The sequence below is a fragment of the Felis catus genome, chromosome B2 (genome assembly GCF_018350175.1).
Source record: "Felis catus isolate Fca126 chromosome B2, F.catus_Fca126_mat1.0, whole genome shotgun sequence".
In the NCBI taxonomy this organism is placed as follows: domain Eukaryota; kingdom Metazoa; phylum Chordata; class Mammalia; order Carnivora; family Felidae; genus Felis; species Felis catus.
The window spans coordinates 52,617,073-52,905,430 of record NC_058372.1 but is presented as its reverse complement, the minus strand read 5'-3'; the positions used below and the strand labels follow the sequence as shown (position 1 = coordinate 52,905,430).

At 36.3% G+C, this 288,358-nt stretch overlaps 1 protein-coding gene across 5 annotated transcripts; it reads left to right on the top strand.

The window, feature by feature from the left end:
• Positions 1 to 88,613: 88,613 nt before the first annotated feature.
• HMGCLL1 (3-hydroxymethyl-3-methylglutaryl-CoA lyase like 1) lies at positions 88,614 to 281,344 on the top strand. Of its 5 annotated transcripts, XM_003986251.5 has the most exons (9): positions 88,616 to 89,088; positions 134,730 to 134,810; positions 135,043 to 135,150; positions 166,185 to 166,280; positions 168,252 to 168,400; positions 179,043 to 179,106; positions 180,690 to 180,878; positions 276,017 to 276,142; positions 280,013 to 281,344. In XM_003986251.5, exons 1-9 carry the CDS (start codon positions 88,981 to 88,983, stop codon positions 280,112 to 280,114), a joined length of 1,023 nt encoding a protein of 340 aa, XP_003986300.2. In that variant the 5' UTR covers positions 88,616 to 88,980; the 3' UTR covers positions 280,115 to 281,344. The 5 variants fall into 5 exon arrangements, with proteins under 5 accessions (XP_019686306.2, XP_019686304.2, XP_019686305.2 ...); XM_019830747.3 differs by lacking the exons at positions 276,017 to 276,142; positions 280,013 to 281,344 and adding an exon at positions 256,159 to 257,133 and having other exon boundaries at positions 88,614 to 89,088; XM_019830745.3 differs by lacking the exons at positions 276,017 to 276,142; positions 280,013 to 281,344 and adding an exon at positions 242,738 to 243,346 and having other exon boundaries at positions 88,614 to 89,088.
• Positions 281,345 to 288,358: the final 7,014 nt, after the last annotated feature.

Here is a 288,358-nt window from a genome sequence, read left to right as displayed (position 1 = left end):
TCAGAGTTTCTAAGCCCTCTTTTTTTGGAATCAAGGCATGTCACCCTCCCAGGACATCAGTGGGTTTACCAACACAGAGGGCATTGTCCAGAGTTTTTATGGAGGTTTTATTATGTAGGCATGGTTGATTAAGTCATTGATCAGGCAAAGAACTCAAAAGTCCAGCTCTCTTCCCCTTGCCAGATTTGGCTAACCCAAAGTCCAGTGCTCTAATGCTATGGTTGGCCAGGGTTTTTGAAATTCTATTACAGGAACCAAGGACAAATTCATTATAACACACATATGTAAGTTTAGTTGAAAGTTATTTGATTGATACTCTTCAAGACGATTTTTTTCTCAAGTGTTTGTTACGAAAACAGAATAATGTTTTCTAGTGAGTCTTCTAGAATTATTATAATTGAGTTATCATAATAAAATAGGAATTTGAATACAACTTTGAGAACTAGAAACCTAATTTTGTGTCATATAGCAAAAATAATTGCAGAATTGGTGTCACTAGAACATGTTTATTGTATTTAACATTGCCTTACAGAAAATATGAAAATCTAAATATGTTTGGTTGGATTAGTGAAAAAAGTAATTTCCCCTTTCCATGTTATTTATTATTCTCCAGTTTTTTAATTCTTCTCCTACATGACAGGTAGTACATATAAATACTCACATTAATAAGGAAATTTAGAAAAGCAACAAATATTACTAGATAATTTCAATGAAAAATTATGCATTGTTCATAGCACAGCATCCTATTTTAGGATATCTGATTCTATTTCCGTAGATGCTGTGTGCCTGTAGGTAATGCATCAATTCACAAAATCATTTTAACTATTCCTAATATATAAATGCATGTGTTCTTTGGCTTCTCCTCTGACTAAGTTTAACATTGCCCATTTGCCTCATTAATGCAGAGTTAAAAAATATATTACAGATATTCATTATATGTCTTCTGGAGAGTTTGGATTTTTCTTCTTTTTGGAAAATTACCCTTTAAAAGAGATTATCAAGAGATTGATTACATGGCTTGGAAGAAAGCAGGAGAAAGGCAAACAAACACGGTTAGTTTAGTTACTTTCAAACCCTACCAGCAAGTCAAACCACTTCAGAAAATCTGTGTTTAACACTTCAGAAAATCTGGTAATTGGTATTCATTGTTTAGCTCAGTCTCCCATTAATTACTAATTTGTTAAATATTAGTGTTTATAATTATCATTACCTAATTAAGTAATTATTGCAAGTTGTAGTTATGATGTAGGTAAGAAATACATTTGTACTGAAGAGTACCTTTTACAAACAAAAGGGATCCCATATGTAACTATCCTGTTAAATATAAAGAAAACACAATTTCTAGGGAAATTCCTTGAAAATCATCTACATGCTGATAACTCTAACATTTACATCTCTAGCCTAGCCTTCTAGCCTGAATTTCAGATTCCAGTGTTTTAGGCCTAAGCAACTGGAAGAATGGATTTACTATAATTGAAGTGAAGAAGGCTGCCGATAGGGTGATACTTAGGAAGAACATCACAGATCATTAGATATATGAGGTTGAATTCAATAGCAAAGTCTCAGTAGAAATAGCAACGGGGAGCTGTCAGCATTTGCATGATATTTATAGCCAGGCGACTAGATGAGATCATCAAGGGCGTCAGTGTACATGGAGGAGAGAAAAGGAAGAATGAGCCCTGGGTTTCTGTACTAAGTGTCTGGGGATATGAGGTGAAACCAGCAAAGGAAACTGAGAAGGAAGAGCCTGTAAATTAGGAGGCACACAAAGAGATTGTTCTATCTTGGAATTCAAGTGAAAAAAGTGCATCCGGGAGACCAAATGGTCCTGAGAGGTCAATTAAGATGAGGACCTAGAATTGACCACTGGATTTTTACCTATGTGAAAGTCATATTACTCATAACAGGAAAAAGCCAAAAATACTCGAATGCAGTGGATTTCAAAACAAATTGGAAGAGAGACAAGTGTAAACAATTCCGTCCTTTAACTGATTTTGTTTATGCCTGTGTCTCCTGGCAGACTTTCCTCAAGATGGAAGCTAGTGTGATCCCTTTAAAACTGAAGTCGGATGTGGTTACTCTCTACTACAAACTTTCCCATCTTATTGAGAATAAAAGCCAAAATCCTTATCTGGCTCTTCCATTATCTTTCTGACTTTATCCCCTACTCCTTTGGCTCTAGTTCCTTTACCTCCAGCTCTCCAGACTTCATGCCTGAACTCTCATGCTTCAGCGACTTTGTTCTTGTTCTGCCTTGTAGTTGAAATGCTCTTTTTTCATATATCCACATACTTCATTCCTTCCCTGAATGCCATATCAGTGAGGATTTTGGGGGGCTATTCTATGGAATATCATGCCTCCCTCCCCTACCTTGCACACAGATATTCACTTTTTGGACTTAAATTTTGTCCTGGGCACTTATCACTAGGTAACATATTTTACATATTTATTTAGGTTCTTTGTCCTCTCCACAATGTTAGCTCCATAAGGGCAGGAATTAAGTTTATTTTGTATACTAGTATATTCTCTGTGCTTAAAACAGCACCTGTCACCCAGTGGGAATGCAATAAATATTGAATAAGCAAATGAGAGAGATATCATTCAGCTCCTTATAAAATAAAATAAATCTGTTTTAGTTTTCATATAGTAAAGATAAACACCAGAAAGTTACATCATAGTCTATTTTAAGATCATTAGGTGAAACATTTATGACTACCTTAAATGGCAAAAATAGAAGTAATAATCATTAATCTTATTGCAAAGGGTTTGAGTTTTGAAGGAAATTCAGACGTGAAATAATAGATTAAGTTACTTTGAAATGTATGTGTAAAGATAGAAATGGTATTATAATCGTATTATCATTTACAGTTATAATAGTGTTATAAAAATAGGAATGGTATAATTATAATTTCACATTTGTTAAAAGTGAAAAATATTTTCAAACATAAGCCACCATAATTATATTTACTTCTATGAAATTAGTAAACTGTTAGGAGGAAGCATTTTTTGGAGCAAACACTTGAGTACACTTTTTTTAGAGTAAAAATGATCTGAAATGTCTCAATCAATCATAAGAATTGCTATCATAAATAAATGTTATTGAATGATATTATAATATGTGAGACAGAAAAAAGAACAGGTTCTAAGAAATATAAAGATTCTTGCAGTCACTAAGAAACACTAAAAAAAAAAAGCTAACAGAAAACTGAATATGATAGGCAAATAGAAGAAACCAGAACAGCTAATAAAGTATGGATAGATCCTCACTGCCTTAGAACTCAAAAAAATGCTTATTAAATCAATAATTAAATGCCACTTGACCTCCACACCGACAAATAATTAAAGACTGGAAATGCCAAGTGTTGGTTAAGATATGGAGTAAAACATTGTTGGAGGGAGTATAAATTGATACAACCAATTTGACAATTTCTAGTAAAGCTGAAATACACATATCCTATGATCCAGTTTGTCTGTGCCAGTGAAACGCTGTGGCCACACCTTAAATCTCCAATTAAACTGACTTTGTTATAATCCTAGGGAGACAGAAATGGCACATGTTTGGAACCAAGAAATTGAACTCTAATTAACTGTGTTGTTGGCTCTTTGGGGGCTTCTGAACTAAGGAAAGGTAAATGGTCAGGATGGAGGCTAGACATAGGACATACAAAGCTTAAAAAATTAATGTAACTCTATTGCTCTCCATGAAAGATGATAGATGATCAGTTGGGATAAATTATCTGAATCTCTGGGCTAGTATATGCCTCTATTGTAGGCTTTTTCATTCTTGGCTTTATGGACATTTGGGGCTGAATAATTGTCATGGGGGACTATGTCTTGTACAGTGTAGCATGGTTAGCCTCATCCATGGTCTCTACTGCCCAGATGTGAGGAGCACTTACTTGTGACAACCAGAGATGTCTTGACATGTTGCCAAATGCCAAATGGGAAGGGGAAGAAGTTGGACCCCCTACAGAGGAAGTTCACTGATGAATGTCATCAATATTTCATTTGACGTGAAGGTAATAGCTCTGAATCTGTAAATTGGCCGTCCTACTAGAGTTGATATCATTCTCTCTGAACCTCATATGCACTAATGAAAGTCCAGTTTCTTGACTTCCAAAATGGGCCAGAACCTAGAAATGGTGAACACATCCACATATGGTCACTTTTTGAAATGCTACCCTATGACTGTCTGGTCTTCATGGATAACATCACTATGCCAAAGTCCTTTGCAACTGTAATAACAGCCAGTAAGATTTTGACACATTCAGTCCCTTCTAGGAATCTGTTATGAAGAAACAGAAATTAGGACAAAGATTATGTACAAAGAGTTCATTGTTATGTACTTTGAAAAATGATTATATTAAACTCTTTCTACCATTCTGATTCAAATGATCAAACCCAATTAAACCTACATAAGGAAAAACCAAAGAAAACAAAACAATAAAAAAGAGTACGAGTAATATATTTGTATATTCAAAAAGATTGTGAGGATACCGAGTAACTGGATTTACACATGACTGCATCCAGAAACCCAAATTATGTCAATACTCCCTTGTTTTATCTTTATATCTCATCCTTGCTTTTCTACGTTGACTTATCTCAAATGGTAGCTGAGCATTCCCATATAGGGTAAGCATGAATAGTGTTAAAGAGTATTTTTAAGTCCTCCAGCATCCAAAGATAAGCACTACCAGGGTGCCTGGGTGGCTCAGTTGGTTAAGCTTCTGACTTCAGCTCGGGTCATGATCTCACAGTTGTGAGTTCAGGTCTCGCATCAGGCTCTGTGCTGACAGCTCAGAGCCTGGAACCTGCTTCAGATTCCGTGTCTCCTTCTCTCTCTGCCCCTCCCCTGCTTGCTCTCTGTCTCTCTCTCTCAAAAAATAAACATTAAAACCAAAACAAAACAAAAACAACAATGATAAGCCCTACCAACAGATTTTCTTCCATGCTTTATGCATGTAATTGTTATGCATGCATAACATCCCCGAATACACACACACACACACACACACACACACACACACACACTTATTTGGGGAACAAACTAGCTATATGTAATTTTATAGCCTGCTTTAGTTACTTAGCACCTTTGTTTTTTGCTTTTTACTTAACACTTTTTTGATGAAGATTTCCTTGTTACTAAATTTTATTTGAAAATGGTGTTCAAAGATTGCCCACTGTTTCATTCATGTCTACCTTTATATAACCATTTCCTGCAAGATGTTTCCAACATTTAAGATGCTTTCAGTTTCCCACTGATATAATGCTAAATGAAATCTCAAGTAAAATAATCAAAAACACAAATTTGTTATTCTGTCCTAGGATAAATTACAGAATTGGTGAGTCAAAGAATATGTATCTTTCTGAGAATCTTAAAAATAATTGCCAAAGTGACTTTGAGAATATTGTCCTGATTTAAAATTTCAACAGTAGGTGGCGTGGGGTGGCTCAGTCAGTTGAGCCTCAGACTTTGGCTCAGGTTATGATCTCACCTTTAGTGAGTTTGAGCCCTGCGTCAGGCTCTGTGCTGACAGCTCAGAGCCTGCACCCTGCTTCAGATTCTCTCTCTCTCTCTCTCTCTCTCTCTCTCTCTCTCTCTGCCCATCCCCTATGCACACTTGGTCTCTCTCTCAAAAACAAACATTAAAAATAAATAAATAAATAAATAAATAAATAAATAAATATAATTTCAACAGTGTGTGTATTTCCATTTTATTCCTATAAATATGCTAATGGATATTCTAGTTTACAAATGTCTTTGTAAGTTGGACAGGTGCTTTAATTTGTTTGAATCATTCTTCATGTATTTATTATTTATTTGCCCATCTTATTTTGAGAACCGTTTAAGTGTTTATTAGCATTTATTGGGATGCTTTTCTTTACCTTATTTATTTATTTATTTATTTTTATTTCTTAATGTTCATTTATTTTTGAGAGAGACAGAAAGAGAGAGAGCATGTGTGAGGTAGAAGTGGGACAGAGAGAGGGAGACAGAGGATCTGGAAGTGGGCTCTGCGCTGACAGCAGAGAGCCAGATGCAGGACTCAAAACTCACGAACCGTGAGATCATGACCTGAGCCAAAGTCAGGCACAACCAATTGAGTCACCCAGGCGCCCCTCCTTTATTGATTTAAAGGAGATATTTATGTGGTCAATTTATTAACTTTTTATCATATATGCCACAAGCACATTTGTCAATGTGTCCCTTACATTATAATTTTGTGTTTTTGATATATAATAACTTTGGATTCATATTTAGTCAAATTTTCACTTTTTTTCCTCTTCACTCAGTCCAATCACCATACCTGTTGTCATATTTAAACACTATTATTATAACTACAGTATCTGCATAAATCTAATTTCAAACATACTTTCCTTTTTCAACTTTCTAGCTTCCTCCCTATAATATGCCAACTTCAGTAACTCTCCTCACCTCAGGATCCCCACTCATCAACCCATTACCATTTGGTCTCCTTCAAGTCTTGATTTCCCTTATGACCCAACAAAAAGCCCATCAAGATAATAAATCTCTGGAATATCATAAACTCCCTTATCCCTCTTATTCTACCTTTGCCCATTCAATAAAAATTCAATCCTGATCATATTCAGCTCTAGACTGTTTACCATATGATTCATTGTAATGAAGAAAAAACCAGCCATGTTATCTGGTTTCCCAGTAAACCAATGACCACTAACCACAACTGACCCTTTTTGCTTCAGTCACATCACAGTTCCTTAAACTGTTAACATCCTTCTCTTCTCCAAACTATCAGCTAATGGTCTTCACCATTATTTCACTAAAGAGATGGAAGTAACCCGCAGAGGGTCCACATTCCCCACTGTCACAACCTGTCAATCTGTGTATATTGCAAGGGGAACTTTGCCAAACCTCTGTTCCTATGGATGTCCTGTTTTTGTTCTATGAAAATCAAATGTTACAGTTATCCGCTCAATCTCAGTCCCTCTTCCCCGGGTCATTACTTAATTCCAGAAATGGTTCCCATTCTGGTTGGTTAGAATAACCAATCATCCCTTTCGGTACTGTATTTTAATTGTATCTAAGTGTGGTCATTGTCCAGGGACCAGATCAGACCTGTAAATTTGTGAGAGAAACCATCGTGGATTCAAAGGGTACTACATGGTCACAAGGCTTGATTATTTACCATATTGAGATGACACAAGCCCCTCAGCTCTTTTATAGATTCAGACAAAAAACTGGAGAGAAGTCAAGGGTGGAAGACAGTATTTGAAAAGATTGCTTTTCCCCCAAGAGTCTGAGTGATTCATTAAAAACTATGTAAATGAAAAGATACATCATACCTTTTTTACAATGCTTGAGTCAAATTTTCTTTTTTCTATTTTGCTTAGTGAAGTTTTTGTTAGTGTTGGAATAATGTAATAAATTTTTAGCACACAAGATGAATTTCTAGTTAAAGATGTAGTCAAGTGCCAAACTTCTTATTTTGTCTGAACAGTATTAATATAAACTGGTAAATAAATGACATAGATTCCAACTTTCAGTGAAAGGAAGTGAAGAAATTCCACTCGTACTTTCAGTTAATTAGCTAGAAAATATTTCAGAAGAAATGCCTTAAATCTGAAGTAGAAACGTTCTTTCTATAATAATAAATTTGAGGATATTTATTGCTAGACTTATTCAGAACAGAATCTGTCATACCTTTTATGAATATCATCTTTAATACCCTCAAGTCTTTATGTTCTCTAATACTCTTAATGAATATCATCTTTCAGAAGTACGTATGAGTAACCACTCATGCCTAATGTAGGAGTTAAACAGACACAGAGTCATTTGTAACAATAAATAGGAAGCAGAGAGACAGAAAGTGAACTTTGATTAAGGTAGATTAGAATAACCAATCATCTGCCTCTCTCTTCTTTCTTCTAGGGTGTATTAGGAGTGGATGGGATCTGGCTATTTCATTTCCCTGCTGAGTTGTGTAGTTTGAAGCCGCTCCTCAGTCTCATAGGCCCAACCATACTGTTTTTAGATGCATGATGGGAAACTTTATTACTGGCTACTTTTATTTACTTTATTTTATTTATTTTATTACTTTATTACTTTATTACTGGCTACTGCCTGGAAGTTCTAGACCTACTTCCCTAAACAGATAGTACTCTCCCCCAGCAGAACCAGTAGAGAATTTGTTGTGGGTACACTGTCTTCAATTTGCTACCTCACCTCTTCTACCAATCAATCTGTACTTTAATCAGACTTTTCTCAAAATTTGGTGGTAATTATAGGGAATAGATACATAGGAAAGAAAGAAAACATAGAATTTAACTTTACTGGTAAGTTGTATTCTACATACACCAGTGAGTCTGCTTTGAGGGGTGCCCATTTTTTTAAATTATGTTTTCTCCATTGCCAACCAATCACCTCCTTCCCAACCTGACCTAATGTTGTTTTCTTCTAAACTCTAAAATGCAAATATCTACTATGTTTTAGGATACTACCTTTTATTCCCAGGAATGATTTGCCTCAGAATTCACTGTCTTCCCAGCCAAACCCTAATCAATCTAGATATTAATGATTTCAAAGCTCCATGTGATTAGTCATTAAAAAGTCAAATCCTCCTAAATGGTGTTGGCCATGCAGGGCTTTGTCCTTCTAAATCTCACCAGGAGACCTAGACATAAGTCTAATACCTGTGTGTTTATTCTCCCCAAAGTCTTGAAAATAACTGTAGACCCTCTCTACAGTTAGTCCCTTCTCCTAAAGATAAGTATTAATTTTCAAAGCAGTAGAGTTAAATTCCACAATGAAGAAGAGAATTATCTTTGTAACTGCTTCATAATTTTTATTTAAAACATTTTTAACATTTATTAATTTTTGAGAGACAGTGCATGGGGGGGGGGGGAGAAAGAGAGGGAGACACAGAATCCGAAGTAGTCTCCAGGCTCTGAGCTGTCAGCACAGAGCCTGACATGGGGCTCGAACCCATGAGCCACAAGATCATGACCTGAACCAAAGTTGGCTGCTCAACCGACTGAGCCACCCCAGCGCCCCATGCTTCATAATTTTTAAAATGTCTCTCTCAGTAGGAGTCTACTCACCTTGAGAAATGGGTTATGATGGACATTTATAATGTAAACCTTTAATTTAATCCTTTGAAAGAGTATTTAGTTTAGGAAACAAATATTTATTAAGCACCAGTTGTCTACCAGCATGGTGTCCTAAAGGTGAAACCTTGGTTAGAGAATCTAACTATATACACCACAGTCTCCTGCGCTTCTCAGGACAGCCCTTAAGAGGCCACATTGCCTGTTTACTTGCATGAATCTTCCATCAGATTATATGCATCATATGGGTGGGACTTTATACAGGTTCTTTTTTATCTCCTGTCACCAGTTTTTAGCCCAGTGTACATTACATGTACATCATTGGAACATTTAGAGTAGCTTCTTAATGCATTTTTGAGTGACTTGTAAATCTCATAACAAGATATTTGACATATTAGGGAGAGAAACATACCTATGTAACTGATTAAAAATGATGTGGTAGGATAATACATGGAATGGTTATCTTGTAGTTTATTTTTGTTGCCATAGGACAGAAAAGCATGAGAGGTAAATTTGCCTTCATGAAAAAGTCCTAGAGTGTATAAGACCTGTGTTCTGAGTTCTAGGCTCCTTTTTAGTGGGGTGAGAAATAAGAGTTCCTTTGTGTTTCTTGGAACTTCTTGATAATAATTCCTACACAGGCTGCATCTTGGAGGTTTAAAGCTATTGAGAAACTCATTCTAAGAACTGATGAAGTGGAAGATGCTTGATCCAAGAGGGCAAGACCTCGACTCTTCCCTCTCAGGGCTATGGGAGGGAGAGCTGTGTACTGTGCCTCAGGAGGCTGGACACTCTGCTGTGGTTGAGAGCTCAAGACTTCTCAATATGGAGGGAGAGAGCTATTTGAGTGGTTCTGAGAGCCTGGACATTCTCGGTGAAGACAAGATGACCTTGTCTGCCCAGTTTTAGTTCCTATAAGCCCTTAATAACCTCAGAAGCTCTCTGGTAATGGTTTATATTGGGATATCCTGGCAGTGGAGAGCTAGGAACCAAATTTAATGTGCTGCAAAGTGTCCTGTAATAACTCAAGCTAATTAACTGTACACTCATTGATATGGAAGAGGTCAGAGAACAATTGATTTTTTTCCCAGGGACTTTAGTATAGGATGGAGGGTTATGAAACTTAGAAGAAATATTTTAACTTTGACTAGAATTAGGGGCAGAAGAAAAGCATTTGAGGAAGAAGGAAGAGAATAAGCAAGTGTATGGAAGTAAGAAAATGTGTGTTCCAAGGAAAACACTTACTTTGGTGTGGCTAAAGCATTGCTTACCAATATTTCTGGGGGCATGGGGCTCATCTACAATATTTTCATATGTGGTACAAATACTATACTCTGGGACCTTAGATAATCTGATTCAATAGGTCTGGAATGGGATTCCATTAAGCAGAGTATGAAGTAGTTCTGCATGTGTGTCTGATGCACTCAAAGGGGTGAGAAACATAAGGATAGAGGGATGATGTAGCAGAAAGACTAATGGGACTTTAGCCAAAATCTAGAGAGAACTGGGTTTTGGAGGATATTCAACCACTTGCTGAGAAGTTTGAACTTTGTATGGAGGGAGTTCCATCTTTCTCTATATACTACATTATATTTTATTATGTGGGTATGCGCCATTTTTGTGCGTTATGTGTTTCTCACATTTAGCATTTATCAAAAGTGTCCCACACCTTCCTTTCCTTCCTCCATTCGTTCATTCATTTAATAAGCACATATTGAACATTGTTTATGTGAGAGAGAGAGATGTATAGATATGGATGTAATAGATATATTCCCTGATTTCAAGAAGTGCTTACTTAGTATGGTTCCCTTAATACTTAGTTACACTCTTGGTAAAAATTTTACCATTGGGTATCAATTTAGAATTTATATCAACCAGTTACTTGTATAGGGAAGCTTAGGCCATTTCCAATAAGAAAACAATACTTTTCCACAAAGATATTGAACACTTTTACCTCTAAAGGCAAAAATCTGCCTTTCAAAATATCTAAAAGGAGGAAAGTTCTAATCTAATTAAATTGGAATGTCATCGTAATGAAAATCTAAATAAATTTTCTGAAACACTTATTAACTTTGTTGGTCTTTTTGTTGTTCTTATTTTTTTTTTTAAATTTTCACTTAAATTCCAGTTAGTTAGCATACAGTTTCAGTAATAGAATTTTGTGATTCATCACTTACATACAACACCAGGGCTCATTTCAACAAGCGCCCCTCTTTATACACATCACCCATTTAACCCATCCCCTAACCACCCCTTCAGCAAACCTCAGTTTGTTCTCTATACTTAAGAGTTTTTCTTGTGGTTTACTTGTCTCTTTTTTCCCCGTGTTCATCTGTTTTGTTTCTTAAATTACACATATGACTGAAATAATATGTTATTTGTCTTCCTCTGGATTGACTTAATTCACTTAGCACAATACGCTCTAGCTTCATCCACGTCATTGCAAGTGGCAAGATTTCTTTTTGATGGCTGAGTAATATTCCATATATATAATATTCCATATATATATGTATATATATATATATGTATATATATATATATGGCCTACCTCTTCTTTATGCAGTTATCAGTCAATGGACATGGATGTTTGGGCTCTTTCCTTAATTTGGCTCTTATTGATAGTGCTGCTATAAACATTGGAGTTCATGCATCCCTTTGATTCAGTATTTTTTAATCCTTTGGTTAAATACCCAGTTGTGCAATTGCTGGATCGTAGGGTGGTTCTAATTTTAACTTTTGAGGGACCTCCATACTGTTTTCCAGAGTGACTATACCCAGTTTGCATTCCCATCAATGGTTTAAGAGGGTTCCCCTTTCTCCACATCTTCACCAACACCTGTTGTTTCCTGTGTTGTTGATTTTAGCCATTCTGACAGGTGTGAAGTGACATCTCATTATACTGGTTGGCCTTTCTAATTTAAATGTTTACTATTCATAATGACTGCCTTGAAGAAATTTCACTCTTAGTAGGCTCTTAAACGGTGGTTGAAGTAGTTTTTGACAGTTTTTGCATAACTTGATATATTCAGTATGTGGGTGGGAATATGTATATGTGTATGTATATACTTTCAGGCAGAATTATAGTTACAAATGGTTTTGGCTTCAGATTCAGACCTCGGAATATGACTCAGTTCCATACCCTGACACTTTCCACTGTTATAGGTTAATCTTTCATAAACTTATTTTGAAAAGATGTGTTATGGTTATTTTAAAACTCCTTTAAGTAGAAATATTTCAAAAGTATAACATGTTAATCATAAAAGAACTCTAAGAACACATTTCTTCCCTATGAAAATTTTGGTGAAGCATAAAAAAAACCAAAGGAATATATTCTGCAAAATGCTGAAATAATGTCTGGAAAATATGTGAAACAGAAACCACCACACAATGTAAATTAAATGCCCATATTTATTTATATAATGAGTGTGACCCTTAGCGTATAGAAGATGCCTCTTTTTTTTGACTGTGGTTTTCTTGTATGAAGGAACACTGTGTGGCCTGGGTTCTACTTAATTAAAAGCCATTGAGGGCCTTCCCAGATGTGAAAGGGGCCTGAGTTGAACAGTGTGTTGACATCAGATGAATGGGCAAGGCCACCTGCTAGCTCCACTTTTGGCTTTGTGGATGATTTGCATTCCTGTGGCCTGTTGCTCGGCATGACCACTCTCAGCACTTCGCAGCCCCATGGCCTGTTTAATATCATGGATGCCTTCCAGTCATGAGGTCCCTCTTCTATATTAACATCAGCACACAATAGCAAGGGGCTCGTTCCCTGATATCTCTCCTCGCAGTATGATGTTTTTACTTAATGCAGGCCACATAAAAGAAAAGGAAATTCTGGATTAAGATAAAATAAATTTCTTCTTGCCTAAAATCATTAACAGAACGTTTGTTCTTTCATGAAGATAATGCTCTTCATTTTAATTGGCAAATAGGATGAGTTAGGCCAAATATATAAATCTTGACATTATTAATATCCACAGACTGTTTCCATTTTGTTTCTTCAACTTTTTTGCAACAGTCAGGCACCTAAGTGTGTGAAGACAAGACTGCAAAGGCTGAGATGGTATCAGTCTATAAACCTAAGGAATTTAAAAAATAAAGTAAAATAAAATCTGGGCAATTTTATGTTTCAGAAAAGAGATATTGGAGGTAGCAATAGAAGCGAAAGGAATGACTCATAATACTGTAATCTAGAACACGTTAAGAGCACAAGGGGAAGGGTGTTATTGAAGGAACTTGCCAAACACTTGATTTTAAATTATTTTAAGGAAGCAAAACTAATGGGGATGTATGTAGGTAGACTTGGAAAATTACCCATGAGAAATTGAAACAACAGCTTATCCAAACACTATTAGAAGTATTGGCATGCATAAAGTGCCTCGTTGTTGTTTTCTTTTTTTTTTCAAAAACAGTTCAGTCTTCATATTAAAATAGAAAATCAATATATTATTTATATACGTTGAAATAAAATATGTTTGATTAATAAAACACCTGAAGCATCTGAATATATCTGTATGAGTTTGAGGTACAATTGTTCTAAATGGAACCAACATTATTTAAGATGCAATAAGCAATTCATAAAGAAACAATATCACTATTCGGGGGGCTTATAAAATGCTAAAAGTTCTCCAGACACAAACCAATAGTCACAGATGGAATATCTATAGGTAATAGAAGATAGTATTTGTGCGCAATGATTGAACCTATTTAGACCTTGCTTTTAAATAATGTCATCTGTGGCCTAAATAAACATGAGTGTGCGAATAGAAAAATGGTATAATAAATGTAATACTTCAAAACATGTTTTTGTAATATTGTTTAAAAACTAATCACTGCCATTTTATTCCAAAGACAACCCATTTTGAACTTTACCAGTAATGGGATAATTTAAAACAAAAGAATATTTTGTAATTTAAAAATCAGTGTTATTATTAATCACATAGATTGTTATGTTATTTTTAACAGTCACATTATTTTTCAAGAGACTCTACATTTCTTTTGATTAAAAATTGTTTTTAAAGTTTTCAGTCTGAATAACTTCGAAACACTGGTGGTTTACTTGTTTTCTTCTTCGTTCCTCTCCCTTTTTTACAATAATTCTGAACTTGTAAGAGGTATTTTCAAGTAAGGCTGAGAAAAAAAAATTCTTCTCTAGTTTAATTCTGTGTCTTGAACTTATTTCTTTATGGGAGTTTGTTTTTGATTTACAGTGTCACATAGGAAACCCAACTGAATTCTGGTAACATGCTGAAATAACTGAGGCAGGTAGCTTTCCCACAAGAAATACTGGATGAAGTAAAGCTGATAAGAACACGTGGCTGAGAGGCACCTGGGTGGCTTAGTGGGTTAAGTGACTAGCTTCAGCTTAGGTCATGATCTTATCGTTTGTGAGTCTGAGCCCCTGCATCAAGAACCTGGAGCCTGCTTCAGATTCTGTGTCTCCCTCTCTCTCAGTCCCGCTCACACTTTGTTTCTCTCTCTCCCTCTCAAAAATAAATAAAATATTTTTAAAAAGTTAACAAATAAAAGAATACATAGCTGAAATTTTCGCTCACAGCCAAGATGGCATAATAAAGATTTGATTTATGAGCCAATGTAAAACCGCCAAAAATGAAAAAAAGAAAGAAAAGAAACTTTACTTTTTATTTTATGTATTTTTAAAATTTTTAATGTTTATTTATTTTTGAGAGACAGGGAGAGACAGAGCATGAGCAGGGGAGGGGCAGAGAGAGAGAGGGAGACAGAATCCGAAGCAGGCTCCAGGCTCTGAGCTGTCAGTGCAGAGCCTGACGGGGGTCCAATGGTGAGATCATGACCTGAGGTGAAGTTGGCTGCTTAACTGACTGAGCCACCCAGGCGCCCAAGAAAAGAAAATTTTTGACAGTAGACATCAGTCAAAGGAGAGTGATCAGTGAGATATAGAACACAAATGAGGTGAGTCATATGATAGCCCAAGGACACTGCCTTGAAAGAATGTCCAAGTTACTATTCAGGGACTAGGAACCTAGAAATTTATATGTAGCTAAAATAGCTTTCAAAAGCAAAGGTGAAATGAAGACTATTTTTGGTATCCAAACCTGAAAGAATTAATTACCAGGTGGTTCACGCTGTAAGAAATGTTCAAAGAAATTCTCCAGACAGAAAGAAAATTACTCCAGATGAAGATACAGATATATACAAGGGAATGAAAATTATCAGACATGGAAACTGCATGACTAAATATATAAGATTGAAGAAAGTCTCTTTAAAGATAATTGTTTAAACAAAAATAACAACAGTATAATACAAAGGTATAGCATATGAATAAAATATATGAAACAACATACTGTGGGAGGAGAGAAATAGAATATAATTTTAAGGTTTTTATATTTATGAGGAGTTTGAAATTACTAAAATGTATACTGCAGTAAGTTCTATAAATCCTAAAATAACCGCAGAAATAATAGTTATGGCCAATAAGTCAATAAAGGAGATAAATTGAAATTATAAAAATAATCCAGCTATTAAAAAATAAGGCAGAAAAGAGGGCAAGGAATGAAGGGAACAAATAGAAAAGAAATAGCTAGATCATAGAGTGAAATTAACCATATCAAAAATGATCTAAACACCCCAATTAGAAGATAGACTTTGTCAGATTGGACGAAAAAAGAAGGCCCATCTACATGCTGCTACAAGAAACAAGCTGCAAGCATAAAAAAAACAAGCAAGTAAAAAGTAAAAGGATGGGGGAAATTTATTAGTATGAACACTAGTAAAAATAAAGCTGGAGTCCATGTTAGTATTAAATAAAATAAATTTTAGAGCAGAGAGTATTGCTGGGGTTAAGAAGCTATTTTATAAAGTGGTCAATTCATGAAGAAGACATAACATAATCCTAGGGTTTATGTTCCTAAAATAGAGCTTCAAAATACATGAAACAACAACTAATGGAACTGGAACAAAAAAAGATCCATAATAATTGTTGGATATTTTAATATCCCTCCCTGAATAATTGATAGAACAAACAATCAGAAAATCAGCAAGTATATAGGAAACTGGAATAACACCATCATCAACCTGACTTAATTGATATTTATAAAACACTTTACCTGATAACAACAGAATACACATTTTCTGTGAACATGGGATACTTCCTAATATAGACCATATCTACTATATAAAACAATTCTCAATAAATAGAAAAGTACTAGGGTGACACAAAGAACATTCTCTGACCATGGTAGAATTAAATTAGAAACAAATTAGAATGAGTTAAGTTGGAAATACATCTGACACATCCCCAAATGGGAGGAAATTAAATAACACACTTCTAAATAACTGATGTGTCAAAGAAACGGAATAAAAAATTAGAAACTATTTTTAACGGAAAAGTGAAAACCCAAGATGATTAGCAATTATTTCTAACTAAGAAAATGAAAACATAAGATCTCACATTTATGGAATACCACTACAAAATGGAAAGCAATACAAAAGGGAAATTTATAGCACTGAAAGTTTCAAATTAATCACCTCAGTTTCCACCTGAAGACACAAACAAAAGATGAGAGAGGAAATGATGCAGCCAATATCAATGTAATAGAAAACAAAAGCAATAGCGTAACTCAGTGCAGCCAGAAACTTCTTTGAGAATATAAAATATTTGAGAATATCATTAAAATTGTTAAACTTCTAGCCAGACTACGAGAGAGAGAGAGAGAGAGAGAGAGAACACAAAGTATTCACATCTGGAATGGAAAGGTTGAACACCAGAGATTTTACAGATATTGAAGAACAATATTATGATTATTTGTTCAGATGAATTGTTTGGATGACACAAACTACAAATGTTGACTCAAGAAAAAATAGATCATTTGAATAGTACTATATCTATTCAAGAAATTAATTTCCACAGGATAATTTCAATCCAAGGTGGCTTCAGAGGAGAATTCTGTCAACATTTAAGGACAAAATAACAATTCTACACAGACTTTTCTCTAATTCATTTAATAAAGCCAACATTAACCTAATATCAAAATAGAACAAAAATAGTTATAAGAAAGCAATATCTGTAAACTGAAAACTACAAAACATTGTAGAGAGAAATTTAAAGTTACCAATGGAAAGATATACCTTGTTCCTGTCTTGGAAGACTCAATATTGTTAAAATTTCAGTTTTTCCCAAATTGATATACAGATTCAAAGCAAGACCTATCCAAATCTCTGCAGTCTTTTAAATAGAAATTGACAAAACAACTTTGGAAAAGAACAAAGTTTGAGGGTTCACATTTTCTGATTTCAAGACTTTTAAAGCTATAGTAATGACAGGTGGTAATGGCATCAAGGTAGGCAAATGGATCAATAAAAGAGAACACCGTTCAGAAATAGATCCACACATATACAGACAACTGATCTGGGGCAATGCACAAGAAATTCAGTGAAGAAGTGAGAGTCTTTTCAATAAGTGAACAATTGTATACTCCTATGTAAAAAAAAAATCCATTGTATATTTAAATGCCTAAAACAATATAAATTTATTAGGCAAAAATCTTTGGAAGCTTTAGTTAGGCATTTATTTCTTAAATATGACACCAAGAATATGATCCATAAAAGAAAAAATTGATGCTATAGTTTATCAAAATTAAAAGCTTTGTTCTTCCAAAGCACTGTTGAAAAAAATAAAAAGACTTGTTGTGAACTGAGAGAAAATTTCTGATAAAGGACTTATGTCCAGGTAAATAAGATCAATAATAAGAAAACTAAAACCCAATAAAGAAATTGGCAAAAGATTTGAAGTGACACTTCACCAAAGAAGACATATGGATGGGAACTAAACTTATGAAAAGATGGTGAAGTTTGACCATACCTCCTGTAGGCAATGATGTTGAACTACTGAATTTCTCATATACTCCTGGTAGAAATATAAAATAGATATAGGCACTTTGGAAAACAGTTTGACAGTTTCTTAAAAAGTTATACATTCACTTATAAATATGCAAATACTCTATGACAGAGTCATTCCACTCCTAGGTATCTACCTAGGAATAAAGAAAGGATACAAAGACTTCTCCATGGATGTTCCTAGAAGCTTTATTGGTAATAGGTAAAAAATTGGAAACAACTCAAACATCCATCAGCAGGTAACTGGATAAACAAATTGCGGTATATCGTAATAATACTACTAAGCAATAAAAAATAAGCTGTTGAATTATCCAAGCAACAATAAGAATGAATCTCAAAGCAATTATGCTGAATAAAAGAATCCAGACAGAAAAGAATACATTGTATGTCACTACATTTATATAAAATTCTACAATATTCAAACTGACCTCAACTGACAGAACAGATCAGTGATTGCTTAGAGCCCTGGTGGGAGTGATTACAAAGGGAAAGAAGAAATTTGGGGGAGGATGGATATGTTCATTATTTTGATGGTGATGATATTTTCATGAGTGTATGTACATATCAAGGCTTTTTAAATGTATACTCTAAATATGTGCAGTTTATTATATGTCAATCATATCTTAAGTTATTTATTTCTTTTAAAACATTTACTTATTATTTTGAGAATGAGAGAGAGAAGCCAAGAGAGGCAATCCCAAACAGGCTCCATGCTTAGCCCAGAGCCTGCTGCTGGGGTCAATCTCATGAATCATGAGATCATGACCTGAGCTGAAATCAAGAGTCCGATGCTTAACCGACTGAGCTACCCAGGTGCCCCTGTCTTAAGCTATTAAAAAAATAATAATTAAAAAATAATCCCACAACAAGATACCACTATACACACATACAAATGCACACAAACATGAACAGTCATAAATGCATATCAAACTATATGTTTAAATATGTGCAATATGTAGTATTTCGGTCATATCTCAATAAAGCTGTTAAAAAATTCATAGCTGGGTGGCTCAGTTGGTTAAGCATCTGACTCTTGATTTTAGCTCAAGTCATGATCTCAAGGTTCGTGAGTTCAAGCCTTGGGTCAGACTCTGTGCTGGCAGAACAAAGCCTGCTTGGGATCCTGTTTCTCTCTCTCTTTCTCTCTGCCCCTCCCTTTCTCACTCTCTCTCTCTCAAAACAACTAAATAAACTTTAAAAAATTAGAAGATCCATAGCTAAAGGAATAAGGAAAGAAAATAAATCTCTGTATGCCAAAAGTGCAGAGAAATTAAGGCTGGAGTGCTCAGGGAAACCTGTCAGAATGCAGTAGCCCCTCATGGCTTCGAATCCGATAAGGCCATTGGGATGGAGGTTCTGGTAGCCATTCCAGTACAGAAGACTCACTCTGGGCCTTTTTGTGGTGTGGAATTTGGGCCACCCACTAGAGAAAAGCAGGAAAGCATATTGGAACTCTGGTCATTGAAGCGTCACCTGTAAGAAATCAAAATTACAGGCTGTGTTATGTGAAACTGTAGAGTCTGACATTGTTCAATTGCATAGAATCAAAACCTTAAGAATTTACTATAAAATCTCTTTCTGCACCATGGAAATCCTTGAGGCTTTTGGTAAAAGCAAGCCTCAAATGATTTTGTAGTGATACTTTCACAGTCCAGAGCACAGTATTATTATATCATCATATTTTACTTATTTTTTAGAGTTTATTTTATTTATTTTGTTTTTTGTGTGTGTTTTTTCCCTTTTTTTCCAATATATGAAGTTTATTGTCAAATTGGTTTCCATACAACATCCAGTGCTCATCCCAAAAGGTGCCCTCCTCAATACCCATCACCCATCCTCCCCTTCCTCCCGTCCCCCATCAACCCTCAGTTTGTTCTCAGTCTTTAAGAGTCTCTTATGCTTTGGCTCTCTTCCACTCTAACCACCCCCCCTTTTTTTTTCCTTCCCCTCCCCCATGGGTTTCTGTTAAGTTTCTCAGGATCCACATAAGAGTGAAACCATATGGTATCTGTCTTTCTCTGTATGGCTTATTTCACTTAGCATCACACTCTCCAGTTTCATCCACGTTGCTACAAAGGGCCATATTTCGTTCTTTCTCATTGCCACGTAGTACTCCATTGTGTATATAAACCACAATTTCTTTATCCATTCATCAGTTGATGGACATTCAGGCTCTTTCCATAATTTGGCTATTGTTGAGAGTGCTGCTATAAACATTGGGGTACAAGTGCCCCTATTTTATTTATTTTGAAAGAGACAAAGACAGCATGAGCAGGAAAGGGGCAGAGACAGCGAGAGAGAGAGAGAGAGAGAGAGAGAGAGAGAGAATCCCAAGCAGGCTCTATGCTGCCAGTGCAGAGCCCAATGCAAGGCTCAACCCATGAAGCTGTGAGATAGTGACCTGAGCCGAAACCAAGAGTCAGACACTTACGCCGACTAAGTCACCTAGGTGTCCCTACCTTCATATTTTAAAAAGGCAACAAAACTGGAAACATAGAAGTCTATGCCCAGTGAAGCTATCATTTAAGAGTGAGTGTGACGTAGAAGGATTTTCAAAGTAAAAATGCAAGAAGTTATCACTCCCAGATCATGACTCAGAACATGAACAAAGCACTACTTTCAGGTAGTAATTGTACTGAGAAGGAAGGGATAGAAAAAAAGGAAGAAACAACAAGCTATCAATATAATATAGCCATTGAGTCTGAACATTAAAAATAATAATTACCTGTCGTATGAAATAAAGTGAAAATACAATCCTAGACAACCATAGCATCTGGGTTAGGATACAGGAATTAAACATTTGTTTAAAATTTGTTTTTATGTTTATTTATTTTTGAGAGAGAGAAAGACAGAGTATGAGCAGAGAAGAGGCAGAGAGACAGGGAGACACAAAATCCAAAGCAGGATCCAGGGCTGAGCTATCAGCACAGAGCCCAGTGTGGGGCTCAAACCTACAAACTGCAAGATTATGACCTGAGCCGAAGTTGGATACTTAACCTACTGAGCCACCCAGGTGCCCCAGGAGTTAAAGCTTTTAAAGGTCCTTGTACTCAATAGCAGGATAGAAATATTGTTAGTTGTGGGCTTTGTTAATTTCTCAAAAAATGATAGATTTTTGTAGCAATTACTGAAAGAATGGTAATATAAAATATAATATACAAAATATAAATGATAAGGAACTGGAAAATTCAATTCAATAAAAAGTAGGAAAGGGAAAAATAGAGATAAATGGACATAAATAGTTCACTCATATCTATCAACTGAAAAAATTGTAGATTAAATAATAATTTCTCAAAAAAAATGGATTGGGATACACATGGAGAAACTTTAACCCATTGTTGATACTAGTTGAAATTGAGTGATGCATAAATGAAAATTAATTAAATTATATTATTCTCTATTTTTATGTGTGGTTGAAATTTCCCAAAATAAAAATGTAAAAGAATAAAAAATTTCCTTTTATAAAATTTTACAATGAACTTTTAAAATTCAAACTATAAACAATAAATAGATTGGCTCTTAAAAAATTCTTGTTATGTTCTTTTTACAGAGGCACCTCCAGAAGGCACTTTACAAGTTGTTTGTAAATTGTAAGAAAGAAAAAATACCAAGCAAGGGCTGTGGAAAAATTAATTTTTGAGAAAAAAGACTTTTTAAAAAAGCATGAGGGAGTTGCTACTTAACAAGTAACATAAAATTCAATAGAAAATAAATTTTATTAATGAAATTGCCTTATAGCAGTGTCTTTACTAAAAGAAAATGAAATTCTTAAAGGCATGAAATCTGCATTTTTATGATCAAAATAATCTAAGGGTAATAGTGAATTGCATTAATTCCTTCATCTTCATAGCTACTTGAATAATTACTGAGCCTATGGATGAGAAAAAAATTAAAACAAACTTAATAACCCAGTTCAATTAATAGTTATAGGTGATAGGTTTCCTTAAGGGTTTGGAGGACACAGACATTGTCTCGGTAGGGGCTTTAGAGGGACTGGAGTTCAAAATGAAGGAGGCGGAGTGTCACTTTGCTGGTATTTGCTGTCTCTGTTATTTAAAGATTTCAGTAGAGTGAGAAGTAATTCGACATGCTAGCTGACAGCATGTTCAGTGAGGCAGACCTGAGTTTGTATTCTGAGCGCACTTTATACTGGCACTATGACCTTGGACATACTACTTAACCTCGCTGACCCGTGGTTTTTCTCCTCTGTAAAATGGGGATAATGTGGCTGCTTTACAGAATTGTGGCAACTAAATAAGAATACAGGGTGCTTAACTATAATATTAAAGGGGCAATATTGTGCTGGATAAAATGAGGCTAAAGAGGTAGAAATGTGAGCATCGATCCAAGAACTGGTAAAACTGTAATAATAAGTTTTTTGGGGTGTTTTGTTTATTTTATTTAAAATTATTTGGGGGACAATTATTATTATTCTGAACTATGTATAGTAATGAAGATTTATTTTAAGATATGAATCTCCAAAAAATAGGGAATTAGCTATATAAATGATGACAAAATGCAATGGGATAATTTGCCGCTTCTTTAAACCTCAGTTGTTTCATCTGAAAAATGGAGATAATACCTACCCCTTGAAGTTACTGTGAACGTTATCTGAGTTTCTATAAGTAAAGTATTTAGCACAGTGCCTGGGACAAAGCAACACTCCATTTTGTAAATTCGCATGTGTGTGCATAGAAACAAATTTGGGAGTGTATAAGTAGGTATAGATTATGGTTGAGTTTGTATGAAGAGCTTTATAACTTTTAATATTTTTATTATATTTGCCAATTTCCTTATAATATAACCATGGTATTTGATTTTATTTATTTTATAGTTTTGCAATTGCAATGATAACAATATTGGAATTGAATCAATAAACCAAGTAATAAAAAATAAGATTAAAGGGTCTGTTATTTGGAAGGATCATCTTACACAACACTTCCCTCCATTTTCTACATTTTTTTTCAACCTACATGCTCCAATAATGCATTAATATTTGTTTAAATGTATGCATTTTTATGTTATTATTATTAATGAATTTTATAACTTGCATATAGCAAATTATTGACTTATAAACTAACGATATGACTAGTATAAGGAAATTAATAATGTTTGAATAAAAATAAAATTGAGAAATCAAACAAGTATAAAATCCACCAAAATATCCAAACTAAGAAGGTGACAGAGATTATAAAATTTCTCAGTGATAGTTCTAGGTTAACTAGTTTATGAGAAAAAAAGTGACTTACGGTTCGTTTCTTACCAAATCATCATTTTGACAAAAACCTCATCTTGTTTAACTGGTTTCTTCTAAAGTTCTTTCAACTTAATTGTATGTCCCTATTTTGGAGTTGGAGAAAATAAAATGGAATTGTCAAGAGATTTGTATCAGAGAGCAAATTAGAATGTGTGCTTAATTTCAAATCTTGAAAATGGTGTTTTCTAAAGCAGTAGAAAGCACTTAAGGTTTTATTGGGCAGGAGGGTAACATCAGAAATGCGATATTTAAGCAAAATCACTGTTGGCGATGTAGTCAATGGGCTGGAAGGGACAGAGTTAATTGAGCTGAAAACCAGTATTGATGAACAAAGACACATTTTGTGGTTTGCTTTATGTATTAGGCTTAGTCTCAGATCTGGTTTAAGGCAACAGGACATTTCTCCAGGAAAAGTTGCTTTTGAACCAGAGGGCTTTCCCAGAGGTACTTAGAGGGTTCTTACCATCATTACGAATGCACCGTGTCTGAGGAAAGTGGTTCTCTTTCCCACTTAAATGTTTCACATATTTAGATATTGACTATAGAGAGGGATAAGAGGTTTCATTGGAAAACTAGTTACCACTAAAACTTACTTGAAAAAAATTGTACTTCTGTGGCCCTGCAGTGCACAGGGAGAAAGCCTTCAGTTCCATGATTTCATTACTTTTGTTTGAAGAGTCCATTGTGAAACAGTCTTTCATTCTGCTTATTGTCTATCCTGAAGATACTGCAGAGACATGGGTTTTTCATAGCATGGTTTCATTGTGGCATATATCATTTTGATATTATCTGCTTAGATTGGGGATCTTCCTCTTTGAGAATGTAAGTCTTCATTAGAAGCTTAAGAAAAATATTTAATCTTTTCATTCAAACCTATTATGAGAAAGGAAGTTAAGTCAGTAAAGTTAATACAGGTTTGCCTGAAGTGCTACTACTCAGTAAAGTCCCTTGATCAACAGCATAGGCATACAGCCCGGACCTCCTGCATCAGAACCTGCATGGAAACATGATGACCCCGCGATCATGTGCTTGTGATGGTCTGATAGACACTCTCCTGAGAGCACATGGGCACCTGAGTCCAAGGAGTAAGATTTATGGACAGGCACTGAGCATATTGGTATTAACAGCTTACATTACATTCAGCTTATTGTTAGAAAATACCAATAAGTATTGAATAATGCTAATGTGTTGGGGATCAGTCTGCACTGTTCCTTTTCCCCTTTCTCCTCACTCCTATTTGTTTTTTTAACTGGTTAATAAAGATAATTCTGTGAAAGCTTTGTTTCTTTTCTCAGGCTATATCCAATGACAGTAACAGATTGGAAGGTCAATAAGATTATTGTTTTTCTAAATGATATAAAACCAGTTTTTTTTCCTTTCTAAGCAAAATCACTGAGTTAATGAGATAGCCTCGTATAAAAACAGCCACCTTCTCTTCATGGCTTCTCTTCCTACTTGCTCAGTATCATTAGCTGTATCGGATTTCATAGGCACTGTGCCTGACAACCTAGGTGCCATTTTACTATTATGTCATTTCCAGCCATTTTTGATCCCTGTAAGAGCATAAATCAGACTTATTAGTAACTTATTTTTTTTATTTATTCCCTCTATTTCCTTTTATTCCATTTCTTGGTTATTTTGTATGTAGAATAATATGCATTGAGACTCTAAATGTTATGCTATTGACCTTTCGCTGTCCCTAGTAAATTCAGTCTTTGCAGCTATATCTCCATTTTTAATTCAAATAATGAGGAATGGTATATAATTTGAAAGAGAAAGGCAAGATAGACTCGGAATAATCTTTTATCATCTTGGAGATGTCAGGTGTTTAAATCCGTATTTAATATTACCTCCGCCATAGCTCTGGTTTCTTGAAATACCAGTCATCCATGAACCGTTACCCTGACCTAGACTGGATAATAATTCTCATGTGGTAGCTTTTTGGCTATTTACCTACCCCGTAAGTGTAGTCAGCATGGTATTATGGGAAAAGTCTGAAGGCTAGAGTATGTCCATGAATTTAGTTCATACAAGGACACAGTCTTAATGAGTGCTTAAGGGTCAGCCATCATCAGAGTCGATATAGCCATCATTGTCAGATTCTAAGTTTTTACACATGACAGATGGCATGAGTCAGCCAAAATGCATAAAATCTGATGCCATAAAAAACAGTTACCTCACTGAATAAATGTGAAAATGAAATAAGATAAATGTGAATGGTCTTTCAAAAGAGAACATATGCCACTGTGATATCATTTGAAGGTTGTGTTTTACTTCACACTCTCAATGGACTATGAGATTGAGCTGTAAGTAGATGTGACTAAGTTATCTTATCTTCATGTAATCATTTGATAACAGATATAGTCTAAAGTAGGAATTATAGCATTTTGTGACATTGAAGTCACATTTTAATTGAAAAATTAGTGCAGCGGAATCCCCAACCAGAGAAATTTCAAAATTCCTTTGACTCTAAGATAGGAGCCCATATGTATGAAGCAACTTTTAGTATTATAAGAAAAACAGTCTTGACTGTTAGAAGTGTGAATTTTAATGGAATGAATTTTCCTTTCCTCCCAATATATCTCAGGCTGTAGAGAGTATTATATAGGACATACTTTGTAAAGTCATACCCTTTAACTTTCTTCTTATCTTGGCTTGGTAAATCCTAGAAAATAATGATTATATGACATTTGCTAACACTCAGATTATACCTATTACAATACCACCTCTCTCCACCATTATAACTATGTGCTAACTGCCATTGCATCCAGGTATATGAAGTAATATATAGGCCCCAAGTGCCAAGCAAATGCAAAAGCAGGCAAAGCATTTTCCCCTGCATATGGGAACCATCTCTTAGGAACTTAACTTCGACCTAGATAGGCAGTTTGAATTGCTTCTATACTTCCTTTGTTAAGAAACTATTTTTATTCTTAGAACCAAGCCTTTGTTTTTGGTTCTTGTATGAAAACCATGGACAGCTAAGACATTTGCAAACTGGAGAGTTTTAGTGCACGGTGTTTGTTCCAAACCTTTTAAAGAAAGTATATGGGGTTTGTTACTACTTTGGTTATTTCAAGGGCTGTAAAGATTAGTCTCAACATTAGTTCCCATGCTGTCCCTGCACTGACATTATTACATTCGGGCAAATGTGTACTAGTGGGGGAAATGGGCCGTGGAGAAGGGGTGAGGAAAAGAGTGGAATTTAGCCTACACTGTTGCTATCAGCACTTCCTCAGTGCAAGGCTATTTAATGAATTTTAGCTTCCACAGATTTTTAGTAGTGTTGAAATTTTGGAAGGCAGATGTTTGACTATTCACACTGTTTTGCTATGCTGTTTCTTATAAAAGGGTAGGAAGAAGACAATTGAAGGAATATTTGCTGCACCCCTATTGCTAGCACTTTCCAGTAGCTGAGATGTAGCACCTTGTTTTGCTTTGTTTTGTTTTGTTTTGTTTTTGTTTATTTTTGCCTGGTTTCAGTCCTGCTTATGTCTGTTTATCTTTGCCTGTTGCACATTAACTGAGCAGAAGAATATTGTTTCTGTGATGTGCAGAATTGTACTTTGATGGTCATTAAAAGTTTGGAAATGAGTGGTGTTTGGTATTAACCAGCTGTGGCCTTGAGTGATGAAATTCTAAAAATATGTAGTGTGCCTTCTCAAAACGCATGTGCCTTAAATATGTAGAAGTAATCAAACACAGAAGACCAACCTTTAGGCAAATTGGCGGTAAGGGGCATAAGCATGCAGTCCTTGATTCCAAGGATTGCATTTCAGGAGTTGGAGACTTTGATATGTAAATGGGAATGATTGTATTACTAACAGTTCTAAAATTGACCAATAAAATGAAAACATTTTAGTTTTTATTCAGATAAAATAACAGGACACACACACACACACACACACACACACACACAGGAATGACATAGTTATATCAGTTAAAGGGTCTTAAGAGTTTCAAACAAAGTAACGCATGACAGAAGAGCCAGTGACCATTGCTATTATGTTTCCTGCTTTAATTCATTTAGTACTCATTATTTCATACAGTTACTCTTTCAAAGGCCTTAGGAATCCAGGATTCCAAGATAAGATAGCTAGTCATTAGAGCTCTTAGAAAATAAGTGGCTTTGGATATTTTAGTCAATTTGTACCTAGTCACTGACGCCTGAAAAGATTCATAATTTATTCTAAGAATGGAAAACATTTTATTGTTACAGGCAGCATTAGTATATGCAGAAAAGATAAGGATAGGCGAGATAAAAATGTATGAGTTTCTCTAGAATGTTTTTTTTTTTTTTGGCCAAAAACTTATTGTTGAAACTCCCTCTAAATAGTATTAAGTACATTTGTGCTAACTCCAGTGATTAAGTTGGACCTTATGCCTATGTTTACACGGAACTTTTGATTTTTAATACTTTGATCAAAAATATTTATTTAGCGTACTATCAGATGATGTAAGAAAAAATACCTGTTATGCAGAAGGCAATGTTTTCGTTTCTTTTTTGCAGAATGTACTGGTGTGCCTGGATTTTCAGCTTTTATGAAATTGTTTTCATAATACTCTGAAACATTAACTCATGGATTTCTTCTTTTTTTCCCATTTCCAAAAAAAAGAGGTCATTTTGTCAACTCAGCAGATGTCAAATCTAAATTTCTCTTGCCACAATTGAAGCCTGTCTCCTCTTCCACTTGAGCAACTAGAAAAAGAGAACACCTGTTGGACATCACCCCCCTACAATAATAAGTCCCTCCTTAACCTTCTCTTTTTCCAGTTCATTTTAAAACCCCAAGCCCTGAAATTTTCCTCATAGGTCCTATTATCCTTGCTAAAATTGTTGGATGCAATCCTGTAGTCACACAGAACTGCCCCACATGTGTGGAGCCTTAGCTTGGGAAGAGCGATCTTAGAAAGACCATACTCTATTGCAAAGGTATGGTTGCCTAGCTCATCTGCCTAACATTTCAGGTAATTATGATAATAACACGGAGTACAAGTAAATTTATAGGTGCCATGTGGTCCTTTCTTTTTCATAATTAATTTTGTATTGCATATTCTTAAAATTAGTTATTCTTTCCTGAATTATCTTCAATATTTTTCAAGGCACTCATCCTATTTTAGATTAGGTATCTCTTTTCTGAGGCCAGGATTAGTCATGGAACTATCTTGCTTTTCCTTTTTATAACATAACATCATACTTTATTGATTCATGAAATTCATGGTAGGAGTCAGGATATATAAAAAATGGCATTTAGAGAATAATTTGATGGTGATCACATGGAGCTAGAGTATTTTCATCTACAAACACTGTGAAACGCTAGTAACTCCTAAAGCACTCTCTTTATCCCTCCTTACTCTCCAACTTCAGGATCCCGCTCCTATTCTATTTGTATTTACAGATGTAAATAGATTAGCTATATAGGTAGACATGGTACAGTCATTAAAAGCATGGGTTTGAGTTTTACCTTTGGCATGTATTCCCTCTCTGATACATGTGAAAGCTCTAAATACTTTTAAACTCCAGTTTCTCATCTATGTAATGGCAAAGATGGAAGTGACCATGTCTAAATATATACAATGGAATATTACTCAGATATCAAAAAGAATGAAATCTTGCCATTTACAATGACGTGGATGGAGCTAGAGTGTATTATGCTAAGTGAAATAAGTCAGTCAGAGAAAGACAAATACCATATGATTTCACTCATATGTGGAATTTAAGAAACAACACAGATGAACATTGGGAAGGGGGGAAAAAAGAGTACAAACAAATCATAAGAAACTCTTAACTATAGAGAACAAATGAGGGTTACCAGAGGGGAGGTGGGTGAAGATGGGCTAAATGGGTGATGGGCATTAAGGAAGGCACTTGATGGGATGAGCAATGAGTGTTATTTGTAAGTGATGAATCACTAAACTTTACTCCTGAAACCAATATTATACTATATGTTAACTAAATAGAATTCAAATAAAAACTTGAAACCAAAAACCAACCAAACAAATAAAAAATATGCCCCAAACTGACCACATCATCATAGGGTGACTGTGAAAGTTAGACAGGATGATACATTTGAAATAGTTTGTAAAGCATGTGACCCACAATGAGCATACAGTAAATATTACTAGCCCTGAAATTACATTATGATTTTTATTATTTTCATCATCTCTTAAGTGGTATCACCATCAAAATAGAGTTTTTTGGTACATTTTAGTCATATCTAATTTGTAGCATACTATTAACCTTAGGAATGTTTAAAATTACTGCTTTCCAATCCTATTTGTTGTTGTCATTTATTTGCTTGTTTAATTATGTTAATGGCTGTTTCCTATTGTCTCACAGCTATTTATTTGCACTTGCACTAATTTAAATCATTACTTCTGGCTTGTTTGAACATTTTTTTTTTTGCTATACTGTATATTTATCTTTATGTGGATTGTTTTGGCTTTGTTTCCTCCTTTTTTTTTTCTTTAGGTTTTATAATTGTGGAACATTGGGAGAAGACAATCACCATATAAAACACGTAATACAGGCTCAATGAAGCTCGCAGGCAGAGGCTGGCAGGATACACACAGCTCTCCACAATATGTCTACTTCACTAAACAATATGGTGGAGGAGGGTCATTTGGGTGGTTCAATCAGTTGAGAATCCAACTTTGGCTCAGGTTAAGATCTCATGGTTCGTGAGTTGTCTCACTGATGTCAGCGCAAAGCCTGTTTTGGACCCCCTCTGCCCCTGCCCAGCTAGCACTTTCTCAAAAATAAATAAACAAAAATAAACAAACAATACACCAGGCCTGCAGGTGGCTAGATTCCCCACTAAGAGAGGTACCCAGTTTCCTGCCTTCTTTGATATTTATATAGGAACTGTGAGGAGTCAGATCCTCACCCAACCAAGTTGGAAAATTCTGGACTTCTCTATTGACTTTAAGGTCTTGCTGTCATGAGAATCACTTTGTATTTGGACACTGACTCCCTAGGTAGTTTGCATATTAGCATTTATATCAGCGGAGGACCTTAAAGCCCACACTGCTACTCCTTCGTTTCTCCAGATCTCTTGAAGAAGAGCTGGCTAGTCATCTAGTAGATAAACTCAATTGTCAATAATGATGGTCTCAATTAGGAAAATTGGAAATGTTAGTCCTGCAGAAATTTTTTTGAATTCCAATGTAGTGTGCCCAGAAGTGTTCCAGGCTAATGTGTAATGTCCACTTGTGATCAGATAGCTCTTATAGCTAAGCCAATTATTATTTAACTTTTAATATGCAAAAATACTAATTATTAACACCAACTGGAAAACTGATATAGGCTCCTATTAAGATTAGGTTTTACAGATTGTTGTGGTATTATACAATTAAACATAATAGTAATTTCAGTGTGGTATTCACATGTTTGAATAGTATTTCTTATATTCAAGGCTGATGTTCAATAATAAGACATTTAAGTAAAAGTTAACTGCAAGGTATCTACTTCCCAACATGGCTTTGTTGCTCTTTTTTTTTTTTCTATTATGTACCCTTGAACTCTGAATGAAACAGGATTCTTCATGAGGAACAATGTATTTTATGCCTTTGGCAATAGAATGCAAAATGTGTTCAAGGAAAGAAAGTTGTTCAATGTGATTATGATAGGAATATTAAGGAGGACAATAGTATGGGTTAGGAAGGTAGATTAAGTGTAAGTGATGGGCGATCTGGAATGCCAAAACAAGGAATTAAAGTTTATTCTTTAGGGTAAGAATTTGAGAACAATAAATATATTTTATTTTATAAAACAAATTGATAAAATTAAGTTATGTGGAAGACATAAAAGATGCAGACTAAATTTTAAAGAATCAGAATCAGAAAATTTGGAAAGTAGTATATTATTTCTCTTTATTTTTTGTATAAGCATATTTTTAAACATGACTGGGATCAAGTAGATTTTTTAAAATTTGAGATTAATTATTGGTATGTGGAAAGGTAATACATTGTTAACGTTTGAAATCCAAAAGGTACAAAATGGTATATATGCAGTGAAAATCTCCCTCTCAACTCTATCCCCTGTCAGTTCAAGTAATCAGTATTATAAGGTTGTGTACCCTCCCAGGCTAATCAACAGCATATGCACACACAAGCATACATCCACACAAACACATGCCTTTACACGCTAGCATATATTTCACTTTCTTCTGCACCATATCTTTTTCAGCTAATGATTATCTTACAGATCAATCCTTATTGGTATACTGAAAGCTTTCTTATTTATGTAATGTTAATAGTGAATTTTATTACATGAATATTTTGTAATTACATATACCCTGTTCATGGACCATGTTGGCCAGAAGAAGCTAGATATTGCCGCGGTAATCACAGCAACGACAATCCGAGGTCTCAGCTGCTTATGTAACAAAAGTTTAATTTTCACTCATGCTCTGTGTCCACTGTGTCAGAGATCTGGGTACCTGACTCCATATGGTCCTTCCTCAAAGACTCAAGTTGAAAACTTCCACCATTTAAATACAAATGAGTGAAAAATCTCAAGGTCAAGGTCTTGTGTATCTTTGTTGGTTTTCTGTCTACTAGTTTTATCTTTTACTGAGAGAAGAGTGTTGAGGTTTTCAACTAGAGATTAAAGTCTCTAATTCTCCTTTTGGTTCTGTCAATTTTTGATTTATGCTGAAGCTCTCTTTTTTTTATGTGTTTGTATTAGTTTTCTATCGCTGTACTACAAATTACCACAGACTTAGTAGCTTAAATCAACCTCCATTTGTTACCTCATAGTTCTGTAGGTCAGGAGTCTAGGAGGGCTCCAGTGGGTTCAAAAGAGAAGGAAAACAATTGTAATTGGCCACAGGCTTGGTGATATTTTGAATTTTCATGCATTTCCTCTACACACCTGTTGCCACCTACTTTTCAGTATCCTCAAAGTGTGGTATATACAATCTGTCCAGATTTTATAGTTTGGAGCAGTGTATAAGACAGAGTGGTATGTATTTACTTCCACTTTATCCAGAAGCAGAAAACCCCACGTTGGAGTTCTTAAACACAAGCAATAGAGGCTGACTCTGGCTGATAAAGAAGAAAAAAGTTTTTTGTTTTTGTTCTTAAAGTTATTGGATAAGTCACAGAATTGTTGAGAATGTTGAATCAGGCTGGAAGCCATGTTTGAGGAACAATGCCACAAATCCTGTCATAGAACCTTCTTGATCAGAAGTAGCTGCAATAACCACAAGAGTTAGCGCTTACCAGAAACTCAAATTTTCCATGACTGCTACTGCTGTCAATAGGGAGTCTATCTCCAAATCCCACTCAAACCAACCCACTGGTGTTCATCTTAGCACCAACTGAGCTTTCTTGCTCAAGTTACTTCTAAATCAGAGTCTCTCAGGGGCGCCTGGGTGGCGCAGTCGGTTAAGCGTCCGACTTCAGCCAGGTCACGATCTCGCGGTCCGTGAGTTCGAGCCCCGCGTCGGGCTCTGGGCTGATGGCTCAGAGCCTGGAGCCTGTTTCCGATTCTGTGTCTCCCTCTCTCTCTGCCCCTCCCCCGTTCATGCTCTGTCTCTCTCTGTCCCAAAAATAAATAAACGTTGAAAAAAAAAATTAAATCAGAGTCTCTCAGAAGTGGATCTAATTTATGCAAATCAAGTCACCTGCCTGTATTTTTAACATTGAAAGGCCATAGAAGAGAGTTGTATTGGTTTTACCTCATTGAGGGAAAACCCTCAAGCATAGCCAGGATATTCAAAAGGTGCTGGACAACCTGGGTGCATGTTTATTGCACCCCGAGTACACTGGGGAAAGACAAAATAAATGGCCTTGCTTTATTTACTAATAATGTATAATCAATTATGCTGGTAAAAATACTAATTATGCTAGTAAAAATACTAATTATGTTAGTAAAAAATGAAATCAATTGCTATTTTTAAGTGTTTTTAGTATGGCATGAACAAAGGTGGATAAGGAAAACATACATACACTGGTGTCTATACTTGCTCTTAGAATTCGTAATACCATAGATATTTTCTTTTTTAGGATTCTGTTACAAACATGCCGACAAGCTACAAGAACAAAATGCAGACTGGGTTTTTCCCCTCTGAAGTTTTTATGTCTTAACATGTAGTGGTTAAGAGCACAAACTCCCAAGTAAAAAAGCCTGCTCTGTACCCTTTTCTGTCACTTACGACCTATTTAGCCTTGAACAAGTGACTTGGCTTCTCTGCACTCAGGCTTCCTATCCATAACATGAGATTGATGCTATGGGTTCCAAGCTCATAGACTTACTGAGAGAATTGTACAAGGTAAATGTAAAGCTTGGTGCATAGTAAATGCTCAGTAAATTTCAGTTATGGTTAGTATTATTTATGTTCTTTTGTTACTATAGTAATAACATGTATTCATGTTATCTTCGAAGACACTCAAAAATATCCTCAATGTTGAGTAAGATGAAAACTACCTGCTTACAGCTAGGGAATATTTTCTTATTTATGATGCACTCTGATAAGCGATTAACAAAATTTAAAGGCTTCCCAATGTTGAACATGCCCACCTTCTTGTATGTGGTGGTCTTAGCAGATAACTAGAGATTAGAATATCTCTACTGGAAGCCCACTTAATGTGTATCTTCAAACACAAGTCGCAGTGTTCTTCAAAGTTAAGAAGAAAGGGCAAAGGTCAATGGAAATCCAGCTCCTGATTTTTATAACCTAGTGTATATAAACACATAATATACAGAAGTCCAAAACTTTGAAAAAAAATTGTGAATGTTTCTTGGCTTCCGTGTATGTTATAAAAGACACCAGAATGCAATGTCTTCTGGTACTCCCTCCATGTCTGTTGTAGGGGTGGGTGTTCCATGTAGTTTTGGCAGATGATGTTTCCAAAAATTTTGAAATGTTTAACTGGTGCAGTTTTTGCAATTGGCTGCTACCCATGCAGTAGGATTTGTTTCCTTTTGGTATAAATCAAACATTTAAGATGATAGCTCAGAGAAAATAATTTGCGTTTTATTGCTTTGGAAAGAATATCTGTGTGAGTTCTTCATGCTCCATTAGTTAGAAAATATTAAAGTAAAATGAATGAGTCCTGTTATGCATCTATGATAATTTGTGGCTTGGTCCCCCACAATAAAAAATAAAAACTTGACTCCTTACAAGGCTTTAACATGTAATATTAGGTGTAATAACATGTACGTTTTTTTCTTCTTCTTCTTTCTTTCACATGGCAAGGAGTGAGAAAAGAGAATGGAATTGCTTTTGCTTATGGTCTTAGAAAAAGTGCCTGCCCTGAGTAATTCAGGCACTTCACAAAGTACAATAACTGATTTCTGATACTTTGAGTGGATAAAAATGTGGTTTTCCATGAAGAGGGTTAACTTATTACCGAGTACCCTGTGGGTTAATTCTTGAAAGGGGATCCTATTTCTGGCATATTGTACATTTTCAGTGAATGCTGTTTTAAGGCCCTATTTGTAAAAAGTTATTTGCATGGCTAGGTCATCTTGGTTCCATTACTTTTTTAGCGTACGATTGGGACTGCGTAGTCTACGCTTGATTCAGAACCAAAACAGAGGGTTTATAAAAGTGCATTCCTTTAGGGGAAAAGCTTGTGAGCTGAAAAGTTATGAGCACAGGGATTATTTTCCCTCTGCCTCTTTATGTTACTTTATTCTCAGAAGCTTATGCTCTAGTCAAGGGAGCAGTAGTTTCTCGAATGGTTGTTGTGAAGCAAAATGCGGCCCTTCCCGTAGGTTTCAATTGTATAACTAATAATTTACTGATTTGTCCAACTTTGTAATAGGTATATTCTATTATTCTGTCTTTATAATAAGATATAACTTACGGCCCAGAAAATAAACATCTCAGTGAAATGCATCTATTTTCCTTAAGAAATTTTAGAACAGGCTGCAATGAGGATTTTTTTAACAGTGATTTAAATAATTTCCTCGTGTAACTAGTTCAGTTACATGCAGATCTTTTGCACCGCAGCTGAGATTTGAGACAGATGACTTTTCAATAATGTTTTAATTCCAGTTAAAAGCCCAAGAGGATTTCCCAACCAAAATAAAAGGAAAGCGTTTGAGCTGCCCTTGGATGAGGAAGCAACTTCTACAGCTGCAAAGTTGTCGCGTGGGGGAAGGAAGCAGATAATGTGCTAGAGAAATTAACAAGAGAGGGGGCACCACTTGTTTCAATGTTGGAATCTCCTCCTGAATCTTATATTCCCCAGTCAACCATAATCTGACTAAGTTTTTCTGTCCAAAATATAAAGGGACAACCTAATTAAGAAAATGTGAGTACTTAAATATTATCTTGTGGCTGCTCTGATGAATGAAATCTCATAAATGACTCAAAAGGGGAGTGTATTCTTACTTCACAGTCACACCCTTATTTGTCATAAATCGCATTACCTAGCTTGATTAGACACCATATTCTTCAGATTCTACTTAAAAAGATACTTACCTGCTTTCAAAAATCAAACCGAAAAATCGAAAAGATTGCCCATGATGGCAAAATTAAAATTTTCCTGTTGACTGAGATATATGTCTATTCTCTTAACGTAAACATTTAAAAATATGTATCAGGCAGCTTCTAAGGGGCCCCCAATGATTTCCATTTCTTTGTATTCACACTTTTATATACCACCCCGACGTCCCCCTCACGCCCTCCATAGACCCTTGAGTGTGGTTTAAACCTATTAACTCATTCTAGAGAATTGTATATGGTAGAAGTGATAGATATCACTCCCAAGTTTATCATATAAAAAGACCATGGCTTTTTCTTGGTCTCTCTCTCTCTCTCTCTCTCTCTCTCTCTCTCACACTCTTGCTCTACCTCTGATCACTTACTCAGTGAGGAGTTGCCACATGTTTGGAGAAGCCAATATAGCGAAGGGCTGAGGGCTGCCAACAACTATGTGAGGGAGCTTGGAAGTGGATCCTTTCACCCTAGTGGAATTGTGGGATGACTTCAGGCTGGCTACAGTTTGAATACATCTCATAAAACACCTTGGGCCAGACGAACTTAGCTCAGCTTCATCTAGATTCCTGACCCATGGAAATTATTAAATAAATAGGTCTTATTTTAAAGCCCTAAGTTTTGAGGTAATTTGTTACATGGCAATGCATGGCTAAATCAAAATACTTAAGTTGGTTGTTTGAAGAGAGGACATTTTATTTTATAGATACATTTTTAATCATATATTCACTAATGCATATATACATAATTGTGTATAATTACATATAATTTATTTATCTCTGTATATGTTTGAAAAATGAGTTTCTTTCTTATCCATGCTCCCATTGTCCTGTGCCCTTTCCCATAGGTAACCACTATTACTGCTTCATGTATCTATCCATAGATAGTCACTACATATACAAGTATGATTATACAATTCTAAAAAACACTTGGTAGCCATCCACATAACCATTATACACGTGGCTTTTTAACACACTGACATATTTTTGAATCAAGTCATTGGGTGCCTTGTAGTTTTTACTACCTACACACGATAATTATCCATCAAATTCTCAACTGTTGAATGTTTTGATTTACAGTATTTTGCCACCACAAACTGTGCTAAAATGAATGTCTTGTATCTATGCTTGTAGGATAACTTTTGATGGAAATGCTATGTCCAATTTTTATTTGGAATTTTTAGTTAATTATTGCCCGGTTTTCCTCCATAAACATTGTTTCAACTTACACTCCCAGAAACAATTTAAGACAGTGTTCACTTTCCCATACATTTATTAACATGGTTTTGAAACTTTGATTTCTTTTTTTTTTAAGTTCATTTATTTTATGAGAGACACGGAGACAGAATGCAAGTGGGTTAGGGGCAGAGAGAGAGGGAGACACAGAATCCAAAGCAGGCTCCAGGCTCTGAGCCGTCAGCAAGAGCCAAACGCGGGGCTCGAACTCAGGAGCTGTGAGATCATGACCTGAGCCGAAGTCGGACGCTCAACCGACTGAGTCACCCAGGTGCCCCTGATTTCTTTTTTTTAAATAATTTTTTTAATGTTTATTCATTTTTCAGAGAGAGAGAGACACAGGGCATGAGTGGGGGAGGGGTAGAGAGAAAGGGAGACAAAGAAACTGTAGCAGGCTTCAGGTTCTGAGCTGTCAGCACAGAGCCCAAAACGGAGCTTGAACCCACAAACCGTGAGATCATGACTTGAGCCAAAGCCGGATGCCTAACTGACTAAGCCACTCAGGCGCCCCTCAAACTATGATTTCTTTGTTAATCTCATAGTCTAGCAAATAAATAGCTCATTTTGGCCTGGATATTCCTTAGGTCTCATGTTAATTAGAAGTGAGGTTGGCCATTTCCTTGGATATTTAAAAGCCATTTGTATTTCCTTTCCTATAAACAGTGTATGCATACTCTTTACCCATTTAGTTTTATTGGATCACTGATCTTTTTCTTTATGATTTATAAAAGCATTTTCACAGATAGGAAAAATAACATTTTGTCTATTATATATGTTCAAATTTATTTACCCAAGTTGGTAATTTGTTTGTACATTTTTATGGGCATATAGACATAGAATATTGAGGGAACTAGATCAGTCATGAAAAATTGGTTAATGGAAGTTAAGTACCACATACAAGGTGTTTCCAAAAGAGATATACCAATGAAGGAGGATTGTTTACTTTGGTAATATCACTGTGTAAAGCCTTAGGAAAGCCTTGATGCAAGTGCTGTAGTTAGTGTTTAATTTTAAGGAATAACCACAACCGTTACAAAGATGAAAATATTCAGTGGAGTGTGAGGGGTAAGGAAAGGCAGCTGACAGCACATTAAAAAATAGAAAAAAAGAAAAAGCTAAGTGAGAGTGCATTAACTATCCTTGGCTTTGTCCCTGACTTTCTGAAACGGCAGAGAATCCTGAACTGCTTGTTAACTATGTAACTAAACTTGCATTTATTTTTGAAGTAGAATTGCCCTTCTGTGCCATTGGGCACTAGAATACCCTATGAAAGTGTGAATTAAATGGGTTACTAATTCTGCAACCCTCTGACAAGTGGTCAGAGAGTGGTATTTCCAAAATGTGAAGGAGATTAGTAACTCTTTGGTCCTGCAGCTACATTATAAACTGCAACCTCTAGGGAGAAATGCTTTGGTAGCTTTATGTTTGGAGGATATTGTAGGGAAATTTACTTCCCAGAGGCATTGAGGAAGGAATTATCTAGCATAAAATGAAGAATAAAAATATATGCCTGTAGAACTTCAGGATAATCATTGTTATACAAAGGAATCAAAATCTCAGAAAATATGAAATATTTAAAGATACAAGTAAACCAGTCGATGAAACATTATACTTCATGTACACCTCTTGCACACAAAAAAAGAAAGAATATGATAGATATTTGAGAGGTCTGGAAAAATCACCTGTTCCTAATTGTATTTCCTTCTCTCTTCAATTACTTGACAACCACCAATTAAGCAATTACACTAGTTATTTTCTTCAGCATTCATTTTGACATCTAAGACATATGTTTCTGATTCTATCTCTGTACAGTGGATTGCTAAGAGGGGTGGGGGGAGAGTGCTCAGGCAGGCAAGTAGCTGGGGATGAAGGGGAGAGGAGGAGAGGGGGAGGGAAGGGAAGGGAAGGGAAGGGAAGGGAAGGGAAGGGAAGGGAAGGGAAGGGAAGGGAAGAGAGAAGAGAAGAGAAGAGAAGAGAAGAGAAGAGAAGAGAAGAGAAGAGAAGAGAAGAGAAGAGAAGAGAAGAGAAAAGTGAGGGAAGGGAAGGGAAGGGAAAGAGAGACAGAAGAGATAAACTTACCATTTTCCACCTTGAGAGTAATAGAGAACTATACTTGAAACAATATCCAATGAAGTCAATATCTGTTTAATTTAGGGCTGTGTCATATAATCCTATTGTATTAATCATTTAACAAATAGTCATTTGTTCTTTTTTGCCTTTTTTCCCTGTATTTTCTCTCTCAAGGAATGACATCTCTATCTACTCAATTACATAAACCAGAAATCTAGAATTAACCCTTGACATCTCTCACACAACTTATATACACCCACGTGTGATAGATTTCTTCTAAATATCTTTTGCATTTGTCCACTCCTCTTTATTTCTCTTGGCATCACTCAGGATCAGGCTGCCATTAACTTCTGCTTACTCTGTCACATATATCCATATTCCATAGCTTGGCTATTGTGAATAATTCTGCAATGAATATAGGAATGCAAATATCTCTTCAAAATACTGACTCAATTTCCTTTGTATGTATACCCAGAACTGAGATTGCTGGATCATTTGGCAGTTCTACTGTTAATGTTTTTAGGAAAATCCATATATTTTTTTTCCATACTGGCTGTACCAATTTACATTTCTACCAACAGTGTAAAAGCGTTGCCCTTTTGCCACATCCTTATCAATGCTTACCATTTCCTTCTTGGGTAATAGTCATTCTAACATATGTGAGGTGATGTCTTATTGTGGTCTTGGCTTGCCTTCCTCTGATCATTAGTGACACTGTATAACTTTTCATATACCTGTTGGCCCTCTGTGTGTCTTTTTTTTTTTTTGAAATGTCTATTCAAGTCCTTTGCCCATTTTTAAATCAGATTATTTGTTTCATTGCTATTAAGTCATTTAACTTCTTTGTATATTTTGGACATTAACCTCTATCAGATACGAGATCTGCAAATATTTTCTCCAGTTCCATGGGTTGTCTCTGAACTCTGTTGATTGTTTCCTCTGCTGTGCAGAAGTCTTTTAGTTTGTTGCAATTCCACTTGTCTATTTTTCTTTTGGTTGCCTGTGATTCAGGGGTCATGTCCAAAAAATCAATGCCCACACCACTGTCAAGGAACTTTTTCCCTAAATTTTCCTGCATTATTTTTATAGTTCCAAGTCCTGCATTTAAGTCTTTAATCCATTTTTGTCGCAGACTTTGAGACTAGAGTCTTTCTTGTCCAGCAAGAGAGAGAACGCAGAACTAAATATGAGAGAGGCTAATGTCCGGAAGGAGTCAAGAACCCTGAGTATGGGTCCCTGGACTGTTTTTATTAGCGTCAGAAGGCTTACATGCCTTTCATGTACATCTCTTTCTGCACATGATGAATGTGCAGAAAGAGACAATGAAACACTGATCATTATCTCATGTGTGTGAGAGAAAGGGGGTTTCAAAGGGGTGTGGTGTTAGTGGTTTGGGTCAATACAAAACAAAATCCTGGCACCAAACAGATGGTTGTTTACAGCAGGCACAAGGCACCATGTATGTTTATCTAAACTTCCCTAGGGGATAAGACAGAACATGCTACCTCAGGGTCAGCAAGGCACCCTTCTTTTGCTAATTAGCGCCAGGCAATTTCACCCGGCTGCAGCAGTCTATTGCCCTGTTTACCTTGTTACCTATTCTGGATGCTTCTGTCCTAGGGAAGTGGCTTCCTGCTCTTACACTTTTGTTCTATGCTGGGGGCACTTTTGTCCTCTTTGTGCCGCTTTTGTCCTAAGCCTTGTTAACCCATTGGTGCAAGCTCAGGGAAGTCCCAAACGTATTCCCCACACATTTTCAACTGGGTTTTATAAATGAAGTGACATAAGGATTCAATCCCATTCTTCCCAGTGTGGATATTAATTTATTTGGAATTTATTAGTATGTGGATAGGAATTGAAAGAAAGAGTATATATGAGATTAAGAAGATTAAGAAGAAATGATGCCTATGGGGTGCCTGGGTGGCTCAGTCCACCTTTGACTTGAGTTTCCAACACTTGATTTTGGCTCAGGTCCTGGTCCCAGGGTCGTGAGTGGAATCTGCTTAAGATTCTATCTCTCTGTTTCCCTCCCCCTCTGTCCTTCTTCCCAACTCGTGAGTGCTCTCTCTCTCTCTCTCTCTCTCTCTCTCTCTCTCTCTCTCTCCAAATAAGTCAATAAACATTTATTTAAAAAAGAAGAGAAATAATGTATAGAACTGAACTAAAGTAACAGCAAATTTTAAGGGGGGGGGGCAAAGAATAATGTGGAGAAGATTAAATCAGGAGTTAAACCAGGAGAGGGTGATATAGGAATAGATCTGAAAAGAAGAAATAGTTAAAATTTTCAAATGTGGTTGAGAGGTCACCTATAATAACAACTGAGAGTAATTCAATACAATTAGCAACATAGGCTGCTGATAACTGTTAAGAGCCTATTGTGGATAAGTATTGGTGATTCTTAAAGTAGCAGATTTTAATGAACTGAGGAAGAAATTGGGGTGAGTGAACAAAACATTATGATAAATTTCTTTCAATATGCTGGGGTGATATTTGAAGGGAAACTTGAGGTCTAGGGAGGAAATTATCTATTAGTCTATCACCATATGGATCACCTATCTATTTTGGTGAAAAAACACTACAGCATATAGAAATGTTAGTGGGAAGAAGCCAGTAGAAACAGACTATGAAAGAGAGAACATGAGGTCCAAAGTTTGGGTGAAGGGATTTACCTTAGAATGAGAAATTTTCTCTAATCATAACCTGAGGAAGGAGAAAGGATGCGTACTTATTAAGGTAAATCATATAGGTTTTATGAGTAAATTGTTTAAACCTCTGATTGACAAATTATATTTTCTCTGATAAGTAGAAGAGAAGCATATCAACTAATGCAATGAAATAAAAGTAAAAATACACTAATAAAATTATAGTAGTTTGAAAACATGTCATAGAGAATTGAAAACATAGCTTATTTGGAAAATATAGAAATATCAATTAGCACAATAGATAACTCTATTTAGGCTGGAAAACTTAGATTTATATTATACCCAATATATGTAGTCTTGAAAATTCCTCTAACAGTGCTCAGCAGTTGTGTGTGCAGGCATAAAAAAGATGAACCATTAGATTCAAGATTGGGGTTTGCACATTGGACCAATATGAGGCTATAGAATGCCTGATTTAAGGGTTATGAGGACAAGGAGAGTTGATGTGATTAACCATAGAACCTGCAGTTGATGTTGTAGGAAATGAATCCTGAGATGAGTTGACAGGAAGAAATTTGAGGTGTTCAAATACTTGAGATCACAAGGAATTTTAAAACAAAGTGATATGAGCAAACCAGAAGATGGAAAGTTGTGATGATCAAATTAGATACTTAATTTTTTATTTTTTTTAACATTTATGTTTGAGAGACAGAGAGAGACTGCATGAGTGGGGGAGAGGCAGAGAGAGAAGGAGACAATCTGAAGCAGGCACCAGGCTCCGAGCTGTCAGCACAGAGCCCGATGTGGAGCTTGAACCCACAAACTGTGAGATCAGGACCTGAGCCGAAGTCAGACACTTAACTGACTGAGCCACCCAGGAGCACCAAATTAGATATTGAAATTTAAAATTTCAGAGATGGAGCTGTCCTGGGTATTTCTGAGATGTCAATTTTGACAGTAAGATTGAAGTAGGCTATGGTCAAGATTTCTGGCAATGTGGGAGTCAGAAGTAGGAAGCTGTGTTGTTGGGTGTATCATCCTCATTGGCACTGAAATTACCTAGAGATGGCAGAACATTTAGTGGAGAAAAAGATATGCTAAAGTCTTCAAGTCAGTAGATGACATTATAGTGAACACATGCTCATAGACAACTTATTCTGTTGTATAAAACATAATTCATATTTATAAATAACTTTAAATTTTAACTTAAATTCTCTACTGAACATAGAATTTATTATAATTAATATGATATATATTTATACAATATTAGAATTATTATGAGATAAACACAGTTAAATTGGTGAGTATTCAAAAAAATTTATTTTCAACTAAGTCAAATTCGAAGTTCTGCCTCTTCCCTTCCTCTCCGCCATCATAGGTTTATGTATTGTTTGGTATCTGGGAAAGACATTTCTGGTACTTGGTCTTTAGGTCTTTTTCATGCAGGGTTTTGTTGAAATGTACAACCTGAGTGAGTAGCTTTATGTTGTTGTGTTCTTGGCATTTGTCCTCTCTAGTTTATACTTAAATAACTGGCCTTAGGCCTGCCATGCTCACCATTAAGATACTGACCTCCTTCTTCTTACTATGAAGAATCTCCATGCCTGCTGGCCATCTCTGTCAAACTTGACATATTTATTTTGAGATATGAAAAAAATCTCAAGTGTTCCTTTATAAAAAGTCCCCAGGGGACTCAGTTGATACATGTCTCTTTGCTTAAATATGTTGTATTTAATTTCTAATCATATACTTTTGTGCCATGTGGGAAATGGAACTTCTCTAAGAGGTTAAGTCTTCCTAATGGGCTTCCCAGAATACACACTGGGAAGGTTCACTATGCTCTGGGTTTCCTTCAGCCTATCCTGATTCCTACTGTTTATACCTTGCATGTCACATCTTTGTTTGTTTTTGCAGTTCTTTTTTCATAATCTAAATCCCACCTATAGAGAGAACTCTCTGAGCTTTTCATCATTATTTGAATATATATTTTTTGGTAATAAGAAAAAATATTTTCCTCTCCAAGATCTGGCTCTTAAAAGTCCAAATCTTGTGGATATCAAAAAGATTGTTTCTTCTTTGGATGTAATAAAGTGTATTTAAAAATTCAGTTGGTTTATTAAAATTCTTTGCATTCCTTTGTTTGTTCTTACCCTAGAGTAATGAAGACCTTTAGCTCAGGGGTAGATATTCCTATTTAACAAGAAAAATTCAGGGGAGAAAAATCTTTATTAGCTAAGAAATTTATTTTTCCATAATAGAAATGAAAAAGCTAGATGCTGTGAACTTGAGAAAGACAGATTTTTCTTTTTGCTTTCCTTTCTTTTCCTTTTCTCTTCTCTTCTCTTCTCTTCCTTTCCTGTACTCTCCTCTCCTCTCCCCTCCTTCCTTCCTTCCCTTTCTCCCTCCTTCTCTCCTTTCTTGCTTTCTTCCTTTCCTTTCCTTTCCTTTCCTTTCCTTTCCTTTCCTTTCCTTTCCTTTCCTTTCCTTACCTTCTAAGACAGGGATGGAAGAATGATGGTATAGAATGAATTTCAGAAACCAAGTTGGATATGAATTTAGTTCTTTCCCCTAGAATCATGAGATATCCTCCACAAGAGACTTGTTGAGAAAATGGAAATTCCAGAATAAGCCCATAATTACTTAAAGCATGTAAGTTAAAAAATAAGGAATGAGCTAGTTGTTTTATTAGATGGACAGCAATAACAAATTTTCATGCAGATAAATGAAAGAAGCTATTTAAGAAGATATGTGTAAAATCTGTCCTATAATGTCACACTCCAAGATCTACTCTTCATTTTTGTCCCCATAATCATTTGCTCATAGGTATTTCCTTGTGTTTAGGATAGTTATAGAATGTTTAGAAAGAAAGGGGCATTCTGTGTTTCCCCAAGTAGACAGGTTTTGCAGAAAAGACTGATTAGAATACAATTTCTGAAGGCTAAAAAATTCCTCTGACCATCAGCTCTGTGAGTTCAAGCTTTGTAAGACAAAAAAAGTGACAGACAAACTGCAGACCGTGGTCATCCTTGACAAACCTAATTGCAGAAACACCTGCAGAAACATTCAAGAATCCCTTATTATAAACACTTATATCTGTTTTCTGTCTGGTGAAGAGCATTGTATTCTTTATTCTTATAATGGCTTATTCTCTTAAATTGTCTTTTCTTAAATTTTTTCTGCATAATTAACTGAAGTGTCTAAATTTTGTGTAAATCCAGAATCTTCAGTGTCAAGGCATGATAAATTCAAAATCAGTTTTTACTTACCTTCAAATGCCTACTAGGTCTCCACTGAGTTTTGACAATGATGTCCCAATACTGGCATAAGAACATGGAGGGCTTCTTTTCTAAAATAGAGATTCCTTAAGAAATAGATGGAAGAATGTCACACAAAATAGATGTTCTGTTGGAAGCAACAGAAACCTGGCTGATCAAAAATTTATTCATTGATCCATAATTTTATATTACCTATTGTTAACCAATTCATTAAAAAAGCTGCCTCTTTTCCTTGTTCTCATATCATTTCCTTTTCTCAAGAAAATGATACTAGAGGGGCACCTGGGTGGCTCAATCATTTAAGCCCTCGACGTCAGCTCAGGTCATGACCTCGCGGTTTGTGAGTTCAGCCTCCCGTCGGTCTCTGTGCTAGCAGCTCAGAGCCTGGAGCCTGCTCTGGATTCTGTCTCTCTTTCTCTCTGCCCCCCACCCCCTCCCCACTCACACTCTGTCTCTGTCTCGCTCAAAAATAAACAAACATTGACAAAAATTTTTAATAAAAAAAGAAAATGATAGAATTTGAAAGTAATTTATTATTATTACAATTACAATGGATTGTTTTAGTCATCATAACAGAAATGTATTTGCTAGAAAAATCATATATTTTTTTCCATTTGGTTGCTTTTAAGTTATAGAATTGTGCATATTTATTATAATAGGTTAAATTATTCAAAGATGTACAAAAATGCATTTGGCCATCTGCCCTCTTCCTCTCTAATCTCTACCCCACTTTTCTGTTTTTCTTAGGTAACCAAGATTAACCACAGAGGTTACATTCTCCTGGACCAGAAAAGCATATGCACTATGAGTGTGCAAATTATATATATATATATGTGTGTGTGTGTATATATATATATATACACACATATATATACATATATATACACACATATATATACATATATATACACACATATATATGGTATATTATGCACATATACAAAGCATTTTCATAATTTATTATTTACAGATATTACCTTTAATATACCTATTACTTTACCACTTGCTTTTCACTCAGTATATTGGTCCTTCTGGTGTATAAATAGATCTAACTTTATTGTTTTGATGCTCTAATTTATTAATGCATATTTAATATAAAAAATAATTATACTTAAGGGGTTATACCAGGCATGCTGGCTTTAAAAACATGTTCAGTCTTTTGCTTTATTGTTTTCTTCTCCTCTCTTCCTTCCTATCCTTCTCAGTAACTTAAAATATATACCACTATAAATGTATAGATGCTGCACTGTTTGTTAACCAAAGACTCTCATGTTTTCCTTCTATCTTATTTTCTTGCTCAATAATATCTTATGAAAAGCCCTCCGAATAAATTGGTATGACTCTAATTTATTTTTAATGGCTTTATGATATTTCATGACGTAAATATTCTTCAATTCTTCCAACCATTCCTCCACTAGTAAAAATTCATTTATTCTTAACTTCTGCTTTATAAACTATAGTATAATGGACTTTGTTAACATTAGTTAACTGTGATTTTAAAAAAATGTTTTTTCACTTATTCATAACTTGGGATTAGAATTCCTATTATACTGCTAAAAGGTAAACAAAGTTTGTTTCATGGAAGTAAAATATAAAAGTATTTTATTACAGTGTGTACAACATAGGAAATGTAAATTATGTGATATGGCATATAACATATTATGAAATATATAACACATAATATATATATAATATACATATATGATGTGATAAAGATATAAAGAGTAGTCATGTGTCTACTGTAGTGATACAAATCACCAATGGAAAAAGCTCTTCCCTATTCTTGATTGCAGTTTATGGCTTTCTTTCTTCCACCTCCTTATGGTACCAGTGATAGATATAATCTTGAATATAAGTTTTTCATTTTAATTAATCAATGAACGTATATGTTTAAATAATACAAGATTTACAGCTTTATATAATAGTGCTCTATGTACTCTTCTATACCTTCTTTTTTTTTCATGTTTATTTACTTTTAGAGAAACAGAGCATGAGCTGGGTAGGGGCAGAGAGAGAGGGAGACACAGAATCCAAAGCAGGCTCCAAGTTCTGAACTATCAGCACAGAGCCCCACGTGGGGCTTGAACTCACAAACCAGGAGACCATGACCTGAGCCAAATTCAGGTGCTTAACCAACTGAGCCACCCAGGCACCCCTACACCTTGCCTTTTTATTATGCATTGCATTTAAACAATTCATGTTGATAGGCAAGTCTTTAGTTTATTAATTTTTGTGTTTTTTTGGCATAGTGTTCCTTTGAGTAATAAAGTGTGATAAATTGACTCACTCTCCTAATGATGCAAATTTACATTCTTCACTATTTATATGTAGCAAAGAGTGAAGTTGCCAGAATATCTTTAGCTTTGTGAGATATTGTGCAACTTCTCTTCCTTCCTTCCTCTCCTTCTTCTCTTCCTCTTCCTTCTCCATAGTCATGAACGTTGTCATCATTTTCCTTAACCTGGCTTATACAACTCGTCAAGGAAAACTGGAAGAAAATATAGAGCGGGGAAAGATTTCATCATAATACTTAGCTCCCTTGAATTTGTACTTCACAATTCCTTTGAGATCTTAATCTTAAGACATTTAAACCATTCTTAAAAAACAGTGTGAGGGCACCTGGATGGCTTAATCTGTTGAGTGACCAACTCTTGATTTCAGATTAAGATCCCAGGGCTGTGGGATCGAACCCTACTTCAGGCTCCATACAGAGCATGGAGGCTGCTTGGGAGTTGCTCTCTTTACCTCTGTCCCTCTCCCCTACTTGTATGCTCTCTCTCTTTCTCTCTAAAATTAAAAAATAGAGACTGTGAATTCTATGGCCTTATGTGTGGAAAGCAGTAGATGTGAGCTTGAGTTAGGCTCTGCCAGTTCTTGCTGTGTGTTCTTGCATGGGTTATTGATCTCCATTTCTGTATCAGTAAATTAAGAAAATAGAATTATGCCTATCTGCTCCAGTAGAATTTTAGCTCAAAAAAACAAAAACAAAAACAAAAACAAAAACAAACACAAAAAACGCAAACACAAACAAAACAAAACAAAACAAAACCCAGAATATGTGTGTTGGTTCACCACTATATTTTTCATATCTAGAAGAGTGCTGTCATCTAGTAGTTACTCAATAAATATTTACTGAATGAATTAAATAATTAAACATAGCAACTGGAAAGATCTAAGCAGGGTGCCTGGCACAAAGTAAATGCCTATTACATGTTTGCTAGTAAGTCACTGTCCTGCTGCTGCTATTAGCAGTAGAGGCAGCAGTAGCAGTAAAATATGATCGGGGTACCTGACTGGCTCAGCCAGTTAAGCATGTGACTCTGGCTCAGGACGTGATTGGTGGTTGTTGAGTTCGAGCTCCGAGTCGTGCTCTGTGCTGACAGCTCGGAGCCTGGAGCCTGCTTTGGATTCTGTGCCTCCCTCTCTCTGACTCTCTCTCTCTCTCTCTCTCTCTCTCTCTCTCTCAAAAAAAAAAAAAACATTAAAAATCATATCATCAGTAAAAGTGGCAGTGGTGGTAGTGCTTGTGTTAATGACAGCGATGTTGCTTTTAGGAATAACGTAGCTAACACTTATCGAAACTGTACTATATTCACACACATGGATTATTTAACTCGATCACTGGACCATTTTTGCCATAGATGTAATTATCTTTTCACACATTAGAAAACTGAAGCAAAGAAAGCTCAAATAATGGTTACTAATTCAAATTAGAATTTACAAATATTAATATTTACATATAAACTTAAAAAATGAGGCTTTCAGGTGTCGTACATATTGTCATTTTGCAGTCTTTGCTCGGGCAGCTAGAAAACATAGGTTTAACATCACAACTTACCTTAACAATATTTAGGACCATATGGTATAAATTTAGTGTTTGTTATTCTCCTGGCTTTATTTCTCTGTTCCTACTTTCCATTTATCCTAATTCTCTAAGCTATTTGCTTTATCTCTTTTATTGTATGTATTTTTGAAAGCCACCAAGCTACCTAAAACAGAACAAAGTCAGGAACACATCAAAATTAATTTTTCTCTTGTACTATTTCCTGGGATTTGTACAAGAACCCTGCAGATTAGGCAGGCTTATCATCTACATTTTACAAATGAAGAAATTGAGATTTCAAGAAGTTAATGTGACTTTTACAAGATAATAAAGAGTGGAAATGAAAAATCCAGAACTCTATTCAGATCAATTTTCTTTTAAAATTTTTTAATGTTTATTTATTTTTGACAGAGGGAGACAGACAGAACGTGAGCAGGGGAGGAGCAGAGAGAGGGAGACACAGAATCCGAAGCAGGCTCCAGGCTCTGAGCACAGAGTCTGACACAGAGCTTGAACCCATGAACCATGAAGATCAATTTTTTTTTACTTTGTTGTTTTGTTTTGGGGTTCACTCTTCTAGTATTGAACTGCTTTTTGTCATTTAATGGAGTTTGGGAAACAAAATATTGATGCACTATTTTTCACTGTGGAAAAATCCCTAATTCTAAATTACATTTTATTTCCAATTTCTAATATCACTTGCCCTACTCTGATGTTTTTGTCCACAGTCCTAGCAAAAATGTAGTAAAGTTATCAAGATAGCAGTAGTGACAGAATTATGTCAGTTTTAAGCATTGAATTCTAGGGTCAAAGTTAGAGCATGTTTAAGGGGAATTTTATAGTTTCAACATTTGGCAGTAGTATGGATAAAACAAATCACGCCTTGCAGACATGAACCACTGTGTACTCTTCCCTCTGTGTCTTTTTTCTGCCCTTTGCCTTGGATTCACAAAGCCACTATTGTGACAAGTGGTTTAGTCTCAGTTCTCTACTAGACAATGACATTGATCATGCTGTATGCATATGTATGTGTGAGTGCACACACACATACGTGCACATCAAATTGTAGAAGAAAGAGAAGGGGACATATGTGTCTTTTTGGTACTCATCCCATCCACTCATTATTCTAGGAAGAGTACAGGACGGCTGTATGTTCATATGTGGTCTCTATTCAGAGGGATGTATACTAGTTCTTTGGCTGAAACATGTAAATGAATACTACCAAGGATGTTCAGAGAATAGAAGAAATTCCTTAAATAAATATGCATATTTTAAAAACAATTATCTTTTTTAAATTTCTCAATGGACTTTTTTAAAGGCAATTTTCAAATGTTTTTTTGTGGAAGTCATTTTATTATCACACTTGTTTCAGCTTTTGAGGAACAATTGACTCAGGGTTTTTAAGTTTGTATCACTGCAGGAAACTCCTTACAATGTCCTTCACCCCTCGTGGATCTGTCAGAAATAAATCATGATGCCAGGAACCACTGGTCCAATCCACTTCTTTTGCAGGGCTTGCTTCCTTTTATTAAATTTGTCAAATACCTCATTATTTTGGTCTCGAAACTTCTTTTCCTTCTTGTTGTCCAGATTTAAAAATGATACTATTCTGTCTGTAATTGTAATGACAAAAATATATGGGGGACCTGGTGTGAAAGCAAGACACCTCCTTTGTTTGGACTCTCTAGACATATATTACTCACATGTTAGTTTAACACATCCCCACAGGCAACAACTCATTGCTTAAAGTTAAGAAATATGAATCCTTGCACAAAGCCATAAGCTATTTAGCTTACCAGCAATTGAATTTAAAAGATTTAGGTTGTGAGTACAGCTGTAACACTGGAAAGAAAGCATTTACAGTAATAAGGACATGTGGAAATATGAATGAGCTATCACTGGCACAGCCAGGAAACTGAGACCTTTTGTTCTTAGTGAGAACACGTTACTGTGCGTTTTACTCATTAGTTGCATTATTATCCTTCAAAGTTGCACTAAATTCTATCATGGTTTCTATCTGGATGCTTATGTATATCCTATGTACAATATTTATAGAATTATTGACTTACCCACTTTTAAAATGCTTAAAATTGTTTTTAATTTAAAACGTTTTTGCTCATTCTTCACTTATAGTCCCCTTTGAGATGATCTAGGTTTTGTCAATGTGTGTGTGAGTAGGCTCTGTGTGATATCCTGAGTCACATAACTGATCAGGTGTGAAAAAGAAACAAGTGTCCTAAAGGCTAGTGCTGTACGGGACCATGAGATTTATAGTTTCAGTGTCTCAGAATGGAGTCGCATTCTGTCTGGGCGTTCAATTCACTGTTAGGGGACTTCTGATTGCTTCCTATCAGACCAGTGTTTGGGTCAGATGTGGACAGTGCTAGCAAACAAGCAGAGTTCCTACAGCAGCTCCTGTGATCACTTCTCTTGACTGTTAGCAATTCCCCAGACCTTTAACTTGACTTCTCTTGTTTTTACTAAACATCGCCATTCTTTGTGTTCAGCAACGGGCAGGGTCAATAACGCTAGGGCAAAGAATTTTTTTTCAGAGTTTGTTTCCTAGCTCTTGAGCCCCCTTTACTCTTCACTGTTGCATTCCTCTACTGATGTCATAAAGAAGAAATCCTGCTGTAGATGCCTGGCAAAAAAATTTGAAATGATGTGCCTTCTCCATGAACTTAAGCAGAAGTGAAAACTGACCCTCTGTAGGGATGACATCTAACTGACAACTAGCATGCATTTTAGCGGGGGGGGGGGGGGGGGGGGGGGGCGGGGAGGGAGGTACATAGTGTTAGTAACTTGACACAGTAACCAATTCAACCACAGAAAATTAAACATAATATAATATATAAAATTTAATTCTTTGTTTTCAGCTGTATATTTCACTAAAATTAAGAGATTTTTTTTTTTTCTCACCCAGGATTCTTGGCTGGGCCTCATAACAGTCAGGTCTTTATCATCTCTAACTTGACAGTCTCTCGTTCTGTGATGTTTCAGGCTAAGTTACAGGTTGGCTTTACTTAGTCAACATTTTCCTTAGCTATATAATTATGTGTGATTGAAAGCTAGGTCTCTGTTGTCTGTTTACTTTACTATTAGACATGGACAGAGAGATAAACTTTACAAGAAAAAAATCCATAGGTATTTCAATTTTTCTATTTTTGTTGTCATAGGCATATGACTTTTTTTTTTTTCTGTAAGTGACTCATAGGTCTTGAGTATGACGTGGAAACACATCTATTAGAATCAGATTATTTTGTCTATCCAGACAATATAGGTTTAAGTGTTTTGTCTAGGCCACTTTATTTCCAGTTTGTGGGCACATCCAACTCTCCCTTGGGGAAGTTTTGAGTTTTTATATTCAGAGATTTGTTTACTTGGAGACTCAGGATGTGTGTGCTTTAACAGATAATAAACTGTCTCCATTATTTTTAGCATATTTAGAAATCCTCATCTTCAATTTGCCTATGCAGAATGTGTTTTCCACCCTCACATTAAGCAGTGTTTGATTTTATTCACAAAAGGCCCAATTAGGTGGTGAGCAAGGGAAGTAAAACATATTCCAGGGACTAAAATTCTCCTCTGAGGACTCTTCCCTTTCCAGGATATGAATAATGTACCACATATGGATGAGTAATTTACTCAATGTGCCATGAGGGTTCTCATTATTTCAACCAAGTAAGGTTTTAGAATTTGGGAAAGGTATCAACAGATTGATCTACCTGGAAAAGAGATGTGACATGTTTACATTCATCATCATGGGCATTCAACTGCAGGAATGTTGGGAAGAAGCATTTTAGTTACTTTAGAAATGTCATTTATTACTTCTGGCTACATGAATTGAGATGTTCCAAGTCATTTCTCCAGTTCCTTTTTGTCTTACACTCCTGCTGGGTTCACAGTAGTAATCTTAAAGGCAGAGTGCTAAAGTCAAGTAGCAAAAGCTTACTCAAACGTTCTGAGGTTTCAGACACACAGTTTCTCTTCTTTTTTAAATTTTTTTTTCAACGTTTATTTATTTTTGGGACAGAGAGAGACAGAGCATGAACGGGGGAGGGGCAGAGAGAGAGGAAGACACAGAGTCAGAAACAGGCTCCAGGCTCTGAGCCATCAGCCCAGAGCCCGACGCGGGGCTCGAACTCACGGACCGCGAGATCGTGACCTGGCTGAAGTCGGACGCTTAACCGACTGCGCCACCCAGGCGCCCCCACAGTTTCTCTTCTATGTCCCTTTCCTTTTCATTATTCCTGTTACCCTTGCTAGAGGTAGCTGAGCAGATGTTTTAGCAAACATTACACACACATGCACATGCACACAAACACACACATTTCCGGTAAAGGTCTAAATCTATCAATTTTGTTAAAATCTGTCTCCCTAATCTCAACTGCTAGATGTCACGTTAAATCAATGGTGCCATGTTGTCTCACTCCCATTCCTGATAAGTTTACCTTGCTTTCTATCCTGAGATGGGGCTTTGGTGTTATTTTCAACAACAATTTCGCCTTTCAGCTAAAAAAAACAAAGATGGCGAAAGTAGGACCGAAAAATTTCAGATATAATTTTTTAATAAGCGTGAAAGGGTTGACAGTAATAAGATATGAGAATATATAATTGAGTTGCTAAGACACAAGGGTGATGCAGTTCTTAAAGTGAGATGTGTTGATATGTGCAAACTGATTCAGAAGATATTTCTAACACCTGAGGAAACTAGCTCAAAAACAAAACATTGTTTTTGGCACTTTGATCTATCCTTCTCCATATTCAGTCACCAAGTTTTGGCACTAATATAATTCCAGTATCATTTAGATTTGTGCACTCCTCTTCGCTTGTTACTCTCCACTGTTTAATTAGTCACTTCTGAGCTTTTTAAGATTATTGTTGCTGTACATTTTTAATGTTAGGTCTGTGCTGCCCACCCACACTGACTTACTCGTTTTGGAAATATTTGCTTAAATCACTTTATCCTACTGGAAAACTACCAGTTGCTCCCTGATGCCTGCTGTATCAAGGTTGAATTTCTCGCATGAACTTTAATGGTTTCTGTTTTTGTTTTTGAACGATATAGTTCCTTTAAAACTTTCTGACCTTATTTTCCATTTTTTGATACATCTACTTCCTACTTGCATTAAATCCATTTCTCCATCGTTCCATGAATACAGCATTCTCACCTCAATTTTTATTCCCAAATTATGCTACTTTGTTTATTTGAAATACTCTCTTTGCCTATTCAAACACACTCTTTTTCTGAGGGTATTCAACATATATCTCTTCCATGAGCAATTAATGACTAGACCAACCAATATTGGCTTACTCCTTTTTATGATTCCTGTAACTAAAGGACACCCTTGACCATATATTAGACCATAGGCATTTTCATATTTACATTTGTGGTTTTGACCTTTGCAAGATCACAAAACTCCATGTAATTTGGTGAGGCATAAATTTGAATCCCACATTCCTTGAGGCTGACTTGGGCTAGTGAGTCACGTAACAGTAAGTACACTGGCCAACACTGTGGTCCCCTGCTTTACATTTTACTCTTGCAGTCTTTTGTAAAGTAGTACAATTTGTATTTCGTGTGAAAAATAACACCCACCACACAGGCAAATCCTTGCCAATATGAAACATCACACAGAGCCTGTGTACTTTATGTATTGCTATGTGGTCTTTCCAGCCAGTCATTCAAATTCGCAGGAGAACTGTGCACTGAAATTCTCTATCCTAGAAATTTCCTAGCACAGTCTAAGGAAGAGAACGTTATGCCATTACTGAATCAAAGTACTGTATGTTGATTGTCAATCAGGTGTACTATCTGTTATTGTGAATTTCTTACTCCCTCTTAGGAGCTCATTCTTCATTATAATATGATATATGCTATAATATAAATATATGCAAAATTCACTGCCTCTCAACTGATGTGATGAAGGGGTTCCTTAAAAACCTATGTATTTCCAAAAAAGTTGAACTAATATGGAAATTTGATTATAAAAATCTAAAGAAAAAGAAATTCAGGTTGAGTCAAAATGCTAGCCTTGCTCATTTTTGATATTTTCACATACAAGAATGATAAATTTTAAACTACAAAGTATATATAATAAATTACATATAACTTTATATGAAATTTAAATATACTTATTAACATTAATTAATAATCAACTATATTATAACAATCACCTATTAAAATGTGTTCATTCAATTAAGAAAGATGCCATGACCATGCTTAGATTATTTTGTATTGTTATTTTGATTAGCCATATTATTCTCCATTTTCTCTCATTATCGGAATTCTTAGAAATGACTGACTAGAACTTTATTTAGTCTGTTTTGAATTTGCAATATATTGTATGTTTTTACTAAGGTGAAATTTGAGGCAAGTAGAAATGGTCCTCCAGGCTTTTAGAAAAATACTGTTTTATTTAAAATGCATGCTTTAATCTTCATTTTGGCTCAAATGTTGTTAGGCTTTCACTGCTTCTTTATCTGAGGGTCTCTTTGAGGTATTGATCTATTTTAGTCATGGCTTTGGTTATAAGTTTGAAAAACAAACAAAACCTCAAAGCTTTGGACACAGAAGTGTTCATACAGGCTAATCTCAGTGTACCTTCTGGAGTATGAGAAAATAGGTAAGGCCAGCAGAATATCTGTCTTTAAAGTGTCCTGCCTTCTTCTTTTGCTACTCTTTCAGAGTTTCTAAATTACACAGTCAGGATCAGACCTGACATAGAAGTGTGGGGCAAATAAACATTGTTATATCCAATGTAATTTATATATATTTTTAAATGTATTCACTTGTGTATCATGTTATACTTAGACCACATGAATCAATCCCAGAGGAAATTGGGAGATGGTGCCCAGTAACTAGAAATCAGTAAATTGTTACATGTTAAAAGTTGTTCTGACAACTGTATCCTTCTAGTTTAAATCAGGGACTTCATGGGCATTGCACTACGCTGAGGAGTTGGAAAGGAGTGGTCACCCAAGCAGGGTGCCAGCTGTCCCTGGAAAAGCACCACTTCTGAAAGCCTGCCCCAATATCTTGGCTTTGGGCGGACAAGTATGATCTTAATGTCCTTATAGCATATTTTCCTGGGGAGAATGCTCATGGTTTTACTGGTATGAATAATTCACTATAAATTATTAAGTTTATGATTTGGGGAGGAATCAAGTGCCTGTAATTTACCAGATTTGAACACAGGTAGCTTACAGAAACCCCCACTCTTTTAATTCTGTTTTGAATTTGAAATATATGAAAAGCCATTAACATCAGTAACCTTGAATGAACTTGTCAGAAATATAATTTGCATTTGATGTTGGACACCAAGTCATATTTTTAGAGATAACCATTTTACAGGAAGTATGAATTTAATGCCTTGGAGCACAATCCTTCTATACGAAAACATTTTTCATTATGAACACTTATGTGTATTCAACCTCATAAAACATGACTGCAGTAGCAGGCGTGAAAGGTCTTTATCGTGGCCTTCCACGCCTTCGAAATGCATCCAGTGTTCTGCCAGTTCTCTCTTCTTGTCACATCCCTCTTCACGTTCTCCATCGTCCTGCTACAGTTCTGCCAGCTTGCACTCGAGCCTGCTGATGGTCTCCCTCGTCCTGGAATCCACCGTTTTCCACCATTTCCTGGAATCCATATTTTCCCATTTTTTGCTTTATCTTCTCTTTGGGGGAAACACCTCCTCTGGTAATTTCCTGAGCAAAGTTGCATGGGCAGCAGAAACTTTAAAACCTTGCATGCCTGATAATGTCATTAGCTTCTTCTCACACTGGACATAACTTTGTTGGGTGTATCATTCTAGTTAAGAATTAAGTCCCTTTCAGCATTTTTAAGGGGTTTGGACTTCAGTGCATTTTAACTTCCAGTGATCTTTAGTTTTTTAGTCTCCAGTTAAAAATCTCCTTTAGTTACTAAAATGGTAAAATGGCAACTAAAAACTTACTGATTTAGCAATCCTGTAACATTCTTACTTCAAATCCTTTGCTTATGAACTTTTCCTTTTCTCTCGTCTGTATTTCTGCACAGTCTTTATTTCTAGAGTTGTAAGGTTTCAAATTATATGCCCTATGTCTGTCTTTTTAAAATTTATTCTACAGTAATCTGGAATATTAATGTTCTTAACTTGTAAAAACAAAACTTAAATTATTTCTTTTGTAATTTATTCTCTATTTTTTTCTACTCTCTCTTAAGTGTCTATTACTCATATTAAAATTCTGAAACATTCACATTTTGTTATCTTTTCCTCCTAATTTCTTTATTTATCTTACTGTCTTTTATTCTGGCAGATTTTCTCAATTTATTGTCCAGCATTTCTATTCAGTTCTCCATTTCTGCTCTCATATTTTAAATTTCCAAAAGCACCTTTTTGTTCTTAAAGAGCTGCTTTTATAAACTTAGCTTCTTATTACATGGTGAAATGCCATTGTTCATCTCTCCAAAGACATTAAATAAGTTTTTTGTGATGCTTTATTCTTTTATTTTAACTGGTTATGTTTTCTCATAGTTCTTAAAAATTAACATTGTTCCTGTTTTGGCCTCAGTTTTCTGATGAAGTGTTTTCTCCATGTGTGGGTTAGGACTGTACTTGACTTTCTTTTTCCTAGCTAACAATTAGTCCTGTAAAGCTACTAGGAAGTTCCACGTTCAAAAATGGGTCTTATTCTATAGTAGAAATTACAATAGCTTGGTCAGCTAGTTGTACCAGTTAGTTTTTGCTGTGAAACAAATCAACCTCAAAATGGACAACTTAAACTGATAACCATTTATTTAGCTCGTGATTCTGTGGTTCAGGAGGAGTCTGGACTGGCTCATTGACCTTTCCTGGCAAGCTCACACTTTTTGGTTAAGTGCTATGTTGACTGGCACCTAAATGATCTAGGATCTCACATGTGATGGTTGGTGGACTGTTGGCTGGGTAATGTTTGCTCTCTATGATGCTGTAGTTATGGTCAGCAACGAAGTGGCTTTTAAGCAGGACTCACCTAGTACTATTATCTGGAAATAGTCGGTGGATAAATCTTCCCCCAATGACATATTTCAAATGTACGTTTCATTTACCAAACATTAAAGTTAATACATCTTAATAAATCTAAGACATTCCACAAAAGTCTTGCCATCGTTAGTACACTAGACCAGGTAATTGAGTTGGGGAATCTTAAAAAGATTTCTTCCTAAACCTCCCCTCATCTCCAACTGTATGCACACTTTCTAGAGGAGCCAGATGCCTGCAATCCTTGATTGACCCTTACTAGTTTTGGCAAGGCTGCTCCCACTGCTAGTTTTGGATTTGGATTTGGATTTGGATTTGGTCTCACTGGTGTGGTGAGACCATTATCCTTCACCTGTATGCTTTCCAGATTTCAGTGCTTTGTTTCTATCATCTCCTTTCCTGTTTGGTTTTTGAGGGTTTTAATTAACTGTACTGTACTCTTTTAGGAGGAAGTGGAGAAGGTAGACATGGTTCTCTTTTTCTTTTTTGGGTTTACAATCATGCAATAAACAAACATGTATATAAAACAAAACATTTACATATAAACCTGATGTTCAAAAATCACCATCTGTTCACACCAAAAGCCAATCAAAGATGAAATGGGGTCTTGGCAAATGGCAACAAAATATAGTTCATGATGATTATTTCTATTGGTAAGTTTATTCATTAGAATATGGAATAAATTTTTCCATCTAACATTTAATAGAGAAAATGACCATATGTGGGGATATTTTTTGCTACTGCTTAGACTGAAGGATATGTTTTTTTATTATAAAAAATTCTTGAAGTTTCATAATTATAATTTTAAGATTAAATGCTAGAAAGTTATATACTAAGTACTCTATAGAACTTGAAAGTAATGAAAACCCAAACTTTCTTTAGGCAAAGATGGTTTAACAACACAAAAATAAAAAACCCATAGATCTCTCCAAATCTCAAACTAATCAGAAGAAAGAACTTTAACAAACTAGAAAGATTATTGGATTGCATATGATTAGAATTAGCTCATATAATAAAATATTTTAAAATTATGGTATCTTAGCTTGGGCTGCTATAATAAAATAACTTAGGCTTAAGCAACAGGCAGTTATTTTCATAGTTCTGGAGGCTGGTAAGTCCAAGATCAAGGTGTCAGCAGATCTGGTATCTGGTGAAGACCATTTACCTGGTTTGCACACAGCTGCCTCTTACTAGACCCTATGAATATCATAAAGGGGGAGAGAGAGGCAGAGAGGGGAGAAGATATCTTGTTTCTTCTTATAAGGGCACCAATCATTACATATATAATTTAAAAATAGCATGGAGAATATTTGGATATTTGAAAAACAGTGACTTATTGAAGTCATATCAGTATTTATCAATACTTGCTACTTGTCAGAATAGAGTATCTTTTTACTTGCTAAAACAGAAATATTAGTACTTTTTGAAATGCTTAAATACAAGTTTAAGAAGCAGATTTTTAACTTCTAGGGTTTCCACAGTGTAAGTTTTAGAAATTATTTTAGCTGAGACTGGAAAGAAGACAGTTATTTTTCCCTTATTTATACACATGCATTGAATATTTTAAAAAATAGAAAAAGAGGCATTATCTTACCATAATGAATTGGGCTTTTTCTTTTTCTTCTTTATTGCAGTGCAATGACTCTGACTTGTCTTATTGGCTGTCCTAAAATAAACTTTCTTTGGATCTAAGATAGCTTGGTGTTCTCTTTAATTTTTTTTTCATTGTCAGTACCTTTATCTAAAGAATGTTTGAATCTCTAGCAGAAATACGTGAGTCAGTAGGGTTTCCTTTCAGTGTGGAATAGGACAAGGGACAAACTAAACATCCACAAACTTCTCTGACTTATTCATTAGTAAATTTAGAATTTACTTCTGACAGAGACAAGTGCAGGCTGTTGGCTCTCCTTAAGGATGACATATGTAACTGTACATATAATGGTGTCCCATGAAAGAAATATTACAAGATATGCTTTAAGTCTTTTGAAGGAAGATGACAAGTGGTAGCAGTAGATCCTAGTGGACTCAGGAAATGGTGCAGAGTGGAACCAACTCAATACAGTAATTGACAAAACTGGGGAGAATGACAAAATTTATATCCTCAGATGTTTACTAAAACAATAGTAAATTAATGTGTACTAGGAAGATAGAAAATTATCTTAGACTAGTGTTAACTGCAATGAAAGAAAAGCACAAAAGGATTTTTTTAAATATTATTTTTCATATGAAAGTAGAAGTCTGAGTTAGAGGGGCAGGAAGACTTACTTTCTCTTCATCTTCCAAATATTTAAGGCAGAGATAGAACTAGATTTCAAAGAATCTTATCTCTGCAGGTTAGTACTGAAAAAAAGCAGATTTTTGAAGTGGAGTTGAGCATGCAACACATTTGTTAAGAAATGTTCTTGGGATCAATACCTGAGAAAGAAAGGGGAAGAAAGCAAGAGTGAGTAGAGGGGAAAATTAGCAATAGTGACAGTCACAGCTAACCCCACAGGAAGCTTTCTGGTGTTAGAATGTCCTTTGACATTGCCCCAAAATGGGCTGAGATGAGAGGCCTTTATACTCATATTTTGACATAGAAATATAGATCATCCTTTTTTTTAGGACACTTGTGAAAAAAATCGTGGAAAAAATTGTGTAGCAATTCGTTTGTACTGTACAGAAGATTAAATGAAGGACTATAGTTAGGTAGTCCATGAAACACTGATTGGGCAGTGGAAGAATATTGGACCAGAAATTCAAGATACCTAGGTTCATGTCTTGCCTCTGCCTTGGCTCTTAGTTTCTTTTTCTAAATGTGAGATGGTCCATTAGAGATATAAAATGTAAAAATTAATGGGTTATTTGTCCCGATTAGGGAGATATAGTATATGTATGAAAAGATCACTTGGATATCTCATATTTTTCTAATTGTAATATCTTTCAACCAAAGTTTTAGTCAGAGAGATAAACTTCATTCAGTAGCTTGAATTCTAGTTTCTTATTTTCCTTACTCCTCTCTTCACTTACCATGAAATCTAGGCTTTAGACAGAAATGAAATATTCAAAAACCAGCAATAAAAGTACATAGGGAGATGACTTTTGTACTGGATGATTAGCCCTTCAATAACCTGTACCTTTTCAATCTGCCCAATAGGAAAATTATAAAATGAAGACTATATAATTTCATCTATTTCAAAAAAGTAAGCAGTAAAAGTGGTACTGTATTGTCATTTTGCTAGAGGAAAATGGCAAAGTACCTATGATATTGATGAAAACATAATTCCAAGGTTTATATAATAGGAATGAGTTATGGGAAAAAAAACCCATTAGTATAATGTTTGGAATGTTTTTTTTTTTTAATTTTTTTTCAACGTTTATTTATTTTTGGGACAGAGAGAGACAGAGCATGAACGGGGGAGGGGCAGAGAGAGAGGGAGACACAGAATCGGAAACAGGCTCCAGGCTCTGAGCCATCAGCCCAGAGCCTGACGCGGGGCTCGAACTCACGGACCGCGAGATCGTGACCTGGCTGAAGTCGGACGCTTAACTGACTGCGCCACCCAGGCGCCCCTGGAATGGTTTTAAATCAAGGGTTTGGGAGTCTGATTCAGAGGATTCTCATAGTGATGGCAAGGATCACTCATACTGCAGAAACTGGCACTATCTTAAAAGATTTACTGTTAGAGTAGGTGGGAAGACTTACAATTAGAGAGTGATTATGACTTTTCCAAATCAAGATAGTATAATAACTGTTTAGGATAGAATATGGAATGCTAAACTGAAGCAAAATTAGTGATAAAATAAAAAAAATCATATCCATTTGAATATGAATTTTTGCCAATTCAAATAAATATACAAGGATGCTTTATGAAATAGTATGTTGAATATTTAGATGTACGTATCATAGACACAAATGTGTTTTGTTATTATTATCTTTTAAAGCTCATTTATTTATTTTGAGAGAGAGGGAGAGAATCCCAAGCAGGCTCTGCACTGCCAGCACAGATCCTGATATGGAGCTTGAACTCAAGAACTGCGAGATCATAACTGGAGCCGAAATCAAGAGTCAGATGCTTAACCTATTTAGGCACCCAGGCACCCCACAAATGCATTTTATTATTATGCAGATAAAGTATTCCATGTTAGGTTCTCTGAGAAGTGGATCCTGAGATGAAGTTTAGTGTACTAGGTATTTTTTAGTAAGTGTCCTTGTGATCACTGTCTGTGGAAGGAAAGGAAGAGAAGCAGGATTGGGTAGAAAGGGTAGCCAAGGCACAAAGTAAGCCTGACAATAGCCTCTGGAGCCAACACGGCCAGCCAGAAATGATCCATCTTGGTTACAATGGCGAAGTCTTTTAATGCCGTCTCCATTTGGCCATTGGAGACCGTTGGAGGGGGTGGGGATGAGAGTGGAGGTCAGCTCTCCGCATCTGAGGCAGTCTTTACAAGCACTGCCAGCTGAAGACTTTCTGCCATCAGCATTTCTAGCAGCTGAGGCTATAAACTCTTCATTTGGGAGAATTTGGATGGCACATCTCCTTGACTACCACATACATAGCATATTATGAATTTAAATATCAACACACTAATATAGACAATAGTGTATGATCTTTGGGCAATTGATCCCCATGTACTTCAGTTTCTTCATTTTTTAAGATGGTCACTTCAATACAGGATTGTTGAAAATTAATACATGTAAAAGTGCTTGAATACTCACTGTATTATGGTGCCCACTGCATGAATATTCATGATTATAAAACAGTGATAGAAGTAACCTCTGCATTCAGAGAGGGTAAAATCTTCATAGCTTGTATCATCCTAATAATTGTTCTGTACATTCAGGTTGTATTTCTGCCACGTGGAATGTTTTCAAGGAAAATACTTCATTTAGTATTAATTTAAAAGCTGAAAAGACAACCTTAAAGCTGCAAGCTTTATATGCCAGTAGCCCTTGAAAACTTCATTGGTTTTTCATTATGTTTTTAATGTGTCCCTCTGGTACAAGTATCACTATTTCTACAATAACATTTTTAAAATTTCCTTTGTCTTTATAAAAAGCTTTAGGAAACTAAATGTACAATCTTTGAAAATATAATTTTAAAATTACAAAATATAAGCCTAGAAAACTTGAGCAACACAAAAGTTAAGTGAAACTACTCTACAAATATAAACTCAATCCTAAGGATAAAAATGTAACTGGTTACACGGGTTTGCCACATTCTTTGGCAGAGGTAAGAGGGGTTTGTTTTGTTTCAAAACAACTACAGAAGTTAAAGAATGTGTATGATTTTCTTTTCCTCAAACTAATTTATATGTAATATTTGTTTTCTGATGAACTGACTTAAAGTTTCACATTTCAGGGCTTCTTTGTCAGTAGAAAACTTGGCAAAGAGCTGTGCAGATAAAACATTTGCTGGTGGTGGTGGTGGAGCCTCTGACAGCTGGGTCAGCTCCCTGCTACCCTTGACTTTTGCTCTCCTTACAAAAAGGGGGGGGCAGAAGGAAAATTTCGGATGAGACATTTTTATGAATGACCTTCTCCTCCTCAAACTCTCTAGACACCCAACAGACTACTTCTCTATGGAAACAGATATTGAATCAATGTAACTTCTGTATGCACTTATGGAATAAAATCAACTTACTTTTTTTTATTGAGTGTTGTCACTGAGAAAACAATCTGACTTTGATATATGATAGGACCAAGGGGCTTCTTATGCTTCAGCTCTTTAGTTTGCTCCTATTAAGAAAAAAAAAAAAAAAAAAAAAGAACATTCTTGTTGGAGAAATCATAAACTACAAAAGAAATTACTGATTAAAAAAAATTTTCAGAGAAACATAACATACTATATAACTTCTGATTTTTTGAAGTTAAGCAAGCACAGTGTCTTAAGAACTTTCAGACTAGTGAGATGTAATAAAAGACAAAAGTTAATGAGGGGCCTTAGGAAGGACACCACCAATTTTTATGCAAGAAGAACTTTCATGGTGACACAAATTAGACTAAGCTGGTGGCACGGGCATTTTCTGTCCCCCAAATCATGAAGTGAATGAGTCAAATACTGAGACCACTGAGAAGAGTTTAGTATTTTGAAACTTCACATTTCTGTGTTGAGTAATCACAAGATATTATATCAGCTAAAATAGCAAACTGTCAAACTTGTCCCAAATTGAGCAATGAATAGATATGCACAGGTAGCAAGAGAACTCACAAATATCTCTCTGTACTGTATTTAGAAATGGGATTTGTTGGGGTGTCTGGGTGGCTCAGTCAGTTAAGCGTCTGACTCTTGGTTTCTGCTCAGGTCATTATCTCATGGTTTGTGAGCTTGAGCCCCACATTGCACTCTGCATGGACACTGTGGAGTCTGCTTGGGTTCTCTCTCTCCTTCTCTCTCTGCCCCTCCCACCCTCTTTCTCTCTCTCTCAAAATAAATAAACTTTAAAAAAAAAAGAAATAGAGTTTGCTAATTAGAAATAAAACCCAAAATAAAGTATAGCCTAGCTAAACTTTAAAGCAGTTCAAAGGACAGTCTCAGTGTGTGAAACCATCAAGTAGGAATGAGTTAGGACATGATTTCAACACTCCATAGAGAGAAAGTTTAAAACTTTTCTTAGTTATATAATTCTCTTAAGTTTATTTATTTTGAGGGAGACAGAGTATGAGCAGGGGATGGACAGAGAGGGAGAGAGAAAGAGAGAGGAGAGAGAGAGAGAGAGAGAGAGAGAGAGAGAGAGAGAGAGAGAGAGAGAGAATCCCAAGTAGGCTCCACGCTGTCAGCACAGAACCTGACGTGGGGCCTGAATTCATGAACTGTAAGATCATGACCTGAGCCGGAATCAAGAGTTGGACACTTAACTGACAGAGCCGCCCAGGTGTCCAGTTATATAATTTTTAATCGCAGCATTTGCCTTTAGATTAGCACCAGTTGATAACCAGTTTTATTAAGATGCCTAGAGAAGAGAGCAGTAGATTAGAGACCCAAGAATAATGATTAATTTTTTTTTAAACTGTTTCTTCAGTCCCTCTGAAATCAGTAATTTTCAAAGTTTGGCTTTTGGACCAACAGTATCAACATTACCTGGAAATTTGTTAAAAATGCAAATTCTTAAGCACATCCCAGACTTACCAATAGTAAGTCTGAAAACAAATGAAAAACAGGGGTTTAACAGGCCCTTCAGGTGCTTCCAATTCAAGGTAAAGATTGAGAAACATTGTTTTAGAGGAAATTACATGCCTTTTTAAAGAAATGTTACTCTAAAAAATTACTTGGATATCTCAATTTTCATGTTTGTTTTTCAGATAAAATGTACTTTAGATATTAGCTGACTCATTACCAACTGGTTTCATCACATGGTGATGCCAACAGTTCATCTTCTTCAGGATCAGTTCCTAAGCTGCATAGAAGGATTTGCCTGGTCAATTGATTTTTTTTACTTGTTTTTATATAGAAAGTTTGCAAAACAAAAATACCAAAGTACTGATACTACTTATTAAAACAGAATTCTCATAATTTTATGTAAGTAAAATAACACCTGAAACTGTGTGCACCAGAAATTGCAGGTTTTTAGCCAGACTTGGATACTTATGGGACCTAATCTTATCTATTTTGTGTTTAATTGTGGAAGGAAATACAAACAAGTTAAGAGAATGCGTGAAAAGCTGGAAATGTATCATCAGAATATGATTTAAAGGAAAATGTAATTACAGGTTGTGTAACACCCTTTTGGCTCTCTTGGAATGGAAATACTCATAACGTGTGTAGAAAAATCTTATCTTCCTTATAATTTTATTTTTGCATGCATGTGAACAATATTCAATCAACTGTTCTCAAACTAAAAGATCTATGCAATTTCTTTTGGTGCCAGAGAGTCAAATATAAAATGCCAGCTCTATGCTAATCCATGGTCTACATCCTGCCTTTTTGCCGATTTCATCATTTGATGAGTGTATTATCTTCTTGTAGTTTCTATGTATTTTATTTAGCAAGCCAAGAGATCTAGAGCAAAATGAAACATTTTACATAGATGATAGTTACTTTGTTAACAAAATATGATTACTCTTATTTATCCTATCTTAAAATGGAGAAACTTTCACAGAAGCTATAAATAAGGGTCTATAAAGGGAAAGCATTAGGATTTGACAGATTGGATTTATTTAGATAGAATCAAATCTGTAGGAAGACAATTGATGAAAGAATAAGAAAAATACTAAGCTTAAATTATATTACCTATGGTTTAAATATTTATATTATTTAGCCTTTACCTAATATAAGATATTAATAATATAAAACAAGCTAATTAAGAGAGCCAAGTTGATTTTCTTAAACATTACCTTATATGCTATTCACTTCTTAACAAGAACATTTTACAATTAGCAAATGTGCTTATTTACTAATAAAAAAACAATAGTTTTTAGAGGTACACTGCTTGAATTCCTATGTGGTAAATTTATCGCAAAAATGGCCACAATTCTCCACTTATTCCTGTATTTAGCTCCTTTTACAATGTGATTCATATGGGTTCAAGAAATAAAGTCTATATCCTTCCTCTTTGAGTTTGGATTAAACTTAGTACTTGGTTTGGCTAATACAATGTAGTAGAATTGATAATGTGCCAGTTAAGAGACCTTGTGTTTCCACTGTTTCTCTTTGAAATCTTTGCAGCTACTAAGAAAAGGTCAAGGCTATCCTACAGAATGATAAGAGTCATATGTCACAGTCACCCCAATAACCTGAGTCAACAGTTAGCAAACCACTAACTAGAAAAATGAGTGAGGTCATCCTCTAACAGCCAGCCCTCAGCCTTCCCATCAATTGCATATAGATGCTGGAGAAAGCCCACCTTCGATTAGCCAACTCTGGCCAAGATCAGAAGCACTATTCAACGGACTTACAAACTCACATTTCACAACACAATTCACATTCATGAATGAATGGCACTGAGATTTTGCTATTTGTGGCCGCTTGAGTTGCCAGATTTAGCTAATAAATAAAAAAAAAAAAAACAAGATGTCACTTAAATATTGAGTTATTTCTAATTGGCTTTGTATATTGCATTGAGATAAAAGAAAATTTGTATGAGATATATCTGAAAGAGAAATTATTTCTGACTTATCTGCAATAAACTACAAGTATTTAAATTATATGCTTCTTTCTTTAACTATATTTCCCTGATGATTTGGCCTTACTTAGCAGTTTCTTGTTTTGCATAATTTGCTTAACAGATTCTATTGTAGCACAGCCTCTACAATCATCAGAGCCAACGTCTTTTGTTCTTTGGTCCATTGAACATTCATTAATGAGAAAACACACTGAGCATTAGAATTATACACTGGTGGGGCGCCTGGGTGGCACAGTCGGTTAAGCGTCCGACTTCAGCCAGGTCACGATCTCGCGGTCCGTGAGTTCGAGCCCCGCGTCAGGCTCTGGGCTGATGGCTCAGAGCCTGGAGCCTGTTTCCGATTCTCTCTGTCTCCCTCTCTCTCTGCCCCTCCCCCGTTCATGCTCTGTCTCTCTCTGTCCCAAAAATAAATAAAAACGTTGAGAATTATACGCTGGTATACTGAACACTTACTAGCATAAAGTTAACTCAGAATTGACTTTCAACTCCATTTGTTGAAGCATATAATACTATGCTTTTTTGTGAAACAGGTGACGTACAATGTTACATTAGTTTCAAATATACATAGCAATTAAACTAGTCTATATGTTATGCTATGCTTACCACAAATGTAGGTACTATATGACACATAATACTATTTTTTTAAGTTTATTTATTTATTTTGAGACAGCTGGGGTGTGAGCAGAAGAGGGACAGAGAGAGAGAGAGAAAATTCCAAGCAAGGTCCTTGCTGTCAGCGCAGAATTTGAGCCCACGAAACCATGAGATCATGACCTGAGAGGAAACCAAGAGTTGGATGTTCAACAGCCTGAGCCACCTACATGCCCCAACACATAATACTATTTTAATGGCATAACTTGCTTTTGCATTCTTCAGGATGATGTTGCATATCTTGACCAGCTACTTTAAAAATTTTTTCCACTAATGAAAGAAAGAACATTCTTATCAACTTTTATTCCATTCATCATCAACCCTACACATAATGATTTCATATTCTCATTCTGGATGAATATTTACTAACATCAATATAGAAGATTCAGATTCTTTAAAGGGTAAAGTCCATTTTAAAAGACAGTCATAACAAGTTCCTTAATAATTATACACCTCATTTTTAAAAAAATTTTAAATGTTTACTCATTTTTTTGAGAGTGAGAGAGAGACACAGTGTGAGTGAGCAAAGGAGGGGCAGAGAGAGGGAGGCACAGAATCCAAAGCAGGCTCCAGGCTCTGAGCTCTTAGCACACAGCCCGACATGGGGCTTGAACTCACAGACCGTGAGATCATGACCTGAGCCGAAGTCAGATACTTAACCAGCTGAGCCACCCAGGCACCCTGACAACTATATACCTCAAATCAGAATTTATTTCAATTTATAAGTGATGTCCCTCTTTTAAGAAGAGCCTAAGAGCCAAGCCATTAGAGCCTTGGCACCTAATGGGCTACATTTTTTATTGATTTCTTTAGCACTTTTGAAAAGTTCCTTTATGCCAGAGAGTATTTCAAGAACACCGTTAACTCTTCTTTCAATCTGCATAATCCTATTGTTAATGTATAGGCTTCAGGTAATGTATTATCAACATTCTTGTCAACAAGAATTTGGGGGGAACTTTTCTTTAGAATTAAAACAGATTTCAGAGCTTCACATAAATTGAGGATTCTCTTATCTGCATTTGTTAAAGAGAGATACCAGGTTTTGAATGTGAAGAAAATGAAAGAATGCTGAATGCCAAAGGAATCACAAAAATTCTTTAATCTTTCAATTTGAACAGAACTAATGCTGAAGTAAAAGAATAATTGTATAATATTTGCTTCAATAGAACAGACATCCAACGATGCTTGAGGAGCGTTATTAGAATATGGGCAAGACCGCCACACCTTCTACAAGACCACTCATGTTTTGTTTTGTTTTAATGTTTGTTTGTTTGTTTATTTATTTATTTATTTATTTATTTATTTTGAGAGACGAAAGAGAGAGAGAGAGAGAAAGAATGAGCAGGGGAAGGGCAGAGAGAGAAGACGGAGAGAGAATGCTCAGCAGGGTCCTTGCTGTCAGCACCAGCCTGACACCAGGCTCTATCTCAGGACTGCTGGATCCTAACTGCGAGATTGTAACCTGAGCAGATATCAAGAGTTCAACACCCAACCAACTAAACCACCCAGACCATTCATGTTTTGCTTCAACTTCAGATAAACACTCTCTTCACCTTTATGCAAACATTTACCAAATTTATATTTGTATGGCCTCCATTTAAAGTAGTACTTTTTTTTATTCACTACTAAGTAAGGGAATCTCTGCAAGTTTTTCTATTGTTTCTCAAATCACATTTTATAAGAAGACATTTTCCCCAAAAAGTATTACATAAACTAAGGGAATTTTTTTTTTCTGCAACGTGATTGCTTACCTGTGGTTTGTATAAACCACAAGTTACGATTTAAAAAGTGAGACATTTATATTTTTATAATCTCTGTGTTAGTAAATGGAGTTCGCACTTTTTAAAAATTATTGTAATAGATTTGTTCTGGCACTTGAAAATTTGCTTGCAATTTTGAAATCAGAATATACTTCTGGTATGAGTATGTTCAGTCATTTGAAGAAAATATTCAGTGCGGAAGACCATTTCAACTTGTTTTCTTTATATGAATTTCTCTTCATATATATGTCTTTCTTTGATACTAGTTGAAGATCTTAGCTGGAAAATACTGATTTGTATCTGTTTTCCACCATTATCAATTGAATTAATAAATTCATACTGTTCAAAGAGCATTAGGAGTTCCTTTTCTTTGTTTAATAAATGCCCGCTATTCATAAAATGTATCACAAAATTTACTCTTTCATTTGGGCTACAATATATACACATAAAAATAGATAATAGAGTTCTCAGCCTTAGCGCCATCTTCTTGGAAACCCAAACACTGTGAAAGCCAAAGGGAGGAAGAAGCTAATGTGTAGGCTGAAGCTAAAAAGATGGACGAGGCAGAGGTCCATGTAAACCACCACATCGAAGCTTATGCTCACATGGAAGCCACAGGAGCAGAAATACGGAAAGCTGGAGGCCAGGGATGCTGTTAGGAATTGGACTGCATTCCATGGACCTAGGACATCTATCGCCATCCCATTGCAAGGACCACCTTTGAGACACCCACTTTGCTCATACCAAAATAGTTCCTTTTGGTCTTTTGCCCTGGACCTATGACTTTTGGGACTAACTCCGTTTTCATTTGTGTCTGAGTGTAATGTGTACAATACACCATACTTTCTGTTGTCTTAGCTGAAGAAAAAAAAAAAAAGATCATAGAAACCACTGCAAAAATCAAAAAGATTCTGTTTAATAACCTCACAGCCATACCAGTAGGTGTGTTATTTCACAAGTGCAAACTTGTAACTAACTATAATCAGTTTGAATCATTGAAAGAATTGTAAACTAACAAGTGACTTTTATATCTGATGCAAAAAATGGTTAACTTGCCGTTTGCCTGCAAAAGAGAGTTGTATTTTAAGATACAAATACAAAGCTAGAGTTGATCTTCCATAAGATTTAGGAAAGCCTGGAGTTCAAGTATTGGTGCACTTCCATAAATGGATGTGTTTTTGATGGACTTTCAGGTGTGCTCGTGTGGGTTATAGAAATAAGTCTGCTGTTGACTGTCTGACATTCAAATTGACTAGAGTGAGGCACTGGCTGATTGGCCATTGTCTAGATGGGTCACTGATTAAGCTGCTGACCTTCAAATGCTTGGGGCTGTTATGCATTTGCTAACTTTCCAAAATGAAACTGTTGACTGGCTGATTTCTGAGCATGTATACAGATTAGAAGTTATCTCTACTTATTGGTGGTTACTAGTCACAACTTAGAACTCTGGCCCAAATAGTATTTTTCTTTCCTTTCTGTGAGTATAGGAAAATAAGTACTTTTAATTCTCAGTCCTCCCTGTTCATTTTCCCTTAGTCAAAACTCCAGGAGAAACCATAAGGGATTACTCAGATCTTTGTTAGTGAAGGTATGGTCTCACCTACTGTTGGCACCTTAGTTATTTAAGTACCAGTTAGTATGGCAGAAAAATAGGTCTGGTGTGTTTTTGTAGTTTTTTGACAAAAGCTAAATAAAGGACATTTAAAGTATGTTATCAAAGTTAGTAGAGGACACAGAACAAAATCATGCAATACAGGACATGTTCTGTGCATACAGGACACTTTGAAACCATAATTTTAGTAGATAACAGACCCTGGGGTTTTGTTTTGTTTTGGGGTGGTATTTGTTGTTTTTAGCCCTTTATTTGAACATATCCAGGGACGAGGACCTTACATGTCCTGAATTTGTACAGTTTAGTTGACCATGCTCTCATCGTGGGAAACCTGCCCTTCAGTACACCGCACCTTTATTTGCATCCACTGATCCAAATCCTAATCTTTGTGATCATGCAAAACCAGTCTAATCCTTCTTCCTCAATGGCTTTCCTCAGACATTTTCCTGTAGTTGTCATGCCCCTTTCTGAATTGTGTCTTATTGAGGTGAAGTACCCAGACCCTAGCTCCATTTCTCTGTCTTACAAGGTTAAGTCTGTTAAAAAAAGTTGTGTTTAGTTTAAAATGATTTATTTTTCTAAGTTTCACTGGCCATTATGATTAACATTTCTATTTTCTGTACTCACAGACTGTTCCATCTATAATTTTAGCTAGCATCTCACCCAGAATTAATATTTAAGCTCTTTATTTTGAAAATAATTACTTCATTTTACCATTGTCATTGGTAGTTCCTTTATGTCATTTCTCACAGATAATGGAGTAAGTGCAGGGAGGTTTTTGTTTGTTTGTTTGTTCATTTTTAATTTCCATAGACTCCAGACATGTAATTTTCTGGGCCATGAGTCCTGAGCTCTTACAACTTCTTCCTTTTACAACTTCTTAATATGTCTTGTATTTCAATTCCCTCTTAACAACTTCTGTATCCTTTTCAATCGCAGCTTTGAAAATCTGGGATTAATTCGTACATAAGTACTGTTTTGTTATGGAAGAAACTATGTCTTCATAGATAGAAAGAGGCTATAAATCATATTTAAAGATTTAATATGCCTTTAGTAGTCTTGTGATGAAAGGAAAAGTTTCATAGAGGCAGTGTATTTTGAACTTTATAAAATAGAAGTATGTATAATTACAATTTTTTTAGAATTTCTTTATTAAAGTATTATTAACTTTATTGACATGGTGTTTGTAATTAAAGCCAAAAGTCACAATATTTTGTGTTAGGTTCCAAAGAAGATCTTACTTTATTCATAACATCTAAAAGCTGCAACTTGACCTTGAAATAAAACTCAAATGCAATGTGGAAAAAGTAAATGATACCCATATTTTGTTGCTGATCAAGAATCATTGAATTTCACACATAACATTTTACTTTTTATATATAACATGTTATTTTAATATATTTTTCATTTAGTTGATAGTATATAATTTAAATATTTTTCCATGTTTATAATCCAACAACTGGCTTTAGTTACAAGTTATATGTATTTTAGTATTTGTCACTGATTTTCAATATCTAAGTTGTAAATAGAATTGCCACAGCTGTTTTAAATGTCAAATGCTTAACTTGGCAGATAGTAATTTAAAATTCAGCACTTAGTGACAAACTTCATGAACTAATGGTTAATAACTGATTTGAAAGACAAAAATTTAAGTATAGATATAATTTAAATACATAGTGAAATGTATTTGAAATTTTACAATTCAAATCTATGAAGTTCCTAAACTTACACTGTGTTTTTTTTTCATATTTTTGATAAAGACAATTTGCGTTATATCTGAGTTTTCTGAACTTATAACTGTAAATAAAAATTGCACATAAATTCTCAATATGTATTCTAGTTACTGTTGCTGTGTAACGAATCACCTCAAACTTGGAGTTATAAGTGACAACCATTTTATTACACTCACTGACTCTGTGGATCCGGAATTAGAAAACAGCACGGAGGACAAATATTTCCTGTTCCACCATGTCTGGAGCCTTAGCTGGGAAGACATAGCAATGGCTGTGGCCTTGAACAACTGGAACTGGGGAATTTGCTTCCAAGATGTTTTTTTTTTTTTTTCTTTTCTGGCATCTGGGCTGGGTCTTTTGACTGGAACACCTACACAGGCCCTCACCATGTGATATAGACTTCTCAGTGCATGGTGGCTGTGTTCTGAAAGGATGTGTCCCAAGAGAGGCCTCTAAAGAGTGATAGAAACGGATGCTGCAAGGCCATTTCTGACCTAGTCTCAAAAGTCACAACATATCACTTCCATTGGGTTCTATTGGCAAAAAAATAGTCAACTAAGGTTGGCTCTCAGTCAAGGAGAGAGGACATAAAGACCATCTCTGAGGGTAGGGGTATCAAAGAACTTATGGACATATCTTAAAACCAGTGTACTGTATGAGTAATATGTGATCACACATCAGCATGTTCATTTTTTTTTTACATTTTGAAATATCGAATATTATCTTTGTCACAGACAAATCCTAAGTTGACAGCCAATGATTCTCACCTCCTGGGGTTTACATCTTTGTGTAAATACCCCTTTTGTGAGTATGGGCAGAATTTGTGAACTTGCATTTAACTGATAAAATAATGTGATAGACTGTCATTCCTGCAATTATATCATATCACATAAGGTGCTATCTTAGCCGACTGGAGCTAGAGAGTCTCCTGTGGGCTCAATGAAGGATGTAGCCATGTTGGAGAAGTGCCCACATGGCACTGAATTATGGTCACTAGGACCTGACAGCAGCCTTCAGCCTCCAGCCAGCAAATGTGAGGACTTAGAATCATATAGCCGCAGAAAAATGGATTCCACTAACAACTCAAATGAACTGGGGAGGGAATTCTTCCCCTGCTGAGCTTTTTGTTGGGAATATAGTCTGTTTACTTTGATTGCAGCCTTGTAAGACCCTGAGGAGAGGACCCTGTTAAGTTATGCCCAGATTTCTTCACATAGAGCTGTGAGATGATAAATGTGTGTTACCTTAAGCTGCTTGGTTACACAGTGACAAAATACCAATACAACATTTTTTTTTAAGTTTATGTGTTTATTTTGAGAGAGAGAGCATGAGCAGGGGAAGGGCAGATAGAAAGGGAGACAGAGGGAATCCCAAGCAGGATCTGCACTGTCAGCATGGAGCCCTATGTGGGGCTTGAACTCATGAACTGTGAGATCATAACTTGAGCTGAAACCAGTTGAGACACCCAGTGGCACCCAATCCAATCTTATGTGCTGTGGTTTTAATCATATAGAGTGATCACATCATTTTATTGTCTAAATTGACTCTTTTGAATTTGAAAAAATGTACCAAAGTAATTGAAATTGTGTAAATTTGAAATACTTATTTATGGAAAATATATTGGTGAACCTATAAAATAGTCTTTTAAAACAATATTTTTAATTTTCTCAAAAAATAAAAAAAATACGCACATATAAAAAGAAAACATATTATTGTAGCAATTACCTGAACATTAAAAATAATCTTAGCACTACATTTATGAGCTTAGTCTATTTGTCATGTCTTTAATAGTTCATCACTTTTAACTATCAGACTTAATATCAAAAAAATTTCCATATATCTACATTCTTTCCTAAAGTTATGTATTTTATTCAATAAAATTGAAATTTTACCACTGTATTGAACTCTTTCCTATGAAAAATAATAGTTTTTAATTGAGAAAATATTTTTATACAGTAACTGAGTTTCCTGGTACCCTCAGAAAAAAAATCTTCTAAATAGAGGGTATCTCAATTCCTATATTTTATTCCAATATTTTAGTCCAAGTAACTATACTATTTTTTTAAGTTTATTTATTTATTTTGAGGGAGAGAGCAGAAAGAGAGAGAGAGAAAAATCCCACTGACAATGCAGAGCTCAACATGGGGTTCAATCTCCTGAACCATGAGATTATGACCTGAGCTGAGATCGAGAGTTGGACCAGCTTAACCAGCTTAACCAGCTGAGCAACCCAGGCATCCCTATACTGTCTTTTAAACTGCATTTATGATATTTTTGCTTTGACAAAATCATTTGTAAGATAAAATTCATCAAGCAAACTCCCCATGAATATTTGTTATTCTATTCAATTCAGTATGTCTCTTTTGATGTAAATATCAATATCCTATTTAATATTTATTTTGTTGAATATTTTCCAAATAAGATGTTGTGAAAGAATCAACCTTCTTACTTCATTTCATTCCCATACAGAATATGAATCTATCCAAGAACACATAAGGTTTTTATCAAAGGTTCTTCCGCAAATTCAAGATAACACACAACTCAATTATACAATTTCAGACTTAAATCTTGTATATCATTTAACTTTTACCAATTAGCTTAAAGTAGTAAAGATAAATATTAGCAACTTCTCTTTGCAAATTGTGTTTTATTTAAGTGCAATTTCCTAAAATTTTCAAAATTTGAAGTCTTGGGCACTCTATTAATTGATCATATGTATTAAAGATTTCCAACTCGTTTTGAAAATGCCATAACAATTTGGAGGAATCTTTTACAAAAACAAAAACAAAACATTTAGTATATATTAGAAACTGAGATTGATTTGCAAAGTTGTTCACAAGGGCCCTAACAGTCTAAAATCAGATCAAAGATAAGCAGTGAAGAAGAAATCTCATGGGTTGCCTGGGTGGCTCAGTCTGTTAAACATCCAACTCTTGATTTCAACTCAGGTCATGATCTCAGGGTCATGGAATCGAGCCCCACATTGGGCTCCACATGCTGAGTGTGAAGCCTGCCTGGGATTCTTTCTCTGTCTCTCTCTCTCTCTCTCTGCTCCCCCCACCTCTCCAAATAAGTAAGTAAACATTTAAAAAAGGAATGTTATATATGCTTTTATGCTATAGTATTTTTTTTCAACATCAGTTCATCTCAAAAGATTGTGATTCAATGATATATTTCCTGATATGTGTAAATTTTGACATCCATATTTTCAGTTTGATTAGTAGAATATTTCCCTAGTTTAGCAACATTCATGAGTTATTTGTGTATCACAACCAATCCCAGCTACATTTTTTCTTCATAGGCTTTTTAGTAGGAACACACTTTTGTTATACTGCTGCGTTACACAAAAGACCTTATTTGTAATATCACAATAACAACAAAAAACTGAACTTATAATAGCATTCAAAGTCAAGTCAGATCTTTCCCTTGAATATATTTCAACAGCTTGACTTTTATTCCATGAATCAGATGAGAAACCATATCAAACTTTTGTAGTAGTTAGCTAAGCTGCTTTTCTATTGAAATCTCTGAACAATGTAATAAAAGAGGTATTACTTACAAGTTCTCTTTCTCATGGAGCCAGTGTATTAACAGCCCTATTTTTGCTATTCACCTGTGCACATGCATGCACACACACACAAACACACAAATACACACACACACACAAAGTCTTAGAATATAAGTAGGAATATTAAGTTAGAATAATAACTAAACCAAAGGTCATGCTTTATAGATTGATAGATATTCCACCTCTGCCTGTACATGTTGTCTTTCGGTATAGTCTTCTTAAAACGCTGGTGCTTCTGTTGTAGATTTGTCTTTTGATTTTAATGTGATCGGTACAACTCCCAGGGTGGATGGTAAATACTGAAATACATTTTGTTTAAATTACAAGTGCCTCATCAACTTTCTTGAGAAATGGAAATTCAGAACTTAGTACTTTAAATGCACATTTGTTTTCTCCTGAGATTGCTATCCAAATATTTTATTCCAAAATGAAAAGTGTGAGCATAAGTAAAAATCCAATGAACAGTTGTAGATTTACATTGTATAGTAAAGTCTTCAAAAACCTCACAATATCCAGCGTGTCCGCTACTCTCCATACTCCATCGCAGGACTGCTCAGCCTCTATTTCTTTACATGATTCACGCATGTTTAGCTTATGATTTTCAATATTTCCTTCTATTCAGAGGATTGGTATTTTGTCAGCTTCAGACATTTCACAGGACTAAGAAGGGGTCATGGAACAACTAACCAGCTAGTAAGACCAAGGGATCAGCAGGAATTGATGGATAGATTTCTTTTCTGACCATCATCACCCAAGACCACATGGAATTAACTGTCCCTAGCTGTTTCTCACAAAGCCCATTTTATTTGATCAGCTGGCACCCTGCATGCTGTCCTTGAAAAGGAGATAGTAGTTACATGTTGCATCTGGAAAAGATCAAATAAAGAAAGAGGCTTGCTGCTGGTCCTCTTACAGATTTAACCACGTGTTAAAGTGAGAACTCCATTCTCAGAACAAATGTCTCACACTCTGCAAGATGAGATTATGGCAGAAGCTGAAGGTTGACTTAGCCCATCCTGGCTTATTTTCATATAATTATTAAATAAAATTCTTTGCTAAAAACGAGAAATTCATGAAATTCTGTATAGTATAGGATAGCGAGACAAGTAGAATCTGGGACTAACCCAAGCACATGGAAAACTTGGTCTCACTGAGATATGGAGGATTCAGATAGTTGAACTAATGAGAAGGGAATAAAGTAAATTGTCTAAGTAACAATTTAGAATCATTGGATTCAAAACCATCTTTATAGTTATTAATTCATTTCTTCATAAGATAAAATTCTTACCCTCTCCTGCCAAGAATTTTTTATGGATGGCACAATTTGTAAGAAGCTGAGTACATTGTTCCTACTGTGTCAGTGTAAGATACACTTTCTAATTTAATTTATCTATTAAAATGATGACTAATATAACATGTGGTGATAATTCCCCCACTGTAGTAGGAAGGAAGTATACGTAAGTGACTCCAGCATAGCTTTGGCACCAAATGGCTTGGGTGTATAAACCAACTAACTCATTTCCTAGCAATGTGACTTTGGTCAAATTAATCTCTCTATGGTTCCAATTTTTTGCTTCCAAAAGGTTGATATTAAAGATACCTATGTAAAAGAGTTGTTCTGAGGACTAAATGAATTAATATATGAAGAACTGCTAATATAGTGTGTGGCACATAGAAATCAATCAATTCAAGCCAGCTATAGGTTGCTATCATTTCAATCAACTCTCCTAGAAGCTTAGAAGGAGATAATATACACCATGCATTTAATATGATATAAATTAACTGTTCTTGATCAGATAAAATGTTGATTGTTAGACTATATTCCTTTTAACATTTTATTGTCAGCATGAAACAAAGTAAAACAAGGTTTTAGACCAAGAGAGAAATCATAATTTTTGAAGACACAATACTTACAAAGGCAAAATCTTTATAAATTGTGCTGTATGATAGTGTGTATTTTCTGCAAAATATCACTTCTACCACACAGAGTTGAGATAGAGCAGTGGCAACAAATGTCCATCGACTGATGAATGGATAAAGAATATGTGGTATATACAGTGGAATATTACTCTGGTATCAAAAGGAATGAAATCTTGTCATTTGCAACAATGTGGATGAAACTAGAGTGCATTATGCTAAGTGAAATAAATCATTCAGAGAAAGATAAATATCATATGACTTCACTCATATGTGGAATTTAAGATACAAAACAGAAGAACATAAGGTAAGGGAAACAAAAATAAGGTAAAAACAGAGGGGGAGACAAACCATAAGAGACTATTAAATACAGAGAACAAACTGAGGGTTGCTGGAGGGGTGGTATGTGGGGGGATGGGCTAAATGGGTGATGGGCATTAAGAAGGGCACCTGTTGGGATGAGCACTGGGTATTATATGTAAGTGATGAATCACTAAATTCTATTCCTGAAATAATTACTGTGTTATGTGTAAACTAACTTGGATGTAAATTAAAAAAAATATATGTTAAAAAAAAAAGAGGGGTGGCAAGAGAAATCTAAGCTTTGCTGGCTATCATTTGTAAGAAGATAATATTTGAATGCTAAGAGTTAAAAGATTTATAAACTAATTTTAATGAGTTTGTTTTGAACTAATGATAATAAAAATATATTGATCCTCTTCATATTTGAATGATTATAAAGTGAGATAACATGTAATCAGTTTTATGATATTTATGGGTCTCATACTCATAACTATGGTTTTGTCAGGATATGATCCCAGGAATGTAATTTTTGAGCTGAACTTTAAATCTCTGCCTGGGAAATCTGGTCTTTGATGGGATTTCAACAACTCAATGAGCAAGACAAAGGGAATAAGGGAACTACTTACTGGAAGAGGTTTTACATTTGTAGGAAGTCTATTTTCCATAGGTTAAACATTTGAAATTATGGGGAAAGAAAAGAAAAGCAAATCTAAAATGATCCATGTCTCTGATGGATTTCATTCTTGCTTAGTGTGATTTCCGCAAAAGTAGCTATAGCCTGATGATAAAAAAAAAAAAATGTAGGCTCTGTAGTCAGACCACTTGGGTTTGAACTCAGCTGTCTTGCTAGCTAGCCATGTCATGTTATGTGACTTCGTTAACTTTTCTGTGCTCAAACTGTCTCAATTGTGAGGTAAGAATCAGAGAACCTTTCTCATTAATTGGATAATGTGCATAGCAGAGTACTTACCATAGTTCCTGTCACAGGTAAAGTCACTGCCATCATCATCTAGCATACCAGTCATGTTCAATCAGTGGTGGTTATTGCCTCCCAGGGGGCGTTTGATAGTGCCTGGGGATAATTTTGGTTGTCATGAGTTAGGGGAGGCTACTGGCATCTGCTGAGTTAGAGGCCAGAATTCTGCTAAAATTATTAAAATTCAAAAGACAGCCCCCACGCAAAGAATTAGCAGGCCCAAAATATCAATACTGTTGAGGTTGAGAAATACTGATTTTAAGTTATTCTGTTAAGATGATTTTGTTGGTTTCTTTTTCTTTGTTTACAGGTTTTTTTTTTTTTTTTAATGCTCATTTGTTTTGAGGAAGAGAGAGAGAGAGCAAGAGTGTGCCTGTGAGCTGGAGGGGGAAAGAAAGAGAGGGAGAGAGAGAATCTCCTCACCTTCAGGCTCAACCCTGACAGTACAGAAACTGATGAGGGGCTCGATCTCAGGAACCATGAGACCATGATCTGAGCCGAGATCAAGAGTTGGATGCTTATCTGAATGAGCCTCCAAGCACCCTTGAAAATGAAGTTTAAAGGTCAAAAAACATTTTCACCGTGTTGCAAATAATGCTGATTAATCCTAACATTAAGTCTATACCTTTAAGCTTTTGTTAAGCAAACTATGAGTTACCAAGAATCAGAAATCTCTATGAATAATGTATAACTATGAGAAAAGGAAATGTTTCTGAGGGCATAATAAAATAAACTAACAAGTATGTTTGTACAATATAGAGTGAGAAAGTGAAATAGAAGATACTGGAAAAAAATAATGAGAGCAGGGACTGAGTGGGAAGAAGGGAATCTCCAGAACCTGTTTCCTTGCTCTCCTGCACCCCTACCTATCTAGTGGGTTTATAATTTTTTAGCTGATGTCAAACTTTAAATGAGTGAGTGAAAACTTATCCAAACATCACGTATGAGTTTTGAAAGTTGTCAAAATTAATATTGCATTACACAACAGCTATAGATCATTGCCTTGAAAATTCATATGATTCCATATTGATGCATTTCCATTTGTGAATTTAGAGGAGATTTGAGGCTGGTAAAATTCAGAGCATTGAGTAATGCCACTTATTAATGCACTCTTATGACTTTCTGCCCTTACAATTTTTAACTAAAATGTTCTCAGAGTGATGGCATTCCAGTTTGAAAGGGACTCCATTATCCAATCAGTTGTTTTAAATTCTTTAGAGGATTGTACTTCCAAGAGATCACTAGGAAGCTGTTGCCTTGGCAACTACTTTTTCCATGATGGAAAAACTTCTATAAGTGGTAGAGTAGAACTTCATTAGGTCAGGAAAAAAAATGTGATATGTGGAGAAATATACTAATGAGTATCCCAGGTGACAGAGAAAGAAAAAATGAAAAGTAAAAAATCATCGGGAATTCACAACTCATAATTCCTATTAGATATTTTGATAAGCTTATAGCATGGGCGTGAACTCATGGCTCGAATTACTTACCATAAGAGTAGTATCACCACCACCACTACACATGACTATCAAGATGATGTCCTCTCTGCAAATTTTCTTTGAGGACCTAGACCTTAGTCTTAAACCCTCAGTAAGACAGAGCATATATAAATGCTGAAGTTATAAAGAGAATTCTTTAATCTTATGTTGTTCCCATAGACAGTACTTTAAATGTAATCAAGCCTGAAAAGGCTGAAAGTCTTTGTCATCAAGCCTGAAAGTCTTTGAATTTCAGACTTAGGACAAGATTTGTTCCTCCCTACATTGTGGAAATCTCACGGAATGAAGAATCAGAAGACTGAGGTCTAGAATAAACATTTTAACCTCTGCGAACAAAGGTTTCCTTTTCTAGAAAGTATTATAAGGAACAAATGGCTGTATGTGTGTGAATAATGCCTGTTTATCGTTTATTCTTGAAAAAACATGAGATTAAAAAAAGGTAGAGCAAAGTCTTTGAGATACACAAATTTGAACCCACTAACATTTCCTGCTGGTTTTGGTGTAGTTGTCCAAGGTCTCTGAGCCTCAGTTTCTTCAGCTATTAAATGGAGATGACAATTCAGTCACATAGTTAAAACCTCCAGTGGAGTGCTTCATAGGTCTTGTCACTTAATAAATCCAATCTTTCCTCCCCAGCTTACAAGAACAGGTATGACACACTTTAAAGAAAATCTAAGGCTGTATATAAAAGTCTGACTTGCAAAGTAAATACTTTAAAATTGGCCTCGTTTTAGCACCTTCCGTGGATTTATGTGTTTATGTTCATCTGTGGCAAAACTGAAAAGGATCATTGTACCTGTAATTTCCACCGTGAAATAATCACGAACATAAAAATATCATTAGATCAGGTACTTTTATGAACACTTTTATTTGAAATTATTTCCATGTCTTGATAGTTCTTGGTGGTAATGTAGCCTGTTATCAATTGATCTTTCTCTTCCTTTCCCTGCTGTACCCCTTCACATGATGGGCTTGGTTTGTCCAAGCTTCTCAAATATGCCCTCCTTCTGGTGCCTTCTCTTATGTCCCTAACTCAAAATGGAGTGTGCTCTGCCCCTGTGGTTTTCATGTTATCACTTGGCACTCATCAACATCCTGCTTTGTTGTAGATATTTGAGTGCATGTTTCACTACTAAATTAGAAGTGTTTTTGTGTGAAAGGCTGCTTGTTCATTATTACTCCTCACAGGGTGGTATAGTGCCCTATACTTATTACGCATTTAAATATTCAATACACATTTAAGGAACATGCAAATTATGCTATAAATAATGTTTTTTTAATCTAGATTCTATATTTTAGGATTTAGTGTTTTACAGTCATCTGACTAAAATGCATCTGCTACTATATATATATTAGTATTTATTTATTAGTATATATATTTAAAGTTAAATTTAATTTTCTTTGGATGTCACCACTACGATGTGAGACCTTTAAAGTCAAGAAGGTATGTCTTACATATCTGTTCATATTCATTTTCCCATTAACTATGGAACATCAAAAAAATTTCTTTAGTGAATTAAACTAATGTTCTATAGATGTCATTAAATTTGGGCTTTATAAAGTCTCTCCAACTGGGGCAATGCCATATATATATATATATATATATATGACATATATGTGACATATATATTCATATATATATATATATTCTTAACAGTGAACTGATTTGATTTGAAAGAGGAGAAGGGATAGAAAGCTAAGATGTATTATTGAGTGCTTGCTATGTGCAAAGCAAAATACCAAGTTCTTTGTATTTGTAACTGATATTGACTTGTTTTCTGATTTAATAGTGCTTTATACAGATTCAAAGAATGATCCTGTCCATGGGTAAGAGTGACTATACTTTACCTGTTAAGGTCACATTTACTGTAAACCATCAAAATATATTAACTGATTGATAAAACATTTGCCAAATAGAGTCTGAGTTTGTAGGTAATGGAATGGAAAGATGCTTTTAGATATGTTGCCAAAAATTATGTGCACTGCAGCCATCTAATGAGCTAAAAATAGTTAGTGAACAGTCAATGTTTGTATCTTTTATTTTATAACACAGCTGGCAAATCTAATGTTTTCGGATCCTTCTGAATTAGTGAAAGAAGAAATGGACTCCTACATCTGGAGCAGTGTGGTTTGCAGCTTTGTTCTGATTTCTGTTTCTAGTGCCAGGTATCCATCACCTGGGTGGGGTGTTATTTTGGTAAAATAGATCTCATTACTTACTCTCAAAAGAATGCTCTATTTCAGAACAATGCTATTGTTAATGGAACTTTATTTTTAGGGACCAAATGCCAAGAATGTTTTTAAACATTCTGTTATCCTTCCCATCAATTTAGATCAGCCAGACATAACATATGTGAGAAGTTATCTAAATTTTTCAGTAATAAAACGGAGATGATGAAAGCTTTGCTTCCCCTTAGGTATCATCCAGTATTGGTAACCAAGTTGTTTTCATTCTTTCTTTTTTATTGTTTAAGGCTGGTGCACATTAGTCTTGTGATACTTGCCAAAGTTCTATAGCATCATTGTTTGAGACTCACCATATGTGTCTTTGATCCCTGCCCAGTAGGTACCTTGGCTACATGCCAGTTTGGCACTTATTACTATTACTATTTTGATTTTTTCACTTGCTTCTGATTTTATCCATTCTGTCATCATACAAACCCTTAAAAAGCCATCTTTGGGACCAAAGAGACTCACAAAATGACCTGTTTTAACAGGACCCTTCTCCCCCAAGAACTTGGCACTTGAGAGGATTGATATGGTCAGTCCACCTAGTTTTGGGTTGACTGGTCTCTGGAATACAAACCCCTCCTCATTATGTATTTGAGAGCCTTTGTTTAGGATATAGATAATGCACAACTATGTAATTTATTGTTGTCATTTTATATGGAGAAGAAGTAGGAAGAAGGATGGGAGGGGTTATAGAGAATATGTGGCTTCAGTCTAGTTTTCTTTCTTGTGGATTCATCAAAATATTAGAACTCTACTGTAAGTTTCTCAGTTTCTCCTACTTAAACTTAATATTCTTAGTTCACTTCACCATCTCTTGGATTCTGCCTTTACTTTCCTAGAGGTGATAGGAACCCCAGAATGCATTGAAAAGTATGTACAAACACAGTAATTATATTAAAAAATTCAAGTTAGAATTCTGATAAACATAGACAACTAAGCTGATTTAAAAAAAAATTAAATGTTTATTTTTATTTTTTTTTTTGAGAGAGAGAGAGAGACAGAGACAGAGACAGAGACAGAGACAGACAGAGTGTGAACAGAGAGAGAGGGAGGCACAGAATCCAAAGCAGGCTCCAGGCTCTGAGCTGTCAGCACAGAGCCCAATGCAGGGCTCAAACTCATGAGCCATGAGATCATAACCTTAGCCAAAGTTGGAGGCTGAACCTACTGAGCCACCCAGGCGCCCCATGCTGATTTGAAAGATGCCTTTCCTTCCCCTCAAACACTGATATCAAGGACACACCCAGGTACTAAATATTGCCAAAAAGCCCACAAGAGAATAAAAGTCTGTATAGCCAGAGACTGGTGTTTTTATCACATGGGAATGGGATATCCAATAGCCATCTGAGAAAGGGAGCTAATTGAGCCAAGATCATAAACCATTAGGTCTCCAGAGGCAGTTTCGTGTGTACGAGATGGTGAAGGTTCATCTGTGAGTGTGTGAGTGAGAGATGAAATACCTGCAAGAAAACTGAAGCCAAATTCCATTGTGCATGGTTTTAAAGATTCATAATATCCTTATGGTACCTCAAGCTAAGATGTTAACGACAACAAAAATAAATCCTAGCGCTGTTAAACCAAACTCATTGGAAATTCCAGCCAAGCCAAAGTGAAGCCATTCTTTAGGGATGTACCAATAACCCATAGAAGATTCCCATGGGGGGGGGGGGAACAAAAACAAAAACAGAAACAAAAACAAAAACAAAAACCTTTCACCAAGTATAAAACTTATATTAGTAAATTATGAACCACATGAGAAAATACTGTGTATATGAAAACAAACTTTGTTATAAATAAAAACAGAAATTGACAGAAACACAACCATCATGGAAGATGTGGTGTTTTGGAGATTAATTAGACAATAATTTATAGAAACATTCACATGATCATATTCTAGCTACCCATCTCCCTTTCAAAAATAAGTAAAAGCCTGTACTTCATTTTTTTTAATTTTTTAAAAAACTTTTTTAACATTTATTTATTTTTGAGACAGAGAGAGACAGAGCATGAATGGGGGAGGGTCAGAGAGAGAGGGAGACCGAGAATCTGAAGCAGGCTCCAGGCTCTGAGCCATCAGCCCAGAGCCCGATGTGGGGCTCGAACTCACAGACCACAAGATCGTGACCTGAGTCGAAGTTGGACGCCTAACCGACTGAGCCACCCAGGCGCCCCAACGCTGTACTTTAGAAGATTATTGAAAAATGCTTTTGATTATAAATGTGTATATGAATATTGCATAGCCATTGTCATCATAGTTTGAAAGAATTTAATTCAATGTTAAATTAAATGGTCAGAATGAAAAGCATAGATGGAAAATATCAATTTATTTTCTAAGATATAATATATTAAAATATTTCTAGCTTTAGAATGTTAGGTGATTTCATTGATATCTTCATGCATCTTTTGTATTTCCCAAAATGTCTACAATATGGAAAAAAATATTCAAATGATAATACAGCATAGGAGAGCCCTATAACTTTGAGAATTGCACAAACTTTGATATTTCTGGAGTTAAGAATAAGTTTAGAAAATGGGCAGGAGATGAGACTCTAAAGATAATTCAGAATCTCAAGAAAAATTGAGTGAAGTTTTAATAAACTTCTTTGAGATTTCTATGAGAAATCTCTAAGAATTCTAAGCTTAGAAATACTGATCAGGTATGTACTTTCAAAAACTTCTCAGGCTGTACAGTGTAAATTGTTTTAAGGTAAAATAAACCAGAAAACCAGGCTACAGTAGTAATAATAGTTAAATTTTATTGGGTGCCTACTATGTGCCAGAGACCATGTGTTGATGACTTTATATAGTCTAGCTCATATCATCTTTGCAACAGCTCTGTCAGGTGAGAAACCTCATCATCATCCATCTACATGTAACGAAACAGAGGCTAAAGAACTTGCTGAAGATCACTTAGTTCCTAAGTGGTGGAATCAGTCTCCCATCTCAGATACTCTAAAACCAGTTATTGGGCTCTCCCTCACTATGCTATAGGTGGTGCCTTTCAAAGAGAAATGTGGCAGAGAGAAGGCAACAGAACAGAAAGAGACAATGGATGGGTCCAAGATATTAATTAACGTCTCTGCTTGAGAGGTTGGATTTTGAGTAGGAGCTTAAGGAGGGAAGGGAGTTAAGAACAATCCAGGAAAGACAGATAATTGAAAGTTATATACATGATTTAAAAGTTACTTATATTCCCTAGAGAAAACAGGAAATTCATTTTTTTTAATTTGCAATGAATTTTTGTGTCTTCTCATTATTTGAATGTTGAAATGCAATGAAGCAGAAATAGTTTAGTTCTGATGCATAATGAGAGTAGTATAGAGTGCAGATCATGTATGCCACACACTTTGTGATTTTTTTAATGTTTATTTATTTTTTTTATTTTGAGAGAGAGAGAGAGAGAGAGGGAGAGAGAGAGAGAATGTGTGCACAAGTGCAAGAGTGCATGATCAGGGGAGGGGCAGAGAGAGAGACAGGGAGAGAGAGAATCCCAAGTAGGCTCTGTGCTCTGAGGGAGAGCCCCACTCTGGGGTCGATCCCAGGAACCAAGAAATCATGACCTGAGCTGAAATCAAGAGTTGGATGCTTAACCAACTGAGCCATCCAGGTGCCCCTTTGTGATATTGAACAAATATTTCTTTTACTGCCCTGATGGAACCCACATTTCTTTACCTGCATATGGGGAGAAAGATACATTGCCTACCACAGGGATTTGCTGTTATCTATTCTCATTTCGTTTAGAGCTTTTTAGATTTGTAATAATAGGGGTACATATTGAGAATTTCATTCTAATAGTAAAAAAGAAAGATGTACAATAAGGTAACTGTTCAAATTTATAAATTTTCCACATTCATAATTAGCTTTAACATCAAACTGTACCTTCCAGCAAAAGCCCATCTATTTTCACTCTCTTTCACTTGTGAGATTATACATTCTTAAGATATTTGGTCCTTATTATTGCTAATGATTTTGGTATTTATAGTTTAAATTTTTGATATAGCATTTCCCATATGAAATGCACGAAGTTAATCTGTGCCAACAAATATTCTCATATTTATAAGGCTTTTCTGTAAACAAAACAAAACAAACACTATATTACTATCGTCAACTCATTGGGAAATGACATTTTCTGAAGACCTATCCTATTTAGAAAACTAGTAAGCACTAAAATTTACTTCTTGGTGTTCTTAGTACCAAGGGACAGACAATATTTGGCTTATCTCAGAAGTCATATTTTCCAAAAGCTTAGGCTTCACTAATAATTATCAAAACTGTTTCAAGTTTTGAAGGACTGACTCCATTATGAAGGTTACCTTGCTATTACTATTGTTCAAACTGGCCCTTTAAAAATTTTTCAGATCTTATGTTCCCTGTTATAGTATTACAACAGTGAGAAAAAAAATGGTAATAGGCATTGTTGCAACCTAAATGCATTTCAGTTGTGTGGAAAATAATTAACAGTTGAGCTCTGGTAAAAATGACAGAATCGATTTAGCACTATGAATATATGCCTATAAAATAGTCACTATCCGGTAAATAACAATTGGAATTTTTTTGTGCTTTAGAGAATTAAAGGCATCCAATAATTGCATGAGTTCAGTTTGGCTGCTCAGAGCATGTTCTCCAAGTTAATCTCCTTGGTCAAAGCCATGGGGTCTAAGATCCCCTCATCCGCTTTGCCTTTTCCAAGGCTGTTCCAGTAAGGATCTACGTGATACCTCTCCATTCTACGCCTTTTTTGGTCTTTAGTGTTTTACTTCTATTACCCATGGGAAGTCTTACCATTCTCACAGGTAATAATGATTGTGTCCTTATTCTGGGTGTTAAATTCCTTCTAAGTGTGTTTATGCTGTTTCACAACATAATCTTTGTATCCTTTCATCTGGTAGTGCAACATCAGCCAGCTTCTGATTTCTATTTGCTACAGCAACCAGTCCAGCTGACTGGTGTGGCTGGCCATGCACGCTTGGTTGCACAAGACTGTTCTTGATGAATGTCTAGTCACTCTCAAGCTGCTGAACCCACTCTGAAAAGTTTCAGAGTGGGTCCAGGTGATGTAAGTGTGCTTGTGTGAAAGGAGAGGAGGTACAGAAATGGTCTCTTCCAGGACCATCTCCCAATCCCCTCCACAGCAAAGAGTACTCCTATTCAATGTCCCAAGGATTTGTATAGCATAGTCAGTTCGAACGAATTTAGCCTTTAGGGCTTTAATAATTTTGAGCCATGTATCTCTTACTCAATTCTATCTCAGTGCTTAACTTGTAGTACCAGTTTACTGACAATGTGGTGACCTACCAAGTTATCTGTGATATTTCCCCCAGTTTTGTACTTTGTATATTCTCTTCTTTATTACACGGTGTTTTTACCTTGCGGATGCCCTCAAAATATTTTAAAATCGAGCTTACTATCATCAAACAGAAACTCAAATGAGTTCAAGGCTGGAGAAACCCACATTAAGCATGAAAGTCTGCAGCTGGGACTGAGCAAACTCACCGGCACAAAAACGCATGCGCCCTTCCTTTTATTTACACCCTTTCTTTCTCTTAGGATCTGAACCAGGTGAGAAGCCGGTAAGTGGGGCGTGGGCAGATAGCCCCGCACGCTGAGCGCAGTAAGGAAAACGCGCCACACTTGAGGAGCCGTGGGTACAGTTCCTTTTCTTCTCCGGTTGCGAGTGCTGGGGGCGTCCGCCGCAGGTGCCTCCCGAGCTCCCTGCCCCGGGCGCAGCCGCCGCTGCCGTCCTCTCCCCACCCTCTCGGCGCCGCCGCAGTGCGCGGAGCAGGGCTGGTGCTCTCCGCCCGTGGCCCGGAGGGGCGCGCTCGGGGCCAGCGCCGCTCGCTCCGCATCCCTCTCCTCCAGGCTCCTGGAGCACTCCCATCGCCGTCTGCAGTCCCAGGCCCCGCCATGGGGAATGTGCCATCAGCGGTGAAGCACTGCCTCAGCTACCAGCAGCTTCTCCGGGAGCATCTCTGGATCGGGGATTCAGTGGCTGGGGCACTTGACCCTGCGCAGGTACTACCTCGCGGCCCAGGGTGTCCCCACCCTTTTGCACACTGCCAGCTGATCTCTGTCCCTGTTATGTAGCCACCGCACCCTAGGGCCCTTCCAGCAGCGGTTCCGTTTTGTTAGGCCTCACCTCTTAAAAGATTCCCCATCATCTCTGTGCTGTGAACATGTAGACCCGCCTCTATAGCTCAGATCCAGCAAGATCCCTACCTGTGGCCTTCTCCTGGTCCCCCAAAAGAAACTGTTTCTTTTCTGTTTTTCCCCTTGGAGGGGACCCATTATATAATCTTATCTGCAGGCATTCCTCCAGGGACAGTGCCTTTGTTTTCACTTCCTTTCCTGTACTGTGGAACAAAGAGGACACATTTGTCAAAATTGTGGCAGAAAAAGGAATGGAGCCAACATACAAGGCTAGGATAAAATGGTAGAATGAAATTATCTGTCGTACCAGTAATTATCCCTAATGTCGTACCAGTAATTATTCCCCAACTTATGCTTGAACACACTTGAATAAGCTTGAAAAAAACATTGTAAATAACAGCAATTTCAAACCAAAATTTATTTCTATGTGATTCCTGAATACCTATTTTGAGACAACAGGCAACTTAATAGTATCCACATGTTTGCAGCCTAATGCACTCTCAAATGGCAGGTAAAAAAGAAATATATATTTGCTTTTCCTTTAAAAGAGGTCAAAATGTAAAATTTTGCAAGTAGTGACATTGATCATTGTTTATATGAATGTTAAACCATGGACAAAGGAAGGAACAGTATAATGGTTTAGCTCTTTTTTGTTTTGCTGAATGCAAAATGTTTATTCCTGGTTCATCTTGTAAACAGAATAATAACTTGGGTTAATTATTTTAGTAGGTAAACATTTTACTGTGTGGCTTTGAATCAACTATTCTAATACTGGGTATCCCTTTTCCTGTAGTTTTACATTTAGTGTATTCTCCATTTAGTGTATCCTTATGTGAAATTGAGATCTTGTTTCTACAAATCAGAATTCAGCATTTGTGGATTCCTTCAAAATCAATCAGAAGATACATTGCTTCTGATCACTTAAAAGATGGCCACAGTCATCTGGTTCAAAGCCTGTTGCTGAGAATTCACAAAAGAGAAAATTATTCTTCTTGTATGTTTACATGTCTATTTAATTTTTCTGCATTCTAATTTGATTTTTATCTATTGTAACTGTTAACTTTCATATTCAGTCTGTTATATAATAAGGGATCCTTAATTTTTATTCCCTAACTCTGAGACTTTACATGACTTTTGTTGCTATGTTAACATTGTATTTCTCTCCCTTACCTTCTAATTTTGTGGGGGCAATGATGGAGGCTAGGCTGCTACCTGCGCATGTCTACTTTGCCCTGTTAATATGTGGAAACAGGTAATTGAAAATGACTAGCAGTATGAGAAACAGCTATATGCTCTCTAAATATTGCCCTTTTATCCCCTGACTGCTTTGCCTGGGAAACTCCTATTCATTTTTCAAACACAGCTTAAATGTCGCTTCCTTTGACCAACTCTTTGCCCTGTCTGCAGTTGAAGCCCCATTTCTGTGCTCTCATGGCACTTCATGTATAATTATGTTTTAGTCCCAATCTTGTTGAATTGTAATTTTTAAATCTTATTTGAACTCACAGCACCATTGACACCTGGTACCTGACACCTGACACTTCACTCATTGCAGTTGATCTCCTCCCTTGGCATCTGTTTAACAACACCTGTAACTGCTTTAAGGCCTACCTCTGTGGTTCCTAAATCTGGAACCAGCCTGACTTAGTGGCCTCTATCAGTCTGGGAAATGATCAGTTCCTCATGACTTCTTACCACACTCAAAGTTTCAGTTACTATTTATATTGTGTGTGTGTGTGTGTGTGTGTGTGTGTGTGTGTGTGTGTGTGTATATATATATATATAGTGTATATATGTGTATATATATATATATATAGTGTATTTATTTATCCAGATTTATTTCCCCATCTCCCTCTTAGACTCCAGTCCTCACGTTCAACTGCTCATTTGACATCATCATTTTCAAATTGGAAAAGCAAGTCAGACTCAGCATTTCCAAAACTAGATTCGTGTTCTCCCTAATCTCCAGAACTTCTCCAGTATTTCCTAAGAACCCCATTACAGTTCATTCCTTTCTATAAACCACAAACCAAGAGCTCTTTATTTTCATTTCCTACATCCAAAGTATCACTAAGTCCTGCAATTTTATGTCTTGACTTTCTCTCAAATCCATCTATATTTTTCCAACTTGACTGCTGCTACCAATTTTAAGATGGCATTATCTCTCATGGACTATTAACGAGTGAGGTTTCTTCAATCCACTGTTTGTATGGCTAGTTGGGAGACGTTCTCTACTTCAAATAGAATCCTGCTGTTCCCCCATTTTACAGCCTTCTATGAATGTCCATTACTATTAGGAATGAATACCACAACTTTTAAAGTGTCTCTGAAGCTTCAAATGGTATTTTCTTTGCATCTCTTTGCAACACCATCTAGAGGTATTCTTTTGTTCTTGCCACAGTGGCCTTCTTTGAATTCTTAATGTTTCTTCTGGAACCACGGTCTTTGATCCTTCTCTCTTCTGCTGGGAAGATTCTTTTCAGCGAATTAACTTCTCTTCACCCTTCAGATCTTCACTCAAATATTGTGTTCCCATGAAATCTTGCCAAGACTCTTAAGATAGGCAACCCTTGCTATCCTATATTGCTTAGTGCACAATTCATCATATATAATATGAATTATATATTTATTTCTGTGATTATTTGATGTTTAGTTCCCTACCAGATTCAAAGCATCATAAAAGTAAGGGAAACATATACCATTCTCAGCAAGTAACAGAATGGTTAGTTTTTAATGGCCAGTGAATACTTCTTGAATGAACAAATGAATGGATGTTTTTCATATGCTTATGCGGATCATGAAATACTTGTTAGCACTTGCCAGGTCAGTGATGGATACATCACAGTTCAATGATAAATATTAGTTAAATGAATGCTAATGTTAGGAGAATGAATACTTGGTGACAATACAGTTTGGTCTTAGTGATAGAAGACGGATATTACTCTGTTTGGGTCTTACCTCTTCATCTCATAGAGGCTACTCAGGTTTGATGGGGAGGAGACTTGAAAATGGATTCTGGGGTTTGTGCAGAGACAGCAGAATGCTTAATCATTTGTTCACCATAAAATCTGGCAGACAGAATGATGAGCAGGGCCCCTGTGATTTGAAACAATTTGATAACAGTTGGGACACATAGAATGTTGTGTTTTGAAAGAATCCTGCGCTAGGCAATAGAAGATTGGAAACCTAGATCTTTTTCTGCTACCAAGTCATTCTGTGATTTTGTGTAGGCGATATCCTGGCTAGATCTTAACATTTCCATTTACACATGAGTGGTAATGTATCCCTGATAAATTATTAGGATTAAAAATAAATATTGAGTGTGTGTATGTGTAAGTATACATACATCGGAAGTTTCACAATTTATTATCAAATACAAAATGGGTCATTGTAAATGAAAGGCCTACTGTACCACAGCTCCACTAATTAAATTCTTTGAGTTTCTAATATTTTGCTAATGGCGCTGGTTTTACAGAAGACTTTCAATAGATGAGGCTGTTAAAATAGATCATTCTATGGTTCAAGGTATCTCTTAAGGCCTGTTTGATTTCCTATGTGTGTCTCTTAAAATGGGTATGAATAAACTGGCTTAATTGGTATGTTTCAAGGTTTTGATTCAATGTGATCAAATCAAATGTAACCTGGGAAAGCAATTCCTTTTTGATTTCCAAGTGCTGCATAAGCAGTATCTAAATTTCTTCTTATTTATTTATTTTTTGAAAGTTTATTTATTTTGAGAGAGAGAGTGTCAGAGTCAGGCGTGGTGGGGCAGAAAGAGAAGGAGGGAGAGAGCATCCCAAGAAGCTCTGCAGTGTCAGTGCAGAGCCCGATGCAGGGCTCGAACTCCCAAAGGGTGAGATCATGACCTGCACTGAAGTCAGACCCTTAACACTGAGCCACCCAGGTGCCTCAGTTTCTTCAAATGTTAATAACCCATGTGACAGTAAAATTCTGAACAATCTAAATTCTAATTCAAATGATTTTAAATGTATTAGATGCATAAAAGCAAAATTGTAGATTATGTGACATTAACTTTATAGTTATTGTACATCATATCCTGATTCCTTTAAGTTACATTGGCTCTCTGCAAAAATTGTGATTCAAAGAAAGGATTTGGTGTTCAAATTTCTCTAGAATTTTAAACTGAATATATTTCTGCTTAAATTTAAGCGGAGGATAATGTGGCTGCATGCTTTTTAGTTTGCATCTATGCAGTTGTTAGCACATTTACTAAATATCTTAGGGCTAGGGAGGAATTTTCAGAAGAGAAAAAAATACCATTTCATTTTTTTTCTTTTATTTGTCTCAAGTGTTTTTTTTCTCCTCTTTTTCTTCCTTCCATTTTGACTCCTTCCCCCTTTTTCTCCTCTTATAGCTTCTTTTGAAATGACCTATTATTATTAATTTTCCCCCTGCAATAGCTTGTTAATTATATACTGTTTTTATTATACTCTTAGATGCTATCTATAAGATATCAACACACATCCTGGGATTATTAATTTTTTTTATGTTTATTTTTGAGAGAGAGGGAGAGACAGAGCGTGAGCAGGGGAGGGGCAGAGAGAGAGAGGGAGACACAGAGTCTGAAGCAGGCTCCAGGCTTTGAGCTGTCAGCACAGAGCCCGAAGCGGGGCTCGAACTCACGGAACGTGAGATCATGACCTGAGCTGAAGTCAGCCACTTAACCAACTGAGCCACCCAGGCGCCCCTGAAAGATTTTAAAAGAAAATTATGCTCAACTTCAGTATCTGGCTTTCGAAAAACAATATACTACTTACTTATGTGTGACATAGTTCAGTGAAATTTTTGAATAAATCAATGAATGATTATATGGATAATCCCTTTATAATATTTTGTCTCTATTGATATGTTTATCTCAAATCTTTGATTTTATGGGCATGAGGTTTGTAAACATATTTTTGTCATGAACCTTTTCTTTTTAATCCTTTGCATTGTATTATTTCTGTTTCATTCTTTTTGTCAATTCTTAAGCCTTTCTGGAAATCCACGTATTTTATTAGTTCATTTGAAAAGTATTTTGTAGGTTTGTTGATCCTCTTGTCTACATGTATATGTTTGTATCTTTGTGCATATGTATGATGCGCCAAAAACTAATTTCTATTTCTTGAAAAAAAAAAGTCTACTTCTGTGTTTTTGAATTAACATTTTCATTTTCCTTATTTGAATGGTTAGCTCATGTAATGTTAGTCTTTTTCAAAACATGTGAAGTGTCTTAAGGCACTCTCATTTCTCTATCATTTTGCTTTAAATGTCTCTTATAAGCTGCTTACCTGATAGTCTCTATCTTTCAGTAAGTGACTTTCTGTGACTGTTTTTCCCGTCTGCCACGTCTGCCAGCCTCACCACTTTATAGTTTTTATCTCTGAGGCTGTTTATACTTTTTAGTATTATTACTTGATATTTAAATCAGTATGATTGTTTGGAACAAAATATGTACTTCACAGAGTGAACTCGTTCATCTTTAGCAAAAGTCTGTTTCATTATTACACCATGGCTCCTTGCATAGCACGTTACCAGGTATATGGCCATTCTCAAGACAGTTTTTGTTAACATAAGATCTCTGACAGGTAGGTGAAAGTAGAGTCCAAAGACTTGTATTACTGATGAAGCCAAAGACTTTACTCATGGGCACAACAAAATTAGAAAGTTGAAAATACACATATTTGTGATCAGAAGCTTATAAAGTGAACAGTCACAAGCAGTGACGAGCCCTTTGTATGGCCATGCGATTTAATGGCTCAGATGAAGTTAACTCAGTAAATTTCAGTGGAAGTCGAATAGTGGATGGCAGGTTCACCAGAACCTTGAACACGCTGCAGAATAATCTCAAAATGTGGGGATAAGGGAACAATAGAAAACTAAGTTCTCCTGGCTTTGGTAGATAAGGGATACAAGTCCTCAAACAGAGATGAAGGACAGTATAGCCCAATCACATGGATCTCAAAGGAGCAGGAGTTTTTATAGGAGTAAAAAAGTGCAACAATTTTCAGGAAGTAATAGAAACCAAAGATGCCATCCATACTTTTGGTCACGAGCAAGGTGTAGGAAACTAAGCAGTCTCTATGTGAGAGGGTTCTAGGTCTGATGCTTTCCACACTAGTGATCAAGGCTTCATTTGAGACCATAAGATGATGGGAATGTTCAGTTCAGAGGTTAGGAATATAGTGGAGTTTGTTATTACAGAGCTGTTTCCAGATGGAAAACTTATGAGACTTGAGTCTTCACATAACGAGAAAGGCAGAGAACTATGTGGGGTTCTATAGAAGAAGTAGATGGTTGTTGGGAATAATTTTTTGGGGAATGACCCAAGAAACAGTATTGTAAAATAAAGTGGGTCATCATGTGTTTGATTCTCAACAGTCTTTTGATGGATGTGGTTCTCTTTGGGTATCTTGGCATCTGTCAGGACTGGATTTATTGCATTTTGAGAGAGTCCTCATCTCTCGAGCATGGAGACTGCACATCTTGGAGTCCCCTTTAGTTTGAATTGACTTACATGTGGTTTTGAAAAAAAAACAAAAACAAAAACCTTTTTGTCAAGGTTGTTCACATGTTGATTCCTGAAGGGAAATGCCTGGCTGGTGAATGAATGCTGAGATCAAGAACAGAAACCCTGATGGTTGTGGCTTGGTCTCTGTACCATTGGGAAGAATGCTCCTATGGATACTTCATTCCATGCATCCCACATCCAAGATGCAGCTTTTATATATATTTCTCATTTTTTTTAATTAAGATACAATATTTTGTATGAGTTCTGTATTCAGAACGCTTTTTAATTTATATAGCTACTACTGTGGAGTATTCAATATGTACTAGGTACTAACTGCTTTGCGTACAATAACTCCTTTAATACTTCCAACAGTCCATTTTATGAACTGAATAATTGGGGTGCAGTAGGGTAAAATAAGTTGTTCGTGGTCCACAACTAGTGAATAGCAGAGCTGGGAATTGAATTCAGGCAGCTGTGGTTGCAGAGCCCCTGGTTTTTCCTCCTATATCAGTGTTTCCTAAACTTTTCTGGTGATAGGAGTCACCTGAGGTGTTTATCAAATGTCCCAGAAATTCTGATTCCGTAGCTCTGAGGTGGAGCCACACCATCACTGTTTTTACATTCTTTGGTTGTTATTGTTGATGTTGGTTTATTTTTGCAAATACTGTGCTGGGTGAGGCTGCCACCGCTGTATCGCTGCATCTGCTTTCAGAGGGTCTGCTGTCATATCATGTTTTCTCTGGTCTATCTTTCCAGAGCTCCTGGCTCCTGTCCATGAAAGACTCCTATGAGTTTCAACTTCCCTTCTGCCCTCTTTGAGGTTGAGACTAGAGTTCTGCCTGGAATAGAATTGCATTGGATACAAAAGGAAAAACAACTTGGTTTCCAATAAATTTCCTGTTCCCTTCAATCTCCAATACTTTCTGTCCTTGGATTTCTGTTGGCTCCTGTATTTCTTGCTTTCTCTTCTTCCAGCTGGCTTTCACATCCTTCCCTCCCCCCACTCTGTGTTCTTGTTTTTTTCATTAGCTGTGAGCTCCTCCAAGTCTTCTGGCTTTCTTTATGCTTATTCACTCTGTGCTGTAACTTTCCCTGACCCTTTCTTCTCTCCTTGACTATCCCTTTCCAAGTTTAGCTTTTATTTTTGTTTCTTTTTAGTTTTCCTAATGAACTAAGGGGCTAGACTGTGCAGCACTGTAACTTTATGGGTCACTTTCATGTAGCAGATCATATTAAAGGAGATAAAGCAAAGTCATATATTTGGGGGATGTTGTTTTTAACAGTAATTCTGATTTGAAAGTGATCGTCCGGCCTGCTTAAAGCCCTAATAATAAAAGCAACATGCAGAATTCTGGTTTCCTCCCGCAGGTCTCTCTATTGTTAGTCTAAGTGGGAGATGCAGATTGGCTTCTGCACAGGTGAGCAGACTTTATTCTCTGGAAGTATTTTGTTGGGTCAAGGCTACATTTAAAAGTTAAGGACGTAGAAATGCCTTAAGCACGATGTGCACTCTTTATTTGTCTATGTCGCTGCCTTGGGCGTCCAGATTATCTTACTGTGCTGATGGATATAAATATGTATTTTAAATTCTTGATGGACAATTACATGGGGATGCTTTAATGAGGTCACCTAGGACATTTCTGAACATTGGCATATTTTGAACAATATAGAACCTAATGATAATTAGCAGTAAGAAGGAGTTGTCTTTAAATTGCCAGAAATTTGCTATCTTCCCCTTTGGATGATATTTTCTGAGTAATCAGAATTCATTCCTGAGTGAACACTCAGGTGTTGTTGCATTTATTCCACATCTGCCCATGTTGATGGGGACATTTTTGTATTTTCTTCAGAAAATAATACTGGCTGGCATATCCTGTTCCCAAAACATTCATTCTAAAATCGGACTTTATATAAAGAGACTTGTGTGTGAAGATAACTTAGAACATTATTCAAGTTTATAGATGTTTATATTTTTAAACCTTTTTCATATAGTTTATAGGAAAACCTAGTAATAATGTAATGGAAAGCCCACTAGTAGAAAGGCTTTCTGAAAAATATAAAGTATAAACGAAACTATTGTTTCTACACAGTGATGAAGGGACCAGAGCTGTGAGTTCTGAACATGATTTTGATGAGAGAAGCCGGTATTTCCTTCCCTGATTCAGAGAGAGGAAGGGCTGTGCTCTGGCTCTCTGATGCTGGCAAGGTGGTTAGGACCATGGTGGGCAGGAAGGGGAAGTAGAACCACTAGAGCTTCTGTCCCAAGGGCACTATTCAGGCCACATTTTCATTTTTCATTGCTATCTTCTTCTGAAAGCTCATTTCTTCATCCTGCTTTTTATTTGAATCACTCTTTTTCCTGCATTCCTTTCTTACAACTCCGTTAAAAACACAAGCCTGTAAATATGTTCTAATGCAGCACAGGGGGAGTCAGTGATGATGATAATAGTCTTTGTGTTGGAGGTAGATGGAAGGTCAAATGGGATTCGGATAGATGGAAGAACTTCCTGGTCAGGATAAGATGGTTGAAAATATACTGGCAGAATTAATATCACTAATTCATGGAGAGTTATTCATTAAGGTATGAATAGTGATGTGTGTGAATGTATACATATCAACCTGTATCTGTACCATCTATCTTATCTATTGTCTCTTATAGGAAAAAAATAATTGACAGGCCCCTAATCTTGAAAATCTACTTATTAATTTTTTTTTCATGTTTGATTTGAAAATGGATGCTCACCTTTGCAAGTGGTGACTCTTTTGAGTGTTTGGCTTGTGTCTCTTGCCTCTCTTTCTGCCAGACCCAATTTCTGTATAGTACTTAGTGGACTCATGTTTGTTTTCCTCATTGAAGTAGAGTTCCCTACCAAATATGTTTGAAATGATTAAAATATCTAGGCATTAAACATGTAATATTTTTTTAGTGCTAGAGTGAGATCTTCTCAAGAGATGAAGCTATGTTTTATTTACCTTTCTGTTATTCAGGAGATCTAAATACTCAGATCCTTTAAAAATGTCTATAGACCAAAATAGTTTCTATATGTTAAATACAGCAAATATCCATAATACAAACTTCAGCTGCTTTCAGCCAAATTAACTGACCTTCTGATGGGCAAGAGTATGTGTTTAATTATATAAAAGATGTTATTTTTGTAGACTAGAATTAGTAGTTTTAGTTCTGTATTTTCCATATTGGACACTAATGTGTATTTTTAAATCCAGGTGCTAAATTTGGAAGTTTTGAAAAACCTGTGTTTTCTCTCCTATCACTGTGAAGGTCAGAGAAAGTAGAATCTAGCTTTTCATTTACTTTCCATATCTGTTTTTACTGAATTAATTCACACGGTGTACAATATGAATCTTCTCAGGATTCCATTTTATGGGAAAAGGAGTAGAAACATTGAGGGGTATAATGATACCCTTAGGGTGAAGCAGCTTCTCTATTGCAGTGTCTAAGCCATGGTCTCTGGTTTTGGATTCAGTGTTTGGGCTGAATATCCCACTGATAGTAAGCGCATCAAATGTCACCTTAGGCTCGTTAACTTTCCAAGTCACGCTTCCTTGGATTTGTGAAGTACGGAAATGCAGATGGCAGGAAACTTCGACTACATAAAAACGCCTTTAATATAAGTTTCACTCTATGAAATCAGCATTTCATAAAGTCTTTTTGGTGAACTTTATTAACAAGCGAAGGGGTCTAGGAAGCTTGGCAAAAAAGGAGGCAGGAAACCCCAAAGAGAACATGTCTGTCAGACGTCTTTCCTTCTGGGGCTTCCTTCCAAATGTTTTTGGATCTTGAAGGAAGTGGAGTGGCTCTCTGCCACCACTTTCATACATCTGTAACCCACTGAGTGTACAGAGTCTGGCATTCACTTTTTAAATTCTTTCCTCAATCTGTATTTATTTCACTGTGAAATAGAAGCTGATCACATAGGTTAATGTTGAAGTCAAAATATGAATCTTATTTTACTTAGACACAATTTCTACTTTCTGAGAATTTTGATTTAAGGACTGAGAATTCTCAGATTTTTAAAACTGCCTATGGCACAGTTCAAACCTTACATTTTATAGAAAGCTGTGGACCTGGTCAAACATAAAAGCTTAGGGCAATTTGGAGTTCTGTTTGCCTAGGTTTTAGGGCTGTGTTTAAAAGAAATTTGCAAGACCTGTGGAGAAACAGATGTAGTTATTCAGACTTTCACTCATGAATGTCTGCTATCACTTAGTCCCTGTTCCCTTATGACAAGATTTTAATATTTAATATAATTCTGTTAAATGTATGCTCTAGAAAATATTGAAAGAAAAACTTGAGCTAAAGGAAATGGAACATAAGCCTGTGTAAATATTCATCTCTAGAGAGCTAGATCTCTTAAGTATCTATTTGCTTTTTGAAGAATATATACAGATAGTGACCTTTTGGGGAGAAAAGAATAGTGATAACTTGTTAAATAGAATGCCAGTCATTTCCCGTAATCAAAAAGTATGATTTAGGGTCAATAGTATTTGAGCCTACCTGCTCTAGATTTGCAACTAACTTATTGAATGGAACAAATGGAAGAACACATGAGCTATAAAGTGCTACATTAACTGTTAATAGAGTATTATTGACAAGAGTTTGGGAATTTACACAACAATAATAGCAACCATTCCTACCACATGCAGAACTTATGCCAATGACTTTGCTAAAGCCTTTACTTAACTTCTGAACTCATATTTGCACGAAGAAGATCCTGTTTTGCTTACTTTTAATGTGAGGAAAGGGAGGCTCATAGAGTTAATAAAAATCTCTGCGGGTCACATAACTTGTAGCAGTACTGGACTTGAACCTGTAACAGGTTCCAAAGCCAGAGTTTCTTATGCTACATCATGCCAGCGTATGAAGACCAGTATTAAGCATATTTAGACCAGTAGGAACTTGAGTTACAAGAAAATTATTTTGTACTCATTTACTGTAACTTCTTTTTGTTTAACAGACTAGGTAATGTTCTAGATTAATCAATCACTTTAAGGAAGGAAACTGCACTTGGTTACAAATGACTTAGGATGATATAGCTTACCCTGCCTTATTCATTTTGAGACCCAATTTTGAAAATCTGAGGCAGATGAATGTGAATGAATCACTGTTATTTTAGGGAGAAGTTATTCAGACTCTTTAAAATGATGCCACTGTTCTTTGTTAAACTTTGACAACCCTCTTTCACTCTGTACCTCACATCAGCCCTTCTTTTACCTCTGTACTCAGGTAAATGGTGTTATAGGATATTTCTGAAAAATAGATCCTTTCTTAGTTTCTTAATAAATGCCTTAAACTTGGGACAGGTACAGTTGACTTAAAGTCATACCAAAAAGGTCAGATTTATACAAAAGGCATTGTATACATACCAAATATTATGTATGCAGACCTCACACACCTATTGAAAATTTCTGAGTAAGTTCTGTTGGAAAAAAAAAATCTATTTCCTTCAACCATTGGCGTCTTTATTTTTGGGTCTAAGTGGTCATCTAAACCACAGTGTGTAGAGTAAAACCACACTATAATACAATAAGTGAAATTAAAAAAAAAACTCAATCTCCTAATATGTGCTAAAGTGCTATTGTGAGGTTAATAAAAACTTTATTAAGACCTGGGTTGTTGGAAGCATAGGAAACAAGAATTTTCTATTGGACACAAACAAACACAAATGTAAAGATAATGAAACAAATTGTATATAACTGATCACAGAATAAAAAAGATAATGGGGTGATAAAAAAATAATGACAACACAGTTCTAGCTCTACAATGTGTCCCTAAGAGAACTTCAGGATACTTCCATTTGAGAAATGAAGAGCTCAGGAACCAGTCATGTTGTGACTGGACATTTGAGTTGAATTTACACCGTTAAAGATTGCACTTGTTTCAACTGGCTTTTCTGTCCTCAATTTCTGCTCAGCAATTCTAAAACCCATGCTGAAGTGCAGAACGTGGGGTGGCCTGTGTCTGTATTTCCTCATTTCTTCTTGCCACTGGGCGGACTTGGCTCCTTGGGAACATTGAGCTGCAATGCTGCGCCATCCACTTCTGAGGAAGCCATAAGCCCTATGAGTTTTGATGCCACTTGTTCTTTTACTAAAAAAGAAAAGCGAGCGAAGACCAGGAGCTTCTTTTTCAACTGTTGGAAAAGGAAAATAAAAATGATTGTTGTCATACATTTTGTAGGAAGTCCTGGTTAGCTAGCTTTGATGAAGCCACAGGTAAACCTTGGTATCAGATGAATTAATTACTCAAGCTACATGTAATAACTTTCTTCTGTTTCTGATTCATAATGTAGTTGGAGACCTAATCTGTTAAACCAACATGGATAGTAGAAAGTGAATGCCAAGAACTTTTTTAGAGAGTCTGGAATGATTAAAATGCTCTGGGACATGCTAGAATATAGATATGTCATTAATTCCCAGGAAGGAAACACCATGTGCAAAATTAAATTTGTGCCTAATCTTTAATGAACTACACAATTCTCATATATTATAAAAACTACAAAAGCTGGAAATCAGAAAAACTGATCCTATTCTTAGATAGTTTTGATATTTGTAGTTCAGTTGTGGCAGGGTATAATTAAATTTGGTCTATGGGGGGTGTGTTTTATTTTTCACATTTTGGCTTTAACATCCCCATCAACACATAAAATACTTTATTAGAACCCTAGTTTGTAATTTGTTCATTGTAATTAGCTAAACATTTGAATGTTTTCCAAGTATCAATACACTTTAGTTGCTCTAATTTTCATGAAGACAGACATAGCTCATGAGCTTGTTCCTGTGAATAGGTTTATCAATCACGGGCTTGTATATCTACTCACTGAAAATCATCCCATCCATGTCCAAACGTGTTTGTGAGTGTATGAATGTACGTCCCCATGTATGTAGGTTTAAGGCTATGGATGTATGTAAGTTCATATTTATTAATATTGGGTAAATTGTGGTATATCAAAACTTTGATTTTTTTTTTTTTTGAATTAGAACAATTTTTTTTTTTTTTAATTAGAACACTCTAGGGAGAATGGAAATGATGAGCTGGGCAAAGAGAATTAAGGACCTGGAGCAGGGGCGCCTGGGTGGCGCAGTCGGTTAAGCGTCCGACTTCAGCCAGGTCACGATCTCGCGGTCCGTGAGTTCCAGCCCCGTGTCAGGCTCTGGGCTGATGGCTCAGAGCCTTGGAGCCTGTTTCCTATTCTGTGTCTCCCTCTCTCTCTGCCCCTCGCCCGTTCATGCTCTGTCTCTCTCTGTCCCAAAAATAAATAAAAACGTTGAAAAAAAAATTAAAAAAAAAAAGGACCTGGAGCAATTAAGAATATTGTATTTGAGATTGATATAAGAAGAACTGGGAGAAGCCACTTAAAAAGTGGGCATCTGGGAGAAGGCGTCAAATAGGATAGAATCTCCTATAGTATCTGCTTGTTTACCCTGCCTACCTTGTAGTTGATTTCTTGGCTTATTCTACTGATATGTTTGAGTATCCTTGAGATTTCAGGATATTATTTGAAACTTTGAAATGACTACCATAAGTTATTGCATCTGTTGTATCACTTTGGACAGTAGGACATACTCTTGCTACATCAAACCTGTGTAAATCAGGCCATTGATGTTCCAACTGTTTCCCTCCACAAGGACTAAAAAGATGCCCTAGAGGGCAGATGGCCTGGTGGTGGGGGGCAGCAAATCCTGAGGTCTTTCCTGAACAACTTTCTCCCATTCTCTCAAGCTGTTCAGAATAAAAATGACTGTGTGTGCGTGTGTGTGTTTCTTTTAGTATGTTCTAATATACATAGATGGTATCATCATTGGTATTTTTAAATATCACTGAAAAATTTAAAGACAGGTAGAAAAATGTTTAAATATCTTGCACACTTTATAAAGAGAATTTATAGAATTGTTTGATATTCTGGTGTTATGGTTTAAAATTTCATATATTACTCTGTCATATGCTGAAAAGACCGATTTGTAATGGTCCAGATGAGGGAAGATAAAGCATTTCCACTTAGACATTAAATAATGGTATTTGAAAGGAAGGGATTAAGAAAGTGCTATTCAAACTATGGGATTAGAATGGATATTAGTATAAAGATTGTGATTTTAATTTTTATCATTTTTACATTGGTAGAGGGATTTTATGGATTTTGTAGTTGATGGTGATGGGCTCTTAAGCATAATCATATAGATTTTCTTTTAAGTTGTCTTAAACTAGACCCATGGCTCTCAACTTGTGGTCCTTGGATCAATAGCATCACCATTATCTGTGAACTGGTTAGAAAGGCAAATTCATGGACCCAGCCTGACCTAATGAATCATGATCTCTGGAGATGGTCCCAAGAAACTGTCTTTAATAAGCTCCACAGGGGATTCACATGCACGTTAAAATTTGAGAAATACTGATCTAAAGGAATTGCCCATAACTAAAGGCCATTATGATCCATACAGGAAACAGCTGGAATGAGGAGGCTTGAAGTTTGTCTCGGTCTTCTAGGGACCTTATTTCTAAAAAAGAATCTACATTAACTAAGATTGTAAAACAAGAAAGATCAAAGTCTTAAAAATTGTTTTCTAAGAATACAGTTTAATTATATGCAAGTTTATTAATATGAGAGTTGTGATGAATAACTTTAACAAAAATTGAATGCTATCAGTTTAGAATAAGCAGTTTGCTGGGGTATTTGCTTCCTGAATAAATTGAATAAATAATGCTGCTAAAGTGAACTATTTACGTACAGAATAACATTAAACTTTATTGAGCAACCTGATAAATTTTGTTAGAGATTAGGTTTTTAAATAGAAGCTTAGTTTGCTTAGCTAGGGGGCATAAAGACTAATTAGTCATTGCATGTAACCTGTTTGTTAATTGTTCCTCTGAGGGGAAATTGAAAATCAGCCACCATGGTTTATTTTTTAATGGGAAGTGAAAAAAAGAGAACATTGATTTATTGCCTAAAATGGCTGATAAAGTTTGCATCCAACTTTAGCAGAACTGTGCAATTTTTTTTTCTTTGTTTTGATGTTTCAGACTGCAGATGTTAGCTGTTTTTGTGAGGAAATAATGGTGTTAGCTATGAGTTTTCTTGGAAAGAAAGAGCTTAAAAGCTTTAGAGTCCTGGAATCACAGTCTGCACAGCCAGATGAACATGGATGGAATGTTAGGTGAAGCCTTTGGGGAGTCATTCCACAGCAGCATCTGGAAGGAAACAATAAGTGACTGGAGGGTTTACTTTTCAGGCAAATGATTAAGAAGTGATTAAATGAAGGTGTTAGGATGTGAGGGAGGGAAGGAAGCACTGAAGGTGTATATATAATATGGAACGGAGGGATTATGGAGAAGTCTTAACAGAATGAACCATAGATCACAGCTGAAATTATAAAAAGCTGGAATTGGAATTTGGACAGAATAGCTTATAGGTATCCCATGAAACAGAACATGAAATTCACATAATACAGAACATACTGGAACATATTTTTTTTTTGAAATAGCAAGGGACAGTGATGATGTCTAGCTATTCAGAGCCACTGGAAATCATTTCTTAGAGTTGGAAAGACATCCTGCATTACACCTTTATAGTCTTACTCTGATTATATTGGCCCTACTTTAAAGTCCTGAGAAAGCTCTGGGATTTGTAAATAGAAATCCAAGTCTTTGATCAAGTGAGTGGTTTTGCTTTAGCAGTTTGATACTACCTTGTTCATAATACAGAATGACAGTCTTACTTTACATTGCTTTCTATAGATTTTTTTTTTTTACTCTTCTTATAAATGAGCATATCTTCCTGTCCATTTCTCTTCCTTACTATTTTCCACTCCAAACTGTGGATGAATGAATGAATTGTTGAACAAAGGAAGAAAGGAATATATAAAGCTATGTTTAGATGTGCAGGGGTTGGAAAAATCCCCCTGCCCTGGTTCTTTTGGTGGGTCTAGTAGTTAAATGAAAAAAAAAAAAAGTACAAAAGGGAAACCAACAAAAGCATGAGAAGCTCAAGGATAGCCAAGCAATTGAGGCTTAAGCACCGTTCTTAACCAAGGAGAAGGGAAGTAGGGATCTGGGTCTTCAGAGGAAAAGGACAGTTCATAGGAAGATGGGAAGGGCAAAAGTTAAGTAAACAAGTTTGTCCTGCCACACAGAGACAGTGGGACACAGAGAGGAATTTGAATATACAGCCTCTGTGGAGCTCCCCCCAGCTTACCACACCTAGCCTATAATTTTTATAGTTATCTTTTCTGATAGCTCTCTTCCTGGATCAGGCTCTGAATCTAAATTTTTAGAGGCAGTTAATAGGGAGTGAAAAGCCCTTTCTCAGTCTTTTGGGCCTTGATTGCCTTAAGCTCAAAATAATCTACATGCCACAGTGGCACATTTTGGGAAGACTCATTCTGAACCCCTTCAGTCTCATGTGTAAAACTTCACCAAGAAGGTTCACTGTCCTGAAGTTGAGTTATAGATTGCTCCATCTCACTTGAGCAGTCTCTTAGTCCTGAGAATAGATGAGTTCATTTAAGCACTTGTGTTTCCTTTCAGGAGGTGGTGATACAGGTGGACTCCCAAAGTTAATTTTATGGTGTAATCGGGTATTTAATAAGAGGCATTTTTGTGGAAACAAAAGAAGAAAATGGTTAATAATGGGACAGACTATGATTCCAGTTTCTGAGTTCTGAAGCCAGGTAGTTGAGAAAAGTTCTAGATGACTAGTTTGAAGCATCATCAGATGCCATGAGGGCTGGCAGAGACAATCTGATGGATATTCCTGGTTTGTAGTTTGAATGTCTTTGGTGATCTAAGTGGTCACTGAGCAACCTGCATGAAAACTGTCCATATGTAAACTGTTGTGATTTCTCTGAAGTTCGTATCAAATTGTCCAACTCTAGCTTGTATGGTTTAGGGAAAAGGGAAATTTTAGTTCTCAGTGATTCCAAGTCAAAAGATAGGAGAAACTTGAAATGTAAATTTGGAGAGTTGTAGCCAAATAATGGAAAAAGTGGAAGAATTCAGAATCTAATCCAACTTATAGGTAGAAAACCAAATCTCAGAGACAATTACCAGCACCAGAATTTGATATCCACAAACGTGTATTTTGCTCAAACATAGTTTTTGTCTTTACAATCATTCCATTTTTATTAAAGTAATTTACTTAAGTACATAGGAAGACTAACTTGTTCACAGGTTAAGTCTGGTTTTAATAAATTTGGCACGATTACTTATGCAATTGGAGCAAGAATGGTGATTGATCATATAGGCTCTTTTAAATATGCTTTGCTCGAACTTTTAAAAGTTTATTTTGAGAGAGAGAGAGAGAGAGAGAGAGAGAGTGGGGGGGGGAGGGTTAGAGACAGAGAATTCCAAACACTAACAGTGCAGTACCTGATGTGGGGCTTGAACCCAGGGACTGTGAGATCGTGACCTGAGCTGAAATCAAGAGTTGAATGCTCACCCAACTGAGCCGCCCAGGCACCCTGGAACTTTTTATAAAAAATCTCAGATTGAACTTTTAAAAGCCTCTCAAGGCAAGGAAATCAAGGCAGTGACTTGCCATTGTCTTCACCAGCAATACCTGTAGATTCAGGTTAATTATTCTCTTCTAAGGTTTTCCAAATATATTGAGGTTTCTATACCTGCCAAGAAGTGACTGTATTCACCTGGCAAGACTGCTAGGAACCTTGTAAGCAAGGTGCCAAACTGATTTTTCTAAGAGGTTTTATTAGCTCTATAACATAAACCTTAGTTCCTTAAAGCTATCTGGTCCTATCTGAGTCTGTGCACATCATTCTCCAAATAGGATATTTCATTCAAAGCCTTGGTAATATAACTGATGTTTCCAATTGTGTCCTGTTGTTACAAGGACAACAGATTCTTATAGAACTTGGGCAAGTAAGTATTCTGCCATGAAACTAAGAAAACTCCCCGAGGGTTTCCAAATTCTTGAGGGTTCAGGTAGGGAGAAAAAGATAAACATTTCATCTTTGCTTATAAGGATATATTCTGCTTACAGTGCTCTCAGTCATAGCTTAGGAGGGCAATTTTTCCGAGATCTGGAAAACTCATGAGTAAGGAACCAGTAATTTAAACAGAGTCAAAATTAAAGTCCTCTTCATCAGTTTATCAGTCCTGTGTAATCAATTCTTGTTGATTTTGATCTTTTTTTAGCAATGTTACAAAGCCATCAGCTTTTTCCCCCATTGAAGTTCTATAATTGGTTACTTCAGTGGCATAATCTGCAAGTTATCAGAAAATGTATTCTAGGTTTACCTTTCAGAGGCACAGTGAAAGCATGCAAGTTCTTCCCAGAAGGACTCTTATTCCCTTAAGGCCAGAATTTTTACAATACTTACACAGAATCCTTTCCATGAATTTCTTTGAAGTGGAAACACTTTTGCAGAAACACTTTTACAAAAACATCAAAGTAAAACAATAACTGTGACTGACAAAGGCTTAAAAGTGGCAATGTTAAAGGTCAGATGAAAATTCATTATAATGTAGCTGACAAGGAATTTGGTTATTTCTGTGACACACACAGTATTGTAATTGTAATTGTAATCAGAATTACAAGTGATAACATTATTAGGACATACCAGATTTCTAGGAATGTTATACAATTTCTGGAACATTTATCATATATACCTACAAAGACAATGTAAATAATGCTTAGTATTCTTTTTTGACAATGGTTCTAGCTTGATTAGTTTAGCATCTCTTTTTTTAAAAAGACCAAATCTTTTGATATGTTCTAGGGACCCTCTAAAAAAAATCCCAAAGTTGGTTCAAGGTCAAAGATTTCATTTAGGATTCGATTTGGGGGAAATTTGTCAAAAATACCAGTTTTTAAAACATGGGTGCCTGAGTGGCTCAGTCGGTTAAGTAACCAACTTCAGCTCAGTCAAATACAGAAGGGGTGCCTGGGTGGATCAGTTGGTTAAGCTTCTGACTGTGGCTCCCTGAGGTCCTAATCTTGGACTTTGGCTCAGGTCATGGTCTTATGGTTCCTGAGTTCTAGCTCCATGTCAGGCTCTGTGCTGACAGCTCAGAGCCTGGAGCCTGCTTTAGATTATGTGTCTCCCTCTCTCTCTGCCCCTCCCCTACTCAAACCCTGTCTTTTTCTCTCTCAAAAATAAATAAACATTAAAAAAAATTTTAGAGCAATACAAAAAATGAAATAGTTTAAAACACAAACCCATAAACCCTATTAGCTCTCTTAATAGAGAAGACTCAGTTTTCTTAAGTAATCAAAGACTTGATAAATAAATGAAACACAAAGTTATTTTTACAGGACAAATTATCAAAATTTTTGTTTTCTAGGCATATTGCTTAAAAAATAAAGAAAACACTTTATTATCTCTTATCAAAGTCAGACCAATAGTTCAAGAAAACTTTTAGTTTTCTCTTTAACTTTTTAACTTTTAGGAGATAAAATCAAGTTCCAGTTATACATAAGTACACTGTTGATACTAAACCTTATTGTTAAAATATGTATAATAACAATTCAATTTTAGCTGCTTGATAATACAGGGCAAAATTTTAAGACAATTTTCTAATAAATTAAATTGGGCAGTACCATCCAGGGTTAGAAAATACCATACATCAACAGCACACACGTATAGACAGTCATGAACATATAAACACAGACATTAAAGTTTTCACTTTAAAATTTTAACCAGGAGATGGGTATTTGTGGAGAAGGCACATTAGGTGATTTTTTTATTCTAAGTTTCAAATAATCTTTTGTGGTTTTGTTTTTCTTTTGATAAAAAAAAATACCTTTCTGAAGTTGGTATTTTAAAGTGATGACCTAAATAAGAATTCTAGGGAGGGCTAGGTAAAAGGTTTACCTTTCAGAGGCACAGTGAAAGAATCCAAGTTCTTCCCAGAAGAACTCTTACTCCCTTAAGGCTAGAATTTTTACAATACTTAAAAGCATTTTGAGATAAATGGAGGAGGTTTGGGGAGTGGTGAAAAGGCTAAGTGGTCTTTTTGTTGTGCCTGGAGTTGCATTTCTGGTTTTGCAAAGATTTTTAAGATAAAGACCTTTGCTTTTAATATTTCTTAAAAATTTTTAATGTTTATTTATTTTTGAAAGAGAGAGAGCTCAAGTGGGGGAGGGGCAGAGGGAGGAGGAGACAGAATCTGAAACAAGCTCCAGGCTCTAAGCTGTCTGCACAGAGCCAGATGGGGGGCTCGAACTTAGAAACTGCTAGATCCTGAACTGAGATGAAGTTGGGTGTTAACTGACTGAGCCACCCAGGCACCCTCAGTTGCTTTTAATTCTTAAAGAACTAGAGTGAATTCTGGATGATAAAGGACTGACCTATCCATCCAAGTACACTGGAATATTTTTCTTTTCCTCTGGGCATTTAGCTCAGAGTAGAAGATCCAAAAAAAAAAAAAAAAAAAAAAAAAATATATATATATATATATACACACACACATATATATATATATACACACACACACACACACACATATATATACATATATACATATACATATATATATATATATATGTATATATATGTATATGTGTGTGTGTGTATATATATATATATCTCCTATGAGGCTGTGGGTATCAGATTCAAATGTAGTCAGATTTCTAACTATAGAGTTATTAAGTGTTTTCAAATATCTCTTCAGGTTTCATCTGGGACAAACTAAGTATTTCTGGTAGAATTAAACAACTCTATGGACCCAAGTGGTGCCCTCAAGGAGAGCACAGGAGATACCATATTCACAAAATCTGGAGTCACTTCTAAAGATAACCAAAAGAAAGAGGGAATACCAAGCCACATTCTCAGGGCACGAAATGACACACAAGCTAGAAGGCAGTACCTATCCTTGGGAGAGAAAGGATCAATAACCAATGGGTCTAGATTTGGAAAGGAAGGGATGTGAAATTTTATTTTCCTCTCTTAACGGGCCCTACAGACAAAGATGCAAGAGAGCTGAATCTGGCGTGAGTATTTGCTCTTAGCTGGCTTCTGCCGGTTTTCCTAGGGTCTCCTCTATAGACTCCAGGATTTGCCAGAATTTGGCATGATTTTTCATTTATTTTAATTTCCCTTAACTATGTAAGGGAATAATGTAGCATTTTACCAGAAAATTCCTTAGAATCTCGTCAACCGCAGGAGGTTAGGAAAGTCTGTATAAAATATTTAACGACTCTCCTTTCTGAGTGACCAATTCAACCTTACACCAGTTCACTGTAGGGTGAAAACCTCTATTGGTTTCATTAGCCCCTGAACATTGGCCTTTAGCTGATCCATTTCCTGATTATTTGCAGGAGGGCCTGGGAATTTGCTGAGGAGATGGGGTGGTTTTTAAGAAGGGGAATTAACATTGGGTGTGGACCTTAAGTTTTGTTATAAATCTGATTTCTGTTAAGAGTCCCTAAGGCTAGCCATTATAATCCTTTGTATTCTTTTTTGTAGTTTGGTCTTTCCATAGGTACCAGTAAGACAATTATTTAGGATGAGCACTCTGGAAAATTCTTTTTTCAAATATAGCTAATTCAGAGGATTCATAATCTGGCCATTGATGAATAGGATCTTAAATTCTTTTTTTTTTATTATTAAAATTTTTTTTCAACGTTTTTTTATTTATTTTTGGGACAGAGAGAGACAGAGCATGAACGGGGGAGGGGCAGAGAGAGAGGGAGACACAGAATCGGAAACAGGCTCCAGGCTCCGAGCCATCAGCCCAGAGCCTGACGCGGGGCTCGAACTCACGGACCGCGAGATCGTGACCTGGCTGAAGTCAGACGCTTAACCGACTGTGCCACCCAGGCGCCCAGGATCTTAAATTCTTAATAGTGACTCAAACCAATTCTGTAAGAGGCATCCCAAAGGAGAGTGCAGAGAATGCAGCCCTCGCAAAGTCCAGAAAGTTGACTTCCAGTATTAGCCTAAGAAAGCAAAAAATCTTCATGGTCACAGTTGGGAAGAATGGCATAGTGCAAATGGCATCTTTAGTTACTCTTGAGAATGTGTGTTGCCTCCAGTCATAAACTGGCTAGTCGTTGACACTGGTCAGGTGCTCCTGGAATAGGACTTTGCCCGCACTAACAAGAAAAATGAAGATTGAGATGATCCTTTATGGACCCAGACCCTTTCTGACAAACTCCCCTGAGAGCTGCCACAGTTGGACAAAAGGAATGCCACCTCACAAATTTAGAAAAGGAAAAAGGACTCTTGCTACTCTTGTTTCCATTGGACCCGGCAGCTGGAGCTCTGGGAGACTGACATGTTAAGAATTCTTTCCTTCTGCTGGTGTTTATCAGAGGTCCTAGGATCTCCCAGCTGCAGAAGTCCCAGAGTGAACAGTGTCCAGTTGCTGAAGGGCCCTTCATGGTCACCAATTGCAGGCATAGAAAAATTTTCCTTCTCTTTCTAGGTTTTTTTGAGGTTGTCAGGGGGGCTGGTCTATTAATTAAACTGACACAAGACAGAGTAACCAAATTTAATTTCAAAGACACAAGAGGCTCGAAGACAGCAATTAGGCTTGCAGGTTATCCTGAGCCAAAGAGAAGAGGGTAGGGGTCTGAAGTTTAAAAGGGAAGGAAGATAATTCACAGGAAGATGGGAAGAGCAAAAAGTTGGTAAACAAATATTAGTTGTGATGTACAGAGACAGTGGGATGTTGAAATGTGAACAGACATCCTGCCAAACTCCCCTCAGCTTACCACACTTAGCTTATACTCTACAAAAGTTATCTTTGGTGATAGCTCTCTTCCTGGACCAGGACCTCTTTGTGAAATCTTAGAGGCAGATAATGGAGAAGTAAAAAGTCCTTGTGGTGAGTCTTTAAGGGCCTTGTTTGTTTTCAGCTCAAAATAATCAACATGCTGAATTTGGGGGAGGCTTGTTCTGTACCCCTTCTGTTGGTAGGGAATGGTTTATTTTTCCACAAAAGGCTCGTATTTATCATTAAAGACAAAATCAAGTTTATCTCTGAATGGAAGCTTTCCTTCTTGATGCCAGCTATTTGAGCATCTGGAACAGTTAGAGATAAGGTAGCTTTATAGAAGTTTATGACCTGCTCTCATACCAGTCATCTCTCCTAGTGGTCATTAAAGGTCCTTTATTATTTTTTAAATTATTTTTTATGTTTATTTTTGAGAGAGTGAGTGAGAGTGGGGGAAGGGCAGAGAGAGAGAGGGAGACCAAGAATCTAAAGCAGACTCCAGGTTTTGAGCTGTCAGCACAGAGCCCTATGTGGGGCTCAAACTCACGAGCAGTGAGATCATGACTTGAGTCCAAGTCAGATCCTCCACTGACTGAACCACGTCCTTCACTCTGAAAGTGACACGCTTTTGTTATACTCCATTGTCCAGATCTCACTTGAATGGTCATACCATGTGAGGGTGGCAGGAGAGTATGCATAGCAGTTCCTACCATATAGACTTAATCTTTCTGCCAAATCTCTAGTCAGACTCTTTTTTTCTGGATTATAAGAGAGTATTAAATCTAACTGGGCATCTTCAAAAACAAAAGAAATGGGCAAATTAAATTGAGGGCTATGTACAAAGTATTTGCTCCCAAAATGAAAAGGCCCTATTTAATTCTACGAAAATATCTCTCTGGCCTCTCCTCCCATCCTGCACAATTAGCTCTTTAGACTGATGTTCCCTTAGAATGATTATTTCATCAAGTGGCTCTGAGAAGTCACAACATAAGAGACTCCGATGCTAAAATGTGCCTTGGGGTTGATTCCATTGCTAGGTGAAAGGTATGGGAATATCTGCTTACCCAAATTTGGTTCTGGGCTACCTCAGGGTGAAGATAGCACTTTGATCACCAAGACCATAGTCCTGACAGATTATGGACATGGTCAGAAAATGTTTGATGAGATTTGGATGTTTGGATAGTTTGGAGGATGGTGGATCCACTGGGAGATAGAAAATTTGAGAGAACAAAAAGTCAAGAAGCATCTTGGAGGAAGTAGGGTTGAAAACACATCTCCTTTTTCACATTGCCCAGATATTTCTACACAAATGTAGGGACTGGAAAAGGCTCAATTTCTAGGGCATTCCACATGTTGGGATTAAAGCGTTCTTAGAAGGGTAGCTTTGCTTATTTGTGATTATCCTTGGTCATCATAATCACATGGATAGACTGTGAGAGTGGTATGCAGGGACAGAGACAGGAATCTTGCCTGTCACTATGAAAGCTCTGTATTCTGGTAGGGGTAGAAGGAATGGATGTGAAATTAAGTCTGTATTCCTTCAAAGTAAATTTATGTAGGAAATTTAAGTGCAGTGATCATAAAATTTATGGTTCCAGTGTCGGTACTTTAATTTTTTTTAATGTTTTATTTATTTTTAAGAGAGTGCAAGCAGGGAAGGAGCAGAGACAGAGAGGAGGACACAGAATCCGAAGCAGGCTTCAGGCTCAGAGCTGTCAGCACAGAGCCCAACGTGGGGCTCGAACTCATAGTGAGGTGATGACCTGAGCCAAAGTCGGACGCTTAATGGACTGAGCCACTCAGGCTCTCCCCCAGTGTGGGTACTTTGAGGGAAAGGGGCAAAATATTAATGACCTTGGACAACAGGTATAAACCAGGATGACTTCAAACAGAAAGGGATGTATGGCTACCTTATTTTTCAGACCATGTTATTGCAGTCAACCATCTGTAACAACAACTCTTCAAAATATTTAATAGCCCTCACTTGAAGAAAATTTAATCCTCATACTCCACCTGCTGTTTGTATTCCTGTGTTAAATAAACATTGTCAGAAGCTCCCTTTGTAGGGTAATCCTTTACATGTTATGTAGTTGCCTGTTCTCTATACCACAGCCTAAATAGCTCTAGTACTTTTTATCCTCTCACCTTTGCTATTCCTGCAACTTTAATTCTTTTGCAAACCTTTCCTAAATTTCTTGTCTCTTTAAATGGAGCCTGAGGCAGGACTGGCTTCTCCAGATAGGTTCCAACTGAATCCTGGAAAAACAGGGCTGTTTTAGACTGACCCCACCAGGTTAAACTTTTATCAAAGTACCCTGTTGCTCACTTGTCCTACTTGAGAATAGGAGGTTGTGGAATGAATTAGGCATAGTCTGAAGTACATGGAGCATTTTTAAGTACAGTGTGGGTACCAGCTGTACTCTATTTAGGCAACATAATTTATTGAGTACCGCCCCCCCCCCCCCCCCGCCCACTTCTCAGTATATGGAGAACATTTAAGCAGGGCTAGATTTTGGCTTACATGGAATGAACAAACACTCACGTGATGTGATTTAAGAAGGATCAGAAATTCAGCGGCCCCAGACCACCCCTCACCAGCCTGCTCACATTTCCAACATTAGAGACACCTCTGGGGTTTGAGGTACAGTGTCTCTAAAATGAAATCGGCCACCTGGAAAGCAAAGTGTAATAAAGCCGGTAGCAACCTCATCAGTTGCATTCAGAGCCCTAAGGAAACAAAACATAAGTTTTAATTAGAATTAGGGCCAGGAGAGGTCAGCGTGTTAGAACACAGAGACAGGTGAGAAGTCAGAGAAGCAGTCTAGAAATTACCGAATGCAGGGCTGGGGTTGCTGCGGGGCAAGAACTGTCAGGATACAGCTGGTGTTGCCAGGCAACCTAATGTAGTTGTTTTGCTTCAGGCTGGCCTGAGGTTAGAAGCTCCAGGCAGGAAGATAAGAGTAGTCTTCTCAATGGATGGAGGTGGGAAGGAGTTTAATGGGGAAGCAGATTTTGAATAAATTTAACAATTTATTTTCCTTTTTTAAAACACTTGGGGCTATTTCCCTCTCATAGGTCTTCTGACTTCTTTTGCATTTTACATTGTCAGACTTCCAGGGAACATCAGGATATAAGTTTTTCATCTGTCCTGCCTAGCCTGGAAATCAAGAGACACTTTGTTAGGGTGAAAAGTTGTACCTTCAGGGTCTCCTTTGGCTTCCTCTACCTCTCAACCATTCTAACCAAGCCACCATTCTCTCTCATCTGCATTATTACCGTAACCTTCTGTTCATCTCCTGTTTCTACTCTGGCCTCCACCAGTCTGTTACTGATACAGCAGCCAGAGTGAGCTTAGTAAAATACACTTCCTATTGCATCATTCTTCTGCTCTAAAGTGCTCCAGTGGCTTTCTATCAGCCTGGGAATAAGTCTTTACCTGGGTCCTCTCTATACTTCCAAATTCTTTATTTCATTGTATTACTTTAATTGACTTCTTGCTCACTCTTCTCCATTTTACACTGGCCACGTGGCCCCTCCTATAGCAGTTAACACACCGTATGTGATTCCCCGCAATCAACTTGGAGAACGTGGCTGTTAGAAGGCCCTTTCTAGACATCTGTATAACTTTCCCAATACATCTGTATAGCTTGGCACTCAATCCCATCATCCACCTCCTTCTATTCTTTTCTCAAAGTATACCTTCTTATGTAAGCTTGAAACATGTCTTCTGTCCTTCAATTTCCTCTTCCCTTTCCCTCATTGATTTCTTTATGACACTTGCACATTTATTTTATTTTTTGCTGTTGTCTGTAAACTTCACAAAAAAGGGGTCCTTTGTTCACTGCAGTATGCCAGGGCTGATGAAATGAATGGATAAAGAAAGCCCAGCTAACTAATAGTCACAGAACTCCAAGGAGCCCTTTGTAAGTTGACGCTAATGACAAGGATCACAACTCTTCCTCCTCTAATATAGGGAACCTCCCCCCTCCCACCCCACGCCTGTACTCTAGTAGGTATTTAGAGCTTCAGGACCAAGACTCTGGATATATTTTGATCTATCATAGCCAGTAATACCAGTGGAAGATTTCAACTGTATCCCACCCTGCTGAGGAGAACTGACAACAAAACCACGTATATTCCTTTAGACCACAGGACATTCTATTTTTTAGAAAAGCAGTGGCCCAGATGTTTAACCTAACTTCTTTTGTTGAAGCTTCTTTACCACTTGCAGCTCCTTTGGAGTTTTTGAAAGCTTCCCTTAGACCATTCATGTGCAAATAATGATTCTAAGTGTCTTCCTCAGAGTATCAGGGAGCACTATGTAGAGTAAAATTTTGTTAGTTTTCTAAGCCAGAATGACTGTGAACATCTTCTATTATATGACTAACTTCTATGAACTCTGAATAAATCATATCCATTTATTTGTTCCATAAGTGTTTACTGAGCATGTTCCATATGCCAGACTAAGTTCAGAAAGCTGGGATATAGCAGTGAACTTAAACAAGTCCATACGCTCAAGGGGCTCTTAGTCTAATGGGAAGAGACAGACAATAGATAAATAGACGTACTCATAACCTGCTAGGTGGTGATGAGTACTGGAAGAATAATGAAGATTAAGGGTGATAAAATGGTAAGGAGGATTTTTGTTGTTTTGTTTCTTTTTTTCCGTATTATATAGGCTCTACAGAGAGCTGAGATAGGATGAAAGGGAGGGAGTGAGACACAGAGATACAAGGGGGAAGAGCAGTCCTGCGGGAGAAGTGCAAGTGCCCAGGGGTTGAGGGCACTGCGGGGAAATCAGTGTGGCTGGAGCAGGAGTGAAGGAGGAGTGGGAGAGCAGCTCTGAAAAGTAATAAAGTATAATATCTTGGAGGCCTCAAAAGCCATGGTAAACACTTTGGATTTTTCTCCAAAAAAAGGAAGGTCATGGAGGGTATTGAACCAGAGGAATGATGCGATTGATTGTAAGTTTTGCAGTGTTAATGAGGTTGCTGCCTTGGAGAAGGGGAGGCAAGAGTAGAATCAGAGAAGCAGCTCACAAGGCTCTTGTAGTAATCTGGGTGACAGATGATTATTGAAAAGATAGAACACAGTTTGTTGATCAGGCTGAGAGAGGGCACATGAAGAGAGGATTTGAGGATGTTTCCATGTGCAGGCTTTAGCTGTTACTTGAGTCCATTGGAGTTACTATCTAGAGTACCATAAACTAGATGGCTTATAAACAACTACTTTATTTTTCATTTCTTGAGACTGGAAAGTCCAAGATCAGGGTGCTTACTGATTCAGTGTCTGGTGAGGACTTCCTAGTTCACAGAAAGCTGTCTTTCTGTCTTGTCTCTGTGTCTTCACATGGTGGAAGTATACTGGGGGCTCTTCAGAGTCTCTTTTTTAAAAATAATTTTTTTGAATTTTTTAATTTGTTTACATTAAAAAATTAAGTTTATTTAATTTGAGAGAGACTAAGACAGCATTAATAGGGAGGGGCAGAGAGAGAGGTAGAGAGAGAATCCCAAGCAGGCTCTGCGTTGCCAGCACAGAGCCTGGCGTGGTGCTTGAACTCATGAAACCGTGAGATCATGACCTGAGCTGAAATCAACAAGAGTCTGATGTTTAACCCTCTGGGGCCACCTAGGGGACCCCAGAGTTTCTTTTATAAGGACACTAATCCCATTCATGAGGGCTCTGCCAAAGGCTCTACCTCCAAATATTGTCACATTGGATATTAGGTTTCAACATACAAATTTGTGGGGGGCACAAATCTGCAGTCTGCAGCAGCAGCTCAAAAGTATGCAATTTACTGAAATGTGAAAGCCTGCAGAAGGATAGGCTGGAGAGGGACACACTAAAGTCTCAGTTATAGACATAATCACCTTAGGGTCCTGGTCTGGTCCTGCCTCAAGGGGCCATATGCATTGGTATAACTTTTTCAAAATTGTCTAGCCTCCCTCCACTGCTGTGAGTGTTTCAGTATATTTTATTTCCCATATGTTTTGAATGTCCCAAATGATCAGATTTCTGAATATTCTGATTTTGAGATCAGGAAGCTTTTCTCTTCCATTACCTGTAGTGACAATTAGAATAATCAGTGTACTTCAAGAATGAGGACAAAATGAGTAATTGGGTTGTTTTAAGGCATTGTGAAGTCTTTTTTGCTCAAGGGTGTTGGTCATCTTAAACCTTATACTGTTGTATGAATGTCAACCATTCATCTGCTGGCTCTGTGTTCTACAAAAAAGATGTATATTGTCTGTTTGAATTTAGATCTTCCATACCCCAATACTACTCTTTGAAGTTGAAAGGAAGCTCCCTGGGGTGAAAGAAGAGAAATTAAAATCTAGTTTGTGAAGAGTATGATGCAGGGATTTTTTAGATAGTCTTGCCTTGAGCATCGTGCCAATCAGAATTATTAATGTATTTAATTTGCCATTAAATTCATTTTTTTTTCCAGGAGAACGTTTCCAACAAGTAAAAAAACTGACTCCTGTGCTCATTCATGGCATTATTCAGCCAGGTTTTGAATATGAGCTCTTACTTACCCTCTTAATGAAGTGAGTGCCCCTCTGTCGCCTCTCAAAAGTTCAAACTGAGGTTGACATTGCCAAGTGGAACAGGATGGGTGGAGTTGATGGTGTCAGCACTGGAGGTGGATAAAATTGTTGGCAGCTTCCAGAATAGGATACTGTCTCCAAAGTGTTTTGAGTTCCTTGTTGAAAGACCTTGAATAATTTCCATGTATTACTTTGGTTATGGCTAGAACTCTATAAGGTAATCTGGTCTGCTATCGGCAATGACTCCTTTCATTGTAAATTTTAAACAAATAGGTGTATTTTAAAGTGATAATGAAATAATTTTAAACTATCCTTCCTTTAAAATATTAGACAAGCTTTTCATGTCTTCATGTTAGCTTCATGTCACATGACAAACATCGATCAAGTATTAACACCTCACCGAGCTAAATGCTAAATGATATATATTCATATTCTATCTTCACAATACACATATAAGCCAAGGACCACTTGGCTCAGAGGAGAGTCACCTTCCCACTTCAGACAGAGGAAAATGGGGAATAGTAGTCAAATTATTTCCTCAACTTGGTACATCAAAGTACATGGTAGAACCAGCTTTGTGCATCGTGTATATGGTAGAGCCAGGTCGTTTGTTTTGAGAGTTTTTCATTACCACACTGAAGGGCCCTTGCATGATGGTTTTTTTTTTTTTTTTTTTTTTTTTTTGGGACAGAGAGAGACAGAGCATGAACGGGGGAGGGCCAGAGAGAGAGGGAGACACAGAATCGGAAACAGGCTCCAGGCTCCGAGCCACCAGCCCAGAGCCCGACGCGGACGCGGGGCTCGAACTCACGGACCGCGAGATCCTGACCTGGCTGAAGTCGGACGCTTAACCGACTGCGCCACCCAGGCGCCCCTGCATGATGGTTTTTAAAAGACATTGAAGAGTTGCTTCAGGAGTAGTATTAGATACAAAGCTACTAGAGTTACTAATGATTTATTTTAGGAATGTTCTCACTAGGGTAACTCCTTGAAAATTGATTTCCATATCTATATGGGCTTTCTTAGAGCAATTTATAGAATAGGGTTTTGCCTATGTCAGCTGTGCAGCTAGAGTCATGTGAGTGAATGAATGAATAAATGAGTGAATAAAAAATACTGTTTGGGCCTATTTGTCTAATGACCACTATATGTGCAGCGGTATGCATGGCTTTGCCAAAATTCTTCATAGCTATTTTGATCTCCATTTTATTTCATTTGGTTTTTTCTCATTGCTTTGCCAATGTTTTATTTTTTATTTGAAGTATAGTTGACACATGTTACATTAGTTTTGAGTGTACAACCTACTGATTTAACAAGTTAGCATGTTATACTGTCCTCACCACAAGCGAAGTTGCCATCTGTCATTATAAACATTATTACAGTACCATTGACTATATTCCCTGTGCTGTACTTTTCCCTATGACTTACTCATTGCACAGTTGGAAGCCTGTACCTCCCACTTGCCTTCACCCATGTTGCCAATCCTCCCACCCCCTTCCCTCTGGCAGCCATTATTTCTCTGTATTCATAAGTCTGTTTCTGCTTTTTGTTTTTTAGATTCCACATGTAAGTGAAATCATATATTTGTCTTTGTCTGACTTATTTCACTTAGCATAATACCCTCTAGGTCCACCCATGTCTTTGCATATGGTAACATCTCATACTTGTTCATGGCTGGGTAATATTTCTCTCTGTGTGTGTGTGTGTGTGTGTGTGTGTGTGTGTGTGTGTGTGTGTATACCACATCTTCTTTATCCACATCTTCTTTGTCTGTTGAGGGATGCTTAGGTTGCTTCAGTATTGTGGCTACTGTAAATAATGCTGTAATAAACATAGGGATACTTATATATTTTTGAATTAGTGTTTTTATTTTCTTTGAGTAAATTACTGGATCATATGGTATTTCTAACTTTTTGAGGACCCCTGTACTGTTTTCCACAGTGGCTACACCAATTTATATTCCCACCAACAGAACATGAGTGTTCCTTCTTCTTCACTTCCTTACCATCACTTATTATTTCTTGTCTCTTTGATTCTACCCATTCTGATAGGTGTAAGGTGATTAACCTCATTATGGTTAAGATTTGCATTTTCCTGATGATAGTGATACGGAGCATCATCTCATGTATCTGGTGGCCATTTGTATGTTTTCTTTGGAATAATGTCTATTCAGGTCCTCTGCCCATTTTTAATTGGATTATCTTATTATTTTTGGTGTTGAGTTGTATAAGTTCTTTTTTTTATGTTTATTTTTGAGAGAGACAGAGACAGTATATGAGTGGGGGAGGGGCAGAGAGAGAGGGAGACAGAGGATCCAAAGCAGGCTCCAAGATCTAAGCTGTCATCACAGAGCCGGAAGTGGCGCCCGAACCCGTGAACCATGAGATTGTGACATGAGTCAGAGTCTGATGCTTAACCAACTGAGCGACCCAGGTACCCCATACAAGTTCTTGATATATTTTGAATATTAACCCTTTATGATCTCCGTTTCATGGAAGAGTAATTAATTAAATGACTCATATAGTTGCTGTAGTAGTACAGGTTATTTCACATGGGAATCTGGTTTTCTTTTCTTTTCTTTTCTTTTCTTTTCTTTTCTTTTCTTTTCTTTTCTTTTCTTTTCTTTTCTTTTCTTTTCTTTTCTTTTCTTTTCTTTTCTTTTCTTTTCTTTTCTTTTCTTTTCTTTTCTTTTCTTTTCTTTTCTTTTCTTTTCTTTTCTTTTCTTTTCTTTTCTTTTCTTTTCTTTTCTTTTCTTTTCTTTTCTTTTCTTTTCTCCTCTTTTCTTTTTCCCTGAGGTATTTGGTTTTTGGTCTGAAAATTGGCTCAGCTATGTAAACCAGGAGATGGATCTTGACTTTTTATTGGAGCAGCTAACATCATTGACGGAACAACCTTAACCTTCAATAGCTTCAGTTGTATAGATCAGGATGCCTGACACTCAACACTCTTTTCATTTATGTGGGATTACATTTGGTTGTGGAGGCCTGTCTAGTGCATCATAAGATGTTTAGCAGTATACCTGATCTCGACACACTAGATTCCAGTAGTTCCCAGCACTTGTGACACCAAAAATGTCTCTAGACATTGCCAAATGTTCCCTGGGGGACAAAGATTATCCTGTTGTAGAACCAGTGAAACTTGCAACAGTGGCATTACTACAGGTTACCAGGGACCATTAATGTCTCGTCTTCTTCCAAGGAGGAGGACTAACTGAAAAATAAATAATAAGTATTCTATCTCCTCAATCCCATCTTAGAGTGTACTTCCTCGGCTCACTTCTGGCTCCAATCTTCTTAGGTCTGGTTCCTCAAGAAACAGATTCTTGGAGGAGGAATTGTGTGCAGAAGGTTGGTGCCCTTGATAGTACTTGTGAGGAAGTGGAGCAGGCAGGACAAGGCAGAGGAAGAAGTGAACTGTGATGTCACACTAAAGGTCTGAGTCCCACTGGGGTCTTCAGAGCTGATTAGGTCCTGTGGCACTGCCTTGCACAGTGCCGTTGTACAGCAAAGGGGCTGGGCTATTAAATCCCTGTGTAAACCACTCTGGATAATCACAGAGAGGAGATGAGACTGTAGGTAAGGTGGCTCTCCTTAGTTGAGGGCATTCCCTGAAAAAAGGCTAACTGAAGTGTCCTCAACTGCCAAAGGTTTGGTTTCTGGGAATGTCTCCGTACAGAAAGGGATAGCTGAGCAGCACACTCAAACATGCACTATAGTCCATTAATAATGGAAAGCAAAATTTCCAAAGATAGAGATTCCACCTAATTTCACTAGCATGTGGTAGTATCTCTATCAGTCTCTTATTCAACGATTTTTAGCACTCAACAATTCATCACTCACAAATGTCAAACTTCACATATGATGAGATATGAGACACCACAAATTATTAATGTGTGTTATGTCCAGAGAATTTTTGGTGTATGTCTATGACCATGCATTTCTCAGGCATTTTGATTTTTGCCAATCCAGAACATAGATATTACCTAAAGGAGCATTTTGACAAAGGGACTTCATTAACATCTAAAAACTTTATTCAAAGTTTGAATGGATTCTTCAGGCCAAATAAGCCAGATTTCCCCAGCAAAAGCACTGCCATACCACGTTGGGTGTATGAACTTTAAAGCTCTGACAAAAGTTAATGTATTCCAATAGTTTTCTTAAACTTTGTGTCTGTAAAGTCATCCTGCTTGTATGGCTAGCTTCACATAATTAGTTGCATGTTCTATTATAAGCCAGTGTTTTGAGAATATTAACATCCTAAAAATATTTCTATGATGAAACTTGGTGTATTACATGACATAGCCCACATTTTTCCTGGGAGTTGGAGTTTTTCCTGTGTGTGTGTGTGTGTGTGTGTGTGTGCGTGCGTTTACGTTTTCAATCAATCTGGCTGCTTATTGTGTCTGCAAAAGGCAAAAACAATTGTAGTGGTTAAAAAATATATATTGGCAAAGACACCAAGGAAAAGGTAAATTTCTATACTTTAAATATTTCAAGTTAAACTTTTTTTGGGTTTTCTAATTAACACTTTTATTACTATCTTGATCTTTAATGCAGTAATAATGATAACAGTAATAAAAATCTATAGATGATGTTGGCTAATTTTTCATAAAGTTTATTTTATTTTATTGTTAAATTGCCATGAATGTAGGAATAAATAATTTCATTTCTTCAAACTAAATAGCCTAAGTAACAGCAACCATTTAAAGAAGCATAACTAGGGGCGCCTGGGTGGCTCAGTCGGTTGAGCGTCCGACTTCGGCTCAGGTCACGATCTCACAGTCCGTGAGTTCGAGCCCTGCGTCGGGCTCTGGGCTGATGGCTCAGAGCCTGGAGCCTGTTTCCGATTCTGTGTCTCCCTCTCTCTCTGCCCCTCCCCCGTTCATGCTCTATCTCTCTGTGTCTCAAAAATAAATAAACGTTAAAAAAAATTAAAAAAAAATAAAGAAGCATAACTATGTGTACAAGATCTCATGCTATCTCAATGCATAGAAGTTTTTCTTTTTGAATTCTTTGAAATTTATCTTAATGCTTTTATTGGACAGTATAGAATTCTTGGATTAAAAACTATTTTTCTTGATTTCTTCAGTTTTTCTCCTTAAATGTGTTTCATCCCACTTTTGTTTCTATTACCATCCATGTTTCATAAACTGTTCACACAATCTGTGTTAATCTGTATTTTCAGTCCTCATACACAATTGGATTTATAATACAGTTATGGATTTATATTGAAACAATCCATGAATGAATATTAAGTATGTATGTATACATTTATTGCTTAAGACACATTTAAAAATGGAATTGAGGGGCGCCTGGGTGGCGCAGTCGGTTAAGCGTCCAACTTCAGCCAGGTCATGATCTCGCGGTCTGTGAGTTCGAGCCCCGCGTCGGGCTCTGGGCTGATGGCTCAGAGCCTGGAGCCTGTTTCCTATTCTGTGTCTCCCTCTCTCTCTGCCCCTTGCCCGTTCATGCTCTGTCTCTCTCTGTCCCAAAAATAAATAAACGTTGAAAAAAAAATGGAATTGATTTAACGGGGAAATGAATTCCAGTGATGGAGATGCTAAGAGCCTCATTAAAAAAAAATAATTGATAAATTTAGATCTCATATTGTTCATCATTCTATATTTCAATCTGCTGTTATGGAAGATAATCTTATATAATGTTCTTATGCTTTTTTGTAACTACTTTTATTTAAGTGCTCATAACATTTACATATTTCAAGAAGGAATTCATGTTGAATTATGCTTGATATCTGCACTGATGCCCAGCATTAATTTTCCATTTAGTACCTAGGACAAATATTAGCATGCATACATCAGGAGAGTGTTTACATTTTTAGATCTTGTTCTTAATCTCTGTTAAACATTGACTGAATGCAGTTGGGAACAAAGTACTGGATATATTCCGCTTTTCCTTTTGGCTGTCAAAAATTATTAAAAGGTAAGTAGAGACCTTCTTTTACCTTTTGATTTTGTAAATTAAGATATATTGTTCATAAAGTTGGAGGTGACTTAATGGTACATTACAAACTTACTTGTACCATATTAGAAATTAAATTCTTCTTAAACTGCCAGAGGTCACCTTTGAGTGAGCACTGGGGCATGGATATTCTGAAAGAAGGGTTTCAAATATCAACTTTGTTGATTCAGTCCATCGTGGAAAGGCACCAGAGAGAGAAATGTTGTTAGATTGTTCCAGAGGACCAAGGTTTCTGTTGATACCTATCCTACCAGTGAGAATGCTGTATGTGTTTCTGACTATGTTAGGTTAACAGGGAAATATCTAAGAAATAACAAATAGCAGAATGTGGAGAGTTTAATGTTACCACAAAATGCACCATGTGCATATTTCATATGGGATGAAAAAAAAATAGATTCTTTGTAAAAGCGGACATCTAATTTACGCTCCCTTAAAAAGTTCAGTTTAATTTCAAAAGAAAATCTTACAATTTCCTGATTCATACTTCTCATCTGTGTAGTGGGAGCATTTGATTTGGCTGGTGTAGCAGTTCTCTGTGGGAAGAATACTGACTATGAAACAGGATATGTCAATATTATAAAGACTTTATTTACACATAAAATTACTCCTCAGGAAATGAAGTGAGTGCAACATATAAAAATCTGTCAGGAAATTTCTCCTGTGGATGGTGGTGTTTTCTTAGAGGGGAAAAAAAAAGCAGGATTTGTAGAGCGAATAATAAGGAATCATCTGTCACCATCAGGAGGATAGACTGTATACATAGAAGTCTCCCATATATATTTTATGTGTAAATATATAAAATAAATACATGAACACACCCCATTAAGATTTCAGAGAAACCCTCATCAAAATATGCCTTCCATTTAATTTTATGTAAGATTGAAAAATATAAGTAAAGCAGCCCATTTATGTTCTACATAAAAGAATGGTTCATTATTTCACAACCTTAAGCTCAATAGTTTGTGGTATATTTAATCTCATCCTAAAGAAAACTAGAAAAGGAGCCAGGGAACTTAGTTGGGTAACCTTAGAATGTCATTTAATCTCTATTTCAGTTCTGCCTACCTCACAGGGTAGCTTCACAGATGAAATGTGGATAGAAAAGTGCTTTAGAATAATAAAGCAACATATAAATGCAAGATAGTATTCCTTTTGTTGTTGTTCTATGAAAGTGAACCATTAGAAATCTGATGCCAAATGTGGGCATACATTCAGCGTATAACATGGCTTTTTGAATGCCTTGTTCTGGATAATACATCTTTTGTTTTCATCAGTATCATACATGACTCCACATTAAACAGGATACACTGAGCTCAGTAACATAGACCTTTTAATGCTATAAAAATAAATTCAAACTATAGACCTATTTAAAGACTATGTTGCTAACTTCTGCAGACTACTTAAAAAAAAAACTTATATGTTCCTTGGAACATATACGTCATTTATCAACTCTTAGATACTCACTGTAAAAAAAATTGCTGTGCCCCCACTCCCCCTGCTCTCAGAAAGTAGCAAGCAGTTCCCTGTGCCACTAAAGTGTGAGCATACTATGGGTGCAGATTTTTGTTTGGTTGGCTTATTTCCACATATCTGATAACTATAATAGTGCTGCTAATATGTATTGGATAGGTGAAATTTCAAACTTACTTTTCTGGTTAGATGTAAGCTCATTTATTCATTTAACAAAGAGCGTTTGAGTGTTTAGTGTGTGTCCATTCTAATGACTCTGAAGATTTATAATCAAAATAGGCTTAGAAATAGGCAAAGTGGTACTTCTAGATATATTTTAAGATAAGTCTCTACAGAGTGTTATAGGATAATAGAAATGAAATTACTGCGTTTGAGGAGATCAGAAGAGTCTGGAGTAGATGACAAATAGATTCTTAGATAATGACTAAGAGGTTTTGTTGAGAATAGTAACTGAGTATTAATTGAAGTAATAAGAATGTTGAGACACAATTCTTCATGGGTCTCTTGCATTTTTGTATGTATTATTAGCAAGGCATTGATTAAATTTCTTTGAAAATGTCTTTTCAAGGTGTTTGTCTGGCAAACAACCTTGGGAAACAGAGCAAAGGGCAGGCGTGCTAACTGCCCAACTGTGAAATACTCAGGTTCCCCCAAGCACCGCTCATGTCATGCTCAGGGAACCAGTGAAAGAAAATGTTGATGCTCTGATGCTCGGACTGGTATTAATGTGAATAATAAATTTTTTGTCTCAGATTCAAGAGTTAAATATCTTCTGCCAGCACCCATAAAACTGTGACAGAGTTGCTTATGAGCTAGTATGTAGGGTAAAATCTTACTCCTTCAAAGGTTGTGACAGTTTGTTAACGAGGATGGAGCATAGAGGAAGACATAACTTCCTGAAAGAGGAAGAATGAAAACTTTTCTGATGAATTAAAGGGATTTGAGGGAAGAAAATGGAAGTTAATAATGAACAAATTGACCAGATTTTATAGTCAATTGAGCAAAATAGCGTCTACTGTTTTATTGCTTGTTAATGATGAGAAATTGGGAAGATGGTTGCAGCCTCGTTTCCAGGAAGTAGGTTCAAGGGTTGAGCGGTGCCTTGATTATGTTAACTTTTTTAGGGGCAGGAAGGAACTTCCTTCCTGGTGGACAGTCTCAGGTCCACCCATTGTAACAGCTAGCACTAAGATAAACACTGTGTGGGCTGAAGATTCTCTTCCCTCTTTCCATCAACAGTTACTAGGAGTAGAGAAGAAATAAATTGGGACAATGTTATGAAAAGAAATTGGGTGAATCATAAGAACCTCGGTTCAGTTGGGAGTTGAGGGTATGGGGTAAGCAATGATTGTGATAGAGGAATAGCAGTAACTGCACCTTTTTACAACTTAGCCTGTCCTGCAATCTGTCATGGAAAACTTAGATATAATTGGAGATGACAGCAAAAGATCTCTGAGTCTGTGAGTCCTGGCTGCTCTACAGAAACTTTGGCCCTCTTGGAGAGATTTGTCTGGGGTTCCTGTAAGGAACCATAGATGAATCAGTTATTGACTAGTATGGGGGAATCCTACTGTCCCAGATTGTGTTTATAGTGCTGAAAGGTAACATATTGGAGAATGAGAAGGGAGCCAAAGAATTCTAGATAAATTTTATCATTAGCCTTGCCACTTTGCAAAACTCCCTTAGCCAATATATTGTGACTAGATAAAGAGATAGGAGATGTGGATCATGTGCAAGTCAAGCCCATGCCAGCCAGTGGGAACAAACCCCTCATTATCCTGTTGGAAACCAATGCAGTTGTGGAGGCTGAGTGCAGGGGTTTCCTAGGTTAAAATCCATGGTGTTAGTAATGATGATTTTTTTTTAATGTTTATTTATTTTTGAGAGGGAGACAGAGCATGAGTGGGGGAGGGGCAGAGAGAGAGGGAGACACAGAATCCGAAGCAGGCTCCAGGCTCTGAGCTGTCAGCATAGAGCCCAACGCGGGGCTCGAACTCATGAACCATGAGATCATGACCTGAGCTGAAGTAGGATGCTTAAACGACTGAGCCACCCAGGTGCCCCAGTAATGATGATTTTGATGTGTAATGTAGTACTTTGTGTGGTTTCCAAACATTGCAAGTTCATCTGATTGAGCTGGTGAGCAGCTACTATGCTGCCCAAAATAGAAAGTAAAGGTGCCTTACTGCTATGGAACTAATCTTTCCCTCTGTGCCCCTGGATCATTTCCAGTCTTCTTCCTCCATCCGCTTTAAGGAAAAAGATGATTATTAGTTCATGGAGATCATCCATCTGAGTATGCTGGGGAACTTTGGGGAGAGGGAGGACTCAAACATTTTTGGCTGTCATCTAAAGGTGTCAGCGTCCTACTCAATCCCACGGGTGGGAGTCCTGTTTTCAACTGATGAGGTTTGGGCAGTGTTCCCAATGGGAAAAGAGAATCAAAGTAACCTTTTGGGTGGGGCTGTTGAGGCCAATGCAATATATTGTTGATTCCACATCTGAACATATAGTAAGAGTTGACATGTGATGGGATTGTAGTTGTCTGTCCCATAAGTGCCAGAGGGGATCACCTCAGTTAGGAAGAGCTGCATGTAGTGAAGTGAAGATACGCTTGGGAATCCCTGAATCCTTCTGACCAAAGACAGGCAGCATCCACTTAGAGGTGCTGCTTAGGAATTTGTACTTCTCACTGCCCTGACAAAGCTACCAGGTATCTTTTGAAAATCAGGTATTACCTTGCTATTGAGCTCTTGCTGAAATTGGACACCTGAGTCATGGGACATTGTGACTCTATGGCCTATTTTCATTTTGGAAATGACTAACAAGGTAGTACAACCTCAACAGGCCTCACTAATCAAATAGAAATGGTATATTCAAGAAAGTGGTAAGCCTGTCCCCAGTGCAATCTCAGCTTTACACACAAAAAGTAGCAGTTGCCCTCTGCTGCCCACCCTGCTGCCTAAAGCAAAGCTAGTGATTCAGTGGCACCCTTCTATTTACAGTGCTTTTCCAGAGGCCTTGGCCTGGTTGGATGATATTTTGGCTAAGCTGAAACCTGATGATGTGCACAGGGCTGCTGTGGTTTCACAACCTCTGTAACAGTTGTGCAGAACTAAAAATGAATGTGATCATCCTACCCACTCAGAACTTGAGGATATTCCTTTTTTTTTTTTTAACTGACTTTGGGGTGTGGTCAGTGCACTAGCTTATTTGCCATTTGGACATGTATAGACTGAAAAATCAAAGACAGATCTTGAGGTGCTCTGAATTGTGTTGATTGAATCACATGAGGCACACATTCTAATATCCCCTAGAATCACGTTGCTGATCAACTTCCATCATCTGGATTACCATCATTGCTATCTGGATGGATCATAGTAGTGGGCATGGCAACATATCCACCATCATAAAATGGACAGAAAGTAAACAACTCTGCTTCTGGTGCAGAGTCTCTACTGCATAGGATTTATACAGCTGGTTGGGTCCAGGACCCTTCAGAGGAGGAGGGGGCATGGCTGAAGTCAATACTGCTCCTGGCTTTATCCTACTACTTATAGTTTTGTTGGGAGTAGCCTTAATTAAATGTCTCATGAGATAAATTGAACAGGTTTGGTCCCAGGCTCTGTTCATAACTGCAGAAGCCAACAGAGTGGCTTACTTATTGGGAAAATTTGCCATAAATCAAGATGGTATAAAAATGAAGAGTGATTACTGTTGGGAAGTAATTCTCCATACATGTCTTAAATTTCTGTATGTCTACAAGCAGAGTTACAATTGCCTTGATTCCAACCTCTCTTTTCAAGAATTTTTGTATTGAAGGGGGTGCTTGGGTGGCCCTGTCGGTCAAGTGCTTGACTCTTGATTTTGGCCCAGATCATGATCTCATGGTCGTGGAATTGAGCCCCACATTGGGCTCTGCACTGGGACCCTGGGCATGGAGTCTGCCCAAGATTCTCCCTCTCCTTCTGCCCCTCCCCCGCTTTCATGCACTTTCTCTCTCTGTCTCTCTCTCTTTCTAAAAAAGTATTTTTATACTGGGAACACCTTTTTGTTTTTTTGGAACAGCGTTACATGCTAGAAGTCTTCTGGAGCAAAGGCTAAGTGTCCTTAAAGTCTTAGAAAATAGAGATAATGTCTTCCTGCAGAGCAAAAGGTAGGCATGCTCATAGTTAAGTATAACAAACATGTTTACCTCTATAGCCATGAAAAGATCATGCTTACCGCCTATTACTAAAGGTTCAGGTTCACTGTGCTTGGGGTTCCTTTCCTGTAGTGCAACCCATTGCTTGTGCAAGTGTCACTTCATCTTCTTTGCTTCTCCCTGTAGGATTTGGAGCTTGAGGAACCAGCACAAAGGCTAATCCTCTAGCTGTTGCTTTTGCTGTGAGTGTTGTGAGTAGTAAGCTTTTTTAAAATTTTTCCTCTGACCCAGGTGTCTTGTGCCTTCCACCAGCATCCATGCTGCCTCATTAGATAGCTTACAAGCAGGCTAAAATTTCAGATCCTTAACTATCCTTCACAATTAGTAACTATAAAATATTTACCTGTAATGTAAATGGTCTAAAGAGTTGAAATTTATTTTTGTCCATATAAAGTATAAAATGATTGCTTCTTATTGGCATGGAGTCGTTATTTAAGCAGTGATTGAAAGATACAGGCTACTTCATTATTTTTGTTGATTTACTTTTGGTTTTGTTTGGTCTTGAGTTTTCAAGTTTGCCATGCTCCTCTGCATCAAGCTTGCTGAAAGGCAAGGAGCATGGAGGGATATACATTGGATATTTCATCCAATTGATTGGAATTTGTTCAGATATAACTGTTACATAGGGGAGAAATGTAGTCCATTCCTTCGTCCATATAGAAGAGAAACGGATTTGGTGGAAAATGTTTTTCACAGATGGAAGGTATTTCTAAGCAGCAGAAACCTCATGTATACAGACATGAAAGGTGGAAGACATGATTTTGCCCTGGCTAAAATCAGAGGATGCATGAAGTAGAGACAGTGGTAGAAGATGAGAGGCTTGTCATAAATCATTTTACCTTAGACTGATGGATTGCTCTGAAGGTGACTGCTGGATGCTGAAAGATTTTAGTCATGGAAAAACAAGATGAGAAACACTACCTAGGAAGCCATAGCAACAGATTGGATGAGAAAAAAAATGACAATTTTAATGAAGCCAGTGACAGAAGAGATTCACCAGCATAATCAACAAGTAATTACTGAGCACAGTCTAAGTGTTATGCATTGTGCTGGGTGCTGGGTATATGCCAAAATAAAACAGTTAATAAATGGGCCACTTAGATATAAGTGGTAAGAAAGAAGGTGAAGAATAGCATGTGGTGGGAGAATGTCTGAAGAGAGGCATGAGGTGGGGAAAATAATGAGATCAGTAATGAATCACTTCTATATACTTGGACAGCACTTAGCTGAGTTTGTCCAGTAGACATTGTTTATGTGTAGCCAAAGCTCCTTACAGAAATGAATACAGAGATAGTAAGGACTAGAAAAGGGCTAAAGATCATTGAGAGAGGGCTCTCACATCATACATATTCAAGTGTTAATGGGTTTTATTTATTTATTTATTTGTTTATTTAATTTATTTTGCTGTTAACAAGGAGAACACATTTTAATTTTGTTCAGATTTCTCAGATTCACTGATAGAGGGAATACATATCCATGCTTACACAAAACAATATTATATTCAAGAAGAAATCTAATATCGAGTGAGCTGATATTCTGCTTTTGTTATGGGATAGAGAAAGTCTGCCTTGTAGGAATGGAGGTCTCAGTCTTGGATTCCCCATGAGAAGATTTACAAGGGGATCTGTGCTCATGCTCAAATAAAGGCAGCTAGAAGGAAAGTAGCCAGCACAAAGCAGTTTTATTAAAGGAAAACACATTCCTAAGGTGGGAGAGCAGGCAGGTTCCAGGAAGTGGAACCAGCCCCCAGGTTGTTATTGGATTGGATATTATGGGGGCTCTCTGGGCTAGGGGAGTGCTGTGAGTTATAGTGGGATGGTCTCTAATGGAGGCTGTTTCTAGTCATTTGGAGGGGGAGTTTTTAACCCTATGAGGTTTGTGGAATCATCATATCATTTGGCACGCAGGGCTGTATACGTACAGTGCAAATGCATTATAATGAGTGTAGAGGTTCTACTGGGGCAGAGCTGGATGAGGAGAGGACAAGTTTGTACCTGTGGCTCTTTGGTCTGTCACTCCTGAGGTCTTAGAAGCCATCAGATCAGGATGTTGTGCTCCCCAGCTTTAAATGTGTAGTTTATTTGTCAACATCCTTGGCTCCAGCTCCTGTCTCTATCATTCCTCTTCAAGGAATTGGGACTCTGCCTCAGGGCATTCTCTCTAGCTTCTACCTAACACTGGAATGGTTGTACTTGGTAGAGGTTCCTACTTCAGTTTTTTCAGATTGTTGCTTCTGTTAGCTACACAGTGTTGTAAAGGAGTGTTTTAAGTTTTTTAATTGCATTTGGCATGTTGTTACCACCTTAAAAAAGACTGTGTTTCTTGTGGTTGTTAAAACATTGCTGTTGAATAAAGAAGTACTCTTCATCCATGTATATATACTCCAAGCTAATTGCTGTTGAAGGTGCAGGTTCAGGAAAAAGCAGGAATGAAAAAACATGGCTTAAGATTGGTCAGTTTTGTTTGTTTTTTATTTCTGCTGTTTAAGGACTGAAGGTAACAAAAAAGAATGAGCTTCTGTTATTCCACTTTTCCATGCCGTCCTTGTCATTTATTGCCTTGAAATTATGGCCACTGTAAATGAGACTTGGTTTCATGGTTGCCTTCCAAAACTGAGCTTAAAGATGAGGAGCCCCATGCTTCCCTTACAACCTGCTCAGAGGATGTAGAGAGGAGAATTCTTTTCCTTTTTAGTTAATTTTTGCTCATTAAATTGCCCAGTTTAATGGAAATGTTGAGGGTGGTATGTAAACATTGTAGCAGGGATTTTCTGGGTTCTTTTGCTGAGTTAGCACACAATGCCAATAAGAGAACATATTGGCTATGGCCCTAAAAGGGCCAACGAGCAATTTTCTGTGTCAGAAAACAAACTGGGTTCTGCATCCAGACCACTTGACCAGTATATGTCGATGATTGCTACAAGGACAGAGTGAGACAATACACATTGGTTGGCCCACATCCATCATCCCTATTGAAAGGCAAGACAAAAACAACTCTGAAGTACAGGTCCTGCTGATTTTGATGGATTCTATCAGCTATCTATTGAAGAAATTGATGGTAGTTGCCCACACTTAACATAGCTTAGAGATTCTAGGAAATTATTATCATTTTAACTGTGATATGACATTGAGAAAGGCAGTTCCTATTTTTCTTGTTTTAAACTGTCTTTTTATTTTTTTAAATTTATTTTTAAAGTGTATTTATTTTGAGAGAAACAGAATGTGTGAACGAGGGAGGGAGAGAGCAAGGGAGAGAGAGAATCCCAAGCAGGCTCTGCACTGTACTGTCAGCACAGAGCCCGATGTGGGGCTCCATCTCATGAACTGTGAGATCATGGCCTGAGCAGAGATCAAGAGCCAGATACTTAATTGACTGAACCACCCAGGTGCCCCATAAACTAGTGTCTTTTTAAATATGTGTCCATAGTACTTGGTTTGGGCCAGAGGTTCTAGAGTCTAGACCTTCTGCCATTTCAGATTTGGGCAAAAGGTGGAACAGTATTACACTGGGTTACAACTAGGTGTTCCCAGTGGAATATTGAGGGTTTAGACCCTACTGGAGTGGCTCTGTACTTCGGGAGCTATGTTTAGGTGCTGGTTGTGCTGTGTGACACAGAAAATAAATAAGCAGCATACCTTTTTGTCTAGTCTCAGCTCTTCTGGGCATAGGCCAGAGAACCAGAACCACATTCCTCAAGTTCAAGGTATGGAGTGTGGCATCTTTAAGACTGTGCTTGGTAGAAGTATGTTAATACAAAGAAACACTTTTGTAATGAATTCTAACAATAGTAAATTTTATCAACACACAGAGAGTCACTCAACAAATTTGCTCTATAAATCCTAAGTATATTACCTTTTCCACAGTTATATTTTAGAAATTAATCTTTGCAGTTTTCATCTAATGACTGGATATTACTGAGCTAGAAGAAAAAAAGGATCTCATGTTGCTGATAATACAAACTTGATATTTGGATTATAGCACTGTGTTGAATTTAGCTTTCTGGGGTGAGAACTTTCTATAACAAAGTGTAATTGTTTGATTTTTCAAATAAGCAGGTTTGATGATCTAACTGTCACCTATTTGTCTTGCCTTGTATTTTCCATTTCAGGAAACATCCCAGTTATCTGGACTCCCTGAGTATGTTAAAATAGTAGAAGTTGGACCTAGGGATGGATTGCAGAATGAAAAGGTAGTTTGATACTAGTTTAACATAGTTATTACAAATGCTAAATCAAAATATTTATTAAGATTCTAAAGACTTAGATGGGTTTCATATATTATACGATTGTGTTTTTCCTCAATTGCTACTTGAATTTATGCATCTTAAATATGATTTGCTTCTGTTAGGAAGTAATTTTCTATTTATGCTTAAATAGACACTATGCAAATTACTTATAAGATAATTTTTAATGCTTTCATAGGTTATAGTTCCTACAGACATAAAAATTGAATTTATCAATCAACTTTCCCAAACTGGCTTGTCTGTAATAGAAGTGACCAGCTTTGTGTCCTCCAGATGGGTACCACAGGTATGTAAATCCATAATTCCTTAATTGAATCTTTAATTCAACTTTGCCAAGATTTAGCAAATACTGTAAATTGTAACATTAACCTGATATAATTACTAATTTACTATGTTTTTTTTTTTTCCAAAATATTAGCCCATGCACTGAGACACGATTAAGGAAAAATCCCTCTGATGAAACATCTTCTATCCATTAAGTCCTAAAAAGTTACTGGGAACTCCATCCCAAGCCTACCTGAGTATAATGGTCCAATATGATGAGTAGATAAGGCTCTTAAATAGCAATTTAGGAGCCTGCTGTCCATTAACTACTTACTGACTTCATAAATTATCTGAATATCTTTAGGTGCTTTCACTTTCTTATCTCTTAGAATGAAGTATTGATGAGTTGCCTGATACCTTAAAGATAAAATCTCCTATTAGAAATGTAGATACATACTCGTCACTTTTTTTTTTTTTTTTAGCACTTAAATTTGCTAGAGAAATTTATCTGTCATAGCAAGACAAAGGGAGTCATCTCAATCTTCTCTTAAGATAAAGCCTACCCAGATTTGACAGTCATGTGGCAACAATCATCCCTTCTGAGATTTGGCTCTGGTCTTTGAAACATGATTAGTAGCCATTAAACCAATCTCTCTCCCTTTCCTATCTAATACCTGTGCTCATTCCTGGGATCCTTCAATCTCTCCCTGGCACTTAAGTTCACTGATTATCTTCTCATCTCATTTCCTTGGTTGTTATTCTCTGTAATCCTCATTCAGTTACTTGCCCAACTGCTCTTTTTCTGTCATCCTTGACATCATGTAAGTTTAAAGTTCCCTTAACATTCTACCTTCAGTAATTTCCTTGCCTGTGCTCTCTTCTTTGGCCTGTCCTTCCAACATTAACAGTCACTTTAAAAGGGTGACAAATCTAGGGGTGCCTGGGTGGCTCCATCATTTGAGCATCCATCTTCTGCTCAGGTCATGATTTCACCTTTCCTGTGTTAGAGCCCCGCCTCAGGCTCTGTGCTGACAGCTCAGAGCCTGAAGCCTGCTCCGGATTCTGTGTCTCTCTCTCTCCCTGCCCCTGCCCCTTCCCTGCTCATGCTCTGTCTCTCTCTCAAAAATAAACAAACATTAAAAAATAAATAAAAGGATAACAGATCTGTACTTTTGGTCCTGCCTTCTCTGATAAGCTTCATCTAGATGTGCAGTCATTACCTCAGACTCACTTGGGTTGAAATCAAACTCCCTACTGACCATCCTGCTTTATGTTAATAGCTCATTTCGGCAAACATTTTTTAATTATCTGCTTCCTAGACTGTAAGAGTTACAGAGGTAGTGACCTTGTCTGTCACTCTTCCCCCACTGCTTAGTGCCTAGTAAGTAGTTGTTGTGAAATGAATAAAGAATCAATCAGCCTGAAATAATAATAACATGTCACTTTGAATTTTTTGGTATGGACGGCTGACTCTTTTGTTCATGTATTTGGTTCTATGTAATGAAGACCACAGGTAATTTCCTTAGGAAGGCACAAAGAGCTTTAGGAGACTAGACCTATTTCCTTGACAATGCCATTTTGTAAAATTGCTCACCACTATTTTATGGGCTGTCATTAATTTTAAGGGAATGTGAGCCCCTTGTATCATATTTAAGTCTTCATGAAATTGCCTCTGATTCAGTTAGTGTTCATTTCACAAATTTGATGACTGTTGAAGAAAAACTAGAAAGACAGGTATAACTTCAGGGTAATGTCAGAAAAAAGGAGAGTTCTTGTGAATATTAATTGATGACCAATCACAGTAGTATTTCAGGTATAATATTTTACTAAGATATTATTTTACTTCAGATAATTTACTAAGATAATGTTTCACTTCAAGATTTTTTTATTTTCCAATGATTTTGTAAGGCTGCTTACAAAATACTCTTCTTTACTGAAGTGATGCAAATTGTCACCAATTGTCACATCCTATTATTACACAACTCTGGAAATTGTTTGATATATTACTCTTGAAACTAATCTAAGTGACATTTAGAAAAATGAGGCTAGAAAACTTCTACAGGACCATCCTTCTTGTTTAGCCAGCTTAGAGAAAAGATGGTCAGAGCAAAAGGGAAGGCTGTCCCTCTGTATGCAGTAATGAAAAACTGCCTTTTGGTCTCATAATGTAAGTAGATGTGTGATGGGGCCATAAAATAAGATGATTTATTCTAGGCTTGGTAAATTCATGACTTAACCTATTGAGATTGAATGAACACTTCCTAGGCTCAAAGTATTATTGAATAAATGATGAAATTCCCATTGTGGCTCTTGAGGACAGCTGTGGTGAGGCCGAAGTACCTCTGGGACTGTGTTGCTGTCCGCATTCTGCCTTGAGCTTGAGTAAGTGACTTCACCTCTTTGGACCTTGGAAATCCCAGCAATGCTGCCAATAGCATGGGAGCACTTAGGGCAGTAAGGCCCATGAGTGGATTCCTGCATATGAGTGCCCAGAGTCCAGAGCACCTGGCTCTGACCAGTTCTCAGCAGGCTTACCTGAGTGATTGCCTAACAGATGCATTGACTGACCCCTGGACTCCACACAGTTAACTTCCTTCTTTTTGATAAAAAGACTTTTTCTTAGAGATGAAAGTATGTGTTTAAATACTGCAGCGGACAGGTCCGATCTGAATAATTGAAGATACTTATTCAAATACTAAATATATGTCCTGTGTTTTTCACTTTTAATTCTCATGTGGGCACGTGCATGACAAAGTGTTTCAAATTGTTAAACATCTGTAAAAAGAAGCATGTCTGAATCAAATAAACTATCGGATTGAGTCTTCCAAAGTTATGCCAGTCATTTTCTAGATGACCTATCAACCTACCGAGGTCTTTTCAAAGGGCAATTGCGAGAATATCCCATTTTTTCAATTCGATTTTCCATAGTTGTGCTTGTGTTTTAGATTTCACTGAGATGGCCTGTGCAGAGCAGTTTTTATTGTTGTAGTCAATGATTGTCTTATCATGTAATTCTGCCCATTGCATTGCATTGTCATGCTAATGAAAAGCTGGAAATCAGAACGAATTCATAATGCTAATTTCTCTTTGGACATTTTATCTTGTAACCACTGACTTTTGAAGAAACTGTCATGACATTAGACTCCTCTAACTTAAAATAACATCTGAGATGGGACAGAACAGTTTTAGTGCAACTGCTTACGGGTATTTGTGTGAAGTGATTTGTACTTCTAAAGACTGGGAGTGTGGCTCTAAATCGGTGTTCTATTAATTCTCTGCATTTTCTTTTTCTTTTCCTTAAATATAGGTCATGGGAATAGTCTTCTAGTTTATGTTTAGATTGCTGCTTGTTCACTTATTCTTTTTTTAGCGTTTTAAAGCGTTTTTACAGTTGCCGCCCACTGTTGTGTTTGGCAACGGCTTTCTAAGGCAGCTAAAAGAAAAGTTCCACAGTAGCAGGGTGCCATATAAAACAGGATCCCACACCTATCATCTAAATGGCCAGAGATGATAAAATACCTGCCATTAAAAGAAAAAAAAAAAAAACACAAAACACAACATGTTCTTTACAACTTATCTGGAAAAAAAGACTTCCTTAGAGTGACATATAATATAAGAACATTTGAAAAGAATCCAGATAGCCCCTCACTTCTATGGAATGAAGAAAGAAAACATGTTTATAAAAATAGACTTACTGCAACTTTGGAATGTGGCTCTTAGTAGTAAGTTATTTAAATCATGATAAAGACAATAATTTCAAAATAAACTAGTGTTTTATATTCATCTTATTTAGCTATTTGGTTTTAAATGTTTTCATTCACATGAGTGATGAAAGTGAACATCACTTACGGAAAAATAAGAATACATTGAACGTCCACAACACCGTATGTTTGTGTAGATCACATGCAACGTATCAGCAAATGCTCCCTTTCAAATTCATTTTTTAACAGTTGGAAAGGGTGGGTGCCAAGTCATGACATGGACAGAGACTTTCTCTGTAAAAGTAGAAAAAAATCCTCAAAATACTGTAACAATTACTTACAAATTCGCTAAACACTTATAAATATGACCTAAGCGCAATGTGAGCAACAAAGAATGCGTAAACTTTCCCCTGCCCTCCTTTTAGTGTATGATGGAATTCTTTATTAGTAATGAAGACAGTTACTGGATTGAAGCTTCAGGTTCAGATTTATGTTGGTGAGATGCAGGACGCTGTAGCTCCTGCTTCTGAGTGTTCTGCTTCTCTTCCTTGCTCTGCCCTTGTTGAAAGGATGGGTATGTGGAGAAGAAGCTTGGAAGAGGGTATTTTAGCATAGATGATGAGTGACTGAGTGTGTGTGTATGTCAGAGAGAGAGAGAGGGAGACACTCAGAGGTTGAGAGAAAACATGCGCACACACACCGCCCCCCCCCCCCCAAGTATTTTGCTTATGAGGCACAGTTAACTGGCAGGTTAATTTCATCATCTGGGAAGTGTTGCAGTGCAAGTCCCATCCGTTATACCTCCAATGATTTGGCCTCTGCTGTCTCCGCAGAAAATGGAGGATAAATTTACCGAGACAGCAGTTCCATTTCAGGATTACAGAAGTCCCAGTACCCAGATAGGTGGGGGAGGGTGAACTAAAGGAGGAACATTTAACTCTCTTCAGTGGAGGTGGCCTGAGTGTGCTCACTCTCTTTTTAAGATACTCTTTGCTGCTACTACACTCTAAGATTAACTGACTTGTCCTTAACTGCTGTCCTTCTTGGTACTTTGAGGCCTTCCACATGTCATTTCTACAGTAGAGATGTGTCTGGTCAGTTATCACAGTCAGCATCAAGCACCTGCCAGTTTGGATCATCAGACTAGTCATTGGTGATGTCTTCATTTCCTTTCCTTAGCTCCTGAATTTGTAGTTGTGGTACACACACTAATGCGACTTCCTTTTAAAAAGGTTTATATTAAGGAAGTTTAAAGGTCGTTTTTTGTTTGTTTGTTTGTTTTAACAATAGCTTCTAACTGTACTAGGCTTTCTTTCGTTTTTCTTGTTGTTCAACTTATTTGAGCATGTTGAATTTCTTACGTGTCAAATAATAATTGGTTAATATTTGTTCAACGGTTGATCTCAGAGAAGAAATAGACATGCAGGTTTTCAGTAAATGAGCTCTGATAGTTATTAAAAGTAAATGGGTGCCTTTTACTCTCTCTCCAAAAATTTAAAAAAAAGGTTAAAAAAGGGAATCTTTGGTGGGTACCTGGGTGGTTTAGTGGGGTAAGCATCTCCCTCTTGATTTTGGCTCAGATCATGATCTGAAGGTTTGTGGGATTGAGCCCCGTGTTGGGCTCCACACTGACAGCACAAAGCCTGCTTGGGATTCTCTCTCCCTCTCTCTCTGCTCCTGTCTCTTTCTGTCAAATAAATACACATTAAAAAGGGAGGGCACCTGGTTGGTTCAGGCAGCTGAGTGTCTGGCTCTTGATTTTGGCTCAGGTTATGATCCCAGGGCTGTGGGATCGAGCCCCGTGTTGGGCTCCATACTCAGTATGGAGCCTGCTTAAGATGCTCTCTTTTCCCTCTGTCCCTCTCCCCAGCTTGTGCTCCCTTTCTTGAAAAATTAACAAAAAAGTAGGGGCACCTGGGTGGCTCAGTCAGTTAAGTGCCCGACTTTGGCTCAGGTCATGATCTTGTGGTCTGTGAGTCGGAGCCGTGCTTCGGGCTCTGTGCTGACAGCTCAGAGCCTGGAGCCTGCTTCAGATACTGTGTCTCCCTCTCTCTCTGCCCCTTCCCCACTCATGCCGTGTGTGTGTGTGTGTGTGTGTGTGTGTGTGTGTGTGTGTGTATGTGTGTATGTGTCTCAAAAATAAACACTAAAAAAAACCAAAAAAGTAAATGGGTGCCTTTTAGTTTTGTCGATTGTTTCCTTTCTGTGCAGAAGCTTTTATATTTTTATGAAGTCCCAATAGTTCACTTTTGCTTTTGTTTCCCTTGTCTCTTGGGGTGTGTCTAGTAAGAAATTGCTGCAGCCAAGGTCAAAGAGGTTGCTGCCTGTGTTCTCCTCTAGGATTTTGATGGTTTCCTGTCTCACATTTAGGTCTTTCTTCCATTTTGAATTTATTTTTGGTGTAAGGAAGTGGTCCACTTTCATTCTTCTGCATGTGGCTAGATGGGTGATGAGTATTAAGGAGGGCACTTGTTAGTGTGAGCACTGGATATTGTATGTAATTGATGAATCACTGAATTCAATGCCTGAAACAAATATTGCATTGTATGTTAACTAACTAGAATTTAAAAATTTGGAAGAAAAAAAGTAAATGGGGATAAGATTGTGCTATGAAAGCTGTATTCACATGGTAAAGTACATTAGCTCTTCAAGAAAATAAAAACAAAACAAAACAAAACTAGCATATCAGATTTTCTAGCTCATTTTTCCCGGCATTTAATGGCATGAACCACAACCTCTTCAGATTGTTTCAATAAGTCTAGCGATTTTCCACTGAGTGTATAACATGTACCAGATATCCCATATCTGTATACACCTGTGTGTTCACAAGTGTATTCACAGATCCACATATCTGCGATTGCCTTAGTCCTTGAAAGCTAGTAAGATGAATTCTGGTCCTTTTGATTATCTGCATAACAAATGCTCAAATTTAGCCTCCTGAAACCTTAACAGCCTTTGTTTTTGCTTATGGTTTCTATGGATCAAGAATTTTGACATGGCTCAGTTGGGCAGCTCTGGCTAGGGGTTTTGCATAGATGGTGGTCCCAGCTGGAATAGCAGGGATTGGCTGCTGGCTCATTTGGGGCCTGGCTGGGCACCTCTTTCTCTGTGTGTTCTCAGAACCTCTGTAGGTGGTCTCTCTGAATGGGTTAGTTTGAATTTCCTCAATGGTGGCTTAGAGTTGCAAAGGGGAGTGTTTCAAGAGGCAGGCAAAAATGGTGTGCCTTTCATAACCAACTCTTATAAATGTTACAGCATTAATTTTCCATTAATAATTAGTTGAGGCAATTAAAAAGCCATCCATTTTCAAAGATGTCACCTCTTGATTGGAGAGTGGACTTCTAGAGGAGCACTAGAGGAGTGGGAGAAGAAATCTCATTGGAGCGGTTTTTATATTTTTGACACTTAGGTTTTTAAAAATTATACAGTAATTAATCTAGCTTCACACTCTTTCTTACTAATAACTAAAGAATAAATATAGTTGATTTAAAAAAAAAAGTCTCTGCATTCTGAAGCTCCTAAATTACAAAAACAAAACAAAAACAAAGATATTTTAGCATTATCAGGGCTGCTAATAATGACCTCAATCTTACCCAACCCCTTTATAAATTTGTGTGCCTCAAATGGGATTCAGGTTGGCATTTGAAGGAGAGGGTTTTTGCTCAGACAGCATAAGAGATCAAGGAGAGAGACAGAAATGAAGTAGAAGCTGGTGAAACAGGAGTCCTAGGCCTTTGCCTTCAGAACCACCTCTTCCCTGGAGCGAAGCCAGCTTTTTCCTGCATCCCAATTTCTGAACATGCACCAAGATGAAAGATGAGGCCACGGGAGGGGATCCTGCCCAAAGATGGGGATGGAAGGAAAAAGAAAACGCCAGAAAACAAAACGTAAAAGTTAGAGTTTGCAGTTTGCCTTCATACCCCCAAAATCCCCACCATCCATGTGAAGGTGGTGAACCCATACAAATGCAGGAATCGCTGTCTTCACTGTGGAGGATAGGATTTCTGTAGACCCAGAAGCCCTGCCTTCCATGTCCAGACCTGCTCAGCAGAGTCGTAACTTCTAGACTAATATCTTTCTAGATCGTCTCTTGTAACCTAGTTGGCATGCCTGGCAGGTACACATGATTCAGTTCAATGTGTTGAACTGTTTGGGTAATGCCTGCCTCCTTTTGAGAGAGTAGAGAGTAGGAAGTCCTTTTCTTTTCTTTTTATAAAAAGCAAATGTCAATGTACTCTAGAAATGAAAAGTCGCAGTTAGATTTTTGTTGCTTTTTGTTATGAGGAAACATCCTGGATTATTTTAAGTTACTGTATTAAGATGTTTCTCTAGGTTTGCAGTTAAATTTTTTTCCTTTTAAGTAAGAATAATCAAATGTATTGTGAGTACTATACTAGGATCTCTCTACATAACGGTGGTGAATTTGATTTATATCCTCTACAAGTGTTGCTTGTATAACAGCAGGTATTACTATAGCTTTACAAATAGTGATGGTGTAAATTCGTATTTCTCCACTTGGGGGGGCAGGGTTTACCGACTTGTTTTGTATTGTTTTCTTTTGTTTTGCTTAATCATTTTCTATGTTTTTAAGCAGTGACTAACCTGAAGTGAAAAATTTTTAAGTGTTTTAAAAGTATTCACACTTAAATTATCACTATGGTTCTCACTTAAGGCAAGAAAATTGCCTAAAACATATTCACAAAATTTTAAAACACCTTTTGTCTCAGAAACAAACATGGAAATATGAAAATGGGTGTTTTAGTTATAATAGTGGACATTACTGTTTTTTTTCTTTTTGAACTGGTTTAAGGTAATAGTTTGCAATAAAATTGGAACAAATATGAGTTGCTAACATTGTTCATATTATTTAGCATTCAATACCAACTTACTTTGCAGCTAAGATAGAGTTTTTCATTACTGTATCCAAAGCAAAAGTAAACCTGTAGTTAAGAGCAATAATGTCACCAGTTCTACTGGTCAGATTTTCTTCTTTTTTTCATGCTGAAGGTATAATTCAATATATTTGGATGTCTTTCCTCATGAGACCAAAAACTATAATTATGCTCAAAGATTTATTCTCAGAATTTACTGCTTTTATGATCACTTAATAGGATCAATTGCATGTTGACTAACAAATTGGGTTTTATTTTGTTTGTAGATTTATAAAAAGAACTATAACAAAATGTTAAAACACTTTATCATTTTTTATTCACTAATTTTGAATGTATTGCGTTTAGCGTATTTTCCTCTAAGTTTTCCTTTGAAAGAAAGGAACAGTTGTTCAAAGCTGCTTGGTTATATTAAAATAATTTTTTGTATTTGGTTAAACTAATCTGAAAATCTAGTCTTGTGGAACTGTCTATATGCATTGACAGCTGAAAGGTCTGCACATCATATAATTGCATAAAAGCTGAATATGGGTACATTTTGGCACAAGAAAGATGTGAGCCTAACTTATTAACGGTCTTTTCTGCAATACTCTGATGATCAGTTTATTGATACACATTGTCAATCTTATTTTAGTGTAAACTCATTCCATTGGTATGTCTCCTGACCAAGCCACTTAAATGCAATCCACTTTAAGAGAAGCAGAGTATGTCAATGAACTAAATTTCCTTTGAAAAATTGATGATCCTTATAAAATGAGCATTGAAAATGAAAATATTACACCATTCATTTTTAAGTAGATGTAAAATACATATTTTGTTAATATGTTTATGAAGAATTATGCTTTCTAGTTAATTTTTAAAAAGAAAAGCGAAGTATCTTTATCCAAATTTGTATGCACACACACGCGCGTACACACACACACACACACACACAAACACACACACACATTCTGATCTAAAATGCCTGATGGGAGCCTGGGTGGCTCAGTCGTTTGAGCATCCAACTCTTGGTTTCTGCTCAAGTCATGATCTCACAGTTGGTGAGTTCAAGCCCAGTGGTCAGGCTCTGTGCTGCCATTGTGGAGCCTGCTTGAATTCTCACTCTCCCTCTCTCTCTCTGCCTTTCCCCCAAGTGCCCGTACTCTCTCTCCCTCTCTAAAAGCTAAATAAATAAATAAATAAATAAATAAATAAGTAAGTAAGTAAGTAAGTAATAAAATACCTGGTTAATTTTTTTGAAAGTTTTACAGGTGTAAAAAAAATATGTAATAGAGAAATTAGATAAATATGAATGCTGAAGTTTATATTACATTCAAAGAATCACATTAAGCAATAAATAAGTTTTATATTTGAAAACATACACATTGAGATATGTATGCTAGTGTTTCACTTCTTCCACATTTGATAAAGGACCATAAATTTATATTTTCACATACTGTATACCTGTCAATAGAAAGCATATTTTATAACAAATTTTATTTTACTTTAAACATTTTTGCCCAAATTAATTTATGTTAAATAACTTATAAAATTATACACTGATTGTAATTATAATTTAGAAGAGAATTTTTTACAACTTCTTTGAATTTTAGACATTCATTATTATGTAAAAATTCTTTGAAGAATGCTGTTCATTTTATACATTTTATAAAGGTTTTAGTCAACATCCATCTGTAATTGAAAAGGTTGATATATTATGGTTTTAATTGTTTTAGGTATTCACATTCATGTTTCCCTATGTAACTGCATAAATCAAGTAATTTTTGAAATACTAACATGTGAAAGCTGGTTCATGCCAATAATTCGAGAAAACTAATACAACTTCCTACCTTCATGCACTGCTGGGATGTGAGACCCATTATAAATTATAACACTGCTCTTAGTTAAGGCTAGTGAATTTTATATTGAATTCAGCCTACAATGTATAGTAAGAAATGTATTTCTTAGTAACCTCAAAATAGTTATTTTCCCTCAAGCCTTCAGGTTGCAGGTTTCCTGAGCTTTTAGTGACATTATTATATCTACTGCCTAGATATAATGACATATACATTTTCTAATGGAATGATAGAAAATCTGAGACCTTAGTTTTAACTCACGTATGAGTTGGCCAAGTATTTTTTAAAATGTTAATTTATTTTGAGAGAGAGAAACAGTGTGAGTGGGGGAGGGGCAGTGAAAGCGGGGAGAGAGAGCATCCCAAGCAGGCTTCACACCATCAGCACAAAGCCTCATGTGAGACTCAAACCCATGAACCGCGAGATCATGACCAGAGCCAAAATCAAGAGTTGGATGCTTAACTGAGCCACTCAGGCTCCCCTGGCAAAGTATTTTTTTTATCCCTCTTATGCCTTGTATATTTTCCAGTTGTTCATTGTCCTATTCATTACTTTTATTATGTTTATTAAAAACTTCACTGATTTCTTTGTTGAGCTTAAAAATTGAATAATGCATATTTACTAACAGTCATGATATTGACATAATAAGGTAATTGTAGAGTTAATAAGAATGTAATTACTAAAAACAATTAAAACTTAGAGGTTTTAAAATCAAGTGAATATCTGTAAATTAGTTACAATAAAAAGGAACTTGGTAACCAGAACACACTAAGCAGTTGGCCATTGGTCGCTCTAACTTTTTAAAGTTCTGTACTGTTGACTAAAAAATAGATCTTCTGATCCATGTGATGGCCAAATCATTGTATATGATCATACAACTTTAACAATGATGGAATTCCTTGTCAGAGTAGTAAGACCCTTTTTGCTACAGCCCTTATTGCCAGAAAGATGATCTCCATCAAACAAATCAGGCTTACCCTCTTCTCATCAGTGTGGCTATCCACCGTGGGCAGAGGTGCCCTCTAGAAAGAAATATAAAAAGAAGGGAAGCTCTGTTTGTCAGTATAGAATGAGTACAATTAAATTTAGTATTTTAAAAGTGACTTCTCCCATGTGTGGAAAATAACAATGTTGACAGTGTTATTATCAAACCCAGAGGCATGATCTATGAGAGGTAGCACAGTTGAATGGAAAGAAAATTATATACTGGGAGCTTTGAGACTTCTTGCCCCTACTTCAGAGTGATGTTGGGAACATGATTGTTTTGACTTGGGAAGACCAGGAGCGTGGTCAGAAAAGCATTGACCTGAACAAAGAATAACTAATGTGTATTTGTTAAGTTTATCTTAGGAAACTGGGAAATGTTATTAAATAAAATTACTGGTTTCTCTGTCTGAAACATTGGTTTTCCAGTCTAAAACCCACAAATCCATTGGGTAGATTGGATTTGTTTTGTAATTTAAAAATTAATATTTGTACACATTAATGGGTTATGATTAAAATGTCCTGCCTGCATTTGTAGTAAAAGAGTAGGGGTCATATGTTACTTGATTTGGTCACTCTTAAGAAGCATGTGTGTTCCATCCAATACAGGGCAGCACAAAAGTCCTTAGAACACAAAGGCAATGCCAAACAAGGAAGTACAGGAAATTATACACCAGACCAAATTAGTTTTAAGTCTTCTGGACTTAAGAAGTTTTTTAAGTGTGGTGTCAGACCATTTTAGTAGTGCAGCCAAAACAGGGTATTGGGTAGGAAAAAAAAAGAAAAAACACTAGATGTTCAATTTTCCAGAGATTTCCTGTGTTTATTATTATAAGATGGTGATTTATTAAAACTGTCTTACTTCTTCAAGCAGATCAAGATTTCCTTTGTGCTACTGAGGCTGAGATATATGGGGTTGGTGCAAAGAGTCTGCGAATGAGACAGGGTTATAGTACCCAGGCTACAATGCTGTTCATAGCTGGTTAGAGCATTTTCACCCAGAATTGTCAGGAACAGCTCTAGTCCATTTTTTCTCATTACTGAATCTACAAAAGTATTACATTTAATAGGAGTTACTGCTCAGATTGAATTTTGAGTTATAGTGTCTGAAACCACATTATTTACATTTTTATAGTAATAGATGGCATGTGTTGAAGAAATTGTACCTTCTGTATCTGTCTTTCCTGCTGTACTCCTGCATATAAAAAATAATCCCATCAGTTATGTCTCATCTGTCAAGTGGAGATGGTAGGGAAATGCCTTCTGACATTTCCTTCTTGTTTTGAACTTAAATGAATGATGTCCTGGGTGATGGTGGTGTTGGTGAGACAAACAAAAAGAATCCTTCAAAAATATTTTTTAAAATGATTTGGCAAATGATACTAGCAAGCATGAGAAAATGAGGGTTATAAATCCATGAGTTTAAATCTCATTCCTGACAAACTATAAATTGGTTTATTAAGCAGAGAATGTATAAACATAGATCCAGAAATAATGATATATCAAGAATAAGACATTCCAAACTGATGTCACTATTTTCTTGAGAGTTTTCTTCTGGAGTGGTAAGGAAAAGGAATACTATAGACACCATGAATGTGTATTTCAGGAAGATCCTTAACTATCTTGATAACTGTGAAGAGCAAACTAGAAAGTTTAGTACTTTCCAAACTTTATTTTTTAATCCATGGGATTTTTCCACCCTAGACGAAACATTTTTAGAACCTCAATATGTGCTACAGAGAGGAAATTACCTTAAAATATTTGTATAGCTGCCTCTCAAGGCCCTGGGAGGGCACTAGAAATGTACTCAACTGGCCATACAGTTCAGGGAAATTTACAAAAGTTAGATATTTTTGTGTTGTTTATCTTATAGAAGCTTCCTCTCATATTGCAGTCATTTTAGGTCCACATAGCCTGCATGTACCTCTGAATAAAAATGAAATTAATGTTCTTTACTGAAGCAGGAGTGAGGTCCTGAAGTGTACAGATTTGTCTTCCTTTGAGCAGAAGCCAGCAACAGCCTTTGTGACTTAAATCCACTGTGATTCTGTCTTGTTGATGTCTAGCATCTCCTGAGAAGTTTTGAAACTATAGATTCCTTGGTCCCGTAGCAGAACAGAATCAGAATCTGCACCAAAATCTATATATTTTTTAAAAGTATATCAAATTGGGGCGCCTGGGTGGCGCAGTCGGTTGAGCGTCCGACTTCAGCCAGGTCACGATCTCGCGGTCCGTGAGTTCGAGCCCCGCGTCGGGCTCTGGGCTGATGGCTCAGAGCCTGGAGCCTGTTTCCGATTCTGTGTCTCCCTCTCTCTCTGCCCCTCCCCCGTTCATGCTCTGTCTCTCTCTGTCCGAAAAATAAATAAACGTTGAAAAAAAAAATTAAAAAAAAATAAAAATAAAAATAAAGTATATCAAATTGTTCTGATAGTGAATCTAGTGTGGGAGAACCTGGTTTAGATAATTAAACCATGCTTCCCCACCCAAATTGTTTAGCTTGAGGATGAAGTCTTTCTAGGGGCTACTCCCGTGACATTGTGACACACAAAATCTTTACCAATGGCTAAGATAAAGATGCAGAAAATAGATGCTATAGGGGATATACTTATCAAAGAGGTATTAGGGAATGGGCGTATAGGCAAGTAGACTTGGGCCCCATCTCAGCTCTCCCAGTCACTAGTTGGATAATCTCCCTCATCCTTAGTATCTCTAGTCATCTTCTACAAAAATTGCCCCCTCATTGTTTTGTTAAAAATGTTTAAAGTGATGGGGTGCCTGGGTGGCTCAGTCATTTGAGCATCTGACTTTGGTTCAGGTCATGCTCTCTTGGTCTGTGAGTTCAAGCCCCATGTCGGGCTCTGTGCTGACAGCTCAGAGCCTGGAGCCTCCTTCAGATTCTATGTCTACCTCTCTCTCTGCCTCCCCCTCCATTCTCTTTCTCTCTCTCTCTCTCTCTCTCTCTCAAAAAAATAAATTAACATTACAAAAAAATAAATGTTTAAAGAGATACTGTGCATAAATTCAACACATACAGACATAACATATAGATGAGCATAAAGTAAATGTTTGTTTTTATCATTATTACCATTCTTGGTAAAAGTAAAATCTTAGAAGAATTAGTAGAGAAAAAGAATCATGGTTCAAGATGGGCAAATTCAAAATAGAATAAAGGGCAGGAAAGAAATTTGAGTTCATTTCAACAACCATTTATTTATTGTATTTTATCTTGTATTACGGTGAGTGGGGGAGAGGGGCAGAAGGAGAGAGAGATAATCTTAAGTAAGCCCCATGTTCAATGCGGAGCCCAAAGTGGGGCTCAATTCCATGATCCTTAGATCATGACATGAGCCAAATCAAGAGCTGAATGCTCAACTGATTAGGGCACCCAGGCGCCCTTTAACAACCATTTATTCAATGCTCCTTTTATGCAAAGTCTTCAAGGAGCTAATAATTTAGTCAAGGAGAGAGATACATAAAACAAATTATACAAAATGTGATGAGAGTGATGTTACACATACACACACACCTGTTAGCAATCTGGATGTCTTCTCTGGAAAAGTGTCTATTCATGTCTTTTATCTATTTCTTCACTGGAATATTTTTTGGATATTGAGTTTGATAAGTTCTGTATAGAGTTTGGATATTAACACTTAATCTGATATGTCACTTGCAAATATCTTCTCCTATTCCATCGGTTGCCTATTAGTTTTCTTGATTGTTTCCTTTGCTGTTCAGAAACTTTTTATCTTGATGAGGTCCCAATAGTTCATTTTTGATTTTGTATCCCTTGACTGTGGAGACACCTCAAGTAAGAAGTTGCTGTGACTGAGGTCAAAGAGGTTGTTACCTGTTTTCTACTCCAGCATTTTGATGGCTTCCTGTCTTACATTTAGGTTTTCATCCTTTTGAGTTTATTTTTCTGTTTGGTGTATGAAAGTGGTCTAGGTTCCTTCTTCTGCATGTTGCTGTCCAGTTTTCCAAACACCATTTGCTGAGGAGACTGCCTTTTTTCCATTAGATATTTTTTCATGCTTTGTTAAAGATTAGTTGGCCATATGTTTATGGGTACGTTTCTCTATTCCGTTCCGTCGATTTGTGTGTCTGTTTTTGTGCCAATACCATACTGTTGTGATGATCACAGCTTTGTAATACAGCTTGAAGTCTAGAATTGTAATACCTCCAGCTTTGGTTTTCATTTTCAACATTACTTGGACTATTTGAGGTCTTTTCTAGTTCCGTACAAATTTTGGCATTTTTTTGTTCCAGCTCTGTGAAGAATGCTGGTGTTATTTTGATGTGATTGAATTGAATATGTAGATTGCTTTGGGTAGTATAGACATTTTAACAATATTTTTTTCTTCCAATCCATGAGCATGGAATGTTTTTCCATTTTTTTTGTGTCGTCTTCAGGTTCTTTCATAAGCTTTCTATAGTTTTCAGTGTATAGATTTTTCACCCCTTTGGTTTGGTTTATTATTCCTGGATATCTTATGGTTTTTGGTGCACTCATAAATGGGATTGATTCCTTGATTTCTCTTTCTTTATTATTGGTGTATAGAAATGCAACTGATTTCTGTGCATTGATTTTGTATCCTGTGACTTTGCTGAATTCATGGATCAGTTCTAGCAGTTTTTTGGTGGAGTCTTTCGGTTTTTCCACATAGAGTATCATGTCATCTGAAAAGAGTGAAAGTTTAATTACTCCTTGCTGATTTGGATGCCTTTAGTTCTTTGTGTTGTCTGATTGCTCAGGCTAGGGCTTCCCACACTGTGTTGAAAAACTGTTGGTGAGCATGGACAACCCTATAGTGTTGCTGACCTTAGGGGGGAAAGTTTTCAGTTTTTCCCCAATGAGGATGATATTAGTGGTGGGTCTTTATTATATATGGCCTTAATGATCTTGAGGTATGATCCTTCTGTCCCTACTTTCTTGAGGGTTTTTATGAAGAAAGTATGGTGTATTTTGTAAAAAGCCTTTTCTGCTTCTATTGAGAGGATCATGTGGTTCTTATGCTTTCTTTTATAAATGTGATTTATCACATTAATTGATTTGCAGAAATTGAACCAGCACTGCATCTCAGGAATAAATTACACTTGATTGTGGTGGATAATTTTTTTAGTGTGTTGTTGGATCCAGTTTTCTAGTGTCTTGTTGAGGATATTTTGCATTCATGTTCATCAGGAAAATTGGTCTGTAATTCTCCTTTTCCCTGGGGTTTTTGTCTGGTTTTGGAATCCAGGTACTGCTGGCTTTGTAGAGTGAGTTCAGAAGTTTTCCTTCCATTTCTATTTTTGGAGCAACTTCAAAAGAATAGGTGTTAACTCTTCTTTAAATATTTGGCAGAACTCCCCTGGAAAGCCATCTAGTCCTCGACTCATTTGTTGGGAGATTTTTGATTACTGATTCAATTTCTATACTGGTTATGGTTCTGTTCAAATTTTCTATTTCTTCCTGTTTCAGTTTTGGTGGTTGATATATTTCTAGAAATTTGTCTGTTTTTTCCAAATTGCCCAATTTGTTGCATATAATTGCTCATAATATTTGATTGTTTATTATTATTATTATTATTATTGTTATATTTCTGCAGTATTTGTTGTGATCTCTCCTATTTGATTTGTGATTTTATTTATTTGGGTCATTTGCTTTTTCTTTTACAATAAATCTGGTTAGGGGGTTATTGATTTTTGTTAATTCTTTCAAAGAACCAGCTCCTGGTTTTGTTGATCTATTTTACTGTTTTTTGTTTGTTTTTGATATCATTGATTTCTGCTCTAATCTTAGCTATTTTCCTTCTTCTGCTATTTTTAGGATTCATTTGCTGTTCTTTTTCCAGTTCTTTAAGGTATAAAGTTAGGTTATGTATCTGAGACCTTTCTTCCTTATTTAGGAAGGCCTGGAATGCTACATACTTCCTCTTAGGATCTCCTTTGCTGCATCCCAGTTTTCTTGTGGTTGATTTCAAGTTTCATAGTGTTGTGATCTGAATATATGCATGGTATGATCTTGATCTTTTTGTACTTGTTGAGTGCTGATATGTGACCCAGTATGTGATCTTTTCTGGAGAATGTTCCATGTACACTTGTTAAGGACGTGTATTCCACTTTAGGATGAAATGTTCTGAATATATCTGATAAATATAACAGATAATCCTTCCCCAGATTAGGAAAGTTTTCTGCTATAATTTGCTCACATAAAGTGTATCATTCAACCCATTGTTTCCTTGTTCATTTTCTGCTTAATCTGTCTATTGCTGTAAGTGGGGTGTTGAAGTCCCCTACTGTTGTATTATTATCAATGAGTTTCTTTATGTTTGTGATTGATTGATTTATATATTTGGTTGCCTCACATTGGGGGCATAAATATTTACAATTGTTCCATCTTCTTGGTGGATAGACCCCTTGATTATGATATAATGTTCTTCTTCATGTCTTGTTACAGTCTTTGTTTTAAAATCTAGTTTGTCTGATATAAGTATGGCTACTCCAGCTTTCTTTTGGCGACCATTAGCATGATAGATGGTTCTCCACCCCTTACTTTCAATCTGAAGGTGTCTTTAGGTCTAAAATGAGTCTTTTATAAACAGCATATAGATGTGTCTTGTTTTCTTATCCATTCTAATGTCTCGTGTCTTTTGATTGGAATGTTTAGTCTATTTACATTTAGAGTGAATACTGAAAGATCTGAATTAAGTGCCATTGTGTTGCCTGTTGAGTTGGTGTTTCTATTGAAGGTCTTTGGTACTTTCTAGTCTTTGTTGCTTTTTGTCTTTTTTGTTTTGTTTTGTCCTTTATCCTTTGAAAAAGTCTCCCTTAAAATTTCTTGCAGGGCTGGTTTTGTGGTCATGAACTCCTTTAGTTTTTTGTTTATCTGGGAAACCCTTTATCTCTTTGTCTATTTTGAATGACAGCCTGCTGGATAAAGAATTCTTAGCTGCACATTTTCCAATTCAGCACGTTGAATATATACTGCTACTCCTTTCTGGCCTGCCAAGTTTCTGTGGTCTGTTGCAAACCTGATCGGTCTTCCCTTATAAGCTAAGGACTTTTTTTTTCCCCTTGCTGCTTTCATAAGTCATTCCTTGGTGATGATCGTTTTTTGTTGAATCTAAAGAGAGTTCTCTGTGCTTCTTGGATTTTGAGGTCTGTGTCCTTCTCATATTAGGAAAGTTTTCTGCTATAATTTGTTGATACAGACCTTATGACCCTTTTTCTTGCTCTTCATTTTCTGGTATTCCTATGATTGAAATGTTACCCTTTTTTAATAAGTCACTGAGTTCACTAAGTCTTGTATCACTATCTTTTGCCTTTGATTCCTTCTTTTTCTGTTTTATTATTTTCCATAATTTTATCTTCTGTATTGTTGATTCATTGCTCTGCTTTGTCCATCCTTGCCATCATGGCACCATTTGAGATTGCATCTCAGTTATGGCATTTTTAATTTCAGCCTGACTAGATTTATTTCTTTATCTCCACAGAAAGGGGTTCTCTGCTCTCTTCTAAGCTTTTTTTTCAACTCCAGCTATTATTCTTATTATCGTGGTTCTAAATTCTAGTTCACACATCTTACTTACATCTGTGTTGATTAAGTCCCTGGCTGTCATTTCTTCCTTTTCTTTCTTTTGTGGTGAATTCCTTCATTTTGTCATTTTGGAGGAAGAAAAGAATTAATAAAATTAAAAAATTAAAAACAACACAAAAAAATAAATGAAGCTAGATCCTAGGTGTGTTTTGGTCTGCTTGTTGAAAGCAGCTTTATAGAATAGAGTAAAAAGGGAAAGAAAAGAATGGAAAAAAGTTGAGAAAAATTTAAAAATTAAAAAAATGATAGAATAAATAGAATAAAATCCAGTAGAATAAAAATTTTAAAAATAAAAAGTAAATTTTTCTATTTATATCTAAGAAAGAGAAAGAATGAAGGAATAAAACAATTTAAGCAAAAACAGGAGCAAAAAAAACGTGAACAAACAAATTAATAAGCAGAATGAAACCTGGAGTTATATCCCTTTTTCCGTAGAACTGAAACTTTGAAGCACTCTATAGTCTCTACACTAAGGAGGTGGAGTGACTTGTGCTATGTCTTCTGTCGATGTGTTTGGGAGGGGCTTCGTGTAATCGGTGGCACTCCATTAGGTGGCACTGCTTATATTACTGTGGTGGATAAGTGTACCTGCGCAAAATGAGTGTGCAAGGGAGAAGTGAAATGGCTTCACCCAGGTCCTTAGTCTCTGAACAGGAACTTCACACACTCACCCGTGATCAAGCACCCTTCCTTTGTCTCAGGCCTCTGTCCATTCCCTGCCTCTATCCTGTGTTCAAGCTGTCTGCCTGCAAAGCGGCACCTCCCTCCAGAATTTTATCTCAGATGGGGTTGTGTTTCAAAACCCCACATTTCAGAGACCTCCATGGCTGGATCCATGCCAACTGTCTGGGGGAGGGTCTCCCTGAGCAATGTCCAGGTCCTGGCTTGCCCAAGAAAACATTCATGTGATCATGCAGCAGCAGAGATTCAGAGAATATTGCCAGTCACACTACACAGCCAGTGCCAAGTTTCACCACACTCTGGTGTCTTTGTCCTAATACTAGCAAACATGACTGCTCTCCAGGGGATGCTGGGACCTTTGCCTACAGGGAGGTTCTATGGCCTCTACCAAATGCACTCCAAGCAGGGGAACCACTTCTCCCTGTGTGGCGCACCGACCCCTCAGATCCCGCTGCCTGCTCTTTGAGATTTGCCCTGCTTCCTCACAAGAGCATCACCAGGCACCGAGCTCTGAAACTTCAGACCCTGCGCCCCACTGTTTATATAAACCTTGTGGTTTGCAACCCTCTCCTTTCTTCCCGTCAGTGGTTTTGGGGAAGACATTTCTTATTCAGTCCCCTGTGAGTGTTTTCACTCTTTCTCTTTCCAGTTACTTTCAGGAGGAATGCTTTTCTTGCACAATCCCTATGCACAGCACTCTCCCCTTCATCTTTCTCTCTGTGTCCTCTCCCTGTGAAAATGGCTCCCTACCCTTCACAACTTTTCTTCCCCCAGTTCACCTTTCCACACCACGTACCTGCTGAGTTGTGTGGCTCGAGTTATGCAATTGTTGTATTAATTCTTAGATCAACTTCCTAGGTGTTCACAGTGGTTTGGTGCTGATCTAGCTGTGTTTCAGGGATGAGACAAGCTCAGGGTCTCCATGCTGCTCCATCATCTTAACTGTTCCAATTGAAATCTGTCGTCTTAACAAATTTTTCAAGGTGCAATGTAGTATAGGCAGAATGTCGTACAGCACATTCAGAACTTAACCATCTTGCATAACTGAAACTGTACCCATTGAATTACAACTTCCCATTTTTTTCCCTTATCCTCAGCCCCTTACAGTCACTATTGTATTCTCTGGGTCTATGTGTTTAATTATATTAGCTACCTCATATAAGTGGGATTATGCAGTATTTATCATTCTGTAATTGGCTTACTTCATTTAGCATAATGTACTCAAGGTTTATCTTTGTTGCATTTGGCAGAATTATTTTATGAATGCTTATGATATTTCATTGTGGGTTTTGCCACATTTTTTAATCCATTCATCCTTGGAGATTTAGATTATTTCATCTTGGATATTGTGGATAATGCTGCTCTGACTCAGGAATGCAGATATCTATTTGAAATTCTGATTTTAATTATTATGGATAAATACCTAGATGTAGGTTTGCTGCAACATATAGTATTTCTATTTTTAGTTGAATAACCTCCATAATGTGTTCCACAGTGGCTGTGCCATTTTACATTTCTACCAGCAGTGTACAAGAGTTCCATTTTCTCTACATTATTGCCAATACTTGTTATCTTTTCTGTTTTTCATCCTAACAAGTATAAAATGATATCTTACCGTAGTTTTGATTTGTGTTCCCTGATGATTAGTGATGTTGAATATCTTTTCATATGTCTGTTAGCCATATGAGATATGTCTGTTGCCTTAGAGATATGTCTATGGAAATCCTTTGTCCATTTTTTAATTGGTTTGTTGTTATTTTTGCTATAAGGTTGGCTGTATTCCTTATATATTTTGGATATTAACCTGTTATATATGGCTTATAAATATTTTCTTACAACTTGGAGGCTCCCTTTTTGCTCTATTAATTGTTCCCTTGCTGTGCAGAAGCTTTTTATTTTGGCATAGTGCCTCTTGTATTTTTTGCTTTTTTTGTTTGTCCTTTTGGTGTCATATACAATTAATCATTGCCAAGATGAATGCTATGAAACTATTTTCTTTCTTTCTCTTTTTTCCCCTAGGAGTTTTACAGTTCCAGATCTTACATTTCAGTCCATTTTGGGTTCATTTTTGTATATGGCATAAGATTAGGATCCAATTTCATTCTTTTACATGTTGTTATCTAGTTTTTCTAGTACCATTTGTTGAAGAGATTATCTTTTCTCCATTGTGTATTTTTGGCATCCTTGTCAAAGATCAATTGAACGTTTATGTATCAGTTTATTTCTTAGCTCTCTATTCTTCTCCATTAGTTTATGTATCTGTCTTCTATGCTGTTTTAATTATTATAGCTTTGAAAATTATTTTGAAATCAGGAATTGTGATATATCCAGCTTTATTCTTCTTTCTCATGATTAATTTGGCTATTTGAGTTTCTTCATAGTTCCATATAAATCTTTGGATTGTTTTTCTATTTCAGTAAAAAAAAAAAACAAAAAAACAAAAAATGCCATTGATATTTTGGTAGGGATTGCATGTTTAATTTATAGATCATTTTGGGTAATGTGGATATTTTCACAGTACAAAATCTTAGAATCCATGAACATGGGATATCTTTCCGTTGATTTCTAGCTGCTTTAATTTTTTTCATCAATGTTTTATAGTTTTCAGTACACAGTTCTTCCACCTCCTTGGTTAACTTTGTTCATAAGTATTTTATTCTTTTTGATGCTATTGTAAGTGATCTTGTTTTCTTAATTTCCTTTTTGGATGGTTTGTTGTTACTGTATATAAATGCACCTGATTTTTGCATGCTGACTTTGAATCCTGCAACTTTACCGAATTTTTTATTAGTTCTAAGAGGCTTTTGTTTTTGTTAATGTGGCCCTTAGAGTTTTTTACATATAAGATCATGTTGTCTGTGAACATAAATACTTTTACAACTTCCTCTTCTTTGCATGCCTTTATTTTTTTTTCTTGCCTAATTGCTTTGGCTAGGACTCCTAATTTTATATTGAATGTAAACAGAAAAAGTAGGCATACTGTTGTATCCCTGATTCAGAGGAAATGTTTTTCACTGCTGAATATGATGATAGCTGTGGGTTTCATATATGGTCCTTATTATGCTGAGGTAGTTTCACTCTGTTCCTAAAGTTTTATTTGTTGGTGAGTTTTTATCATAAAATAGTGTTGAATTTTGTCATATGCTTTTTGATGAAGCATTTTTGGTCAAATATTGACGTATATTGACATGGTGATCCTTAATTCTGTCACTGTAGTGTATCACATTAATTTCTTTGTGCATGTGAATCTTTCTAGCATCCCAGGGATAAATCTAAGTTGGCCATGGTGTATAATCCTTTACATGTTCTATTGAATTTGATTTGCTAGTAGTCTTTGGAGGATTATTTATTCTGTGTTTATTAGGAATATTGGCCTATAGTTTTCTTGTAGCGTCTTGTCTGGTTTTGGTATCAAGGTCTTATAAGACCAGCTCCTAATGCATGGTCTTATAAAATGAGTTTGGAAGTATTCCCTTCTCTTGAAAGTTTGGAAGAGTTTGAAGGAGGATTGGCATTAAGATTTCTTTAAATGTTTGGTAGAATTCACCAGTGAAGTCTTCTGGTTCCAGGCTTTTCTTTGTTCAGAGATTTTTTTTTTTTAATTTTTTTTTCAATGTTTATTTATTTTTGGGACAGAGAGAGACAGAGCATGAACGGGGGAGGGGCAGAGAGAGAGGGAGACACAGAATCAGAAACAGGCTCCAGGCTCTGAGCCATCAGGCCAGAGCCCGACGCGGGGCTCGAACTCACGGACCGTGAAATCATGACCTGGCTGAAGTCGGACACTTAACCGACTGCGCCACCCAGGTGCCCCTGTTCAGAGATTTTTAAATTACTGATTCAGTCTCATTACTAGTTGTAGTTTTGTTCAAAACTGATTGAAACTGATTTTCCTTTTCTTCATTTTTTTCCTTCATTTTTTGAAGCCTTTCTCATAATAGCACTTTACAATACTTTCTTTAGAGAAGCTAGAAAGATGATTCAGTCTTTTCTGGTGTTTAGGGTTTTTTTGTTTTTTTGTTTTTGTTTTTTTGCTTTTCATTTTGTTTTTGTTTTTTGTATGTGATATGTAACCTTATATACAGACACACTGCTTGAGAAGAATTACTACAGTTTTGTGCCCTTCACAATGAATAATTTTGATATATATTCTGTGATTTTTGTAAAAGATAACAATATGAATGATGTATTTAAAATTTTATATCTTGTGTTTTGAATATATTTCTGTTAAGAAAAGACTTCCATTTAACTTGACATTGGTGAAAACTGGTTTATCACTTAGAATTTTACACATACAATGTTTAGAAGAATTTTCTAAACTAGCTTCTGGCTGTATACATTTTGAAACTCGTTTCTCCTTAAATATTTACATATGTCTGGTCCCAGATATTGTAGGACATTGTGAATATGGACTCTTTGCTTAACCCTACAGTGACAGTTTTAATAGGAGGTGTAATCGAGTATTATATGTAATATAATATTTATGTGTTTTAAACATATGAGAACATTTACACCAATATTATTGAAGAGGCAACCATCATGAGCTCTCCCTAGTGGCAAACTTTGTGCCTGAATTCATACATAAAGAAATATAAAATAGCAATTTAAAGCGATTAAATGGTGTTCCAGTCCTAATGTGCATTATTTGGAGACCATTACAGCAGACCCATTCTATAGATTAAAGCAACATTTTGTATCATTTCCCATTTGTCTTCTCTTCTGATACTTGTTCATTGCTCCAGAGCAGTACAAGCATCTTGCCACCAAGACATACCTCTCACCCCCCATCCTGTTTTCCTCCAACTTTATTGCTATTTTGATTATTTAGACTTTCTCACTCTCTTGTCCTCTTGCTTCTAGCACTCAACAGTTGACCTCTTAAAATACTTTGAGAAGAAATCAGGTGCAGGATTCTTGTTAGAGTGAAGGGGAGGAAACGATTTGACTTCTTTAGCAGTTGAATGGAATGAAAGAAGGGACAATGGGCAATGCTCACTCCTTAATGATGCTTGACTTGGTCATATGGACTGGAGAAGGACAAAGAAAAAAGAAGAGTGAAAGCAGAGTTCTTTATGTAGGTTACAAGATCTAGTTGTAAGACGTGGTCAAATTATATAATTTTACAGATACCACTTTGTAGATAGCACTGTAAAGATGGAATCTCTTAACATCTTTTTTTTTTCCTCAGATGAATTTTAGATTCTATTCTACACACTTTTGCCATTTAAAAACACAGTGCTACCTTAAATTCTTAATATGTCCACCCCATAACGTGGTACAATTTCCTCACCTTTAGCAGAGTCAGTGAAAAATTGAATAGTTTCTATGGTAATACAAAACAACTCAAGTCATGTGACTTGTTAGTGACTAAACTGTTACTGACTTAAAATAATAAATGTAGCAGTTTTATATGTCATCAATATGTATAAAAGACTTTCACATAAAATTTTATAATGCAGCTCTGGAACTGAAAAACCTGTACCACATGTTATCTTCATAATTGCATTTGTTCTGGGAAAAGAAAAAAAGATGTTAATCATTGCTAAGTGAATAGGAATCAGTTATTGTAAACAAGAATAGAACTTCTTGATTTTTCTGCAGTTTTATCTAAAATTAATTATATTTATTTCAGTTGATTGAACATCTCAGACATCATATATTCATTTGGAACTGAACAAAATTTACTTAGTGAATATTCTGTTTTCTCTGTCAGTTGTTACTTGGAAGAGAGATAAAGTGTAATAGGTATTTTTACTTTCATTTCATTGGACTTGAAAAATGAAAGAATTGTGTGATTTAAAAAAGAAATTCTGTATGATATTTCTCTCATAATTATCTGAAGAATTTTAATAAAAAATTAAGTTCAGGCTTTTTAAACTCTTTGCTTTTACAGTACACAGAAAGTTGAATTTATTATAGGAAATATGTAAATAGATATATGTGAATCATCTCATTCTATGAATATATTTGAATAGTTTCAAGCTGTATGAATAGTTTTGCTTCATCAAACTCTCATGAATAATTTGCTCTGTTAAAAAGCAGACCCCTGAATTACTTACATTTAGCCTAGACAACACTTAGCTTAACTATTTGTCATTATTTTAGTTCAGTTTACCAAGAAAAATGCTTTCTTATCTGTGCTACTTAAAACTCCAGATCACAGGACATTTGTGATTTGTTATGTACACATATACACACATTTCCTTCCCCACTGGCCTGTGTATTAAGTGTGTGTGAACTGTCTGCTTCATTTATCTATGCCATGTTAAATTTGTAGTAAGTGTATGAAATACTGAATCAATATAAAAATCATGACATTTTAAAAATGATTTTTAAGGTGTTAGGATTTCTTAAAATTAACTTTGGTATGCCATCAATATAAATGTAATAGTTTGTGTACAAAATATAATTGAAACTTCTGTTTTTTTCTAAGTTTATGAGAAACTTTTTGTTATTGTTTATAACTATATACATGTGCAATATCTTGAAATCCCAGTAAACTCAGGGAATTTGGATGAGAGCACTGTGTATTTTGGGGAGATTATAGAATTCAGATAATGACAAAATATTAATAAGATATCTAAACATATATTATGTGGAGTGTCTAAATTTAACCCATGATAGTAGCAAATGCAATCTCTAAAGTATATGCCTATTACACTCTAATCTTTATGAACTTTTTCATATCTATAATGCCCTTGCAACATGTTACAAAATATTATTTCAATTCATATATACATGTGGCTGCCTAAGAAATTGATTAACCATGGTATAACCTGTTTTGTTGGCCAGATAGACATAGGTGTTGCCATTTCCAGACTGTGGCCAGGTGATAGCAAAGCATGTTATCAACCAAATTATGGGATTTTTATGATCTTAAAAGTCATAGGAAAATCTTTAAAATATGTTAAACCAAACCAGATGTAGAAAGTTTTCGTTAAATTGTCAAAATAGTGCTGTAAAGGAATCGTTCCATTATTGCTTGAATAACAGTTAAATTTGAGACATTAAAATAACATCAAGATTGAAGTATAGCATAAACTTCCTAAGAGGAAAAAAAAAAGGCAAGAATTTTATACCTTCAGCTGAAAGTATATACTTTAACTGAAACCTGTTCTATTTTATTCATTGTAATAAAATTACACCCCATCAGGATTTTCTAAAGCTCTTTATATAACTGTCTTTATTGACCAAATTTAGATAGACTGCTATTACTTCTTGAATGACCTCATTATACTGTGGCTATTTCAAAGAAGGAACAAGTACTGATTTGTCGGATTCAAATTCATGTATTATAATTTTACTAAGGTATCTTCAATGATTACCAAAGCTAAACTTTCATCACATAAGAATTTTGATACTATCATCTCTGTTTTCTAGTTTTAGTGATTAAAACATCTGTTACATCATTGTTTTTTCATCATGAGTCAATATTTTGGTTAATTTACATGTAGAATGAAATACTAGCATACAGGTCAATATGATCTGTATTTCTTAAAGATTAAAATTTGTTTTGTGCTCTTTATGCTACTTTATGTTGCATACATTAACCAAATCTGTATATTGGTTACAGAAACACTTTATTCATTTCTGTTATATGATATAAATGTTTCTAATGAACATTTAAACATTCTAGACCATAAGTACTAGTAGTATCGATTAATATTACTCTCTAGTAAGAGTATTGTTTCAGATTTCATTACACTTCCCTAGAACTAGTAGTAACTTTGCTTTTCTTTGATTGAAATTAGTAGTACTCTAATTTTTTATTGTAAATTGTGTGTATATGTTAGCATGTGCATTTATGTATGTGTGTGTGTGTGTGTGTGACAGAGAAAGAGGGAGAGAGAGAGATACAGATAGAGTTAACCCTGTAGCATCAGGCCTAAACGCTAAATTCATAGATATGTAGTGAAGGACTGTGTTGAAATATGCACAAATGCTAAATAATTTAAAAAGAAGGCTATATGGGGCACCTGGGTGGCTCAGTAGGTTGAGGGTCCTACTTCAGCTCAGGTCATGATCTCACGGTCCATGAATTCGAGCCCCGCATCGGGCTCTGTGCTGACAGCTCAGAGCCTGGAGCCTGCTTCAGATTCTGTGTCTCCTTCTCTCTTTTCACCTCCTCTGCTCACACTCTGTCTCTCTCTCTCAAAAATAAATAAGCATTAAAATGTTTTTTTAAAAATAAAAAGAAGGCTATATAATAATGAGGATTACATTTTTGAGTAAAGTCCTCTTCCTTACACTAATATCCCACTGTGTCCTATTAATTTTTCTTGGGACTTCTATTCCCAGTACCATTTCTCTGAAACTTGTTGCATGCTGCATTCTCAGAAGTGCCCGACAATTGCCTCACTTCTTTTCCATACTGCCCTTTGCATCTCTCCCAGATGTATCTTTCCAAAAATACTGCATTTATCCCAATCTTTGGCTAATTCAACACACACTCCCCATGGCTTTCCTGTTGACCTCATGATAAATGCTGTATTTTTAGAATAATGTGAACCTAACTCAAGGACACATCCCAGTGTATAGTCCCCTATCTTCATTTATAATCCATTCCCACATTATTTACCCATAATCTTCTCTAGCCAGATTATGTATTGCTGCTGCTGCCCCACCCCTCCCTCCTTTCCACCCTATTGATTTTTCTGTGTTTCAGCTTCTATGGCTATGTAATGAATTACCTGAGAACTTAGTGGTGTAAATAAGCATTTGCTTTGCTCATGAAATCTGAGGGTGGGCCCAGGAGGACACCTTGTTTGTTCCACAAGGTCTGGGGCTTCATGTGAGTGACTTGAATGCTGGAGGCTAAGGTCATCTGAATGCTTCTTCAGTCACAAATTTAGGGGTGATGCTGGTTGTTGTCTGGGGGCCTTAGTTTCTTTTCACATGTTACTTTCCACATTAGCTGCCACACATGGCCTCTCTGCATGAGCTAATTTTTTTTTTTTTTTCACAGCCTGTTAGCTGATTTCCCCACAGTGGCTTCCCCCAAAGAGAAAGCCATATGGAAGCTGTGTACTTTTCTATGACCTAGGCTCTGAAGTCACATATTATTATTTCTGCTATATTCTATTGCTTGGAGTAATCACAAATCTGCCCAGGTTCAAGTGGGAAGTAAATATAGTTCACCTATTGATAGGAATTGTTGAACTTCTGGAAGAGCATGTAGAATTAGAAATACTGTTGTGGCCATATCTTTTTAAATTTTAATATGCTGTAGTCATGTTCTGCAGTTTGTATTCCATACCTCTTAAAATTTTCCTAGGCTATTAAAGGTCCTACTAACCTTTCCCCATTCTGAATTCTTATAACCTGTGCTCTGATTGACAACCACTATATTCCTTTGAATGGTTATGTTTCTGTGTGCATCTGTGCTATCTCCCCAAATTATTTAGTGCAAGGACCTTACTTTCCTGTATTTATATTTACCACAAGGCCTAGCATAGGGGTTTGGACACAGTAGGTGCTTAATAAACATCTGGTTTATTATTTTTTTTTAATTTTTTTTTCAACGTTTTTATTTATTTTTGGGACAGAGAGAGACAGAACATGAACGGGGGAGGGGCAGAGAGAGAGGGAGACACAGAATCGGAAACAGGCTCCAGGCTCTGAGCCATCAGCCCAGAGTCTGACGCGGGGCTCGAACTCCCGGACCGCGAGATCGTGACCTGGCTGAAGTGGGACGCTTAACCGACTTCGCCACCCAGGCGCCCCAATAAACATCTGGTTTAAAGTCAAATAGTCTCAGCATGAAATTAGAGCATTGGCTTTTATGCACTGTAGATGACCATGGGGGATAGTCGTTGTAAAGAATGCAGTTATTGGTTGGCAGACAGTGGATGTGATCTCTAAGAAATAAGTAAGCAAGAATCCTGTTTTCGACAGAAGTAAATGTGTTTGGATTGTATGAAACTTGGAGACTTAAATGTCAATAAGGTAGGATGGCAGTCAATGGGAGGCACTTTTTTTTGCATCTTAAATATTTAATTTTCAATTTAAAATGTGTTTAAAACTCATTTACTTAATTCCACTGGCATTTCACTGAGAGTAAGACTAAGGGGCTAATAGGAGTAAATATTGTAATATTTAATATATTTAAACTGTGTAGTTCTATTAAGAAAAGCATTTGTACTTTGATTAATTTTTACTGCATTTTAAAATTAAAAATACTTGTTGTAACAAGCCAAGATATATAGGTAAAAAACAAGTCTTTCATTATCCATTCCCATATTGAAGGTAAAGATTTTGGTTTGGTGTATGTTTCTATGGCTTTCCCCGTGCTCATTTTTTATACTTTTCATTGTTTATATATTATTCCTTATATTTATTGTTTAGGCCATAATTTATTCTGAATTATATAAAGCTCATGGTATGTCAGTGATAATTTGTCTATGTGCTGATTATGAGATTTGATCATCGGTTATTTGCTCTAGGAGGCTAAATAATAGACTTTGTGGCAAACTAGTAACTTTGATTCTATAAAGTTGATTTTTTTTAATTTTTTTTTCAACGTTTATTTATTTTTGGGACAGAGAGAGACAGAGCATGAACAGGGGAGGGGCAGAGAGAGAGGGAGACACAGAATCGGAAACAGGCTCCAGGCTCCGAGCCATCAGCCCAGAGCCTGACGCGGGGCTCGAACTCACTGACCGGGAGATCGTGACCTGGCTGAAGTCGGACGCTTAACCGACTGCGCCACCCAGGCGCCCCTATAAAGTTGATTTTTTATAGGATCACAGAAAATATAGAAAAATAAAGTCTTGGAGAGATGGGTTAAATTTTCCTGTTTGTTACTCCATTGTATGCATTTGTTTGCATTATAAGAACAAATAGTAATCTGATGATAATTCAGAGAGCACTATGACTCTTACTGAAACATCCATGCTAACCAAATAACATATATACTATGATTTCAGCCTTGTTAAAGCATTCTAAAAGATATGTAATTTTTTACTAAATAATGTAAAATTTCATACATTGAAAATTATTTGGATGTGAGATTTCCACATGGAAGTTAAAAGCATGGCATATTGCTTTTAAAATTTTCCCCAGTCTCAGGAGTATTTGAAGGTTGCGCTGTGAAATAAAAGAAGGAGACCAAAGATCAGCCAAGTGAAAATAGTAGAGTTGCTGACTATTCATAATCACTCATTTAACCAGATCCTGTTATGTGAATAAGTTAAACCCAGATCTAGTTTTTATGTATTTATGACCTTACGAACTACTTATCATTAGCTATCTTGACAGAGCTTTATTATTTCTGACATTAATTTTAGAATATAATTGCATGAGTAATTATAACCTTCTTGAAAAATGAAACATTTGCTTGACAAAATATTTAAAGTTAAATATTTGTATATAACTATTACATATTTCAGATGGCTGATCACACTGAAGTGATGAAAGGCATTCATCAATACCCAGGAGTTCGATATCCTGTCCTTACTCCTAATCTTCAGGGTTTTCACCGTGCTGTAAGTGTGCTGCGAATTATTTTAAAATCAATGCTTCTTGCTGTTTTAAGGATCTTTACAAAGTTAAAACAGTATCCAATGTGGCTCCCTTGTTACCCTGCATAAATGCTAATGTATGCACAGGAATACCTGGTGATCTGTAACTCCATGGTATTGGTATGGACTAAAGTGTTCCACATAAATGGCCCTTCCATTTTAACCATTCAGGAATCAAAACACAAAAATAGTTATCCATTTTGCTGAAGTTCTTTTGAAAGTATATTTTGTGTTTCCTGCGTAAATAAGGAATACAGAATTTAACTTAAACATTTCTCAGTACGATATTAGTGTTATTGTAGTGGATCATTTTTGCCAACTTTTTTGGATCAGCTTTTTGTTGCTGATGTTCCCTCCCTGTAGGTGAAGCTAACCAGTGTTACTTCCTCTAGCAACTTTCCCTATTCTCCCCTTCCGGCTTGTTTCTCCCAATCCTATGTGATTTAAGAATTTATATGTGAAAAAAAAACTTTGATAATGACACATACAAGAGGAATCAAGGCAATATTAAGAAGGCTTGAGGTGTTGTGCTTAAATGGCTTTGTCATAAAAGTTTTTCACCAGCTATTTCTGGTGTTAATATTTTTCACTTTTGTATTTGGGACTGTGTTGCATAAAGTTGAGGTTGTAGATGCTCATTGATATATCACCTGTTGTGTATCTTTGCTAAAACCATTCTTCTTTTGTTAATTTTGGTGTAAGTTTTTTATTCTACTCTAAAGAAAGAGGCATTTTAAGAAATTATAAATATTGCTGTCGTTGGTCCTAACAAAGTAACGAATGTCTCCACTTTGAAAAAGACACGAGCTGAGAGTACACCCTCAACAGTAGCTTGGAAGGGCAAATAATGGGATGGAACACATGGCTTGGGAGTCAGGCATGCCTGTTCTCAAAGCATGACTTGATAACTTATAGTAGCTTTGGGATTTTGTGCTAGTTATTTAGCCTCTTTGAGCCACAGTTTTCTCATCTGTAAAATGGGTAAGATTGTGGGTTACAGATAGAACACTCAAAAGTACTAAAATTCTGGCACACAGTAAGTATTAAAGTAGAATTTTGATTTTAGAAGTTAAAAATTTATTTTTGGTGGAGGACTGGAAGCCAATTGGTGTTTTTTAAATGTTGGATTAAAAAAAAAGATTTTTTTTCTTAATACTTTAATAGGGTATCCGAAAGAGAGGAGAATCTAGGCACAGCGCTACAGATACATTAATAGAAAGTCTTAAAAAATCCAGCTGGAAAATGAGGAAATGTGATATTTGAAAACAAGTCACTGGAGAAGTCTGGGGAAAGGACTTACGATGGCAAAAGGGAAAAATATTAGGTTAATATTTTGGATTTAAAGACTAGGCAAGAGGATTAAGACATTAGACATACAAGAGTATGTTGTAGCAGTCAAGGTATGAAACAATGGAAGCTAGCTTAAGAGACAGGAAAAAAATTGGGCGCAAAGTCTAAATGATGAATTGGAAAAACATTTTTCTGTTAGGTTATAGGAAGAGGAGAACAGAAAGCATTTACTACTCTTTAATAATTGGTCTAAAAATAATGTTTTCCATAGATATTAAAAGGCTTTATTGGGATGCCAGTATTTTCCATAATTACAGTTAAAATATTTTTGATACCTACGCATAATTTAGGAAAGATGAAATTAAATTGGAACATCATCACTGTTTTCTGTACTTCATAGATTCTGTACTTTATAGTTTCATAGATTCATAGAGCGTTGCAGCTTGGGGAATTATTTTGTTATCACGAAATACTTGTAAGTTTGAAAAGAGCTTATGTGGCAAGATGAGAAGACTCTAATTGTGAATTCCCAGGCAAATGTTAATGAATACATGTATGCCTTTATTGAGTAATTAATATTTCTTCTATTGTTATCATTTACATATTTTAAGTTAATTGTTTTTGCCCTTAATTCTCTTTTTTCAGGTTGCTGCCGGAGCCACCGAGATATCAGTTTTTGGTGCCGCATCTGAATCCTTTAGCAAGAAGAATATTAACTGTTCTATTGAAGAAAGCATGGAGAAGTTTGAGGAGGTTGTTAAGTCGGCAAGGCACATGAATATTCCAGCACGAGGGTATTTATGAAATTCCACAAATTCTAGTTAGTTACTATCTATTGTTTAAGTTCGTATATGAACTATGTAGTTATTATTTTAGCATTCATAATATATGTAGGGTGTCTTTTGTACCTTGTATGATCAGGCCATCACTGTATAGTGATCTCTCTCGTGAATACCAGTTAATAATTATTAGAGTTTATCTAGCCTAGAGGGTATAGTGCTCCAAGATCAGAGGCCGACTTGATTTTGCAAACCTGACATTGTTACTCATCTTATTAACACTTACCCAAATGCACCTATCTTTTCATCTCAGCCTACTGTTGGGTTGATCAATTTGCGTATACTCGTAGTACCATTTGCAAAGGAACCCTCTAATGTGGTTTCCACATCTTTAAAAAATTTTTAAGACCTATTATTTTTTGTTCCAAAATTATTTTATGTAGACCTTCAATAGAGTATTTAAAACATAAAATTGAGCCTTCAAGCTGCACCAGGAAATTCGGCCCATCTTTCCCCTCATTCAGCATCCCTTTCAACAGCAGATTTCCCTGTTTTCTCTGTGTGACCCAAAAGCAAAGGTAAATGGGGAAGAGGAAGAGAGAGAAGATCTGCTTTGATTCTTACCTGCTTCCAGAACCAGCAGTTGGAGCATGTACTGCAAACAGGCTCTACTCCCAGACCCATGTTCTATGAAATGTGTAATAAATGATCATTTAAGAAGGAATTTGTTTCTAAGACATTAGCTAATTTTCTATTGCTTTTTATAATTATAGTGGTATGATAGTCTTCTCATGGAAATCAATTAAGACGTATAGCATTCATAAGACAAGTCTGATAGCTATAATTAGATTTGGATACAGGTTTACTTCCTTCATTTGAGGAGAGAAAAATCCGTAGTGGCAGGGAGAGGTTTAGTGGTTAATGAGAAAGACAAGTGGATCCAATTTTGAGTGACAACATTAGAAAAGGGTTAGAATTCAACCAAGGTCCTTTGGGGAGCAAATAGAATTAGACCACACCATGGGGAACTGTCTTATTGGTTTGCTTACTTTTGTTAGCTTATTTTTCCTCTCTCCATAGCAATAGTTTTCAGCATGAGTTTTTAAAGATAAAAAATTGTTTTTGTAATTAAAATATACACATCATGGAAAGCACATGCAAGAAAAATTTATAAACCAAGAAATGTGTATCCATAGACAGAAAATAAAGGATGTGTATTCTTAAGGCAAAAAAAAAGGTGAATAACCACAAAACCATGTATTACAAGTTTCTAAATTCAAACATATGTAAGCTGTTTTGTCTCTTTCTCTTTAAAGAATGGGAAAAATGAAGAAACTACTGTATTTTAATGCATCTTTAAATATGGAGTATAGATTTTACAGTAAAGTCACTCATTGGAAATTTGAAAAACGCATAACTGTGCGAAGTAAAGTGCATGTGCAGCTTGCACTTCAAATAGGAAGTGTTTTTAATGTTAGAAGATGGATGTAAACATAAATTGTTTAATATCATATTTTATTATCTGTTTTTCTCTTATAAAGTAGAATAGGTAATATATTTAATAGAAATCTTAAATCCTCTTGAATACTGAGTTTTGAGCAACTAATATTGTCCTATCAGTAAAGAAGCTTTTTTTTTTTAATAAAGTGTGTGTGAGTTGGGGAGGGGGTTAGGGGGCGAGAGAGAGAGAATCCCAAGCCGGCTCCACACTCAACATGGAGCCTGACATAGGGCTCCATCTCACCACCCTGGGATCATGACCTGATCTGAAATGAGGAGTTGGATGCTAAACCTACTGAGCCACCCAGGCACCCCAATAAAGAAACTTCTAACCATGCTATAACTTAAAAAGTTTGCCAGGCCTTAATAAGAAGGGTACAAAGTGCAAGATGGACAAAAACTGACTCACAGTCCAATGCCATCAGCAGAGTACATTAGAGACTTACTGCAGAAGTATACAATAAATAAATGTGTGTTTTCCAATGCAGATTTTGTTCCTTTGAGCACAACTCCTAGATCTTCTGAAACAGTATTCATTTTTAGAAATAGGCCTTTTAGTATGTGAGTTCCCTCTTTGTGCAGATGAGAATTATCTACCTACCCCCCCCAAATGTTAATAGAGTTTAAATTAGATTTTATTTTTGCTGGCAATCTAGAATTTAGATACGCAATATTAGAAGTCATAGGTCATTGGTACTCAGTTAAGAAAAAGAGTCATGTTCACCTAGTTGAAACTGAAGCAGACACCTCAGCATCTTACTATGGCAACGTGGCAACAGCTGCATCAACATGTACTTGATCACCGTCCAGAAAATTTATGTCATCAGCTGTCAGATTTAAAGGCCATAAGGCAGTACACATTTTATAAATGCTCACTAAAACCATTTAAATTTTAATAAAAATAGTAAACCTTCATATGGTCTAAATAGCAGCTTTTATTAAAGTTATTAAGGCTGTGGTTTGATTCCCCCCCATCCTGTAACACACATATACACATGCATGTGTACACATTTTTTATATGTGCTCAGAACTTTACATAACATCTGGGACACATTGCGAACACATACCATGCCAGATCATTGACATAAAATGCAAAGTCAGCTAACTACCACTGAATATACATTATATATGAATGAACAATGAAATGTTTACATTTTGGACTTCATTTTTAATGTGTAATTCATATGACATATGTTTAAGATATCTAGGTTATTTTTCTAATATCAAAATTTTTAAAAAGTTAAAAAGGCAAAGAAAAATAAAACTCTGTGATACATGTAATGATTTTCTTTATTTTTATCAATGCATTTCCCGAAATTATTATCTCTTGGTTTGTCAAGATCCTTCCAAAATTGAAACGTCTTCAAGATACGAAGTAGTGCACTAATATATGAGACATTTAGTTTTATTCCTTTTTGTCTGAGTATTGACCTACCTTAAATGAAGTCACAAGAATCACATACTCTCTTTGTGAGAATATTATTTTTAAAAAGGAAACTATCACTAAGGAGCCATTATTAATTTCACTACTAAAAGGCTTAGAAATCTACATTACAAATTCAAAAGGTCAGCAGTTGTGCATATCAAAGCAGAACTTTTTACATAATTATATCTTAGGCCTCTTCTGTAAAATGACTTCAAATGATCTGAACCATGATTACTCTGAAAGGTTGAGCCTACTAAAAGTTGAAAGAAGGTAGTTTTGTACCATTTTTCCTGGAAGCCAAACAAAATTACCATACTTTGTTTTAAAAAATTACAAAATGCAAAAATATTTAACTATGAACCGTAACTGCTGTATTCCTCAAATTCCCAGAAAAAAATGTGCAAAATAATGAGAACAAGGAATAAAAGACAAATTAGTAGTTAATATAGACAATCATATATAACTTTTAGATACAGAGAAACCAAAGATCATTTTAGGATGTGGTAATGGTTTACATTGCATATTAGTGTTTTTGTTTTCTCTGGGTAAATACCCAGTAGTGGAATGACTGGATGGTATGGAATTTCTATTTATTGAGGAACCTCCATATTGTTTTTCCAGTGACCCTCAATTTACATTCCCCCCAACAGTGCACAAGGGGTCTTTTTTTTTCCACTTCAGCATCTACACTTTCTATTTTTTAAATCTTTTTCATACTAGCTCTTCTGAAAGGTGTGAGGTGATACCTCCTTGTGGTTTGATTTGCATTTCCCTGATGCTAATGAGTGATGTTGAACATCTTTTCATGAGTCTCTTGGCCATCTGTATGTCTTCTTTGGATAAAGGTATTCAGGTGTTTTGCCCATTTTTAATTGGATTTTTTTTTTTTTTGATGTTGAGGTGTATAAGTCCTTTGTATATTTTGGATATTAACTCCTTATCAGTTATATCATTTGCATATACCTTCTCCCATTTGGTAGTTTGCCTTTTTGTTTTGTTGATGATTTCCTTCACAATGAAAAAAGCTTTTTATGTTGGGATAGTCTCAATGGTCATTTTCACTTTTGTTTTTCTAAAGTGCATATTTTATGTATCTCTTGATCTATGACCCTCACCGCCTGCTTTCTGCTTATCCCATAGCAATAATAATCCAGTCTGGTTTAACAGCTTCTGGATAAAATTGTATTATGTATATTAGTGGCCAATTTCTTCGATGAAATTAATGTTAATATTAGGAAATTCTTGTGCTTAATTATTTTTTGATGAGTTGCTTAGCTCTGTATAATTTCTAACCTATAAAATGGCCATGAAGTAAGTGCAGATTCCTCTCCCTCAATGTGGTCAGTTTTCATTGGTTTTCCAGTTAAGAGATAATTTTGAACACAAACTTATTCAAGAACTTGCAACCTGTTTCTTAGCCAAACTATTTACGTTATGTTGCACATGTATTTCTTATTTTTCCTCTGCATAATACAACATGCTATTATGGATTCTGATGCTGATCTTGAAGGTAGTAGTAATATTGGTGAGTGTGATAATGAGTTTCCTTATTTAAGTCTCAATGTTTTAAATACACCATGTTTCTCATGACTAATGTAGCAAATACCTTCCATTGGACAGTCTACCCCAGGGGAATTCACTTGCATATATGGCACCATTTTTCAAGTGTACAGTTGATTGGCCAAGTTCCTTTCCAATATCTTAGACTGAGGCCTTTCTGTTGGCCTGGAAGAAAAAATGTGAAGAGCAATTCAAAACCTCATTTACCAAAACATGGTACATAAAACTCTAAAAATGAGACATCTGTTAAAGCTATTTTCTGTCATACATATGGTTTGTTTGAAGGTATACTTTTTTTTAGCCTTACATATTAATCTGGCACTGCTGTGTATCAGAATAACACCTACCCAGCAATAGTTAATATGTGTAAGCTGTGTTGTGTAGTCATCACTAAACAGCCTTCATATAGAGCCTTTGAAGAGCATGTTTTGTCATTTCTCATGAAATTAGCATTTCAGGGCAAAAAGAGAATTAGCAGAATTGCTCCTTGAGACCCAGGGACAGTATTTATTTCTTACGTTATCTGTAGTGTTAAGTGCTTAGCAGGCTCTCACAATCTGTTTTTGGTTGGCTTATTAGTAATGGAATGCTATTTTGTATTGTTTATAGGCAGACATACTGTGCATGACTGCATCAAAACAGCTCCTACATTTAAATGTCTTAATTATGTTTAATTGACATTACATGTCACCTCTTCATTCTTGGCATTGTTTTTCTCTTCTGAGGATAGCAGTCATTGATTGTTTCCATTGCAAGTATTTGTGATGTTTATTCCAGGTTCATTGTTTTTGTTTCTTTTTGCCAGAATGATTTTAAAGGACAGAGGATAATAATAGTGGGAAGGCCTTGGGTAAGGCCTCAATGCAGGTGCTTTTTCATGACTCAGTTTCACCAGATAAAGTTGTTAAGACTTGATTGCCTCAGTTTCTCTTTTATCATGATTTTGCACAATATTGATAAGTGGCCTTCACAAGCACAAATAAAAATAACTCAGCCTTCCATCCACAGAATTTATTGTAACACCATGCCTTTAATGTTAGCGCAATTAGCTTCAATATGATTGGCCATTCTTTGATTCTGTCATCCTATATAGTGTTTAAGGTTTTGTTCTAAGTCTGAACTCATATACTATCATCTTTGGCTACAGGATTTAGAAGTAAGTGCATTAATAGCCTGGATGTAGCTACATATTTAGAGTAAAGATCAGGAATTTAATAGAAAATTAATTAAATAATGAAAATGGCACCTTAAATAACAAATTTGTGCATGAATTCATTCAAGAAATACTGAATGTTTTATATAATGTACTGTCTAGTGATAATGTATGGAATATGAAAATGAAAAGTAGCCAAACTTCAAAGAGTTTCTAGCAGACTGGGAAAATAGTATATATAGAAATTGTTATTTAACTGTCAAAAAAGGCAAATACATTAAGAGACATACAGACAGATCCTATTCAAGTTTAAAGTAATACTATATTAAATTTCTCGGGGGTTATATGGAGAAACTTAATGCAGAAGGTGTCAATAAAATGAAGTCATTAAAGATAGGTAAATATAGGGAAACATAATCAGGAATAATGGTCTTTTCAGGCAGGGTAAGAAATGTACAAAGAGCAAAGGCATAGTGAAGAGAAATCTCAAAAAGCATTTAGGTAACAGGAAAGAGCTTACTTCCACTGGAAGGGGAGTTTTTCAGGGTGTATAGTGGGAGAGGGGTAGAAAGAGGTTTCACAAACTGCTGAACTTGAATACCAAGTTTACTTGGTAGACGATGGCAAGTCACTATAGATTTTTGAAGTGTAAAACTAATCAGATCTATGCTGTAGTCCTCGTATTTTGTCAATAGGTACAAATGAGTGGTATGAGACCAGAGGCAAGGAGAGCGCTTGGCAGATGTATGCAGCTGCCCTGAGGAAAATACTCAGGGACTGTTCTGTATGTTTGGACTGGCACTAGCAGACGTCACGTGCAACAGAGGCTGGAAGGGAAGGGTATCTGGGTTATTGAATATGTTCTCAAAGGTGACCTTTATTGATTTGGCAGGACAGACTCTGAAAATGACTGCATTTTTTTTAATGGCAAATGCAGGGGAAGCAAGAATGAGCATCATTTTTGACATGCTGAGCTTAATATGTCATGTCAATGTGTCAGGAAACCAATTTGTAATGTTCCTGAGACTTGGAGTTGTTCCTTGAGTTATCTATCTGCATAATGATGAAAGACAGAGACTATGGGGGACTGAACTGATGCAAAGACTCCCTTTTCTGTTCCCATTACAAACATATGAAAATAACCATTTTTGAAACATATAGCTAAACTCAGAAAAGAAAGTCCTCAGGTTTCACCAAAGAAAGTGTGGTGAGGATGCAGGTTGATGCCACTAGCACCTGGGGGTATCTATTTCAGATAAAATTCCTAGTGGCTCGAAAATGGGATTTTAATGTCGACATGATATGAGATAGATGTTCTACTAAAACATGCATTTTAAAGTGATGATTCTTGGAGCCTGGAATCTCCTCTTTGCCAATGCAAAGTCAATGGAATTTGTGGAATATTATGGAAACCCCAAATAAGAAATTAAGGTAGAAATTTGTCCAAGAATTGGTAAACTCCACTGGGCAAGGACAAAAGGCAGTCATATCTTGTTTATAGAGACACTTGAATAACTCAAGAGTCTCATGAAACTCCCATAGAAACTAAAATCACCATGGAAAGATACAGTAAAAATTACAAACCACATGACGATACAAACTACCCTAGGAGAGAAAGAAGCAAAAAGAAAAAGCAGGAAAACTTTAACAGAAAAGAAGGAAATAGAACAATCTGAAGAATTTAAATTAACCCCTTAAAATACAGAGGCAAAGGAAGAACATAATAGATCTTTATGAAAATGATGAAGATTTTACAAAAAGAAACGTTTCTTGAAATGACAAATACATTTATAAAGGAAATGATTGCATTCAGCTGCAGATTACATACAGTTGAAAGGAGTATTGGTGACTAGAAGTAGTATTCAAGGAAACTGCAAAAATAAAACACAGAAAAATGTAATAGAACTTTTGAAAGTGAGGTTAAGAGAGAGTGCCTCACAGAATTTTCAGAAGGAGAAAGCAGGGAAAGTAAATGTTAGAGATAGATTTGATGAACTAGTACCTCGAGGATTTTCTAGATTTGAGGAACACCATCAGTGTTAATATTAAAGAAGTATAAGTCCTGACATTCTCATAGTAAAATGCAGAATATTAGATATAAACAGAGAATCCAAAAAGTAGAGAACAAATTACTTTAAAATTGCTATAACAGAATTACCATTAAATAGCAAAATTCTCGTCAGCAAAACTGAGACCAGAGCTAGTGAAATATGCTCAAAATGGCAGAATGACTGTTCACCTAGAATTTTATACCTAACCAAACTATTAAACATTAATGAAGGTGAAGTAAAATTATTTGGTGACAAAATAGTCTGCAAAACTTTACCATTACTGAAAGAACTAAACGGTGTAGTTCAGTAAAAAGGACATTAAGCCAGAAGTAAGAAATGGGATAAAATAAGAAATGGAGAGGTTGCAGTTTGGGGCTTCAGCAGAATAGAAATGATTCAAGATAGATCTGTGAGAAGTTGAACTACCAGCCAATTGAAAATAGATAAAAAGTGCTGGGGCATAGTAGTGAGATTCTTGAGACTAAAATCTGTGTATTAACACTTTTTACAAGGGAATAAATCAGGCATTCAAGGGGAGGTAGTATTGCTGATGTTTCAGTGGTTTTCAATTTTGGCAAGTTTCTAAATGGAACTTTAGAAATTATTTTGAGATATTGGTGATTGAATTTAGTTCCTCAGGTTTGTGATTTAATTGGCCTGGAGTGTGTCAACCATTAGAGTTTTGGCTTTTAAACTCCCCAGGTGATTCTGTGCAGCAAGTTTGAGAACCACTCTAATAGATTGCTATAGAAATTGACTTTAGCTACTATTCAAAGCGGACAATATAGACTATTTTTATCATGGGGGAGGCCATTTCATACTCATGAAAATGTTTCACTTTTTACCAGCAGCAAGCTTTTTCTGTAGAAGACTGGATAATAATATTTTAGGTTTCGTGGGTCAGATAATCTCTGTGCTCCTGTTCAACTCTTATGGTGCAGAAATAGCCATGGATAATAGGTAAACAGATAGGCATGGCATTGTTCCAATAAAATTTGACTTGCAAAAGACTAATGAGCAGGATTTGGCCTATGGGTCTTCGTTTGCCAACCTGTGCTTATAGGATGTTAAAGTAAGCTAATGAACGTAGTTGAGAACCATCACATTTGTTTCGGGGGGAAAGTAGCCCCATGTGTAAATAGGTGAGAGAAGTGGCTCACAAGGATGGAAAAGAATGTAGGAAGATGAAATGCAGTGAAGAATGGAGACCAGGCAAACCTTAGGCCTGGGAAGGAGTCTGAGGGAAAACTTGAGTGAATGAAAATGCAGGTGATGTTACCAAAGGGTAGTTATGGCCAGATAGTAAAGAATGCAAGAAAGGTTGGTTTGCTTTATATCGTTTTGAATTTGTTGGTTTTTTCTTACATTGTTTTTCATATTTAGAGGGACAGCATGTAAATGGATGGCTTGGATTTTGTATTGAACCACATCTAGATATTTTGGGTTCAGAGTGAAGTAATTATTCATTTATTTATCTGTAATCATTATATCTGAATTGAAAATGTTCTTTTTCATCTTTAGCCATCTTTTCCAAGTGTTAGGTTTATAGAACATTTTCTTTCTACATATCTGGTTTAAATTTATACAGGTTATTCAAATAAGATAATGATAGTAATTGCAAGAGCAGAGAAATGATTTCCTGCATAACTTTCAAGTTGTACTTGAATTATCCTATTTATCCCTCTGTCTTCTTTACTGCTTACTTGACTTACTGAATTGTTTATTTAATTCCAAAACACAACTTCTATTCACATTTTAATACTTTTGAAATTAGATTATGGTTTTAGAATCAATGAGTATGTATTGAATCATTGAATATATATGTATATATTTAATATGTATATTTTTTTACTCCAAAACCTGTTATAAAATTTATAGTGTATCTTATAATGGACAACATCTTAGAATCAAGGAAATATGGTATTATCTTTTGTCTTGTTTTTGCTTCCACCTTTCTGTTGGCAACCACTTCCAGAGTTCCCGGAGAATTAACATTTCTGGAAAACTACTCTGATCTTGTCACTACGTTACCTAATAATTTTGAGTGATCTCAAAGTTCAGACTCCTTGGCATGGCATTCCAAGGGCCTTATTATCTAAAGCCTGTTATATTCTGGCTCACAGAATTGGATCTCCAGCCTCATTTCCTACCACCCCTCTCTCACTCATGTGAATTGCTTCATCCCTGACAATCAGACACATGATGCATTATTTTAATACAAGTGTTGTAAAAATCTCTGAGGAAAGTTTAATAAAATGGGATTGGTGTTGAGCTGAAAATAGCTAAAACAGGCTTTTTCTAAAGCTTAATACTTTAAGATGGAAAAGTATCATTATCATTTCAGGAAAGGCTTGACTTTTTCTATTAGAGTAAATTGTTGAAGAAGCTTACAGAATATCTTTATATGGAGCCTTTAAAACGTAGACTAGACACTCTTCTGTAAAGGATGATTTAGGTATACCCACGAGAGATAAACAAGATGAACTTTGAGGTTGTGGCCAACTCTAGGAGTTTTGGGGTGATTAATGACTCTATCTAAATGAGGCCAAAAGATCCAGATGGGAGTGAAGAGAAATTCAGTTAGTCATCTACTCGCTATTTCTCTATGATTCCAAAGAACTAGATATTTAACAGTTGGATGTGTGTACTTACTTAAATAAAACTATGTAGTTCACTGGTATTTTCCGCTTTGAATGTTCATATGCTGCTATAGCATAAATAATTCCACAAGATAAACACCTGTTACTCCATCTGCCATCAAATAACATTTATCAAATTGTCATTATTAGAAAAAAATTGAGTTAAGTTAAAAATGTTCCAAAATTGTTTTTCTTTGTTCTAAGAATAATAATGGACTGGGGTAAAAAATATTTTGATGATTTTTTAGCTATTCATTTTTATAAAAAGGAAATTAGGAAATGACTTAAATCATCTATATATTTATATGGCTCTATATTTTAAATTTAGGTATGTGTCTTGCACCCTGGGCTGTCCGTATGAAGGAAACATCACACCACAAAAAGTGACAGAAGTAAGATATACCTGTGGTTTTCTGGTTCTTGGTAAAATGATGTATAATATTTTTAAAAGCGGGCTGTTCTCCTTACTGTTGATTGCATCTGCACAACCAAGTTTCAGGAGAACCATGGAAGACAAAATTGATCACTTAACCAGTAGTTTCATTTTGACACTGAAGATGTATATATTGGCTACAACTATTCAAAGTTAAATAACATTTGAGTCTGCTCATGTTAGGGTTCATAGATGAAACATTTTTACATGGGTGGAACTTAGTGGGTGACCTTTCCACATTCCATCAGAATGTCAGGGAACTTTGTACATGCACACTTAAACTTTGCTTTGGTTGCTCAGGTATCATCCCTGTGTTCTTGTCCTGCATACTTGGGCACTTGTATCAGAGTGTATACACTGCTTTTTCTGTACACTGTTCATTCCTTTGAGATCCTATACTTCGTCCTGAGACTCCAGTTCCTTTCATTAGAGAGCAGTTTTGCAGGAATAGATAATAGTCCTTAAAGATGGCATTGTTAGAAATTCAGAACTTAGGATAAACCTTTGATTTGGCTAAAGCCATTCCTCTTTTGTGCCTTCATTTGAAATTTTGAAATTTGCTGCAGATTTTTCAAATGCATGCTATCCCAGTCTATTTAAGGAAGACCTTTGCACACAGAGGCAGATATACTGTAAAATAAAGAAGCTTAAATATTTTAGTCCTTCACCTATATGGTACCCTTCTAAGACTCCTTATAAATTTGCATTCACAATTATATATTATTTTCTTAAAAAACACTTCCAAAACAATAGAACTTTAGGCTCCACAAAAACTAGGCTCCAAATCTACCTGTCCACCAAGCCCCTTGTTTTGCTGCCTTTTGCCTCATGGATGAGGTCTATGGATGGACCACACATACCCTCAGGCTCTCCATTACTGCACCAGAATGTCTGAGGAGTTGCTGAAGAGAACTGCGTAACAGGCAGATTGGAAGCATTAAGAATGCATGACCAGCAACCTTAAGTGAGTCATCTAGACTTAACCTTAGTTATCCAACATAAAGGGAATTTGCAGGTTACTTGGCATAAGTGCATCCATTCATGAACCAGAAGTATTAAGTTAGAAATACTAAGTGACTCTACCAATCACACAACTATTTAGTGACAAAGCTGAAAGTATTTTTGATATCTCGTGACCTCAAATCTCATGCCTTGAGAAATACTACTTCCAAAGTAAATTTGTAATGCTTCTGTTTGTTTAAAGGGCTGAGAAAGTAAGCCTCCCATAATTGAAATTGTAGCTTATAATTGCATAACTGAACATGGAGATGGACAGTTATGATTCTAAGGCCGACTTGAATATTAGAAAAAGATAATTATAGTAATGTCTTTAAAACTTTTGTATAATAGTTGGGATTTAATAACCAAGGAAAAGGACCAGAAAATTAAAATATGTGTTTCCCATGAATACATAACTGATCTTAGGTATGACTTTTCCTTGTAGATGATGTCTGCTAAGGAGTAACAGGGTTTGAATTTGTTCATTTCCATTATTATTATTATTTATTTATTTTTTTACTAGCTTCTCACCTTTCCCAACAGGTATCTAAAAGATTGTATGGCATGGGCTGTTATGAGATCTCTCTAGGAGACACTATTGGAGTGGGAACTCCAGGAAGCATGAAAAGAATGTTGGAGAGTGTCATGAAAGAAGTCCCACCCAGTGCGCTTGCTGTTCACTGCCATGACACGTATGGACAAGCCTTAGCAAATATCCTTACGGCCCTTCAGGTATTTTGCATTCTTTGTGTGTAAGTGTAAAATGGGTATCCTTAATGATAATATAAACATGTTAAAGGGTTTAGTGAGGTAATATTTATAAATTGCTACGAATATAATATTTAAACTACCCACCCCATGACAAGTACTCAGGAAACATCTGCAAATTGCGCATTTATTTTTAGGGCAATGATGTCTCCTATTCCTGTTAATTTTATTTGATAAAATTTCTCTTTTTTTTTTTTTTTTTTACTAAAGGGTAGTTCAATATTAGTTTTAGATGCAACATAGTAATTCAGTAATTATATGCATGATTGCCACAGTCAGTGTAGTCACCCTCTGCACCATACAAACTTACTACAATATTGACTATATTCCATGAGCATTTCATGCTTATGACTTTGTTTTATAACTGTAAGTTTGTACCTCTTAATACTCTTCATCTATTTCACTCATTCTCCATACCCTACTCCCTTCTGACAATCCAGAGTTTGTTCTCTGTATTTATGAATCTATTTCTGCTTTTTTCTTTGCTTGTTTTGGTTTTTAGATTCCACATATGAGAGAAATCATGTAGTATTTATTTTTTCCTCTCTGACTTATTTCACTTAGTGGAATACCCTTTAGGTCCATCCATGTTGTTGCAAATGGCAAGATTTCATTCTTTCTTAGGGCTGAGTAATACTGCATTGTGTATATATGTACCACATCTTCTTCATCCTTTCATCTATTGATGGACACATTGATTGCTTCACTATCTTGGTTTTTGTAAATAATGCTGCCACAGAATGGATAGACACATATATCTTTTTGAATTAGTGTTTTTGTTGTCTTCAGGTAAATGCCCAAAAGTTGAAATATGGGTTGTATGGTCTTTGTATATTTAATTCTTTGAGGAAATTCTGTAACATTGAGCACAGTGGCTGCACCAGTTTGAATTTCTGCCTGCAGTGCATGAGGGCTACTTTTTCTCCACATCCTCACTAGCACTTGTTATTTCTTGTCTGAGGCCAGCTATTCTGACAGGTGTGAGCCAATATCTCATTATGGCTTTGATTTGCGTTTCCCTGATGATTAGTCATATTGAGGATCTTTTAATGTGTCTGTTGGCCATCTGGAGTCTCCTTTAAAAAATATTCAGGTCCTCTTCCTATTTTTATTGGATTTTTTTGGTGTTAAATTGTATGAATTCTTAGTATATTTTGGATATTATCCCCTTATCAGATACATCATTTGCAAATATCTTCTCCCACTTAGTAGGATGCCTTTTTGTTTTGTTAATGATTTTCTTCACTGTGCAAAAGCCTTTCATGTTGGAATAGTTCCAATACTTTAATTTTGTTTTTGTTCCCTTTGCCTGAGGAGACATGTATAGAAAAATGTTTCTGAGGCCAGTGTCTAAGAGATTACTGCCTATGTTTTGTTTTAAGAGTTTCATGGTTTCAGGTCTCATATTTATTTTTTTGAATCTATTTTGAGTTTATTTTTGTGTATAGCATAACAGAGTGATCCAGTTTCATTCTTCTGCATGTAGATGTCCATTTTTCCCAACATCATTATTTTTTTTTTAATTTTTTTTCAACGTTTATTTATTTTTGGGACAGAGAGAGACAGAGCATGAACGGGGGAGGGGCAGAGAGAGAGAGGGAGACACAGAATCGGAAACAGGCTCCAGGCTCTGAGCCATCAGCCCAGAGCCTGACGCGGGGCTCGAACTCACGGACCGCGAGATCGTGACCTGGCTGAAGTGGGACGCTTAACCGACTGCGCCACCCAGGCGCCCCATCCCAACATCATTATTAAATGGACTAATGTATATTCTTCACTTCTTTTGTATTTTCCAAAGTCCTTTGTCACAGATGAATTAACCATAAAACTATGGCTCTGTATCCTGTTCTCTTGATCTTTGTGTCTTTTTTTTTTTTTTTTCTCTTTTAACTACTTTAGCTTTGCAGTATATTTTGAAATCTGGAATTGTGAGACCTCTGGTTTTATTCTTCCTTCTCAAAATTGCTTTGGCTATTCAGGGTGTTTTTTGCTTCCCTACAAATACTAGGATTATTGTTCTAGTTATGTGAAAAATGCCGTTGGTATTTTGATAAGGATTGGATTGAATCTTTAGATTACTATGGGGTTGTATGGACATTTTAATGATATTCTTTCAATCGATGAGCATGATATAGCTTTCCATTTCTTTCTGTCATTTTCAGTTTCCTTCATTAATTACTTACAGATTTCAAATGGCAGGTCTTTCACCTGCTTGGTTAAATTTGCTAGGTATTTTATTATTGATGCAATTGTAAATAGAATTGTTTTCTTAGTTTTTCTTTCTTCCACTTTGTTATTACTGTATATAAATGCAACAGATTTCTCTGTAATGTTCTATCCTGCAACATTACTTAATTCATTTTGTAGTTCTAACAGTGCTTTTGGTGTGGACTTCAGGGACTTCTATATAGATCATGTCATTTGCAAAGAGTGACAGTTTTACTTCCTCCATAATAATTTTTTTTTGTCTGATTGCTGAAGCTGAGATTTGTAGAACTATGCTGGATAAAACTGGTGAAATTGGATACACTTGTCTCATTCCTGATGTTGGTGGAGAAGCTTTCTTCTTTTCACCATAGAGTATGATGTTAGCTGTGGGTTTTTCGTATGTGGCCTTTAATATGTATAGGAATATTCCCTTTAAACTCACTTTTTTGAGAGTTATTATTAAGTGCTGTTGAATTTTGTCACAAGCTTTATCTACATCTGTTGAGAGGATCATAAGATTTTTGTTCTTCATGGTATTAAGTGGTGTATCATGTATGTTGATTGGTGGATATGGAACCATCCTTGCATCCCTGTAATAATTGATTATGGCGACTGATCCTTAATGTATTATTTATTTGGTTTGATAATGTTGAGGATTTTTGTGTCTATGTTCATCAGAGACATTGGCCTGTAATTTTATTTTCTAATAGTGCCTTTATCTGATTTTTGTACCTATATTTTGTTTAACAAGTTTTTGTGATGTTGCAGGCATCCTCTTCAGAGACTCTTGGCTTTTTTTATCAAGTGCATTATTTTAGGTCATCAAAATGAAGATATTTGGAAAGCTGGGTGATGAAAAATTACTTACTAAATTCTAATAACTTATTTTTAATGCACTTATTTAAAACACTACATATAAATAGTGTTTATGGATATATCTTACAATTAGTGTTAGCTTGATAACCTTAGTTAAAAATAGGTTTGTGTGATGTTTATAGAACCCATGATTTTGACAAAACAAGACTGTATCAAAACTTTCTACTGTGGCTGAAAATCCGTATTGTAGAACTGTATGTCATAGTCCTAAAGTGTACAGTTGTTTGGCAGAAGTTAAAAAACAATGTGAAGATCAAGCCCGACAAAGGGCTTATTTTGACTTTGTAGCATATGTGCACAAATCCATGTTTATCCTCTGGAAGCAGGCAAGGAACACTGTATTGAATTACAACAGAAAATGATATCCCATGGACTTTTGGGCGTGGGAATTTTTACAATTTTCCCTTCCTAGGTATTCTAGCTTCTAAAACAATAGACAAGTAGGGATCACTTCAGGATTCTGTGTTCAGCTACAACTGTAACTTATTAAGTGTTCCTGACCAGCCAGCTCCTGAAGACATCTGCCTCCCCCGCCCCTCTCTGACTTCTCTGTGTGGATATTCCCTTTCTCTCTCCCTCTCCCCCTCTTTCCCCTCACTTCTCTCCTTCCCTTCCCCTTCCTTTTCTCATCCCACTATATGGGTGTATCTTCTATGCATGGTGACACTTTGGGTGGTGGTTTATTTGTGTAGCACAGTTACTATATAATGAATGATAATTCTTCGGGATTTAGGGGTATGGTGCAAAATCTGAGAATCCAAACTTCTTCTGGAAACTACCTCTTGAAAATGCCCAGATGCAAAATATTGCTGATACCCTAATGTGATTTTCATGGTTAACAAGGCCTATTTGAGAAAGTAATGTTTAAAATCAGATATAAAACATGAGAACGAGCCCCTATAAGGGGTGTAAGTATCTGTGTGTGCATGCATGTGCACATGCCAGTGTGTGAAAAGAATAGTTCAAGCAGATGAAACACCACTTGGGCAAAAGGCCTTGGGAGAGGGGAAGATTTTGTCCTAGGAACTGAGAGAAGACAAATAATTTATAAAAGAAGCTAAGCTTTATGACATAGGCTGAATTAATTGAAGAGCATCTCCTTGCAAAGAGGTGAGGACTGAAATCTTGGGGCATTTTCCCGTCCTGAAACAGCCATACAAAGGGTTGGGAAATAACCCTGGTCCCAAGCAAGATGGTAACATGAATGAGAACGTGTATAAGGTGGAGACCCCTCCCAAATGCCACGCTCTCAAAAGGTGAACCAGCAAAAATTCCTCCTCACGAGAGGAAAAGGCAAGGGTATTCATTCTCATGGCTTTGGCTACGTATACAGGAGAAATACTAAGTCCATCTTTATACGTCATAACTTTTTGCCAATCCCTGTGTGGACTCAGGGTTCAAATTCACATCACCTGTGCAGTGAAAGACCCAGGCCGACAAATTGTTTTTAACTGGTTGTGGGTTAGTGGCACCTTGAGGTGCCAGGAATGATTTAAATTTTTTCTGAAAGAACACGTCTTCAACTTAAGCTGAACTATTTTTGGTGTGTGTGTGTGTGTGTGTGTGTGTGTGTGTGTGTGTTGTGTTGTGTGTGTCAGGGGAGGAAAAGGGCAAAGGTGGTGGATGTTGTCTTTAGCAGCCCCTGTGGCACTTAGTAGGAAATATATCTACCACTTTCTATAACTATGTGTTCTATTCTTGTACTATGTGCATAAGCACCAGGTAAGTATGGGAGGTAGGAGGGTAGAATGGAGGCAGGGCCCTGGGAAAGCAATAGTGTATTTCCAGCCTGGTCTTCCATTGCCCCAGATCATAAGTTGTTGTCACCGTGTAAATTGGTAGAGAAGAGGGTAACAGTGGCTTGTCTAGGAAACAACATGATGTAAAGCTGGAGAGGCTAGTTGAAATGAACAAGTGAGTACATGGCCAAAAAGCAGAAACCTGCTGGGGACTCTAACATTTGAAGTTGTAAAGTTTTGTGTTTTTGGCCATCTGCTTTTATCCAGTTTGATGTCCCTGACAATCTACACTATTTCTCTCTTTGAAACTGAGTGTAGCTGAGACAATGTTTCAATGTTTTGGAACTTGTATGCTCATAAATCGACCTGAATGTGGTTCTGGACTGTCCTTGCAAACACACATATACTGGGCTCCAGCAACACTGAGTGAGGCTGAGTTCTCCAGGGATGTTTTCCTTTTCTCATCTCACATCCCCTCCCCAATAGCAGGAGCCACAACAACAAAATGACCACTTTTACCTTTAGTGGAGCAGAAAAAATGTCTTGGAAAAAAACTGCCCGTGTTTAAATAGAAAGGAAATCAGAGAAAGTTCCACTTCATTATTAACAGGACTAACCTTGGCTTCGGGAAGCAGTGGCCCTACTTCATTTTTAAAAATGGAATCTTTGAAGTGGCTTCTAGTAAAATTGGTGGTGGATGTGGAGTGGATATCATTTGCTTTAATTTGGGGCTTGAGAAACAGTTTACAGTGTTCTAAACTGGAAGTTAATATTAAGGCAAGGAGACATATAATAAGTGGAAACTTGGCCACAATTGTAGGAAACAAATGAGTTATAAATGGAACATCCCCCCTCAGTCTGGAAAGCACATACTAATCATGTAGTAGAAAGATCTTTCTTGGGTTCCCAGGTTTTATTGTGTGCTTTTATTACTTGAACATATGACTTATTCAAGTGTACATAATTGTATGCAAGTCAAGAACTCATAATTATCAGATATTTAACATAGAGAAATAATTCTGAGACTGTAGCTTTAAGTGTGGCATATTTATAACCACTCAAAATTGAAAGAGCAAGAAAATGAGGTGAGAAAACATGCAACATTTTAGTAATGGAAGAAATGTACATGGACCAATATACTTGTCTTAATTTTTTCTATAAAAAATTTAGTTTCACCTTTCTCATGTTCCCAAGTACCCAAGGAAAATGCCAATGAACAAATTATTTAATCTACTTAATATCAGACAATTGGACAGCCTATTTTTTTCATTCAAATGATTTGTCTTCATAACTGGATAAAAACACAATAAAACAAATGAGATCCAGTACCACAAATAACAGTACATGTTAATTGGTAGCAAGGAGACAAAACAGAATAGGCAATATTTAGCTTTCTCCTAAAGAAATACTTTGTGTCTTTTTTCCTTAAAACTTAATAGACTTTTAGTTAATGTGCCTTTCTTCATAATGTTTTCCATATGTTTATTATTCTCTTTTAGAAAAACCAAATTGTTTTCCTAATGTTTATATCAAAGCATTTTTTATATTAACTTTTGCTAAACCATATTTCAATGCTACCAAACAGCAAATATTTCTTTATGCAGTTTGTATTGGAGGTTCTCAGGGAGAATTTCTGAAAATTCTAATCACTCGCCAGAGGAGTCTCTCTGTTGTCAGTTCTGTATCTATACAATGCATACAATGATGTCTGCCTCCTGAAATTATGCATACTTGATATGCGATGTAGAGTTTCTAGAACAATTGCCTTGGTAACACTGCATTTAATAGTTATTATAGTGATTGCAATTAAAACTAGTAACAGTAAAAATAACTTCTTACTCAGTTTATTTGTGAGCCAGGAGACAGAGTTGCATTACAAATGTGTAAATACACGCATTACAAGTACATGTAAATACATGTTACTCATTTTTTAACATCTATAAAGATCTAACTAGGGGCACCTGGATAGCTCAATCGGTGAAATGTCTGACTTTGGCTCAGGTCATGATCTCAAGGTTCGTGGTTTTGAGCCCCCACTGGGCTCTGTGCTGAAGTCTCAGTGCCTGAAGTCTGCTTCGGATTCTGTGTCTCCCTCTCTCTCTGCCCCTCCCCAACTTACCCTGTGTCTAAAAAACAAACAAACAAACAAAAAAAAACATTTACAAAATTAAAAAAAAAAGAACTAAATAGAATGAGCTAGAAAGAAAATTTTTAAAAGTGAAAATTTGATGCCCTTACAGAGGTGTTAAAAAAAAAAAAAAAGTATCATTAGGGGCGCTTGGGTGGCTCAGTCTGTTGGGCGACCGACTTCGGCTCAGGTCATGATCTCGCAGTCCGTGAGTTCGAGCCCCGCATTGGGCTCTGTGCTGACAGCTCAGAGCCTGGAGCCTGTTTCAGATTCTGTGTCTCCCTCTCTCTCTGACCCTCCCCCGTTCATGCTCTGTCTCTCTCTGTCTCAAAAATAAATAAACGTAAAAAAAAATTTAAAAATATCATTAATTTTTAATAGATACTCATTTTATCAGACACTCTTGTAGATGTTAGATTTAGTTGTTAAAGTCTGTGAACAGTACTGCTATAAAGAAAATAGTCTTAGTTTAAATTCGTATTTTCAAATTTTTTTTATGATAATCTTTTTTTCTACACAATAAACTTGTTCCATCACAGTATTCTGCTAGAAAATATTCTTATTGGAAGGTGAGATAATATATAAATTATCAAAAAATACAGAAATAAAAGAGGACAAGAATTCCAGCAAAAGTTTAATGTCCACATTTCCAACATGTAGAAGAAGGGCTCCTGGGCCATAAAAGTCAGTGTGCAAAAGATGAACAAAGTAGCTTCCTATATTTTTTTCAGCTGGTTGGATTGCTTTGATCAGTGATGAAAATGATTAAATATTTGAAAAAAATATAGCTTGCTTTTGTTTACCACCAACATCTTTTAAAAAAAATTCTTTTTTAATGTTCATTTATTTTTGAGACAGAGACGGAGCATGAACGGGGAGTGCCAGAGAGAGAGGGAGGCACAGAATCTGAAGCAGGCTCCAGGCTCTGAGCTCGAACTCATGGACCGTGATATCATGACCTGAGCCTAAGTCAAACGCTTAACCGACCCCGCCACCCAGGCGCCCCCCACCAACATTTTTTTTTATTAATATAAACTTGTCTGTGGTTTGAGCAATAGGTGATCAATTAGTTTTTATTTTCAGAGATAATATAATTTTTATCTATTTCTAGAGTTAGATGGCATTTTAAACTGGCATTCAATTAATACATAAAAATAACACATGAAATTCTGTAATATGCTAAAAACGCAAGTATTCAATCTTTATGCAATGGATTATGCTTAGATCATAAGCTTGAAGCTTACCAAGAAGGAAAATCTGTCCAAAAACAGTCTGCCTCTTCTACAGCAACACATCCATGCTGATTAAATTGTTATCAGTGCCTTTTTTTTTTTTTTTTTTTTTTTACTTAGAAAACGTTCTGTGAGACAATAAAAAGAACACTGAATTCATCAGCAGTATATTTTGTTTTTAATTATGGTTTAGCTTTGCCAAAGAAAAAATCAACATTTCCCCAACTATATCAGAACATTTAATTTACAGTTGATTGACTCTCTGGGATAAAGGGGTATTCATGGGGAGCCACATTTACCCTTGAGATCTCCATTCCCACAAGTCACAACTTTGAGGATCCAGGAAAATCCCTAATATCTATTAGTCAGTTAGACAATCTTTCTCGGGCCCCAGAGGCTGAGTAGGTTGGAGGTGCAGCCCTGGTGGAGAGCCGGTGTAAACAGAAAGGTAGACTCAAACACCATGCACCTTGGAGTAGAAAGTGGAGAGTGGATCTGCTTGATGTCTTTTCACTGCCCATGAGCCTGAATGTTGTGCTGTTTGCTTCATTTTCTTAAAATTACCTAGAGTTCTCCCAGTGGGTACTCCTTGTTTTCACTTAAGACTTTAAAACAACATGATGCTGAGACACACATTTTTCCCATAACGATAAAATATGATATTGAGAAAGACTCCTATTTTTCCAGATTCCCAATTCTTGATACATTAAAAAAAAAAAATCTGTCACCCTGGAAGCTATCTCTTTATATGAGGGTTTCTCTTTATGAAGGTATCTCATTCACAAAATTTTCATCAATTCGTAGCAGATATAGTTAATCAAAATATCTTGTTTGCTCTTCTTGGATATTTTGACTTTATTAGCATGATCATATTATTCCAAAAATGAGATTAACGGAAGTCTCTCTGTCTTCACGTCTGAGTGCACCGAGTAAGACAGAAATCCTGGGCCGTAGCTGTGATTTCATCTTCTTTGCACATAATCAAGTTCTGAATCAGGAGGACAGACTCACCCTGGTAAATTTTAGCGGCTTTTAAAAAATAACCATTTTTAGTTTAAAATGAATCCTTGTTGCTGTTATCACCTTCAGGGGAAAAAATAACATCATCTGTTCATAAAATTATCTTCTTCCCGGTCTAGTCTTTGTTCTCTTTAGTACTTAACTTTGGCTTTTATATTATTATGGTGGCTGTTTGGGCCAGGATATGATATGATATTCTTTTCTTGGCATAACAGATGGAAATTTCAAAACTCACTACCTTTTCAAGCACCTCTCTTATTCATTCTGTAAATGTCTCATCTTATTGTTTTAATTTTGTCTCAATATCTTGTTTTCAACCAAGTACTCATCACTTCTCTCTCAACACATATGGTTTTAATTTGGAAATCTTGCTGTTTTGCCCTGTTTGTATAAAAACACATTCAGATTTTCATTCTCTAATTCTTCCAAGTTTTTTTTTCTCAATTTTTGTTGTCTTATGGAAGTTCATGTTTACAAGGAAACTTTATGTACATATATATTCTTGCCACTGAATGTAATGTGAATACTTATTTTCCTTTAGAAATACTGGTTTGAAATTGATTAGTTTGGTATTAACATGAAGTATTACTTGCTTGACTGGTTTTTGGCCTATTGGAATGTAATCAGTTGATGGTTATATGCCCAGCACTAAAACCAAAACCAAGTACACACACAAGCATACACACACACACACACACACTCACACACACACACACACACACAGAAAATTGGAACCACTGATAACACCAATAGCCAAAGTCAAGAATCCTTCCACTTTGTTGTTCAATCAACTGTCTCATATGTTACAGAGATTTCTAGTTCTGGGTTTGAACATAATGGGAGTAATATATGTTCCTAATATAGTTGTTAGATCACATTGTCTCATTTTTATAAAACTACTCACTTTAGAATACCAAACTTTTTTATGGTACTCTCTGTAAAGGTTAGATTCAAGAATAGTCAGGGTAGGAAGAGAAACTTAATAAAGTGCATGTCAAACGTGGAATCCCAAACAAGAAGATAAAAGGTTTTTTTCCCCCATTATTTATCAATTTCTTTAATGTAGAGCAGAATATAAAATGGAAATTATGGGTACCACTGTGACCATTTAGAATTATTTTATAATTCATTTTAAAATGCTCATTTAGCAAAAAACTTATCTACCTTGTATGTGACAATCTATTAGGTACGATAGATAATAGGAAGGTATTTTATACTGCATCACCTTACTCAATGTTTTCATCTCTCAAAATATTGAAATCATGTCAAATTGCTTAGGTAATATTATTTTTACCTAAGTTACAAATTTAAGTTCTACAGACCTAATTTTTTAAAAATCTGTGTAAATTATAATAACTAAGAATCAGGTTATGGGTACACATTTCTACTAAAGACTTCTCAAGTTTAGTAAAAATATTCTATGATTATCTTTTTATGATTTTGTTGAGATATAATTGACATACATTACTGCAAAGCTTCAGATAATAGCATAATGATTATACTTAAATTTATTATGAAGTTATTACTATGACAGGCTTAGTTAACAACTATCTCATTCAGATATAATAAGAACAAGCTAAAAAGGAAAACAAAAATTTCCATTGTTATGAGATTTACTCTAAATTTTATGATTTATTACTATATTATCTTCCATGTATCATACAGAAGTGGTATATTGTATATTACATGTTGTAAATTACATTCCTTGGTGTTTGTTTATCTTACAGCTGGAAGTTGGTATCTTTTGACCACTTGGCATCCATTCCCCTTCCCTCTACACTGGCCTAATTAGGATCTTGTTTTTTCTTAGTTTGGTGGGGTGTTTTGTTTTTAGAGTCCACATATATGTGAGATCATACAGCATTTTGTCTTTCTCTGTCTGACTTATTTCTCTTAGCATAGCGCTCTCAAGATCCATCTATGTTGGCAGGGTTGTCAGGATTTCCTCATGTTTTATGGCTGAATATTACTCTATTACGTGTATGTATGCCACAACTTCTTTTTCCATTTATCTGTCCTTGAATATTTACATTATTTCCATGTCTTGGCTATTGTAAATAATGCTGCACTGAACACGGAATGCACATATCTGTTCAAGATAGTGTTTTAGGTTTCCTTTGGATATATTCCCAGAAGTGAAATTTTTGGGCCTTACAGTAGTTTCGTTTTTAATTTTTTTGAGGATTATCCATATTGTTTTCCATAGTGGCTATACCTGTTTACAATCCCACCAGCAGTACATAAGAGTTCCCTTTTCTCCAGTCTTGCTGGCATTTGTTATCTCTTGTCTTTTTTGACGATGGCCATTGTACAGGTGTGAGGTGATAACTCATTATGGGTTTGATTTGCAATTCCCTAATGACTAGTGGTGTTGAGCATCTTTTCTTGTACCTGTTGATTATTTGTATATTATCTTTGGAAAAATGTCTATTCAGGTCTTTAGTCCTTTTTTAATTAAATCATTTATTTTTAACTATTGAGTTATATGGGTTCTTTATATTTTTATTAGATAATGTTTTGCTATTTTTCCCTGTTCCATATGTCATCTTTTCACATTGTCAATTGTTTCTTTTGTGTGAAAAACCTTTTTAGTTTGATATAGTCCCACTTATTTATTTTTGGTTTTATTGTTTGTGTTGTAGGTGTCATTTCATCCTCCCCCCAAAAAACGTTTGCTTTTATACGAGCTTTTCCCTTATATTTTCTTCCAGGAGTTTCCTTGTCTCAGATCTTACATATCAAACTTTAATCTATTTTGAGTCAATTTTGTGAGAGAGTGAGGTAAGACAGAGATCTAGCTTTTAGTCTTTTTTTTTTTAAATTAAAGTTTATTTATTTTTGAGAGAAAGAGAGCATGAGTGGGAGGGGGGGCAGAGAGGGAGGGAGACACAGAATCTGAAGCAGGCTCCAGGCTCTGAGCTGTCAGCACAGAGCCTGACCTGGGGCTTGAACTCACAAGCTGTGAGATCATGACCTGAGCTGAAATCAGATGCTCAACTGACTGAGCCATCCAGGTGTCCCTAGTTTTTATTCTTTTACATGTAAATACTCAGTTTTTTCAGCATCATTTACAGAAAAGACTGTCATTTGTTCATTGAGTATTCTTGAATCCCTTGTCAAATATTAGTTGAAGAAGATACATGCTTGGTTTATTTTTGGGCTGTCAACTCTTTTCCACTAATCTCTGTGTCTCTTTTTATACCAGGGCCATACTGTTTTGATTTCTGCAGATTTATAGTACACTTTGAAACCAGAAAGTATGATGCCTTCTGCTTTGTTTTTCTTTCTCAGGATTGCTTTGGCTATTAAGGGACTATAAATTTTGAATTGTTTTTTTCCTACTTCTATAAAAATGTCATTGGAACCTTGATAGGGAATTCATTGAATCTATAGATGGCTTTTTGTAGTGTTGACATTTTAACAATATTCTTCCAGTGTATGAACACAGGATACTTACCATTTTTTTGTGTTTTCTTCAATTTATTTTGTCAATATCTCATAGTTTATAGAGGTTTCTCCCCTTTTTGGTTACATTTATTTCTAAGTATTTTATTTTCTTTGATGCTATTGTAAATTGAATTGGTTTTTCTTCATCAGATAATTTGTTGTTAGTGTATAGAAATCCTACTGATTATTGAATGTTAATTTTGTATCCTACAATTTTACTGAATGCATTGGTTAGACGAATTAAACTAATTCAACTAATGACTTCAATAGGATTTCTACAGTTTATACTTTTACTTCTCTTTCCCCTTACATTTTAGGATAGTGATGTTACAATTTACATTTTTTATATTGTGTAATAACAGACAATTTAAGTTATGGTTATTTTACTATATTCATTTTTTAACTTTTAAAGTAGAGTTGTAGGTCCACCTAGGTGGCTCAGTCAGTTAAGCATCTGACTTCAGCTCAGGTCATGGTCTCATGGTTTTTGAGTTTAATCCCTGTGTTGGGCTCTGTGCTGACAGCTTGGAGCCTGCTTCTGTCTATGTCTCTGTCTCTCTCTGCCTCCCATCCCCCCCAAAAAACCTAAATATTAAAAAATATTAAAGTGGAATTGTAAATGAATTTTGCACTACCATTACCAAATTACAGAATTATTAACTATGTGTTTACCATTACCCATGAGTTTTACAATGCATTCTTAAAATGGTATGATGTTAATAAATCTTTTATTTCCAATCAAAGAACTCCCTTTTAGATTATTGTATAGCAAGTCCAGTGGTGATGAACTCCTTCTGCTTTTATCTGTTTTATCCCTCCTTCGTTTCTGAAGGACAGCTTGGCTGGTATAGAAATATTGGTTGAGTTTTTTTTTTTTTTCAGTATTTTGAGTATATAATTTTATTGTCTTCTGGCCTGATGAAAAGTTTCTATAGAGAAATCCACTGATAGTCTTTTGTAGGTTCCCTTGCATGTACTTCTCTATTTTTCTTTGCTAATTTTAAACTTGTTTTTTTGGTCTTTGACATGTCTTTTAAATATATTTGATATACAATGTTACATAATTTCAGGAGTACAGCATATACAAAGTATATACATTATACTATGTTCATAAGTATGAATTTCAGCTGGTCCCATAAGACACTACCATAACACCATATTCCCTGTGGTTTACTTTTTGTCCCTGTGACTTATTCATTCCACTAATGGACCTCTGTATCTCCCATTCCCTTTCACTCATTTTGCCCATCTCCCTACCTCTCTCCCCTCTGGCAACCATCACCTTGTTCTGTATGAGTCTGTTTCTACTTTTCATTTGCTTTTTATTCATTTCTTCTTTTACATTCCACATGTACATGAAATTATATTGTATTTGACGTTTTCTGACTTACTTCACTTAGCATAATATCCTCTAGTTACATCATGTTGCAAGTGGCAAGATCTTAACAATTTTTATGGCTGTGTAATATTTCATTGTGTATACATACCACTTTTTTATCTCTTGACTGATGGTCACTTCGGTGGCTTTCATATCTTGCTATTGTAGATAATACTGCAGTTAATACAGGAGTACATAAATCTGCTTGAATTAGTGTTTTCATTTTCTTTAGGTAAATACCCACTAGTAAAATTACTAGATCATATAGTATTTTTTCTTTTTCTTTATTTTTTAATTTTATATACATACATAAAATTTATTGTCAAATCGGTTTCCATACAATACCCAGTGCTCATCCCAACAGGTGCCCTCCACAATGCCCATCACCCACTTTCCCCTCTTTCTCACCCCCCATCAACCCTCAATTCTCACTATTTAAGAGTCTCTTATGGTTTGCTTCATTCCCTCTCTGTAACTTTTTTTTCCCCCTTCCACTCCCCCATGGTCTTCTGTTAAGTTTCTCAGGATCCACATACGAGAAAGAATGAAATCTGCCCATTTGTAGCAAGGTGGATGGATCATATAGTATTTCTATTTTCACCTTTTTGAGAAAACGCCGTACTGTTTCCACAGTGGCTACAGAAGTTTACATCCTCAACAACAGTGGTCTGGGGTTCCTTTTTCTCCATATCCTCACCAACAGTTTTTTTTGTTGTTTGTTTTTGTCTTTTTGATTCCAGCCATTCTGACTGGTATGAAGTAGTATCTCATTGTGATTTTGATTTGCTTTTCCCTAATGATTAGTAATGTTGAACATCTTTGATTTGACTATTGGCCACCTTTGTCTTCTTTGGAAAAATGCCCATTTTAATGGGATTATTATTATTATTATTTGGTTTTGAGTTGTATGCGTTCCTTATTGTGTATATTAACCACTTATCAGATATATCATTGTGAATATTTTTTCCCATTCAGTAGGTTGCCTTATTGTCTTATTGATGGTTTTCTTTGCATTGTAAACGCTTTTAAAATTTGGTGTAATTTAAATAATCTATTTTTTTTTTCTTTTGTTTCTTTTGCTTAAGGAGACATATCTAGAAAATGTGGCAAGGCCAATGTCAAATCACTGTTTTCTTGAGGATTTTCATTGTTTCAGCTCTCAAATTTAGGTATTTATTTTTTATTTTTGTGTATGATACCAAAGTGGTCCTGTTTCATTTTTTTGCATATGGATATGCAGTTTTCTCAGCACCATTTGTTAAGGAGACTATCCTTTCCCATTGTAACATTCCTGCCTCCTTTGTTATAAATTAATCATATAAAGGAGGGTTTATTTCAGGTCTCTCTCTTCAGTTTCCCTGATGTGTGTGTCTGTTCTTGTGCCAGCACCATACTGTTTTGATTACTATGGCTTTGTAGAGTATCTTGAAATTTGGGATTATGATACTTCCAACTTTGTTCTTCTTTCTCAAGACTGCTTTAGCTATTTGGGTACTTCTGTGATTCTGTACAAATTTTAGTATTATTTGTTCTAGTTTTGTGAAAAATGCTATTAGTATTTTGGCAGGGATTGCATTGAATCTGTAGATTGCTTTGGGTAGTGGGGACATTTAACAGTATTAGTGTTTCCAGTCCATGAGCATAGATTATCTTGACATTTCTTTGTGGAGTCTTCAATTTCTTTCATCAACATTTTATAGTTTTTAGAGTACTTGTCTTTCACCTCCTTGATTAAGTTTATTCCTTGTTTTTTTTTTTTTATTCTTTTTAGTGGAATTGCAAATAGAATTGTTGGCTTAATTTCTCTACTACTTTATTAGTGTATAGAAACATAAACACTTTTTGTGTATTGACTTTGTATCCTGCAACTTTACTGAATTCATATTTTGTGATAGTTTTTTGATGGAGTGTTTAGGGTTTTCTACATATAGTGTCAGCAAATAGTTTATGTCCTTGCCAATTTAGTTGCTTCTTTTTTCTTGTCTGAATAGTGTGGTTAGAACTTACATTATTATGTTGAGAAAACTGGAGAGTGGATGTCCTTGTATTATTACTGAAAAAGTTCTCATTTTTTAACCATTGAGTGTAATATCAGCTGTGGGTTTTTCATGTATGGCCTTTGTTATGTTGAGGTATGTCTCCTCTAAAACCAATCTGTTAAAAGGTTTATCATGAACTGATGTTAAATTTTGTCAAATGCTTTTTATGTATATATTGAGATGATAATCTCATTGTTATCCTTCCTCTTGTTGATGTTTATCACATTGGTTGATTTGCAAATATTGAAACATCCTGACATCCCTGAAACAAATTCCACTTAATTGTGGTGAATATTATATTGTTGAAAGTGATGTGCTAATATTTTGTTGACGATTTTGCATCAGTATTCATCAGAAATATTGGCCTGTGGTTTTCTGTTTTTGTAGTCCTTATGTGGTTTTGGTGTCAGGGTAATTAGGTATTTGGAAGCTTTTCTTCCTTTTTTATTTTTTGGGATAATTTGAGGAGAACAAATATGAACTCTGCTTTAAATGTTGGTAAAATTCCCCTGAGAAGCCTTCTGGCCCTGGACGTTAGCTTGTTTAGAGTTTTTGACTACCAATTCAATTTTGTTGCTACTAATTGGTCTGTTGAGGTTTTGTGTTTCTTTTTCATTCAGTTTTGGAAGAATGCATATTTATAGAAATCTGACCATTTCTTCTAGGTTATCCATTTTTTTGGCATATAATTTTTGATAGTATTCTCTTATCATCCTTTGTATTTTTGTGGTGTCCGTTGTTACTTCTTTATTTCTGATTTTATTTAGATTATATCTTTTTTCTTGATGGGTCTGGCTAAAGATATATCAATTTTGTTTCTCTTTTCAGTTCTTGGTTTCATCAGTCTTTTCCATTGTTTTTTGTCTGTTTGGTTTGTTTTGTTTAACCTTTGTTTCATTTGTTTCTTCTCTAATCTTTATTGTTTCCTTCCTTGTACTAACTTTAGGCTTTTTTGTTTTTCTAGTTCCTTTAGGCATAAAGTTATTTTGTTTATTTGAAATTGTTCTTACTTCTTCAGGTAGGCCTGTATCACAACTTTGCTCCTTAAAACTGCTTCTGCCAAATTCCAAAGTTTTTGGACCATTGTCTTTTCATTTGTCTCCATGTAGTTTTTGGTTTTCTCTTAATTTGTTCATTTACCAATTGGATGTTTAGCATGTTGTTCAGCCTCCATGTGTTTGTGTTTTTTGTTTGTTTTTTCTTGTGATTGATTTCTAGTTTCATACCATTGTGGTTGGAAAAGATACTTATGATTTCAATCTCAAACTTATTGAGATTTGTTTTGTGGCCTAACATATTATCTAAATTGAAGAATGTTGCATGCGCACTTGAAAGAATACACTTGTGTGTATTCTGTTGTTTTTGTGTGGAATGTTCTGTATTATTGGTTAAGACCATCCCTACTAATGTGTCATTCAAAGACATTGTTTCTTTATTAATTTTCTCAGGACGATGTATCCATTGATATAAGTGGGGTGTTAAAGTTGCCTGCTATTAGTGTATTACTGTCAATTTCTCCCTTTATGTCTGTTAATATTTGCTTTATGTATTTACATGCTCCATTGTTGGGTTCATAGATATTTACATTGTTGTAACCATCTTGGATTGATCCCTTTTGCCAGTCTTGTTACAGTTTTTGTTTTAAAGTCTATTTTGTGTGTTGTAAGTATTGCTACCTTGGCTTTTTTCCCCTTCCTTTAGCATATATTTTTTTTAATCCCTTCACTTTCAGTCTGTATGTGTCTTTAGGTCTGAATTGATTTTCTTGTAGGAAACATAGATGACCTTTTTTTAAAAATCCATTCTGCCACCCTGTATCTTTTAATTGGAACATTTACACTATTTACATATAAAGTAATTGTTTTATAACTTTAAGAGAGAGAGAATGCAAATGGGCAGAGGAAGGGGGAGAGAATCCCAATGCAGACCTTGATATCATGCACCATGAGAGATCATGGCCTAACTGGAAATCAAGAGAGGCCCAACTGACTGAGCCACCCAGGTGCTCCTCAAGTAATTATTGATAGGTACATACTTCCATTTTTTTAATTATTGTCTGGTTGTTTTTGTAGTACTTCTTTTTTTCCTTTATTCTCTTGCTTTTTCCTTTTGTGACTTTCTGTAGTGTTATTCTTGGATTTCTTTCTCCTTATTTTTTGTGTATCTTTTATAGGTTTTAGGTTTGTGCTTATCATGAAGGTCACTTATTGCGCCCTAAGTACATAGCAATGTAGATTAAGCTAGTGGTGACTTAACTTTTTTTTTTTTAATTTTTTTTAACGTTTATTTGTTTTTGAGACAGAAGGAGACAGAGCATGAACGGGGGAGGGTCAGAGAGAGGGAGACACAGAATCCAAAACAGGCTCCAGGCTCTAAGCTGTCAGCACAGAGCCTGACTCGGGGCTCTAACTCAAGGACTGTGAGATCATGACCTGAGCCAAAGCCAGCCGCTCAACCGGCTGAGCCACCCATGCACCCCAGTGGTAACTTAACTTTAACATATTCTTAAACAATTTTCTTGGGGCACCTGGGTGGCTCAGTCAGTTAAACATACAACTTTGGCTCAGGTCATGATCCTGTGGTCCTTAGGCTCAAACCCCGTGTTGGGCTCTGTGATGACAGCTCAGTGCCTGGAGCCTTCCTGGGATTCTGTGTCTCTGTCTCTCTCCCTGCCCCTCCCTCCCTCTCTCTCTCTCAAAAATGAACATTAAAAAAATAAAAATGAGGGGCACCTGGGTGGCTCAGTCAGTTAAGCATCTGACTTTGGCTCAGGTCATGATCTCACAGCTTGTGAGTTCAAGCCCCATGTCGGGCTCTGTGCTGACAGCTCAGAGCCTGGAGCCTGCTTAGGATTCTGTGTCTCCTTCTGTCTCTGCCCCTCTCTCACTCAGGCTCTGTTTCTCTTAAAAATAAATACACATTAAAAAAAAAAAGAAAAAATAATAAAAATGAATAAATAATAAAAGAACTTTCTGTACTCCTTTGTCCATGTTTTATGTATATCTTGTCCTATTTTACATATTTTTTCATAATTTTCTCTTAATTATGGCCTTTTCTTTTCCACTTAGAGAAGTCCCTTGAGCATTCCTGGAAGGCTGGTTTAGTAGTGATAAATTCCTTTAACTTTTGTTAGGGAAACTATACCTACCTTTAATTCTAAATGATAACCTTACCAGGTAGATGTTTTTGGTTGTATGTTTTTTTGTGTTTTTTTGTTTTGTTTTGTTTTCTTTTCTTTTCAGCTCTTTGCAGGTCACAGGGAGTGGCATGATATATTTCAAAGTTTCTGTTGGAAAATCAGCTGATAACCTTATGAAGTTTCCCTTTTGCTTTTTAATTCTCTCTTGATCTTTAACCTTTGACATTTTAATCATTATGTGTTGTGATTTAGACCTCCTTAGGTTCATCTTGTTTGGAAGTGTCTGTGCTTCCTAAACAGGGATGTATATTTCCTCTGCCAGGTCAGGGAAATTTTCAACTATTATGTCTTCAGTGATGTTTTATGCCCCTTTCTCTCTCTCATCTCCCTCTGAGACCCCTTGTAATGGCAGTGTTGGTTTGCTTGACATTGACCAAACTCAACCCTTAAGCTGTCCTTTTTCCTTCTGGTCATCATAGGTGGTGTCTTCCAGCTCAACTGGTCTGTTTTTCTGTATCTGTTAATTTCCTTTAGTATATTTTTCACTTTATTTTTTTTTAATTCTGATCATTTCTTTTCTGTCTTTTCTGTCTCTTTGTCAAAGTTCTCAGTTCTTCCACTATGCTCTCCATTCTGCTGAGTTTCTTTATGGAAGAGATAGGGGCCTGAAACCCACATGGGCACAAATTGGGAGTTCCCAGGGTTCTCCATGCCTAGGCCATGTTGGTTGGTTGGTTGAGCAGACCCTAAGCCAGCAGGTCTTGGAGCACTGTGCACCAAAAGTATCCTAGCAAGCCACCTGGAGACAAAGTGGTGTGGGCATGGAATGTGATTGATGCCAGTATTCCCTTGGTGGGAATACAAGTGAGTGCTAACCAGGGGTGTCCCAGTATGCCATGCTGGGGCCAGTCCGGTGGCATGCCCTGGTCTGGTGTGGGCTAGGGGCTTAGGGTTCACTGAGGTAGTAGGCCAGCTAGGGTGCCTGTATCCTTTTCCCATCCATTCTGTCATTGTGGAGGGGAACCTAAACCATGGTGCCCACTAGCCCCTTCAATCTGGAGAGAGTTCCAGTGGCTCTATGTCATTTGGAAGGGTTCCAGTGCTCGTCCCTTTATATTCTAGTTGCTCTTTTAAACCATGACTTTTTTTTTTCCTGTGCCCCCATGTGTCCAGGACTAGTGTTGGTTAGGGACCTAGGACTCACTGAGGTGGCTGACTAGCTATTGCACCTGGAACCTTGCTTCCTTCTGTGCTATTGAAGTGTTGAGGGAACTTAAACCAAGGACCTTTTCAGGACCTCAGACCCAGAGAGTTTCAGCACTTCCTCTGTCATTTGGCAAGTTCTTTATATTACAGTTGCCCTTTATAAACCCTGGCTTTTCTCTGTGCCCTAGAGCAGACAAATCTGCCTTCTCTCAGTATCATCTCTCCCTACAGTAGTTGGCAGTGTAGGGGATCAAGGTGCCCTTGGTACCATGTTTGTATTTCTCTTGTTGATTCTCTATATAATCTGTCTTGTGCAGAAGCTCTTGAGTCAGCATTCCATTTTTCTTCAGGATAAATTGCTTTACAAAGAGGTATAGATTTTTTGTGTCCATGGAGGAGGGGAGTTCATGGTCTTCTCGTGTCACCATCTTGGACTGGCATTCTTGTCGTTAAGTTTTGACAGTTTATTGTGTATCTCTATGAAGCATTTTTTGGGCTCAAAATATTTAGGTCTCATGGGCTTCTTAGATCCAGATGTCTATTTTCTCCCCATATTTCGGAAGTTTTCAGCCGATATTATGGTACATATACTTTTTGTTCTTTTGTCTTTCTCATGCCCTCTGGAATTCCCATAATAAGAACATGGTTCTTTTTCATTGTATCTCATAATTCTGTTGGCTTTCTTCACTCCTTTTCATTTTGTTCCTCTGATAATTTCAAATGTCCTATCCTACAAGTTGTGGATCCTTTCATCTGCATGGTTGAGTCTCCTTTTATAACTCTCTTTGGAATTCATTTATTTCATTTGTCAGCTTAAGAATTTTTTTGTTTGGTTTGGTGGTTTCTATTTAACTTCTTGTTTTCCTGATTTTGTTTAGTTGTCTGTGTGTTCTTATAATTCACTAAACTTCTTCAAGAGGATTACTCTGGATTATGTTTATAGATATCCATTTGTTTACAGTTATTGAAGCTTTATTAATTTCCTTTGGCAGTGTTACATTTACCAGACTTTTCAAGATCTGTGAATTCTTATGTGGTTATCTGCACATTTGAGTAAACATTCTCCTCTTCTGGACTTTGAAGGTTGGCTATATAGGAGACAGTTCTTCACCAGTCAGTTCAGTTTGAGTTTCTGAAAGTGTCTGTGGTAACATCCTTGGGCAGGTGGGTCCTGCCATTAGGATTTATTTTTGGAAAAGGCAATTATTTGAGCTCAGAGGTCAGGGTTGGGGATATGCTACTGGTCGAGAATAGTTGGAAACTACTTCAGGCTTGGTTCCATGCCCAAATAACTTTGTAGAATGGGCTCTATGGTTGCCAGGATTCTTTGCTTAGACTTATTAAATGGTTGTGATTGGGTACTATATTCACTGGTAGCTGAGGGTATGAATTTGCTTCCCTGCCCTGAGATGGCAACTCAGTGGGATCCAAGGCATACATAGTTCATTGTTTGGGTACCCCAGTCAGGCAAGAGTGTGCACTGGATATACTGGTCAGGTGAGGCCACTAGTTTTGTTCTGCATATGGAAAAGCTAGGAGTTCTGTCTGTTCAAGTGCCACTGTAAGCAGTGCTGTTAGATGAGCCACACAGCTTCCCAAGTACTCTCACAATTGTCAGATGGGCTGAAGCTGTATTCAATTGTAAGAGGGACTATGAATTAGTTCTCTTGCATAGGCTTACTGAGATAAAGGGCTCAAAGACCACTAAGCTTCTTTGTGGTGATGCACATTCCATGTTCCCTTGGCCCAGTAGTGCCACGGGCTTTAGTTTGTGGGTGATCAGCTCTGTCTGCTGTCAGCTCAAGCATTGGTCAATTACACAATATTTACGTATTCTTCTCAGACTTTCTGGTCAAAATGGGGTTAAGAAGCATGCTCTATAGTGAATAGGGCTATGACACCTTTCCTGCCTGGGGAGAACTGGTAGGCAAGGTCAGGAGCTACACCCAGTGATGGATGATGCTATGAATTAACTCCATGCCTGGAGGTAGCAAGAAAACCAACCCACCATACTCGGTACTGGCTTTGCTCTGACGGTTATTGACTATTGCTGACTATATATATGTGTGTGTACACATGTATATACATGTGTGTATGTGTGTGTCTGTGTCTATATGTGTGTGTGTGTGTATAAAATTTGAACAGTGAGTACTCTAGTTGTGGGAAGAATGCATGCAAGAGTAAGCTCAGTTACTAATTGACATTGTAGAGTTTGCAGTATGAGCAGAAGAAATTTCAGGTAAGTGTCACAGGAACCCACGGAAGACCATGAATGCACCAAAACGAGAGAGCTTTTTGTTACACTTTACTGGCAGTTGACAGTATTTGATATTTGCAAATCAGGACAGCTTGATTAATGCCTTGTTTCAGGAAACTCACTCCAAATTCTATGTGGAGGATGAACTAGTGGGATTTGGGGTGATGCAGAGATGAAAAGGCAAAGTTATAGAGACACAGACACTAGGGAGAAGACTACTGCAATAGTCACTTCCTGGTGATAAATGATAGGAGGGAAAACAGAATGAAGGATACATATGGGAAATATTATTCCAATGCAGACTCAGTGGGAATAGGAATTGCTCATGAGTATTTCTAGGTGAGGGTAATAAAGAGTAAGGGTAGATTCAGGCAGTCAGAGTAATGACTCCAAGACTGCAAATTTAGAAAGTAGGTGATTAGGATATTTTATCTTTCCAAGACATTGCCAGTTTTATGAGAACAAATGCAGTCACCTGTTAATGATAGTAATCCATATTTCATGAACTCATGGTTCAACATGACCACAGCAAAATAATTCCTCAGGATTGCTTCAATCCCTAAGGCAAATAGACTTTTGGAAGGCCTCTCTGCCAAATAATTTAAAAGTGCAGTCAAAACTAAATTCTACATTTTTTTTATTGTTTAAAGCAGGTTTTAAAGGGGCATATTAATTGGGGCTTTTCTATTTTTATTGAGATACAATTGAAATACATCACTTTATGAGTTTCAGGTGTAAAGCATACATATTTTGTGAAATTATTTCAGTAATAAGTTACCATCCAAATCTCATATGTAGACAATAAGAACTAGAAAAAGAACTTTTTTTGTAATAATAACTCAGAATTTATGATTTAACAATTTTCATATATACAACAGTATCAAAATGTATATTATAGCACAAGTACTTGTTTATAACTAGCAGTGGGTGTCTTTGACCACCTTGCTCCAGTTCCCTCTCTCTCCACCACTTCTGGTAACCAAAAATCTGATCTCTCTGGGGTTTTGTGTGTGTTTTAAATGTAAATGATGTAATTCAGTGCATGTATGTTTTTGTCTAACTTATTTCACTTAGTATAATTTCCTCAAGGTCCACCCATGTTGTTACAAGTGGCACAATTTTCCTGTTGTTTTTTTTTTCTGCTGACTAGTATTCCATTGTGTGTATATATACCAAACCCTCTTTACCTATTCATCCATCGATGGTCACTTAACCTAGGTCTTCACTATTATAAATAATACTTCAATGAACATGAGGTGCAGTTTCCTTTGGATATATTTGTAGAAGTGGTATTGCTGAATCGCATAGTTCTATTTTTAGTGTGTTTTTTTTTTAATTATGATCCCTCATTCTGTTGTCCTTAAGGGCTGTACCAATTTACAATCCCACCAGCAGTGCACAAGTTTTCCCCTTTAACTACATTTTCACGTTTTTTTTTTTTTCTTGTCCTTTCACTGATAGCCATTCTAGGGCAGGAGGTAATATCTCATTGTGGTTTTAATTTGCATTTCCCTACTGATGAGTGATGGTAAGATCTTTTCATGTGCTTCTTGACCATTTGCATATTGTCTTTGGTAAAACGCCTACTCCGATCTTTGGAGAATTTTTTAATAGGATTTTTATTTTTTGGCTATTGAGTTATATGAGTTCTATACATAGTCTGCTATCAAAGATGTTCTGCAACTTTTTTTTTCTTAATCTGTAGATTATTTTTTCATGTTATTGACTGTTTTTGCTACAGAGCTTTTTAGTTTGATGTAACCACAGTTCTTATTTTGTTATTTATGCATTAGATATCATATGCAAATAATCATTGCCAGACTCATGTCCGGGAGTTTTTACTATTTACTTCTGGAAGTTTCATGCTCTTACATTTAAGACATAAACTCATTTCAAAATAATTTTTGTGAGTACTGTAAAATAGGGGTCTAGTTACATTCTTTTACAGGTGAATATCCAGTTTTCTTGACACTGTTTATTAAAGACTATCTTTTTTCCATTGAATATTCTTGAGTAACCTGTCAAATGTTAAACCTATTTCCTGAGGTTATTTCTGGGCTTTCGATTCTGTTGCATTGATTTTTTTTTTAATATTTGAGAGAGAATTCATGCACATGAGCAGGGTAGGGGCAGAGAGAGGGAGACAGAGGATCTGAAGCAGGTTCTGCATTGACAGCAGAGAGTCTGATGCAGTCTCAAACTCAGGAAATATGAACTCATGGGGCACCCGAGTGGCCCAGTCGGTTAGACGGCTGACTTTGGCTCAGGTCATGATCTCATGATTCATGGGTTCAAGCCCCGGGTGGGGCTCTGTACTGATAGCTTGGAGGCTGCTTCGGAATCTGTGACTCCCCCTGTCTCAAAAAATAAATGTTAGGTTTTTTTTAAATAATAATAAAAAAAAAGAAATGTGAGATCATGACCTGAGCCAAAATCAATGCTGAACCCACTGAGTCATGCAGGTGCCCCTGATCTGTCTTTTTAAAGTGAATACCATACTATTGTGATGACTGTAGCTTTGTAAAATAGTTTGAAATTAGAAGTCTGATGCCTCCCACTTTGTTCATCTTTCTCAAAATTGCTTGGCAATTTTGAATCATTTATAGTTCCATATAAAGTTAAGGATTGTTTTTCTACCTCTGTAAAAAATGCCATTGGTTCTTGGTAGGGATTGCATCAAATCCATAAAATGGCTTTTGGTACTGTTGATATTTTAACAATATTCTTCCAATATATGAACACAGGATACTTTGCATTTATCTGTGTTTCCAGGGTGTAGAGCTCTTTTATCTTCTTTGTTAATTTTTTTATTTGAAGGTATTATAAAAGGGGTTGATTTCTTTTTCATATAATTCACTGATGAATAATCCTAACGATTTAGGATTTTCAGTATATAAAATCATATTATCTACAAATATAGACTATTGTACTTCTTCCTTTTTAATTCTGGTGGCTTTGTTTCTTTCTCTCGCCTGATTTCTCTTGCAAGGATTTCTAGTACTATGCTGAATAGCAGTGGGGAAAGTGGGAACCCTTGTCTTAGTTCTGATTTTAAAGGAAAAGCTGTCAATTTTTCTCCACTGAGTACAATGATAGCTGTAGGATATCACATATGGATTTTAGTATGTTGAGATTCATTCCTTCTATATGTAACTTGCTATTTTTTACAATTGTAAATGAAGCTTCATCAGATACTTTTCATTCATCTATTGAGATGATGGGATTTTTTTTCTTTCATTACAGTGTGATGTAATTGATGTTGAACCATCTTTGCCTCCCAGGTATCATACCCACTTGATCGTGGTAGATGATCCTGTTAATGGACTTCTCAATTCAATTTATTTTAGTTTTTAGTATCTAATATTTTATTGAGAATTTTGGCATCTGTATTCATCAAGATTGATACTAGTTTTCTGGTAGTGTCCTTTTCTGGCTGTGTTATCAGGGCAATACTGGCCTTCTAAAAAATGGGACTGTCTACTGCTCTTTGCAGTACTCTTATTTAATAAATTTCATCATTGAAGACTCTTGCTCCTGGGCTTTGTTTTGTTGGGAGATTTTTATTTCTTGCTAATTCAGTCTTATAGGTGGTATGTTTCTAAAAATTCTTTCACTGCTTCTACATAGCTCAGTTTGTTGGCATATAGTTGATCATGGTAGCCTCTTATCCCCTCTTATTGCTATCAGTTGTAAGGCTTTTTTTTTTCATTTTTTTCTTCCCTTGTCTAGATAAAAGTTCCTCAAATTTATCTTTTCAAAGAATCCCGAGTTTGGTCTTTTTCCTTTTCTGTTTCAATCTTTTTTCTTTCCTTTTGCTAACTTAGGACCTAGTTCTTTTATTTTAGTTCTTATTTTGTTGCATCCAGTTTTTGGATTTTAAGATACTTCTTCTTTGATCAAATAACTGTTTGGGAGTGTGTTGTTTAACTTGTTCATAAATATTCCTGTATTGAGTTCTAGTTTCATAACGTTGTAGTCGGAGAAGACACTTGGTATGATTTCAGTCTTCTTGAATTTGCTAAGACTTGTTTTGTGGCCTAACCTATGGTATATCTTATTCTATCATTGTATAGAAGGTTCTGTATGTATTGTTAGGTCCCTATGTTCTATAGTGTTTCTCAAATCCTCTGTTTTCATCTTGATTCTCTGGAATATCTACCCATTGTTTTAGTGGAATATTGAAGTCCCTAAATATTATTTCATTACTGTTGTCACCTTTTGTTACTTTTTGCTCAATATATCTACATGATGGGATGGCTTCTTTTACATTATGTAATGACCTTTACCTAAGTTCCGGGGTTTTTTGTTTTCTTTTGTTTTGTTTTTAATTACCATTTGCTTTGCTTGAAATACCTTTTTCCATCTTTTCAATCTCAGTCAATGTGTCTTTAAGGTAATTGCGTTTTCATGTAGATAGCATATTGATGTATCTTACTTTTAATCCATTCATTTTATATCTTTTTCATCTATTTTTATTTGAAGTAATTACTTATAGTAAAGATGGTCAAGTCTGCTTTTGAACCTATTGAAAGTTAATGGATTCTTCAGTTCTGAGACTTTATGGTTTCTGTTTCTTTGTTGAACTTCTCATTTTGTGTTAGGCATTGTTTTCCTAATTTTGATTATGTGTCTTCATGTTCTTGTAGTTCACTAAACTTCCTGAAAGCATTATTTGGAATCCTATGACAATTCATCGATCTCCATTTCATTGCAGTTATTGGAGCTTTATTCATTTCTTTTGGTGGTGTCATCTTTACCTGATTGTTGGGGGGTTCTTGATCCCTTATGTAAGTATCTTAATAAGAAGGTTGCTCTTCCAAACTTTGCTTTATCATAAATAGTCCTGTGCCAATCAGTTTGGGTTCTTGAAGTATCTGCTGGTAGTGTCCTTGGCCATGGGGGCCTCTTACTATTGTCTGTTTTTATGCAAGCCAGTTGTTTACTCCCACCCTTGACCTCAAGATTAAATGCAGTTGATTAGATATTTGGCTTGGTTACCTGCCCCAGTGAGGCTGAAGAATGGTCTCACTGGTTTGGGGGGTTCTTTCATATGGTTACTGGATGGTTGTGCCTGGGTACTATAGCCAACATGTGGTGGTACACTAAGCTTATTTTCCCTGCCATGGCCTGGGCAACAGGACAAGAGCATGACTAGTTTGTGTTGCTTCTAGGTATTTTTGTCAGCCCTTGTGGTCAGCTGGGGCAAGGTTGGGTTGCAGCAGGTTTGACCATCATCTAGCACCTTTGCATGGGCAAACCAAGCTCTAGGGCCAGTAAAATTCCTTGAGGATTTGAATCAGGCAGAAATGATTGCACTCATTTCCCTGGTCAGAGTGCACCATTGACTTGGTTCTGCAGTTAGCTGGTTGGGATACTTCCTGAATGAACTCACTCTGCCAAGAAAGGAGTGTGGCTATTACAAGCCACTCCCGCTTCCTCAGTCATAGGCAGATTCCCCTCAATCCATACAGTGCAAGACCCCAGTCGGATGTTACCCAGCCTGATGTCACCACTAGGCTATTATTTTTTTCCTCTAGCAGGACCAGAGGCTCAGGGCAGACCTCTCAGCATGGTACTGCACTGAACTAGCAGACAGGTGATAGAGTCACCCTGTAGCTGCTTCTCTTAACTTTCTAATAGAGTATCCCCTCATCTCTTTGATGCATGAGGGTACTTCAGGCCCATTCCTCTGTTCTAGGATTATCTTAGGGGTGTCTTGTCCATGAATACTCTTGTAAGGGAGAGCAAGGTCAGGAACAACTGATGTCACCCTCTGGGTGATATCATTCTTCCTATTGGGTGGGTGTTAACAACCAAAAAATCGTTTAAACATTTCAATACTCTGGCTAACAATGAATAAAAAAATTGTTTTTACCTACAATCCCATCCTGCAGGGGAAATTACTAATTATTAAAATAGGGCATCCTCAATCATACATGTATAATAATGTATATATGCATAATTAAAGAATGCTTTTGATAGTATATTAAGCTAAAAACCCCGTACCTCACTATTACCACCCGTACACATACCTGTATGTTTAAGAATTGGTTTTGGGTGAGAAGCAAATTTGGAATTTGTTTTTAAGTCCAAGGGAAAAGAGGATAAAAGATGGAGCACCAGAATGAACTGAAAAAGTGTCTCATGGGGTAGGAGAAAAGATCTTCCTTGAGATTCGAGGACTCAAGAATAAGTAAATCAAGAGGGAAGAGGTAATTGACTATGTTAAATGCTGGGAAAAGTAAGATGAAGACCACATATTGATCATATTGTCTTCTCTTAATTGCTTCTGCCTTTGGAATTGTGCTTAGAAGAACCTTTACTACTCTTAAATTATATTACTTGCATACTTATCTTTTCTTTGGCTTCATTTTTTATATTCAAATCTATAATCCAGCTGTACTCTACTTATGATGTAATAATTTTCATATAAGCACATTGTTATCCACTTATTGCATAATTTCTTTCCTCACCAGTAGCAAATGTCCAGCTATGACAAGTGCTATATTTTTACATTTTTTTTTCTCACATAAGACAACTGTGGCTTACCAGGGTTAGATCAGTTGTACAAAGCTTCCTGTTTGAAATATTGTAGAACCAGGATAACAACTTAGGTTATCTTGGCTTTTCATGTCACTTTGGCCTGTGTATTTCATACAAGTGTAATATGTCAATGAGACTTAGATTTTAAATCTAATACAAATTTATCCAAAACCTCATCCTTAAAAATTTACAAAGGATTGACTTAAGAATATCCTATTTCCATTAACAAATTGTATAAAAATGAAAGTTGTTTATTTTCTTTCTGTTATGGCTTACAAATGGAGATTTCTACCCTGGATGAGAATTATTTTTTCTTCCTGATTTTGAATTCTTCCTTGTATTTTATCAATCTTTTTCTCTCTTTATTCACAAATTGAGTTTCCCCAAGGCTCATTTCCTCATTAATAAGTATTTAGTTGGGGAAAAAACTTTTCTTACAGGATATGGAAAATGTTTACAACATCAATTTCCTGAGGTAAAAAGTTGAGGTTTGAAAAGGATGCTTTGAGAATTAGATTCCTTTTACTTTGATCGCATAATAACTACAGATAACTAAATAAAGCTCACATTTCTTAGTAAATGTTTTCAGTTCAGTAAACATTCTTAAAGGAAACATTTACTTCAATAACCAAAACCCACTGTTTTCATTGAAGGTCTAAATTAAAAAAATACTGTTTCTATTCTGTAAGAAAAGAAAATCCTATTTCTTTTTCTACATAGACATTTTGGAACACTTCCCCTTGAAAATACACAAGACTTTATGGATAACAGACCTTCAAGTGAAATGTATTAGTATTCATATCAGCTGTGAGAAGGCCAACAGTTTTCCATAGCTGAATCTACTAAAAAAATGAAATATGACTTTATTATTTTTTTCCTACTTTATTTTTGACTCATTTGCTTAAATCTGAAGGCACTTATGGATCTCCACTGTGTCTGAGACTATGTTTGCCAATGTGGTTATGGTGTTTGCTTATTGAAAATCATGGTATTTACTGCAGCTATGGAAACAAATAGTGTATTCCTATCTGAAATTCTAGGTGAGTGTGTTCATTTTTGATAGGGGTAGGAAGAGGTTACTAAATTAGGAAGAAGTTGAAAAATAAAAACAACATTAGGGGAGAGGCAGATGAAGAGTAGCTTCTCTTGGCCATTTGGCCTGAAAAGGAAGTTGAAAAGAGGACATTTGTAAGGAACTATGTTCATTATTGTTCCCTTCAATCTTGTTGCACAATGTTAGATAAGCAGATAAATGTGTTGATTTACTTACCTTCTTAAAAAAAATCTTGCTGTGGATTTATTGAAGCTAACTTCTTCAAGTGCTAACTTTATATTCTTGCATGACAAAAATAGGCTGGAACTGAGTTCTGGAAAGAAGACATGCCCTAAACTCTGATTTGCATCTTGTATCCCACTTATTTAACCCCGGGAAGAATTTGAGTTTTAGAATCCTGATCTAAATTTTTTAAATAGATTGTAGTTGCATGGGATAAGAAAGAGTAAACTCCTTACTAATCCAGAATTCTAATGGAGTCTGTGGTCTTTAGATTAGTTGGAATTGGGGGTTAAAATGAATCAAAGCAGTATATCTGCACATGTATATTTATGATTACCTCTCTGTATACTGTTTTAACCTGCAGGCTTTTTACACAAATCTTTTTTTTTTTCAATTAAAAAAAAAGAAATCATTAAAACTTGGGGGAAAATGAGTATGCATATGCAGTGTAAGATTATATGAGGATCACTTGGGGTTCTATAAATGAAAAGGGTGAGAGAGGCAGGGGATTTGTAATTTCACATTCAATGAAAATTTTTGAGGAAATTAAGTGTCCATATTTCAACACATACACAGTGCAAAATGCAAATATAATGCAAGGAAAAGAGTGCTAATTAAGAACAACAGGCCTGGTAATTGTTTTCAGCAGAGTCTCCCACAGAAAATATGGAAAGGCTGATAAAAATGATGCATATATACAAAGCACAAGCCTGTGGAGGATGAACCCTAAACTCAGTGTCTTGCACTATAGTATGGGAGAGTGGCGTGGGTGATTTGTTTAAAGTTAAAGAGAAGGAAGAAATATGACAAATTAACACGTAAGGACATTTGTCTTCATATTTTGAAAATTTATGGAAACATATTAGTGAGGAATAACTTTCTAAAGGAAGATTTTGAATTTACCACAAAAAGAAATAGTTCTATGTGAGAATAACCAGAACAAGAGTGGGTTTAGGGGTCGTCACTGTCAAAATGGTGACATAGTTCTACTTGTGAGAGAAAGCAAAGTCAGGAATCACCTAACAACTATTCATGGACAAGAAACTACCGAAAGAATTGTAGAACATAGGAATTAGGCTGAGGCACCACCATCCACTTGAGAGACCAAAGACAGACTATATTAGAAGGGTAAACTGAACAGCTACACGATGAGCACATTTCCCCTTTCTAGGGCTAACACAACACCATGCAACAGGTCTTCTCTCATTCCTCCAGTGGGAAGACAGAGCCTATGTGTCACTTCCAGTCACCTTTCTCCCAGCATCGTGAATGCCTCTAGCCTCTGCTCTGATTTCACCTTACAGAGCTCATAGTGGATGCTTCAGGGATTAATCCCTGGGAATCTAATTGTGCTAGAAAGAAACAGCTTCCAACAAACAGTACATGGATCTTAGCAGGCTGAGTTTCTAATCCTATAGTCCAAGTACTCGTCCCAATTAGTTTTCTTCATCTGCAGATCCAAGCTGGTGATATGCTTTAACCAGGGAAGTCAGTGGGGGTACAGGTCTGACTATTCTGAGCCCCCAAATGAAGAGTTTTGCTTGCTCTGGAGCCTGGTCTGCCCATGTCGAGGCAGAAGAGCTGAGTCATAACCTCACTACCTACTGATAATGATTTCTGGCCCCCACAATTAGGAAGAATATTCAGGAAATTGAGATTCCGAAGTGGGCCATCACAGACCACCCAGTGTGGCACAAACAACATATGACAGTAAAAATGAGAACACCTACAAACTATAAGGCAAGCAAGTGGACAGAGCTAATTGCACACCCAGCACAGCCAGTGGCTCTATTCAGCCATGGAACATGGCATAGGTCTCCTTGTGTCAAGACAACATTTCAAAGGTACAAAGATAACATACCAAAATTTGTGTGACAGAGCAAAAGCAGTCCTAACAAGGAGGTTCATAATGATAAATATTCTAATTTTAAGCTTCAAGCAACTAGAACAAATTAAGCTCTCCTAAGTAGGGAATGAAGAAACAATAGAAAAAATAGATGTAATTAAGAGCTGATTCTTTGAAAAGATAAATGAATTGATGGACCTTTACCTAGACTGAAAGGAAAAAAAAAGACTGAAAATCAGCATTGAAAGAGGAGATACTAATCACCAATACTACAAAAAAATGCAAAGGATTAGAGGGGCACCTGGGTGGCTCAGTCAGTTGAGCATATGACTTCAGCTCAGGTCATGATCTCACATTTCACGGGCTTGAACTCCTCATTGGGCTCTCTGCTGTCAGTGTGGAGCCTGCTTCAGATCCTCTATCCCACTCACATTGTCTCTTTTCCTCTCTCTCAAAAATAAACATTTTTTTGAAAAAAGGATTAGAGACTACTATGAATATCAAAAAATGAACGACCTGGAAGAAATGAATTCCTAAAGACATATATAACCTACCAAGACTTAGTTACAATGAAATTGAAAATCTGAACAGACTAATTACTATTAAGGAGAATGAACCAGTAATTAGAAACCTCTCAACAAATAAAACTCCAGGGGCACCTGGGTGGCTCCGTCGGTTAAGCGTTTGACTTCGGCTCAGGTCATGATCTCACAGTCTGTGAGTTCAAGCCCCACGTCGGGCTCTGTGCTGACAGCTCGGAGCCTGGAGCCTGCTTCAGATTCTGTGTGTCCCTCTCTCTCTGCCCCTCCCCTGTTCACTCTGTCTCTCTCTGTCTCAAAAAGAAATAAATGTTAAAAAAAAATTTAAAACAAAAAGGTCCAGGACCAGATTGCTTGAGTGGTGAATTTTATCAAACAATGAAATAAGAATGCTAGCCCTTGTCTAAGTGTTCCTAAAGCTATAAAAGGAAAGAAATATTCCAGACTCATAATGTGAGGCCAGCAGTATCCTATATAAAAACCAGATTAGAGGCCACAAGCAAAGAAAATTACAAGCCATATCCCTGTAAACTGAAATGCAAAAATCCTCAACAAAATATTAGCAAACTACATTTAACAACACATCAAAAGGATCACATACCTATTCAAGTGGGATTTATTCCAGGGATGCAAAGATGGTTCAACTTTCACAAGTCAGTCAACATGATATACCATATATACACAAAGAATGATAAAACACATCTTATCTCAATAGATGCAGATAAAGCATTTTACAGAACTTAACATCCGTTTATAATAATTATCAACAAAGTAGGTGTAGAATAAAGAGAACTCCATAAAGACCACATATGACAGCCCCACAGCTAACATTATACTAAATGGTGAAAAGTTGAAAGCTTTTTCTCTAAGATTAGGTATAAGACTAAGATGCTCACTCTCTTGATTTATATTTAACATAGTACTGGATGTCCTAGCCAGTGTAGTAAGGCAGGAAAAACAAAATAAAAGGGATCCAAAGTGTAAAGGAAGAAGGAAAAGTGTCCCTATTTGTAGATGACCTACCACATATTGAAAACTGTTAGAACCAAAACGATTAAACCAAGGACTCAACCAAAAAAAAAACTTTTAGAAATAATAAATTCAATAAAGTTGCAGGATACAAAATCAATGTACTAAAATATGTTGCATATCTACACATGAATAACAGAAATTAGGAAAATCTTATTTACAATTATATCAAAAAGTATAAAAATTAGGAATAAATTTAACCAAGGAAGTTAAAGGCTTATACACTGAAAACTATAAGATAGTGATTAAAGAAATTAAAGAAGATACATCTAATTGGAAAGATATCCCATGTTCATGGATTATAAAGTTAATATTGTTAAAATGTCTGTATTACCCAAAGTGATATACAGACTCGTTTTAATCCCTATTAAAATTCTAATGGCATTTTTCATAGAACGATTTTAAAATTTGTGTGGATCCACAACTCGTGCAACCACTGTGGGAAACAATATGGAGGTAATTCAAAAAGTTAAAAAGAGAACTACCCAAAATCCAGCAATCACATTACAGTTTATTTACTAAAAGAATACAAGAACACTAATTCAAAGGGATATAGGCACCCTTATATTATAGTAGCATTATTTACAATAGCCAAGATAGGGAAGCCTCTCAAGTGTCCAACGATTAATGAGTGGATAAAGATGTGGAATATGTATGTACGTATGTAGGTATACACACATATAATAAAATACTATTCAGCCATATAAAAGAACGCAATCTTACCATTTGCAATGACATGGATGGAGCTAGAGAACATAATGCTAAGTGAAGTAAGTCAGAGAAAGAAAAATAACCTATGCTTTCACTCATACGTGGGATTTAAGAAACAAAAAAAATGAGCAAAGGGGAAAAAGAAAGACAAACCAAGACACAGATTCTTATTATAGAGAACTGATGGTTACCAAAGGGGAGGTAGGTGGAGGATTTGGTTAAATAGGTGATGAGGGTTAAGGAGCCACACTTGTCTTTATGAGCACTGAGTGATATATGCAAATGTTGAAACACTATACACCTGAAACCAATATAATACTTACATATTGGGATTAAAATAAAAACTTTTTTTAGGAAAAAGTCTGGAAAACCTCCAAAAGCATGGAGGGTAAAGAACACCCTACTAAATAATTAATGGGTCAACCAGGCAATTAGAGAAGAAATTTAAAAAAATATATGAAAACAAATGAAAATGAAAATACAACAATCCAAATGCTTTGGGATGCAGCAAAGGCAGTCCTGAGGGGAAAATACATTGCAATCCAGGCCTATCGCAAGAAAAAGAAAAATCCCAAATACAGTATCTAACTGCACACCTAAAGGAAATAGAAGCAGAACAGCAGAGGCACCCCAAACCCAGCAGAAGAGAAAGAATAAAGATCAGAGCAGAAATAAACAATATAGAATCTAAAAAAACTGTAGAGCAGATCAATGAAACCAAGAGTTGGTTATTTGAACAAATAAAATTGATAAACCTCTAGCCAGGCTTCTCAAAAAGAAAATGGAGATGACCCAAATAGATAAAATCATGAATGAAAATGGAATTATTACAACCAATCCCTCAGAGATACAAGCAATTATCAGGGAATACTATGAAAAATTATATGCCAACAAACTGGACAACCCGGAAGAAGTAGACAAATTCCTAAACACCCACACACTTCCAAAACTCAAACAGGAGGAAATAGAAAGCTTGAACAGACCCACAACCAGTGAAGAAATTGAATCAGTTATCAACAATCTCCCAAAATAAGAGTCCAGGACCAGATGGCTTCCCAGGGGAATTCTACCAGACATTTAAAGCAGAGATAATACCTATCCTTCTCAAGCTGTTCCAAAAAATAGAAAGGGAAGGAAAACTTCCAGACTCATTCTATGAAGCCAGTATTACTTTGATTCCTAAACCAGACAGAGACCCAGTAAAAAAAGAGAACTACAGGCCAATAATGAATATGGATGCAAAAATTCTCAATAAGATACTAGCAAATCAAATTCAACAGCATATAAAAAGAATTATTCACCATGATCAGGTGGGATTCATTCCTGGGCTGCAGGGCTGATTCAACATTTGTAAATCAATCAATGTGATACATCACATTAATAAAAGAAAAGAACCACATGATCCTGTCAATCGATGCAGAAAAAGCATTTGACAAAATTCAGCACCCTTTCTTAATAAAAACCCTTGAGAAAGTCGGGATAGAAGGAACATACTTAAACATCATAAAAGCCATTTATGAAAAGCACGTATCTAATATCATCCTCAATGGGGAAAAACTGAGAGCTTTCTCCCTGAGATCAGGAACACGACAGGGATGTCCACTCTCACCGCTGTTGTTTAACATAGTGTTGGAAGTGCTAGCATCAGCAATCAGACAACAAAAGGAAATCAAAGGCATCAAAATTGGCAAAGATGAAATTAAGCTTTCACTTTTTGCAGATGACATGATATTATTACATGGAAAACCTGGTAGGTAGACTCCACCAAAAGTCTGCTAGAACTGATACATGAATTCAGCAAAGTTGCAGGATACAAAATCAATGTACAGAAATTATTTGCATTCTTATACACTAATAATGAAGCAACAGAAAGACAAATAAAGAAACTGATCCCATTGACAACTGCACCAACAAACATAAAATACCTAGAAATAAACCTAACCAAACATGTAAAATATCTGTATGCTGAAAACTATAGAAAGTTTATGAAGGAAATTGAAGAAGATATAAAGAAATGGAAAAACATTCCGTGCTCATGGATTGAAAGAACAAATACTGTTAAAATGTCAATACTACCCAAAGCTATCTACACATTCAATGCAATCCCAATCAAAATTGCACCAGCACTCTTCTCAAAGCTACAACAAGCAATCCTAAAATTTGTATGGAAGCACAAAAGGCCCTGAATAGCCAAAGTAATTTTGAAGAAGACCAAAGCAGGAGGCATCACAATCCCAGACTTTAGCCTCTTACTGCAAACCTGTAATCATCAAGACAGCATGGTATTGGCACAAAAACAGACACATAGACCAATGGAATAGCATAGAAACCCCAGAACTAGACCCACAAATGTATGGCCAACTCATCTTTGACAAAGCAGGAAAGAATATCCAATGGACGAAAGACAGTCTCTTTAACAAATGGTGCTGGGAGAACTGGACAACATGCAGAAGGATGATATTAGACCACTTTCTTTCACCACTCACAAAAACAAACTCAAAATGGATAAAGGACCTGAATGTGAGACAAGAGACCATCAAAACTCTAGAGGAGAAAGCAGGGAAAAACCTCTCTGACCTCAGCTGCAGCAATTTCTTACTTGACACATCCCCAAAGGCAAGGGAATTAAAAGCAAAAATGAACTATTGGGACCTCATGAAGATAAAAAGCTTCTGCACAGCAAAGGAAACAATCCACAAAACTAAAAGGCAACCAACCGAATGGGAAAAGATATTTGCAAATGACGTATCGGACAAAGGGCTAGCATCCAGAATCTATAAAGAGCTCACCAAACTCCACACCCGAAAAACAAATAACCCAGTGAAGAAATGGGCAGAAAACATGAATAGACACTTCTCTAAAGAAGACATCCAGCAACAGGCACATGAAAAGATGCTCAATGTCTCTCCTCATCAGGGAAATACAAATCAAAACCACACTCAGATATCACCTCACGCCAGTCAGAGTGGCCAAAATGAACAAATCAGGAGACTATAGATGCTGGAGAGGATGTGGAGAAACGGGAACCCTCTTGCACTGTTGGTGGGAATGCAAACTGGTGCAGCTACTCTGGAAAACAGTGTGGAGGTTCCTCAAAAAATTAAAAATAGACTTACCCTATGACCCAGCAGTAGCACTGCTAGGAATTTACCCCAGGGATACAGGAGTACTAATGCATAGGGGCACTTGTACCCCGATGTTTATAGCAGCACTCTCAACAATAGCTAAATTATGGAAAGAGCCTAAATGTCCATTAACTGACGAAGGGATAAAGAAATTATGGTTTATATACACAATGGAATGCTACATGGCAATTAGAAAGAATGAAATTTGGCCTTTTATAGCAACGTGGATGGAACTGGAGTGTTATGCTAAGTGAAATAAATCATACAGAGAAGGACAGATTCCATGTTTTCACTCCTATGTGGATCCTGAGAAACTTAACAGAAGACCATGGGGGAGGGGAAGGAAAAAAAATGGTTAGAGAGGGAGGGAGCCAAAACATAAGAGACTCCTAAAAAGTAAGAACAAACTGAGGGCTTATGGGGGGTGGGAGGGAGGAGAGGGTGGGTGATGGGTATTGAGGAGGGCACCTGTTGGGATCAGCACTGGGTGTTGTATGGAAACCAATTTGACAATAAATTTCATATTAAAAACATAAAAATAAAAACGTTTTTTAAAGCCCCAAGTAGTCCAAGTAATCTTGAGAAAGAAGAATAAAGGCAGAAGTATAATACTCCTTTATTTCAAACTGTCTTTTAAGCTTATACCAATTAAAAGAGCGGTATTGGCATAAAAACAGATGTATTGATCAATGGAACAGAAGAGAATCCAGAAATAAACCCACAAATGTAGGGTCAAATAATTTATGACACAGGAGCTGATAAATTAGTAAATTAGATATCCACAAACCACAGAATGAAACTACAATCTTATATAAAAAACAAAATTTTAAAATTGATTAAAGACTTAATGTAAGACATGACACCATACCATTTCTAGAAGAAAACATAGGCAATTATCTTTTTGACATGAGCCTTGGTGATCATTTTTTGAATCCAACAAAAGCAAAAATGAACAAGTGAGATTTCATTACACAAAAAAGCTGCTGCACAGCAAAGAAATCCATCAAATGGCAGCCTACTGAGTAGGCAAAAATATTTACAAGTTATGTATCAGATAAGGGACTAATAAGACAAAATATGTAACATATCTCAACAACAAAAACAATCTGATTAAACAAAGGGCAAAATATCTGAATAGACATTTTTCCAAAGACTACACATAGATGGTCACCAGGTAAATGAAGAGATCCTCACCATCACTAATTAGGGAAATGCTAATCAAACCAGAATGGGGTATCTACTCAGAGCTGTAAGAATGGCTATTATTAAAAATACAAGAAATAAGTGTTGATGAGGATGTGTAGAAAAGGTAACCTTCATTCCTGTCGGTGGGAAAGTAATTTGGTGTATACATTATAGAAAACAGTATGGAGGTACCTCAACAAAATTAAAAATATAACTACCATGTGATCCAACAATTCCACTTTGAAGAAGTGGAAGGAAGTTATCTGAAAAAAAAATAAAATTATTAACATGAAACGATTATATATACACCACCATGTTCACTGTATCATTATTTACAATAGCCAAGATATGGAAACAACCTGAGTGCCCACTGATGGATTAGTTGATAAAGATGTTATACATATGATAGGATATTATTTAGCCATAAAAAGTTAAAATGTGCCATTTGCGGCATGGATGGATTTCAAGGGCATTTGCCAAGTGAAGTAAGTCAGGTAGAGATAAATACTGTGGAATGTAAAAAAACAAACAAGAAACCCTCATAGATACAGGAATATATGGGTGATTGTTGGAGATTACTGGAATATTTGGGTTTTGTCTTTATAAGTTTAAATAAATAGAATACTTTATATTAAAAAATATGGCACCTGTAATCCTTTCAAAATAATTTTCTTAAAAAATTCACCTACATAAAGGATTAGTGGCCTTGAAGCTGCTGCTTCTACTGTACCCAGGTTGGAAAATTAATTTTTAGCCCAACTTATTGCTGAGTACAGCTTAAGGACTTCCAACTAGGGAACCTTACCATAGCAAATGGAAAGCTGCAAGGCCCTTTCAATAGCCCTGCTTACAGTGGCACTTTAACAGAGAACATAGCTTGTGGTTCCCCCACCTGCAGAGCAAAACTGGTGGTCTCACTTGATCAGGGAATTCAGTATACGCTGTTGCCTGATCAGAGCCATGAGACAACAAACAACAAGCTGTACAGGCCCCAGGTCTTCTGCTGCTGCCCTGCCCATTCAGGGAAGCTTCACATAATGCTGATTATACTACCCAGACATGACCATATAATAAATTTGACCAGATGACTAAGGCAACTGATGAACCCATTCTACAGCCTCATTTGGGCAAGGGACCAAATTAGCAGTCCTATCCAACTCTTTTCAGCCAGTGACAGACTCTCTCACACTCTACCTCAAGAGTGACCATTTGAATTGCCCTAAAATAGACAATAGTCATGGGTACCACCTGGCCAAGGACATTACAATCAGACATATTTAGAACCTAAACTGAACAAACTTGTAGAGAATTGTCTCTGACAAAGAGAACCTGCCAAGTCTGAAAGAGGGAGACCATTTACTCAGATGCTCAACAACATAAGGGATCAAGGATCTTGAAAAAATGAGATAAATATGACACTGCCAAAGGAAATTTAAAAAGCTGTAATAACTGATACTAAAATAAAGATGTATGAAATCTCAATTCAGAATAATCTTTTAAAACTTCGGTGAACTATAAGAACACAAACTAAATTAGGAAAATAATGCATGAACAAAGTTAGAAGTTTGAGATGCTATCAACACACATACGTACATATAAATCTAGAGCTAGGAAATAAAGTAAATGAACTAATCTATTACTTAGAGAGATTCAAAAGCTGATTTGATCATAACAGAAGAAAGAAGTGCTGACCTGAAAAAGCATTTGAAATTATCCGTCATCAGAGCAGTAAAAAGAAAAACAAAAGTGAAGAAAACTTAGGGACTTATGAACACAATGAAAATAAACAATATTTGCATCATTGGAATTTCAGGAGGTGAAGAAAAAGATGAAAGGAAAGAAAGTATATTTTAAACAGTATTAGCTGACAACCTTCTCAAAGCTGAGGAGGGAAATAGACATCCAGATTCATGAGGCCCAAAGAACCCAATGGAGACATGGATAAGGCTATACCAAGACATAATTAATTTAAAATTCTTTGACTTCTGACAAAACAGCAAGAGAAAAGAGGGAGGTTACCTATGAGGGAACCCTCACAATAAGACTGTCAACAGATGTCTCAACAGAAACTTTTCAGTCCAGAGAAGATGACAATATTCAAAATACTGAAAGAAAAAAAATAACAACCAAGAATTCTATGCATGTCAAAACTTTCTGTCTCAATTTCTGAAGGAAAGTATTCACCAAAAAAAAAAAAAAAGTTGAGGGAATTCATCACTTCTAATCCTGCCTATAAAAAAGCTACAGAATTGAATGGAAATAAAAAGGAAGCTAATTGAGTCATAAAAAAACATTAGAAGGCAATATAAAAGTTACTGGTAATGGAAATATGTAGTGAAAGTTGAATTTTGTATTATGGTAATGAGGGTATATAATTCAGTTACAACTCTATTTAAATAACATTAAATGTAGTTATGTTTATTTTTATGACAATATTATATTATTAGACAATATAAAAATATGTAAATTCTAACATCACTAACCTAAAAAAGTGAGGGAAGTAAAAGTAAAGTCAAAAGTATAGAAATTCCATTGCAATTAAGTTATCAGTTTAAAATAGAAGGTTATGATTTTAAGATATATTATGTAAGCCTCACTATAACCATAGAAACCTGTAATAATCAGACAAAAGAACATGATCAAGAAGTCAAAGCATATTGATACCACAAGATATCAAAACACAAAAAGAGTGGGATAAAAAAAATAAAGAAACAATGGACTCACAAAAAACCACAAAAAAATAAACTGTTCATGGTAAATCCTTTCAGTAATTGCTTTCAACCTAAATGTATTAAAAATTTCAATCAAAAGGCATAGAGGGATGCGTGGGTGGCTCAGGTGGTTGAGCTTCCAACTGCAGCTCAGGTTATGGTCTCACGTTTTAGGAGTTCAAGCCCCACATTGGGCACTGTGCTAACAGCTCAGAGCCTGAAGCCTGCTTCAGATTCTGTCTCCCTCTCTCTCTGCCGATCCCCAGCTCACACTCTCTCTCAAAAATAATAAATAAACTTGTTTTAAAATGACATAGAATGACTAAATGGAAAACAAAAAAACAAGATCCAAGAAGGTGCGGCCAACAAGAGACTCATTTTAGTTTTAAAGACCAACATAGAAAGCGAAGTAATGGAAAAACTCATTTCAATGTTAACCACTGAAAAAGCAGATGTAGCTATACTTATATTAGACCAAATAAACTGTAAAAATAGTAAAAGATCCAGTAAAAGTCATTAAATAATGCTAATGGTGTCAATCAAGATATAACAACTAAATATTTATGTGCTGAACATCAGAGCACCTAAATACATAAGGCATAAACTTAGCTAAAGGAAAATCAAATAATAGTACAATAATAAAGACTTTAATACTCCACTGTCAGTGATGAATAGGAGAATACAGACATATCTTGGAGATATTTGGGGTTCAGTTCCAGATCACCATAATAAAGTGATTATTGAAAAATGTGTCAAATGAATTTTTGGTTTCTCAGTGTATATGAAAGTGGTGTTTACACTATAGTGTAGTTTAATAAATGTGCAATAGCATGTTGTCTTAAAAAATGCATACCTTAATTAAAAAATATCACTAAAATTTCTGAACTTTCAGGGAGTCATAAACACTGGTGATAGGACTCCATAGCAAGTAAAGTATTAATGTGAAAGTTGAAATATTGAGAGAATTACCAAAATATAACATAGAAATACCAAGTGATGTTGCTGTTGAAAAATTGATGCCAGTAGACTGGTTTGACTCTGGGTTTACACAAACCTTCTATAGAAAGATAGAAAGATAGATAGATAGATAGATAGATAGATATAGATATATTACCTGTGAAGTACAATAAAGCAAACAATAAAATGAGGTATGCCTATACACATTTTCTCAAGTACACATTGAACATTAACTGGGTGTGTCCATGTTAGGCCACTAAACAAGTCTTAGCAAATTCAGGAAGACTGAAATCATACCAGGTGTCTTCTCTAACCACAGTGGTATGAAACTGGAAATAAATAAAAAGACCAAAACAAGAAAATTCTAGAATGCATGTATGTTAAGCAACTTTCTCCTAAACAACCAATGGATAAAAAAAGAAATGAAAGGACAAATAAAAAAGTATCTTGAGACAAACAAAAATGGAAACACCACACATCAAAACATAGGATGCAACAAAGCAATTCCAAGAGGAAAGTTCCTAACAATAAATACCCACATTACAAAAAAAGATCCCAAGTAAACAACCTAACTCTTTCCCTTAAAAAATGGAACAAAATGAGCCCAGAATTAGGAAGAGAGAAAAAAAATCAAAATTAAAGTAGATAAAAATAAAATAACACAGGAAAAGAAAAGTTTGACGAAACCAAGAATCATTTCTTTGCAAATGTAAACCATCTTGGCAAACTTTAATTTAGACTAACCAAGGAGAAAAGACAGAACCCATATGAACAAAACTAAAAATGAGAAAGGAGACATTACAACAGCTAACATAAAAACATAAAGGATCAGTGCACCTGGATGGCTCAGTTGATTAAGCATCCAACTCTTAATTTTGGCTCCGGTCTGATCCCATAGTTTGTGGGGTCAAGCCCTTCAATGGGCCTGGCACTGGTAGCTCAGGTCCTGCTTGGGATTCTCTCTCTCCCTCTCTCTCTTCCCTTCCCCCACTCACATGAACACACTCTCAAAATAATAAACTTTAAATATGTAATAAATGATCATAAGAGTCCACTATCATCAACATATGCAACAACCTGAACTAGCAGAAGTGAAAAATTCTTAGAAACATACAGCCTACAAGAATGAATCAGAAAGAATTTTTTAAATCTAATAAGAGACTGAGTCAATAGTAAGGATATTGGATCAGTAATCAAAAACCTCCCAACAAAGGAAAACCCAAGATCAGAAAGCTACACTGATGAATTTTATCAAACACCTATGTAAGAATTCACACCAATCCTCAACATTTAAAAAAAATAATAAGCAGAGAACATTTCTAAACTCATTTTATAAGGCCAAAATATCCCTAATTTCAAAGCCAGAACAAGTCTCTTTTGGAAAACTACAGACCAATTTTCTTGATCAATATGGAAGCAAAAATTCCCAATAAAATACTAACAAATTGAATTCAGCAGGGCATTAAAGGATCACTCACCATAATCAAATGGGTATAATGCCTGGGATACAAGGATGTTTCAGCCACCACAAATTAATCAATGGGATACATTAACAAAATAAATGAAGAACTATATGGCCATTACAAGAGAAATTCAAAAAGTGATAAAATTCAACATCCATTCATGATTAAAACCACTTAAATTAGGATATAAACAACAAACCTCAGTGTAAAAAGGTCTTATATGACACACTTCCAGATAACATAGTCAATGCAGAAAAGTTGAGAGCTTTTTCTCTAATATCATGAACAAAACAGGGGTTCCCACTTACCACTTTTATTCGACACAGTATTGGAAATCCTTGCCAGAGCAATTAGTCAAGAAAAAGAAATAAAATTAATGAGAATTGAAAAGGAAGAAGTAAAATTGTCTCTCTTTGTAGATGACATGATTTTATATGATGAAAATCCCAAAGAATACACAAAAACAAATCCAGTAAAGTTAAAGGATACAAATTGAACATACAAAAATCATTAGCATTTGTATACGCTAACAGCGAATTATCTGAAAAAGAATATTTTCCCATTTACAATAGCATCAAAAAGGACAAAAAAATTAGGAATAAATTTAACTGAGGAAGTAAAAAGATCTCTGCTCTTAAAACCAAAATGCATTAATGAATGAAAGCAAATATGCATATGAATGTAAATGTATCATCTGTTCATAGACTAGACGAATTGTTAAAATGTCAATACTACCAAAAGCGATCTATAGATTCAATGTGATGCCTGTCATGATCTATCACGATCTATTGAGATCTTAATGGCATTTTTTTTTCTACAAAATCAGCAAAAACTATCCTAAAATTTATTCGGAACCACAAAAGATGTTGAATTTCCAAAACAATCCTAAAAAGAAGACCAGAATAGGAGAGTTCAGACGTCCTGATTTCAAACTATACAACAATGCCATAGAAATCAAAACAATGTGGTACTAAGTAATTAGACTTAACCAAGAAGGTAAAAGACCTATACTGTGACAACTCACACACTGATGAAGAAATTGAAGGCAGCACAAACAAATGTCAAGATATTCTGTATTCATGGACTTGAAAAATTAATTTTGTAACAATGTCCACACTACCCAAAGCAGTCTATGGGTTCAGTGTAATCCTTTTCAAAATGCCAACAGCATTTTTTTGTAGAACTAGAATAATAGTAAAATTTCTATGAATCACAAAAGTTCCCAAATAGCCAAAGCAAACTTGAGAAAGAACAAGGCTGGAGGTATCACAATGCCAGATTTGAAAATAAACTACAAAGATGTAGTAATCAAAGATCAGTAATCAATGGTACTGGCACAAAAAGTGGACACATAAATATGTGGAACAAAATAGTCCAGAAAGAAAACCACATTTATATGGTCAAGTAATATACAACAAAGAAATCAAGAATATACAATAGGGAAAATACAATCTGTATAATGGTGCTGGAAAAACTGGACAAATACACACAAAGGAACAAAACTGGCCCACTTTCTCACACTATACACAAAAACTCAAAATGGATTAAAGAGCTAAATGTGAGACCTGAAACCTTACAACTCTTAGAAGTAAAAAAAAAGGCAGTTATCTTTCTAACATCAGTCTTAGCAATATTTTTCTAGATTGTCTCCTCAGGCAAGGGAAATAAAACCAAAAATAAACTATTGGGACCACACCAACATAAAAAGCTTTTTTACAGCAAAAGAAATCATAAAAATTGATAAGGAAATTATTTAATAGGAGAAGATATTCATAACTATTTGATAAAAAAGTTATATTAAAATAAAGAGCTTATAAAACTCAAAACCAAATGCTAATCATCCAGATGGAAAATGGGCAGAGGACCTGAATAGGTCTTTTTCCAAAGAAGACCTACAGATGGCCAACAGACACACAAAAAGATGATCAACATGACTAATCATCCGAGAATTTCAAATTGAAATCACAATGAGAGATTACCTTACACCTCTCAGAAAGGCCAGAACCAAAAGGACATGAAATAAGTGTTGGCAAGAATGTGGAGGCAAAGGAAACCTGGTGCACTGTTGGCAGGAATGCAAATTGGTGCAACCATTGTGGAAAAAATTATGGAGGTTTCCCAAAAAGTACAAAGTAGAAATGCCACATCATCCAGTAATTCCACTACTATTTACCCAAAGAAAATGAAAACACTAGTTTGAAAAGATATATGGACCCTGTGTTTATAGCATCATTATTTACAATAACCAAGATATTGAAGCAATCCAAGGGTTCTTCCATAGATGAATGGATAAATAAGATGTGGAATATTATTTAGCAATTAAAAAGAATGAGGTATATTTGCAACAAGTATGGACCTAGAGGGAATTATGTAAAGTGAAACAAGTCAGACAAAGAAATATGCCATATGACTTCACTTATATGTGCAATCTAAAAAATAAAACAAAAAGCAGAAACAGCCTCCTAAATAGAACTGATGATGGTGAAAGGAGAGAGGGGGTAGAAGGATGGGCAAAATTGGTGAAGGGGAGTGAGGGATACAGGCTTCTAGTTATGAGATGAATAAGTCATCGGGATAAAAGGCACAGCACTGGATATATTCAGTGGTATTGTAATGGTCTTGTATGATGACAGATGGTGGGTATACTTGTGGTGAGCATGATGTATAATGTCAAATCACTCCGTTCTACACCTGAAACTAATGTAACATTGTTTGTCAGCCGTACTTCAAGTAAAAAAAATAAATACAACAGCAAAAGGAAGAGTATAGTACTGACATTAAAAAAAGACATATGGATGGAGTGCCTGGGTGGCTCAGTTGGTTAAGCATACAACTCGTGATTTTGGCTCAGGTCTTGATCTCACAGTTTTGTGCATTTGAGTCCTGCATTGGACTCTGCTCTGACAGATACTGCTTTGGATCCTCCCGTTCTTTCTTTGCCCCACCCTCTGCTTAGTCTCTTTGTCTCTCAAAATAAATAAACTTAAAAAAAGATATATAGATCAATGGAATATAATTGAGAGCCCAGAAGTAAACCCAAGAAATATGTTCAACTAATAGGATCAGGATTCCAAGAATACTTACTGGAGAAAAGACAGTCTCTGAAGTAAATGGTGCAGTGACAATTGGATACTCACATGTCAAAGAACAGAACTAGACACTTGTCTTATACCATTCACAAAAATTTACTTGAAACAGATTAAAGACTGAAATATAAGATCTGAAACCGTGAAATTTATGAAAGAAAACTGGAAAGAAATCTCCTTAACATGGATCTTGGCACTGACACTTTGGATATGACACTAAAGTACAAGCAACAAAATAAAAAATAAGTTGGGCTACATTAAACTAAAAAGCTTCTGCACAGCCCAATAAACTTTCAACAAAGTAAAAGGACAACCTATGGAATGGGAAAAAATAATTGCAAAACATATCTGATAAGGAGTTAATACCAAAATATATAAAGAACTACAACTCAATAGCAAAAAACAAAAATATCCTATTTAAAAAATGGGCAACATAGCTGAACAGATATTTTTCCAAAGGCAATACACAAATGGCCAACAGTTACATGAAAAGATACTCACTATTCATTAGGGAATACTAGTCATTAGGGAAATACAAATCTAAACCACAATGAGAGATTACTTCATGCCTGTTAGAATGGCCATCACCAAAAAGACAAGAGATAGCCAGTGCTGGTGAGGATGTTGAGAAAAAGGGAATCCTTTTGCCTTGTTGCTGGAATTGTAAAGTGATACAGCCACTATAGAAAAAAAGAATGGAGTATCCTCAAAAAATTAAAAATAGAACTATTTTATAATCCAGCAGTTCCACTTCTGAGAATATAGTCAAAGAAATTAAATATGTAAACTATCATTTAATGAGTTCTATTTCTTTTTTTCATTTCTGATCATTTATATCATTTTGTGAATTTTACTTTCATCTAACTTTTTAAAAATGTTGGCATAACCTTCTCATGTGCACCCCCCACATGTATAGTAATAGTATTCACCATAGTCAAGACATGGAAAAAACAGACAGATAAGTGGATAAAGAAGCTATGGAATATATAATATGGAATATATAATGTAAATATTATATATAAAATGGAATACATAATGTGGAATATTATAATATATAATATGGAATGTTACTCAGACATAAAAACAAAAAAAATCTACCATTTGTGACAACATGGATGGACCTTGAGGACATTAAGTGAAATAAGGCAGACAGACAATAGTGTATAAACTCACTTACATATGGAATCTAAAAAAAGAAAAAAGACACCCACAGGGGCATGGGGGGGCAGGAAGCAAGCTCATGACGAAAGTCATCAGTTTTATGGTTATCAGAAGTGCGGGAAGAGGAGAAGGGAACTTGGGAAAATATCTTCAAAAAGTGCAAGCTTCAAGTTCTAAGATAAATAAGTACTGGTGATGTATAGCATGAGGACTATAGTTAACAACTTTCATATGTATCATACAGCAGAATTAAGAGTAAAACCTTAGAGTTCTCATCACAAGAAAAGTTTTATTCCTTTTTGGCTGTTTCTTTTTAATGTGTCTCTATGAGATGATGGATGCTAATTACACTTACTGTAATCATTTCCTAATAAATGTAAGTCAAGTCATTATGCTGTACACCTTAAGCTTATGCAGTGATGTATGTTAGCTATTTCTCAATAAAGCCGGAAAACATTAATTTAATGACAGTTAAACAAGATGTCATTTCAAATGCAAATTTTGAGTCTGCATAAGACCAGGAGACTGACCTGCAATGGTGCCTCACTAATGACTTGAGAGTTTTGCTACGTCATTAAAAAACTAAACATATATGTAAAGTGTTTAAACATCTGTGTGGTTACTAACCTAGATTCATGTCTGTTTTCATATTTTCTTTAAATAATATTTTAATCTTTAAGAACTATTTTGATTATATGTAATATTTAGGTAATCTCTTTTTAACACATATTTATTCTTTTATAATCCATTCACCCAAAGAAGTTGCTGGTCTGTAAATGTTTAAGACCTCTCTATCATTATCTGACAGATAAATTCCTATGTTCATTCATATGTACTCTTTTTTCACTTCTCTATTTTAAATTCATATGGAAATTTATGTTTCTTCCTAACTTCTGTTAAGAGTTTATTAGTTTCCTGTGCAACTTTGAATGGCTTAAATTATCTCACTTTTGATATCATAAGGAGAAATGAGAAGATGGAAGGAATGTACACTATTACAGATGTAGCATAGATCAAAATGTAAGAAATTGTTACATCAACATATTTGAAAAATAATGTGAAAAGAAAATTCATGGAATGATATAAATGATCAGAAATGGAAAAAAAGAAATAGATCTGTATTGAAACAATAGTTTGGTTTTTTTCCCACAATGAAAACATCAGACACAAATGGTTTTATGGGTGAGTTATGTTGAACATAAAGGAAGTCGTTTCTCTATTACGCAAACATTTTCAGACAATACTGAAATACAGAAATGAAATCCCATTTCATTTTACAAGTAATATACTTCTGGCTCCCAAATCAATCAAGGGCAGTATATAAAAGGACAATAACGGCCAGTCTCACTCATGAACATTGATGCCATATCCTAAATAATTAATAAACAAAATACAATAATGTATAAGAAGGTAACATATAAACTGAGAACTTTGTTTTATTCTACGAATTCAAGTTAGGTTCAACATTAGAAAATGTATTAGAAATCACTACTTTACAGTTTAAAAAGAAAAATACATGGTTATTTCAGTGTATAATGTATCTATACCATACATTTGGTGCTCAGTTTTTCTCACTATTCAATTTTTTTTCTCTTGCCTTAAATTTAAAAGCAAGTCTGAAACTGGGAAAAGTGTGATCTTTTCAATAAATGGTGCTTATTCAACTAGATATCCACATGGGGGGAAAAATCCTAATCCTTATCTTACATTGTACATATTATCAAGTCCTGATGCCTCCTAACTCTAAGCATGGAAGCAAACAACATGAGAGAAAATGATTTGCATAGACAGTGGTATATTATTTAATAAAGAGCTAACAAGATAGAAAAAGATCAATAAGTAGATTACATTAAAATTAGAATTTTCTGTCTGTAAAAAAGATATAAAACTCTGTTATCAGTGTCCGGTGTAAAGAGCTTGGAAATCATCACCCTTATTCTTAAAACAAGAAAAAAAATCTAACTGAAAATAAATGACTTTTCTTGGAACCATCAGAGAACTGAGATTGCAGGGCAAACCTCTATCCTGAAATCTGGAGATAGAAAGACAAATCCAGAGTTGCACAGCTGAGATCTCCTTATCCGGTAGAAACATGTAAATGGTATTTTGACCAGCTGCTGGAGGGGAAGCATGGATAAGAAGGAGAGGGAGAAATTCTAGCTCCAAACTCGAGGAGTCATCACAATTTCATGAGTTTTACTTCAAGGAACTTCACCAAGTTCCAATAGTGAGGAGCTGAGAAAGATCTTGTGGTTTAGGCAAGGAGAGAGGAAGAATATTCACTGTGTAATATTACCAAAACATTCTCCCTACAAAAGCCTATTCTCTAGGGAAAAAGACATTACCAGAGACTTATCCCAGCTGGGGAAGGACATCCATCCCACTGCACTCCCTGTTAGACTTCATGTCTTACTAAGAGAGTAGAAAAAATTGATAATGCTAGAGAAACACTTGTGAAGGTCATCTCAGATACAGGCCCACTAAAAGTCTAAGAGTCTTAAGATTATAAAGTCTTTCCCTTCCCCTACACCTTATCATCACACCAACAAGTCTTTAGCATACTAGCAGTGAATTAAAGCTGAAAGGGCTGCAAGATATAAACTCTCTCTGAGAAGGAATACTTAGGGAATTCTACATAAAGAGGTAAGACAAAATCAAGGAAACTAAAGCCTCTGGCTGTTACAGCTACAACATTCGAAATAGCCAAACTCCTAGCTAAACTCTCAAATTCTCACATGTGTTCAGCTTATTTACCTCAGTTTCTGTCATCAGATACAAAATGTCTGGCTTTCAACAACAGCAAAAAATCACAAAACCAGCCAAGAGCCATGCAGAAAACAGAAAAAAAAAAAAGCCTAAAGAGACAAAACATCAGAACTAGACTCAGATATGATACAGATGTTAGAATACTCAGAGAGGGAATTTAAAGTAACTATGAATATGATATTAAAGGCTTTAGCAGCAAAAGTAGAAACATGCAAAAAAGAGATGTGAATATAGCATAGAGATGGAAAATCTAAGAAGATATTAAAAGGAATTGCAGGAGGGAAAAAGAAACAGAAATGAAGAATGGACTCATCAGTGGACTGCACATGGCCAAAGAGATAATCAGTGAGCTTAAAAATATGTCAATAGAGGGGTGCCTGGATGGCTCAGTTGCTTAAGCATTGTACTCAATTTTGGCTCAGGTTATGATCTCACAGTTTGTGAGTTTAAGCCCCATTTTGGGCTCTGTGCTGACAATGTGGAGCCTGCTTGAGATTCTCTCGTTCACTCTCTGCCCCCTCACCCCCTCACAATCTCTTGATCTCTCAAAAAATAACCATTAAAAATATGTCAATAGAAACTTCATAAAACTGAAATGCAAAGAGAAAAAAACAAACTATACAACGACTGTGGGATGATTTTGAAAGGTAGACCATATGTGTTCTTAGAGTAAGAGAAGAAGAAGAAAAGGAGAGTAGAAGAAATATTTAAAGCAATATCAGAGGGAATTTTGAAATTAATGGCAGACACCAAATCACAGCTCCAGGAAACTCAGGGAACACCAATCAGGATAAATATAAAAATATCTACACCTAGGCACATCATATTCAAGTTATAGAAAACTACAGACAGAGAAAACCTTAAAAGAAGCCAAAGGAAAATAAACTTCTTACCTATATAGGAACATAGATAAGAATCACATTGGATTTCTCATTAGAAATCGTGCCACCAATAGGAACGTGGGGTGAAATATTAAAAATAAAGGAAAGGGGCACTTGGATGGCTCAGTTGGTTAAGCTTTTAACTCTTGATTTTGGCTCAGGTCATCATCTCATAGTCATGGGATCGAGCACCATGTTGGACTCTGCACTCACCATGTGGATCCTGCTTGGAATTGTCTCTCCCTGTCTCCCGGCCTGGCCTCATGCACAGGGACTTTCTCTCGCTCTCTCTCAAAAAATAACATTTAAAATGTTGAAGGAAAAAACCCAAGAATCCTAGAATTATGTATTCAACAGAATTATTCCTCAAAGGAATTGGAGAAACAAATGCTTTTTAAAAAAATATTAATTTTCATTTTGATCTTTCATATTATATAACTAAATGTGTGAACACTGCCAAGATCCATACGTACCTGTGAACCAACATTTACCAAGTGACTAATGCATGACGTTCCAAAATTCTACATGGGTAAAAATATCCATTCAATGTGAAAAATATTCCAACAGATTTAAAGGTAACAGACTAAAAAAACTTATTGACATGATTTTGGACTCAACATTGAAATAAACTTTAGGTTATTAAGAGTCTTACTTTTCCAACTACATATTTAAATAAGACTAGCTTTTCTTCATGTGCTCCTATAAAATGTCACATCAAAAGAGACTGGATACAGAAGAAGATATGAGAATCTAGCTGTATTTTATTTATTATTTATTTAATTGAATAATTACATCCCAGTTAGTTAGTATATAGTACAATAATGATTTAAGGAGTAGAATCAGTGATTCATCCCCTACATATAACACCCAGTGCTCATCCCAGCAAGTATCTTCCTTAATGCCACTTGTCCATTTAGCCAATCCCCCCCACCCAAACCCCCTCAGGAACCCTCAGTTTGGTTTCTGTGTTTAAGGGTCTCTTATGTTTTACCCCCCTCCCTTTTTTCATATTATTTTTGCTTCCCTTCCTTTATGTTCATCTATTTTGTATCTTAAGTTCCACAGATGAGTGAAGTCATATGACAATTCTTTCTTTTTTTAAAAAATTTTTTTAACGTTTATTTTTGAGACAGAGACAGAGCATGAACGGGGGAGGGTCAGAGAGAGGGAGACACAGAATCCGAAACAGGCTCCAGGCTCTGAGCTGTCAGCACAGAGCCCGACACGGGGCTCGAACTCACGGACCTCGAGATCGTGACCTGAGCCGAAGTCGGCCCCTTAACCGACTGAGCCACCCAGGCGCCCCAACAATTGTCTTTCTCTGACTAATTTTGCTTAGCATAATACCCTTTAGTTCTATATATGTTGTTGCTAATGTCAAGATTTCACTCTTTTTGGTTGCCAAGTAATATTCATTGTGTATGTGTGTGCACACCATGTATACATACAACATGTATACCACATCTTCTTTATCCATTTATCAGTTTATGGACATTCAGACTCTTTCCATACTTCAGCAATTATGGTAACGCTGCTATAAACATTGGGGTTCATGTGCTCCTATGAATCAGCACTCCTAGATACTTTGGATAAATTCCTAGTAGTGCAATTCCTGGGTCATAGGGTAATTCTATTTTTAAGTTTTTGAGGAACCTCCATACTGTTTTCCAGACTGGCTTCACCAGTTTACATTCCCACCAGTAGTACAAAAGTGTTCTTCTTTCTCCACATCCTTGCCAACATTGTTGTTGCCTGAGTTGTTAATTTTAGCCACTCTGACCGGTGTGAGGTGGTATCTCAATTTGGTTTTTATTTGTATTTCCTTGATGATTAGTGATGTTAAGCATCTTTTCATGGGTCTGTTGGCCATCTGGATGTCTTATTTGGCAAAGTGTCTATTCATGTCTTCTACCCAATTCTTCACTGGATTATTTGTTTTTTGGGTGTTGAGTTTAAGTTCTTTATAGATTTTGGATACTAACCTGATATGTCATTTGCAAATATCTTCTCCTATTCCACCGGTTACCTTTTAGATTTGCTGATTGTTTCCTTCTTTGTGCAGAAGCTTTTTATCTTGATGAGGTCCCAATAGTTCATTTTTGCTTTTGTTTACCTTGCCTCTGGTGACATAGTGAGTGAGAAGTTGCTATGATCGAGGTCAAAGAGGTTTTTGCCTGCTTTCTCCTCAAGGATTTTGATGGCTTCCTGTCTTAACAGTTAGGTCTTTCATCCATTTTGAGTTTATTATTGTGTATGGTGTAAGAAAGTGGCCCAGTTTCATTCTTCTGTATGATGCTGTCCAGTTTTTCCAGCACTGTTTGCTGAAGGGACTGTCTTTATTCCACTGGATATTCCTTCCTGCTTCATCAAAGATTAGTTGGCCATACGTTTGTGGGTTCATTTATGGGTTCTCTATTCTGTTCCATTGATCTATGTGTCTGTTTTTGTGCCAGTACCATACGTGTTGATGATTACAGCTTTGTAAGCCTGGAATTGTGATGCCTCTAACCTTGGTTTTTTGTTTGTTTGCTTTTCCAGGATCTCTTTGGTTATTCAAGGTCTCTTTTGGTTCGCTACAAATTTTTTTTAATTTATATTTATTATTTATAGGATTTTTTCCTGAAATAATAAACAAGCTTTGGATTTGAAAAACAAAACCAAACAACACAGTACTTGCACTCTAACATTTCCCAAAGCCAGGAAAGAAGAGAGAGTCTTTGAAATTCTTTCATGTTTTTTTTTAATATATGAAATTTATTGCCAAATTGGTTTCCATACACCACCCAGTGCTCATCCCAAAAGATGCCCTCTTCAATACCCATCACCTACTCTCCCCTCCCTCCCATCCCCCATCAACCCTCAGTTTGTTCTGTTTTTAAGAGTCTCTTATGCTTTGGCTCTCTCCCACTCTAACCTCTTTTTTTTTTTCCTTCCCCTCCCCCATGGGTTCCTGTTAAGTTTCTCAGGATCCACATAAGAGTGCAAAAACATATGGTGTCTGTCTTTCTCTGTATGGCTTATTTCACTTAGCATCACATTCTCCAGTTCCATCCACATTGCTACAAAGGGCCATGTTTCATTCTTTCTCACTGCCACATAGTACTCCATTGTGTATGTAAACCACAATTTCTTTATCCAGTCATCAGTTGATGGACATTTAGGCTTTTTCCACAATTTGGCTATTGTTGAGAGTGCAGCTATAAACATTGGGGTACAAGTGCCCCTATGCATCAGTACTCCTGTATCCCTGGGGTAAATTCCTAGCAGTGCTACTGCTGGGTCATAGGGTACATGTATTTTTAATTTTTTGAGGAACCTCCACACTGTTTTCCAGAGTGGCTGCACCAGTTTGCATTCACACCAACAGTGCAAGAGGGTTCCTGTTTCTCCACATCCTCTCCAACATCTATAGTCTCCTCATTTGTTCATTTTGGCCACTCTGACTGGCGTGAGGTGATATCTGAGTGTGGTTTTGATTTGTATTTCCCTGATGAGGAGAGACATTGAGCATCTTTTCATGTGCCTGTTGGCCATCTGGATGTCTTCTTTAGAGAAGTGTCTATTCATGTTTTCTGCCCATTTCTTCACTGGTTTATTTGTTTTTTGGGTGTGGAGTTTGGTGAGCTCTTTATAGATTCTGGATGCTAGCCCTTTGTCCGGTATGTCATTTGCAATTATCTTTTCCCATTCCGTTGGTTGCCTTTTAGTTTTGTGGATTGTTTCCTTTGCTGTGCAGAAGCTTTTTATCTTCATGAGGTCCCAATAGTTCATTTTTGCTTTTAATTCCCTTGCCTTTGGGGATGTGTCAAGTAAGAAATTGCCACAGCTGAGGTCAGAGAGGTTTTTCCCTGCTTTCTCCTCTAGGGTTTTGATGGTCTCCTGTCTCACATTCAGGTCCTTTGTCCATTTTGAGTTTATTTTTGTGACTGGTGTAAGAAAGTGGTCTAGTTTCATTCTTCTGCATGTTGCTGTCCAGTTCTCCCAGCACCATTTGGTAAAGAGACTGTCTTTCTTCCACTGGGTATTCTTTTCTGCTTTGTCAAAGATGAGTTGGCCATACATTTGTGGGTCTAGTTCTGGGGTTTCTATGCTATTCCATTGGTCTATGTGTCTGTTTTTGTGCCAATACCATGCTGTCTTGATGATAACAGCTTTGTAATAGAGGCTAAAGTCTGGGATTGGTTCACTACAAATTTTAGGATTGTTTGTTCTAGCTCTGTGAAGAATGCTATTATTATGATAGGGATTGCATTGAATATGTAGAATGCTTTGGGTAGTATAGGCATTTTAACAATATTTGTTTTTCTAATCCACGCACTTGGAATATTTTTCCATTTTTTGTGTCTTCTTCAATTTCTTTCATAAACTTTCTATAGTTTTCAGTGTATACGTTTTTCACCTCTTTAGTTAGGCTTATTCCTAGGTATTTTTTTTGGTTTTGGTGCAGTTGTAAATGGGATTCCTTGATTTTTCTTTCTTCTGCTTCATTATTGATGTATAGAAATGCAACCAATTTCCATGCATTGATTTTATATCCTGCCACTTTGCTGAATTCATGGATCAGTTCTAGCAGTTTTTGGCAGAATCTTTTGGGTTTTCCACAGAGTATCATGTCATCTGCAAAGACTTTAAGATTGACTTCCTCCTTGTCTATTTGGATGCCTTTTATTTTTTTTGTGTGTGTTGTCTGATTGCTGAGGCTAAAACTTCCAATACTATTTTGAATTAACGGTGGTGAGAGTGGACAACCCTATTGTGTTCCTGACCTTTGGGGGAAAAACTCTCAGTTTTTCCCCACTGAGGATGATATTAGCTGTGGGTCTTTCATATATGACTTTTATGATCTTGAGGTATGATCCTTCTATCCCTACTTTCTTTAGGGTTTTTATTAAGAAAGGATGCTGTATTTTGTCAAGTACTTTCTGTGCACCAAATGAGAGCATCATTTGGTTGTTATTCTTTCTTTTATAAATGTGGTGTATCACATTGATTGATATGTGGATATGAACCAGCCCTGCATCCCAGTTATAAATCTCACTTGATCATGGTAAATAATTTTTAATGTATTATTAGATCCACTTAGCTAGTATCTTGTTGAGAATTTTTGCATCCATGTTCATCAGGGAAATTCTTTATATTTCTCCTTTTTAGCGGGATCTTTCATTTTGGAATCAAGGTTATGCTGGCCTCATAGAATGAGTTTGAAGCTTTCCTTCCATTTCTATTATTGGAACAGCTTCAAAAGAATAGGTGTTAACTCTTCTTTAAATGTTTGGTAGAATTCCTTTGGAATGCCATCCACCCTGGACTTTTATTTGTTGGGAGATTTTTGATTAATGATTCAATTTCTTCACTGGTTGTGAGTTTCTCACTGACCCACAACCAAACATCTCTCTTTTGTCTCAGGCTTTTGTCCATTCCTCACTTCTACACTGTATCCACACTTCCCCACAATATCCAAGCCATCAGCCTGCCAAGTGGCACCTCCCTCCCGAATTTTATCTCAGATGGGCAATGCTTCCAAACCCCTCACTTCTGACAACACTGCAGCTTGGACCCACTCCATCCCTCTGGGGGAGGATCTCACAGAGCAATGGCTTGGGGCCACATTGCCCCAGAGAACATTTTTGTGATCATGCTGTGGCAGAGGTTCAGAGATTGTGGTTGGTGCCAGCTTACCCAGAAAAAAGTGTGTGCAATTGCATAGCAGCAGTGGTTCAGAGATTATGTCAAATCACAACACACAGCTGGCACCAGGTTTCACCACACTCTGGTCACTTTGCTCCAATACCAGCAAACATGGCTGCTCTCTGGGGTCTGCTGGGACTTTTGCCTGTGAGGAGGCTATGTGGTCTCTACCAAATACCCTCCAAAAAGGGAAACCGCTTCTCCCTGTGTGGCCCATGGATCCCTCAGACCTCACACTGCCTGTTCCCAAGGATTCACCCTTCCTACCACAGCACCCCCAGGTATTGAGCTCCAGAATTTCCAACTCTGCGCTCCCCAGTTTATAGGGTCCTAATGGTATTGCAACCCTCTCCTTTCTCCCCATCAGTGGTGTTGGGGAGCAGATTTCTTGTTCATTCCCTTGTGAGCATTTCCACTCTTTCTCTCCAGCTACTTTTGGGAGGAGTCCTTTTCCTGTACTCTCAGATGTGCCACATTCTCTCCCTCTTCTTTGTCCTCTCTCCACAAAAACATCTCCCTATTCTCTGAGGCTTCTCTCTCCCCCACCTCACCTCTCCACACTACATACCTGCTGAGTTCTGTGTCTTGCATTATGCAGATTTTTGTGTTATTCCAAAGATCAATTTCCTAGGTGTGCAAAATGGTTTGGTGCTTATCTAGCTGCATTTCAGGGATGAAAAAAGCCAAGAACTTCCATGCTGCTACACCATCTTGGCCCCCATTCGAAACAGATGCTTTTTCAGGCAAACCCTGAGGGAGTTCATCATCAGTAAGTTGTCCTCTAGAAATGTTCAAGACATTCTTCATAGATAAGGAAAATTATATATGTCAGAAAAAATCAGATCTACATAAGGAAGAGCAGAGATGCAATAAATTAATGTAAAATACAATCTTTTATTTAAAATATTCTTAATTCATCTAATAGACAGCTGTTGGTTCAAAGTAGGAATAGTTACAAAGGATAGAGTAATATTAGCCTAATGATAAATTAAATGAATGACAGCAATGTTAGAAGGGATGGGAGGAGAAATTGGGAATACTCTGTTATAAGGTATCAACACTACACATGAAATGGTATCATATTACTTGAAGGTGAATTTAGACTAGTTAAAAAGGTATATTGGAAAGTCTAAATAAATGACTAAAAACTCTTAAAAGAACTACGATTGATTTACTAAGAGATACAATAGAATCATAAAATGCTCAGTTAAAACCAGAGAAGCCTGAAAAAAAGGGAGTAGGAAAAGAGAAAAGGTAATGAAAAAAAACACATTTACAAACATGGTGGATATAATCTACCTATAATCTCTAATCATTTCAAATGTGAATAGTATTACTACACTGCTTTGAAGACAGAGATTGTCAGAGTGGATAAAAATAAGAACCAACTACTTTTTGTCTACCAGAAATCTGCTTTAAACATGAAGGCTCCCATACTAATCAAATGACAGCTGGGGTAGCAATATTAATTTCCAACAAAGCAGACTTCAAAACAAGGAAAAGTACTAGGGATAAATTTCCATATTACATAATGACAAAAGGATAATTATCTAAGAAGAAATAACAATTGTAAATATGTATGCGTCTAACAATACAGCATCAAAATTTATGAGGCAAAACTGGCAGTAGTCAAACAAGAAATAGACCAATTGCCTATTACATTTGAAGACTTTGACATACCTCTTTCAGTAATTGATATTACAAGCAAGCAGAAAATCAGTAAAATTAGAATTGATATGAATAGCAGTATCAACCCATTTATTCTAAGTGATATTTGTAGAATTTCCACCCAAAGAGAGCAGGATACATATTAATAAAATATATCAATAATAGGATTAACTGGTTATGGTAATTGGGTACAGTTAATATAGTAATTCTCGGTACTATCTTCACATTTTTCAGAAAATCTAAAGCTGCCCTAAAATACTAAGTTTATTAAAAAAAAAGAGATACATTATGAAACTAAACAACAACAACAGCAACAAAGAAAACAAGCCACGACATGGGGAAAGATATTTGCACTTTATATATTTGACAAAGTTATAGTATACCGACGACATGTAGAACTCCTATTAATCTATGAAAAAAATAAAGATTAAAAGCCCAATAGAATAATGAACAAGTGAGTTAAAGAGACATTTTACAACAGAAGGTATACTAATGTTGATAAGCTATGAAGAGGTACTCACTCCATTAATCATCAGAGTAATGTAAATTAAAGCCACAGTGAGATACCACTGTATAGCTGCAAGAATTGCTAAAATTATAGAGTCTGGTAAGTATTGGCAAGAATTTTGAACAGATGACATTCCTAAGCAGTGCTGGTGGAAGTTTAAATTGATACCACCACTTTTTAACATATGCATACCTTAAAACTCAGCAACTGCATTCCTAAATATATACTAACAAAATGTACACACGTTCACCAAAAAATATGTTCAAGAATGTTCACACTAGTATTCTTTGTAATAGCCCCAAATTGGAAGCAATTCAAATCCATGTCAGCAATTGAATGTATATAGATGGTGGTATCTGCATTTATCATTTATGATCATTAACAAAACACTACTACATATAACATGTTTGAATTTCAAGAATAGTTGTTGAGCAAGAGAAGACAGACATGATGAAGTGTATATTATATTATGTAACATTTGAAAACATATAAAACTCATCCATTAGTGATAGATGCTAAGATGGGAATAGCATAATGGGGGGGGGGGGGTGATGTGAGAAGGGCATCTTAGACTGGTGAGATTCTGTTTTCTGATGTGGGTGGGCTTATGCACACTCGTTGATCTGTACAGTTATGATTTGTGCTCCTTTCTCTATGTATACTTGAAAGAAAGAAACCAGTAGGAAAATGGCCAAAGGACTCCATTGGGTATTACACACAAAAGGGAACACAAATGCCGTGTTATTAATCAGAAAAATGCAGATGAAAATAAGCAATTCCATTTTATTCCTTGTATATTGCCAAGCAGCTAAAAGTCAGACATATCCAGGGTTGGATATCCAGAATATCCAGTGCTGGTAATAATGTTGATTTACAGAAAATCTCACATCCTGCTAATGAGACTATGTAGTGATACAACCACTTTTGAATAAGGTTGGCTCTTTATAGTAATTTTGAACATGTACCTACCCTATGATCCAGAAATTCAATGAGATATATACTTAGAAAATCTCTTGTACATGTACAGCAGGAGATACAGTGAGTTTATAGCAAAAATGTTAATAATAAAAACTGAATCAGCTCCAATTTCCATCTCAAATTAATTGGGTAAAGTATTGCATATTCAGATAATGAAATATGCTATGGTAAGGAATATCTAAGAGCTATGTGTAATCACAGGATTCATCTCCAAAAATTAATAATGGGTGAAAAAAGCAAATTATTGAAGAATACCTAAAGTAATGTTTGTTATGTAAAAATGTAAGGTTTGAAAATAGACAAAATTAGCAATCATTTTAACACTATAAAGAAAAACAAAAGCATGATTTGCAGAGTTTTCTGTAGGAGGGGACATGTCATCAAGTAGAGCTTGCGGGGGGATTCAAAAATATTAGTGATGATCTCACAGCTTGTGGGTTCAAGCCCCACATAAGGCTCTGTGCTGACAGCTTGGAGCCTGGAGCCTGCTTCAGAATTTTTGTCTCCCTCTTTCCCTGCCCCTCCCCCTCTCATGCTCTGTCTCTCTCAAAAAAATTAAAAAAATATATTAGTGATGCTTTATCTTAAACTGTAGGGTAAGCAGGATGTTCATTTTATTATTTTTTTTTATGTTTGTGTATTTTTGACAGAGACAGAGAGCAAGAGGGAGATACAGACTCGAAAGCAGGCACTCCAAAGCAGGCTGGGTTGTCATCACAGAGCCCGACGGGGCTCAGACACACAAACCACGAGATCATGACCTGGGCAAGGTCAGATGCCCAACTGACTGAGCCACCCAGCCACCCCTCATATTATTATGTTTTAAACTACATGTCTACTTTATGCTTTTTAAATTAACAGTGACAAATTACAAATTAAAGAAAGAAAAGAATGAAATATATTCATATAACTGCATTTGGACTTCTGGTCATGAAATCCTGAACCAAAGCTAGCAATGAAAATAAAACACCTTTTTTTGTATTGTGTTAACTCCTACAGTTATCTTACAAAGTGTCTATCCACTGTCTTTCAGCCCATGGTCATTTGCGAACATAATGGAGGAACCTATAGTGTAAATCCCTAGGACTTATTTACGTAACAAAAAATGTGGCTGGTAAAATATTCTCTACTGATGTTTCTGAAACCAGAGACCAGAAACTCACAGTGGAAATAAGACCCTTTACTTTTCTTGTGCCAACACAAACAACAATTATAGCATCATGTGAGAAAAGTTTCAAGAAATATTGCTTAGTTTCAGTGGTTCAACCAAGTCAGCGGATTTCAGTAATTGTGGCAGACTGGACCCAAAAACTTTACAGTCTTCAGCAAGGAATGGATCTTAGACATAAAACTGATCCCTGATAAAACAACACCGGGGTCATGAGAAGGCTACTCTGCCAATTTTATTTCACTGTGGGATCCACTGACATCTGGTTCAGCTGCGGAAGCTGGAAAACTTCTTTAAAATTCTCTTGACAGTAAAAATGGACATGTGGAAAACATTCTAATCTGTTAATCTTTGGTGCTCCTGAAAAAGGGACATTTGGCTTTATACTTCATGATAATAAATATGAAGCCTCCAGATCTAGTTGTAAATAACTTCATGGTATTTGAATAAAGAGTAGAACTTTCATTTCCCAAATGTGCCAAAAGATGAATATGCACCTGTGTCAATCCCGTGATATAAGAAGCCCCCTGGATTCTTTGTTTATACTTGGGTTTAGTAATTTGCCCCCTTTACACTGGTGCCCTTTGGCCAGTGAAAATTAAAAACAGTAGCAAGTATTTTTTGCTCCTCTTCCTCTCCTTCCTTCACCCCTCTCCCCTTTTCTGTCTGTCCTTCCTTCTCTGCTAACTAGCTGTCAAGCACCCCTCCTGCTCTTACTTTAAATATTTCAAATAATTAATGGAATAAAACGACACAACTACTTTCAAATATATATTTCCATGTTATCGGTCACCTTTAGGGTGACTGCATGAATGTCTGGCTTCAAGATCAATAGGCGATAGAAGCTGCACCTATATCTTGCAGTATCTACAGGGCATACAGAACAGTAGTAAAACATAGCCAGGATTTGGACTTCTTATTCCTCACTTCAGCTTCAGTGTGGGTTCAGTCTGCTTACTGCTCCTGACGTCATGTACCCTTGCTTCAAATTGCTATTTCATGGCTTGGGCTTTTGTCATTTTACATCTTTGTGTGTGTGTGTGTGTGTGTGTGTGTGTGTGTGTGTGTGTGTCTTTTACTTCCACTAAGTTCCTCTTTTCAGCATTAATATATTTGTCCCAATTTCAAAATACTATCCTAAAAGCCCTCGATTGAAACTCATAACATGAATTAGAAAATAAAAGAAATATGCATGACTAAATATAGGTCTATAAATCCATGCTACACAAGAGGTTAGCTTTCTCTACCCTCAAACATCCTGTGTGGTCCCTAATCAAAATAAATATGCAAATACACAAATACCTAATGTAAAAATATAGCATAGCTATTGCTTCTGATAAGCTAACTCATTGTTTTTCCTGATTTAATCTATAGCATCTTAGCTCCTGAGTGGGAGAATATAGAACACAAGTTCCAAGCAGGGCTTCTGGAATCTAAATGTTTAGGTTCCAAGTTTGACCCTGTGGCCTAGGGGAAATTACTTAACTTCCATATGGCCCATGTTTCCTCACCTGTAAACAACAATAACACATTAACTTACACCTGTCAGAATGGCTAAAAGAAAAAAGTCAAAAAATAACAAGTGTTGGTGATGTTGTAGCGTAAAAAGAACCTTTATACACTGTTGGTGGGAATGTAAATTGGTGCAGTCATGTTTTCTCAGAAAAATAAAAATAGAAATATCAAATGGTCCAGTAATCCCACTACTGGGTATTTACCCAAAGAAAACAAAAACACTAATTTGAAATGATATATGCGTCCCATGTTCATTATAGCATTATTTATAATATTCAAGATATGGAAGCAACCCAAGTGTCTATGCGTAGATGAACAGATAAAGAAGATGTTGTACATTCACACACACACACACACACACACACGCACACGCACACACACACAGGAATATTACTCAGCCATAAGAAAGAATGGAATCTTTCCATTTGCAAAAACATGGATGAGACCTGTAGGGTATTATGCCAAGTGAAATAAGTCAGAGAAAGACAAATAATCATGATCTCACTTACATGTGAAACCTAAAAATACAAAGCAACCGAAAAAAACAGTCTCTGAAATACAGAGAACTGGTGGTTACCAGAGGTGAGGGGAGTGGGAGGATGGATAAAAGAGATAAAGGAGATTAAGAAGTACAGACTTCTAGTTACAAAGTTAGTAAGTCATGGAGATGAAAAGTACAATATAGGGAATATAGTCAATAATGTTTTAATAATGTTGTGTGGTAATAGAGGGTGACTGTACTTATTGTGGTGAGCACTGAGTAGTGTACAGAGTTGTTGAATAAATAGGTTATACACATGAAAGTAACATAACATTGTACGTTAATTATACTGCAATGAAAAAAGATATTGTACTTTACTAAGTGGTGAAATTGGTTGCTATCGAACTTAATTGTGTATTTGTGAGAGGATATTAGATCATTAATTTTCCAATAATTTCAAAATCATTCAACTTGAATCTATTGCTACCTTATGAAGTATATTATTAGACCTAACATCTCACATTCTTCTTCAAGTCTTTAGTGACTCCAATGTAGCCTTAAGTTCTCAAAATAGATCTCCAACCCCTTGTTAGGCTGCCCTAGGCCTGCCACCACAACCTTACTGCTTGTCATGCTCCCCCTCACTCAAATCCCCTGGGCTGGAGGCCTCACATAGGCAGGCTGGTCTTTATGGTATACTTTTGCCTCCTTCTCTGGACAATCTCTAGTTGTCTCCTAAGTCTCAATTTACACAGACTTCATTAACAGGTATTTCTGGACTATGTTCCTGTACCACACATGTGGCATATCCCCAGTTCTGTTGTCCACACAGTATTTCCACTGCTTATTTCTTTTTAATTTAAATTTGAGATATAAATAACAAAAATATATATGTTTAAAGTGTACATCATTGTGTTTTGATATATGCATACATTGTGAAAGGATTCCCCACACATCCACCACTTCATATAACTGTGTGTGTGTGTGTGTGTGTGTGTGTGTGTGTGTGAACGTAAGTTCTACTGTCTTAGCACATTTTTTTAAAGTTTATTTATTTATTGTGAGAGAGAGAGCATGAGTGCAGAAAGGGCAGTAAGAGAATCCCAAGCAGGCTCCATGCTGTCAGAGTGGAGCCCAATTTGAAGCTCAAATGCACGAACTGTGAGATGATGAACTGAGGAAAAATCAGTAGTTGGATGCTTAACTGACTGAGCCACCCAGGTGCCCGTAACACATTTTAATTATACAATAGAATATTATCAACTATAGTTACCATGTTTTACATCAGATCCTCAGAACTCACTCATAGCTAGAAGTTGGTACTCTTTTTCCAACTTCTCCCTATTTCCCTCACTCCCACCCTATCTCTGTTAACCACTTTCTATTCTTTAATTTTTTTTAATTCTTTTACATTTTTTTGATAGACATATTGAGATAGTGCTCGAGTGGGGGAGGGGCAGAGAGAGAAGAAGACACAGAATCTGAAGCAGGCTCCAGGCTCTGAGCAAGCTGTCGGCACAGAGCCTGATGCTGGGCTCGAACCCACAAACTGTGAGATCATGACCTGAGTTGAATTCGGATGCTCCACCAACTGAGCCACCCAGGAGCCCCATATTCTTTTTTTTTTCTTTAAGATTCTACATACAAGTGATACCATGCAGTATTTGTCTTTCTCTGTTTGACTTTTTTTTAAAAAAATTTAATGTTTATTTTTTTTTAATTTTTTAACATTTATTTATTGTTGAGACAGAGAGAGAGAGAGAGCATGAACAGGGGGAGGGTCAGAGACAGGGACACAGAATCCGAAGCAGGTTCCAGGCTCTGAGCTGTGAGCACAGAGCCCGATGCTGGGCTCGAACTCATAAGCTGTGAGATCATGACCTGAGCTGAAGTCAGAAGCTCAATTGACTGAGCCACCCAGGTGCCGCTCTCTGTTTGACTTATTTCACTTAGCATAATAACCTCAAGGTCCATCCATGTTGTTGGCAATGAGAGATTTCTTTCTCATAGTTGAAGAATATTTCATTGCATATTTATTCCATATTTTGTTTATGCATTAATCTGTTCATGGACATTCAGGTGTTTATATATTAACTACTATGCATAATGAGTGTTCAATATCATTATTATCAGGAAAATGCAAGTCAAAACCACAATGAGATATAACCTCACACCTGTTAGAATGGCTACCATCAAAAAAACAAGAGATAATAAATGCTGGTGAGGATGTGGAACAAATGGAAATCTACTGCACTGTTGGTGGAAATGTAAATTGGTTTAGCGTCTGTGGAAAATAGTATGGAGGTACTTCAAAAAATTGAAAATAGAACTACCATATGATCCAGTAATCCTACTTTTGGGTATATATACAAAGGAACTGAAAACAGGGTATTGAAGAGATATCCGGACCCCCATGTTTATTTCAGCATTATCCACAGCTGATTTACATGTCAGCGTTCCACTTATTAGGAGAAAGACTGTGTGTGTCATAGTTAGTCACAGCATCTAACACAGGGTTGAACACATAATATTACTTAGTGTTTGATACCTATCTTCAAAGTGACTAAATATTGCTAAACATACACAGTTTCAATAGAAACTCTCTATCTCTTATATAAAAAGGAATTTTTTTCTTGATTTCTTTGTGGAAAACAGGACTACCTGATAGTATAGTACCTAAGGGTACAAAAAGAACAAAACACCTGTGTTCAGTGAGGATACTTGGGGAGTCTGTGAATCGGTGAACAATTCAGAAGCTGTTTTTTGTTTGTTTGTTTGTTTAGGTCTGCTAATTTTCCTTAAGTGAGCTCTGGTTGAATTATTTAATTCAATTTTAATTGGTGTTAGATCTAAGGTGGAACAGGAATTAGGTAATATCCATTCAGGTAACATGACAACTTAATTATAGATGCCTATACAAAAGAAATCTGATATGACTCTTGTTGAAACATTTGCAAAGAAAATATGAAAAAAATAGAGGAAATATATTCTATATTGAATATAGGCTGTACAGTTTAAACTACAGGCATGGAAATCCATGAAATAAATGTTTTCACATGTGTCTAAGAACTCCTTAAAATGATATCTTTATTAGTTGAAGTCATAATTTTATTCCAAAAACATAGTTTCTTAGAATAAGTAATATTTCAGATGAGGAAGAGTTAGTTCATATATAGGCAAATTTCCAGGCAGAAAAGATATTGTGGTAAGAACAAGGAAGTTACAGATATTGTGAGGGAATCTACCAGAAGTTTTAAGTTGATGAAATATGAACTTCAAGATAATGGTAACAAAGAAAATGGTCATGTAAACATAATGTAAGATAATGATAAAAGATGGGGCTGTACAACATATCCTGATGCCAAAACATGAAGGGCCTCCCTAGCAATGGTAACAATCTTGGATTTCATCCAGTAGGTGATGGAGAGCCACAAAGGATTTTAAACAAGGAAATGATATTTGAACTTTAAGTTTGTACTTTAGAAAAAATTTTCTGGCAGATCTGTAAAAGGTTGATTCCAGGAACATAGGACTGAGCAGATCAGGTGATAGTCTCTTTTACTGAATCAAGCAAGAGATATTGATGGGTTTGTGTCTAGGGCATATACAATGCAGAGTAGGAGAAGGGGGTTATTGGAAATTTATTTAGGAGCTAATATTAATAGGACCTCATGATTGGCTAAATTAGGAAGGCAAGAAAGAGAGAAAAAGGGAGAGGAGGCTGATTGATCCCCATGTTTTTTGCAGGAGTGATGGGATGGTCAATGATCAAACTGTATGTATTGTCATGTAAATACATTTAAACTGCTATTGCTCTCCTTCAGAGCAGAGAACTATTGTGCCTGAACTGTGGAAGAGGCAGTGGAAAGAGACAAGTTAAAGCACAGGAATCATTTCAGGTTGTCATATTAGCTCACAAAGTGAAATCTCACCCCTTATTTATTGAGGCACTTACTGACAAAGCTCTGGTTCTTGACTTGGCACTTCATTCCTTTCAGCTACCACTATTCTAAAGGTTCATCCCTTATCAGCTTCCTACAAAACTATGTTTTCTTCCTGCTTGGCTGGTGATACTGCCTCTTGATTAGTGAAAATAATTTGGCTCATCTGGCATAATTTTGCTCAAATGTCTAGCCCACTAACCACAGAGGTTTACGGAGTAGGGTTCTGGGGCTCACTACTGAGCCTCAGAGGGTCTACAAACAGATTCTGCCCTTAAGAATCTTATAGTCTGTTAAAAAGGAAACCACAGGCCCAAAATGGCATCACTTAGTTTAAAGCCCCAAGTCAGTAAATCAAGATTTAATTCCTAACTTAACTGCAGTTTCAACCCCCGAGGAATAAAACCTTCAACCAGTCAACATGGCAAATTTACTGATAGACCCCTTCTATTCTCCTTAGGAGGCTGACCTTGCCCAAAACAGTGGATTCTTTGCTAATAATATTTCATTTTTTCTGCTCCCTCTCTACCTTTAAAAACTTTCTTTCCCCCTGTAACTCTTTGGAGCTCCCATCTACTTGCTAGATGGGATGCTGCCTGATTCATTAATCAGTTAATAAAGCAAATTGGATCTTTAAAGTTTACTCTGTTGAATTTTTGCTATTTAATAACTTCCATTACTCATGATAGTGCACCATAGAGATTAAGTGCAGTGTTTTGGAGCCAGACCAACCTGAAAACATACATGGGTATAGATGCCAATACAAAATAAGAAAAAAAATCTCATGAAGACTTTTAACACCACAGATTTTAAACTGTTACAAAATTAAGCAGTAATAATAAATAGAACATGACCAATTTTTATGAACTCAATGTTTGTGTTCCACTCCCAGCCAAGTCATATGTTGAAATCATAAAGCCCATGTCATATTTTTAGAAGATAGGAACTTTTGGTAAGTACTTAGGTCACAAGAGTAGAATTCTCATGAAAAAGACTAGGCTCTTATGAGAAGAAATGAGGTGGTTTCTGTCTTGGTCATGAAAAATACAAAATGAAGACAGCCATTTGAAAATCAGCAAGAGATACCTCACCAGACATCAGATCTGTTGGCACCTTTATTTTGGATATCCCAGCCTCCAAAATTGTGAGAAACAAATGGTTGTTTTATGAGCCACATGGTTGATAGTATTGTAACAGCCCAAACTAAGACACCAACGTTTATACCAGAAATGAATGAAAGATTATTTCAATAACAGGAAAGTGAACATAACATATATAACATATATAGATTAGAAAACAATTTCTTAAGAAATGCAGACAAAAATTGATAAATACTTACTTGTGATAAACCCTCTTTAAACTAAGAGTAGATGGATACCTTCCTAGATGGAGTTCATGAATATTATCTACCAAAACCTTACAATGAATATTATACTAAATGATTATTTTTTGATTGATCCTGTTTCTAATATAAGATGTCTATTGCTGTTTTAGCACTGTATAGATTTTAGCCAATACAATAAGAAATAAAAAGTAATTAGGACTTTAAAAATCAAATGTATTTTCAAATGGTTACTTATAGTGATGGAATATATATTCTCTTGGATTTTCATGTAGACAGTCCTAGCATATGTACTAACCATTGTGTGGCTGTGGGAATGGGAATATATATAGTATTAAGAGTATTCAGCAAAGTTTCAGGCTAAAAAATATTCAAAATAGTAGTGTTCCTACACAGAGTAATTATCAATCAAGATATAACAGAGTAAATAAAATATTCATGTTAGAAATTTAAAAAAAATCTATAGAATACTAGAAGAAACCAAATATGTGTTCAAAACAAATATATACTGAACTTTTGATGAAAACCTGAACAAATTAAAAATGATATTCAAGAAATACAAAGAAATCAGAATAAACAGCTAGATACATAATGTTCATGGGGGAGAGAATTCACTGTCTTAAAGATGACAAGTATCCCAATATTGATTTATTAAGTTTATATTCTTTGAAATGATTCTAACAGCTTTGTTCATGAAACTTAAAAACAAAATCTATAAATGTCATTTATGACATACCCGAACAACATCATGCTCAAAGATGAAAAGTTGAAAGTTTTTCCTCTAAGATTAGGAACAAGACAGGAGTGCCCCCTTACCACTCCTATTCAACATAATTCTAGATGTCCTAGCCAGAGCAATCAAATAAGAAATAAAGAAAGGAGGAAAACTGTTTTTGTTTACAGATGCTATTGTCTTATATACAGAAAATCCTAGACTCCATCAAAACATGACTAGAATTATTAAATTCAATAAAGTTGCAGTATACAAAATCAAAAGATAACAATTGTGTTTCTATACACTAACAACAAAACATCCAAAAAATAAAGAAAATAAACCCATTCATATGAACAAAAACAATAAAATACTTGAGAATAAATTCAATAATGGAGGTAATAGACCTCTACTCTGACTCTAAGACTTTGATAAACAAAATTGAACAAACTCAACAAATGGAAAGATATCTTGTATTCGTGGATTTTAAGAATTAATGGGGAAAGTGGGTGATGGGCATTGAGGAGGGCACCTGTTGGGTTGAGCACTGGGTGTTGTATGAAAGCCAATTTGACAACAAATTATATTTAATATAAAAGTAAATAAACAGTAAAAAAAAATCTTTAAATTAAAAAAAAGAATTAATATGGTTATGATGTCCACATTGTGCATACTGAATCCATCTACAGATTTGATGTAACCCCTATCAAAGTTCCAGTGGCATTTTTCACAGGAAAAAAAAAAAAAAAAACTGAAAAGGTCCCAAATAGCCAAAGCAGTTTCGAGAAGCAAGAACAAAGCTGGAGGCATCATGCTGCCTGATTTCAAATTCTACTATACAGCTATACTACAAAGCTAAACAGTATGTTTCTGGCATAAAAATAGACACATAGACCAATGGAACAGAATTCATAGCACAGAAATAAATTCTCACATATGTGTTCAACTAATATTTGCAAGGGAGCCAAGAATACTCAATGGGGAAAGGATGGTCTCTTCAACAAATGGTGTTGGGAACTGGATAACCACACGCAGAAGAACGAAATTGGACTCCTATCGTACACCACTGACAAAAATTAACTTGAAATGGATGAAACTTTAGAAGACCTGAAACCCTAAAACTGCTAGAGGAAAACAGGGAAAAACTCCTTTACATTGGTCATGGAAGCATTTTTCTGGATATGACATCAAAAGCACAAGCTACAAAAACAGAAAATCAACTACAAGGCTATTTGGGACTTCATCAAACTTAAAAGCTTCTGCACACCAAAAGAAACAATCAGGAAAATAAAAAGGCAACCTATGGAATAGGAGAAAATATCTTCAAGTCACATATCTGATAAAGGATTGATAAGAAAAATACATGAAGAACTCATGCAACTCAACAGCAAACAACCCAAATAAACGTGGGCTAAAGAACTGAACACGTATTTCTCCAAAGAAGACACACAGATGGCCAGCAGATACAGAGAGAAGTGCTCAACATCACTAATCTTCAGGGAAATGCAAATCAAAACCATGAGATATTACCTCATACCTGTTAAAATGGCTGTCATCAATGTCCAGCCAGCTGGTGAGCCAGGTGGGCAAGGAACTACTGCGCATGGCCTAAAACAAGCCCGGTGATTGGTGAGGAGCACTGCTGGATGTCTGCGTGAAATAGGGGAAGAGCTGCCACAGCATTGGTCAGATGGCCCTCAACCCCATCCTGGTACCCACCTTCCAGCTGACCCTCGTGCTGCATGTGGACTAATGCCTCTGGCCTAAGATCCAGGGGCTGTTCAGCTCTGCCAACTCTCCCTTCATCTCTGGCTTCAGCCAGTCCCAGACCCTGGGCATGGGCTTCTGAATCATCAAGAAAAATCTGTACAGCTCCCAAAGGCTGCTCATTGAGGAGAGTTGAACATGGTTCTGGGGACAGACCTTACCCCCATGGCACACATAACTGAACTTTTGGGGTGGACATGGACAGACAGGACCTGAAGAATTGATGCCTGTGTGTTAGAAAACGGACAACAGCCACCTGAGGGAAGGACGATGAGTGTGTGTGTGTGTGGGGGGGGGGGGACCACTGTGTTTCCTAGGAAGCTTACTGCGATGTTCAGGTGGCTACCATTTGGGGGCACATGCTCCCCAGTACTGTAACATGAAACAAAGGCTTAGGGGCCAACCAGACTTCTGGGTGGATGTGTATGTTGTACATGCTTATTTTTATTGTTACAATTAAGACGACAGCGGTGTGACAGAGCCAGGAGAGCAGCTGGGTGGCATTGGCCTCTCCAAGACATCTATGCTCCTAGGAGTGGCCCTGGAGAGATGGGGAGGTCATCGAGGTGGTTTGTCTTAAGAGGCCAAATATGTTTCTTCTTTGTTTTTGTATATTATATATTTTTGATTAGAGCTTCACTATTGACCTGTGCTAAGCAGCTATCTTGCAGACAAGTGAATGTCAAAACAGGAAGGGGTGGATGATGAGATCACTTGGGGATCTTTGACACCTGAAGAAAAAATATTCCCGGGAGCTACCTTTGGTTTGCACCCCAATGTGTACTGCAGAGTTGAGCTGTGAGGGGATGGGGCTTATTGGGGTAGGGGCTAAAACTCTTACCCTAAGGGGTACCATCTGGGTCTCATGCCTAAAACTGTTTATGAGAAGATACTCACTGTTCATGAATATACTTGATGTTCAGGTATTAAGGCCTATGCAGTATTTTTTTTTCTGATAAAAGATTAAAAAAAAAAAGACCTACCTATACCTCATGCTCATTACAGCATTATTTACAATAGCCAGGATACGGAACAACCTCAGTGTCCTTTGATGGATGAAGATGTGGTGTAGAACACACACTCAGTGATGGGAAAGACAATTTTGACAACTTAGATGCACCTTGAGGGCATCACAGTACGTTAGTTAGGTTAGTCAGAGAAAGACAAATTCTGTATGATAGCACTTATATGTGAATGCTAAAAAAGCTGTACTCAGAGAAACTGAGTAGAACAATGGTTACCAGACACTGGCAGGTGGAGGAAATGGGGAGGTGAAATGGTACAAACTTCTAGTTGTAAGATTAACAAGTTCTGGGCATCTAATGTACAGTATGGTGACCATAGCCGATAATACTATATTATATACTTGAAAGTTGTTAATTGAGTAGATCTTAAATATTGTCACCCCAAAAAAGAAATGGTAATTGACTGCATAGAGGTATTAGGTGATGCTATGGTGGTAATAATTTTGCAATACATAAATGTATGAAATTGGCACGCTGTATACCTTAAACTTACATAATGTTACATGTCAATTATCTTTCAATAAAGCTAATGTAATAAGAAAAACAAAACAAAAGGCAGAGTAAACAAGAAAAGTTTTAGAACAAGATAGGAGAAATTGCCTTATCAAATTCCAGTCAGGAAAGACTTCTTTATGACATAGAAGCCTTCAGGACTGATTTTATCTGGAGCTTAGATAGGATCAGAATGCTTGAGACAATGATCAACAGTTAATTAATTCTTTTTTTTTTTTAATTTTTTTTTCAACGTTTACTTATTTTTGGGACAGAGAGAGACAGAGCATGAACGGGGGAGGGGCAGAGAGAGAGGGAGACACAGAATCGGAAACAGGCTCCAGGCTCTGAGCCATCAGCCCAGAGCCCCACGCGGGGCTCGAACTCACGGACCGCGAGATCGTGACCTGGCTGATGTCGGACGCTTAACCGACTGCGCCACCCAGGCGCCCCAACAGTTAATTAATTCTAAAAGGCTACAAGGTAGGAGAGGGTGTTGGGTTTTACCTATGGTAATCCACACAGAGGAAACTTTATCTTTAATCCTCACTAGGTTATTAATCTGAATGAATTTGAGTCACAGAACCAAATGTCAGGTTCAGCTACTGCCATATTATTTATATTTGGAGAACTTTGTTTTAGCTTATATCTATTAAAAATACCCTATAGATGTATATCCAGGTGGGTATATAGAGGCCTGACAGTAGAGGGCTTTCTTAAAACATTAAATCACTACGTCACATTATCACTGTTATGGCTGCAGAATAAGACTTTTATATCTCTTACTTTGTCTTTTTAAAAAAATTTGATTTCTGTAGCTAGGAGTCTAATATTTTTTCCTATATAATCTCAATTTTTTTTTTAAATCAGCAAATCATCCTCATGAAACTGTAATGATACAGACGTTTTTTTTTTTCAGTTGCTATCACATATTAACAATTAAGAGAATTGATTTCTCTTGGAATTTAGTGTTAATATTGTTCACAGTCATTGTTTCTAGAAATGTGTATCTTGACAGAAATTTTAATCCTAGGTGACTATATAAGAGTCTCATTACCAATATTTAAAGTAAATAAAAATTAAGGAATAAAACAAGCTACAATAAAAATAAAATGAGACATTTTATCTAAAAAGTTTTATGTGGTTCCTGATGCCCATGTTTTGGATACTCATTTTTTTTTTAATGAGCCTGTACATACACAGTATGGCCCTAAAGGTAAGACCCAAGGCGTTCAAAAGAGATTGGAAATATTTTATACTGAAAGCATGTCCCATGTGTTCTGTCAGGAACACAAGAGTATGTGGAGTAGAAAGATGAACAGCTCAATCAGAAACAGAACAAAAGACAAAGCTCCCTTTCTTTCAGCGATGATTCCATCTGGAGAAGTGCCAGGGGGTTACTACATTTAGGTAACAGAAGTAGATACTTTGAGATATTAGAAAATCTGCAGTTGACCTACAGTTTTAGACCAAAATTTGTATCTATTATTATATTTTGAAATGCCTGTATCAAAATATATTTTATTGTCTCATAGGAGCACTTTGGAAAGTTCTATGTTCTAGTGTAACTTTTCTAGAAATTTTTAATAGTTTTTTTTTAATTTTTTAATGTTTTCATTTATTTTTGAGAGAGAGAGAGAGAGAGAGAGAGAGAGAGAGAGAGAGAGACAGAGTATGAGCTGGGAAGGAGCAGAGAGAGTGAAAGAGAAGTACAGAATCTGAAGCAGGCTCCCGGCTCTGAACTGTCAGCACAGAGCCTGATGCGTGGCTTGAATTTGTGAAACGTGAGATCCTGACCTGGGCCAAAGTCAGTGGCTCTCAACTGACTAAGCCACCCAGACACCCCTCTAACTATTAAAGAGAAACAATGAAACAATGAAAACAAAGGCCTAACAGTAAGTAATTTAAATTAGGAATTATAACATTTCTTTTCATTTGCTTTAAAAGAGTTACAGAATTGTTTACATTGCAAAGGCCATTTTTTCCCACATATCTTTATCTCTTTTCTCAGATAAAGACTGTATGGACTCAACACCCCAACCCAACCCGAACATAATCTCTTTGTGACTTTTGACAACATGTATTGTTCCATGTGGGAAGAGACTCTTTGTACCATCCATGCACAATTTTCCTTCACGAGCCATGTTTTAATTGTGATAGTCGTGTTAGGTGTACCCGTTTTGCATGTTACTTCTGAGAAGTCTACCAGATGAAATATATAGCAGCAATATGAGATCTAAGCATCTGAGGCATGCTTATAATAAAGAAACTTTGCATAATCAGTTTTGGTCTTAGGTGATATTCAAAATAATCCTTAGACCATTTTACAGTAGTTTATCCAAGTACAGCTAAAGAACACTAGCATTTTCATTGATCATTTGCATGCTGTACTTTAAATTGATCTAAACTGATCAAAAGAATTTATAAGATTCTATATTGGCATATAATGGATTACATTTTGAAACTTAAATCTCTAGATGAAATTAAAATCATATAGTTGTTATTCCAGCTTGAAGAGGATGAAGGCAGATGTGTGGAGAGAGGAGAGTTTTGGAAGTCATGGGGGGAGAGTGGGCAGGGAGGAGAAAGGAAGGATGCCATATAAATGAAGAAGAGAACAAAACAAAGTTTAAGAGGAGAGCATACATGTTTAGCACAGGAAGAATGGAAATGATTTTGTATACAGTTCCAATATATAAAGGTGAAGGTTTTGAGGAAGGCAAGGTCCCAAGAGAGCAAATTGTCTCTTTTGAGAAAGGAAGTAATTCTCTTAGAAAAGCAAGCATAGAGAAACAAAACACCCTACCTATTATATCTTTTTTAAAATTTCTCAAGTATTGACTCTAATTATGGCAGAGATTTGTATTAGTTATGCCCCAAAGGTCCCATAATCACATGCGTATACTGCATATCTGATGGGACTGAATGTCTTGATTTGATGTATTTGTCATTCATATGGATCACAATGAATCATACAAACTTTCTACCCTTGTAGTTTTTTTTTTAATGTTTGTTTATTTTTGAGAGAGAGAGATACAGAGTGTGAATGGGGAAGAGACAGAAAAAGACGGAGACACAGAATCTGAAGCAGTCTCCAGGCTCTGAGCTGTCAGCACAGAGCCCAATACCGGGCTTGAACTCATGAACCATGAGATCATGCATGACCTGAGCTGAAGTCAGACACTTAAGACTGAGCCACCCAGGTGCCCCTCTTATACCCTATTAGTAAAGAGCCATATATATGCACACACATATATATATGTATACACACACACATACATACATACACACACACACACACACACACACATATATATATATATATATATATATATATATATATATAATGTTTGTTTTTGAGAGGAAAAGAGAGGAGGGGGGAGGGGGGAGGGGGGAGGGGGAGGGGGAGAGGGAGAGGGAGAGGGAGAGGGAGAGGGAGAGGGAGAGGGAGAGGGAGAGGGAGAGGGAGAGGGAGAGGGAGAGGGAGAGGGAGAGGGAGAGGGAGAGGGAGAGGGAGAGGGAGAGGGAGAGGGAGAGGGAGAGGGAGAGGGAGAGGGAGAGGGAGAATTCCAAGCAGGCTCCATGTTGTCAGCACAGAGCCCAAGATGAGCTTCAGTCTCACGAACCCTGAGATCACGACCTGAGCTGAAATCAAGAGTCAGACACTTAACCAACTGAGCCACCCAGGATCCCCACAGCCATTTATATTCTTATTAAATTTTGCTACTATTTAATGTCTTTAAGTTATAAATAGGATGACTTCATTATTCATGTATTTAGGGTAGTTTTGCAGCTGCCAGAGTGGCATTATTGACTGTCTTGAATACTTCTTCAGTTTAAGTTCAGAGTCCAAGTACATTTAAAATATAAAATATTAATTTGTAAAATGATGGTCTAATTTGATGGTTTTTTGAAATTCTGATAAAGTGATGGTTGGTTTCTCTTATCTTATTCAAAGGATGGTTTTAAGGGAAATACCAAAATACATTAATTTTCATTAAGTAAATTTACTATTTGAAGTAACATGAAGGAAGAAATTATATTCTTGTTCTTACTATGTGCCAAGTATTCTACTCAAAGTGTGTTTCAAATGTAGCAAATCTTTGCCTATTTGGTTTTAGTCCTTCCCACTACCTTATTGATTATGAGGCATTGAAACACTAGCTAAACCTTTGCAAAACCAGTACTGTTTGGTAGACACAGTATTATTTGGAGAATTATAATATGATTTTCCTTTCTTGTTTCTTTTCTTTTTTTGCAAATTTTAAAATACTGTACATGTGTCACTCACAGTTGGAGGTTTTGGAAAGCCAAGGAATGTGTTCCACATGTTTCTTTTTTTTGACTCTCCAAAAAACAATTTACTCTCAAAAAAAAAATCTTTACTACCTTAAAGAATGTCTAGATGACTAAAAAATACAACAGATCATTATTCTTTAGGATGTTTATACTGCTTGCCAACAAAGCACAACAGAATAATTTTACAAATTAGATTTTTGTGTTTCTTTTTCTTTTCCTCCATATTCAGGGCACAGAGTTAAATGATTTTGGTTCCAAGTCCTGTAGCAGCACCCTAAGGGCAAAAGTCTTAATAAAACACATTAAGTTGTTTCTCATGAGCAGATATTACATCTTATATTTTATGTCTCATAGAGATTTCCTACTTAATGTTACTTGGTTAGATAAATGTTTAAATGTTGCTAGTGTTTTAGTAATAAATAAGAAACGTTGATATTAAAACCTATCTTCATACCAAATTTCAGACATTTCTGGGTTAAAAAACAGTGACACACAAAAATGTGCAGATACATGGGCTATACAGCTCACTAGTAACAATGGAGTATTTTTCCTCCCTTGGATAAAAGTGACAAGTGAGTTCAATGTATTTATTTTAGAAAAGTGTTCAGCCCATGGATCGGATCAGTATATTCAGTTTTGAATGTGTGTCTTTTTTGAGTTTTTCTAGCAAAAAGTTATAATGTTTTCTTCAGATTCCTCAGATTCCTTAAGGAATCTATGACTTGTAAAACATTTGGAACTGTGACTTAGAAGAAGAGTTTTTTTTATATATTGAGAAGCATGATGATTTATAGTGCAATAAACATGTTATTCCCTTAATGTTAAATATGCATTTTAACTGTAACATTTTTTATCAGTAGAATAATATATTAGAAGCACAAAATATGCTCACCCAATCACCTAACACATATAGACTGTCTGCCTACCGTGTACAAACCTCTGTTATAAATGTATGATATTTGACAGGTATAATATTAGCACCTGGATTGCCATTTTATTAAAACTTTATAGGGAGCTCTTAAGCATCTCTCATTTCCTTTATAATTAGGAAAGTAACCATGAACTCTATCCTTCCTCTTTTTTTAGAGAATATTTTTATATACTCTAAAAGTAAGACCTCAAGAGGGAACTATTTTACCAACTCACTTTTCAAATATGGAAAGTGAGACCCAAAGAAGTAAAGTAACTCTTCCAAAGTCAAATATCTAGTAACTGAAGAACTGAAAGCAAAGTCAAAGCCCCTGTCTATTGTGTTCCCCCAAACCTTGTCTGGTAGCAAATGACGTTTATAAATATGTGGTTGGTGAAAGGGACAAAAACTTGGGTAAAATTAAACCTCAGTACTATGACTCTCAATTGTCATTCATCTTCAGTTAAGAAAAAATGAGTTATTTGTTCACGTAACTGGTTCAGTTTTGAGTTAAATACCAACTTGACATGATATTTTTAGTTTTACATATATTGCAATAAATAACTAGCACATTTTCCATAGACAACTATATGATGTACTTTATTTTGTGTAAAGTTTTGGATTTCTTTTATCCTTAGTGAGGTAAGATGCTTGGAAGAGTTCCTCCTCTGTAAAATTTCAAATACAGCTATACTTTAGAGAAGCATTCATGCATTTGTTAGATGGCTTACAAATTTTGATATAAGTTCCTTCTGGACATGTGAGATGATGTGAGTAATTGATACAAGATTAGGCACTGGCCTGAAATACTGAGAAAGAACAGATGTAATTCTATTAAGAAATGGAATAGTATTTACAGATATCTCATGGACATTAGCTGTAAAGAAGATTCTGAGGTTCTAAATTAAATAGTAATTATGTAATATGGTTGAAATACACACACACACACACACACACACACACACACTGATAGCTATATATGGATATGTATATCTCCTGTATTTATATATAAGCTATCTTAAACATATTCAGTAACATAGCATTTGACAGAAATTTAAAAAGTGTGTGTATGTACATATCACAATCCTTTAAGAACCCATTCCATTAAGCATCTAGACTTATAATATTGCATATAACCTTTATTTTTGTCCCATTTAGTGAGTTGTACATAGAAACCACTTAATAAATGTTTTCATAGTAAATAATATTTTGGATACTTCTACAAAATTGGGCTACATCGTGGGAAGAATCGAGCTCATGTTAAATATCAATAAACAGGAAACTGTTATTAACAAGTTCAGTCATTGGTGTTTTCAGTTCTTTTTGAAGGACTACTCCCAAGTGCCATACTCTGTAAAATCATCCTACTCTTCAGGGCCAGATTCAGATGTCATTTCCTCCATGCAACCTGCCCTGATTAACGTGGCCTGAAATAATTTCCTTCCTCCTTGAACTCTTATATTTTCCTAATTGACTTGAATTAGTACTTCTCACAGTCGTCCTTCTGTGTATTCATATGTACATCATATCTTCTCTACTAGGTTATAAGGTTTTTTTTTTTCTATTAAGAACTGTATCTTAAATATACTGGTATGCTGAGCCTTTGTAAGGGTGTATTTGGTAAGTATTGGTTGATTGACAATGCTGAATATGTTCATAAGAGCTATCATTTCATAGTCATTTTGATCGAAGAGGTCTCCTTGTGAAATCAGAACTATTTCAACTAATGGATATTTATGAAATTCATATTGTATCGTCCAAGTAAGAAACTACATAGCCTGTAGTCAATTACAGGAGACTTTTATTCAAGTAAACATGTTTTATTTGACAGGAAACACAAACATGTCTTCAATTAATTTGTTAATAGCTTCATCAGCTTTGGCCAGTAACATTCTCCCTAGTCCACTGTAGTTTATTAATCCAAAACATCATGACCTATCATACAGTAAAATGTTTTGTGATATGGAAAAAAAAGTATAATGCCCCAAGATGTTTTCCATTCTATTCCTATCATTGAAAAAATGCTGAGACTCCCATCTGCTATCCTAATGATACACACCTTATTAAAATATACTTGTCTACAATATCTGGCCCTGGTAAGTGTCTGGTGTTATTTTCTAACACTGTTTCCCTGTTTCCTACTACTCTGTCATTGTGGTCTGCTCACTGCTCTGAACACACAGAGCATCATCCCTTTTCAAGGTTTTGTTCTTTGTTCATTTTGCCTTATAGGCAATTATTTCATATAAGTTCTTTAGTTCATTTTCCTACTTCACCCAGGTCTCAGCTCAAATACTTCTTTCTCAAGCAGTGTTCCATAGAAGAATAATGGTGTACATTGGCATCTCTCCCCTGTAAATTGTTTCCTGCATCGTTCTTATCTTGTGGTTTAACCATGTTAAGTGTTTTATCCTCCATCAGAAAGATGGCTCCATAAAAGCATATATTTGTACATGTTATGTACATGTTATTTTCCACTACTCTAGAGCTGACACCCAGAACAATGTAGGAACTCAATAAATGTTTGTTAAATGACGTGATGAAAACTTGCACTACTGAGCATTAAATGATGTTGCAAGTTTTCTAAAAACAAAGACCTAAAGAGTTACACAAATCTTGTTATGGTATTGACACTTAAATGGAATATAATGAGTGGCTTCCACAAAAGCAATTTACTGAAGAATTCTTGTTTGATCTGTGAAAATAACACCTTCCTTTTCTAAGAAACCATTTCCTTACCAGGCTGACCATGTACTTCTTGTGAGGGCAGAGAAATTACAGCACCTTCCCCATCCTCACACACACACACACACACACACACACACACACACACACACACACACACACACACCACCCCTCCTAAGTATAGGAAATGGTACACTCATGACCATCCTACAAGAAATCTTTGTATTCTAGTGCACTTTGCTTCAATAACTAGTTATAAATGGACATATGATTCAAGGGGACTCAATGAATATCCCTTTCCCAGTAGTTTCCTGGTTGGAGCTCATGAAAAAGTGCTCACTTTTCTTACATAAAATTCTGTGACCTTTGATATAGAATATATGAAAAAAAAAATAAAGCCAACACAGAAAATAAATGATGGGGGGTGGGTGAAGAGAAAGGGAGGGAGTAGGGAAAGAGACAGAGAGAAAGAAACAGAAAGGGTCCAGTCTTTCCCAAGATTAGGGGAACTCTTCGCAGTCCACTTAAGTGAACCAACACATTTCCCCCATTTTTATTCCCTTAAGTAATTCAACCTGATCATCCTGATTAATACAGGATACAATATAGTAAAATTAATGAATGGGATATTCATCAAGAGGTTTTAAGATATATGTGGGGAAAATTGTCCATCACGAGACTTATTTTTTATGTTTTATAAGGACTATCAGTAAATGAAAGAAAATAACCTTAAAATAGGATTCAGGGAAGCTATCTCTGCAGGAGTCTGAGCTGATGAGATCCTGGTATAGATCTTTCTGATAAACTAAGTTCATTTAAGACTAGAATTCAAATACTTAGAAGAGGGGGGACTGTATATTTCTTAAAAGGTCTCCCTTTAATATTTTCTCAATCTGCCTTTGACAACAGCTAGGTGGAAACAAATTCAGATTGAACTCTATGAAAAGGATGCTTGAATCCCTCAGGGTCCAGCCAGAAAGCAGGAGCCATATAAGCAACTGAATCCAGGAAATTGTGTACAGGTGAAAGGAGAACCATAAAACTAAATATTAGGCAGCAAAGCAACCAAAGATGAGTGAGATCTGGGTTAGGGCAGGGTAACCCAGTGCCCAGGGTGCACTCATTTTCAGGTGTTAACTGTATTTGCTCCACCCTGAGAGTGGATATCTCCTTATATCTTGCACCCTGGTGCTCTTCACTTTTAAAGTGGCACTCCTGAGATTAGCAGCAACAGGAAATCACACTGCAACATCGGTGAGGCCATGAGGCTGGAAAAAGAAGACATTGTTATAAGAGCCCACCATCCAGAGTCACCAGGACGGAAGTGGAACCATGATGGGCCTGTCCATGGTCAACATTTAGAGACAATGAGGAAACAGGCTGTGCTAAAAATACCACCTGAAACAGAGGGGGAAATGTTCTAGCTTCTTCCTCCATCAGAGCCTTCTGTTGGCTGAACCAGTTGGAATCTAGCTGACATGGAAGTTGGGGGAATGCAGGCTACACAGCTCAGTCCCAAAAAGGGTGGGGTGCCTGGGTGGCTCAGTTGGTTGAGCCTCTGACTCCTGATTTCGGCTCAGGTCATGATCTCATGGTTCATGAGGTCAAGCCCCACATCAGGTTCTGTGCTGACAGCATGGAGCCTGCTTGGGATTCTCATTCTCTCATTCTTTCTCTCTCTCACTCTCTCCCCCCTCCACTCCCCTGCCAATGTGCATGTTCTCGCTCACTCTCTCAAAATAAAAAAAAACAAAACAAAACAAAACAAAACCAGGAACCAAAAAGGGGCAGACAAGCAGACACTTGAGTATCACTGGGCTACACACTTTGGAATCAGAGATGCAGGTGGAAGGTTTCTCGTTCTGTTGTAAAAGTTGAGGAGTCTTAACTTTATTCTCACCCAAACACGATATTTGGCCATATCAATCCATTTTCCCATGGTTAATATTGTATTTTCCTACTTATTTCATAAGTGATTTCTTTTTCTCTGAATGTTATCTAGCCAAGAGAGGGAATAGTACTTGGACTCATATCTAAAAATTCCTATCTGCTTCTCTATTTTAACTCTTAACTAAGGACGGCATTGAATCTTAGGTGCTTGTAAGTATTAAAGTTAAAACAAATCCTAAGCTTTTAACTGTAATGGTATTTGGCAGGCTTGCCATATACACGAAGTATGTATGGTTTTGACACCTTTTAGGAGACTCTTCAAGTTTTTTTCTTAAACTGTGTGTTAAAAGTCTTTTTTCTTGGCTATTAGCACTGGACACACAGTTGTATGCCATCTAGAAGATTATTGAATGTTACCATCCCAAGAAGTCACTGTGTCTTTGCTTAGAATTTGCCTGTCATGTACAGATGCCAAGGAATGGACCTACCACAGGAATGTGTTACCTCAAATCACAATAGCAGAAACACTTAATATTTTAATGTGATCTACGTTTATAACTTTATGACAAAATTAGATGGTATTGAGCAAGCTAAGTTAAATATGCATTTATAGAAAGCCTTAGGATTGGATAAAATCCTAGAGAGCCTCAAAGCCAATAGCTTCACTCACTGGAGAAGGGATTCTTTCTACAATCTTTAGACCGTCTTTTAATAGTTTCAGTGGGATGGAGATAATTATTTTGAGTGTTAACCATTTAATTTGGGGCAGCCATAAATGGCTACCGAGTTCTCTCTCATAATCAAGCAAAATCTACTTCTGTCCATTTTCCTGGGGAGTCATACAAAATATGTCTACTTTCTTGTCCACATAATGATCTTGAACTATGTAACTACAACTATTGTCTACCTCTGAGCCTTATCCAAAATGCTCACAATTGCCTCAACCATTGATCCTATCATGTTTTCCAGATATGTTGGTTTGCTCCAAACCCACTTCACCTGCTATATATTTAAGTGTATACTTTTGTTTTCCTGCCTTCTCTGAATAATTGGCTTCAACTGGAGGAAAATCCATTTTGATTTCATGTATATTCAGCTTTCTCTCTTTTCAAGTTATACTCACTGCTTAGAAAACTTAACACCATTATAACCATAAATATCTTGTGAAATATTCTGATCAGTGGTGTCTCTAGAGTAAGCAAGTTTTTTGGTAAGTCATTTGGGAATCAGAATGAACTTGAACTATTTGAAATGAACAATAAGGATGTGAGTGGTAATCATACAGTGATATAACATTGTGAAATGTTTTAAACTTTCTATGTAAATAAGTGACAAAGTTCAGTTTAATAATCCCTCCAGTTTAAATGCTCCAAATATCTCCTAATAAATGGCTGAAGTCAAATCAGCTGAATCATTTCCATTTAAAACTCAGTGCAAGTTTCCCCTGCCCTTCTTTGCCTTTTGTTCCTATGAGCTTGTCACTTGAAGGGAGTTTGAGTACCCATCCACCATTAGTCAGGGGTTACCTGGTTTTATGGCATTCTCAATCCTCACTCATCTCCTCTGATGCATCTCTCCATCCTGTTCAGCCTTGCCCCTTGTGATAGGTAATCATGGTGTATAGATGTTGGCTCATACTTGGCTCCTTCCTGGTCATTATCCTAGTTCTCTCACATTTGCTTGTGCTCTCTTACCTCTGGTGAGGGATATACAAAACTGTTGTATGCTTTCTGTGGCCGGTTTGAGTGCTCTATTGTCCTTGAGGCTACCTTGGGTCCCACTTGCCAGGCTCCTCACTTCACCTTTGCTGAGCTGACATTCTAGCCAGTTGGATGGGAGCTTTTGAGTCTTATAAACTCCCAGAATACACCTTTATAAGCAGGACCACTCTCATGCATTCTAGGGTTTCCCTTAACCTGTCTGAAATTTCTATCACCCATTACCCCAACTACACCCCTCGTACTCAACAGAGAGGAGAAATCTTCAAGCCAGGAAGCACGATGCCATATCTTTTTTAATAGTTTCACTGCCCAAGAGAGGTCAATTCTTTGGGTTATAAGAATGCTTAACCATTAATTTGAACATTACCAAAGCCATTGATCACCCCAGATATAAGTGAGCAAGAAGAAATAGGTATACAATTAAAGATTAAGAAGAATTAATGCTAGTTTTGAACAAGCATGAATGCTTTAAGAAATGACATGTTAAATATCCAGTTTTGTTTTAAATATCTATAATGATTTTCTACTTTTTACTGGAGTTGATTCTGTATCCCATTCCAGCTAATGGATCATCCTTCTATTAGCTGTTAAGCTAGAAGTCTGCTTTTGTCAACGACAAAAGCTTCATTTTAAATACTCATCACCATTGGCTTCATACATTGCCCTAATTTTTCTAACAAGTACTTCTGCTTACGTATTTCGTAACCTCTATCCATCTCCATTATTGCTCCCCTGATAACAAACTTTGAGTGAAACAAATGCTTATGATGCCATGATTATTCATGGACCTTAAGTAGTTCTTTATTTTGTAGGAAATAAAGCTCATACCCCAGAGAAAGGCATTCAGGGCCTATCATGATCTGGAACCGCACTCCTTCCACACCTCAACAGCCCCTACAGTACAGGACTCATTAAAATATTCTCAGTACATCCTTGGCCTGTTCATCATATGTGCCTTTTCTCAAGCTGTTCTTTCTCTGTAGAATATATTTTCCCTCACCATCCCCCACTTGTCAACATCCTTCAAGGCCCAAAGCTGAGCCAAACTATTCATCAACCTTTTCACCCTGCCCCTCCTTCCTTGCTCCCTTACAAAATATAGAAACTGTCTCACTGGTGTTTCTGAATAGCTCTGTTTGTAATTCTCATAATAACTACCACACTATACTTTGTATTATAGTTCTTTGTTTTTATGAGTATCTTCTCTGCCAGGTCATTAACTTAATGATGTGTTAGTTACTACTCTTTGTTTCCAAGCCACAGTAGCCAACTCAAACTACCTTAAGCAAAAAGGACCCTTTGTTATGAGGATACAGGGATGTGTCATGAAAACCTCCTAAAGAAGTACACACACAAGAGCAGACATTTGGAGACTTTTTCACCTAATCCTGCATCTCAGCTTAATCACTTATCAAATATGTAACACTATGCATGGTCATATTAAACATTCTGTGACTCAGTTTTCTCATTTATAAAATGATGATAGTACCTACTTCCTAGGAATATTATATGGTTGAAGACACTTGACATAGCTCTGATTAAAAGTTATTTCAAAAACAAAGGTAAAGAGGAAGTGAAACTGGACCTCAGAAAGACTGAGAAGCTGTCTGAAATTCGGGTGACATTTCTGATTCAGTGATGCTTCCCGTTCCCTCTTACTGCAGACTGAATTTCTCTGCTTTTCCATTGCTCATATAAAAAGTTGTTTCTCCATAGTTCATATGCTGTACATCTGACCTTTTAGAAAGGTGAAGTCTATCTTTGTGTCCATTATGAGTTCTGGGAGAGGAGACTGTGGTTGACTCAATTGAGGTCCATCAACTGCACTGAATAAGGAGTCACTGAACACACAAACAGGTTCCAGGAACCCATCTTTATGAGAAGCCGGTTCTAAGAAAAGGAGGTTTAGGGAACAAACAACATAGGTAGTGAACCACTGAACCATTTCATTTATTTTAGTGTCCTCCTTATGTAGTTCTGTGTTTCCAATCGAATTGTATCAAGTTCATTTATTATCATGTGTAGTTATACTTACACCGGATCTTGGTATTGCATGTATTGTTTTAGATACATTACTTGTCCAATTCTTTCAAAAATATTTGAGTAATAACTTATTATGTTCTAAGAGCTATGCCATATACTGAGGCTATGATGAAGTGAGATAGAGGAACGTTCTTGCTCTCATACAGTTAATATATATATCTTGCTGTTTTGACTCTCCACTGCCCCCCAAATTTGGTCCTCCTATTATCCCAAGCCCTTCTTGGTTTATGAGTATTGATTACATTGACACTTAATTCTTGTAAGCATCACTGTGCTTTCATTATTTTAACTTTTTTAAAACTTAATATTTAGTTGCATATTTATACCATTAGATAGTCTTCCCACTAACATTCATTTGGAACTAGAATTTATTTACCTCCTACTAGTGAAATTCCAGAGACAAGATCCACCTCTAGAATCCAGATCCACCTCAAGAACTAATGACCTCTGTGACTTTTGGTAACCCCACAAAGAACTCAGGTGCTTAGTTCCCTTTAAATCAATTAATCACAAGGGAAATAGACTAAATTGTATTGTTGTAAAACTCTTGAATTTATAGATCCTTATGAAAAATAGTTTACAGATTCTTATGAAAAATGTATAGGTACAATTTTTATTGTTTCCAGTGTTATTTATTGATCTGTCCACTTTTCTTCCTCCCTATTATCCATCTACCTATTTGTGCACACATCAAAGAGTGTGGGAAGAGCAGGGTAGGGCTGGGTCTAAGAGAAGCTAGTATCAGGGAGCCAGAAATGATATAACTTGTTTCTGAAATCTCAGCAGATAAACTCAGTCACTGTGTTTCTGAGATTATTGATCATTTGTTTTCCTGAAAACTTCAGGGTCCATGTTGCTTTAATACATCTCTGTACCTCTGTCCATCCTCTCCTCACTCTACTTCAAAGGACAGTTTTCTCCACTAATTTCTAGCTCAACTCCATGTTTCTGCCTTAATCCCAAATTCATCCACATCCCCTAAGGGTTTTGCTCTGTGAATTTTCTCTTCTATGTATGGCATCATTCTTTTTTTTTTAAAGTTTATTTATTTATTTTGAGAGAGAATGCAAGTGGCAGAGGGACAGAGAGAGATGGGAGTGGGGTTGGGGTGGGAGAGAGGATCCCAGTGCAGAGCCCAACACTGGGCTCAAACCCATGAACTGTGAGATCATGACCTAAGCCTAAGTCAGACACTCAACCCACTGAGCCATCCAGGCGCCCCTGGTGTCATTCTTTACTTCATTTAATTTGTCCCTTAAGGCTTCCAAGTTATAGGTCTCAGATATTCCCCTTATTTCTCCATTCACATACCCCCAATTATGCCCTAATTTTCTTTAAGACCACATGCCCTCTGTCTCTATATTCTTGACCTATCCTTGTTAAAGCCAACATTTGCAGAGTGTTATGTGCCAAACTACGTGGTAAGCACTTCCCATGGAAGATCTCACAAAATAGTAAACAAGCCATCATTTAGTACTATTATATTCATTTTACAGTTGGTGGGACAGAGAAGTAAAGTAAAATTATCAACATCATGCAGTTAACAAGTGGCAGAACAGGTTCAAATACAGGTCTCCCTAAACTGGTTTTTTTTTAAGTACTAGGCTGTATGCTCTCCATTTGTTTTTCAAGTAATTGCTAGCTCTCCCTGTCCTGTCTATGCTGCAACAATCCATTTCAAAATTTGTCAGTTTCATATCCAGTAGTTTTTCTAGGCTCTTATTTTCCTTAAATAGAAAGCCTTCTCCTTCTGTGAAGCCTTCATTACTGTGGTGTAAGTATTTAGAAAAATTTTCCCACTCTGGCTTGTGACATTGGACCTCCTCCTGAACTCCTTGTCTCTTTCAGTAACTCATCTTCCTTCATCCACCTCCAAAAAGTGTTAACTGAATACTGTGATCTGAATCTCTGATGTTCTTGTCAAGTTTCTTCAGAGAACTCAAAGTGGAGTAAATCAAAGTGAATTCTTTTCCTTATTTGAATTGCTCTAAAAGATAACTGCCTAAAGCAAAAAGAGTAGCAACATGTTATGGGTATGTAAATGTATTAGGGGATTATAAAAGTAAAGGTAAGGAAACTACAGCACAAAGGGTGGTTGGATAGAATGGACAATCTACTGTCTTAAGGTCTTTCATTATATGTGGCATGGATATTTGAAGGTACTTATTAAACATTTCTATTGTAAACCATAGGGTAACTACTAAACAATTTAAAGAGGTAGATTACTGATCATTTATTTTCCTGAAAACGTCGAGGTCTGTGTTGCTTTAACACATCTCTGTACCTGTGTCCATCCTCTCCTCACTCTACTTCAAAGGACATTTTTCTGTCCTTTTCTACAGGTTACTGGAGAAGTGTGGTATAGTAGCACTGTCCACTCAAGAACAGGCAAAAGTAGATGATGCCAAGAGAAATCGTCTCAAGAGATAAAATAAAATCATTAAGAGATGCTCCATTAACAAAAGAAAAGATAGAATAGAAACTAGCTGCAAAATGGTAGATTTTAACCTGTCTCATCAGCTGGTATATCAGCTCTAATTGGCTGTGCCAATATTACTGCACACCTCAAAATGAATAGTGACTCAAACATATGGAGGTTTGTTCCTCACTGAATGTGTTTTTTCAGTGGGTATCTAATGATTTCATAATAAATAGTCCATCTTATCTAATGTGTTAACTACTTCCCAATTATCAGACATTTAACTTATGGCCTTCTTTCTCCTGTTACAAATCATGCTACAAAGAATATCTACTCGAACATAAATCTATATTAACATTTCTGGCTATTTTCTTGAGCTAGCTTCATAGGGGAAAAAAAAAACCTTTGGACAGCAATCATTTAATTTCTCAAATCTCTCGTTACTAAATTGTGTACAGACTTTTTAGAAAGTTGAAGAAAGCGCCATAAGAAACGGGAAGGCTTTTGATTTGTCAGTGTTTTCTTCCTAATTCACACTTCACCTCCTGAAGTTATTACAAGGATTAAATGGAAAGTGTTTAGTCATCTGCCCTGCATATAGTCAGGGCTCATTAAACATTAACAATTAATATTGGGCTGTAGCACACAGCTACTGCAAAAAGCAAGAAATAGTGTTTGACTTCTTGGAGGCTCAGTTCCCTCATCAGTAAAATGGGCCTGGGTTACCACCCATTTCACACTAACTTTGTGTGACTTTTTCATATGTAAAGCATATGACAGTATCTGTGACGAAATAAACATTCAATAAATTTTCACTAATAGTATTTATTATTTTGTCTTACCGCAATTGAGAATTTCCTTGTTATCTCTTTTTCCATTTCCTTACCCCCTCCTATGTACACAGTCCCATTTCTATCTCCATTTGAAATATACTAAATGAAGGTAAGAATATAATCTATCTCATTATGTATAGTAAGGCAAAAAAAAATGAAGTATGTCAGAAAATCTGTTCAAAGATAAAGGATATTATATGAAAGTAATAATAACCAATCACCAATGGCTTAGTTATCCCCCAACAGCAATTTATATGCCTATTATCATTTACATACCAATTTTGGTATAGATGTCACTTAATTAAAACACTGGACTTTATTCATGTATGCTAAGTGTTCATTATCTGTGATTTATGTAATATGTTATATTCACAGTGCACATGAATGGCATAGCGTGCTATTTCTCAGGTGGTATCATAACTCAATATATACTAATTGTTTAGAGTACTGGTTGAGAAGTATCTCAAGGCAAGATCAGGGCTTATTTGAAAGCATGGTCCATAAGTGCTATCTGGTCTGACCCCTGGAAGACAGGTAGCCCCTCATGCATGGAAAATTGCAATCCTATGTTAGAGGGGATACTAGCTATAAGGAATGGCTAAGGAGACAAATATTATAAAAAATGAGTATATTTTTAATAGGTATCCTACATGAATATTTGCCTTTTTCCCTGAGTAACTTAAATCCAAAATGTGTAACTTACACCATCGGAAATTACCTTATTTTTAAATTAAATCTAACATAACGGTTATTTTTAAAGAGAAAGCTGATCTCAGGGGGTAAAGAAATTAAATGCTATTTCAAACCTTAAGGAATATACAGAATTTTGGTATGTTAAGATTTTAGTATCCTCAATACCTAAAATTTTAGATTCTATTATATATTTTGAAATCATGAACATATAGGACATTGTAAATTTTGCAAAATGATTTGACACCTCTTAAGGTATTCTTCAGTTTTGTTTGGGAAGTAAGTTCTTACAGCAAGCACCAAGAAAAAGTCAAGATGTACTTTTTGTTAGAATATCAGCATGGTTTGGGCATCTAAGCAGTACACAAGGTTACTACTCCATAGAGCTCACCTAAGATTGTAGCACAGAGTGATGTGCTCATGGTAGATCTATAATTTCCCATTTTCTAGAAAAAGTGGGTCCTAATATTTCATTCATTTTTCTCAGCCCTTAAGTCCAAGCGCGTAACTGCAGAGCTCAAGCAGACGGAGCACATGTAACTGAACTCAACAAGTTTATCATTTCCTGGTCACTGGATTAATAGCTTTAAGCATAGGCTTGGAGAAATGTGGGAGCCAAGCACACCTCCACCCTTTGAGTTCTGAGTTTTATTTTAGGGAGAATTAGTTCTCTTACCCTAGAGAAAATGACCTCTAGTTTGGTAACTTCTCAGTGACAAAATATATAGTAATTTTAATTTCTAATGCTAACCCCCATGAGCTACAGGATTTTGTATGTACTCCAAGTTCCTGGCACATAGAATGCACTTCATAAATATGTTCTATTCAAAGGAAGACTAATAAAACATACACTGAATATATTGAACCACAGTTTGTAAGTTTCCTCTCTTAAAGAGAAAATATGTATTTGTATAATATAAAGTGATTTATTTACATGTTTGCCATTTTGGGGGGCTGGAACCCAGTAGGGTTGTAAATGCTTAACTTTAACTTGGTGGATTTTGAAGCTGCATTGCCACCTTGTGGCTACTCATCTAAAGATAACCTTTTCTCCAAAACAAAAAGCAAATGCTTTGTTTTGCGATCTATGGTGCAAGAAAACCTCTTGTGCACACACCCCAGGAACACACATGTGTATACACACACACACACACACACACACACACACACACACACCTCAAAGAACCAGAAAGCAGTGGTTTCTGTTTGGAGACCTGGGAAGGGGGTTTCTAAGAATGATCTTTTAATGCAAAGAATCTCTTTATGATAAAATCATCTAAGAGCCTATCTATTATTTTCAAATACATGATAGTAATACAGTAAAAGTAGTTACATTTACTATAATATCATGATTTCAATAATTAAGTACAAAAACATCCTTCTATTTACCATCAAAAATCAAATATTTTTCTTCCTACTGGGTCAAGAACTTGTTTACATGATAGTATGTATCATTTCTAATGGAATAGGGAAGTAAAGAAAACATACATAGTAAAACCAAATTTTCTTAGTTGACTAAGACTAGAAGTTTCCAAAGCAGCTTGTTTAAAAATCTTAGTATATGGTCAACATTATCCATTAAGAGTTATTTCTAGGGAACAGAACTGCGCATTTAATAGAGATCAGAATGTAGGAGATACTGCATAAAAAATACTTTTAAAATAGTACTGTGATTTTTTATTTTGGAGAGACAATTTAAAAGGCACTAATATTTTAATGTTCTCCTTCGCAGGTAATGTATACTTTAATAATCTCTTCAACTTTGTTTTAAAGTCACATATTGCGTAGGATTGATTCAATTAATTTGGGAATAGAGCTTACTAACAGAAAACCCATGTCTACAGCTATTCTGATGCTAGGAAAGAGGTAAAGGCAATTTTCCAGGTAACCTTTCACTCAGATCATGTCTGTATTCAATGATTTTGTATGCAGATTAACCCTGCAGTTTCACATGCTAGGAAGATCAGTTAATTGCAAAATAATGATTTTAATCAAGAAAACGAATCTTAGATTCATTTATGTTCATTCTCATTCTACTACAGACTACGGTTTACAGGGCCTTTTTTTTTTCTTTATATATAATTAACATTCATTGTGGAGAAACTGGAAAACAAAGAAAAACAGAATTAATTTACCTGTAATCACACCACCCAGTGATGACCACTGTTAAACGTTTTGGTCTATCATCCAATTTTTTTTTTAAAACTTGTAGGCCTTGGTAGATATCCTCTTAACTCTTTTTTTTTTTTTTTTTTATTTTTGGGACAGAGAGAGACAGAGCATGAACGGGGGAGGGGCAGAGAGAGAGGGAGACACAGAATCGGAAACAGGCTCCAGGCTCTGAGCCATCAGCCCAGAGCCCGACGCGGGGCTCGAACTCACGGACGCGAGATGGTGACCTGGCTGAAGTCGGACGCTTAACCGACTGCGCCACCCAGGCCCCCCGATATCCTCTTAACTCTTAAGAGAATATCTAGAAGAGTGATTCAAAAAGCACAGTCCCCTCCCCTTGGTATGACAAAGGGACCCAGGAGCTAAAAACCAAATCTCAAGCAACCTGAGCCACAAATATAGAAAGTAATATTATACACTAAACTGAAAAAAATCCCATGAGTCCCTACTGATAAAAAATAATGTTTGAATAGATAGAGGAGAATATACAAATCCCCCAAATGGGAGAATTCCAAATAATTTCTGTAGATACTCTCTACCTCTTAAGTGCGAGCTGCACATAATGACTTTCCTCCAAAGAGCATAATCTAGAAAGTGGGGAGTGGGGACTTCCTGGTGCAGAAGAACCCGGACAAACGCAACCTCAGCCAGGTGATCAAGATGCCTATGAGTCATAAAACATGTTGATCATATGTACCCTTGATACGATGTATTGAGAAGGGCATTTTACTTCTGTTGTCTTTCTTGAAATATTTCAGAATTTTAGTCTAACCATTAAAAAAAAAATCAGACAAACCCAAATGAAAGGACAGAAAAGGCCATTAAGTTCAAAACTAAGGAAATCTAAAGAACGAATGGACTTTAATAACATACCAGTATTTGTTCATCAGCTGTGACAAATTTACCCTAATAAGTGTAAGATAATGTAATAACACAGGAAATTAGGTGCATAATATATGGGAATGCTCTGTTCTTCACAAGTTTTCTGAAGATCTAAAACCATTCTAAAACAAAAAGTTTATCAGAAAATATAAAGAAAAGCAAAAGGAAGTGTGATCCCCAGAGTAGCAGCAAGAGCAGCATCAGGGATCTTGTGAAACATTCAGATTATCACGCCAGCTGGACACCCAAGAGCTCTGATTTCAGGTGCTTCTCATTTTAGCTAAGACCATGTTACTTTTTCTTCAATTCCCAGGTGATGAAGAATCAGATTAGGCCTCTTGGTAGCATGTGATTATCCACTTGTCACATTTTATAGAAGCATACATGCCTCCCTGTCTTCTCAGTCTTCTCTGATCCCAATCTCCAACACCCCTTTCAGACCCCGCTGTGATCATGTCTTCCAAACCACCTCCAGCACACACACCTTCTAGCTTTCCTGTCCCTACCTACATAACCTGTGCCAATTTGCATGTTTCCAGAGACCACAATCCCAGTGTTGAATTCTCTGGAGACAGAGGTGACCTTGGGCAAATTCTGTAATCCTGCCGTACTTGAGTTTCTTCATCTGTGATTCGAGGATAGAAGAATATCTTCCTTTTGAGGTTTTTTTTGTGAGGGTTAGCAGTTAATACTCCTAAGATGTTAGGAGGAACATCTAGCACTTAATGAGGACCCAATAACTGTGACATGGAGCTAGCATTGGCAGTGGATGGCTTGCCTTACAAGTGTCTCTTCAGTTCTCCCAAAGCAACAGGTTTGGGTATGCAAAATAGTGGCTCAATAAAGATCGAGTGAATTGAATAGGTGAATTGAGTCCATTAAAATACTACTTCAAATATAGTGACCCTGCCACTAAGACCAGTCTTCTAAGGCACACTGACTTTGAGCTGGGATGTTGGAAATATTTTGTGTTTATATAATACTACTAGGATAGAGCCAGAGAATTGGTTGGAGAATATATATGACCTGAGAGTGAATTCATCTTACTTCCAGCTTCACCCCCTATGAATAACACCATTTTAATTTTTATCTAAGATTATTCTCCTTCCTGAGATCCTTAGAATTTCCATTAGCCTAACAGACAAGATTAGATAGAAAAGAAATCAGCACCCCAGGGACTGTTCTAGCAGCAGGTGAGTAAGTGAGTATGTTTGCATAATGGGTTTAGATTTCGCTTATTTGCTCTTTGGAACAGGTTAAATAGAAATTCAACAATTTGCGTGCCATAAATAGACAAGCCCTGAGTGTTCTGGTTTGTTTTCCAGATGGGAGTTAATGTGGTGGACTCCGCAGTATCAGGATTAGGTGGTTGTCCGTATGCAAAAGGTGCCTCTGGGAATGTAGCCACTGAGGATTTGATATATATGCTTAATGGCTTGGGGCTCAACACAGTAAGTAATTTAACATATTTTAATATTCATGCATGCCTTGCAGATACAAAGGGGAATGTGTCTCAGATTTGGGAAGCAATTTTGAGGTCAAAGTTTTACTACACTTTTGCTATCTGCTAAAATGCACAGTGGGAAAACACAATAAAAACTCTTTAGGGGGCTTTATAAAGTAACTTATTGCTATAGCCCCATCACCAATAATGCTACCATGTCACATTTTTATGGTGCTTCATGACCTCCAAAGTACTTTTTCATGTATCATCTGATTTGATTTCACACACTGTGAGTCAGAGCCTGTGTCTTTGCTGTTAGGATTGTTATTTTTGCCGTTTTGTTTTGGATGGATGTTTTCCTAGGAGGAAATGGAGATCTTGATTTTCTTGCACTGACAACTAGGGCTTCTGGAAAAGGGCCCAGGGCACTATTGAAATGGTCAGGAAAAAGGAGAGCTTAACAGTACTTACGGCATGAGACACTAGTCTCTTTAAAAAAGAATAGTCTCTTTAAAAAAAAGTACCTGGAAAGTCACATCCTCTACAATATTCACCTAAATTACTGATTAGTTTCGCCGCATGCTTTTTTTTTTTTAACTTTATTTATTTTTGAAAGACAGAGAGACGGAGACACAGAATCTGAAGCAGGCTCTAGGCTCTGAGCTGTCAGCACAGAACCCGATGTGGGGCTAGAACTCACAAGTGGTGAGACCATGACCCGAGCTGAAGTTGGACACTTAACTGACTGAGCCACCCACCCAGGCATCCCACCACATGCTTGTTAACATTACTTGAAAGCATCATCTGGATTACAAAATGGAATGTTGCTCCTCTCTCTCATCTTTTCTCTCTCCTCACACTACTTACATTAAAGGTCCTGCAGCACCATTTGCCACCACCACTTGGTTGGCCTTACTCCCCATACTCAATTTCACCTGAAGAGTGAAGTGCTACCATCTTCAAAAACTCTTCTAGTGTCTCCCTGCTTGATCCCCAGGTCCATACTGTTGGGTTCCTCACATTTGGGTTTCTATGCCAACCTGTGTGCTACTATCTCTGAACCTACCCTGAGGTTGTATAATGTATAATCTGTCTAGCTCCCCCTGCAGCCAGTGAATGATTATTACAACTGTTCCCTTTACACAGAGATGCTCCAGTGACATTTACTGGGTGATAGGTAATATCACCTGGGACTTAACACCAAAAGCCTGTCTTCCCTGGTTAGGAGAAACTCTTTCATTTACAAAATTCCCTAATAATTTCCAGTAAAAATGTATGGCCATGACTTAGATGACCAACTTGAACTTAGCTGATGCTTTCATGCTTATTATGTACCAGGTCATGTTCTAGACCTTGGGGGCTGAAATGCAAATTAGCCATAGCTTCATTCAGAAGAATTCACAATTTAAGGAGAGGATTGTTACACTGGGTAGGAGTTGCAATTCAACCAGCTACCCAGCTAATAAGCCAAGCTTCTCTGTAGAATTCCCGTGTCACCATGGCTCCCATGTCCAATCAATTACCAAGAGCCACTTGTAAGTTACTTTGATTGTTCCTTAATACCCTTACTATGTCAGCACAATCCCTTATCTCTTTTCTGGGTATTCATCCTCTACACTGGTGTGCAGGCTTCTGACTTGCCTTTAAATCCATCTTCATGCTGCTATCAGAGAATTTCATCCAAAATACAAATGTGAATATGCCTGGTTTCTTCTCGAGCACCCAGAAGTGGGTTCTCATTTACTGAAAAGCAAAGCTGTGTTCTGTCACCTCATAGCGCCTAGTCATAACTTTTCAAGTCATCTCTGCCTATCATCCTACATATATAGTATCCATCTTTTCAGGTACTTTGTACTGTTCTTCTGCCTGCAGTGCCCCATTGGTCCTCCTTCTCAAAGACTTATACTCCCCAGGTAACACTCAAGTCAGGATTTACCCTTCCTGACACAGTTTCCTGACACATTCCTCACTACTTTCTTATCCTCAGTGGGTTGACTAACTCACCCTCTGCCCTCGTAATCAGCTGGGCATTACTCTGTCAGTGTCTTTAATTATAATACAGGGTCCCCCCCCTCCCCTCAACAGGGCTCCACATTGCCTGCTTTACTGTAAACAACCTGAGGACAGAAAGTTTATTCTCCATGAGGTTCTTGAAACCCCAGAACATATCATAGTACATAAGACCTATTTAAGCATCTGACAAATGACTCAATATTAAACATGCAATGTTATTTCATAATGGTCTCTGTTTAAGTAAAATGAGAGAGAAAGGTCAAAATTAAATTTTTGGGTAAAATGTCAGCAAATTCCAGTACATACTTGTTATCAATGGAATTCTTGGGGAGCAAAGAAGACTGGTTATCTTTCTACTATTCCTTCCTGGGTGTAATTCAAAAATGAAAGACACATGTAGCTAATTATTCACAAAACTTAAATAGCACTGGATTTAGGATATCAAGTAAGATGTGCCTAACATGTTCCACCTAAAGCCATTCTCAGGACGCAACCAATAAACTCAGACCAAAGCAAGTGTTGGTACCCTAGAACAACTTTATAGCAACATTAAAATGAAAATCATTTATAAGTGTCACTTTACAAAACATTTCTCTTGATCATTCCCCAAAAACAAAGAAGTAAACTACAAAGGAAACATTGCTCTACAAGTTTCTAGAGAGAAATCGGTTGTATTAAAATGATGATCTCCTTATGAGTCTTGTTATGAGAAGGCCCTGTGAATATTTATATTTGTCTATTTTAAGAAAATGATGAACTTGTACATAAATATTAAGAATTACTTAATAGTCGGGTGCCTGGGTGGCTCAGTCAGTTGAGCGTCTGACTTTGGCTCGAGTCATGATCTCACAGTCCATGAGTTCGAGCCCCATGTCAGGCTGTGTGCTTGAGCCTGCTTCGGATTCTGTGTCTCCCTCTCTCTCTGCCCTTCCTCTGCTCATGCTCTGTCTCTGTCTCAAAAATAAATAAAAACAATTTAAAAAATTAAAAAAAAAAAAAGAATTACTTAATAGCACGAAAGCCTGAGTCTGTTTGATTTTAAGTCCATACAGTTTCTAGTCCATGTTAAGGGAGGACTTGAGAGTTTGTGAAATGCTACCTGAGGGCAACCTCTGGGTAATCTACCTAATTCTGTCTCCCATAGTGACAGTAGAAGTGCTGGGTGGAGACCTTGATAGGGACCTTTTGTTACACCAAGCTCAAGAGATGAGGGGTATGCCCCAAACTTGGCCTTCATACCCAACTGCCTATCTGTCATTCGTGGATTTATCTAAGCCTTTGTTGATCCTGTTTATGCTTTCAGCCAGTACAACCTAACAAACAAGTTCCAGATGTGTACTAAATACTACTTCATTTTATTTGACCTACAACTACTTCCTTCGATATCACACTGATAGTGTTTCTGAATATGGTTAAAATCATGCATTCACTTTTCTTCTATCTCCTATAGGTTGATCAAGTTTGTTTCTTTACATAGTAAAAAGATTCTCTTTCTTAAGTCCTCATCTATGAACTCCTCCAAACCATTCTAATTTTAATTGCCCTTCACTGGTATTTTGTACATTGTTTCTAGTTTTGTTACTGTCCTTCCTAGAGTTTAGGTACAACCTTGAATTACTCTGAGGTCTTTCAGGTATGGCTAGCCTATGATTTTATAGAAAGGGCAGATTCAAGATATGCTTTATTAAAACATAAGAAACTAAAATGCTGACTGAAGAATTCATGGAGACAAATGTTGCCTTCAGATCAACAATGAACATTTTGTTTAATAATTTTCAAATTGTGAATTAACTACTAATAAACGGAAATCTGTTTTGTCTTCTTTCTCCCTAATCCAACTGGTCTCCCTTCTTTTCCTTATCAGGGTGTCAATATTTACAAAGTGATGGAAGCTGGTGACTTTATTTGCAAAGCTGTGAATAAAACCACAAACTCTAAAGTAGCACAAGCCTCCTTCAATGCTTGACTTGAATAAATTTGTGACTTAAGGCTGAGAAGATCCATTTCATCTACAGATACTCATCTGAAAATCATTACTATCAAGTTGTTCTGAAATGTGAAGTAATAGACAAGAGTGGGGGAAAAAAGATATAATTTTAAAGTATATTACTGGACAAATTATGAAATCAGTGGAAAGTAATATCCAGTCATCGGTAAATTGGAAGCTGAAGTAAAACACTACAATTTGTAGATATGCTTTTGAACTTGGAGAAAAGTCTACTCTTTTGCTCCAATAGAAATAACTTTTTAATTTAGTAGATGTGAAAATTAACTTCAGGTTTCCCTAAGTATCAAATACTGTGTTAATACTTAATCAAGCTGGCTTAGCACAGTATACATATTGTCAGTGGTTTATGAGCTTCTGCGTAGTGTGCAAAGTGTGTGGCCTCAGTCCTATGCGTTATGCCTCTGGATCTCAACTTCCCATTTGCCAAGTCCGTTAAATTATGAACCAAGCGCCAAATCTCCATCTGACCGTACATAATTTTTAGCAATAGAACTTTTATATTTCAAGTATGGCTAACATCTGTTAACTATTTCAGCGACTTTATCTTGTTCCAAGAGGCTGTGGTCAATGGCAAGATGCCATATGCTGGAAACATTACGACCTCCCATGTTTGTGATATGCATCCAGTTTACCATACGTTCTCTTTCATCAAGTTTAGTAAAAACAAGCATGGTGTTACTCAACTATTGAAAAATATAAGGTTCAACTGTCATCTCAGTGTCTCAGCTGCAGTGATAAGAACAGATTGATACATAGAGTATAATCCACTTTGGTAATTTTCAGGTCACATTCAAATTTGCCTGAGGAAATGTCACTATGATCCTAAGAATAGTAAGGCAGTTTTTAATTCATGAAACAAAATAAAACAAAACTGTTTTCATTGATTCCAGGTACTCTGATTAAGTGTGATCACTTTTGGTTGACTTTATGGTAATTTTTAATGTTGAAATGGCTGAAATTTTATCTTTTGCAATAGAAAACATTGCCAGGAATAGCAAAAGTTCATATGTCAAAGTGGAGAGGAGGAGCAGAAAGACTATGTTAAGAAAAAGCATTTCTGTAACCTATGCAAATAATATGGGGACAGAATTATTAAATGCGGGTCTGAATCATCAATTCTATTTATGTAGTCTTCTCCAGTAATACTTGGTGATCTTATCTTTGAATAAATTTTAATATAACTTTAAATATGAAAGTGAGCACTGTGGACTTTCTATAAATATTCATCACAACTATTGAAATAAAAAATTTTAAAAAATACGAGAACTATTGATTACAACTAACTTAACTTTAAAGATATTCGTAATAAAAGTCTCAAGGGAAACATATTGGTAATTGACAAAACCAAACTAAATTCCCAAGAAGAAGCCAGCTTATCAGGTTGAGATGGGTATTAGAGCAGGAGCCTGTCATCTAGAGTACTAACTCTTTGCATTTGGATTAGTGTTGGCAGGGAGGTAATGCAGGGGCAAACGGAATCACAGAACTTCATAGATCTGCCTGCTACGTCTCCCTTATGTCTCTCTCTTCACAGAGAACACGGCCCTGTGCAGTGGGGCAGTAATGGGACACCTGCCCTAGTGTGCACAGCTGGCAATGTACCCCATGTTCTGAAGACTGAATTTTCCTCTCTTCTAGAACTGTGGAGTTCTTAGTTATGAGATATTCGGAAACCGATCTTTTGGTACAAACTGCTTATAGAAACAGCCAGGATCAAAACTTTGCTGTTTTGAAACACAAACCATACAGTCTTCAAGTAATCGGAAAGTAAGCAGAGCAAGTAATCGGAAACCCCAGGTGCAGCTTAGCACACACTTAAACAGCGCAAATATCTACAGATTCAGTTCCGAGAATCCTTCAATGTTTCCTATTCACACTCACAAGAAGGTCCATGTTTTAGTTATTTGTTATCCTTTCCCCACCCAAACCGTATAAACCTTTCTGCTGAATTAGAGTTTTATTTCTGATTTGTGGTGAAAAACTCAATTAAGCACATAAAGCTACCTGAAGTCCATAGGCAGAATCCCACCAAAGCCATATTTCAACTAACCGGGAAACCCTGGAATCATTGTAGGACCCACCCAAACAACCTGCACAGAAACCCATGTCAGAGTTAGCCATGGGGAAAGTCTTTAGAATGGCAAAGAAATTATGACCTTTATTGAAATACTTATCAAAATAATCTTGTGGAATCTGCCCTTAAGGAAAATATCCTGTGTTCTAGAATATGTAACATATTTTATTACATGTATATGTTGATGACCTATTATAGATGGAAACTAAGATGAAGTCCTCTGAAAGCTACAAATTTTCTAAGTTCCAGATTCATGAAATTCACAAAGCAAATAAACAGGAAACTGACTCTGACTTTCTGAAAAAATTCAACTTGCCCTTTTATGTTATTTATTCTGATTAACATTTAGCTGGACTTACATGGCTATTCATTTCTATATATGTGCATCTTATGTCTCCGAAATGATCAACTCCAGGCATGAGAGTGACAAGTTGCACAACATTGAATAAGTTAGCCACAAATATCATCCCTATCAGAATTGTCAAGAAGAGATAAAAGTAAGGCCTGGGAGCCAGCCAGAAATCTAAATTGAAGTAACAGCCAAGTGAAGAATTGCTTTGAATATCAATAATAATTTACAAATTGCTTTTGTAGACTAGAAGATAGAAGTTTTGTAGATGTGGGGTAGATCGAGAAATTAAAAGAATAGTTTTGGAGACAGAAAAAGGGAGGAAGAGATTGGGCAAGAGAGAGGAAAGGAGGAGAGGTTCAGAAATGGAGGGAATAAAGGTGGAAGAAAAGGAAAGGAGAGGGGGTTAAGAAACTATTGTCTGTCTTGAACAGCTCTAATAGAAAGCACATTCTGCTATGGTGGAGTCCATCAGCGAGGCTGCTATAAATTGCACATAATAAAAAGCCTTTACTCAGTAGGCTTATGCAACAAAACTTCTCTCCAATATTTTAGAAATATTGCTTTTTCACCATCATTTAGTTCAGTAGCTCAATTATGTTATAAGCAAAAGTTTGTCTCCACTTTCCTCTTTTCTTGTCTCAAGGTATTGGTTCACGTTCAGGCTACTGCTCCTCAGGGTCACAAGATGGTCAGTATACTTCCCAGCCTCACATCCCGCACAGTGCTCAGCCACTGTGGAGGGTTTTGATGTGAATGTGGTTTTGTTTGTTTTGTTGTTTTGTTTAATCAATGAACACTTTTTTCCCACCCCTATCCCAAACTTCTCATGTTTCACTGGGAATAACTTCATTACATGTTCCTTCCTTAAAGGTAAGGTGAGAGGGGAATAAGCCATTAGAACAGACCAACTATGGTCACTGATCACCTTTAACAGATCAGTGAAATAGTGGGGGAAAAAAAAACCTGATGCAGAGCACATTTTATGGTGAAATGATAGGGGAGTTGAAGCTAATGAGTTAACAAGCATAAGGAAGGACCATATTTACCTCCTCTCAGGAGCAAAGGATGGAAACAAAAGTTTTTAAAGTTGAAGGGTATGGATTTTAAGGGGGAAAGTAGCTAACCCTGCTAATTTTTTTAACGATACAGGAAGTGAGGTCTTCAGACATTAGTTCGGGGTGGAGTGAGGGCTAGAGAAGAATGGTAAAGCTTGAAACTCACCTAGAACAGTAGTACAATTTAGTCTATCCAACTTTTCCAGGGGCTGTTATATGCTCAATGCAAGTATGGGTCCTCATGCTATGTTTACCACTTCATTTGACACTCCCACCTACTGGAAGCCATCCTGGTTTCTGGGGACCACTCTATGCACTTCCCACTATCTCTCTGGTCCCATGTCCTCCACCTCAAAATTTTTGGTCTCTTCCTTGTCTCTTATTTGACTCACATACAAATTTGCCTACATGCCCACCAGTCAAAATGTGTTCCACTGCCCGCAGGGTTATCATTGCTTGGGACTTTTTGAGAAATGCACAATCTCAGGCTCTATCCCAGGCCAAAATCCTCACAGGACTCATATGCTCACTGAAGAGAAGCACTTGCCTGTTTGATACCTCCTCTTGGGTGTCTAATGGGCATCGGAAGCTTTTGTTTTTTTTTTATTTTTTAATTTATTTTAAGAGAGACAGAGATAGCATGAGCAGGGGAAGGATAGAAAGAGAGGGAGAGAGAGAATATCCCAAGCAGGCTCCACACGGTCAGCACAGAGCCTGATGTGGGGCTCCAACTCAGAAAACTTTGAGATCACGACCTCACCCCAAACTGACAGCTGGATGCTTAACCAACTGAGCCACTCAGACACCCCTGAAGCTTTGTGTATTCAAAATACCTGTGCCACTTACCCCTCTTGCATTGTGCTATGGCCCAATGTCTTTGCTCCTTGAAAAGGCAAGATTCAGACCCACCTCAGATGCTTTATTTTAGTTATTCTTTCTGCCCGTAATGCTCTTTTCCTGGCTCTTAGCCTGGCTCCTTCTTGTTATTCAGATTCAGCATCAATATCACCTCTGTAGTAAGTCTTTGTGGAAAACCCAATTTAAGGAAAGGCCTCGATTACTTTCTCTCACAGTAACTTGAACTTTTATTATAAAATTTTTGTTTATTTAGTTGTTTATGATCTTTCTTTCCCCAATAAAATATATGCTCCATGAGAACAAGGGCTTTGTTACCCTCTTTAATTTTACTTCCTTAGTACCCAGAACACACTGCTCAGGCCTGACACAATAGATGTCTAGTAAATGTTAGTTAGAAGGAAAAATAAAAATAGGAAGTATTTTAAATCAAATATTTAATAATTTAATCTAAGGAACCATTCTATGTGAAGTCTGCCTGTTAAATATATTTAATTTTTCCCTGAACCCTTAGTCATTCTTTAGGATTTGTCTCCTAGTAGTTTGACAGCAATTTTTATACAATACTTAAAATCTATGCTGAATGATCGCACTAAGGAATGGAAACATATATACATCAAGAAGGTTATGAAATTGTAGAGTATTTTTTAAGCAGGAATAAACCATAAAATTGGTCCAAAAGTGGTAATGTTGAAAACCTTCCTGAGATGGAAGAAAGTTATTAGCTATCATAAGAAGCACTTGTAATTCCTTTTTATCTCTACATCTCTCTTACACAAACACACCACACACACAGTCTCATGAAAGCATAAATGACTATTTCAGTTGGGCCAGTAAGGGTCAGTTTTATCATCTAAACTTTCTAGAACCATTCAAGGAACCAGAACTGCATTGCCTATTTATAAGTCCACTGTAACAGGTCATCAAGGAGAGAAAGTGTGTTAAGTCAGCTGTCATCTGTTTAATCATGAGATATAAAAGTTCCACAATGATTTGATATCAAGGCCTCATTGATTCAGTGTTCCTACAGTAGTTCTCATTTACAGGTATTTCAGAATCAAGTCTGAACATAGATATCACCCTCAATTCTCTACGGCTGACACACAAACTTATTGTCTATGGTCTCACTTCAGGCTGCACCTTTGATCCGTCAGTGGAAGATGAGAGTGTGGAGGGTGTGGACAGCAATATTGATACCTGGACTTTGCCTCCAAAGATTCTGATTTAGTTGGTCTGGAATAAAACTTCAAGCATGAATTTTTTTGGTCTTATGTTTTTGTTTGGTTTTAATATATAGAAGGTAGTCTCCTGTGAAGCAAGAGTTTAAATCTCCACTCTAAGACAGTGTTTTTTAAAAATGTGTTTCCAGGACAAGCAGCATCAGCAACACAGCTTACTTTTTTTCCTAGAAGTTTTACCCAGATAAACCCAGATCATTTAGGAGTCAGCTGACAAAATCTATACCATTAATGTGTTTATAGTCTAGAAATGAGGAAAAGCAATGTAATACAAATTCATTAGAATGTGATTAGAATTTAATCGAAATGCAAATTCTTGGGCCCCAAGTCAAATCTACTAAATCAGAAGCTAGAGTGAACTTCTTTCCAAAACAGTGATTTACCACCCTTGTAGTTGGGGGGGGGGGGATAGACCAGAGTCAGTTTATTACATGTTTCACATTCACATAGCAAAGCATCCTTTCAAACTAACACTCATAAAATCCAAACAGCCATTTCCAATGTGAAAAAATCTTACAGGGGAATCAACAGAATATGCAAAACAAATGTCAATGTCTCCTATCACATTCCTCCCCTTGACAGTTTGCCAGCTCCATAAGATGCAAGAACTAGGTGAACAGGCTAATCATAAGAATTTCTCCAGGAGACTTAGGTCAGAACTAAATTCCACCAGTTTTCTATCTATGGTATTCTTCAAACCCTTAAGTATAAAAGTAAATTAAAATGAGTAATAGGAGCATTTGGAATAGTTATAAAGAAAAACTAGAAATAATGCCTCAATTTAGGGAAGAAGATTCATTCTGTTATGGAAACTACTTTGCCCAAGGAGAGAGAAGGTATAACGGATGTACTGCATATCCATCAGTCTTGAGTCTTCTTGGTACCATCTGATACATTACTTACGGCTATACAAACCTTGGTCATTTTACCTAATAACTTTAAACTTCAAACCTCAGTTCCTTCACCTATAAAACTTAAATAGTACCCCTTGTTTACAGAGCTGTTGTATTTCCTGAAATACTTACAAGCATTTGACAAAGTACTTGACATGTAGTAAAAATAATAGTTAACATTTATTGACCACTTACTATCCCTAGCTATGGAACTGCCCTTAGAGTGTAACTCCTCCTCCATTATGAGTTGTTTAGTGCTCAGGCTCTTATTAAAGATCATCCTTCATCCTGTTCCATGTAAAGGGGACATGGTCTTGAAGAGCTTGCCATGATTCCAAAAGAGATGGATCACCATCAAATCCCAGAAACATGTAATCTCAAGTTGACAAAGTCCCATGCTTATGATGCTCCATCATTGAGCTATGAATTCTGCATGTCTGTCTCTTTCTTACAGCAGTCTCAGTACCCTGAGGTACCTTTAACATTTGTATAAAGAAAAAAAAAATCTGTGTTTTAAGCAAAAAACAGTATGTCTTAGGTTTGTCATCTCTTAGGGTCTTCACAGATGTTGAGGATCAGAGGATTTCAGGGTAGAATTATGGACAATAAGAAGGGAGAATTATGTGATGACAAATGTTAGAAGCATGCATAGGGATAGATGTGTTTTTCTCCAGGGGTTTATGCACGCATGTGAAGGATGATGGCCAACACAGACATTGCCATGCTCTTAGTCTGCTTCTTCCTCCTGGCCTTTTACCACTTAGGTGAGTAGAGGCTATTACTTAGACCCACTGGACTCAGTGCAGCACCATCATTAAGTATTTTGTGTGTACAAGAAAGGTTGTCCTTCAAAACTGTCATTTGGGAAAGTCATGCATCCAGGTCAGTGATAGTATCTTTTATTTAAGAAATTTTTAATTTAAGAAATTTTTAATGTTTATTTTGGGGGGAGGCAGGACACAGAGAGAGGAGACCTAGAATCTGAAGCAGGCTCCAGGCTCTGAGCTGTCAGCACAGAGCCTGACGCAGAGCTCCAACTCATGAACCTTGAGATCATGAACTGACTGAACCACCCAAGTGTCCCAATGATACTATCTTTTACAATTAGAATTATATTGTGTTTTTCCAAATAAAAAATTAAATTTCACAAATGTATAGTCACATTCAGTTTCCGTATTATGTTGCTATTGTTAACAAAGATAGTATCAACTATATTTTGTTTTTGTTTCATCAATATTGTTAATAAATTAACCAATTCAAGCACCCACATTATTCATTAAGTTTCTATCCAAATGATTTTCAGTTGTCTCTAAAACTCCAATGCAGACTGACAGAAGAGGTATTTTCCACTTTTCAGATAATTGAAAAGAATGTAAAAAAATTTCCAAAACAATTTGAGTGAGCCAAAAAAACATTAGCTTCATTGCAAAATGAATAGGCGTCCAGAGTTGCAAGTCAGTAGTTTTGAAGGGGTATCATTTATTTTAATCTTAATTTAAAAAAATAATAAATAAAAATTAAAAAAATTTTTTGTTTTGTTTTGTTTTTTATCCCGTAACTCAAAAATAGTACCATTTATCTAGATGAATAGGGATAGGCTGTTAAAGATCCCCGATTTTCTAAAGTGAGTGAAAATTTCTACTTTACATGCAATTTTCTCAATAAACATTTCTGTAGGCAATATTGTCATGGTCAGGATTTATTTGTTCTCCTATTTTAAAAACTTCTCACAACA

Bases quoted from the DNA above. Each gene is read 5' to 3' on its own strand.
- HMGCLL1 (XM_003986251.5), top strand. From the start codon at position 88,981: ATGGGGAATGTGCCATCAGCGGTGAAGCACTGCCTCAGCTACCAGCAG. The intron at 179,107-180,689 runs GTAAGATATACC...CTTTCCCAACAG, and splicing joins CACCACAAAAAGTGACAGAA to GTATCTAAAAGATTGTATGG. The intron at 276,143-280,012 runs GTAAGTAATTTA...TTTCCTTATCAG, and splicing joins ATGGCTTGGGGCTCAACACA to GGTGTCAATATTTACAAAGT.